Raw genomic sequence first — 260,579 nt, forward strand, 5'->3', positions numbered from 1 at the left:
CTGCGGTGCCAAGGGAAGAAGGGACACGGGAGAGCTTGCAGTCTGCCCCGGGTATATACTGCGTGAGGAAGAGAGCCCTCACCAGAACTCAGTTACGCTGGCACCGTGATCCGGGGCTTCCAGCTTCGGGAATTATAGGAAAATAGCTACCCTGTCTTGGTTATTTTGTTGTGGCTGTCTGAGCTTACAAGGACACCCTCGTCCCACCATTCTCTCGTGACTCCATTATCCGCCACTCTGTCATGTGCTAGCATCAGCAGGTGACCTGGTGACTCACCCTAGCATTTCTCTACAAGCTGCTGTAGCTCCAACTGCTCTCCATCCCCACGGACCTCCAACAGAATCGAAACTATCCTCCTCTGGGACCCTTCAACTTCCAGAAACCAAGATATGGAAGGCAGAGAGAGAGAGAAAGAGAATGCATGGGCGCGGAGGCTAGAAGGTCCCACTTCTATCATTTGGGAAATCTAGGCTTTAGACAAAAAATTCAACCTACCTGTACCTCTGTGTCTTTATAAGACTGGGTCATCACCTGACTTAATATCTGAGCTGTGTCTTGCACATGGCAAGGACTCGGTAATTGTTACCATAATTCATTCTCTGAGTTGGCACAGTGCTAAGTGCTTCCTATGCATCGTCAACCTGTGCTTGCCACCTCCTTCTCCACATAAGCAGCACACCTGGCTCCTCTCTCACTTTACCCTGTTTCATTGTCTGAGTGGCACCTACTACCATTGCCCAGGGACGTTATTTATTAGTTTTCCTAGTTATTGTCTGTTTCCCAACAACTCTCCTTGCTTGAAAGCCCTCAGAGATAAGAGACATTGTCTTGTTCACCATGGAATTCCAGTGCCTGACAAGTTTTCAAGAAATAGTTTTGAATACATGAGCGATTGAAGGAATGAAAACAAGGAGCTGAGGTACACGGAGATGAGTTATGAGGACAGAGCCCCACAGCAGTCTGGATGGTTCTAAAAATCCATGTTTTTGCTACTGCTACTTCTTGTATCAGTAGAGAGGGGCACAGGAAGAAGACAGGGCAGGGGTATAGATCATTTTTGCTCCCTCCAGGAGAGCTCTCTCCTCTCACTGGTCAAGTGACATATCACAGAGTCAACACTAATAGCCAAGGTGCCTTCAGGGTTAGCAACCCAGATCCACCTTGCACCTACTTGGGGCCCATAGAGATGACAACGACATTTCATAATGTAAAGTCAGAAAGCCTCAAGCCATAGATAAGAGTGACCCCATTCCAGGAGCCCAGAGGCCAAGGCCACACTCCTGGGTCAGCAAGTCAACCGAACACTGTGAGAGCCTTCACAGGGGCTTAATCTCTCAACCTTTCCTCTTCCTTTCTTTTGTTCTTGCTGATGGTGTGATTCTGCTGCCACAAACTTAAACAAACACATAGGAAAAGTGCCAATTCATTACCAGAAAGTCTACCTTGGCTTAATCATGCCAAAAAAATTTTTTTTGACAGGCAGAGTGGACAGTAAGAGAGAGAAACAGAGAGAAAGGTCTTCCTTTGCCACTGGTTCACCCTCCAGTGGCCGCCGCATGCCTAAATTTTAAAATGTCATTTTTGGCAAAAAGTCTCCAGGATTGAAATGGAAAGTATTATCATGAATGGCTAACTACAACAACTACTGTGAGTGCATTCAGGAGTACGTTTTTTGAAGACATATAAAATTATTGTTTCTAATAATTACACCAAAGCAGTTTTAGTTAAAAAATTATTTATGATTAAAAGACTTGGTTCGTAATACTTTTACTTAACACTTCAGATGTGCTTCTTCTGAGCTTTTTCTGCAGAATGGTGGTGTTCCAGGACTCTCACTAAACTTTGGTTTCTTCCCCTGTTAAATGGGACTGTTAGGTAGGAAGTCAGAAATGAGCTTGTGTGTGTATGACAAAGGCCTAAGGAATTGACATCTACAGCGGTCCAGCATCTGCATCTCAAAGACACCCCGATAACCTTCCAGGTGCAGCCCAATATCTGCACTCCAAAGTCCCACCCAGATCCTGATGACCTTCCAGGGGGTCCTGACCCTTCTACCAGGCCTGATAAACATCCTTCCTCTAAGGTGCTGCAGCGATGCCAGCCAGGCTTCCCCTGTCTGACAACTTCAGTGGGAAAAACTCAGAAAGGAATTTTTCGTATTTACATCCAACAAGTCCTTTGTTCAGGAGAAGAAGAGGGGGAGAGAAGAAGAGGGAAGGCAAGACCCATCCCCTTAAAAGCCCCAGCCTAAATGTGAACTATGCACTCTCTCTCAGGTCCTTCTGGAGAGGTGCCCATCCATTCTTACGTATGTCCCTACCCTAATAAACCTTGCTATTTTGCTTTCCACTGCTCTCTGTCTCATGCCTGAGTTCTTTCTATGCGAAGACAAGGACCCTTTGCTTCTCTGGTAACAGGACTAATAGTTCTTGCCTCATAAATGTGTCATAAAATTCTCATGGGACAGAGTGTGTTGAACACTTGGAAGGGAGGCTTAGGTACAGAGTAAGATTTCACCCAGTGGTACTTATGATATCTATCTCAAATTACTCCTAAATTTAGCAGCTTAAGAAGCAGGCCTTAGTTCTCTCTCTCTCTCTCTCTCTCTCTCCTCTCTGGATCAGGAATCCAGAAGTGTATTAGCACAGGTGGTTCTGGATCAGGGTCTCTCCCAGGGCTGCAAACTGTCAGCTGGGAGCCTGGGGCTGCAGTCATGTCATAGCGCTATTGGGGTGGCTTGCAAGCTCACTCACGTGGCTGGTGGCAAGCTTCAGTTCCTAGCTGGGGGAAGCTTCTGTTCCTTGCCACGTTGCATCTCCACAGGGCTACACACAATACAGCAACTTACTTTCCCAGAATGGAAGCTCCAAGAATGTGTATAAACAAGTGACATTCCTTCACTTCTGCCATGTGCGGTTGGCCGTGCAAAAACAACCCTGCACAAAGCGGTGGAAAACTCCACGGGGCATCGCGACAGGAAGCAGGAAGGAGCCATCAGGCGCCATCTTGGAGGACAGCTACTCCACTGCCTACTATTTCTTAACCTAGTTAGAACTGGAGTTCCCAGCCCCCCCACCCCAGGGCTGCTTGCTCATTTAGTACCGAAGTAGCCATCAAAAACCAGATACTTGGGTGTTATTTATTTAAGCAGTCCCCTTAAGGCCATTTGTTTTGTTTTTACCAAATAAACATCTTCATATGTGTCCGTATATAAGGGAAAGTAAATCTGTTTGGTGAATCACGGATGAAGTCTTTTCTTAAAAACGTATTTATTTTATTATTGGATATGGATGAGTTAAGAGAGAGAGGGAAAGACAGACAGAGACAGAGACGTCTTCCATCTACTGGTTCACACCCCAAATGGCCACAATGGCCTGGGCTGGGTCAGGTCAGAGCCAGGAGCCCTGAATCCATTCAGGTCTCTCATGTGGCTGGCAGGGATCCAAATACTTGGGCCATCTTCCACTGCTTTGCCAGGCGCATTAGCAGGGAGTTAGATTGGAAGTGAAGCAGTCGGGACTTGAAACAGCTTTCACATGGGATGCTAGCAGTGCAGGCAGCAGCTTAACCTGCCCTGCCGCCATGTAGGCCCCAAAGATTGATTGATGGATTGATTGGTTATTTGAAAGACAGAGTAACAGACAGAAAGGGAGAGATAGAGAGAAAGAAGTCTTCAATCTGCTGGTTCACTTCCCAGATGCTCACAACAGCGAGGGTTGGGCCAGGCCAAAGCCAGGAGTCAGAAACTCCAGTCAGGGTCTCCCACATGGGTGGCAAAGGCCCAAGCACATGGGCCATCTACCACTGCTTTCCCACGGGCACACTAGCAGGCAACGGGATAGGAAGTGGAGCAGCCGGTCTCAACCAGCGCTCCAGTATAGGATGCTGGTGCTGCAGTGGCTTAACCCACAATGCTAGAATACCGGCCCCCAATATGTATTTCTTATTTTGATAATAATCCAAAGATGATTAATCCAAAGATGCACCAGTCTGCACTTACATAGTAATTTCTCCTACTTTTCACAACACCGATTATTATTAATCTTTTTTGATACTATAAAATGTGCCAATTTGAGAGAGAGAAAATGACATTTTATTTTTAGTCAGCAGAACCAAGCATCTTTTCATGTCTATTTGTCATCTATAAACTGCTCTTTTTTCTGGGAGCTGCCTGTTCCTGTCTTTTGCTGATGTGATTCGAGATTCTGCAAGAGGATCTAAAGCACTTTTCAGATCTGCTTTTCTCTCCCCCGACACACACCATGAACCACTTCCCCCTCTTCCTCCCACCCCTGGGCTCTGCTCTGTCCTCTACTACCGCCTAGTGGCAGGGGTTGGATTTACCACAGGCCCTCGCTGAAACTGATGGCCTACCCAGCCCCTGGGTAAATTTCCCTGCTGGAATCAGAGCCTGGATTCCTAAATAGGGATTGCTGGGCTTGGCAAATCAAAATGCAGAACTCCACAAGTTTGCATGTCAGAGAACCAGCGTTTTGCTTGAGACATGCTTTCACTCAAGTGTGTAGATGTTTAACTGAAATCCCAGTGTAATGGCTGTGCTGTAACTGGTAATCCTAGCTCCAGGTTCCTGGCTGAATTCCAGCCCCACCCCGCTTGGGCTCACCCTGCCCCTTTGCTCTCTACTGGTCCTAGCACAATCCCTGCCACCCTGGTGGCCTCCACAGCAGTAGCTATGGCTGGTACATGAATCCCTGTGCGCAGGACCTGGGCTCTGGGTTTGAATCCTGACTCCAACACTTAAATATGTGATAGCTCATGAAGTAACACCTTATCTGCCACCTCTGCTTCCTCATCAGGAAAATATGAATACATCCAGTTACTTCATTAGGATCTTGTGTGTTTGGTTGGTTGGTCTGGAAAGCAGAGAAACAGAGAGAGAGAAAAAAAAATTGAGAAAAGAGATCTTCCAACTGCTAGTTCACTCCCCCAAATGCCCACAACTGGGGCTGGACCAGGCCGAACCTGGAATCTGGATGACAGGAAGCCAAGCACTTGAGCCATCATCTGCTGTCTTCCAGGCACATTAGCAAGAAACTGGATGGGAAGTGGGAGAGCCAGGCTGCATCCCAGGCACTCCAAGATGGGAGCAGGTGTTCTGAGCACTCAGGGAAGGGATGTGGGAGCCCCAAATGGCAGCTTTACCTGCTGCCCCACAGCTCCCACAGCTAAAGCTGCTGTCTAGTGAGCACTGAGCACATGCCAATTCCTGTTGTTATCATTCATGTTGTGAGAGGTCTAAAAAAATCCCTTTCGAACGAGAAATCATCAAAAGGAAATCTTAGTTTCTGCTAATATTGCTTCCACACTTATTAAGGTGCTAATGTTTTAAAGCCATGTCTAGTCAGAAGTTGCTTATTTTATTACATTTGTTCTTACATTTATGTCAAATGATACTGAACTTCCAGATTTCTTAAGATTTGAACTTGGGGCCGATGTTGTGGCATAAGTTAAACTGCTGCCTGCAGTGCTGGCATCCCATATGGGCGCTGGTCCGAGTCCCGGCTGCTTCACTTCCGATCCAGCTCTCTGCTAATACACCTGGGAAAGCTGCAGAAATGGCCTCTGTACCCACGTGGGAGACCCAGATGCAGCTCCTGGCTCCTGACTTCAGCTTGCCCAGTCCTGGCCATTGTGGCCATCTAAGGAGTAAACCAGTGGATGGAAGATATTTCTCTCTCTCCCTCTTTTGTGTCTCTATTTCTCTATATAACTCTGCCTTTCAAATCAATTGTAAAAAGAGAGAGAAAAATGAGGCTGGTGCTGTGGCATGGTGGGAAAAGCCGCCGCCTGCAGTGCCAGCATCCCATATGGGCGCCTGTTCAAGTCCTGGCTGCTCCGCTTTCAATCCAGCTCTCTGCTGTGGCCTGTGGGGAGCAACTCGGACTAGACTAAGTTACTGGAATTAAGACTTATTCTATGCATCTGCTCTCCCACAATATGGCGCTGGGAGAGGAGGAAACAGCTTCTACGCAGCTGCCTCTTGCCAACTTGAGTGATGACCTCCAGGAGCTGATCCTGCTCCTGATTGGAGGAGAGCAGCGTACTCGGCGTGTGGGCAGCCGAGTTGGGATTGGCGGAAGAAGACTATAAAGGAGGAGAGAGACAACATGCACCAGGAACATCTATCTGAAGGAACACCTGTGCAGCCCCCGAGAGAGCCAGCCGGCGGTATGCCGCTCCCCCACGGAAGTGGGGAAAGTGGCAGGGGGAACCGCCCTTCCACGGAGGTGGAAGGGATGGTAGCCAACCCGGGAAGAACCAGCAGCAAACCCGGGGAGGGCCGAGCAGACGAAAGAACAGCGCAGGGTCCTGTGTCGTTCCTCTGCGAAGAGGGGGAGCGACAGTGGCCTGGGAAAGCAGTAGAAGATGGTCCAAGTCCTTGGGTCCCTGCACCTGTGTGGGAGACCTGGTAGAAGCTCCTGGCTCCTGGCTTCCGATTAGCACATTTGGGAGTGAACCATCGGACGGAAGACCTCTCTCTATCTCTCTGCCTCTCCTCTCTGTGTAACTCTGAGTTTCAAATAAATAAATAAATCTTTTTAAAAAGAGAGAGAGAAAATACTGTATGCTTCTTGCCATTCCCCCTTATCATCTGTACTACTTAATTACTTATTTCTCTTTAGTTCATATTTTTAAAGATTGAATCTTTCTCTTTCTTGTTTTTTAACTGTTTTTTATTTGTGTGAAAGGCAGAGTTACAGAGAGCGAGCGGGAGGGATACAGAGAGGGGTCTTCCGTCTGCTCTGCTCCCATGCCAGGCGTCACACAGATCAGAAGTGTGCTGCTTTGGGAACAGCACGCCCCTTTCTGTGGTCGCGGCTTCAAAGCCAATCTTCATAGCTTCATTCTAGGGGCTGGGGCGGTGAGAAGACCGATAGAGACTGGAGGGGATGAGAAGGAAGAGGGAGCAGCACAGCTCTGGGAGCAGGGAGGGGACAGAAGGAAGCCGCGAAGTCCAGTTTTTCAGTGGTTAGAGCAGGAAACTCCATCCCCAGAGGCCTTGGGACACAGGGGCCAAGGGATCACATAGCACGGCTTCCCAGCATCCTTTAAACCCAAACGTCTGTGATTCTTGCTGTAAAACCCCAAGCACTCTTCTTCTCAGGCTGGAGGGACTTTCCCCTAAAGTCAGTTTGTGTCCATAGTTAAATTCGGGTCAAGAAGTTCTAGGAGACAACAGAATTAAGGCCTTTTGCTTTAGCCTTTTTCTTCCTTAAAGAGAAAAAGCACAGCTTTATAGATGGTAAGATGATGACAGTGTAGTCTCTGTTTTGAAAGGCAGAGAAACACAGAAAAAGACAGAGAGATCTTCCATCACTTTTTTTTTTTTTTTTTTTGACAGGCAGAGTTAGACAATGAGAAAGAGACAGAGAGAAAGGTCTTCCCTATTCTGTTGGTTCACCCCCCAAATGGCAACTATGGCCGACGCGCTGTGCTGATCCGAAGCCAGGAGCCAGGTGCTTATCCTGGTCTCCCATGCGGGTGCAGGGCCCAAGCACTTGGGCCATCCTCCACTGCCTTCCCGGGCCACAGCAGAGAGCTGGACTGGAAGAGGAGCAACCGGGACAGAATCCGGCGCCCCAACCGGGACTAGAACCCAGGGTGCCGGCTCTGCAGGTGGAGGATTAGCCTAGTGAGCCGTAGCGCCGGCCTCTTCCATCACTTTCACTCCCCATATGCCCCAATACCCAGTACGGGGCCAGAAGCCAGGGACTCAATCTGGGTCTCCCATGTGGGTGGCAGGGACCCAAGGACTTGAGTCATTACCACTGAAGGAAACTGGAATCAGAAGCAGAGCAGGATTCAAACCCAGGCACTCCAACATGGGATACAGGCAGTATTTTAGTCATCAAATATTTGGGATGTGCCGGGGCCAGTGTTTTAATGATTAAAAACCCTCCCAGGTCTGTAAATTGCAACATTGCAGTTAAGTATTCCCAGCTTGGAGTCATACAGCTGTGTGACTTTGAGTCAGTTGTTGAATCTCTCTGTGCCTTAATTTTCTTAACTGCAAAATGGAGAGAAATAACTCCAGTCTCGTAAATCACAAGAATTAAACGAAAATGTAATGCTCTTAGAACCTTCTGTTCTGTAGTTACCCATGGCAGACACTCAATAAACGTTTGCTCTCATTAAAAACAAAGGAGGAGAGGCAGGTGTTTGGCCTAGCAGTTAAGACAGCCGTGTCTCTTGGGGCGGCTTGAACCATATGAGTTCTGGCTCAGCTCCCAGCTGCTTCACTTGTGATCCAGCTCCCTGCCAATGTGCCTGGAAAAGCAGCAAAAGATGGCCCAAGTCCTTGGACCCCTGCCACCCATGTGGGAGACCCTGAAGAAGTTCTTGTCTCCTGGCTTCAGCTGGGCCTGGCAGCTGTGGCCATTGGGGAGTGAATCAATGGACAGAAGATTGATCTATATATCTCTGCCTTTCAGAAATAAATCCTTTAAAAAAAAAAAAAGGCAGTATTTGTGTTCTATTCTTTGTTGCAGCTTCTGCAGTGGTAATGACTCAAGCAATTGGGTTTCTGCCATGGGAACATTTCTGCCATGGATTGAATTCCCAGCTCCTGGCTTGAGCCCTGGGCCAGCCCTAGCTGTTGAGGGCATTTGAGGAATGAACCAGTGGATGAGTGCTCTGTCCATCTGTGTCGATCTGTCTCTAACGCCTTACCTCTTAAATAGATAAGGAAATATACTCAAAAAACATGTACAAATAGTCACCAAGACACGTGTCAAGAAGATTCGTAACAGCACAACTCATAATAGCTCCAGACTAGAAACGCCCCAAATGTCCACCAACAGAGAATAAATTGTGATACATCCGTGCAATGGACAGCACACACCACTGAGACTAAATAAGCTGCAACTGTACAGAGAAATATGGGCAGCTCTCACAAACATAATACTGAGCAAGACAAATCACACACAAGCACACAGCCTGTGGTTCCATGTACATGAACTTCAGAAACAGGCCACAGTACGCATGCTGCGCTGCTGTGGATCATTTCCCGGGGGGATAGGATGTTTCCAGAAGGGGTTCCCGAGGGCACTGGTAATGCTCCTTCTTGACCCGCCCACCAGAGCCCATTGAGGTGCTGAAAGTTCGCTCGATTGTGCCCCACCATTGGTTCACATTTCTGTATGTTTTACTCCAATTAGAAAACGAGTGGAAAGTCAAAAAGTGGGAGGGATTAACACCCATGATCTCATGATCATAAACTGCCATTATCGATCTCCAGGATCCCTGTGGGTAATTTTCTGCACATAAACACATAGCTGAACTTACGCTCTGGTTTTTGCACTTGTCATCTTTTTTCATGTATCTATCTATACATATATATATATATATATATATATCTTAAACACTGTATACTGTGCAGCATCATTGTCAGTGACTATTCAGTATCCATCACATATGCATGCTGTAATTAAGTCAATCAACCCTTTGTAGCTAAACATTTAGGTTAACTATTTTCCTGCCAGTACAAGCAGCACTTGGCAACAGGTTTGCTAAATTCACTTTTGCACTAGTTTCCTATTATTTTCTACCGGTACTTCCATTGGAAACTTTTTTTAATATTTATGTATTTATTTGAAAGAATTACACAGAGAGAAGAGAGGCAGAGAGAGAGGTCTTCCATCCGCTGGTTCATTCCTCAATTGGCCGCAACGGCCGGAGCTGCGCCAATCCAAAGCCAGGAGCCAGGATCTTCCTCTGAGTCTCCCATGTGGGCCATCTTCTACTGCTTTCCCAGACCATAGCAGAGAGCTGGATCGGAAGTGGAGCATCGGTCTCAAACCGGCACCCACATGGGATGCCAGCACTTCAGGCAGCGGCCTAACCTGGCACACCACAGCGCCGGCCCCTGGAAACTTTTTTTTAACATTGTGCCTTTCCTTTCTACCACCTTTACATTTGTGCATTCCCCCATACTCAAACACGTCTATCAATCATAAGGATTTAATTCTTACTCACATTACTCAAGTAGAATTATATGGTTTTCTCTAAAATTTTCTTATCTCATATGGCCAACACATAGAAATCCCTCCAGGGGCTGGTGTGGTGGCATAGTGGGTAAAGCCTGTGGTGCTGGCATCCCGTATGGGCACCAGTTCCAGTCCCCGCTGCTCCACTTCCAATCTGGCTCCCTGCTTGTGGCCTGGGAAAGCAGTGGAAGATGGTCCAAGTCTTTGGACCCCTGCACCCATGTGGGAGATTCGGAAGAAGCTCCTGGCTCCTGGCTTTGGATCGGCCCAGCTGTGACCACTGCGGTCATTTGGGGATTAAACCAGCGGATGGAAGACCTCTCTGTCTCTTCCTCTCTCTGCAACTCGGCCTCTCAAATAAATAAATAAATCTTAAAAAAAAATAAAAAAGGAAATCTCACTAGAGCAGTGGATAGAGATTAAAGTACTTCCCACAATATCCCACGGAATGGGTGTGCCATGGTTTTAATCAATTATTCTCCTTTGAGAGCACCCAAGTTGTTTCTAAATCTTAGCCACTTCAAATAATCCTGCAATAAATCTTTTTACTTATAAACTTCACGTGCCAGTTACCAATGGACTGCCTCAGTTCCAAACTCACCCTTTTTGAATGCTCTGTGAAAGGTAATTCTGGGCCCTGTAATAGTATTTTTCCTTTGCTGGTGACAATAAGGTTGTGTCAGTAGAGGGCGCCAGAGAGATATTGGAAAGAAAAGAGTATTTCAGGTTCCTGTGTGCTCCTTTTTTTTTTTTTTAAGATTTTATTTATTTTTATTTGAGAGGTAGAGTTACAGACAGTGAGAGGCAGAGACAGAGAGAGAGGTCTTCCATCTGTTGGTTCATTCCCCAAATGGCCTCAACAGCTGGAGCTGCACCAATCCGAAGCCAGAAGCCAGGGGCTTCTTCCTGGTCTCTCATGTGGGTGCAGGGGCCCAAGGGCCTAGGCCATCTTCTACTGCTTTCCCAGGCCATAGCAGAGAGCTTGATTGGAAGAGGAGCAGCCAGGACTAGAACCAGCGCTCATATGGGATGCCAGTGCCGCAGGCAGAGGATTAAGCTACTGCACCACAGTGCGGGCCCTGTGCTCCTTTTTTTTTTCTCCTGGGAGGCAGAGAGACACACAGAAAAAAGCAACTCCCATCTGTGCGTTCACTCCCCGAAAGGCCTGTGATAGCCAGAGCTGGGGCAGGCTGAAGCCAGGAGCTTAGATCTCAGTCCGGGTCCCTGGGGGGCAGTGGGGGGCAGGGGGGAGTGAGTGGCCGGGATCCAAGTACTTGAGCTTTCACTGCAACCTCCCAGGGGACAGGTTAGCAGGAAGTTAGAACTGGGAGTGGAACAAAGACTTGGGCCCCAGGCCTTTTAAACCCACACAGGGATCTCAGCTTCTCTACCTCGTGGGGTGCAGGTGTGGCCCGGGCAGCAGCTTCCTCCCAGCACTGTCCCTAAGGTAGTTCTGAGGAGGTGACCTGCAGAGAGACATCTCCCGATGAACAGCTCTCCCCAGCACCCTAGAAGGCAGGTAGGTATCTGACAACTTCCAGAGAATGGATTTCTAGAAAATTCCACCGATTCCTCTGCCACTCGGTGAGCCATAGTCGTGTCCTCTCCAACATGGTCTGGATTTCAGCTGCAGGGGCAGGGGAGTCTCTCTTGGCCGCTCTATCTCAGTTGTAGCGGTTGCTTTCTACATTCTTTCCAATTCTCTATACTGCTATACAATCCTGCCGTACTCCACTCCCTTGCTGTAGTTAATAATTCTTCATCTCAGATTTCTCTGTTGAAATTGCTAAGTGGTTTCTCTCTTGATTAAACTCAGACTAATCAACATAATAGTTCCTGTATTGTATGGGTGGGGTAGACCATGGCTTTTTCCTATCATTCTCCTGCAGGGAACATCTAGGTTATCCCGTGCATAATAATCTGCAGTAAATAGCCTCACACACATATCCTTGTGCACTGGAGGCTTTATTTCTGTGCGTTCCATCCTCACATTGGACTTGTTCCTCATGGGCACTGTGGAGCTTCAGCTGATTGCCACGTGTAGCTAGCTCTCAAATCATCATCTGCCAGACACATTTTCCTCACTCCTTCTCCTCATCAAGAAGATGAGAGTGACCTCACTTGATAGCCTCACGTCCATTTCAAAATATCTCAGTTTTCACCCCGCCCCCCCCCTTTGTTCTCTTCTCTGAAGACAAGCTTTCCCACCTCCTCCAAGGCTACCTTGCCTCTGTGTTTCTTCCGTGTGCTCCTCAAAGCAGCATGTACTGAATTCCTTCTCTGAGACAGACCCAGGGCCAGGGGCTCGGATGTGGAGCTAATAGGACAGGGTCCCTGGCCAGCGCTACGGCGCAGTAGGCTAAGCCTCCGCCTGTAGCACCAGCATCCCTTATAGGCGCTGGTTCTAGCCCCAGCTCTCTGCTGTGGCCTGTGAAAGCAGCAGAAGATGGCCCAGGTGCTTGGGCACCTGCCCCTGTGTGGGAGGCCAGGAAGAAGCACCTGGCTCCTGGCTTCCGGTTGGCTCAGCTCTGGCAGTTGTGGCCATTTGGGAAGTGAACCAGCAGATAGAAGACCTTTCTCCCAGTCTCTCCCTTTCTTTGTCTGTACCTCTGCCTCTCAAATAAATAAATAAAATCTTAAAAAAAAAAAAAAAAAAGACAGGGTCCCTGCCTTCACAGTGCAATTTACCTGTCTTCCTGGAAGTTACTCCTTCTTCTTATCTCTTCAGACACACCCTGCCTGCACCTGCGTCATCTGTCCATTGAAGACAGTCTGCCCGAGGCAGCTTCCCTCTCACACTGCTGTCCTGACACTCTCCCTTCGAGGAGCACTTCCCACTGGTGGCTCTGGCTCTCTGCCTCCTGCCTTCTCTCATCTCATTGGCCCCTCTCCCTTTCCAGTATGGGCTCTGCATCTCCCGCCCCCTACTCTGCGGCAAGTGCTGTTGAGGCAGTGAGCAGCAACGTCCTAATCACCCAAAGGACCTCCTTGAGCTTCGTGGCGCTTGGCATCTCTGTTCTCCAGTATTAATGATCACTTCTCATCCTCTGCTTTGTAAAAGAAATACTGTATCCTGGTTTTAATTGCAAGGAACAACAGACCCAACTCAAACTAATGTAAGCAGGAAGAATAGTACAGTAATATAGTGTTGCAACGGAGCGAGTGTAAACAAAGGAGTACCACACATTGATAAAATTTGATGGTCCCTTATTGCCGGCAGTGGAGAGCAGGCTCATGACCTAAAGAACTCTCAACCCTGAAGCCCAAAGCAACAGGGTTTATAAAGGCAAAAACCGCAAAATCAGGAGAATACATTGTTACTGGGGTCAAGCTGACCTAAAACCTATGTGAAATTAACATCAATTATAATCTTGACAGTACCAGTTACAATCTTAACAATTATCAATTACAATCTTGACATTAATCCAATTATTGGTTTTAATGATATGTAGGACATAGAAAAATCACATTTTTATCATTAACCCAGGTGCAACCTTTCTACTTTCAAGCTTGAGCGATCATACTAGGGGTTTTCTATGCTCTGCCAAGTGTGATGTAGTGGACTGCTATTGTCTGACTGTTTTAGATCATAGTTTCAGACCAGAGTCTCATGGTGGGGGGGTTGCCTTCCCAGAATGGAATCTCAGGTGCTCCAAAATGGAGTCCCTACTGTCAAGATGCTACTTCAATAAGAAAGGTATAAACCCATGCATGGTACTATAGAAGAATACTGCAGTAATATAGCAATATGCATGGGACTGATGCACACCACACTTGGGATCATTGTTACCTCTCAGTAGACTGAGATTAAGATTTAAGATAAGTACGCAGGGGTTTTAGCTCTGTTTGCAATGATTTTGGTCACAAGCTGGGTAATGATCACACAGCTGATTGTTATGCTATTCTTTATACTTTTTTGCTTGTATGAACTATTTTGGAACAAAAAATGCGTTGGGCAAGTATATGGTGTGGTGGATGGGTGTCTCGTGGAAAGGCCACTTTCCGTATCAGAGTGCCTGCTTCAAGTCCCTGTTCTGCTCCTGATTCCAGCTCCTTGCTAATGTGCATCCAGGGAGAAACACATGATAGTACAGGTAGTTGAGTCCCTGTCACCCATGTGGGAGATCTGGATTGAGTTTCAGGCTCCTAGGTCTGGCCGGGCTATTGTGGGCATTTGAAGAGTAAATCAGTGTATAGGAGCACTCTCATTCTCTCTCTCCTCTCTTTTTTTCTCTCTCTGCCTTTCAAACAAAATAAGTCAATAAGTGCAATTTAAAACATTATATAACTGCTTAGTACATGGTAGGGGTGTGTGTTAGCTTTTCATCATTGCAATGAAATGCTTGATCAAAGCTTACTTTTTTTTTTTTAAGATGTTATTTACTTATTTGAGAGATAGCGTTGCAGAGAGAGGGGTCTTTCATCTGCTGGTTCTCCCCCCTCCACCCCAAAATGGCTGCAATGGCTGGAGCTGGGCCAATCTGAAGCCAGGAGCTTCTTCTAGGTTTCCTATGCGGGTACAGGGAATCAAGCACTTGGGCCATCTTCCACTGCTTTCCCAGGCCATAGTAGAGAGCTGGATTGGAAAAGGAGCAGCCAAGACAGGAACTGGCGCCCATTTGGGATCCCGGCACCACAGGCAGAGGCTTAGCCTACTGCGCCACAGCACCTGCCCCAAGAAGCTTACTTTATAAGAAAAGATTTATTTGGAATAATGGTTTAGGAGGCTCACAGTTCAAGACTGAGTGGCCCCACTGGCTGGTCATCTGATGAGGGTGTTCTCGCTGGCGGAGACCCGAGGTGGCACAGGGCGAGCGCCTATCTATGTCGTTTATACAGCCACTATGATTTGTTCACTGGAGTTCCTCTCTGACAACCTAATCCAATTGAATCACTTCCTGAAGGCCGTGCCTCCAAACACTGTAACTGGATTAAGTTTCACCCTCTTGCTACTACTAACGCCTCAAGCCTGTAACACATGGGCTTTTAGAAGACACTCAAACTAGTACCCAGACCATCGCAGTGCCCAATAAATTGTAGCTATCATGATTTTCTTTTTTTTTATCTTTTATTTAATGAATATAAATTTCCAAAGTGCGACTTATGGATTACAATGGCTTCCCCCCCATACCGTCCCTCCCACCCACAACCCTCCCCTTTCCCACTCCCTCTCCCCTTCCATTCACATCAAGATTCATTTTCGATTATCTTAATATACAGAAGATCAGCTTAGTATACATTAAGTAAGGATTTCAACAGTTTGCTCCCACACAGAAACATAAAGTGAAAAATAATAGATGATTTTTTTTTAAATGATGATGAAATCAGATCAGACCTATTGTCATGTTTAATCCCAGTGAGCTATCATGATTTTCAAACATAAAGAGTATGAACCGGTTCATGCAATTGAAAAACCATAGAGGGACATGAAAGATGGGCACATGCTGTTAATTTGCTTTCCCTCTTGAAGTCACACTAATACAATAAAATAATAACAACTGCAAGCATTTATTAGATGTTTAGGAGCCACTAGGTACCATTTGAAGCTTGCATGTATTACATCTTTAATCTCGTGGTAATCCTCTGAGTGCCTTATTATCCCTGTCTTACAAATAGAAAAATTGTGTTATTTTTGGCTATCACATTATGAGCACTCACTTTGTTGGATATATGCTTTCATTTTCTTTTAGTAAATCCCTACAAGTGGCTGGATTGTATAGTAGGGGTGTGAAGTTCTCTCACTTCAAATTTCTACGTTCAGCCAAACTACCAATTAGTTGAGAGAAAAAAAAAAAAAAAGGAGGCCGGCGCCGCGGCTCACTACGCTAATCCTCTGCCTTGCGGCGCCGGCACACTGGGTTCTAGTCCTGGTCGGGGTGCCGGATTCTGTCCTGGTTGCCCCTCTTCCAGGCCAGCTCTCTGCTGTGGCCAGGGAGTGCAGTGGAGGATGGCCCAGGTGCTTGGGCCCTGCACCCCATGGGAGACCAGAAGAATCACCTGGCTCCTGTCATCAGATCAGCGCGGTACGCGGGCCACAGCACACTGGCCGTGGCAGCCATTGGAGGGTGAACCAACGGCAAAGGAAGACCTTTCTCTCTGTCTCTCTCTCTCTCTCACTGTCCACTCTGCCTGTCAAAAAAAAAAAAAAAAAGAAAAAAAAAGAAAAAAAAGAAAAAAAAAAAGGAAAGAGATGTTTTGAGACAGTTAAGAAATCAAAATAAATTAATTCGCATGCATCCATTCTAAGAAGCTATATTACAAGGTGCACTCCGGGGCGGGGCGGGAGAGATACAATGTGAGAGGGGAAGACATAGGATCCAGAAAGCAGCATCCCAACTCTGGAGAACAAAGAGAAAACAGGGTAACAATACAGCAAGCTGGATGCACACCAGTGCCTATTGCATTAGGAAGATAAAGGGCTCTGGAAGGGAGATAACAAGGCCAGCACAATGGGGCAGGTGCAATTAAGCAGGAGGACAACACTATTGTTAGACATGAGACAGGAATGTTTGATGTGGAGAAAATTAGTAACGGGCACATGGAAAACTGACAAATAAGGAAATTGTTGGCTCCAAGAAAATGTACTGTACAGAAAAGGAGATTTTTGTAGATTACTCTGTGTCTCAACAGTAAACTATAGTCCGATATAAATAATGCAAGAATGGCTATTGTTTTTCTAAAAAAGCCCTGTGGTATGATTGATGGTGAGAGAGTACAAAAATAGGCAGTGGTGGAATGGGAGAGATAAGTCCTTATCTAGCACAGTGGCATATCAATGGTGTCTAAAACCAAAAAATCAAGACACAGTGACCATAGCAAGTACTTAGACCTACAAACGTTGAACCCAAGGAAGAATCCAGAAGAGTTGAGAGTGGTTGCCTCTAGGGTGGCAAACTGGGAGGCAGGGGTTGGGGTAAGATAAGAGAACATTCACTTTGAAAGTGGGCTTTGTGTGGGCCCAGCGTTGTGACATAGGAGGTTAGGCTGATACCTGTGATGGTGGCATCCTATATGGACATCAGTTTGTGTCCCAGTTGCTCTATTTCCCACCCAGCTCCCCGCTAACGGCCTGGGAAAAGCAGTGGAACATGGTCCAAGTGTTTGGGCCCCTGCTACCCACATGGGAGGTTTAGATGAAGCTCATGGCTTCGGCCTGGCCCCGCACTGGCCATTGAGGCCATCTAGGGAGTGAACCAACAAATGGAGGTTATCTCTCTGTGTCTCTCTGTCTCTCTCCCTCTATTTATATAATTCTGATTTTCAAAATAAATAAATCTTAAAAAGAAAAGTGGGCTTTATGATACAGTGGCTTGATGAGCTGCTGCTTGGGACAACTGCATCCCGTATCAGAGTGCCTAGTTCAAGTCCCGCCTACTCTTACTTCCAACCCTGGAGATAGCAGATGATGCCTCAAGTATGTGGGTTCCTGACACCCACATGAGGAACTCAGATGGAGTTCCTGGCTCCTGACTTCAGCCTGGCCCAGCCCTGGCTACTACAGGCATTTAGGGTGCGAACAAGCAGGTGGAAGATATTTCTTTCTCTCTTGCTCTCTCTCACTGCCTTTCAAATAAATAAATAAATAATTTTAAAAGATTTGTTTATTTATTTGAAAGCCAGAGTTACACAGAGAGACAAGGAGAGGCAGAGAGAGATAGGTCTTCCATCCGCTGGTTCACTCACCAATTGGCCACAATGGCCAGAGCTACACCGATTGGAAGCCAGGAGCCAGGAGCTTCTTCTGGGTGTCTGACACAGGTGCAGGGGCCCAAGGACTTGGGCCATCTTCCGATGTTTTCCCAGGCCATAGCAGAGAGCTGGATCAGAAATGGAGCAGCCGGGACTCGAACCGGCACCCATATGGGATAATGGCACTGCAGGCAGTGGCTTTACCTGCTATGACACAGTGGAGGCCCCCTAAATACATTTTTAAACCCAGCGATAACCAGTCAGTTGCCTGAGTTGGCTGTTCCATCGGCCTGAGTTTGGATTACAGTTTTACTTATTTATTTCTGCAGGTTGGATGTGTTAGGTAGGAAGGCAGACATTGGCCTGTGTGTGAAAGTGGTCTCAGGGAAAAGACAAAAGGTCCTGTGAAAAGGAGTGCAGCAGCCTCAAACACAGCCTTGGAACCAGCCCAGCACATAGAAGTCCTGCCCATGCAACCCTCCCTCCATCACTTTGTAGGTGATTTCACTAACCCCTCTTCTGCTGGAAACAGCTCAAGAAAATCTTGGCCCAGTGCCAAGTGACCTGGACAGTCTAAAAAGACAGAGCAATAAAGCCTTGGAGGGAATTTTATGAATTTCACACCCAGGAAGTCTTTTTTTCCGGAAGAGGGAGGGAAAAGGGGAATGGTGGGAAGAAGTGGACCCCATACCCATGTAAGCCCGGTGTACATGTAGCCTGGGCACACTCTCTCAGATCCGTCTGAAGAGCTGCTCACCCATACTGTTGGATGTACTACCTCATTAAACTTTACTATCTTGCTATCTGCTGCTCTGTGTCATGTCTGATTCTTTTTCTTGTGGGAAGACAAAAAACCTCTATTCTAACCATTTCTGCTAACAGGCGCATGTCTTGAATCAGGCTTAAAGAAGTCAGGTTTAAGACAAAAAGGCTTAGATTGAGGCCAGCACAGTGGCCTGGAAAAAAGCTCCTGGCTCCTGGCTTTGGATCGGATTGGCTCAGCTCTGGCCGTTGTGGCCATCTGGGGAGTGAACCAGTGGATGGAAGACCTCTCTCTGTCTCTCTTTGTTTGCCTCTCCTCTCTCTGTGTAATTGTGACTTTCAAGTAAAATAAATAAATCTTTAAAAGAAAAAAAAAAAAAAAACAAAGAAAATCAATCAGGGGCTGGCACTGTGCCATAGTGGGTAAAGCTGCCACCTACAGTGCCAGCCTTCCATATGGGCACCAGTTCGAGTCCCAGCTGCTCCACTTGGAGTCCAGCTCTCTGCTATGGCCTGGGAAAGCAGTAGAAGATGGCACAAGTCCTTGGGCCCCTGTGTCCGCATGGGAGACCTGGAAGAAGCTCCTGATTCCCGGCTTTGCATCAGTGCAGCTCCAGCCATTGAGGTCAATTGGTGAGTGAACCAGCAGATGGAAGATCTCTCTCTCTCTTTCTCTCTCTCTCTCTCTTTCTCTCCTTCTATCTCTGTGTAACTCTGACTTTCAAATAAATAAATAAATATTTTTTTAAAAATCAATCAAATATTTTGTTGAAACTCCTAGAATACTTAGTAATAGCTTAAAGATTTGCTTGCTTGTTTATTTAGTTAGTTAGTTATTTGAACAGCAGAGACAGAGAGAACTTCCATCTACTGATTTACTCCCCAAATGGCTGCAACAGCCAGGGCTGGGCCAGGCCAAAGCCAGGATCCTAGAGCTCCATCTGAGTCTCCCACACAGGTGCAGGACCCCAAGCACTTGGGCCATCTTCTGCTGCCTTCCCAGGTGCATTAGCAGGAAGCTGAATGGGCAGCAGAACAGCGGAACTTGAACTGGTGCTCATATGGGACGCCATCATTGCAAGGAACAGCTTAACCTGCCAAGCCGCAACACCAGCCTCCCACCCCCCTCCCCCACGTATCCAGACTTGGTTATTGATTCAGGTGGTACATTCCATTCCCACACTGCATTTTATCTAGATGCAGGGAGAGGCAAGCAATAGGATCATTAATCACTCTTCCTACAATTGTCTTAAGTTCTATTTGTTTTAAAGGTTTATTTATTTATTTGAAAGAGTTACAGAGAGGGAGAGGGAGAGACAGAGAGAGATCTTCCATTCACTGGTTCACTCCCCAGATAACTGCAATAGCCAAGGTTGGGCCAAATCGAAGCCAGAGACCAGGAGCCAGGAGCTTCATTCTGGTCTCCCAACTGGATGCAGGGGCCCAAGCACTTAGGCCATCTTCTGTTGCTTTCCCAGGTGCATTAGCAGAGAGCTGGATCAGAAGTGGAGCAGCTGAGACTCAAACTGGCACCCTTCCAGGATGCCAGCACTGTAATCTAAAACTCCCTCCTTAAGACACCACAGAAGTTTCCTTGGTCATGGTTAGAGTTTGTTGAAAAGTCCTGTTGTGTGGGAACCAGCTGCTGGGCTGACTTACCCTCTGCAGTCACCATCCCACTCTTAAGTCCACAGTGTTTTTCTGTGTTTCTCTTTGTGTATTTGAAAGGCAGAGTGACAGAGATATAGAGAGATCCTCCATCCGCTAGCACACTCCCCAAATGGCTACAATAGCTAGGTCTAAGCCGGGCTGAAGCCAGAAGCCCAGAACTCCATCCAGGTCTCCCACGTGGGTCTCAGGGCCACAGCACCTGGGCCATCATCTGCTACTTCCCCAGGAGCATTAACATGGAGCTGGATAGGAAGCAGACCAACACTCCCATATGAGATGCCCACTGAGCTGACATAAGTCTCTTCCTTGTGTCAGTTTCCCTTGTGACAGCAAAGTATGTGCAGCCAGGCCAGGCCTGTGTCAGTACAACTCCCCTCTCAGAGCAGTCATCTCTCCCTGCTGTTGTTTTCAGAACAGCGCTGGGGTCTGCCTGCTGGGCACCAGTAGGACTCACGCGGGCCCCAGGCACTTCTGCCTTTGCTGGCCCCTTTTTCCATAAAACATTTTAAATTATATTTTGTGACTGCATTATTGGCGAAGATGAATACACAATATTTTATACTGGACGATGTTTGACTTAAAAGTTCATTTTTTTCTTTATTTTAGAAGAAACAAGAACATTGTTATGTGCTCCTAATAGCATCCTGCTCCCCCAGCAACTGTGTCTATTCTGTCTGAAGGAAACATTGTTCCTGCCTGATTGATACAGGCATGGATGGCAATGGTTCAATGCACTATAGTAATATATTTAGTAATAAACATATGTAATAAATACATAAACAAATTTTAATATATTGATAGATTTAATCACTTAGAAATGAGAATGCATATATTGATTAGCTTATAGTGATGGAGTAGGGGGCTACCCTAGAATTGGGAGTGGGGTCCATCCCACCCAGATGGAATTTGTGTAATACAATGGGAGCAGTGGGAGGGATGCCAGAGAAATAACCCAACTGGCCACTGCAGATGCAAGCAATTTACAGAAGAAAGAAAGAGCACGATTCAATTAGCATATGAAAAGATGCTGGCTGGTGATTGAGGATATGCAAAATAAGACAAAGAGATACTTTTCATCCAACAAATTGACAAAAAATTGTTTCATAAAATCCAGGTCTGATGAGGTATAAGAAAAAGGTGCTTGAATATGTCATTGGTGGGAATCTAAATTGAGATGTTCTTTTGGATTTGGTCATACCTATTAAAATTTTAGATGTGCATACATCCAAGCCATCCAGTGTCTATGCATCTAAATATCTAACACAGAGAAACATGATCACTCTTTGGACAAAAAGACCCGTCCAGGGATATTTATTGTGGCATCGTCCATGATAGCGGAAACTGGTAAAAAAAAAAAAAAAAGCCTTATAACTCATTAATAGTGTGATGAAGCTATGCTGAATATATGCCCAAAATATGATATTACAGTTACAAAAATCACAGTAGCTCAGTTGGTGCTGACAGGAAAAGAGCACAGGACATTTTAAACTAAAAAGGAAGAAATAAACCAAGCTACACATGGTCTCAGTCTGCTAAGGCTGCCATTGCAATATACCTCAGATGGAGGGGTGCCCACAATGCAAATGTATTTTTTCATAGTTCTGGAGGCTGAAAAGTGTTGATACAAGGTGTTGGCAGGCTTTGACTTTAAATGACCATCTTTTCCCTGTGTCCTCACAGGGCCTTTTCTCTGTTCATCTGCACCCCTGGTGTCTCTTCCTCTTCTTGGAGACCAAACCCCTATAACGTACAGGCAGACCCACTCTCTCAGTCTCTCAGCCCAAGCTGTCCTTACCTGTCCTTTACCAAAAGGAATTCACGGAGGCTGGTGCTGTGGCATAGTAGGCTAAGCCTTCGCCTGTGGTGCAGTTAACAGGTGAATTGGCGGTGGGGAAAATATTACCCTGGTTCTTTGTCTCACGTGGAAGAAGAATTTCCAAGCAGAGAGATTTAAAAGTGAGATTAGTCAGAGACCTTCAGCCAGAGTGGCATGGAGTGGGGCTCCAAGAGAGGCAAAACCCGAAGGGGCCGGTGGTAATGGGGTTTTTAAGCACAATTTTAGGGAAGAAAAAAACTTATTAGCCTGACATCCAGTTACAAGGTGGGGACAAAACCCATGAAAAGACCTGATTTGCAGTCTTATTTGCCAGTCTGGCTAGCTCATAAAACAAAAGCCATTCAGAAGGGTAGGATAGGTAACTTGTTTTCACAATAAACAGTGAGTTCAGGAGGATAGAATTGCCACTCCCTTGCTATTCTTATGGTAAAATTGGGAGCTTCTGAAGAGTGGGCAGGCAGGCACTTTTGACTTTGCAAATATAATTTTTGGGATAAGCAAGCATTTTATACTTTAAATTTCCACTGGAGCCAAACTGGCTGCCTATTAACTGGTCTGACTCCTCACGGCGCCAGCATCCCATATGGGCACAGATTCCTGTCCCAGCTGCTCTTCTTCCAATCTATATATATATATATATATATGTGTGTGTGTGTGTGTGTGTGTGTGTGTGTGTGTGTGTATAGGTGAATGAATATATAGGTGCATTTCTATGTGTCTATTTCAAATAGAATGTCCATTCGGCATAATTGTATATAAAACAAGTCTCCCAAAACACAGCAACCTGATTTGGTAATGACTGTTGGGAAGGGTGTTAGCCCATCACAAAACACACCAAACACCGGAGTAAGGGAAAGGGTTTATTGGGGAAAACGCAGCAGACCAGAGTGAAGGGGCGAAGAGGGAAAAGGAGAGTAAGAGAGAAAGAGAGAGGAGAGGAGAGAGGGCAGTGAGAGAGGAGGCTAGAGAGAGTGGGCAAGAGAGAGTGAGGAGAGAAGAGAGAGCAGAGAGAAGAGAGACTAGAGGAGAGCAAAGGAGAGGAGCCAAGAGAGCCACTAGTTCAGGAACAGGCCCTTTTAAAACTTTGCCGGAGGGCAGGCAGGGAAGCAGGAGCAGCAAATCCCATTAACATGGGGGTGGAGCTTGGCACAGGTAGTTGGGCCATGTGGCTACCTGGTTTTCAGCAATGGCAGCGGGAACTGGGGCATAGGATATAACTCAGGGTGTAGATCGCACCATAGATAAAACTGCACCAGTTTCCTAACAAAGGGGAGTAAGGCTGCATGAGGCTGCTTGGGCTTTTTATTGGGGCCAGCACTGTGGCGTAGCGGGTAAAACTGCTGCATGCAGTCGGCATCCCATTTGGCCTCCAGTTGAAGTCCTGGCTGCTCCACTTCTGATCCAACTCTCTGCTATGGTCTGGGAAAGCAGTAGAAGATGGCCAAGTTCTTAGGCCCCTGCACTCGTGTGGGGGAACAGGAAGAAGCTTCTGGCTCCTGGCTTTGGATCCGCGCCCTTGTGGCCATCTGGGGAGTGAACTAGCAGATAGAAGGCCTGCCTCTCTCTCTCTCTCTCTCTCTCTCTCTCTGCCTCTGCGTAACTCTTTCAAATAAATAATCTAAAAAAAAAAAAAAAAAAAAAAAAAAGAAAGAAAGAAAGAAAGAAAACTGTTTACATCAAGCAGGGTATCCCAATACCTTGCCATACACACCTTACAAATAGGAAAGCTACTTGCCTGGGGACATATAACCAACAGTCCCTTGGCAGAGCTAAGATTAAAGGCTGTGCCTAGAAGGCAGATCCATTGTTTCTTGCTTACACTGCCTCTCTTGGAGTGTGCCTTGCTCCAACAGCTCCCACCTGCCACTCTCATTAACTGCAGGTCTCTCACTGCCCATCCTTGAAATCTCACACCCATCTGTTCCTCCTCACACTCTGCTGCCCTCTCATCCTCCCCACCCCTCGCAGGCCATATTGCTGAAACTGCTTACAGAAGCCCAGTGTCCGCATGAGATTGTTAACTACCGCGGGAGCTCTGAGTGCTGAGACAGCCAGACACACGGGGCCTGCGCATGCCTCTGCTTCTCACTGATGGTGATCAAACCGCCACCACAGCAGCTCCATGTCCATGGACTCCAGTCTAGATGATGATCCCTGACAGGATTTCATGACTGCCAGAGGACCCTCGAGAGGGGCCCGCAGGGCTTTCCTGGAAAACTGTTTCAGGATCAAAGAAATCCATCTAGGAAGTGAGCGCACTGCAGGACCCTTGGCTGTCACAAGCTCTGTTTTGAATCCCTCCCCTAGTTTGCTTTGAAATGGCCATGCTTGCCCAGGGGAAAACAAACAGCACCCAAGAGAACTCTGTGTGGAGCCCGCCTCCCTCCCAAGTGGGACTGAATCTCTCCTCCGTGGAGATGACTATTTGTGAAGAATTATTAATTTGAAAGGCAGAGGGACAAAGAGGGGGCTCTTCCATCTGTTCTTTCATTCCCTAAATGGCTGCAACGGCCAGGGCTGGCCCAGGCCAAAGCCAGGAGACTGGAACTCCATCCGGGTCTCCTACAGGGGTGGCAGGGGCCCAAGCACTTAGGCCACCTTGGGCAGCCCTCCCAGAGGTGCATCAGCAGGGAGCTGGATCTGAAGGAGAGCAGCAGAAATTCAAACTGGTGCTCTGAGATGGGATGCTGGTCTCCCCAGTGGTGGCTTAACCCTCTGTGCCACGACCTTCCCCTCAACATTCACACGTAGAGCACACTGTTCTACATCTTGCTGTATTTCACTTAGCAATCTTACAGAAATCTGGGGTGCTCATATGGGATGCCGGTGCTGCAGGCAGCGGCTTGACCCACTATACCACAGCGCTGGCCTCCAGTTTCCTCATTTCTAATGGTACCGTCTTCATAGGAATGCTGTGAAAACTCAATGAGTTAATATATGAAAAATGCTTAGCAGAGTGGCTGGCATGCAATAAACACATGACATTAACTTTGTTAATTTATTCTGCAAAAACTACCTTCAAATAGGTTTATATTCCCACCATGGTCTTATTTCCTTGACTCTCACCAACACTGCTTAGTTCCAAATTTACTGAACTGTGTCAGTTTGGTAGATGAAGAGTGTTATCTCATTTTAATCCACCTGTCTTGACTGTTCTTTCATTTATTCCTCTGCTTCCTTCCCTCCTGCCCTGGCTCTTAAGAGCTGTCTACATGCTTCGCCTACTTTTCTGACCTTATTTCCCACCATTCTCCTAAACACGCGCACTGCTTGTTCTCTGACCCCTTTGGTATGCTTTCCTGACTCTCCTGGCTCCGCTCCTGTTCTCACTGGAGTGCTATCACTTCCAAAGCTGCCAGATAACATACAGGACACTCAGCTAAATCTGAAGTTCAGATACATAGCAAATGGTCTTTGGGGTCAGCATACCTTTCAAATTTCACTGGGTATCTGTATTTTTATTTGCTAAATCTGACAGCCCTACCCCCTGCACTTTGTACCTCTAATGCAGTTATCTTCTGTCTTTAAAAAGCGTTCTTTATATCCATACAAGGATGGAAACCCAGATCTTCCCTTTCTCTATATTGTCTCTAAGGCTGAGCACATATTTTATATATTTACCAAATTCAACAATACAGATTTTTCTTTTATAGGGTGCAGGAAAGTCATTCCATCTCCCCCACTCCTTACCCACATCCACCTCCAGCTGAGGTTCTTCATGATTTTTTTTTTAATTTTTTTTTTTTTTTTTTTGAGAGGTAGAGTTACAGACAGTGAGAAGGAGAGACAGAGATAAAGGTCTTCCATCCACTGGTTCACTCCCCAAATAGCGTCAGCAGCCAGAACTGCAGTGATCTGAAGCCAGGAGCCAGGAGCTTCATCCCGGTCTCCCATGTGGGTGCAGGGGCCCAAGCACTTAGGCCATCCTCCACTGCTTTCCCAGACCATAGCAGAGAGCTGGACTGAAAGAGGAGCAGAGAGCCGGGACTAGAACCAGTGCCGCAGGCGGAGGATTAACTTACTATGCCATGGCGCCGGCCCCGAGGGGCTTCATGATTTTAAGTAACTGGTAGTGGTTTCCTAAACCAAAGTCTCTTATAAGTCCATGTGTCTATGGTTACACCTGTTCAAATAGCCTCACTGAAACATAAACAGGCAGTCTAGTCTGGCTAATCTACTTCGGATTCAAACCCTGGCTCCTCACTGACTACTTGTACAACATTAGTCCAGTTATTTCATCTCTTTGAGGCTCAGTTTTTTCATCTTTAAAATAATCACAAGAAGTGCCATTCAGACAGTTGTGATTAAAATAGATGCCCCCATGTCAAGCACTTGGCTCCATATATGCTAACTATTATGACATTGTGGATTGGTCCCTGTGCATTTATCAACTCATTAATTTGGTCAAAAATTGTTTCTCTTTGGCCGGCGCCATGGCTTAACAGGCTAATCCTCTGCCTAGCGGTGCCAGCACACCAAGTTCTAGTCCCGGTTGGGGCGCCAGATTCTGTCCCGGTTGCCCCTCTTCCAGGCCAGCTCTCTGCTGTGCAGTGGAGGATGGCCCAAGTGCTTGGGCCCTGCACCCCATGGGAGACCAGGATAAGCACCTGGCTCCTGCCTTCGGATCAGCGCGGTACGCTGGCCGCAGTGCGCTGGCCGTGACGGCCATTGGAGGGTGAACCAACGGCAAAAAGGAGGACCTTTCTCTCTGTCTCTCTCTCTCTCTGTCCACTCTGCCTGTCAAAAAAAAAAAATTGTTTCTTTTTAAGATTTATTTATTTGAAAGGCAGAGTTACAGTGAGGCAGAAGCAGAGAGAGAGAGAGGGAGAGAGGTCTTCCATCTGATGGTTCACTCTCCAAACAGCTACAATGGCCAGAGCTGAGCTGATCCAAAGCCAAGCGCCAGAAGCTTCTTCCAGGTCTCCTGCATGTGTGCAGGGGCTCAAACACTTAGGCCATCTTCTACTGCTTTTCCAGGCCATAGCAGAGAGCTGGATTGGAAGTGAAGCAGCTGGAACTCGAACTGGTGCCCACATGGGATGCCAGCACTAGAGGTGGTGGCTTTACCCACTATGCCACAGCACCGGTCCCCCCAAAAATTGTTTACTGCAGCTTTTATATGTTTGAGCAAGAAACTGGGCTGTGCGTAGGAACAGTGACAGGTAAAATAGGCTTGTCCCTGTTCCAGCAAATCTTACCATCTAGCATGAGAGAGACCCATCAGAAAAAAAGAAATAGGCATAAATATTTGATTATAGACTGAAAGTTTCACTGAGTAAAGGGGCTGTAAGAATTTATAAAACAGGGAGAGTTTCCTTGAGAAGTGACATTTCATGTTAACTGAGCACTTACCACATGATGGTTTATTAGGTTGTTGGGTCTATAGTAACCAAACACCATACACTGGGTGACCTACACAACAGAAACTGGTTTTCTCACCATTACGGAGGCTAGAAAATCAAGATCAAGGTGCTGGCATCTGAAGATCCCTCTCCTTCACTCGTAAACAGCTGTGTCCTGTGTCCTCACATGGTGTATTAGGCAGGAAAACAAATACTCGAGAGGAGCTATTTATCAAGGAAGGCTTATTTATTTTGGCTCATGGTTCTGGAAGTTTGCGGTCCTGATGAGCCACGTCAGTCTAGTGTGTAATGAGGGTGGCGGGTGGCAGAGGGAGTGCAGAGGAAGGATCACATGATGAGCTTGCTCCAAAAGTCACCACGATTGGATTAAAGGGCCCCACCCTAGTCATCTAATGCAATCCAATCATTTCCCAAGATTCCATTTTCAGATCCCATAACTGGATTAAGTTCCACCTTTTTTTTTTCTTTTAAGACTTATTTGGGGAGGGTTGCAGGTGGGAGGGACGTTATGGGGGGGGAAGCCATTGTAATCCATAAGCTGTACTTTGGAAATTTATATTCATTAAATAAAAGTTAAAAAAAAATATAAAAAAAGAATTATTCCATTTTTTGTCTGCACAAATAAAAATAGTACTACCTGGAAAAAAAAAAGACTTATTTATTTATTTGAAAGTCTGAGTTACACACAGAGAGGAGAAGCAGAGAGAGAGAGGTTTTCCATTCTCTGGTTCACTGCCCAATTGGCTGCAATGGCCCATCTGAAGCCAGAAGCCAGGAGCTTCTTCTGGGTCACCCACATGGGTGCAGGGGTCCAAGCACTTGGGCCATCTTCCACTGCATTCCCAGGCCATAGCAGAGAGCTGGATCAGAAGTGAAGCAGCCAGGACTCAAACTGGCACCCATATGGGATGCCGGCACTGCAGGGGGCAGCTTTACCCGGGACGCCACAGTGCCGGCCGAGTTCCATCTTTAATTCATTGATGTAAGATTGGGGGGATCAAGATTTTTTAACATGCCTTTGGGGGACACCCAAACTATTACCCAATCTTCCCTCTATGACATACATTATCTCTATATTCTCTTCTTACAAGAGCACCCAGGATACTGAATTAGGCCCACCCTAATGACTTCATTTAAACTTCATTATTTCCTTCAAGAACCTATCTTACACTCTGAGGTACTGGGGATTAGGACATCAGGCTATGAATTATGAACACAACTACGCCTATAACAGCAAGGTACTGATCTTCCTTGCACACATTATTTTACAGCAAGTCTATCGTTGCTAGTTTACATTCATAGGTGATAAGACAGGTACAGACATCAAGTGTTTGCTGAAGGTAATAGAATACCCAGCAGTCCATAGAGCTGGAGCTTGAACCCCGATAATCACCAACCCATCAAAGACTTACGGAGTACTGGAAAATGACCTGGAGCTGGCTCAGCGGATGGATTAGAGGGGTGCATACCAGGCAGAGGGGAATATATGGGAAGTTCCTGGACGGGAAGAGAGCTGGGTATACTCCAGGATACAAAGAGCTGAGCTGGCCAGCGCCGCAGCTCACTAGGCTAATCCTCCGCCTAGCGGCGCCGGCACACCAGGTTCCAGTCCTGGTCAGGGCGCCGGATTCTGTCCCGGTTGCCCCTCTTCCAGGCCAGCTCTCTGCTGTGGCCAGGGAGTGCAGTGGAGGATGGCCCAAGTGCTTGGGCCCTGCACCCCATGGGAGACCAGGATAAGCACCTGGCTCCTGCCTTCGGATCAGCGGCGGCCATTGGAGGGTGAACCAACAGCAAAGGAAGACCTTTCTCTCTGTCTCTCTCTCTCACTGTCCACTCTGCCTGTCAAAAAAAAAAAAAAAAAAAAACGGTGAGAGTTAGGTTTTTGGTCTCTACCATGAGAACAATGGGAACTTGTTGAAGGGACATTCTGAAAGGAGCCAAAGCGGGAATGGTAAAAAGGTGTTGAGCGCAAAGGGGCCCTTCTGGTAACGTGGAACACTTGCCTTAGCTAGCTGTGAAACTGGCCTGAGCTGGAAAGCAAACATTGTAGTGAAAAAGACAAAGAAATTCATTGAGTCACAGGGAGAAAAGCATGCTGTGGCCCAAGCCAAGCAAAAGTCCACACGGCTGGAGTTGTCTGTGGCCAATGAAGCTCCCCCCGCCCCAGATCCTAAGATAAAACTTGTTCTCTGTCCTGTAAGTCACAGACAAATTGGAGGAATGGGAGAGAAGATGGCAGGATTAGCTCACCACACAAGGCATGTTGTTCTTAACAGATCTTGGACGGATTTTCCAAAGGGCATAAACCCCAGATCAACCCCAAGCCCGTTTCTAAGCTCAGCCCAGGTTTGTCTGATTCACTGAATCGAAACCTTACAGACCCAAGACAACTCTCAAATGAAAGCCAGAAGTAGGCTCGAAATGAATATGGGCCAGTATGTTCACCTATGTCGTCTGGGTCTCTACCTAAGCTGTTCCTTCCCTCTTCCCGGGCAAAAGTCATCTGCCCTACGTGGAGTCTGTCATCTAAATGGGCAAAAACAGTAAGGGCCAGTCTCTACATCCGGCATCGTGCATCTGTGGAGGAGGTGAGCGCACAGCAAGCGCCCGGACCAGCGTATCCCAGACGCCAGGTCTGTTGGTTCGTCTCTACGCAGCGTCCCGAGCGCCTAGAAACCGGTAACTGAAATCTCCGGCTCGAGACCCCTCCGTTCCGGATTTGAGCACCCACCTGCGACACCCACAGAACCTAGGCCTGGCAGGTGCCGCTCCGCACCCCACCCCGTTCCTCGCTTCCCCTACCCAGTGCTCACAAGGAGAACCCAGACCAACAGGCCGAGCGCCCAGGCAGCCGGAGAAACAGCTGTTCCCTTTAGCCACACCCCGCAGTTTGCTGCGCCGCGTCTCTTTGGTTGGCGAAGGGCTTAGTCCCGCCCTTTGAGCTGACGCCAGCAGCCACGTATCACGTTTCTACGTGTCTTGGACCTAAAAGCGGAAGTTACGCAAGGACTCGCGAGCGCCGCGGCGGCCCAGAAAGAATATAGGCCGCTGCGGGGGTAGGGGGCGGGCAGACGGCATTGGAAGGCGCCGGAAGTGGCCGCCCTGAAGAGGGGTGGGAGAGGGGCTTCCGAGGCAGTTCACTTGGCTGTAGCCGGGCGACTCGGTAAGGTGCGTCTGACTCCTTCCCGAGTGCCTGGCTTCGGCCGAACATGGACTTCAGAGAAATTCTGCTGATAGCTTCCAAAGGACAAGGAGTCAACAATGTGCCGGTAAGTGGCAGCTGGGGCGCCGCTGGAGGAGACCCCCGTCCTCAAGTTGGGAGTGTGTGTGGCCCGGAACTTCCAGGCAGCTACCCCCTCTCCTTGTCTTGGGGTTACACTCGGGAATGTGGGGTGAAGCGGGACTGGGACGCGAGGCGGGAGCGTTCCTGTGAGTGGGTTTCGCCGGCTTAGTTTGTTTGCTCTGCAACCCGGGCTTTGCGGCTTGGGTGGAAGCCTGCGAGCGAGCCGTGCCTGGCACTTAGTGGAATGGGGAGCGCTCAGTAGTTTCTGGCTTCGGCGTCAACTTCAGCCCAAAGGTTGAGGACTCGGAAGCGTGGATGTAGTGGAGGTCTAGAGGTTGTAGGGGACTTTGCCTGATAGCCTTTTTGGCTGTTTTTTGTTTTTTTGTTGTTTGTTTTTTTTCCCATCTTCGGATGAAGCGTTGATTTCTAGAACTAGTTCTCGGATTCGTGGCCCCACCCACTCAGCCAGCGGGGTGCTCGAGTTGTCTTACGTTGCAAAGGGGGAGTTTCATCTTTGATGTTGATAAGAGAAGTTTAGCAGCAGCTTCCAGGAAATCCTTGGCCCAGCACTACACTGAGGTGGCTGTGGCTTCCGTTGACTTGTCCAGATTGCAGTCTTTGTTTGAAATTTGGGTTCCGTTTGCTCAGGAGCTGTTTGCCTCTTCGTTAATACGCGGAGATCGGAGGAAAGACAGAATATAAATGCCTAAGTGCGGGAGTGTGCCTGGTTTACGGGCTTGTAGTTGTTTTGCATAGAGTCATTTCTGGATCCTCAGATGGTCCCCACAGCACAGCTGTAAGCAGATAAATTGCGTTGTGATACCTGCGGTTTGAGCACTGAGGTGAAACTCAGCAGCTCTGTTAAAGTCAATTCAGCTGGAATTTATTGAGCTCTCAGTATGTGCTCTGAATTTCCTCGAGTTTTGTATATTCCAGTAGTAATATTTTTTTCCTCTTCTGCCATTTTCCATCTGGCTGGTCCATTTTTTTTTAATCCCTTTGAAAATACTGATGTGAATATAATTAAACAGCTAGTAAAATGTATGTGTATCTCAGTCATCTCCCAGCCCAGGGACTTAGAATAATCATGCCCTGAGCCATGAGCAATGAGCTTTCCCTGCTGAAGCTGTGGTCGCAAACCTTTGAAAACCTGAACAGTAGAATTGGTGTCTGCATCTGTAAATTTCTCAATAAGTCACCGTTGGCTCTGGTAATTACTCATCTTTACATAATTTGATCCATATGTCATTCTAGATCTTCCTGAGTTCCAGTAGAGACCAGAGATAATATTAGCTTTGATGCCCAACAAATGTTCTGTGGAAGGCTCAGAAACTAATCATTTCTCATTCTATAAAAAGCCCATAGTAACTGCCAGGAGGAAAGCACACATAGGATCCTATAAGCAGAAAATTTCAAAATGTATGTGTATTTCAGAATACAGACTTTACCTATTTGTAGATTCACACAGTAAAAAGAAAAATAGTAAATTGGTAAAGTCATTTACAATGGAATATATGAATAAAAGGTATATATTTTATGAATAATGCTTCCCACCCCTCCCCACAAAAACTAGTAAGCCTAGATGTTTGATTTAGTTAGCATTATAATCCTTATCTTTTTACATGGAATTAAAGTCACAAAATAAACTATTCAGGAACCGAACAAGATGATAAGATATGGTTAAATTTAATCCATGATCTTGCTGTAACTTGATTCATCTAAATATTCTATTTACTCTTTTAAGTTTTTTTTATTTGAAAGCAAGATAGACATAAAGAGAGCTTGCCTCGACCTGGTTCACTTCCCAAGTGCCCACGACTAGCTGCTGGAGCTGGAGCCCAAATCCAGGAGCTGGAAACTGAATCCAGGTCTTCTCTGTGGATGGCAGGAACCCAATCACTCCAGCCAGAACTGCTTCCTCCAGGGTTAGCAGGAAGCTGCAGTCAAGGGCGGAGCCTGGTGATAAGGGATGTCTGTGTCTTGAGATGTCTTCATCACTAGGCCTAATCTACTCCTACTTTCATTTTTTTTTTTATCAGTTTAAAGTAATTTGGATGCTTGCAAACATACAGAATGTTAACATAGGCCCATATATTTGCATCCCATATTTAACATATTAATATTTTGCCATCTTTCCTATATTTCTAAAAAAACCTATTTGATGTGATTGAAGTCTCCCAGCTACCTATTACAAAATGTAACAGACATGTTGTACAGTAAAACAGATTATTGGAAAGCAAGTAAAGATAAGTACCTTGGTAAACTACTGTCCAAGTCAAGAGATACTTTAAGTCACAAAGACAGTGTCCACAGACCTTTCCCTGCTGTATATACATCCTGCTCAATATGAACTTGATTGAGTGATGGTCTGGGGACCACGGAGGCTTTGCAGTAACCGACAGCTAGGCTAGATCCCTTCTCTAGTGCTTGTTCCTTTTCCCCTTTGAGCCATCTTCTCTCGGGCCTTCCATTTGGATCCTGTCAGAGCTGGCACTCAGAATTTAGTCTTTGGAGTTCTTAGGTCAGACCTTTGACACAGAAAGGAAATCCAGTGACTAGTGATGATTGAACTGAAACCCAGGGGAGGATGAACTCTAACATCTATGTAGCCACACAGAGCTTTATATTTAGGAGATGTCTGTTGTGTCTGGCTTGAGGTGGTGCAGGTGAATGTTCCTATGTCCCCTTTTTTTTTTTCTTTTTTAAGATTTATTTATTTATATGAAAGGTGGAGTTACAGAGAGTGAGAGACAGAAATCTTCCATCTGCTGGTTCACTCTCAAATGGCTGCAGTGGCCAGAGCTTGGCCAATCCAAAGCCAGGACCCAGGAGCTTTTTCTGGCTCTCCCATGTGGGTGCAGGGGCCCAAGCAGTTGAGCCGTCCTCTCCTGCTTTCCCAGGCATATATTAATAGGGAGCTGGATCAGAAGTGGGATGCTGGCACTGCAGATGGTGGCTTTACTGGCTATGCCACAGCGCGGGCCCTATGACTGTCCCTTATCCAAATTGTTTGAACCAGGACTATTTCAGATACGGAATTTTTTTTCCTGATTTTTAGAATTGTTGGCATACACATAATCATAATCAGATATCTTGGGGATGGGACCCAAGTCCAAAACTGAAATTCATTTATGTTTTAAACATGCCTTATAAAGCTAGTCAAAGATAATTTTATACTTTTTTTTTTAAGTAAGTCTGTCTTGACTGTAGCCTGTGTCACATGAAGTCAGATGTGGACTTTTCCATTTGTGGCAATATGTTAGAATTTGAACAGTTTCAAAGTTTCAGCTTTGGGAGCATTTTCTGGAGTTTTTGGGTTGGGGAAGCTCAACTGGTACTAACATTTCCCTAGTTCTTTTCCTTTTCCTTTTTCAAATAAATTATCTAAAATGTTTGTTAAAACAGAATAGGATTACATCATGCCTAGATATACTAAGCACACACTCATTTCCCAGTAGAAAACTCAATACAAAATAACAGCATATCAAGGTGATGTAACCAGTCATTGTCACTTACTTTGTTTTTATTTAAAAGAGAAAAGATATTTTTGGTAACTTTGCACTTGGTTTTTCTCCTTGGATTCCAGTAGCTAGCAGAAACAAAGTAATTGTCTTGTTTAATAGAATAGTAGATCTTAGAATATGGATTGTTACAGGTTTCATGTAGCTATTTTTGGCTTATGATACAGAAGATGTTAATGGTTTTTATCACAATCAGACTATGAAAATCATCACAAATTACTGAAGTTCTGGTGTGACCCCAAACCCAAAGGTAAATGGTATACCTTTGTGTGGCTACCAGGTCTATAAGGATTTGGGAGTTTCTAGCCCCTTGAGGATAAGAACTACAAGTACTAGAAATGGAGCCCAGGGACTTTGACTGTGATGGCAAATTCAGATATCTTTTTTCTTTTTTTTTTTTTTTTTTTAATTTTTGACAGGCAGAGTGGACAGTGAGAGAGAGAGAGACAGAGAGAAAGGTCTTCCTTTGCCGTTGGTTCACCCTCCAATGGCCGCCACAGCCAGTGCGCTGCGGCCGGCACATCGCGCTGATCCGATGGCAGGAGCCAGGTGCTTCTCCTGGTCTCCCATGGGGTGCAGGGCCCAAGTACTTGGGCCATCCTCCACTGCACTCCCTGGCCTGGAAGAGGGGCAACCGGGACAGAATCCGGCGCCCCAACCGGGACTAGAACCCGGTGTGCCAGCGCCGCAAAATTCAGATATCTTTAAGAGCTGGGTAGATACTGCAATATAAAATTTTAAAGTAGTCTATGTAAAAAGAAGCCTACAATTTGTATGGACCAACAAAAGTTTCTGCAAACATTTTTCAGATATTTGATCTCTAGTGTACTATAAATGAATTGCTCCTTACTTTTGGATCTGAAGATGGCTTGTCCAATGGCAGGGGAAGTTTTGGGTCTCTAGCCTAGAAGAGTACTTCCCAACCACTATTCTAGGGAGAGGGTTTTTTTTTAAAGATTTATTTGGAAGAGTTACGAAGGAGAGAAGCAGAGAGAAAGGAGGTGGGGGGGAGTATTTTTTGAAATACCATCTGCTGATTCACTCCCCTGATGGCCGGCCAGGGCTGAGTCAGGCCAAAGCTAGGAGTCAGGAGCTTCATCTGGGTCTCCCATGTTAGTGCAGGGACCCAAACACTTGAACCATCTTTTGCTGCTTTGCCAGGCTATAATAGGGGGCTAACTTGGAAGTGGAGCAGCCTGGACTTGAAATAGCACCCATATGGGATGACAGCTTCACAGGTGCACCAGCCCGAGAGAGGGTCTTTTAGAAACTATCTCCACAGGGATTCTGTTATTTCTCTTCCCCATCCCTACTTAGAGAATCTCTTTCTAGATAATAATGATAACAAAATAACACAGTGTTTAAACTGTGCCAGATACTGCTCTACTAAGCACTTTATGTATTAATCACCATAATAACCATTCAAGGGAGGTTATTTTACAGATGAGGAAACAGGCCCAGAGAGGTGAAGAAACTTGCCCAGTACCACACAGCTAATTAGTGGTAGGGCTAGTAATAGCAGAGTAGTAAATCTAATCCAGGCCAATGGGCTTCGGGGTTCTCGCTCATAATCACAACCCTGTGCTGAATGAGAAAAGTGTTTTGAAGATGGAATGGTGAGAAAGCTTGTCATCTGTACAGCCTGAGCTCCAACTGCAGTCTGATATAACTTTGGACAATAGCTATTTTTTAATGACATTTCCAGTGTAATTAAACTCTGATAGGTCAGAAGTTTAAAGAGCAAACCAACAGCATTTAGAAATTGGTAGGTAGATATTGACAGCCTGTTTTAGGAGAATGCCAGCATGATTAACAGAAATGGAGGATAAGGGGGAATGAAATAGGAAGTTCAGTTGTAGACCTGTTTGAGGTAATGGTATTATATCCAAGAGGAAGGTGGAAATTAGGGAATGTTGCTTAAGATTGAGATTAAAGAGCTAGCAATGAAAATGTTGGAGTTAAATTAGAAATAAGACATTGTAGTGAGAACACATTTGGACCTGAGTCAGGATCCCTGGATTCTAATTTGTACTCTGCTGCAAACTATGTTAAGTCATTGCCAGTCAGTAAACAGTTGTCCTGAGCTACTTCTAGAGAGTCTCTGAAGTACTTATCTGATATTTCAGTTTATAATCAGGTATTGTTTGGTAAATGCAATAACAATAAATTTTACATTAAGCTCCCATGGCAACCATGAATAGCATGCTTTGGAATTTTTTATTCATTCTTATACATTTAGCCCCCCAGCTAAGCAAGCTGAATACAAACCATAGATTTTCCAGGCCTATACTCATTCCTTAACTGTGATGATTGTGGCAAAAGATAGACTGCTGCGTAAGAAGCCAGCATCTCATATTGGAGTGCCAGCTTAAAATACCGGCTACTCCACTTCAGATCCGACTCCTTGCTTATACACCTGGGAAGGCAGCAGAAAATGGCTCCAAGTGCTAGGGCCTGTGCCACCCATGTGGGAGAGCTGGCTACAATTCCTGGTTTTGGGCCTTGGCCTGGCCCACACTTGGCTTTTGCAACCATTTCAGAAGTGAACCAGCAGATTGACTCTCTCTCTCTTGCTTTCACTGTCCTGCTCTCTCTTGCTGTTTTAAAATAAATATTATTTAAAAAATTTTTTTAAATTGCAGTGATAAAGTTAAGAATTGATATTTCGATATTTATAACTCCTAATTTGAATAAAAACAAATCCTTATATAAAACCAGGAAATTTATATTTCTTTTCTTTTTTATTTTTTTTTTTATTTTTATTTTTTGACAGGCAGAGTGGACAGTGAGAGAGAGACAGAGAAAGGTCTTCCTTTTGCCGTTGGTTCACTCTCCAATGGCCGCTGCGGGCGGCGCACTGCGGCTGGCACACCGCGCTGATCCGAAGGCAGGAGCCAGGTGCTTCTCCTGGTCTCCCATGTGGGTGCAGGGCCCAAGCACTTGGGCCATCCTCCACTGCACTCCCTGGCCACAGCAGAGAGCTGGCCTGGAAGAGGGGCAACCGGGACAGAATCCGGTGCCCCGACCGGGACTAGAACCCCGTGTGCTGGCGCCGCAAGGCGGAGGATTAGCCTAGTGAGCCGTGGCGCCGGCCTATATTTCTTATAATTACAACAATGTGCTATCTCCTGAGTAAATACTAGCTTTCAAGGAAAGATCGATTATTGATTTCAGCATAACACATGAAGTCCTCTCAAAAAGTTCATGGAAAATGAAATTGAAAGCTAAGTTTATTGAGGCTGGTGCTGTGGTGTAGTGGGGTAAGCCTCTGCCTGCGGTGCTGGCATTCCATGAGTGCTGGTTCCTGCCCTGGCTGCTCCACTTCCGATCTAGCTTCCTGCTAATACTCCTGGGTAAGCAGAGGATAGCCCAAGTAGGAGACCCAGATGCAGCTCTTGGATTCTAGCTTCAGCCTTGCCCAGTCCTGGCCATTGTAGCCATTTCGGGAGTGAACCAGCGGATGGAAGACTCTCCCTCTCCCTCTCCCTCTCCCTCTCCCTCTCCCTCTCCTCTTCTCCCTCTCCTCCTCTCCCTCTCCTCCTCTCCCTCTCCTCCTCTCCCTCTCCTCCTCTCCCTCTCCTCCTCTCCCTCTCCTCCTCTCCCTCTCCTCCTCTCCCTCTCCTCCTCTCCCTCTCCTCCTCTCCCTCTCCTCCTCTCCCTCTCCTCCTCTCCCTCTCCTCCTCTCCCTCTCCTCCTCTCCCTCTCCTCCTCTCCCTCTCCCTCTCCCTCTCCTCCTCTCCCTCTCCCTCTCCCCCTCTCCCTCTCCCTCTCCCTCTCCCTCTCCCCCCCCCCTCTAACTCTAACTCTCTCTTTTAAAAATATAGATTTTTTTAAAAAAATAAAAAGTTTATTTTGGAGCAAAAACTTGGAAAGCCATGTATTTGAGGTGTTTTCAGAGGATTTATAGAAAATGTATGTTATGAAAAAAGTGTACACAGTTTTCAAAAATTTTTCTGCACCAAAATAAACTTTTTTGCTTAGTTCCCATTGTTCCACAAAATTTTTTGAAATACCATGTTTATTGAACATATACTTCCAGACTGAAAGTTCTTGGTTTTTTAAATAAAATTTTTTTTAGATTTTAAAAAATTATGACACTATACTTTCCTTCTTCCTAACTTTTCTAGCTGCAATTTGCAGTTGTGTGTGTGTGTGTATAGAATGTCTCCAGCAGATAACTTGCAAGGAGGGAAAGAGCATATTTGGGACCGTGGAGTCTGCCTTCTTCTGGGTGGCTGCCCTGGTCCTTGGTAGGATAGTGACTGTCCAGCTTTGAGCAGCCCATACCTAATTTTGTTCTGGTAACTGCAGTATAGTTTCAATGCAGGGAACACTTTTAAAGTGGCTTGATATTTTCTTGTTCGATTGGCTTTAGAATTACAAATCTTGGCAAAATCTCTTAACTGTATTTCAGTGGCATAAGTGTCACTATTGTGGATCATTCATTGGGGTCCAGCAGAACGACTGAGTTAGTTCACAGTATAATAAAATGGATATGCTTAGGATAAAAGAAACTCTTGTCCAGCTGTTTTTCATGTAATTCAAACAATGAAGCAGCCTGGTGTCTTGAATCAGATTCAGAATTGATGGGTGCATCTTGATCTGCTGCTGCTAGAGCTAAATATGACCATCTGACACAGGGAGAAGTGCCAAATAGTTCTGCCTTACTAAATAGAATGCAATTTTAATCCTAGCCCGAGGCTTTTTTTTTCTTTCATACATGATTGCCTATTGGGTTACCTCTGTGGGGTGGCAGAGCAGCCTTACAAGATATTCTGATACAATAAATCTTTTGATATCAGGATGATTGCTACCTGCCTTCGTAAGGTCTAACCTGCTCAGTGTTAAGCTCATATACCCAAGAGAAATGAAAATATGCATTCCCATAAAACAGCCAAAAAGAGACAGTATGGATGTGCATTTGATGAATAAATATGTAGTATATCTATACAGTGTAGTATATCTGTTCACCTTACAGAAGAGTGGCATACTGATACATGCTACAAACACGAACCTTGAAAACATTGTACTAAGTGAAAGAAGCTAGATACAAAAAGCTACTGTATCAGTCAGTGTTCTCCAGAGAAACAGAACCAGCAGGATTGATTTTAGGATATTGATTGTGAGGGCTGGACAGTTTGAAATTTGTAGGGCAGACTTAGATGCTGGCAAATCAGGCGGAAGTGATGCTGTAGGCTTCAGGTAGAATGCCTTCTTCCCCGAGAAACCTCAATTTTTGTTCAAGGCCTTCAACTGAATGGATGAGATCCACTCACATTATGAAGGGTAATTTTTATCCCAAAGTCAACAGATTATAGATGTTAACCACATCTACAGAATACCTTCACAGCAATGCCTCAATCCATGTTTGATGAAATAGCTAGGTACCATAGCCTAGCCTAGTTGACACATAAAATTAACTGTTACAGACACATACTTTCTGATTTATCTGAAATTCCAGAATGGGCAATTCTGTAGAGACAGGAAGCAGATTGGTGGTTGCCAAGAGCTGAGGGGAGAGAGGTATGGCTAGTGACTGCAGGGGAATTATTTTAGGGTGTGATAAATGTTTGGAAATCAGATCATGGTGATGATTGTAGAGTTACTAAAATAATTGACTTGTATATCAAAGGGAGGGATTTTATGATACATGAATTATATCTTAAAGATACTTTTCTAAAAAGAGACGATGATCTATGGTGATCCAGCTTTTCGTTTTTCTTTTCTTCTTTTTTTTTTTTTATGATTTCTAAGTTGTTACACAAACTTTACCTAAGAGAATTTTAATATTCGTTGGGTATCTGTGCCTTAAAGTATATTTTCAAGCTTCAGAAATAACAAAAAATTCCTATTAATTATGGCTTCATTTGTCAAATAAGATTAAGGTTAAGGTTAAGCCTCATCAAAGCAGTGTTGACCTTGCCCTACTGCTTGTTTTTTAAATTGTCTCCTAGCTTATCCACAAAGTAGACACATTATAGATACATTGTATTCCTTCTGTATTATAGGGACAGGACAAGAACTATGAAGTTTGGGGTTAAATGTGAGGCCACATAACATTAGAGGCTTGTTTTGATTTTTTGTTTTTTTAATGGCTGAATTTGAAATTGCATGTGAATTGATGAGAACAGGCATGTATACTTGGAAAAAAGCTAAAAAGTAGTTCTTTTTTTTTTTTTTAAGATTTTTTATTTATTTATTTGAGAGGTAGAGTTACAGACTGAGAGGGAGAGACAGAAAGGTCTTCCATCTGCTGGTTCACTCCCCAAATTGTTGCAACAGCCAGAGCTGTGCTGATCCGAAGCCAGGAGCCAGGAGCTTCTTCCAGGTCTCCCACATGGATGCAGGAGCCCAACCACTTGGGCCATCTTCCACTGCTTTCCCAGGCCATAGTGGAGAGCTGGATTGGAAGATGAGCAGCCGGGACTAGAACCAGTGTCCATATGGGATGCCAGTACTGCAGGCAGAGGATTAACCTACTGCACCATGGCGCCGTCCCCTCAATATTTCTTAAAGAATAGTAAATATAGGCCTCGCTGGACCACGATTTTAGGTGATACACAAATACTTTTTAGTTTAATAGTTTTATATTTTGATATGAATTGAAAATTTTAACTAGGTTTTCAAGCCAAAGTCATTTCATGTGTAGTAGTCTTGAGATAAAGCTGCAATACTAGGTCATGCTGTTAGGTTTATATTTTTTTAAAATATTTATTTATTTATTTGAAAGTTAGAGTTACACAGAGAAGGAGAAGCAGAAAGAGAGGTCTTCCATTCACTGGTTCACTCCCCAGTTGGCCACAGTGGCCGGAGCTGCGCTGATCTGAAGCCAGGAGCCCGGAGCTTCTTCCACGTCTCCCACACAGGTGCAGGGGCCCAATGGCTTGGGCCATCCTCCACTGCTTTCCCAGGCCACAGCAGAGAGATGGATCAGAAGTTAGTAGCTAAGACTCGAACTGACGCCCTTATGGGATACTGGCACTGCAGGCAGCAGCTTTACCCACTATGCCACAATGCTGGGCCCAGTCTTACATATTTTTAAAAATTAGTAAATAATCATAGTCATGATGGCCTTTCTGCAATTTAATTGTGAGCTTTTTGTGGATAAGGGCTGGGTTTTAGGTCTTTTCCGGGAAATGAGGGCAATTATATATATATATCTAGATAGATTAGCAGTATTCTCAGTCTTTTTTTCCCTCTTCCTTTTTTTCTCCTTTCTTCCTCTCTTCCTTTCTTTCTTTCACAGGCAGAGTGGATAGTGAGAGAGACAGAAAGAAAGGTCTTCCTTTTGCCGTTGGTTCACCCTCCAATGGCCGCCACGGCTGGCATGCTGCGGCCGGCACACCGCGCTGATCCGAAGGCAGGAGCCAGGTGCTTCTCCTGGTCTCCCATGGGGTGCAGGGCCCAAGCACTTGGGCCATCCTCCACTGCTTTCCCAGGCCACAGCAGAGAGCTGGCCTGGAAGAGGGGCAACTGGGAAAGAATCTGGTGCCCCGACCTGGACTAGAACCCAGTGTGCCGGCGCTGCTAGGTGGAGGATTAGCCTATTGAGCCGCGGCGCCGGCCCTTTTTTTTCTCCTTTAAATATTGGGTCCCTATCCACTGTGGAGACAATCTACAATCAAAGATATGTACTCATTGAAGAGCCTCATTGTATTCCAGCTAAGGTGACAGGGAAAGAACTCTGGTACTATCTTGGGATTTCTGTTGGGGATGCATCAGTTCTGAGCATTGCAATCATACAGGATTTTCAAGTTGGATTAGTGCCTGCTCCTTTGGCCAGCTGCTTCATTGGTAGAGTAATTTAATTGGAACTTTCAGCCTGTTTCAAGATACTTTGTATTTGTCAGCCTTATAATAATCACAGATTCTTGGATTTCCTCCAAGAATTTCATATTTATTTGGGGAATACTTTTTTGGTTCCTATTTTGCTCACTTTATTCTCGTAGGTTAGTGTTTCTTTTTCTGCTAAGACAGCAGTAAGTTCAGTAGGTAAGAGTGGCATCTGCCTAACAGACAAAAGAAGGGAGGACGCTTTAAAAATCCTGGCCTATACATTGGAGGGTGAACCAATGGCAAAAGGAAGACCTTTCTCTCTGTCTCTCTCTCTCACTGTCCACTCTGCCTGTCAAAAAAAAAAAAAAAATCCTGGCCTATAAATTTAATGTGGAATGGTCTTAGAAATGAATCATCTCTGGCCGGCGCCGCGGCTCACTAGGCTAATCCTCCGCCTTGTGGTGCCGGCACACCGGGTTCTAGTCCCAGTCAGGGTGCCGGATTCTGTCCCAGTTGCCCCTCTTCCAGGCCAGCTCTCTGCTGTGGCCAGGGAGTGCAGTGGAGGATGGCCCAAGTGCTTGGGCCCTGCACCCCATGGGAGACCAGGAGAAGCACCTGGCTCCTGCCTTCGGATCAGTGCGGTGCGCTGGCCGCAGTGCACCAGCCGTGGCGGCCATTGGAGGGTGAACCAACGGCAAAAGGAAGACCTTTCTCTCTGTCTCTCTCTCACTGTCCACTCTGCCTGTCAAAAAAATAAAAAATAAAAAATAAAAAGAAATGAATCATCCCTGGTCTGAATTAACAGCTCTGTGCTTACCATACTTTTCTAATAGATACTTATAAAATGGAAACCAAAGTTCAAATAAATGCTATCTCTGCCAGGATAATACTAGCACTTTTTTGAAGGATATAAAAGAATTTGTGTGACAAATTGATTTTAATGAACATAAGAGCAACAGTTAAAATTTAGAGACAGTTAGGCCCTTGGTGCTTAGATTTCTATGAAGAATGTTTTAGCTAGGGTTTGCTCCTAGCCTTTGCCTGTGGTCAAGTTAAAATATCAATTTTTTTTTTATCTAAGCAAAAAACCCATATAGCCTTGAGTCCTAACTAAAACGTGGTAGTCAGGAGAGAAAACAGTTGTAAGACATTTTTCTTTCTTAAAAAAAAAAGAAGTGTTTCTTTTATTTGAGAGAGAGAGAAGAGAGTGAGAGAGAGGCATTTGTTGGCTAGCTCACTCCATAGATGTCCACCATTGCTGAGGATTGGTCAGGCTAAAACAAGGAGCCAGAAAATTAATCCAGGTCTTCCATATTTGTGTGGCAGGGACTCAACTGCTTGAATCATCATGTACTGCCTCCTAGGGTGCACATTAGCAGGCAAGTGAAATTGGGATTGGAGCCAGGATGCAAACCCAGGTACTTTGACATGGAATACTGGCATCTTAACCACTATGCCAAATGCCTGCCTGTTTTCCCTTGTTTGTTTGAAAAGCTGGACTTTGAAATGCGTAGTTCTGAGAGCTTAATTTTTTCACCAAAACTTTAAAACATACCCAAATAATTCACTTTTTTTTTTTAAAGATTTGTTTATTTATTTGAAATAATTACAGAGAGAGGTCTTGCATCCGCTAGTTCACTCCTCAAATGGCTGCAACAGCTGGAGCTGAACCGATCCGAAGAAGTCAGGAGCCAGGAGCTTCTTCCGGGTCTCCCACGTTGGTGCAGAGGCCCAAGGACCTTGACCATCTTGTACTGCTTTTCTAGGCCACAGCAGAGAGCTGGACCAGAAGTGGAGTAGCCGGGTCCAGAACTGGTACCCATATGGAAAGCTGGCACCTCAGGCCGGGGCTTTAACCCCCTGCACCACAGCGCCAGCCCCAATCCAGTCTTTTGTAAGAGGTGATTTTTTTGTTTTAGTAGCCTAATCCAGTTACCTTTTTTGAAAAGTTGCTTGAAGACACAAGCAATTCTTTGAATTGTTGATTAATGCATCAGTTGGGATATCACACAAAAACTGTACTTAAAATCATCCATGCATAATTAATACTGAGCCTTAAATTTCATAGCTAAATTTTAATATGTGTTTATGATCTTTCAGTTTCTTGATTATTCAGAATGAGTTTTTCAGTCAGTATTTAAACCTATAAATGGCTTGGCACGGTCCCTTATACGAAATGGGCTAACTCAGTCAGTCTGTGTGTCTATTTAAAAGAGAAAGTGTTCCCATCAGCTGGTTCACTTTCCAAATGGCCAGCTGGCTGCTCAGGGCAGGGCCAAAACCAGGAGCAAGGAACTGTATCCAGGTCTCTCACAGGGGTGGGGGAACTCAATTACATGAATAATTACTTTTGCATTAGCAGGCTCCAAACCCAGGCACTTAACTGTCAGGCCAGACACCTGTGACTGTATTTTTTAAGTTAAAAGACTTATGATGTTTACTCTGTTTATTTTTAGAAAAGATATAGTTTGGCTGTGGGACCTCCCAAAAAAGATCCAAAAGTTAAAGGTGTCCAATCAGAAGCTGTACAAGCTTTTCTTAGGAGGAAAGAAGAGGAACTCAGACAAAAAGGTATGTACCTATAGATTTATTTTCAGTTTTAAAGTCTTCTGCCTTCTCATCTAGCTTGTACTTAACTAGTGAATGTCTATAAAAACATAATAGGCCAATAGGTTTGGGATGTGTGTGAAGGTTGGGGAGGAATTTGACTGTTGTTGGCTTTACATATGTTCTTGTGTTTGTCTTTTTGTATAGAAGTTTTTTTTATTCTCTTTTAGATTAAGAGCTTTTTAGGAGTTAGTGACCATGCCTTCTAATTGGCCATAATAGAACTCCGTTACTTGTTCTGAAATGGTTTCTACCTATTTTGTAATTTTTTTAATTAATAAAGGAATGCTATCTAAATAGTTTAAAAATGATTATTTTTTTATTTTTAAAGATTATTTATTTGGAAGGCAGAGTTAGAAAAAGGGAGAAATGGAGAGAGACTTTCCATCTGTTGGTTCATTCCCCAATGGCCGCAGTGGTCAGGGCTGGGTCAAGTTGAAATGAGGAGCCCGGGAGCTTCTTCTGGGTCTCTCATGTGGGTTCAGGGGCCCAAGTACTTGGGCCATCCTCCACTGCTTTCCCAGGCCATAGCAGAGAGCTGGATCATAAGTGTAGCAGCCAGATCTCAAAGCAGTGCCCATATGGGAAGCCACCTTCACAGGCAGCGGCTTTACCCGCTATTCCACAATGCCCGCCCTATGGATAATTTTTATTATTTTTTAAGGTTAATTTATTTATTTGAAAGGCAGAGTTAAAGACACAGAGGGAGAGACAGATCTCTCTGGTTCACTCCCCAGTGGCCACAACAGCCAGTGCTGGACTGTTCTGAAGCCAGGAGCCAGGATCTTTTTCCATGTCTCCCACATGGGTGCAGGGACCCAAGTACTTGGGCCATCCTCTTGTGCTTTCCCAGGCACATTAGCAGAGAGTTGGATCAGAAGTGGAGCAGCCAGGACTCGAACCGGTGCCCATATGGGATGCCGGCATCACAGGGGGCGGCTTTAAATTGGTAAGGTCAAGAAGTAATCTTACTTTGACAAATAAACTGATTAAATTTAGTTTAAATGTTCATTGATTCATGAAACAACTGTCAGGTGATTGTAACTGTTCTCTAAACTTGGTGTATTTTTTTGGTATGAGTTATTTTCTATATTTAAATGTGTAAATAAGACTCCCACTTGATTCTTCCTAAAAACCCATAATATGTGACCCATTCATTACATAAAAATGACTCAGTCGATATTTGCTCAAATAACTTTTCATCTGATTCCTGGATGTCTGCAAACTGTAACGTGAACATTGATTTTGGCCACCTGCTGATTTCAGATGAACACACTACTCTCTGGAGATAGTGAAATGATTTTGTTTTGTCTCTTTTAGCCTTAGAAGAGAAAAGGAGAAAGGAAGAACTAGTGAAAAAGCGAATTGAGCTCAAACATGACAAGAAAGCAAGAGCTATGGCCAAGAGGACAAAGGATAATTTCCATGGTTACAATGGGATTCCTGTTGAGGAAAAGTCAAAGAAGAGGCAAGCAATGGAGACCCACACCAGCCAGACAGCAGACCACGAGTATGAGATGGAAGAGGAGGATGAATTCTTAGAATACAATCAAGCAGAGCCAGAGCAGGAGTATGAGGAAGAACAAAAGCCTCCCAAAGTTGAAAGCAAACCAAAGGCCCCCCTTAAAAGTGCCCCACCACCCATGAACTTCACTGATCTACTCAGGCTGGCTGAGAAAAAGCAGTTTGAACCGGTGGAGATCAAGATAGTAAAGAAAGTAGAAGAGCGACCTATGACTGCAGAAGAACTTAGGGAGCGAGAATTCCTTGAGCGAAAGCATAGGAAAAAGAAACCTGAGACAGATGTGAAACTACCTCCAACTGTGTCCAAAAAGGCACCTTCTCAGAAAGAGAGTGTGAGCACAAAACTTAGCAAAGGTTCTGCGGACAGGCACCCTTCTTCAAAGGGAATGCCGCTTCCTCAGGCTGAGAAGAAATCCAGACCCAGCACGGCCAGTGAGAAACACTTAGTTTTGTCTTCATCCAAATCCATGCCAGGAGAGAGGACCAAGACAGGATCTGGCAATAGCTCCCAACCCTCACTTCGTGAAGGCCATAACAGACCTGTTTTTAATGGGGCTGCAAAGTCCCACTCGAGCACATATTCACCAACTGTCCCAAAGACTTCTGCCAGTGGGACTCAGAAACCTGCTACTGAGCACAAAGCCAAAAAATCTCCTTCCCATCCTAGCCATTCCAGACCTGCATCCATGGGCTCCCCACACAATAAGGTGAAGAGTCCAGGTGTCAGGCAGCCAGGCAGCAGCTCCAGTTCAGCCCCTGGACGACCCAGCCCAGGGACTCCTCGACCCACAGTCAATTCTGGCCCGGTGCCCAGGCGCCAGAATGGCAGCTCCAGCTCAGGACCTGAGCGATCAGTCAGTGGGACCAAGAAACCAGCCAGTGACTCAAAACCCTCTGGGCGGACAGTCAGTGGTGCAGGTGGCCCTGGACGACCTGCAAATACTGCAAATGGCCCTGGGCGACCCATCAGCAGCTCAGGTAGTGCTGGTAGACCTATGGTCAGTTCTGGAGGCCCTGGGCGGCCTATGAGCAGTCCACATGATCTTCGACGGCCAGTGAGTGGCTCAGGTCCCCCTGGGCGGTCAGTCAGTGGCCCTGGACGATCCATAAGTAGCTCAGTTCCAGCTGGACGGACTGTCAGTAGTTCAGGCCCTGGAAGACCAATGAGCAACTTGGCACCTGGGCGAACAGTTGGTAGCTCAGGTCCACCTGTAAAGCCCAAGTGCACTGTTGTCTCAGAAACAATTTCTTCCAAGAATATTATTAGCCGGCCCATCAATGGACAGATGAATGGAATGAAGCCATCCCTAACTGGCTACAGATCTGCCCAAGGTAAAATTGCCCTTCACTCTATAAATAAAGAGTATGTATTTGTCACTAGGAAATTGGGAAGAATACTTTCTGTTTTATATAACCAAGGACCCTATTGAACCCTTTCATGTTCTCCTTAATGTACTCTATCTAGTGTTGATAGAATCCTGATGATTGCCCTGTGGCTGAGTGTACCTTTATTATTTGTGGCTTGAAAATTTGTTTAGAAGAGACTTACTAGGGTCCTGTCATTACCCCTGCAGTGTCCCCAAGAACATTAAACATAACTTTGTGATTGTGAGACAGGGTGAATGTACATGTCGTACATGGTTCAATGAGTCAATTATTCTTCACCTCTTTTTTTTTTTTTTTTTTTTTTTTTTGACAGAGTTAGAGACAGAGAGAAAGGTCTTCCTTTTCTGTTGGTTCACCCCGCAAATGGCTGCTACGGCTGGCGCACTGCGCCGATCCGAAGCCAGGAGCCAGGTGCTTCTCCTGGTCTCCCACGCGGGTGCAGGGCCCAAGCACTTGGGCCATCCTCCACTGCGTTACCGGCCACAGCAGAGAGCTGGACTGGAAGAGGAGCAACCGGGACTAGAACCCGGGGTGCTGGCACCACAGGCAGAGGATTAGCCAAGTGAGCCGTGGCGCCAGCCTATTCTTTACCTTTTTATGAGGACTAAAAAGAATGGCCTTCAGAGTGCAATTTTAAGCTTGAAGCCTTTTGGGACATTCTTCATTCAACAAATATTTGTTAAGTACTATTATGTGTCAAGAGCTATTTTAGACTGTTCTTGTGTTTCTGTCCCTTTTAATGGATAGAATCAAGGTCCTGCCTACTGGTCCTTAAGGAATCTACTATCCCAAGGTACAGTAGGCTCATTGGTGGTGCCTGCTAGCTGCTAGGTTTTGGTTGCTTTATGATAAAAAGTATTCATTAAAGCACTTTGCTAGGCATCATGGAGAACGTAAGAGAAAATCACTGATGGATTCCTTGCTTTAAATTTCCTAGTTGATTTTCAATTAAGGGCAATTTTGCCACCAAAGGTGACATTTGGCAGTGTCTAGAAACATGATTATCACAACTGGGACAGGAAACACTACTGGCATCTACCGTGTAGAGGATGCTGCTACCAAACAATGTATGAGATTGGCTGCACAACAAAGAATTACCTGGCCCAAAATGTCATAGTGCTGAGATTGAAAGACTGAGCTAGGGAGACAAGCCATGCATATTAAAAATAACTTAGAACAAAAGGAGAGTCTGTAATCAAACTTGAAAGTAGTTGTTCCCAGATGCTGTTCTATTGATCAGTGCTTGTCTTGTGCTAGGTTTTTAATCAATCTTTTGGCTAAATGACAAAAATAAGGATAATGTAGTGAATTTTTCTTATGGTCAAGCTTACTCATTTTGATCAAGTATCCACAGTTCTGAGAATCTCATACTTAAAATTTTATAATGTAATCTGGTGTTAGTAGGTAATAGGGTGCTACTTTTGGAGTCTTTAAAATTAAAAGTTAATGGCTATATGAAAGTTTGTGGATTTTATTTTATTTAGAAATTTTATTGATCTTTTAAACCCAGAAGTGTGGGTACTACTAAGCTAGAAAATGTAAGAAGACATTGCCAGTAAGCCCTGGGATAAACAGGAGTTTAATTACTTCTGGATACCATGACACAGCAGGGATAATGTAGAAATGACTCTATATGGAGGGCCAGCTGCTCATTCTGTGTTTTTAGCATACTGTCTTAATTTCTCCTCAAAGTTTCAATTTATATAGAATTCTGTTGGAGCTGTTTTTAATTTTCTTAAAAATAATGATTGCTATTCTTAGGTCCTCAAAGGCTTCCTTTCCCTACTGGTTATAAGAGGCAGCGAGAATATGAAGAGGAAGATGATGATGATGATGAATATGACTCTGAAATGGAAGATTTTATCGAAGATGAAGGAGAACCTCAGGAAGAAATATCTAAGCACATTCGAGAAATCTTTGGCTATGACCGAAAAAAGTAAGGCTAAAGAAGATTTATATAAATGATAAACTTTTATTTTTAATAATTTGCATACTAGGGGAGAAAAAACTAATGGTAGAGGTACTGAACATAATTCTTAACTAGGAAATTTTGGGTGGTTAATATTTTAGAGTTGACTCAGAATACTTTGTGTAGTTATGTGCAGGAGTGCCAAAAATACCCTTTTGAAACCCTTGTCCTTATATCGTGTATTTAATGAGTTTGAAGCAGCTTAGCACAGTAGAAATAAATTGGTTTTGAAGTCACAAAGCCATCCACAGGGCAATATGAACAGTCAGTCTGATTTGACACTTGCTTTTCTTTGGTGTAAAAATTTTGCTGCTTGAAACTTTGGTCCCTGGACAGTAGTATGGAACTAGCAACATTGACATGTCTAACTTCTTACAAATGCAGGTTCTCAGGCCTCATCTTAGAATTACTGAATCTAAATTCACTTTATTAGATCCTCATGATTCATTCACACACACACATTAAACTTTGAGAAACTTAGGAAAGATCAGAGGTTGAAATAAAACTGCTACTTCAGGTATATAAAGTTGAGTAAATTATTATTTTTTAAAGATTTATTTATTTGAAAGGCAGAGTTACAGAGAGAGGTGGGGAGAGACAGAGAGGTCCTCCCATCTACTGGCTTATTCCTCATATGGCTGCAACGGCCAGGGCTGGCCTAGGCCAAAGTCAGGAGCTTCTTCCAGGTCTCCCATGTGGGTGGCAGGGGCCCACATGGGAGCCATCTTCTACTGCCCATCTAGGCACATCAGCAGGGAGCTAGATTGGAGGTGGAACTGTTGGGACACAAACTGGTGCCCATATGGGATGTGTCTGTCCCCTTTTAAAAATATTTTAAATCTGTTTGACACAGAGACAAAATTGAGCTACCATCTACTAGTGTACTCCCCAAATGCTCTCAGCAGCCAGTTGAAGGCAGGAACTGGGATCCCAACCCAGGCCTCCCAGATGACTGGCAGGAACCTAATTACTTGAGCCTTCACTGCATCCTCCCAGGATCTACTTTAACAGGAAGCTGGAATCAGGCAACAGAGCAGAATTGCATCCAGGGACACTCATGGATTGCAGGTGTCTTAACTGCCAGATGCCTGCTCCTAGCTATATGTTCTTGGTCAAGCCATCAATCTACCTAATTCATTTTACTCCTAAAGTCTTTTTATCTAAAATCATAAAGATCTCATGATGGCCCTAAAGCTGAACTGAGAGTAATAGATACAAAATAATTTTCACATGTATTATGCTTTCTGGATTTTTATCAAGTAAACATAGGTGAGTTGAGGAAGCGGGAAGCATACTGTTGGATTGGCACCTTCCTGCACCCGAGGTTTAGGAATAGTTGCCTTTTTTTTTTTTTTTTTTTTTGCTTGACAGATAGAGTCAAGTGACAGTGACAGTGAGAGAGACAGAGAGAAAGGTCTTCCTTCCGTTGGTTCACCCCCTAAATGGCCGCTACAGCCGGAACTATGTGAAGCCAGGAGCCAGGTGCTAGATTCTTCCTGGTCTCCCACGTGGGTGCAGGCGCCCAAGCACTTGGGCCATCCTCCACTGCCTTCCCAGGCCACAGCAGAGAGCTGGACTGGAAGTGGAACAGCCGGGTCTAGAACCTGGCGCCCATATGGGATGCCGGCACCACAGGCAGAGGATTAACCAAATGAGCCATGGCGCCGGCCCCAGGAATAGTTGCCTTCTGAGGATACCAAGGAATCAATTAAATTGTCTTTATTTTGGAAATCCTCTTGTCTCATCCTTTACCCTCTCTTACTCCCTGGCAAGAAAGGAGGAGTAATGGGTTTGATTTAAGGGAGATACTGACTTTAAAAGAAGATGGGGGTGAACACTGGGCACAGTATTAAGATGCTTGGGACACTCACATCCCATCTTGGAGTTTGGGTTCAAGTTCCAGCTCTACTTCTGATCCAGCTTCTTGCTGATGTACATCTTGGGAGGTAGCAGATGATGGCCCAAGTAATTGGGTCTGTTCCACCCATGTAGGAGACCCAGGTTGAGTTACAGGCTTTCTAGCTTCAGCCTCACCCAGCCCCAAGTATTACAGGTGTTTGGGGAGTGAGCCAGCAAATGAAAGATTTTTTTTTTCTTTCAAATGAAGTAAGTTTAAGTTTTAAAATGAAAAAAAAAATGTAGTTTTTACAGAAAACTGTTTTTACAATTTTGATTTCTTCTTACCAGATACAAAGATGAAAGTGATTATGCCTTACGTTACATGGAAAGTAGCTGGAAAGAGCAGCAAAAGGAAGAAGCAAAGAGGTAAACAACACATTTGCATAAAAATATCCTAAAAATTCTTTCCTGCTTGCTACTATAGTTGCACCACTGTGAACAGGGGTCTTGGGCCACACAGTTACATTGCTGCGTGCTGGCTGTAGGGCCTTTGACAGATTCCTGAGCCTTTCTAAATGTGTTGTCATTTGTAAAATGACAGGACCCTGCTTTACTCATTGAGGTATTGTGAGGGTTAAGACAGTGTTGTACCAGGCGATTCCTGCAGTGCCTCACATCTGTGGTACACAGTATTAGAGACCTCCCCTGATCTTGAGGCATTTTCTTTCCTCATTGGATACCTCTCAGTCTTGCTAACGTGTAACATTGCTGGCCCAAGGCACCACGTGAAGGTCTATTAGATTCCCTTTGCCTGATTCATTTTTGGCTAATTGATAGTAAAATGAACATTATTTCTGGGATAGAGATAATAAGTGATTTTTTAGTTTATAATATTAATAATTAGTGCTTATTAATTATAGGTGAATAATTCACCATAGTCTCAACGTTGCCACAATACTAAGCCTCTTTCTCCCTTTTGTTCTCCCCTCCTATAATTAAATAAAATACATTTATGTGTTGGAAAAGAATAAGAATAGGATGTTATTCAGTGAACGTTTCATGTTTGTTTTTAAAAACCTTTGAGGTGAATTTATATTTTATTTAATGGGAATATTTTATTATATGTGAGATCTTTTTTCTTTGCTTTTAAAAAAAAATTCTAGCTTGTGGGTACTGTCAGGTAAAGCCTAGAGGTGTTGGGAGTGAGTCAGCACAGTCCCTGAGCTCCCAGTAGAAATTTCACTCCTGCTTTTTACAGAAAGTGCTCATCTCCTGGGTACTGACAGATTCTCCTAAAATTCTTTTTGACAGCTTACGACTGGGTATGCAAGAGGACTTAGAGGAAATGAGGCGTGAAGAAGAAGAAATGAAACGTCGAAAGGCCAAGAAGCTCAAGAGGCATTAGTTGCTGCTTTTATTTATTTTTGTGAGATTCCTGGAAATACTGCTGTGAGGATTTCCTGCCTTTAGACTAAAGACGCTCCCTTACTGGTGTAGATTTATACTTGGGTACTCAAGGAGAAGGAATGCATATTGTCATTTGCAGGCTGTCATTTGAGCATAAAGTACTTTTAAATACTTTCCAGGGTAAAATCTATAACACAGATGATAAAATGCCCACTATGTGCTCTTATGAAGTTAACTGTTCGCAGATGCCAGCCTTGATCCTGATAAGCTATGCACTCTAATGTGGGGTCACTCTGCAGTCCTCCAACTTTTATTGTTCCTTTGCTACTTTAAAAGGAAAAAAAAAAAGATTGCCTCTGAACTTCTCTAATTCTTCTGCTGATATGTGAGTAGGGCCCTCTCCAGCTCCCAAACTTACTGTCTTTATAAAGAAACTGGCCTTTCTATGAATGTTGCCAGCAATAATGTGGCCTGTCTTAATCTATATGTTTGGATTCAGAACTTGAAAATGTAGAGTAGGCTTTATAATTATCATATGGATGTCATCCCTGTGATTCTGAAGTACAAAGTAGAATAAATTCTATTGTATTCTGTACTACTCAATGGATTGGATGCTGAGCATTCTTATTAATTTAGGTGATTGGACAACTAACAGAAATTTTTCCAGGTTAAAATACAAGAATATTCTCTTCCCAGTTTTCCTTTCAGATTTATTGTTATGTTGACTTTCATGTAATATACAAGGTCACTGTGCTGATTGATTTTTTACCTTACAAAATTCATTTTTATATTGAAGAAAAAATTATTTTATTCAAACATTAGATTAGAAAGAGTAATAGTTTAAAAAATAAGGAAGTGACATGTGAGGCTTCCCACCTCCCTACTTATAAAAATACTTCGGAATCCCAAGGTGCCCCGGTACCTTTTGATGTTAATGACTTTGCATTTTTAGCTTAAAATTCTTAGCAAATATTAATGGCAAAAACCAAAAACTAAATTCATCTGTATCAAGAGTACCAACTTCTCCTTTTGCCCATATTGCACTTTTATTTCAAACTATGCACTGTGAAGAAATTTTTTACCCCAGGTAGAAAAGCGGATGTTCCCTGTTCCTGCTGTGTTACAGGGCTGTGGAACTTTCTTCACTTTCACCCTTTTAAAGTCATATCTATTGACTTGCTATCACTTAAGCCTCAAGTCCAAGCAATTCCAATCAGGCTGACCTAGGATCTGGCTGGAAGGAGGCCACATCTCAAGGATCAGCAACAGAAGATGAGACGTGATAATGCTAGAGAGCATTTGTCCTTGACTGTAAATACTGAGGTTGGAGGCAGTTGAAATTAAGATGATAGGGCAATTCTATAATTCTGGCTCTCTTAAGCCACTGGACAGTAGGGAACAGGAATAGTAGTAGGGGTTGTCCTACAAAGAATCCTTACTCTTTAACAGGTCCAAATGTGTTTTATGTATTCCTTTTTTCCATAAAGTGTATTTATTACAGATTTTATCATTGATAGTCTCCCTTAATGGGACCATATGACCCTGTCCTTTAACACTGACTTACTTTGAATTGACTTTCAAATTTTGAAAGTGTGAGGATTTGATTTTAAATTCCGTAGAAGTTATCTTCATTGCTAGGAGTGACACCCTTTCTAACTCTCCACAACTGTCACACAAGTAGCAGAAGAGCCTGTTGACTTCCTCTTACCCATCTCAGTTACCATCAATGAAATCAATTAAGGGTAGTGTGATATTCCATTTAATAAATAGGTCTAGAACAGTATTTCTTTTGCCATTATTTATATGTTTCCCCTTTCAAAAGTATTTTTGGGGGTGATTTTTTTTCTTTCAGTGTCAGATTATGAAATCTAATTACAATCAAATTCTTGTTATAGCTGAAAGGTTTCCAGTGGCATAAACTTTATGATAATGGTGCAGTTTGTACAGAAAGGTACCACTGTGCTAGATTAAATCTCCAGAACTTAGTAGGAAGAGTCAGGTTGTAAACCTTGTATGTCTATTACTTCTGATGCTAATTTGTATAAATATAATAAAACTGTACTGTGACTTTCATTTTTTTAAAAAAGGAAAGTTATGAGTGAATCTTTTAACAGTCTTGGCCTTGTTGTCAAATCCTGTCTTCCATTCTGTTCTGCACTTCCTGACCATTCTTAGAAAAAGCTCACAAGCCTTTGAAGAAACTGGAATTGGCTGTTATTTGATCAAGGTTTACAAATTAAGTGCTTAATTCTTCATGTATCATCTACTGTTTTGACTTTCAGATTTTCTTAACATTTGAAGATGTGCCTTTTCTTGGGTAATGTTAATCACGAATGTAGTAATGTTATTTCACGATTGTAATAATGTTACATGATCATGGGTGTGGCATTCTCTAACTCAATTGATGTGAACAGAAAGTAGTTTTCATAAAACTCATGGCTCTGATTGCACAGTCCCACTTGCTTTCGATGTTACATCAAAGCAAGGGGCACTTTTCTTTTAAAGGCTACTTTCAGAACTTGTCTTTGTATTTTCTCTAAACTATAAATGCATTATGTCCATTTGGAGGCCAGGGTACCACATGTCACAGGGAGCCTTACATGTGTGCCGAGAGAAGGTTCAAAGACTGTTAACAAAAAAGAAGGTCTAAGGGAATGCAAAATTTCATTTTCTAATGGTAATCCCCAAGATTTTCTCCAAAAAATAAATTGTTGTTTTGCATTTTGTAACTTAAAAGCAGCTATTAGTACATTTCTGAGATATAGCAGGAGACCAAAACATTTTTGGAAAGAGAATAAATATATGAAGAGAGACTGGTTGTTTTATTTTCAATGTGCTGAATATATTAGACTACTATTTATTTTGTGAATGGATGTTATGAAATAAATATCCAGGTGTTTAGTGTATGATAAGATGGGATATATAGGTTTTTTTGGTATTACTAAATCCATCATGTCTTTTACATAATGGACAAATCAAGTTAAAAAAAAAACCTTTTACATAGCTTAGCCTGTTTTCTGGTGCTGTTGAACTACAAGAGAAAATACTTTTGCATATATACAGGTGAAAGTTTTTTTCAATTTATGTATACAAGACATTGTAGGCATTAAAGATATTTTATTGATATTTTTACTGGTTTGCATTTATTGGTCAAAACTTTGAACTGTTCCTTATCTCAGTACCCTGAACATTTTCCAATTAGAAATTTCAGTAGACTTGTCAGACTTAAGATAGTTTGTCTCCTGCACCCATTCCTGCGCAGTCTCCCTTACACATTCATATCTGCTCAGCCCCTCCTACCATTGATATCTCTCCTCTTCCCCCACCAGCTTACACAACTGTTCTCTGACAGCCAAGTTAAGATTGTAAGTGGTTAGAGCAATAAAATCTAGCTTTGTGGCTTGAGTTTTTGGAGGTATACTCAAATTGGAGGGAAGAAGCAGAACTGGGTATATGGTTCCTCTTGTCAAAATGAGCAGGTTTGGATCCCTTAAAATAAAGAATTTGGAATGGCTGAAAAGATGAGTTCTGGGAGGCAAGTGGGCAGAGAATGTAGCAACTTTACCTCATTGGAATGTGTTAAGTTTAGGTCATGTAAGATATGTCAGTACCCTAGATTTAGAAATTAGAGTTTTGTTTATGAATCTTAAATTCATTTTTTCATTACGTTAAAAAAGGGTACTATATTCAATGCAAGGAGCCACTTACTGTTTAGCTAACATACCAGATAAGATCAACAACATGTTTTCAACATAGCCAAAAGATCTACTTGGCCAAGAAGGGCACACTGACAGTTTCAGCTTATCGCCAGGCAGCCACTTTGTCCTCCCCCACCCCCTCACCTCCAGCTTCTCTACATCATATTGAGAGTTAACCAGTTAGCTTTTGTTTCTACTTTCGTTGCCTTTAAAAGAATCATCAGGTAACTTATTGGCTTTTCTGGTGAGAGATTTAGGCAGTAAGGTCTTGGATATCTCAGACTTCCTCAATGGACTCTAGCTCACAAAGGTGTACAAAGAAGATCAGGATCTGATCTTGACTCTGCAACCCAAAGCTATGTGTTGGCAAGATAATTAAGCCTCCCAACTGCCCTTTTGTCATTTCGACAAATGGAGCTAATACCCAGCTTCAGGTTATTAATGACTAAAATGCTTGAGTATCTAGCCCCAATATTAAAATGAAGCCCTTTGCCTTATTTGGGGGAAGCTTTGAGCTCTTAGTAATAGCTATGAAAAGGCCACAGAGAAATACCCTGAAAGAACCAGCTCAAAGTTGCTGCCAGGGAAAAAGGTATTAACTTGGAAAATAGGGAACTCTAGAGTCTCTCTGTACTAAGGACACAGAATAGGGGACAGTTTGCACAAGGGATCTTAATGCCAGTCGTAGAGACTATAGAACAAGTGACTGAATCATCTCCTGTCTACCCTGAGTACCTCCTCACCTCCATCCCCCTGCTCTGTGAGCTAACACAATACCAAGTCTTCATCTTAAAAAGTGCAGTGATTTTTTACGTAAAATGACAAAAATCTGGTGCAGTGACTTTATGCGAAACCAACAACAGGAACTGTACAGCTTGGTCAGGGTGAGCTTCAGAGCTGCATCATTTCACCAGGATCGTCCTCGCTTATTTCCACTGGGGTCTGGGGGTGAGAAAAGTGTGTCAGTGAGTCCAGTGGTTGCTAAGATGTAGGTAGGCCTGAGGCAACTGCTCTTGCCAAGGCGCGGCTGTGTCCAGTGTTTTCCCACATAATGCTCCTGATCCCAGCTGCCTGGGGACTTAGGAGAAGTATCAGCCACCAGGACCCTTTCAAACATGACCATTCACTTGAAGAGTAGTTCAGATTGCCAACGTGGGCTGATTTGGGAAATGATACTAAAGGCTGAGTCAGATGGGAGACCCAGATGGAGTTCCTGGCTCCTAGCTTCATCCTGCCCCAGCCTTGGCCATTCGGAGAGTGAACCAGGGGATGGAAGTTCTCTCTGTCTCTAACTCTGCCTGTCAAGAGTAAAAGAAATCTTCAAATAAGTAAAAGGTAAAGCTTTGACTCTGGACCAGAAATAGCCTTTCCTCTCTTTCCAAATGGAGAAACTTTATTAAAAAGAATAAAGACTTGTAAGAAACTACAAAAGATCACATAAAAGCAGGTAGCAACTCTTCTAATAGAGGGTGAATAATACCCATGATAGAAGCAGGAAAGCTACAACATATTTTTCTTTTTAAATAAAGTTACTGGAGTTGGGAACTTTGATGCTTAGTTTGGTTATCTAGGGCAATCTGTTTCAGAGTGGGACTAGAGGGCAAAGTTGAAGATCCACTTACCCCTCCTGGAGGATACCTATATCCCTTCCACATTGTCCCTGCAATGAGAAGCATCCATAAGACGACAATCATGCTGCAGCTTCTTGTTCACTTGGTGCAGGCAGGGGGAAAGGGTGGTTCTGGAAGATGTGATCTTTCCCCGGTATCCTGGGAACTAGGCTGTCTTCATTAGAGACCAGAGAGTGGATGGCCCAGCATGGCAGCTTCTAGCTGTGAGTTCTGAACTAAAGTGGCTCTCCGTGGCCACTGAAGGGGGCAGGGCTCAACACTAATTATGACATCAGCCCTTGTAACCTTGGGGACCAAGTCAGAGTGGGCAGCTATGGGATGGTTTGGCAGATGCTAGGTGTGTTAGGGCTAAAGAAACCTGTATCAGAAGGGCCTTGTTCTCTGTGACTTTGTGGTTAGGATCTAGGGGGCATCACACTTTTCTTAATTCATTGCCTGCCAAAATGTTTTAGTTTTATACAGTCATGCAAAACACCTGATTAACTTGGAGAATTAACTGGTTAGGTATGCTATGAGCAGTTAACTATAATATTTTAATTAGTATAATTTGTGACTCAGCTAAACAAGTGCCTGGGGCAGGCATCTAGCACAGGGGCCAAGTTTTGCCACTTGGGATGCCCACTAACCATACTGGGTGTCTGAGTTTGAGTCGTAGCTCCACTCATTTGAGCTTGCTTCTAGTGTGAATCTGTGAGAGGCAACAGGTATTGGCTCAAGTGCTTGGGTCACTGTCACCCACAAGGGAGACCTAGCTTGAATTCCAGGCTCCTGGCATCAGCCTGGCCTATCTCTAGGTGTTGCAGGCATTTGGGGAGTGAACCAGCAGATGAAACCAATCTCTCTCTCTTTCTTTCTCTCTCTCTGTGTGTGTATCTCCCCTTTCAAATAAAAATGAAAATAAAAAAATACACAAGTCCCAGTTCTTCCATCTGCATCACTACTCTACTCTCACCAAAATTTGCCTATTTTGAGCCAATGCTCTCACAGAAATCCTGGGGCAGAAAGGAAAAAAAAAAAAAAAAGACCAGCCACCATCACCATGTCCTGCTCTTGGCATGCCTGGTTTGACACCCCTACCTTCTGGATTAGCTTCTCCAAAAAACTTCTGCTCCTGTAATTAGTATATTAGTAGGATTTTGAGAATTAGTTTTTTTTTCTGACAGTAGAAACAGCTCAGAAACAACAAAACAAAAACAGAGCTGAATGAAATGGGGTGAGATGCAAGAAACCCAGGTGATGACTTTCTGGAAGGCCCTTAACACTTCCCTGTGGTCAGGCTGGTCTAGTGAAACAAAAGAGGCTTTATGTCCAGAGATCCATGTTTGGATCCCACCTTTCCCAATGAGCTGGTTTGTGTGGCTTTGGGTAAATACTTGGGGTCATTGTCACCAGTAAATCTTTGGTGACTGGTTTATTATTTTGCTGAATTGCTAGGTTAGTATTTTACTAAATGCTTTCAAGTTTGCATTAAGTGCTTTACACAAATTCCCAAATGTAATGCTCACAAAGATAGTAGGATGCTCAGGTATCTCCTGCTGTTTAGAACAGGGGTGGAGAACATCCAGCCTGTGGGCCATATGAGGCATGTGAAAGCATTTGGTCTGGCTCTGTCAAGCCAACCTCAAGACTCAAAAGGTTCCCCACCACTGATTTAGAAGAAACAACTGACTTCCAAAAAGTTCATTACACTTTCCCAAGGTCACATAGTAAGTTGCAAAGATAGGACTTGAGTTCATGTTAACTCCAGCTTCAGGATCTGCCTAAAGAGGTGTTGAAAATGCTGGTCAAATATATTATAGTGCTTGTGAGGAGAAAATAAGGTAATGTATAGGGAGTGTCAACAGAATACCTATGAGACTAGGTTATCAACGGGTCTAAGAACGTTGGCCTGCTGTCTCAGCACGCTCCTCAAGCCTCTTTCTCCACCACAAGCCTCAAATCATTTCCCCTTCCGCAGACTGTATTATGTCTTGCAGAGGACTAAAAGTTCTCCACTGAGATTTCAGGGCGCTACCAAGTTCCCTGGAAAGGCGGGGGCGGGGGGGAATCCAGCCCAGCAGGCTTGACTGCCCACTCACAGAAGCAGATCTTCATCCACAGCCCGACTCCTCGGCCGTGCCTTGCTCGCCTGAACAGACCGCTTCTCTTTCCACTTGAGGGTTGGAGGCTGAGGCAGAAAGAAAATAAAGGCAGAGAGAGGGCCCCATGCCCCAGCCCTGAGGGTCGCCAGCTCTGCGTGATGACTGAAAGGGCTGCTGTGGGGTCCCACCAAACCCCGCCATTGTCGTCCTGCCAGCAACCACTGATGCGCTCGCCCTAAAACCCCGTTGGGTGCTGTCTCCCGCAGACCCTTACACATGTCATCATGCCTTGAAATAACTGAAGTGGGATCCAAGGGAGAAATGAAAACACGTAAACGAAGGATGTCCCACGGGCATGGGAAGAAACCTGCGAAACTCACTCTGTCCCCATCACACCCTGACTTCTGATTGCTGCTGAGACCTCAACTATCTTTCCCGCTTGGTCAGAAGCCCTAACTGGGTAGGGATGCCCTACCGTGAACTCTGGAAATGTGCCCATGTAACATGCAAATCCAACAAAAAGCATCCAGCCAAGCACAATCATGATCAAAAGCAATGGCTAAGATACAGTAGAACAGTGAGAGACTGACTATGCACCGTGCTCATGAGACCCTCAGTTGGTAGAAGTCTCGCATATCAGTTCTAGTCCTTGGCTCCAAAGGATACACAGACCCCTAGTGGAGAAGCTGGAGCCTAGGCGGGCATTGTGACATCACTGTCGTGTGGCCCAGCCTCTCAACACACCAGTGACTGCCCCCAGACCAGCAGCTGAGCATGAAGTGAGCTCTATCGTTATTGCACAGCAGAACTTTAGTACTACTACTATTTTTTTTTTTTTACAGATTTTATTTATTTATTTATTTGAGAAGTAGAGTTATAGAGAGAAGGAAAGACAGAGAGAGGTCTTCCATCTGCTGGTTCATTCCCCAGTGGCCACAATGGTGGCGCTGCGCCGATCCGAAGCCAGGAGCCTCTTTCGGGTCACCCACATGAGTACAGGGGCCCAGGCACTTGGTTCATCTTCCACTGCTTTCCCAGGCCATAGCAGAGAGCTGGGTGGAAGAGGAGCCTCCGGGACAGGGATCGGCACCCCTGTGGGGTACCAGCGCTGCAGGCAGAGCTTTAACCTACTGAGCCACAGCGCTGTCCCCTTTCGTGCTGTTATTAATCCCCTCTTGCTGATGAGAAAACTGAGGCTTAATGTAGCCTTCACAAGGGCACACTGCTGGTGCTCCGGATCAGGGCCAAGACGTGGGGCCTGGCTGCCTCTTAGGAAGCTGGGCTCCCAGAGCACAGACTGGGATCTGGAAAGCTGCGTCACTAGGCCTGTGCCAGTTGTGAATGAAAAAACTGACACCTTCCCATTCCTGAAGCACGTCCCCTCCTGCCTTGAGGCCTTCTCACACAATTTTATACTCCCGTTCTTCAACACCCTTGGTCGTTCCTTCCCATTGGTTCTCTTTTCTTCGACATTAAGAAGCCACAGGCACTCAGCTGTTTTCCTCAAATAAACCTCCAACTGATGCTGTGGCTCCTCCCCTAACTTCCTGTTTCTTTTCCTTTTCTGACCAAACTTCCTAAACCAGTGGTCCACATGCCAAGCCTTGCTTCTCAATCCATACTCTTCTCCCACCCATTCCATTCTAGCCAGTCCCCAGTACTAGCCCCATCCCATCATGTTGATGTTTTCTCAGAGTTTGATGCTTTCTCAGAGGTCACCAAAGATCTTCTTTCGTCAAGACTAAGGACCTCACCTTGTTCCCTTTCACCTCCCTGCGCTGTCTCGGTGGACCCCTCCCTTACCCAGAGCTCTTCCAACATACACACTTTCATGTCTAGTATTTTATACCCCCTCTATTGTCATTTTTTTAAATTATGAAAGAGCTCTCATGAAACCATCCAAATATATGTGTGTGTCACCCTTAATACTTTCCCCTCTTCCTCCTCTTGTAACCAGACTGAATCCATCTTTTCCCTTTTCATAGTCTGATGAACAAAAACTAACTACTAAGCTTGTGACTGATTACCGTGTCTGTTCAATTCAGTGTTGCTTGTGAACTCCAGAAACTGCCAGCTAAACTTGCAAAGTAATCTGGCCCTCTCTGGTCAGCATGATCAGGGGTGAGAATTTATTTGAACAGAATGTCTAGGGGTATGAATAAATAAGGACACAATAAGCATAGACTGTAGGCTGAGTGGGCTTCATCCTGGGTAAAGAGACACTGAGATCTCTTTAACACAATACTTCACCTTTCAGACCCCAGCTAAGTCACACTTTGTAGCTGCTTAGTTTTACCAAAGACCCTGCTATTCCGTCCTCATGATAAAGCCAAGCCATCCGGCCGGCCCCGCGGCTCACTAGGCTAATCCTCCGCCTTGTGGTGCCGGCACACCGGGTTCTAGTCCCGGTAGGGGCGCCGGATTCTGTCCCAGTTGCCCCTCTTCCAGGCCAGCTCTCTGCTGTGGCCAGGGAGTGCAGTGGAGGATGGCCCAGGTGCTTGGGCCCTGCACCCCATGGGAGACCAGGAAAAGCACCTGGCTCCTGGCTCCTGCCATCGGATCAGCGCGGTGCGCCGGCCGCAGCACGCCGGCCGCGGCGGCCATTGGAGGGTGAACCAACGGCAAAGGAAGACCTTTCTCTCTGTCTCTCTCTCTCACTGTCCACTCTGCCTGTCAAAAAAATAAATAAAAATAAAAAATAAAAAAAAAAAGCCAAGCCATCCAACAAGGACAAATAACAAGGGCACAACAAGCGTAGACACTGGGTTGAGCGGGCTTCATCCTGGGTAATGAGATACTGAAATCTCCTTGATGGGCATATTTTGCTTCTTTCAGATTCCAGCTAAATCATATTTTGCAGCTGCTTACTTGTGCAGAACATCCTGCTGTGCCTCCTCATGATAAAGTCAAGCCATCAAACAAGTTTCTCAAGGAAACGTGATGTCTGAGACTGATAAAATACCCTGTAAGCAGATCCACAGTTGGCTCCAGGACTTAGCTGCTCCTGTCCCCCAGCAGCCCAAACCCCTTCTGCACTCCTAAGAAGCTCCAGATCGCCCTCACAGAGGAGGGTGATCCTAGTCTACCTTCTCATCCACCAGTGGGATTATTGAACGTTCTTTTTCCTTTATCGTCAGTAACATCCTCAACTCTCATCCCATCCTGTAACCAATATTACTACCAGTACAGCATCCAACTCTGTGCCAAAGACTTCTCCATAAATTTACAAGTGTCGGTCTCCACATAGATTTACATGGGGATATAGGTTTTCCCCAGTGTTGTTTAATTAGAGGTGTTCATAATATACATGCCACTGTCAAATTTTGCTTTTCTCCTGTAACAATACATCACAGACATCCCTCTGGGTCAACTGATAAAAAGATCCTACGTGTTTCATTTTTGTTTTAATAATAACCTTTACTGAGGTATAATTTATATATGATAAATTCATTCATTTTTACTGTACACTGAATGAGTTTCAAAAAAATGTGTCAATCTCATAACTATCACACTTAGGATAGAAAATAATCTGATCATCTTAAAAAGTTCCCTCATGCTCTTTTGCCATTAATCTCCTCCCTCAATTCCTTGGCTCATGGAAACAAATAGGTACATTTGTATTGTCTAAAACATCATCTAAGCAGTATAACTTTCTTTCACTTAGCGTAAAGCTTTTGAGATTTGCCGAATCTGTTGTATAATAGCATGTTCTGTTTTACCAAATAGTATTCCGTTATGTGAACAGATCTGTTTGTCAATCTACCTGTCAAAGAACATTTGTGTTGTATCCAGTTTGGGGCTTTTATGAATAGAGATGCTGTAAGTCTTTGTGTGGTGGTCTTCAAAGTTTTGATTTGTCTAGGGTAAATACTCAAGAGGGTGATGATGTGATCATATGGTAAGTACCTGTTTAAGAGCTTTTCCCAACAGTTAAGATGCCCATATTCCACATTGCAGTACCTGAATTTGACTCTGCTCCAGTTCTTGATTCCTAATTATGCTAATATAGACCCTAGGAGGCAGCAATAATGGCTCAAGTAGTTGGGTCCCAGACACCCATGCAAAAAACCTTGATTGAATTCACGGCTCATGGCTTTAGCCTAGCCCAGCCTAGCCCCAAATGCATGCATTTTGGGGAGTGAACCAGCAGATGGGAGACATCTCTGTCTCTGTAACTATCAAATTAATTAATTAAAAGAAAACCTTTCTCTATCATTTGCTCCCACCAATTTGATATTGATATGTCTTTGGTAATTTTCTACATTTCTTCTTGGGTCTGGGAGTTTATGACTTTTCATCATATTAGAAAATACTTAGGTATTCTTTCTTCTAATACGTTTCCTGTCCTCCTCGCTCCGTCTGTGACTTCTACTGCATGTTAGACTAGCTGAAATTGTGCCGTAGCTTCCTGAGGTCATTTTCCCAAACAGTTTGTGTTTTCTTTTGTATACTTCTCATTGCTATGCTTCGAATTCACTCATCTTCCCCTACACGGTCTAATCTTCTGTTAATGTGTTTCTCATTTGATGTTGTAAGTTCTCTGTAAGTTCAACCTAAAAACAATTTTAAACATTTGAAAGGCAAAGAGATGGGGGAGGGGGACAGAGAAATCTCCCATCTGCCAGTTCTCTCCCTAAATGCTTGCAATTGCTGGGGTTTGTCCAAGCCAAAGTCAGGAGCTGGGAACTCAGTTCAAGTCTCCCACATGAGTAGGAGGGACCCCACTACTTGAGCCACCACCTATCACGTATCAGGGAATTAGCAGGAAACTAGAATCCGAAGTGGAGCTGGGATTCAAACCCAGGCATTCCATATGGGGTGTGGGCATCCCAAGTGCCACCTTAAGTGCTGGGCCAAATGCTCACCCCTAAACTTACACTTGTTGTATCTTTCACACTTCCCTACATTGTCTTCATGTTTTCCTTTATATCCTCAAGCATAGTTTCAAAATTTATAATAAACCTATTAAAAACACTGTTATGGTTTGGCTACTAGTTTGAATGTTAAATGTCCCCAAAAGTGAGGCAGGCATTTGGCCTTATGACACCCACACCCTGTATAAAGGTGCCTGGGTTTGACTCTCAACTCCACGCCTGATTCCAGCTTCCTTGCTAACGCACACTTGGGAAGAAGCAGCTGATGGCTCAAGTAGTTGGATTCCTGCTACTCACATGGGAGACCTGGATTAAGCTTCCCACTCCAGACTTTGGCCTGGCCCAGCCCTGGCTGCTGTGGGTGTTTGGAGAGTGAAGCGGTGGAGGGGAGAACTCTGCTTGTCTTTCTCTCTTTTCAAATTTAAGTGTTTTGAAACAAGTAAACATGTTAAAAATCAGCATGTATGTTTAACTGTAGTCTTTTTCTCCTCCGCAAAGCTGTCATTAATGCATCTCTCATTCCGTAAGACCTCTAAATCAAGAAACAGATAACACAATTCTAACCTTCAGCTTCCTCATTAGAACTCGGGTAATAACCTGCCCAGGTCATGGGGTTTTGTGAAGATTAACTGAGATAAAGCATAGATAATTCCTGGCAAAGTGCCTTCTGCACAGACACACACCCCCCCGCCACACACACACACACACACACACACGGATGTAGAGTGCTCTTAGTAATTATACAAGAAAAGAATTGGTGGTTTAGATGGAAGCCCTCTTCCGTAAAAGGCTCCTTTCTTTTTTTTTTCTTTTTAAAGATTTATTTATTTATTTGAAAGTCAGAGTTACACAGAGAGAGAAGGAGAGGCAGAGAGAGAGAGAGAGAGAGAGAGAGAGAGGTCTTCCATCTGCTGGTTCACTCCCCAGATGACTGCAAGGGCCAGAGCTGTGCTGATCCGAAGCCAGGAGCCTGGAACTTCCTCTGGGCCTTCTAATGTGGGTGCAGGGGCCTAAAGACTTGGGCCATCTTCCACTGCTTTCCCAGGCCATAGCAGAGAGCTGGATAGGAAGTGGAGCAGCCGGGACACGAACTGGCGCTTATGTGGGAGGCAGGCACTGCAGGAAGTGGCTTTACCTGATACAGTCCCAAAAGGCTCTTTGAAGACTTCAGAGCCTTGCTCAGGCCTCGCTGCTAACTTGATGCCTTTCCTTTGATTAATGGACTTCCAGCAGGATCTAGTACACCTTGGAGTCGCTGGGAGTCCTACTGTTTGTAACGTTTGCTAAATCTGGCTGAGGTGCTTCCCTGTAATCTTCCTGCTACCTTGTCTCCCGGCTTCCACTCTTCCCTCCCCCTCCCATGGGTCTCTTCACAACACAGCAGTTTTTATTTTTCTTTTATTTAAAGACTTATTTTATTTATCTGAGAGGCAGAGTTAGAGAGAGATGTCTTCCATCTTCACCCCCTACATGGCCTCAAAGGCCAGAGCTGGACTGTTCTGAAACCAGGAACCAGGAGCTTCTTCTGTGTTTCTCACGCAGGTGCAGGGCCCCAAACATTGGGACCATCTTCTGCTGGTTTCCCAGGCTATTAGCAGAGAGCTGGATCAGAAGCACAGCAGCCAGGAATTGAACCTGTGCCCATATGGAATGCTGGCACCACAGGCAGAGGCTTCACCTACTGTGCCACAGCATTCTCCCCCCCCCCCCCCCTTTTTTGGTAAAGATTTATTTATTTATTTGAGAGGCAGAGTTACAGAGAAAGAGAGAGAGAGAGATAGAGATAGGTAGAGAGAGAGAGAGAGAGAAATATGAATCTTTCATCCACTGGTACACCGTCCCCCCCCCCCCCCCCCCGCCATGGCCACAATGGCCAGGGCTGGGCCAGGCTGAAATCTGGGTCTTCCATGCAGTACTTGGGCCATGTTCTGCTGCTTTCTCAGGGACATTAGCAGGGAGCTGGATCAGAAGTGGAACAGCCAGGATTCGAACTGGCGCCCATAGGAGACACCGGTGCTGCAGCAATGGCTTTATACACTGTGCCACAACATTGGCCCCAGCAGTTATTCTTTTTTTTTTTTTTTTTTAAGATTTATTTTATTTATTTGAAAGAGTTAGAGAGTTAAAGAGAGAGAGAGAGAGAGAGAGAGAAGTCTTCCACCTGCTGGTTCACGCCCCAGTTGGCCACAAGAGCTGGAGCTGTGCTGATCCGAAGCTAGGAGCCAGGAGTCTCCTAGCTGGGTCTCCCACACGGGTGCAGGGACCCAAGGACTTGGGCCATCTTCTACTGCTTTCCCAGGCCACAGCAGAGAGCTGGATCAGAAGAGGGGTAGCCAGGACTTGAACTGGTGCCCATATGGGATGCCTGCACTTCAGGCCAGGGCTTTAACCCGCTGCACCACAGTGCCGTCCCCCCAGCAGTTATTCTTTTAACAATCAGTCTATGAGAATATTTCAGACTACTATAGAGAGAGTTTGGAATGCTCCTAACAAAAAGAAATGATAAATGTCCAAGGTGCTAGATAGCCCAATTACTCTGCTCCAATCATTTACGTGTTGTTTACATATACTGAGATGCCACACTGCACTTCATAGCTATGTGTAATTATAGATCAGGTAAAAATAATTATGTATATTAAAAAAAACCCTCAGATCACACATTACTCCTCTGTTCAAAACCTTCCCATGTCGCCTCTTTCCCTCATAGTAAATGCCTGGGAATGAAGAGCTGGCCCTGACATTGGGGAAGCTGTCTGACACCGACCTCTCAGGGTGTGAGAGAAAAATGAATCCAAAATTCAGTCTCTCCTACTCCTCCCTCACAACGCAGATCACTTCCATGACCTCAAAAAGAGGTGGGGGGTTTTCTCCACCAGCAGCCAGCAAGGATTCTGCAGCAGGTACCAGTGGGGCTGTCATGTAATTCAACTCACTTCTGACCGTGCCTGCCTGGAGACGGCATCAGATCCCACTGGTTGCGGGGCTCAGTCCCCAAGTCTGCCCGCACTTCATGCCCACGCACAAGTTCAGGTCTATAAGACTTTTGATCAACTAGCTACAAATCGGGGTTTCCCGCCCCCCCTTCTCAGGCTTTATTCATTGGCGAGAGCAGCTGACAGAACTCTGAGCAACACTATACTGACAGTTACTGGTTCAATATGAAGACTGTTTCAAAGGATACAAACAAGCAGACCGGAAAGACAGCAGCACGGAAGCTTCCGTCCGCGCAGCTGGGGTGTGCCACCCTCCCGGCACCAGAGGACTTCTCGCCGACCTTCCTGCAGGCCTCCACGTGTCCAGCTGTCCAGATGCCCTCCGAACCCTGTCCTTTTGTATTCTCAGGGTGGACATCATTGTCCATGATTGGAGCATAGACAACTATGTAGAAACGCAATTCGTCAGAAAGGGTATCCTCTAATGCTAATAGAGTGGGTGGGGAAAGCCATCAAGGCTGTCTCAGATTCTTAAAAAAAAAAAGATTTACCGGGCCACAGTCGTGGCGCAGCGGGTTAAGCTAATGCCTGCAACACCCACATCCCATAGGAGAGTCCTGGCTGCTCATTCAGCCCCCTGCTAGTGTACCTGGGAAAGCAGTGGGAGATGGCCCAAGTACCTGGACCCCTGTCACCCACGTGGGAGGCCCAGAAGGACTTCCAGGCTCCAGGTTTGGGCCTTGCTCAGTAAAAGCTGTTGAGACCAATTGGGGAATGAACCAGCAGATGGAAGATCTCCCTCTGTCACTCTGCCTCTAAAGAAACAAATCTTTGAAAAAGAAAAGATCACTGTGCAACCCGGGAAACATCTTCCTCTACACGTGACTACTGCTTCTTGGCTGATTATAGCTTTGCCCATATTATAGATAATATTTATTGAAATATTCCAGTCACAGAAACATCCATGCTTCCCAACAGCATCCAATCTGGAGTGAAGCTTCATTTACTTAAACCTTCCCTAAACCCTTGATAAATTCCTTCTCACACTGTCCTCACTGAGCTGTCCAGCCTTTCCCCACAGCACCTGCTTCCTCTCTGCCGGGAGTGATGAACCCAGCTTGTCCAGCGGTGTGCTGCTGATGGCCTCTGGCAGGACAGCACGGTCTATAAAACCCCACAGAGGTGCTCTGACTTAATCGCAGCTGTCACCTACAGGGCTGGTGCTGGGCCCATCCCCAGAGTCCATGCTAATTAGCTGACTTAGCCATTCCACAATGAATGCGTATTTCAGAACACCATGTTGTACATGGTCAATATTTACATTTTTTTTTTTTTTGACAGGCAGAGTGGACAGTGAGAGAGAGAGACAGAGAGAAAGGTCTTCCTTTGCCGTTGGTTCACCCTCCAATGGCCGCCGTGGCCGGCGCACCGCGCCGATCCGGTGGCAGGAGCCAGGAGCCAGGTGCTTTTCCTGGTCTCCCATGGGGTGCAGGGCCCAAGCACCTGGGCCATCCTCCACTGCACTCCCTGGCCACAGCAGAGGGCTGGCCTGGAAGGGGGGCAACCGGGACAGAATCCGGCGCCCCAACCGGGACTAGAACCCGGTGTGCCGGCGCCGCTAGGCGGAGGATTAGCCTAGTGAGCTGCGGCGCCGGCCAATATTTACATTTTTATCAATTAAAAATTAATTTGTAAAACATGAGTGTAATTTCTAACAAGTTCGGGTGGTGCTGAGGCTGTAGGTCTGAGGATTACACAGGAAGAGTCGCTGTATTCTAAACCATTTGTCCCTGTCACTTCCTCCTCTGACTCAGCTGGTCCACCTGTTATTTCATTCTATGCTAGGCACACTGGTCTCCTTGCCGTGCTGAGCTGAGCCTCCCCGGCACATGCCTGTGTTAGGACTGCCCTTTGCTTGCCCTCTCATTTGGAATTTTCTCTCTTTTTTTTTTAAGATTTATTTATTTATTTATTTATTTGAAAGAGTTACAGAGAAGGGGAGCCAGAGGCAGAGAGAGAGAGAGAGAGAGAGATCTTCCATCTGCTGGCTCATTCTCCAAATGCCCAAACAGCAGGGGCTGAGCCAGGCCAAAGCCAGGAGCCAGGAGCTTCATCTGGGTCTCCCATACAGTTGCAGGGTCCCAAGCAGTTGGACCATCTTCCACTGCTTTCCCAGGCCATCAGCAGGGAGCTAGATCAGAAGTGAAACAGCAGGACTCAAAACAGTGCCCATATGAGATGCGAACACACAGAGGCTTCACCTTGTACACCACCTCGCCAGCCCCCTAATTTGGAATTCTTATTCCTTCACCTTCCAGTGAGACCCACTGATCACCTCCCCCAATCCTTGTAAAACTTTATTCTCCACAACACTTAATCATCTCCTAACATATACTTTCCTTGCCAGATTTACTGTTTTGCTCCCAGTCTACTAATAACAGAAGAGCAGCCTAGGGCAGCATATTTTTATCTATTCCGTTCAATGCTATACCATCAGACCTAGAAAACAAAATAGTTGGCAACTAATAGGTGCGCAACAAAAGTTTTCGGATTGAATAAGTAAATGCTCCTTGTAGCTTTTCACTTTTCCTAACTGAATCAGTGACCTTGGCTTTTCTATGAATACGATCACCGACCCGCGACTTTGTAGCCATAGTGGCTCAAGCCTGGGATAGGGAGCAGCTAAGTAGCCTCCCAAGTCAACGGGAGCAAACGCCTCCAGACATGACTCTCTGCTGCAGCTCCTCTTCAGCTTCCTTCTCCAGAAGACCTCAGTCACCAATCTCAACCACTCCCCCCACCTCCCCAAACCTCCCCACCCCACCCCGTCTCCGGTTTTCAAACTATCCCCCCCCCCCCCCCCGCTGTTTCTTGCTCTTTCACCAACAGGGCCATGGCGCTACCTTACTTAAAAAAAGAAAAAAGAAAAAAAAAAAAGCAACCCCGCCCCCCACGCTGCGCCACTCTGATGCACCTGCTCAGTTCGCTGAAATGGCTCCTGCACGTTGTTTCCCTTTTGCATTCCATGAATTTTGCTTTAACGTTCCACTAACTCCTCCTCCCCAAATTTTTGGTCTTGATCTTTTTCCTACACTCTGCTGAATTTACTACGTCCTTCGGAAAACTCCGCGTGTTACCTCCACCTCCTTTATTGCTTCCACTCGGGTCCTCCTCGTGTCTCTCTTCATGAGTGTCCCCCACTTCCCGTCCAGCCAGCCCCGCGGCCTCTCAGGGTTCACGCGGGACGCGAACTCGAAGCAGTGAACGAGGTGGACTCTAGCCTGCAAGGGGCGTGGTCTTGGGCTGGTCGGGAAGTTTGGTCCTCCGCGGCTTCCGTGCTGGAGCGGGTGCGGAAGAAGGTCCAGGTGCTGGGGTCGTGGAGCGTGGCCTGGGAACCTGGCTAGAGATGGAGTTCGACTGCGAAAGTCTGAGACGGCTGCTCGGCAAGGTGCGAACAGCTCGCTGGGCCGGGGTTGGGGTCCTGGGATTTGGGGGAGCGTCTCCGCCCCTGGCCGGGCTGCTGCTTCGCGGTGCCCCGCCTGTCTGGGCGCTGGAGCCGAGGCGGGCTGGGCAGCAGCCGGCTGTGAGCAGCGATCCCAGGCGGGCAGCGGGGGTCGGAAGGCACCTCTCCCTCCCTCCCTCCGTCCTGGGGCCCGGCCTCTGGCTCCGGCCCAACTCCAGGGCGATTCCTCACGCCACCATCTTCACCCGCCCCAGCTCCCGCCCACCCTACAGCCACACCTTTCTCTCTGCTGAGATGACCTGCTCCCTCCCCCGCCTTTGCCACTCGTCCTCTGTGAGCCCCACTCCCGAACGTTGAGTCATTCCCTACTGCCTGCTGTCAAAAATAGCCATGGCCACACTGCGGAGCAATTATGTGCAAACCTGCTTCTTGGTGTGACCCTTTACCTGCCGCCACACCTGACAGAAGGCCTGGGTAGATGCAGGAATGAAGACAGGGCATGGAGGCCCAGGAGAGGGCGTGCTGATCGTGGACGGTTGAGGAGGGGAAGGCTGACCCACGTTTAGGAAGCCTGACTAAAGTGAGTTCCAGGTCCTTCTTAGGCCAGGCTCTCATTCCCCACCGGTGCCGGCTGAGGAAATTCTCCTTTTCAACTAGTCTCCTAGTTAAGTGATTTTTAAGAAATTATTTATTTATTTGAAAGGCATAATTACAGAGACAGAGAGAGACCGAGGTCTTCCATCTACTGATTTACTACCCCAGATGGCCATAATGGCAGGGGGTGGGCCAGGCAGAAGCCGGGAGCCAGGAGCTTCATCCGGGTCTCCCACATGGGTGGCAGTTGCCCAGGTTTTTGGGCCCTCCTCCGCTGCTTTCCCCAGGAACTGTATCGGAAGTGGAGCAGCCAGGACTCCAGCCGGCACCCGTTGGGATGCTTGTGTTGCAGGCAGTGGCTTACCTGCTGAGCCACAATGCGGGGGGGCCCCCAGTGAGTCTTAACTCTTGACTTCCCCATGCAGAAACCATACATTTAGGTCATTTTTGTTGAACTTGCCTATGTCTTTGTTGGGGCAGTTGTCAAACCTGTGGGAGGTTTTGAAGCCCCAAGATTGAAATTGTTTATATAGTTGATTTGAATCATATTTTTTTAAAAGATGTACTTATTTATTTGAGAGAGAACAGAGAGAGAGAGAGAGAGAGAGAGAATCTTCCATCCGCTGGTTCAGTCTCCAAATGGCTGCAATGGCTGGGGCTGGGCCAGTCTGAAACCAGGAACCAGGAGATTAATCTAAGTCTTCCGTGTGGGTGCAGGGGTCCAAACAGTTGGCCCATCTTTTGCTGCTTTCCCTGGAACTGGTGTTCCAGGCGGTGGCTTTACTAACTTTACCTGCCACACCAAAACACCGGCCCCTGATTTGAATGATTTTATCTACAGTGACAGGTGTTGATCTTGCGGAAAGAGAAATATCACTGTGTATGATTACTACCCTTTCTGTCTCTCATTCAGAGTACATGGAATTAATAGAAATACTCCATCAAGTTTTGTGGAGAAGATAAATTGTTCAAGGAGAAGAATTGTTAAAGTTGAGAGTAGAAAGAGGACTGTAGCATCATTTTAGTGGAACTTTTTTTTTTAAGATTTATTTTTATTTATTTGAAAGAGTTAGAGAGAGAGGTAGAACCAGAGATAGAGAAAGGTCTTCCATCCACTGGTTCACTCCCCAAATGACTACGGTGGCCAGAGCTGAGCCGATCCAAAGACAGGAGCCAGGAGCTTCTTCCAGGTCTCCCACATGGGTACAGGGGTCCAAAGACTTGGACCATCCTCTACTGCTTTCCCAGGCCGTAGCAGAGAGCTGGATTGGAAAGAGGAGCAGCTAAGACTTGAAGCGGTGTCTATATGGGGGTGCCAGCACTGCAGGCCAGAGCTTTAACCTACTGCACCACAACACCAGCCCCTTGGTGGAACTTTAATACAGGAAAAAGAAGAGCGATAGTTTTCTCAAGGGTAGAAGTAAAATAGTAGGGTAGTAGGGCCATTAAACTTATTGTTACCAATGTATAACATAGAGTATGGCACATAATGCTTAATAGTATTTGTTGGGTGTATAAGTTAAAGAAACCAACCAGAAAGCAGTCAGTCCAGCAAATATTTCTGAGGTGCCTTAGCCCATGCATTAAGCAAATAATAACTTAATTCTAGAAATAATTTTTGTCCAGAAAAGTCTGTAAGTGAACAGTACATTACAAATGAAGTGACTGGTAGAGAAAGTGAAGAATCTTACTGAAGACAAATAAAACCTAAACAGGTATCCCAACTGACCTTTAGAGTCAATGCAATTCCAATCAAAATTCTAACAGATTGTTTTGGGAACTTTTAAAATTGATTCAGAGCCTTTTGAAAATGTAGAAGATGAAGGCCCACATTGTGGCATAACAGGTAAAGCCGCTGCCTGTGATGCCACGGTGCCATGGGTGCTGGTCTGAGTCCAGCTGCTCCACTTCTGATCCAACCCCTGCTAATGACCTGGAAAGCAGCGGGAGATGGTCCAAGTGCTTGGGCCTCTGCCAGTCATATGGGAGAACCCGATGAAGCATCCTGGCTTCATCCTCACTCAGCCCTGGCTGTTGTGGCCATTTGGGGAATGGACCAGTGGGTGAAAGATCTCTGATCTCTTTTCTCAGACTCTCCTCTTTCTCTGACTCTGCCTTTCAAATAAATCAATATATCTTTCTTTTTTAAAAAAAGTAAAGAAGATCAAGAAAAATCTTGACATTGTTACAGAAGAATAAGTGTGAAGACTTGCTCAACCAAGCATTAATACTTTAGATATGGCCAGCGCCGCGGCTCACTAGGCTAATCCTCCACCTAGTGGCGCTGGCAAACCGGGTTCTAGTCCTGGTCGGGGCACCGGATTCTGTCCCGGTTGCCCCTCTTCCAGGCCAGCTTTCTGCTGTGGCCCGGGAAGGCAGTGGAGGATGGCCCAAGTGCTTGGGTCCTGCACCCCATGGGAGACCAGGAGAAGTACCTGGCTCCTGCCATCGGATCAGCGCGGTGCGCTGGCCACAGTGCGCCAGCCGTGGTGGCCATTGGAGGGTGAACCAACAGTAAAGGAAGACCTTTCTCTCTGTCTCTCTCTCTCACTGTCCACTCTGCCTGTCAAAAAAAAAAAAAAAAAAAAAAAAACTTCAGATATTAAGATTTAGCATAGGGGCTGACGCTGTGGCATACTGGGTAAAGCTGCTGCCTGCAGTGCCGGCATCCCATTTGGGTGCCGGTTCGAGTCCTGGCTGCTCCACTTCCAATCCAGCTCTCTGCTATTGCCTGGGAAAGCAGTTGGAAGATGACCCAAGTCCTTGGGCCCCTGTACCCATGTGGGAGACCTGGAAGAATTTCCTGGCTCCTGGCTTCAGATCCACCCAGCTCTGGCCATTACAGCCATTTGGGGAATGGGCCAGTGGATGGAAGACTCTCTCTCTTTCTCTCTCTCTACCTCTGTAACTCCACCTTTCAAATAAATAAATAAATAAATGTTAAAAAATAAAAAATTAACAAAAAGATTTAGTGTAGTATTGGCGTAGAATAGACTAACCAGTGAAACAGACTAGAGGACTGAGAATCACATTCATGCACTTTTGGAAACACAATGTAAAACAGAAGTGGCCTTGCATATGGCTATGGAAAAGAGACTGCAGGGACAAGTGATTGTCCGTATGGAGGGGAAACATTATATCCCTACCTCACATAAAAATTCCCAGTGGATTAAAGACTTCAATGTAAACAACAGCTTTAAGACTTACAAAGACACTGGTGAGGCTCAATAGGCTAATCCTCCACCTAGCAGCACTGGCACACCGGGTTCTAGTCCTGGTCGGGGCGCCGGATTCTGTCCCGGTTGCCCCTCTTCCAGGCCAGCTCTCTGCTGTGGCCAGAGAGTGCAGTGGAGGATGGCCCAGGTGCTTGGGCCCTGCACCCCATGGGAGACCAGGAGAAGCACCTGGCTCCTGCCATCGGATCAGTGCGGTGCGCTGGCCGCAGTGCACCAGCCATGGCGGCCATTGGAGGGTGAACCAACGGCAAAAGGAAGACCTTTCTCTCTGTCTCTCTCACTGTCCACTCTGCCTGTCAAAAAAAAAAACAAAAACAAACAAACAAAAAAACAAACAAAGACATGGGTGAGTGTTGGGCACAGCAGTTAAGATGCAACTTGGAATGCCCTCATGGGAGTGCCTGGATTGGAGTCCCAGCTGCAGCCTCCACTCCAGCCTGCTAATGCACACCCTAGGAGGTAGCAGGGGATGGCTCAAGTCAGCCACAAGGGGGACCTAGATTGAGTTCCTGGTTCCTGGCTTTGACCTGGCCCAGCCCTGACTGTTGTGGGCATTTGTGGAGAGATCTCTCCCTGTCTCTCTGCCTTTCAGATCAATAAGATAAATAGATAAAAAAATTTTAAAGCTGTACAAAGATAAATGCAAGGGAGGATCTTTATGAGTGCAGAGTAAGCAACATTTTTAAAATAAGATACAAAGCAGAGACTTTTTATCTTATATACATTATTATTGTATCTTATTGTGTTGTATCTTATTATATATTATTATTATATATTATTATTAATATAGCTGACAGATTCAGCTATATTAGCATTAACTTATTTATCAAAAGACACCACAAAGAGGCAAATATAATGTTAGATAAGATATCTTTAAAACACATACCTGACAAAGTATTGGTATGTAGAATCTGTATGGCATGCCCACAAGTCAACGGTAAAACCAGTAAATAGAAAATTATTTAAGTAATGCAAAAGCATTTTAAAAAGAGAAAAATCAAAGTTTTCTCAATCTATTAGTCATAATAGAAAAATTTAAATCCATGGTACACAATTCTCTCTCGCTTGATTGGCGTAAATTAAGATAATTTCAGGGGATTTGAGGTATGTGGATGAATGGGAATTTTAAACACCGCTAATGGTTAAATGGTAGTTTCCCTCCTGTGGGAAACAAGTCGGCCTTATTTTGCTATCTTAATTATTTGTGTTCTGTATCCCATCCACCTCTGTGTATCTATGTACCACAGAGAATTCATAGTGATTGAAGAGGGAGACATGTGTAAGGCTACAGCAAAATTATTTATAACTGAGACTTAGAAAGAACCCAAGTGTTCTTGAAAGGAAAAAGGAAAATTTGTTGTCTATTCATACAGTGGAAAATACTATTATGCATCAGTGGAGATGAATGAACTACGACTAAGCTTACAAAAAATACAATGAATCTTAGCTGCATTGTATTGAGAGGAAAAAATGGAGATTGTATACAAAATTGTATTTTGGGCCGGCGCCATGGCTCAACAGGCTAATCCTCCACCTTGCGGCGTCGGCACATCGGGTTCTAGTCTCGGTTGGGGTGCCGGATTCTGTCCCGGTTGCCCCTCTTCCAGGCCAGCTCTCTGCTATGGCCAGGGAGTGCAGTGGAGGATGGCCCAAGTGCTTGGGCCCTGCACCTGCATGGGAGACCAGGAGAAGCACCTGGCTCCTGGCTTCAGATCAACGCGATGCGCCAGCTGCAGCACGCCGGCCGCAGCGGCCCTTGGAGGGTGAACCAATGGCAAAAGGAAGACCTTTCTCTCTGTCTCTCTCTCTCACTGTCCACTCTGCCTGTCCAAAAAAAAAATGTATTTTGATAAAGCCAAAAGACAAGGAAAACCAAATAAATAATATAAATAAACAAACAAACAGTATGTTGTTTAGGGATACATACATATGTGATAAAACCATAGAGGGGAAAAAATGCAGAAATGAATATACAATTTGGCAGCAGAGGGGTGGGGCTAGGGGAGGCAGCTGATTGAGAGAGTAATGTTATTAGAAAGATTCTAGGTCTGTGCTCTCCAGTATAGTAGCCGCAGGCCACACGTGATTATTTAAGTAAAATTAGATAAAATGTAAAATAGAGTTTCTCAGTCACATTAGCCACATTTCAGTTGTCAGTACCCACGTGTGCTTGTGGATGTTGTATTGAACAGAACACATGCTGATCATTGTCATCGTGCAGAAAGCTTGGTGGAACAGTGCTGTTTTAGAACGTGAGTGGATGATTTGCTTCACTAGTATTTATGATTTTTCAAAACGTGTGTGTAGATGCACAGAGAAATATATATTTCAATTTGTATTAAATATTGCACTTGGAAAAACTCTGGTTCGCTGATTTCTGTTTTCTACTCCCCTAGCTAAATTACCATGGATAACTAACTAAAATTTGCTTGCTCCTAAAATGTTAAGATTGAACTTGATCTGTAGATTCCCTCCTGCTAAAAATATATTTTCTGAAGTCATCCCACCAAGTACTCCTCAGTGTATCTTAAATTTGAGCAGTATGATACAGGAGAACCCTTGGTGATCATAAATGCCAGTCTCCTGAATAAATTCACTGTAATATAGCAGTTGAAGTTAAAATTTTATTGAACTTCTCATTTTTTCAGTCTTACTGATTTTTATAACACTATAATTGCTTTAGTTTTAGAATTTCTTGGACTGATTTTCCTCTTTAGTGAAGTACCTCTAACCTTTAAGCTCATGGCACTGTTGAAGTCAGACTTCCTTAGAGTGTTAATACAGAACTCTTAGGAAAGCTATGCAGTCTGTGTCCTAATATTACACTAAGAAGTTATGTTGAAGGTAACAATAATTTTTTTTTCAGGACAGGTAGAACAAGTCCTTTTTTTCCCCATGTGTCAAAAAGGCAAATCAGATATTTGATAGTGACATTTGGGTCTTTAGGCTCTAAGGAAGAGGGCTTTTTATCCCTTTTGACATGCTTCCATGGCAATTTTTCAGTTAAATTGATTCTTTTTTAAAAAATTTATTTTATTTATTTGGAAGACAGAGTTACAGAGAAAGATAGAGACAGAGAGAGAGGTCTTGCATCCACTGGTTCACTCCCCAGATGGCCGCAATAGCCGGAGCTGCGCCGATCTGAAGCCAGGAACCAGGAACTTCTTCCAGGTCTCCTACATGGGTACAGGGACCCAAAGGACTTGAACCATCTTCTGCTTTCACAGGTCACAGCAGAGAGCTGGATCGGAAATGGAGCAGCTGGGAGTAGAACCGGCGCCTATATGGGATGCCGGCACTTCAGGCCAGGGCTTTAACCTACTCCACCACAGTGCCGGCCCTGGTTAAATTGATTCTAATATAGCCCTATCCAGCCATCAGCAATCCCATTTTTAGAGAATGTTAAGGACACAGAAAATAGCTTATACTGTAAACAGAAAACAACATGTTCATGATACGTATATTCCAGGTAACAGCAGTACAGCGTATTACACATTTTTGTAGTGTTTGAAGATAGAATAAATTTATTCAATTTTGTTGACACTAAGGCTCACTTTGTCCATTGGCCTGCTGGTTTAGTACTGATTAGTTTTTAGTTTCCATGCTCAGTGCTATAGACAACAATTGATTTCTGTATCTACTCCTATAAATCTACCTGTTTGCTAACTCCTCTCTATAAGGAATATAATCCAATCAAAGGCAAACCTTGTGCCAAGTGCTCTGGGCAGACAGTGATCCTTCCCCTCAAGATGTTCAACGTCATAGACTTTTTCCTCTGTCAAAGTCTTCCTACCTGAGAATGACCTCCCCCTTAATTTTTAAAAAGCTTTATTTATTTATTTGAAAGGCACGGAGACAGAGGAAGAAAGAATCTTCCCTCCACTGGTTCACTCACTCCCCAGATGGCTGCAGCACCCAGGACTAAGCCAGGTGGAAGCCAGGAGTCAGGAACTCCATCTGGGTTTTTCACATGGGTGGCAGGGATTCAAGTACTTAAGCCATCATCTGTGGCTTTTCAAGCATTAGCAGGGAGTTGAATCAGAAGCAGTGTAGTCTAGACTTGCAGCCGGCACTCCAGTGTGGAATGTGGGTGTTGCAAGCCGTGGCTTAACCCACTGCAACACAACACCTGCTCTCTCTTCCCACTAATTTTCTACACCATTCTAGACTCTAGGCTGAACTGTTAAGACTCAGTTCCTCCAGAAAACCTTTCTATAATTGAGATGTGCCTTATGGTGATTTTTCATGTCTTCCCTGTACTGACTGTTGAATACATATATATATTTTTAAAGATTTATTTATTTATTTACTTGAAAGAATTACAGAGAGAGAGGGAGAGGGAGGGAGGGAGAGAGAGAGAGAGAGAGAGAGAGAGAGATCTTCCATCTGCTGGTTTACTCCTTAGTGGGCCATAAGGGCCCAGGTTGGGCCGTGCCCATGCCAAGCCAGGAGCCAGGAGCTTCATCTGGGTCTCCTGCGTGAGTGGCAGGAGCCCAGGCACTTGGCCATTCTACACTGCTTTCCCAGGCACTTGATACTGTCTCATTTTGGTTAGCAGGGAGCTGGATTGGAAGTGGAGCAGCCGAGACCTGAACCAGTGCCCATATGGGATGCTGGTGATACAGGTGGTGGCTTTACTCATCATGCCACCACACTGGTTCCCATATTTTGTTTAATATCTTACTTTAAGTATGTTAATTATGACATTTTCATACATGTTTGTTGAAGTAAGTAGACATTAGAGTTTTATCTCTTATGAATGAAAAATGTAAGGTCAGAGACAGGAGACAGGATCCATTAGCAGTCACCCCCATTTCTTCCCAATCTCCACCCGTCCTAGGTACTCACTGTTCTGTTTTGTTTCTGTGGGTTTGTCAATTATGGATATTTCATATTTGTGGCCTTTTGTGTCTGTTTTTTTTTTACTTAATATGATGTTTTCAAGGTCTATCCGTGTGGTCACATGAGTGAATATTCCACTTGGTGAATATCCCACATTTTATTAGTTCACCAGTTCATGAACATTTCAATTGTTTTCACTTTTTGCCTGTTGAGAACAATTATGTGGGAGTTTTTATGTGCTTTCTATGTTTCATTTTTCTCGGAGATATACCAGAGAATGGAAATGGTGGGTCCTATGGTAACTCTGGTGTTTTTTTTTTGTTTGTTTGTTTTGTTTTTTAATTTCTTTTTATCCACTAGAGAAAGCAAGCGAGCGTGAGCTCCCCCATCTATTAGTTCCTTCCACAAATACTCTAAGCGGCTAGGACTGAGTAGCTGGGAACCCAGGCCAGGCCTCCACATAGGTGGCAGGAATGCAAGCACTTGAGCTGTCGCTGCTGCCTCACGTGGTCTGCAGGAAGCTAGTCGGGAGCCAGAGGCAGACCGTGAACCTAAGCTGTCCATCACAACCGCTAAGCCCAGTGCCTGTCCCTGTTCCATCTTTTGAAGGACCACTAGCTTGTTTTCCAAAGCAGCTGCACCATCTTCTCCCTGGCATTGGTGTATGTGTGCAAGTGTAGGAGAGCTCTGATCTCTCCACATATTCTCCAACTCTTGATACTGTCTCATTTTGGTTCTAGCCTACTTTTTATTTATAGTATGACTCTTCCAACTTTTTTGTTCTTTTTCAAGATTGCTTTTGGCTACTGTGGGTCCCTTGAATTTCCATATACATTTTAGAATCAGTTTGTACATTTTTGCAAAGAAAAAAAGGCAGCAACCGGATTGGGTAGGCATTATATTGAATCTGTTGGATAATATTGACATCTTAACATTATGAAGTCACTGGATCCATTAACATGGGATATTTTTCCATTTCTTTACATGTATTTTATATCAACAATTTTTTGTAGTTTTCAGTCTCAATTTCATACCTTCTTGTTGGATTTATTTCTAAATATTTTACTCTTTTCTCAGAATAGCTATAGATTCAATATGCTATTTTTCTTTCATTTAATCCTCATCATAAGTGTAGGAGGTGGGTATTATTTTTCTTTGCAGATGAGAAAAATAAATTCAAAGAAATTGCCCACACTACAACCAAGGTTGCATTTCTGGGATGAATGAGGCGGCAGTACACCCAGCGTGATTGCAGTCTCTTGCATACTTTTTAAAAATTTATTTATTTATTTATTATTATTTTTTTGACAGGCAGATTTAGACAGTGAGAGAGAGAGACAGAGAGAAAGGTCTTCCTTTCTGTTGGTTCACTCCCCAAATGGCCTCTATGGCCGGTGCACTGCGCCAATCCAAAGCCAGGAGCCAGGTGCTTCCTCTTGGTCTCCCATGCAGGTGCAGGGCCCAAGGACTTGGGCCATCCTCCACTGCACTCCCGGGCCACAGCAGAGAGCTGGCCTGGAAGTGGAGCAACCAGGACAGAATCCGGTGCTCCAACCAGGACTAGAACCCCAGGGTGCCAGCGCTGCAGGCAGATGATTAGCCAAGTGAGCCACAGCGGCGCCAGCCATCTTGCATACTTTTGACTATCCCCATGTATCCCAGGGTGGGAGGGGGAGGTCCACTTTCCCGAGTGAGTGAAGTGATCAAGAAAGAGAGCTGAATCGTTCGTGGTAGTGAATGGCGTCATTCGCTGTGCTCTTCAGGGTGTGTTTGGAGGCAGGCTGATTCAGTATTTAAAGGCTTGGGTCCTGGGTTTGAGTTCTGGCTTCACTTGCTGTCTGACTCAGCAAATATTTTGATTCTCTGGCTTTCATTTTATTCTTCTGTAAAGTAGAGAAATTGTAAGCCCTAACTACCTTGTGGGTCATCATTGAAAAGATGAAATCAAACAGTTCATGTTTAAAAAGCTTAGAGCCTAGAACTCAGTGCATATTGAATGTTCGGTTAAATATTAAATGTAATTCCTGTGTTACTCATAGCTTTATTTTTATTCCATGCTCATTTTTGTCTTTTTAGTACAAGTTCAGGGATCTAACTGTGGAAGAACTGAAGAATGTAAATACATTTTTCCCACATTTCAGATACTCCATGGACACCTATGGTAAGAATCATATCTTCTAGTTTTGCCACATTATCTGAACTTAATTATTTGGCCCTAGAGAGCTTCAGAATCATCATTTCTTATTTTCCCATTTTATCTGATTTTGAGTGAAACAATGTGACCTGTGGTTTCTGAAGAAATGTGAATGAATACAATATCTGTCGTGTTAGTTTCCTATTGCTACTGTAACGAGTCACCACAAGCTTAGCCAGCTTAAAAAGATACAAGTTCACTGTCTTACAGTAGACAGAAAGTCAGCACAGGTTTTTGTGGCATGCAGGTTCAGCTGGGCTGCTGTCAAGGTGTCAGCTCCTTTCTGGAGGCCCTGCAGGAGGATCTGTTTCCTTGCCCTGTCGGTTTCTAGAAGGCATTCAGCATTCCTTGGCTCTTGTTCTCCTTTCTCCATCTTCAAAACCATTGTCTCTAACCATTGTGTAGTCAGTTCTTGCTGTGACCACAGTTGGGAAAGGTTCTCTGTTTATAATCTCAGGGATGTGAATGTTGATGCAAGATTGAGAATAATGTTAGAGAAACCAAAGAAAATCATTATCAATCTTTCTAGAAGGTTATTTTACAAAATAAACTGGGGCCAGTGCTATGTTGCAGCAGTTGAAGCCATGGCCTGCAGTGCTAGCGTCCCATGTGGGCACCACTTCTAGTTTTGGCTGCTCTACTTCCAATCCAGCTCCCTGCTAATGGCCTGGGAAAAGAAGCAGAAGATGGCCCAAGTGCTTGCACCCCTGCACCCACATGGGAGACCCAGAAGAAGCTCCTGGCTCCTGGCTTCAGACTGGAGCAGTTACAGCCATTGTGGCCATTTGGGGAGTAAACCAGCAGATGGAAGATCTCACTCTGTCTCTGCCTTTCCTTCTCTGTAACTCTGCCTTTCAAATAAATGAATAAAATCTTTAAAGAAAAAAAAAAAGTAAAGTATTAGGAGCCAACCACGTGGTGCAGTTGGTTAAGCCACAACCTGTAATACCAGCGTCCCGTGAGTGCCAGTTTAAGTTCCAGATACTCCACTTTCGATCCAGCTCCTTGCTAATGTGCCTGGGAAAGCCTCAGAAGATAGTCTAAGTATTTGGGCCCCTGCCACCCACTTGGAAACCTGGATGGAGTTTCCTGGTTTTGGCCTGGCCCAGCTCCTGCAGTTGCAGCCATCTTGGGGGTGAACCAGCGGAAGGAAGACCTTTCTCTTTCTGTCTCTCCATCTGTCTGTAACTCTGCCTTTCAAGTAAATAAATAGATAAATAAACAAAACTTTTAAAAAAAAGTATTATAAAATGTAGAGATATTTAATTATTGTCATTTGTAACAAATCAGTTATAATCATTTTTATAATCAAAAAGTGTTAACTTATTTTTTCTTTAAAGATTTATTTATTTGAAAGAATTACAGAGAAGAGAAGGAGAGACAGAGAGTTCTTCCATCCTCTAGTTCACTCCCCAAGTAGCCACAATGGCCAGGGCTGAGCCAAGCCGAAGCCAGGAGCCAGGTGCTTCATCTGGGTCTCCCACTGGGTGGCAGGGGCCCAAGTACTTGGGCCATCTGTTGCTGCTTTCCCAGGGTCATTAGCAGGGAGCTGGATCAGAAGTGGAGTAGCTTGGTCTCAAACCAGCACCCACATGGGATGCCAGCACTGCAGGCAGTGGCTTAACCCACTATGCCACAGCGTTGGCCCCCAATTCTTTACTTCTTATGAAGGGTTTTCACGTTATCTCATTTGATCCTTATGACAACTTTGTGAAGCGTTATTATATTTGTTTTATGGGTGACAAAACTGAAGATCAAAGAGATTAAAGTGATTAAAAGTCACTCTATGTGGGTAAGGTGGTCCTAGAACTTGGGACTTATTTTAGTATCAAAGTCCTACATTCTTTCTCTGTACTCTCTGCTTTCTAAGTAAGCAATATCTAATAATTTCTCCTTGCCTACATGTTTAGTGATTGCTGAGTGATGCTATTTAGAGATTGTATGGTATGTGTATAGGGTTATGCCTACATATAACCTGTGTTTACTACACTCTTTAATACCGTTCTTCCTACTTCTAATGGCACATTTGGGGGCTTTTTTTTCTTTCAGTTTTTAAAGATAGTTCCCAGAAAGATCTGCTGAATTTTACTGGCACTATTCCTGTGATGTATCAGGGTAAGTATGGGCATTTTCTTTCTTTATTTTTTTTTAAGATTTATGTATTTTTCAGCCATAAAGCAGAATGAAATCCTGTCTTTCATAAGAAAATGGATGCAATTGGAGACCATTATGCTTAGTGAAACAAATCAGTCCCCAAAATACAATGTCTTATGTTTTCCCTGATTTGTGGGAACTAATATGCAGGGTACACAAAATATGTAATGTAAATGAGCAAAACTGACAATTTTGAGATTTGATTAATGCTTATAGTCTATATTCTTGTGGAATAGTGGTTTTTCTACTTACTACTTATTGAATTCCTTATTTAGTGGAGGGTTAAGATTGTGATTATAAAGTAAATTGAAAGTATGTCAGTGTAAAAATGAAAAGAAAAATAAGAAAGGAAGGAGAGAGGGTAGGAGCGAGGAAGGGAAGGAGAGTAGGGCGGGAAGTAGCATACTCTTAAAATTGTATATATGAGATACATGAAATTTATTCCCTTTATATAAATAAAAAATTAGTTATAAAAAAAGAATTGAATTGGTTGTGTCAAGTCCTAAGCAAATAATAATAAATAAGCCAGGAGCTCGTATAGAAGAGATCCCATGCACATGTACCTAACAAGAACAAGCCGAACCCGAGACTACCAGTACCACAACCTTGCACAAAGGCCAGTGCAACCTTGCACAGAAAATACTCCTGCAAGGAAATATTCATTGTGGCCATGGATTATGGTTCCCGAATAACATATACCATCCTCTTCATTTTACCTTTAAAAGCTTTCCTTCACCTGTGCCTGTTGAATATACCCATGGGTTCCATGTCATGTGCAGTTTCTATAGTGGTGCTCCCTGTTTATCCCCAAATGAATATCATTATTATTTTTTTTTTATTTTTATTTTTTGACAGGCAGAGTGGACAGTGAGAGAGACAGAGAGAAAGGTTTTCCTTTGCCGTTGGTTCACCCTCCAATGGCTGCCGCGGCCGGCGCACCGTGTTAATCCAATGGCAGGAGCCAGGTGCTTCTCCTGGTCTCCCATGGGGTGCAGGACCCAAGGACTGCACATCCTCCACTGCACTCCCTGGCCACAGCAGAGAGCTGGCCTGGAAGAGGGGCAACCGGGACAGAATCCGGTGCCCTGACCGGGACTAGAACCCGGTGTGCCGGCGCCGCAAGGCAGAGGATTAGCCTAGTGAGCCGCGGCGCCGGCCTTATCATTATTCTTTAAAAAAATTTACTTATTTATTCAAAAGGCAGAGTGATGTGAGCTAGCTAGCAGATACATCTATCTGTGAATGCATATAGCCAAAATACCATGCTGCCTTTCATGCATTGTATTTTCTGTTTAATTCTGTTCTTTTTTTTTTTTTTTTTTTTTTTACAGGCAGAGTGGACAGTGAGAGAGAGAGACAGAGAGAAAGGTCTTCCTTTGCCGTTGGTTCACCCTCCAATGGCCGCCGCGGCCGGCGCGCTGCGGCCGGCGCACCGCGCTGATCCGATGGCAGGAGCCAGGATCCAGGTGCTTTTCCTGGTCTCCCATGGGGTGCAGGGCCCAAGCACCTGGGCCATCCTCCACTGCACTCCCTAGCCACAGCAGAGGGCTGGCCTGGAAGAGGGGCAGCTGGGACAGAATCCGGCGCCCCGACCGGGACTAGAACCCGGTGTGCCGGCGCCGCTAGGCGGAGGATTAGCCTAGTGAGCTGCGGCGCCGGCCTGTTTAATTCTGTTCTGAAATGCTGTTTGCAGCCCACTAATTTAATATATTTAATTTCATGACCCATTATTATTATTTATTTTTTTATTTTTTTATTTTTGACAGGCAGAGTGGACAGTGAGAGAGAGAGACAGAGAGAAAGGTCTTCCTTTTGCCGTTGGTTCACCCTCCAATGGCCGCCGCGGCCGGCATGCTGCGGCCGGTGCACCGCGCTGATCCGATGGCAGGAGCCAGGAGCCAGGTGCTTTTCCTGGTCTCCCATGGGGTGCAGGGCCCAAGGACTTGGGCCATCCTCCACTGCACTCCCTAGCCACAGCAGAGAGCTGGCCTGGAAGAGGGGCAACCGGGACAGAATCCGGCGCCCCGACCGGGACTAGAACCCGGTGTGCCGGCGCCGCAAGGTGGAGGATTAGCCTAGTGAGCCGCGGCGTCGGCCCCATTATTATTTTTTAAAGACTTATTTATTTATTTGAAAGTTAGACTTATGGAGAGAGGGAGAGACAGAGATCTCTTCATCTGCTGGTTCACTCCCCAGGTGGTCACAATGGCCAGGGCTGAGCTGATCCAAAGCCAGGAACTTCATCTGGGTCTCCTTCATGGGTACAGGAACTCAAACATTTGGGCCATCTTCTACTGCTTTTCCCAGGCCATCAGCAGGGATCACAAATCTATAAGAAAGAAATTACTGTTAACCTCAGTTTATAGAAGGAATCCAGGCACAGAGAAGTTAAATAACTTGCCTGAAGCCATATGGCTTATAAAATGTGGAACTGGGATTTGAACCCAGGGCACACTTTCTCCTGAGCAGCCATGTTCTTAAGTACATATATAATAAGATTATGAAAGGAACAACTATCAAGAGATATAACAGCTAAGGTAAATTATCAGATTTCTAGTCTAAGGTTAGTTTTTGTACTTATTTTAGGTCTAGCTTTATTCCTGTGTTGTGTCAAGGTAAGTATGGAAGTTTTCTTTCTTTTTTTCTTTCTTTTTCTTAAAGATACACTTTAAAAAATTTACAAGCAAAGCAGTGAGAGATGGTGGCGTGGTAAGTCTGACTTACCTGGCTGAGACTGGAAGAGCCCGCTGAAGTTCCTGTCTCAGCCCCGTCCTTCAGTGGTTTTTTGACCATGTTGATGTTCCTGTTTAACAGGGCAGCCTGCTTCTCCTGTAGAATGAGAATACAGAATGCTTTCACAAGGTGCTGTTTCTTTTACTGTTTCCAAAAGATGGTAGACCACTTGCATCAAGATCTGTGTATGTGAGGGTGTAGCTGTGTGAAGATTATCTCAGATGCATATTTCGAAGCTCCACCCCACATCCACTAAATCTCAAATCTATGGAAGTGCGTGCTAGGTGTCTGCATGTTTTTCAGGTTCTTCAGGTAATTTTGATGGTAAAAAGAAATCACTGGAAAAGGCAACTGTTAGGATTATTTTCAGTTCTGAGTTCTGTATATCTAACTCAGCTTCACTGTTACAGTATGTGTGATTATTGGGCTCCATGAGGGCAGGTGTCAAACTCAGTTTGGTTCATTCACTCATTTACTTTTTTTTTTTTAATCTTTTATTTAATGAATATAAATTTCCAAAGTACGACTTATGGATTACAATGGCTTCCCCCCCATACCATCCCTCCCATCCACAACCCTCCCCTTTCCCACTCCCTCTCCCCTTCCATTCACATCAAGATTCATTTTCGATTATATTAATATACAGAAGATCAGCTTAGTATACATTAAGTAAGGACTCATTTACTTTTTTTTAAAGATTTTTATTTTATTTATTTGAAAGAGTTACAGAAAGAGGTAGAGACAGAGAGAGAGGTCTTCCATCTGCTGGTTCACTCCCAAGATGGCTGCAATGGCCGGAGCGGCACCAATCCCAAGCCAGGAGCCAGGAGCTTCTTCCGGCTCCTACGTTGGTGCAGGGGCCTAAGGACTTGGGCCATCCTCCACTGCTTTCCCAGGCCATAGCAGAGAGCTGGATCAGAAGTGGAGCAGCTGGGACTAGAACCAGCACCCATATGGGATGCCAGCGCTTTAGGCCAGGCCTTTAACCCACTGCACCATAGCACCAGCCCCTACTCATTCACTTTTGATCTGTTCATTCTTACTCATATAAGAAGTTTCTATTAAGCAGCTAGTATATATTAGGTAGTATATTTGTTGCTAGGGGTATAGCAATGAATAAGACATTATCTCCTGTAGAAGTCTATAGTGTAACTGGAAAACAAATCTGTAAGTAACTAATTTCTATATAGAATTAATATAAAAATGGAGGTGTCCACTCCCTTCCAGGAAAGTTGTAATATCTGCTTGGTTAAGGTACATTAAATTATATAGAGAATATGTTATATTCCAAACTCCTGGCTGTCGCTCCCCCTCTTCGTGGAGGAGCAACACAGGACCCTGCGCTGTTCTTTCGTCTGCTCGGCCCTCCCCGGGTTTGCTGCTGGTTCTTCCCGGGTTGGCTACTATCCCTTCCACCTCCGTGGAAGGGCAGTTCCCCCTGGCCACATTCCCCACTTCCGCAGGGGAGCGGCACACCGCCAGCCGGCTTTCTCGGGGGCTGCACAGGTGTTCCTTCAGCTAGATGTTCCCCTTAGATGTTCCCGGTGCATGCCGTCTCTCTCCTCCTTTATAGTCCTCCTCCGCCAATCCCAACTCGGCTGCCCACATGCCGAGTACGCTGCTCTCCAATCAGGAGCAAGTCCTACAGTTTATTGGTTGAACTGGAGGCAGCTGTGCGGAAGCTGTTTACTTCTCTCCCAGCGCCATATTGTGGGAGAGCAGATGCATAGAATAAGTCTTAATTCCAGTAACTTAGTCTAGTCCGGATTGCTCCCCACACCTGGCACAGCGGACTGTGTAAATATCTATTGAATCGGATGAACTGGCCATTGTATTAATTGAATTTCCTCAAGTGTTATACTGGTGCTGTAATAAGAACATATTTCTGTTGGGAATGTGGATGGTATGGGGGAAATTGGCCTTGATTTGCATTAACCCATTATATATCAATTTGATGAACCTACACATTCCTTAAAATGTCCCATAGCATTATCATGGTATGTATTCTTCATTATTGTTTGAAGATGTGTTTATTTTGTGTCTAATAGGTAATACGTATAACATACCAATTCGCTTCTGGATTTTGGATTCTCACCCTTTTGCTCCCCCAATTTGCTTCTTGAAGCCAACTGCAAATATGGGAATCTCAGTTGGAAAGCATGTGGATGCCCAAGGCAGAATATACTTACCCTATCTGCAGAGCTGGAGCCATGTAAGTTCAATCGGGTTTTCTTTAAAAGGTTTTTATTTTTCTAAATTTTATTTTTGATCCTGATGACACAATTAAGTATAATACTATGTTTCAGTGTTACTCTTCATATGATCTTTAAAAGTAATTTGGAATTGAGTTTCTTAGGTTCACCCAAGTCCCAGAACCCTTACGACAGCAGCCTGTACAAAGCTGATCTCTGCAGGTCTGGGTGCCAACTATTGCTTGCTCCCTGACGTTTTTTTCCCCCCTAAAGACTTATTTATTTGAAAGGCAGAGTGACAGAGAGAGAGGGAGAGACACACACACATACACACATACACACAGAGACCTTTCATCTGCTGAGTCACTCCCCAAATGCCCATAACAGCAGGAACTCAGCCAGGCTGAAGCCAGAAGCCAGGAACTCCTTCTTCTTCTTCTTCTTCTTTTTTTTTTTTTAAACAGGCAGAGTGGATAGTGAGAGAGAGAGAGAGACAGAGAGAAAGGTCTTCCTTTTTCCATTGGTTCACCCCTCAATGGCCGCTGTGGCGGACGCACCACGCTGATCCGAAGCCAGGAGCCAGGTGCTTCTCCTGGTCTCCCATGCGGGTGCAGGGCCCAAGGACTTGGGCCATCCTCCACTGCACTCCTGGGCCACAGCAGAGAGCTGGACTGGAAGAGGAGCAACCGGGACAGAATCCTGCGCATCCACTGGGACTAGAACCCGGTGTGCCAGCGCCGCAGGTGGAGGATTAGTCTATTGAGCCGCGGTGCTGGCCAGGAACTCCTTCTGAGTATCCTATGTGGTTGGCAGGAACCCGGGTGTTTGGGCCATCATCCAGTGCCTTCCTAGGTGTTAAGAGGAACCTGGATCAGAAGCAGAGTGGCCAGGTCTCAAACTGGCACTCCAATGTGGGCAGAGGTTCAATTGCTGTGCCACAGTCCCCACCACCTGCTCTTTGCTACTTGAGAAAGCACATGAAAATCTACTAGCAGTCCTCTGCCTTGCGGCGCCGGCACACCGGGTTCTAGTCCCGGTCGGGGCGCCGGATTCTGTCCTGGTTGCCCCTCTTCCAGGCCAGCTCTCTGCTGTGGCCAGGGAGTGCAGTGGAGGATGGCCCAAGTCCTTGGGCCCTGCACCCCATGGGAGACCAGGATAAGTACCTGGCTCCTGCCGTCGGATCAGTGCAGTGCACCAGCTGCAGCGTGCCGGCCGTGGTGGCCATTGGAGGGTGAACCAACGGCAAAGGAAGACCTTTCTCTCTGTCTCTCTCTCTCACTGTCCACTCTGCCTGTAAAATAAATAAATAAATAAATAAATAAAAGCTACTAGTAAGATATTGGAACTTTATTTCCTAGTTCCTCACTATTAAAGATTCTTACATAGTATATGTATTTCTTTGCAGTTTTGCTTATTTCTGACCCTTATCCTTATGTAATCTTCTGTGATGTGCTTTATTTTAACTGAGCATAAGTTTTTAAAATTCATCCATGTTGATATATATAACTAGTTTATTTTATGTCCTTATATTATGCAATTTTGTATTCTATATTGTTATCTACCATTATATTGAGCATTTCTCTATATTAAACTTTTCAGAATACATATTTTACTGGTTGTCTGATAATTCAACATGAGTATAAAGTATTTATAAGTTGACCTATTGTAAGACATTTAATGTTAAATATCCCTAAAAGTAAATGTTTGTGCATAGCTTCTGTATCTTTGTTTCCTGATGAAAAATCTCTAAGAATTATTGGATCAAAGGTTTTAGGTATTTTAAAGATCTTGTTATGTATTGCCAAACTTACTTCCAGAAGGTAGAAAAAATATGATATTCCTGCTACTAGTAGATATCAGTATAGAAGGGCACTTTTTAATTAATTAATTTATTTATTTTTTGACAGGCAGAGTGGACAGTGAGAGAGAGAGACAGACAGAGAGAAAGGTCTTCCTTTTGCCATTAGTTCACCCTCCAATGGCCGCCACGGCTGGTGCGCTGCGCTGATCTGAAGGCAGGAGCCAGGTGCTTCTCCTGGTCTCCCATGGGGTGCAGGGCCCAAGCACTTAGGCCATCCTCCACTGCCTTCCCGGGCCACAGCAGAGAGCTGGCCTGGAAGAGGGGCAACCGGAACAGAATCTGGCGTCCCGACCGGGACTAGAACCCAGTGTGCTGGCGCCGCAGGGGGAGGATTAGCCTAGTGAGCCATGGCGCTGGCCCCAGGGCACCTTCTTTTTTTTTAATAGTACTCTTGCTCCAATAGACAATATCATTAAAGCAAGGCAAGTCTTTGTTTATCTCCATACATTGATATAGATCGATACATCATACGCACTCATTTTCATAAGCAATTAGAATTCTTATAAGAGGATAATTTGTAACATACTCATATGTAGTTAAAAAGCTGTAGGGCTGGAAGAAAGGGGTATGTTGAAGTTGAGTGAAGTTGAGATAAATGATTGTATTGGGAAGATCCCTTCTGTGCTTTTTTATAAGATTTATTTATTTATTTGAAAGAAAGAGTTATAGAGAGAGAGAGGAAGAGAGAGAGTGTCGCTCCCCCTCTTCGTGGAGGAGCAACACAGGACCCTGCGCTGTTCTTTTGTCTGCTCGGCCCTCCCCGGGTTTGCTGCTGGTTCTTCCCGGGTTGGCTACTATCCCTTCCACCTCCGTGGAAGGGCAGTTCCCCCTGGCCACATTCCCCACTTCCGCAGGGGAGCGGCACACCGCCGGCCGGCTTTCTCGGGGGCTGCACGGGTTCCCTTAGATGTTCCCCATAGATGTTCCCGGTGCATGCCGTCTCTCTCCTCCTTTATAGTCCTCCTCCGCCAATCCCAACTCGGCTGCCCACACGCCGAGTACGCTGCTCTCCTCCAATCAGGAGCAAGTCCTACAGTTTATCAGTTGAACTGGAGGCAGCTGTGCGGAAGCTGTTTACTTCTCTCCCAACGCCACATTGTGGGAGAGCAGATGCATAGAATAAGTCTTAATTCGAGCAACTTAGTCTAGTCCGGATTGCTCCCCACAGATCCCCCTTTCTTTTTATTTTTTAGCGTTGATACGCGCCTGTCTTCGGTGTCCCGCGGCACACACTCTGCTCTACTTGCTAGAGTTGCCACAGGCTCTTACAAGTCCTATCAATCAGGAAAATCGAATCCGGGTCCTCTCTTCGCCATTGTGAGGAGGTTTTTAGGCGCTGATGCGTGCCTGTGTTCGGTGCCCTGCAGCGCATGCTCTGCTCTGCTAGAACTGCCTGCAGGTGTTTACAAAACCTATCAGGCAAACCGAATCCAAGCCTTCTCATTGCCGTATTGTGGGGGAGACTTATTAGTGTTGGTTTGTGCCTATCTTCGGTGACCTGCAGCTCATACTCTGGTCGAGCTGCTTGCTGGCGCTTACCACCTTAAATCAGGCAGACCGAATCCAAGCCTCCTAATTGTTGCATTGTGGGGAAGCTTTACTGATGTTAATTCGTGCCTGTCTTCGGTGACCTGCGGCGCATAAGCTGCTAGCCGCCGCAGGTGCTCATCGTGCTCATCGCCTCACTTAATCAGGCAGACCGAATCCAAGCTCTCACATTGCAGTGTTGTAGGGAGGCCTTTCTATTTCTCTATTTCTCTATCTCCGGGCATTCCTATTTCTCCCATTTTACTTCTATCTGCCAACATTCCCATTTCTCTCACTCCACTTCCAAACTTCTGTTTCTCTTATCCCCGCAGCTTCCCGCTGCCCGCCCCGAGGCTACTTCTCGGCGGCTTCCCGGCTGAGCCGCTTCAGCCCGCGCCTCTCTCATCTGCGCAGCTTCCCGGCTTTGCGCGGCTTGGCTTCGCGCGCTCCGCGGTCTCCACGCCCTTCGCGTCTGCACCACGGCCTACGCCAGCCCCGTTCCCTATCTATTCACGCCCCGTGCTCTCTCTGCACGCGGCGGCTTCCGCGAGTAACACAGCGTAGCTTACGTGTCCACCACTAGCATTCAATCTAAGTTCCCCGGGCTAGCCTGGCGAATTCAACCCAGCGTACATCTCCGCCCCACGGTTTGGCTTCCCGTCCTTTGCTCCCCGGGCTAATCAGACAGATCCCAACCAGGCTCACGTTTCAGCTTCTGGTTTCAACTTTTCGCCCCCTATTCCCGGGCTAACTTGAGAACCCCAAAGTGGCTTTCGTTTCAGCCTCGGCCTGCCCCCCGCGGCTTCAATTTCCCTAACACTTTTCTCTACCCGGTATGTTTCCCTAAGTTTTCTTCCAACAATATTCCTCCCTCATTTCTCCTGGCTTCTCCCCACAGTCCGTATCCGAGTCTGTTTGTTCTAGCTTTCACTTTCGCTTTCAACCTTAGAGATTCCTCCCAGCTTCCCCCCGTAGTCCGTATCCGAGTCTATGCCTAGGCTTTCAATAGCTTCTTCCGGCTCCTTTTTCGTCCGGCTTTTCCCTAGGCTGTTTCGAGTCTATGCCTAGGCTTTCAATAGCTTCTTCCGGCTCCTTTTTCGTCCGGCTTTTCCCTAGGCTGTTTGCTAGTTTCTCTCTCCGATATTTTCCCTAGTTCTTCCCGTTTCTTCCCTCCTAAGTTTCCTATCCGAGTCACGGCACCAGTATGTCGCTCCCCGTCTTCGTGGGGGAACGACACAGGACCCTGCGCTGTTCTTTCGTCTGCTCGGCCCTCCCCGGGTTTGCTGCTGGTTCTTCCCGGGTTGGCTACTATCCCTTCCACCTCCGTGGAAGGGCAGTTCCCCCTGGCCACATTCCCCACTTCCGCAGGGGAGCGGCACACCGCCGGCCGGCTTTCTCGGGGGCTGCACGGGTTCCCTTAGATGTTCCCCATAGATGTTCCCGGTGCATGCCGTCTCTCTCCTCCTTTATAGTCCTCCTCCGCCAATCCCAACTCGGCTGCCCACACGCCGAGTACGCTGCTCTCCTCCAATCAGGAGCAAGTCCTACAGTTTATCAGTTGAACTGGAGGCAGCTGTGCGGAAGCTGTTTACTTCTCTCCCAACGCCACATTGTGGGAGAGCAGATGCATAGAATAAGTCTTAATTCGAGCAACTTAGTCTAGTCCGGATTGCTCCCCACAGATCCCCCTTTCTTTTTATTTTTTAGCGTTGATACGCGCCTGTCTTCGGTGTCCCGCGGCACACACTCTGCTCTACTTGCTAGAGTTGCCACAGGCTCTTACAAGTCCTATCAATCAGGAAAATCGAATCCGGGTCCTCTCTTCGCCATTGTGAGGAGGTTTTTAGGCGCTGATGCGTGCCTGTGTTCGGTGCCCTGCAGCGCATGCTCTGCTCTGCTAGAACTGCCTGCAGGTGTTTACAAAACCTATCAGGCAAACCGAATCCAAGCCTTCTCATTGCCGTATTGTGGGGGAGACTTATTAGTGTTGGTTTGTGCCTATCTTCGGTGACCTGCAGCTCATACTCTGGTCGAGCTGCTTGCTGGCGCTTACCACCTTAAATCAGGCAGACCGAATCCAAGCCTCCTAATTGTTGCATTGTGGGGAAGCTTTACTGATGTTAATTCGTGCCTGTCTTCGGTGACCTGCGGCGCATAAGCTGCTAGCCGCCGCAGGTGCTCATCGTGCTCATCGCCTCACTTAATCAGGCAGACCGAATCCAAGCTCTCACATTGCAGTGTTGTAGGGAGGCCTTTCTATTTCTCTATTTCTCTATCTCCGGGCATTCCTATTTCTCCCATTTTACTTCTATCTGCCAACATTCCCATTTCTCTCACTCCACTTCCAAACTTCTGTTTCTCTTATCCCCGCAGCTTCCCGCTGCCCGCCCCGAGGCTACTTCTCGGCGGCTTCCCGGCTGAGCCGCTTCAGCCCGCGCCTCTCTCATCTGCGCAGCTTCCCGGCTTTGCGCGGCTTGGCTTCGCGCGCTCCGCGGTCTCCACGCCCTTCGCGTCTGCACCACGGCCTACGCCAGCCCCGTTCCCTATCTATTCACGCCCCGTGCTCTCTCTGCACGCGGCGGCTTCCGCGAGTAACACAGCGTAGCTTACGTGTCCACCACTAGCATTCAATCTAAGTTCCCCGGGCTAGCCTGGCGAATTCAACCCAGCGTACATCTCCGCCCCACGGTTTGGCTTCCCGTCCTTTGCTCCCCGGGCTAATCAGACAGATCCCAACCAGGCTCACGTTTCAGCTTCTGGTTTCAACTTTTCGCCCCCTATTCCCGGGCTAACTTGAGAACCCCAAAGTGGCTTTCGTTTCAGCCTCGGCCTGCCCCCCGCGGCTTCAATTTCCCTAACACTTTTCTCTACCCGGTATGTTTCCCTAAGTTTTCTTCCAACAATATTCCTCCCTCATTTCTCCTGGCTTCTCCCCACAGTCCGTATCCGAGTCTGTTTGTTCTAGCTTTCACTTTCGCTTTCAACCTTAGAGATTCCTCCCAGCTTCCCCCCGTAGTCCGTATCCGAGTCTATGCCTAGGCTTTCAATAGCTTCTTCCGGCTCCTTTTTCGTCCGGCTTTTCCCTAGGCTGTTTCGAGTCTATGCCTAGGCTTTCAATAGCTTCTTCCGGCTCCTTTTTCGTCCGGCTTTTCCCTAGGCTGTTTGCTAGTTTCTCTCTCCGATATTTTCCCTAGTTCTTCCCGTTTCTTCCCTCCTAAGTTTCCTATCCGAGTCACGGCACCAGTATGTCGCTCCCCGTCTTCGTGGGGGAACGACACAGGACCCTGCGCTGTTCTTTCGTCTGCTCGGCCCTCCCCGGGTTTGCTGCTGGTTCTTCCCGGGTTGGCTACTATCCCTTCCACCTCCGTGGAAGGGCAGTTCCCCCTGGCCACATTCCCCACTTCCGCAGGGGAGCGGCACACCGCCGGCCGGCTTTCTCGGGGGCTGCACGGGTTCCCTTAGATGTTCCCCATAGATGTTCCCGGTGCATGCCGTCTCTCTCCTCCTTTATAGTCCTCCTCCGCCAATCCCAACTCGGCTGCCCACACGCCGAGTACGCTGCTCTCCTCCAATCAGGAGCAAGTCCTACAGTTTATCAGTTGAACTGGAGGCAGCTGTGCGGAAGCTGTTTACTTCTCTCCCAACGCCACATTGTGGGAGAGCAGATGCATAGAATAAGTCTTAATTCGAGCAACTTAGTCTAGTCCGGATTGCTCCCCACAAGAGAGAGAGAAAGATCTTCCATCTTCCATCTTCTGGTTCCCTCCTGAGATGGGTGGGGGTTGGGGCAGACTGAAGTCAAAAGCCAGGAGCTTCTTCTGTGTCTTCCATGGGGGTGGAAGCGGCGCAAACACTTGGGCCATCTGCTGTTGCTTTTCCTAGGCCATTAGCATGGAGCTGGATTGGAAGTGAAGCAGCAAGGACTTGAATAGGCACCCGTATGGGATGCTGGTGCTTCAGGCAGCAGCCTTAGCCTCTATGCCTCAGCATGCTGGTTCCAGGATGATAACTTCTTATTTTATGAACATCTTTTGAAAGATGTGCAATTATGTGCATTTTACTCTGTTTCTATGGTCTTCTATATTTTTCATATGTAAAACTTTTAAAAGAAGAGAGAAAAAAGAAAAAGTACAGATACCAAATTGTCAGTAGTCTTGATGTTTTACTTTATGAACATATATTATTTACTTACTTTCTAATATAAATAAGACTACCATGTAAATTTAGCATAATGAAAATTGGTGAGTTAGAAGGACAAAAATGGTATCTTAATCTAAGCTTTCAGTTATTTGAGAAATTAAAGTCTTTTTCATGTATTTATCAGTCATGTACTTTTCTTTATTTTTAAAAAATTTTTAAAAATTTATTTATTGGGGATGGCACTATGGTATAGTGGGTGAAGCCACCGCCTGCAGTGCTGGCATCCCATATGGGCACCGGTTTGAGTCCCGGCTGCTCCACTTCCGATTCATTCCCTACTGATGCACCTGGGAAAGCAGTGGAGGATGGCCCAAGTGCTTGAGCCTCTGTACCCATATGGGAGACACAGAAAAAGCTCCTGGCTCTTGGCTTCAAATCAGTCCAGCTCCAGCCATTGTGGCCATTTGGGGAGTGAACCAGCGGATGAAAGATTCTCTCTCTGTGTCTGCCTCTGCCTCTGCATCTCTGTAACTCTGACTTTCTTTTTTAAAGATGTATTTATTCCTTTGAGAGGTAGAGTTACAGATAGAGAGAGGGAGAGACAAAGAGAAAGGTCTTCTATTTGCTGGCTCACTCCCGTGACGGCCGGAGCTGGGCTGATTCAAAGCCAGGAGTCAGGAGTTTGTTCTGGGTCTCCCATGCGGGTGCAGGGGCCCAAGCACTTTGGCCATCTTCTACTGATTTCCTAGCCATAAGCAAAGAGCTGGATCAAAAGAAGAGCACCTGGGATACAAACTGGTGCCCATATGGAATGCCATCGCTGCAGGTGGAGGCTTAGCCTACTATGCCACAGCGCCAGCCCTTTCATTTTTTTTTTTTTTTGAATTGTCTATTTATGTCCTTTGTCCATTGTTGGCTTTTTATTCTGCAAATTGTATTTTTTAAAATTTGTTTTGTTTAAAGAATACAGCTTCATGCATTTAATATATACAGATTTGGGAACGTGATGCTTCTTCCCCCGTTGCAAACAGTATTTTGATACCTGTGCCCTGTTGCAGGAATTCACATATCCTGATTCTTTTCTTCGGATTTCTTTCACATCTCTTTTCATAGTTTTGTCTGTTTAATAAATACTCAATGATAATACTGTAATTCAGATGAGGTTGTGCTTGATTTCAGTTAAAACAGTATTGATTTCATTTTGCTATTCTTAGTCTCTCTATTATAACCTAAGACTAGTCCCTAAACGTTACTACAATATCTAGATTGCCCTATTTTGAAGTACTAAAATACCTTTATGTTCCACATGCAGTTGGGATTATGGAGTTTTGGGGCTGGAAAGAATCTAGAGGTCATCATGTCAAAGGTTGCAGACAATTCCCCCAAGAGATTTGGAGGGTCACATTAAGCCTGCAAAATTTCACTTGAATAGCAAACTGATTGTGTTTTCCTCCCTTGTTGTTGTCCACAATATGAACTTGAATGCCTATAGATGTTCTCTGACCAGTTCGTCACAATAACCTATGCTTGGCAGCTACACACATTTAATGTTATTTGCTCAATCTCTGAAGGTATTTGATTTTTTGACCCTAATGGCTTCGCTCCTCCCTCCCTCCCTCCCTCCCTCCCTCTCTTTCTCTTTCTCTTTCTCCTTCTCTCTCTCTCTCTCTCTTTTTTAAAGATTTATTTTATTTATTTGAAAGACAGAGTTACAGAGAGAGAGGTCTTTCATCCACTGGTTCACTCCCCAGATGGCTGCAACAGCCAGATCTAAGCCAATCCGAAGGCAGGAGCCAGGAATTCCACCTAGTTCTCCCACATGGGTGGCAGGGACTCAAGTCCTTGGGCCACTATCTGCTGCCTTCCCAGGCATATTAACAGGAAGCTGGATCAGAAGGAGAGTAGCTGGGCCTCACACCAGGCACTCTGATATGGAATGTAGCTGTCTCAAGAGCACTACAACACCCGTCTCAATTAAGCAGTTTTTAAATGAGCATACTACTAAATATTCCTAATAATAATAATAAACAACACTAGTTTTACTCTCAGAGCTTATAGTTTCCATGCCTTAATTTTTCTCATATTAGCCGTTTGGGATTTGGTATTCACATTGTATTACTGATGATACTGAAGTTCAGAAAGTTTCATGGCATTTCAGCAAGGTTGCTGAACCAGTTAAATTTAAATATTCGGGAAATATTTTGTCATTACTAATTTTCTAATTTGGTAATGTCTGTGTTGGAGAATTGTGGGGAGCAACTCAGACTAGACTAAGTTACTGGAATTAAGACTTATTCTATGCATCTGCTCTCCCACAATATGGCGCTGAGAAGGGAGAAACAGCTTCTACACAGCTGCCTCCAGTTCAACCAATAAACTGTAGGACCTACTCCTGATTGGAGGAGAGCAGCGTACTCGGCGTGTGGGTAGCAGAGTTGGGATTGGTGGAAGAGGACTATAAAGGAGGAGGGAGACAACATGCACCAGGGAACATCTATCTGAAGGAACACCTGTGCAGCCCCCGAGAGAGCCGGCCGGCGGTGTGCCGCTCCCCCGCGGAAGTGGGGAAAGTGGCTAGGGGGAACCGCCCTTCCACGGAGGTGGAAGGGACGGTAGCCAACCCGGGAAGAACCAGCAGCAAACCCGGGGAGGGCTGAGCAGACGAAAGAACAACGCAGGGTCCTGTGTCGTTCCTCCACGAAGAGGGGGAGTGACAGAGAATGTCTTTTTTTTTTTTTTTTTTTTCCTTTTGGAGAAAACACTAAAGTAGGAGTAATGGAGCATCATAACCATAGTTTACCCTCCACTGGTTCAGAAAAAAACAGAAAGACTAATAAAGCAATTCTGATAAAATGAAAGCATGTGAGTATTCCAGGTGAAGAATATATATATTGTTTTTGCAGCTTTTCTCTGAGTCTGAAATTATTTGAAAGTAAAAAGTTTTTGGAAAAGGAAGAGAGATAGTTCCCAAACCTAAGTGTTTACCAATACAGTAATGCTGTTTTCCTATTTTGGGGAGGTGTTGACTTGGCATTTTTCACTCTTTGTTTTTCAGTATTAAAACAATTAAAAGTATCACATCATTTTTATGGTGGCCTTGGCAAAATGAGAACACGGCTGAGTACTCCCCATTGGCTATATCTGAGTCAAAGTACAGGTTTTTTTTGTTTTTGTTTTTTAAGGATTTATTTTATTTATTTGAAAGAGTTACACAGAGAGAGAAGGAGAGACAGAGACAGAGAGAGAGAGAGAGAGGTCTTCCATGCATTGGTTCACTCCCCAATTGGCTGAAATGGCCGGAGCTGTGCCAATCCGAAGCCAAGATCCAGGAGCTTCCTCCAGGTCTTCCTGCATGGGTGCAGGGGCCCAAGGACTTGGGCCATTTTCTACTTCTTCCCAGGCCACAGCAGAGAGCTGGATTGGAAGTGGAGCAGCCGGGACTTGAACTGACGCCCATTTGGAATGCTGGCATTGCAGGTGGCAGCTTTTACCCTCTATGCCACAGCGCTTGTCCCCAAAGTACAGTTTTTGAAGATGTATTCTTCTGGGGGCTGGTCCTGTGGCATAGCGGGTTAAAGCCCTGGCCTGAAGCGCCAGTATCCCATGTGGGCACCAGTTCTAGTCCCTGCTGCTCCTCTTCTGATCCAGCTCTCTGCTATGGCCTGGGAAAGCAGTGGAGGATGGCCCAGGTCCTTGGGTCCCTGCACCCATGTGGGAGACCCGGAGGAGGCTCCTGGCTCCTGGCTCCTGGCTTCGGATGGGTGCAGCTCGGCCATTGCAGCCATCTGGGGTGTGAACCAGCTGATGGAAGACCTCTCTTTGTCTGCCTCTCTCTGTAACTGTGTCTTTAAAAATAAAAAATAAAATAAAAAAGATGTATTCTTTAGCAAAGTTTGTGTGTAACTTTTCCCTTTGTATGTGTTCTACAGCCTAAATCTGTCATTGTTGGATTAATTAAAGAAATGATTGCCAAGTTTCAAGAGGAACTTCCCTTGTATTCTCTGCCGTCATCTGATGAGGCTCGGCAGGCGGACTTGCTAGCTTATATTGCAAAAATCACGGAAGGTGTGTATTGTTGTCAGTCAGGTTGCCTTGAGAATTAGGAGTTTATAATTTTATGTTGTTTATCCTCTCCTACTTCATTTCTTTTTTTTTTAAAGGTTTATTTTATTTATTTGGGAGGCAGAGTGACAGGGAAGGAGAGAGAGAAATATATATTCTATCCTCTGGTTCATTCCCCAAATGGTCTCAACAGCCAGGGCTGGGCCAGGCTAAAGCCAGGAGCCCAGAGTTCCATCTGGGTCTCCCATGTACATGGCAGGGACCCAGATACTCGGACTATCTTCCACTGCTTTCCCAGGCAGCTGGATCAGAAGCAGAGAATGAGGGACTTGAACCAGTGCTGTGATGTGGTATTCGGGGGCTGCAAGCAGTGGCTTAACCTGCACCACAGCACCAGCACTTTCTTGATTTCTATAATTTAATACATGCAAATATATGTGTATAATGTATGTTGAATCAAAAATTCCTATATATTTATCATAGGGTATTCATATAGTTCCAGTGAATATGGTTTCTTAAAATGTAAAAAACTACTCTATACTGACATAAAATAATTCTCATTTTGTTCAGAACCACTTGATATCTATTATTGATACCAAACCTTTATAATATGTTTATATACTTTTTTTTTTTTTACTTATTCAATATATTAGACCAGAAAATCTGTGATTCTCAAGGTTTCTAATTGAGGAGAAAGCCAAATACTCAAGGTGAGTGTAATGGCTCAGTGGACTAAACTGCCACTTTGGATGCCTGCATTGCGTCCTGCCTCTGCTCCTATCCAGCTTCCTGCTAAATCACCTGGGAGGCAGCAGATGATAGCCTAAGTATGTGGGAGACCTGCCATGCATGTGAGAGACCTGGATGGATCCTGGCTTCAGCCTGAACCAGCGCCAGTTGTTTCCAGCATTTGTGGAGTAAACCAGCAGATGGAAGATCTCTGTTTCCCCCTCCTTCTCTGTTACTCTGCCTTTCACATTAATCAATCAACTTTTTTTTTTTTAAGATTTATTTTTTATTTGAAAGAGTTACAGAGAGAGAGAGAAGTAGAGACAGGGAGACAGAGATCTTTCATCCACTGGTTTACTCCTCAAATGGCCACAGTGGCCAGGGCTGGGCCAAGCTGAAGCCAGGAACCAGGAGCTTACTTACTCTGGGTCTCTCACTTGGGCCATCCTCTGCTGCCTTCCCAAGTGCGTTATCAGGGGCTGGGTCTGAAGTGTAGCAACTAGGAATTGAACTGGTGCCCATATGGGATGCTGGCATTGTAGGTGGTGGCTCAACCCACTATGCCATGACACCAGCCCCTCAATCAATCTTTTTTTTAAGATTGATTTACTTACTTGAAAGGCAGAGTTACAGACACAGAGAGAGGGAAAGACAGAGAGAGAGAGAGGTCTTCCATCCACTGGTTCACTTTTTTAAAAAAGGCAAATACTCATGTTTTGAAAACTCCAGAGACTGGCGCTATGGTATAGTAGGTTATAACCTCCTGCTGTGCTGACATTCCCCTATGGGCACCGGTTCAAGTACTAGCTGCTCCACTTCCAATCCAACTCCCTGCTGATGACCTGGTAAAGCAGTAAAAGTTGGCCCAAGTGCTTGGGCCCCTGCACCCACATGGGAGACATGGAAGAGGCTCCTAGCTCCTGGCTTCGGATTGGCGCAGCTCCAGCCTTCGTGGCCATTTGGGGAGTGAACCAGTGGATGGAAGACCTCTCTCTCTGTAGCTCTGCCTCTCATGTAAATAAATATTTCAAAAAGAAAACTTTATTAAGGTATTAAACATTCTTCTGTGCTATAGAACAGAGCAGTTAAGAGTCAGAATTATTTTTTTTAGAATTATGGAAATACCACTTTTTTAGGATTTTATATTTTTAAAATGTTTAGAAAGACCCTTTCTTTTATTTAGCAGAACATTTTAAGTGAGACTGCTATATTTTTTTCCCTAGAAATCATGTATGTGAAGAATACAAACTTCATACTGCTATGTTTCTTGGATTCATTTGTTCAACAAGTATTTTTTGAGTGCCTCTATGGATCAGCACCACGTTTTCTGAATTATTGAGTAGTGTTTTTTTTTTTTTTTGAAAATCAGTAAGAAGATTTTTAATGTTATTTTTTAAAATTCTGAGCATAATCACTTTCCTTTGTAGGTGTCTCAGACATGAATTCAAAGAGCTGGACAAACCATGAGAATAAAACAGTCAATAAAATCACTGTGGTTGGAAGTGGAGAGTTGGGTATTGCCTGCACATTAGCACTTTCAGCAAAGGTATGTAAGCATATGGTTATAAATACACCTGTCCCAGCACCATACTCTTTCGCAGTTTATATTAAACATCTGAAAAATAGCAGCATCATTTTGACATGTAGGAAAATGTCATTTTGCCCTACTGTAGGGCTACATTTTTGCCCTATTGTAGGGCAAAAAAGTAGCTGAAAGCTCTCAGTGATGTTACTTCTTAATTAGTAGTTAGTCATGGAATAGGTTTTGAAAAAGTGATTGGAACAATGGTCTCCTCCCAATCCAGCTTGACGTTCGTCCTGCTTAGTCACAAATTCTTTTGTGTTTTCTGAGTCATGCTGCTTTAATTAAACTCTTATTTAATGTAATACTGAATTTTATTTTAAAAGTTTTTAAGTGCTGTAATATTTTTATCATATATAATATTTAATTTTAGCTCTTTCTAAAACTAGCATTTTTCAAAAAAAGATTGCCTTTAATTATATAATTACTGTCTTTTAAGGGCATAGATTCTGAGTTGATGTTTTATACTAGGTTAGCGTTTATTTATTTCTTCATCAATCTTGTTTTTCGAGATCTTCTCTATCTAAGTTCTTTTTATTTTTTGACAGGCAGAGTGGACAGTGAGAGAGAGAGACAGAGAGAAAGGTCTTCCTTTTTGCCGTTGGTTCACCCTCCAATGGCCGCTGCGGCCGGAGCACCACGCTGATACAATGGCAAGAGCCAGGTACTTATCCTGGTCTCCCATGGGGTGCAGGGCCCAAGTACTTGGGCCATCCTCCACTGTACTCCCTGGCCACAGCAGAGAGCTGGCCTGGAAGAGGGGCAACCGGACAGAACCCGGCCCCCACTGGGACTAGAACCCGGTGTGCCAGCGCCGCAAGGCAGAGGATTAGCCTAGTGAGCCGCGGCGCCGGCTTCTAAGTTCTTTACAGAAAGGCTTACTGTCCTCTTCCAGGGAGGCTCAAAAGACCTGCCCGCTCCCCCAGAGCCCAGTGTCATTTGAGAGAGGTGGCCTGGAAAAGAATAGCTGTCCCCTGTGTATTAATTGGGTGGCTGATAGTAGTTTTTCTTTTCCATTAAAATATGATTGCTTTGCCATTTAAATTACTCCCAGTCTGTTTAAAGTTCACAACCTTGCATGTCTTACAGGTAGGTTCTACTTCAGCAAATAATTTAATTATGTGCAGAGAGCTAGAAAATTTTAGAAACTAATGGCTCAGAACCATGTTTGGTAACTTTCTTGTTTCTTTCCTCCATCCTGCATCTGAATACACTGCTCTCTTAATTGGAATTTGGGTTGTTTTCAGTTCTTTTGTTACTAAATAAAATGCTCCCATAAACATGACTTCACAAGTTGCTTATTTTCTTGTCTGAGTTGTTTTCTGTTGAGTGTTCATCATCTCAAAAATAGTGCTAGTGAGTCAGAGGGCACGGGTGCTTTCCTGGTACTTGTTATAGTTTGCTAGGTTGCTCTTCAGGACAAACCAAATTATGGGAGCAATAACAGGCACATCTGCTTGATCTTTGACATCCCTAACAGTACTGAGTTTTATTCTTTTTATTTGTAGTTATTTGTCTACTTTTGGTAAGCACATGAAGGCACCTTAAAGTCATGTTTGTTTATTAGAAGAGTTTCAGTGTCATTACTCATCTGGGGACTGTCCTAGAATGGAACTCTTTTTTCATTTTTATTAATAAAAATTTTTATTTACTTATTTTTAACTTTTATTTAATGAATATAAATTTCCAAAGTACATCTTATGGATTACAATGCCTTCCCCCCATAACATCCCTCCCACCCACAACCCTCCCCATTCCCTCTCCCTCTCCCCTTCCATTCACATCAAGATTCATGTTCAATTCTCTTTATATACAGAAGATCAGTTTAGCATATATTAAGTAAAGATTTCAACAGTTTGCTCCCACATAGAAACATAAAGTGAAAAATACTGTTTGAGTACTAGTTATAGCATTAAATCACAATGTACAGCACATTAAGGACAGAGATCCTACATGAGAAGTAAGTGCACAGTGACCCTGTTGTTGACTTTACAAATTGACACTCTTGTTTATGGCATCAGTAATCACCCTCGGCTCTTGTCATGAGTTGCCAAGGCTATGGAAGCCTTTTGAGTTCACCGACTCTGATCATATTTAGACAAGGTCGTAGTCAAAGTGGAAGTTCTCTCCTCCCTTCAGAGAAAGGTACCTCCTTCTTTGATGACCTGTTCTTTCCACTGGGATCTCACTCGCTGAGATCTTTCATTTAGGTTTTTTTTTTTTGGCCAGAGTGTTTTGGCTTTCCATGCCTGTAATACTCTCATGGGCTTTTCAGCCGGATCCGCATGCCTTAAGGGCTGATTCTGAGGCCAGAGTGCTGTTTAGGACATCTGCCATTCTATGGGTCTGCTGTGTATCTCGCTTCCCATGTTGGATCATTCTCTCCCTTTTTTATTCTATCAGCTAGTATTTGCAGACACTAGTCTTGTTTATGTGCTCCCTTTGGCTCTTAGTCCTGTCATTATGATCAATTGTGAACAGAAATTGATCACTGGGACTAGTGAGATGGCATTGGTACGTGCCACCTTGATGGGATTGAATTGGAATCCCCTGGTATGTTTCTAACTCTACCGTTTGGGGTAAGTCAGCTTGATCATGTCCCGAATTGCACATCTCTTCCCTCTCTTATTCCCACTCTTATATTTAACAGCAATCACTTTTCAAGTTAAGTTTCAACACTTAAGAATAACTGTGTATTGATTACAGTATTCAACCAAAAGTATTAAGTAGAACAAACAAACAAACAAAAATACTAAGAGGGATAATGTATTAAGTACCAGAAGCACAGGCAGTCAAAGCCAAAATTAACATTTGGGATTGCATCAAATTGAGAAGTTTCTGTACTTCAAAAGAAACAGTCAGGAGAGTGAAGAGGCAAGCAACAGAATGGAAAAAATATTTGCAAACTATGCAACAGATAAAGGGTTGATAACCAGAATCTACAAAGAAATCAAGAAACTCCACAACATCAAAACAAACAACCCACTTAAGAGATGGGCCAAGGACCTCAATAGACATTTTTCAAAAGAGGAATTCCAAATGGCCAACAGACACGTGAAAAAATGTTCAAGATCACTAGCTATCAGGGAAATGCAAATCAAAACCACAATGAGGTTTCACCTCACCCCAGTTAGAATGGCTCACATTCAGAAATGCACCAACAATAGATGCTGGAGAGGATGTGGGGAAAAAGGGACACTAACCCACTGTTGGTGGAAATGCAAACTGGTTAAGCCACTATGGAAGTCAGTCTGGAGATTCCTCAGAAACCTGAATATAACCCTACCATTCAACCCAGCTATACCACTCCTTGGAATTTACCCAAAGGAAATTAAATTGGCAAACAAAAAAGGTGTCTGCACATTAATGTTTATTGCAGCTCAATTCACAATAGCTAAGACCTGGACCCAACCCAAATGCCCATCAACAGTAGACTGGATAAAGAAATTATGGGACATGTACTCTATAGAATACTATACAGCAGTCAAAAACAGTGAAACCCGGTCATTTGCAACAAAATGGAGGAATCTGGAAAACATTATGCCGAGTGAATTAAGCCAGTCCCAAAGGGACAAATATCATATGTTCTCCCTGATCAGTAACAACTAACTGAGCATCAAAGGGGAAACCTGTTGAGTGAAATGGACACTATGAGAAACAGTGACTTGATCAGCTCTTGTCCTGACTGTTGATGTACAATGTAATACTTTATCCATTTTAGTATTTTTTTTGTTTTTGTTCTAGTACTATTGGTTGAACTCTGTAATTAACACACAATTATTCTTAGGTGTTTAAATTTTAACTGAAAAGTGATCCCTGTTAGGAATTTGGAAAACAACTAACTGAGCACCAAAAAGGAAACCTGTTAAAGTGAAATGAACACTATGAGAAACGGTGGCTTGATCAGCCCTTGCCCTGACTGTTGATGAACATTTTTATTTTTATACAAGGTATAAAATTTATTTTTTAAAGATTATTTGAGAGGTAGAGTTACAGAGAGAGAGAGAGAGGTCTTCCATCTGCTGCTTCATTCCCCAAATGATCCTAATGGCCAGAGCTGGGCCAGCTCAAAGCCAGGGGCCAGGAACAACTTCTGGGTCGGGTCTCCCACATGAGTGCAGGGGCCTAATTACTTGGGCCATCTTCCACTGCTTTCCCAGGCTATAATCAGGGAGCTGGCTCAAAGTTCGAGCCAGGACTGGAACTGGCACTCATATGGGATGCCAGCACTGCAGGCCAGCACTGCAGGCTTATTCTACTACACCACAGTGTCAGCCATAAGGTATAAAATTTAAATACAGCAACAATAGTAACATTTATAGTAGTGGTATTAGTAGCACCAGTAACTAACCTTTATTATATGCTTACTAGTGCCAGGCACTTTTCTAAACATGTGACTCATTTTTACAGTAGCCCTATTAGGTACTGTTGTTACCGCCATCTTACAAATGAAGAAACGGGGGCACAAGAGGTTACTCAATTTGCCCAAAGTCACACTGTTAATAAATAATGGATTTGAAGATAGGTAATCTGTTCAGCAGAGCCTGTATTCCAGGTCCTTACTACTCAAGTGTGGCTTTTAGATCAGTAGCATTGGCATCCCTGGAGATTTTATTAAAAATGGGCAATCCCAGGCCCCAACCCAGACCTACTGATGCAAAATCTGCATGTTAGTAAAATCCCTAGTGATCCACATTTTTCACTGAACTCTTAAGTCGAGACCCTTTAAAGCACCAGATGATCTTCTCAGAATCACTGCTTTACGCTGCTTCATTGTTGTTGTTGACAAGCATTCTAGTTGTTTCTAGTCTTTGGCACATCCTTTATGAATATCCTTGTACATCATGTATTGTGTTATACTACTAAATGTGTGGGATCATTTCCATAAATGAGATTGATGGACTACAGCAGTGATTAAATTTAAACATTATTATGTGTTGAGGTTTTTATAGAAGTTGTCAAATTTTTCCTTTTGTCAACTGTACAGAGTTTATTCCCAGATCTACAGTATACGAGAGTGCTTGTCTTCTCACAACTACTGTTAAACTTTTGGATCTTCACGTCTCTGATAAATGAAAATGGTTTTCTTTGCATTTCCCTTACTGATGTGATTAACACCAGTTAAAATAGTAGCTATGACTTAGAGAGGACTGCTCTCTGCCACTCCTGTGTCTGGTAATTTAGGCTGACAGTTCTGTGAAGAAAGGCTGAGTTCAGTGACTTGCCCACTGTTACATAGCTACAACTAAGTATAGAAGTTTGTTTTCCTAACCACTACACTTTCTTAGCAATAGTCTGATAGATCTCTGGGTACTTTTGCCCTTGCAGCCCAAGGTTGGAGAGATCCACAGATTCCTACTACTTTGGATAAAGACCTTCCACATAGGGAAAATGACTCCTAGGAGTTCTGCTGTTTACACTCAGCCCCCTTGCCTTTCAGGGAGCCATATTTAGAGAGAGGGCGGGGGGCGAGAAAGAGGTAGGGGTGAGCAAGAGGTGGAGAACAGAGAGGGAGGTAGGGGAGGGAAGTGATGGGGGGTGAAAGAGAGGTGGGGGAAGAGAGCTGTGGGGAAAGAGAAATATGTGTTGAGGAGAGAGGTGGAGGAGAGAGAGAGAGGTGAGAGGGAGGTGGGGGGAGAGGGCAGGAGAGGGAGGGAGGAGGAAGTGGAGGAGAGGGAGAGAGGGAGGTGAGTGGAGAGAGGGGGAGGGAGAGGGAGGTGGGGGGAGAGAGAGAGGTTGGGGGAGAGCGCCCTCATCCACATCATTCACTGGTTCATTCCCCCAAAAGCCCACAGCACTTGTGGCTGGGTGAGGCTGAAGCTGGGAGCTAGGAACTCAACCCAGGCCTCCTGTGTAGCTAGCAGGACCTTTAACTACTTGAGCCATCACTGCTGCCTCTCAGGGTCTACGTTAGCAGGAAGCTGAAGTTTCTCAGAAGCCAGAGCCATCACTTCTTGGCCGCTTGGCTAAGATCAGGTACGGAAACTGGAGCCAGTTGTCTAACCCAAGCACGTCAGTGTAAGACATTACTCAGACTAAATGCCTGCCCCCAGTCCTCACTTCTGAATGAATTTTTTTAAAATCAATTGTTTTGTTTGAAAGGTAGAGTTACAGAGAGAGAAGGAGAGATGGAGAAAGATCTCCTATCCACTGGTTCATTCCCCAAATGTCCACAACAGCCAGGGCTAGGCCAGCCAGCAGCCAGAAGCCAGAAGCCAGGAGCTTCATCCTGTCTCCCAAGTGGGTGGCAGGGGCCCAAGCACTTGGGCATTTTCTGCTGCTTTCCTAGGAGCCTCAGCAGGGAGCTGGATTGGAAATAGAGCGGCCGGGAATTGAACCAGTGCCCATATGGGATGCTGGTGCTGCAGGCCATGGCTTAACCTGCTATGCCACAGCATCGGCTCCCTGAATGAATTTAAACTGAGCAACTGGCCATGTCTACTGTAATGCTATTCTTTTCCTTTCTGTATTTTACAGGGTATTGCAGACAGACTGGTGCTCTTAGACCCCTCAGAAGGAACTAAAGGAGGAACAATGGACCTTGACATCTTCAACCTGCCTAATGTGGAGATTAGCAAAGGTTTGGTTATTTTGTTTTAACATGTTTGCCTTATTTGCTCCTGTGTTTGAATTCTAAAATTTTTAAAAAAGATTTATTTATTTGAAAGGCAGAGTTAGAGAGAGAGAGAGAAAGAGAGAGAGAGAGTCTTCCATCCGCTGGCTCACTCCTCAAATGGCTGCAATGGTTGAAACTGGGCTAATCTGAAGCTAGGAGCCAGGAGCTTCTTCCAGCTTTCCCACATGGGTGCAGGGGCCCAAGACTTGAGCCAGGGCATCTTCTGCTGCTATCCCAGGCACATCAGCAGGGAGCTGGATTGGAAGTGGAGCAGCCGGGACTTGAACCGGTATCCATATGGGATGCCAGAGCTGCAGATGGTAGCCTTACCTGCTATGCCACAGTGCTGGCCCTATAATCTCCCCCTTTTTTTTTTTGAAAGATTTATTTGAAAAACAGAGTTACAGAGAGAGGTAGAGACAGAGAGAAACGTCTTCCATTCTCTGGTTCACTTCTCAGACGGCCGCAACGGCCAGAGGTGTGCCAATCTGAAGCCAGGAGCCTGGAGCTTCTTCCGGGTGTGGGTGCAGGGGCCCAAGCACTTGGGCCATCTTTTACTGCTTTCCCAGGCCACAGCAGAGAGCTGAATGGGAAGAGGAGCAGCCAGGAATAGAACCGGTGCCCATACGGGATGCCGGCACTTCAGGCCAGGGCTTTAACCTGCTGCGCCACAGCTCTGGCCCCTAATCTTCCCTCTTAACACTGCTTTTGCTGTGTCCTGTAAGTTTTGGTATGTTTTGTGACCTTCATTTGTTTCTAGAAATTTTTAAAAAAATTTCTTCTATGATCCACTGTTCATTCAGAAGTATATTGTTCAGTCTCCATGTTTGCATATTTTCTAGAGTTTCTTAAGTTGTTAGAGGAGATTCCTTTTTTAACAAAATATTTATTTATTTGAAAGGCAGCATTACAGAGAGGAAGAGGCAGAGAGGCAGAGAGAGAGAGAGAGAGAATCTCCATCCACTAGTTCACTCCCCAAATGGCTGGGCAGATCTGAAGCAAGCAGCCAGGAACTTCTTCTGGGTCTCCCATGTGGGTGCAGGGGCCCAAATACTAAGGCCATCTTCCACTTCTTTCCCTGCATTAGCAGGGAGCTGGATCAGAAGTGGAGCAGCTGGTGTGGGGGCTGGCACTGAGGTGTAGCGAGTAAAAGCTCCGCCTGCAGTGCTGGCATCCCATGTCGGCACTGGTTCAAGTCCTGGCTGCTCCACTTCCAATCCAGGTCTCTACTATGGCCTGGGACAGCAGTAGAAGATGGCCCAAGTGCTTGGGCCCCTGCACCCACGTGGGAGACCAAGAAGAAGCTTGCGGCTCCTGGCTTCGGATTGGTGCAGCTCCAGCCATTGTGGTCATTTGGGGAGTGAACCTGTGTAGGGAAGACCTCTTTGTCTCTCTCTCTCTCTGCCTCTGTAATTCTGCCTTTCCAATAAATAAATAAATATTAAAAAAAGAAGAACCAGAAGAAGTGGGGCAGCCGGAGTTTGAACTGGCACCCATGTGGGATGCCGGCACTGCAGGTGGCAGCTTTATCCGCTACGCCACCGCGCCAGCCCCTAGAGAGAGACTCTTTAATGCAGAGACTCTAGAGATAGTGAGGCCACTTAGGACCCAAGGGAATAATTTTCCTATGTTCTCGTTACTCATCAGTAACGATTGCTTCAGATAACTGAAAGGATGGAGTCTTTAGAATAGAAGCATAGTGCATCCTGCTTGCCACTGGGAATTCAGGGGTTAACTGTTGAATATCGAATGAATATACAGCATCTGGGGCAACTTTCATGTCCCCTTTATTAATTTTTGTTGTACATTTCTGGAAATTACTGCTACATAAAATAACTTTAAATATAACATTATCATCTCATAAATTTATCTTATGATATGGAGAAGTACATTAATGACTTAGAGAATTAAAGCTCATTTAGAAATCTTAGTAATGCCTCAGCATGACATCCGTAGATGATTGCAACATACTGATCACTATGGAGTGCTACCTTGCCCCATTTGGATTTTTTTTTTTAAGTCAGAATTACAGAGAAAAGGGGAAACAGAAAGAGAGATTTGCCATCCGCTGGTTCACTCCCCAGGCAACTGCAAGAGCTAGCCACTGGGCCAGGCCAAAGCCGGGAGGCAGGAGTTTCATCTGGGCTTTCCACATGGGTGGCAGGGATCCAAACACTTGAACCATCTTCCACTGCTCTGCCCAGGCCATTAGCAGGGAGCTAGATTAGAAGCGGAGCAGCTGGGACACGAACTGGCACCCCTATAGAATGCCGGTGTCGCTGGTAGCAGCTTTACCTGCTATGCCACTGTGCTAACCCCTTGGATTTTTTGTTTTTAAAAGATTTATTTTATTTATTTTAAAGGCAGAGTTAGAGAGAGAAGGAGAGATCTTCTATTTGCTGGCTTCAATGTCGAGAGCTAGAGCAGGCCAAAACCAGGAGCCTGGAACTCCATCCAGGTCTTCCTACGTGGGTGGCCAGAGCCCAGGTATTTGGGCCATCTCCACTGCTTTCCCAGGTGTGTTAGCAGGGAGCTATATTGGAAGTGGAGCAGCTCAGACTGGAACCGGCACTCACGTGGGATGCCGGTGTTGCAGTCAACGGCTTAACCCCCTGCACCACAATGCCAGCCCCAAGTATCTAGATCTTAGAGGTGGAAAGACAAATAAAGCACAGACAATCCCTGTTCTCATAGAGCTCTTAGCATGTTGATAGAGTACAGAATGAAGCAGATATTTCTCAAACACATGGTAAATGCAGTGAGAAACATTCCAGGTGGAAAGAATGTAAAAAAAAAGCCAATATCAAGAAAATGAGAGAAATATTCTGGGGAATGAATAGAAACGGATTCATCCTGAGCTCAAGGTTTTTTGAGGAGAGCGTTATAAAAATACTGGCTTCTGCGATGGATGTTTAGCCCAGCAGTTAAGCAACTCTCCTGTCAGGCCGGCGCTGCGGATCTCTAGGCTAATTCTCCACCTGCGGCGCCAGTACTCTGGGTTCTAGTCCCGGTTGGGGCACTGGTTCTAGTCCCGGTTGCTCCTCTTCCAGTCCAGCTCTCTGCTGTGGCCAGGGAAGGCAGTGGAAGATGGCCCAAGTACTTGGGCCCTGCACCCACATGGGAGACCAGGAGGAAGCACCTGGCTCCTGGCTTCGGATCAGCGCAGCACCAGCTGTAGCAGCCATTTGGGGGGTTAACCAACGGAAAAAGGAAGACCTTTCTCTCTGTCTCTCTCTCTCACTAACTGCCTGTCAAAAAAAAAAAAAAAAAAAAAAAAAAGACCCTCCTGTCATATCAGGATACCTGGGTTCGATGCCTGGCTCCCACTCCTGAATTCAGCTTTCTGCTAATAATAATTTCTGTGGTGAAGGCTCAGGTAATTGGGTCCTTGCTACTCATGTGGGAGATCTGGATTGGCTTCCTCCTGGCTCCTGATTCTGGTTCTGCCCCACCCTCCCCTCTAGTAGTCATTTGGAAAGTGAACCAGCAGATGAGAGTTCTGTTTCTCTGTCTCTGTACTACTCAAATGAATAAATAAATTAGTTAAAAAATATTGGCTTCTAGAGACTGGCATTTGGCCTTGTGGTTAAGATGCTAGGTTGGGACCCCTGTATCTTATATCAGAGTGCCTGACTCCTGCCGAGTCCATGCCAATTCTGGCTTCCAGCTAATGTAAACCCTGGGAGGCAGTGTGCAATGTTTTAAGTGGTTGGGTCCCTGCCCCCCATGTGGGAGACAAGACTGGCTTCCTGGCTCCCAATTTTAGTCTGGCCTAGCCCTTGGCCATTGTAGGCATATGGGAGAGTGAACCAGTAGATGGGAACGCTTTATCTTTCTCCCTCTCAAATAATAATAATAATTTTTGAAGATTTATTTATTTGAAAGACAGTGTACAGAGAGGCAGAGGCAGAGAGAGGTCTTCCATCCGCTGGTTCCCTCCCCAAATGGCCACAACAGCCAGAGCTCAGCTGATTGCAATCTGGGAGCCAGGAGCTTCTTCTGGGTCTCCCATGCAGGTGCAGGGGCCCATGCACTTGGGCCATCTGCTGCTGCTTTCCCAGACCATAGCAGAGAGCTGAATTGGAAGTGGAGCAGCTGTGTCTTGAACCAGTGCCCATATGAGATGCCAGCAGTGCAGGCAGTGGCTTTTCCCACTAAGCCACAGCACCAGCCCCTATTAATAATAATTTTTAAATATTTATTTATTTATTTGAAAGTCAAAATTACAGAGAAGGAGAGGCAGAGAGAGAGAGGCCTTCCATCCGCTGGTTCACTCTCCAATTGGCTGCAATGGCTGGAGCTGTGCCAATCTGAAGCCAGGAGCTTCTTCCTGGCCTCCGACGTGGGTGCAGGGGCCCAAGGACTTGGGCCATCTTCTACTGCTTTTCCAGGCCAGAGCAGAGAGCTGGATCAGAAGAGGAGCAGCCAGGACTAGAACCAGCACCCATATGGGATGCTGGCACTGCAGGTGGCAGCTTTACCTGCTAAGGCACAGCACCAGCCCCTATTAATTATAATTTTTTTAAAATACTTGATATTAAGCCCAAAGGAAGAGATTAAAAGACCTTGGAGCTTGATGGGAAAATCATATGGAATAGAAAGCCTTCCTTGTACTTTTTTTAAGACAGAGAGAGGAAGAGACAGAGAAAGAGATCTTCCATGTGCCGTTTCACTCCCCCAAATGGCCACAATATCCAGTGCTGGGACAATCTGAAGTCAGGAGTCAGGAACTCCATCCGGCTCTCCAGTGTGGGTGACAGGGACCTAACTACATTGTCTGTTTTCCATTGCTTTCCTGTGCACATAAGCAGGGAGCTGGATCAGAAGTGGAACAGCCAAGACTCAAACCGGATGCCATATGTGATATTGGCATCACAGGCAGCAGCTTAACCCACTGCACCATAACACTGGCCCCTGTCTTGTGCTTCTGAAAACCATTCAGCTACTACTCGGTTACTCAAAGTCAACCTTGAGAGTGTTTCTTTTATTTATTTATTTATTTATTTGACAGGTAGAATTACAGACAGTGAGAGAGAGAGAGAGAGAGAGAGAGAAAGGTTTTCCTTCTGTTGGTTCACTCCCCAAATGGCTGCAATGGATGGAGCTGCGCCAATCCGAAGCCAGGAGCCAGGTGCTTCTTCCTGGTCTCCCATGCGGGATGCCAGAACCGCAGGCGGAGGATTAGCCTAGTGCCCTAAGGTGCTGGCCCTGAGAGTTTCTATCATTCAAGGTAGAGGGAGCTAGAGGAAAAAAGGAAATATTGGCAGGCTATGTTGGGGCCAGGTTATAGAATTGTAAACTGAACTGTTGATTAATGTTTACTAACAGGGACAAGCCACCTGAGCTCTCCAGTTGCCAGTTGCCTGATTTGTAAGAGACTATAGTAAGCCGGTGCCGCAGCTCAATAGGCTAATCCTCCGCCTTGTGGCGCCGGCACCCTGGGTTCTAGTCCCGGTCGGGGCGCCGGATTCTGTCCCGGTTGCCCCCCTTCCAGGCCAGCTCTCTGCTATGGCCAGGGAGTGCAGTGGAGGATGGCCCAAGTGCTTGGGCCCTGCACCCCATGGGAGACCAGGATGAGCACCTGGCTGCTGCCATCGGATCAGCGCGGTGCGCCGGTCGCAAGCATGCTGGCTGCGGCGTCTATTGGAGGGTGAACCAACAGCAAAAGGAAGACCTTTCTCTCTGTCTCTCTCTCTCACTGTCCACTCTGCCTGTTAAAAAAAAAAAAAAAAAAAAAAAAAAAAAAAAAAAAAAGAGAGAGAGAGAGACTATAGTACTAACTTCCTAAATATAGCGTAATATTTAACAGCACTCTGAAGCCAGATTGCCTGGGTTTGACCTCTGGCTCTTCGACTTTACAGTTCTGTGACTTTGAGGAAATTAATTCACTTCCCAGTGCCTCAGATTCCTCATCTGTGTATGCTAGCATTGCAGGTGGTGGCTTAACCTGCTGCACTGATGTTGGCTGCTCTCTTATTTCTCATCCTGGTAACATCTGGTCACTGTTTTGGCAAGCGCTCACTGTAAAATGTCCTGTGTGGTAGAGAGTAAGATAGTTGTGAAATAGCACATGTGAGCTTGAGGGTCAGAGCAGTGAGCTCCATGGACCAGCTTTTCCTAAGTCAGGGGTGGGGAACGTCCAGCCTGCAGGCTGTGTGAGGCCCTTGAAGTCACGTGTTTTGGCCCTGCCAAGGCAACCTCAGGTGAGACTTGCAATTCAATAAATCTATAGCAGGCTAATTTTTCAGTTGATGATTTTGTATGGCCCATGCATGATGTTATAAATATCCAAATAGCCGTTGGCAGAATAAAGGTTCCCCACCCCTGTGACCCTAGTCATAACATTTGCTTCCCTGAAGCGCCCATTGGAACAAGTTACCCATGGATAGTTGGGCTTCGGTGTAATAAAAATCCAGTTAAAACTGAGCCAAAATATTTTAATTTAATGTGGAAGAGAAAAAAAATTTAATCATCAACTAGAGCCGATATCTTGAGCTCAGATTGTTTCTTTTTATTCATCAGATTTGTCTGCCTCTGCTCATTCCAAGGTGGTGATCCTCACAGTGAACTCCTTGGGTAGTTCTCAGTCCTACCTCGATGTGGTGCAAAGCAACGTGGATATGTTCAGAGCTCTTGTGCCAGCTCTGGGGCACTATAGTCAACACAGTGTCCTGCTCGTTGCGTCTCAACCAGGTAAAAGGCTCTGTTTGAAATCAGCATGATTGCCCAGCGCATCAGGAAACCTGCCTTTAATGATAAAAGCCTTAAAACTTTAAATACCTTGGATGGACTCTTCAGTAAAATTGCTCTTATAATGAATAATATTGTATTTCCACATCCTGTCAATTAGTTACTTCTTCCAACTGGCATTAACTACTTGGTTCCAACTTACAGATTTTTATGAAGTGTGATGTTATGCTTCAGGTTAATAATACCTTCTTCAGGGAGAAAATGGTTAATCCCCCAAGAGAAAAATACAGCGACTTAAGTGAAAGAAAGATACTTTGTTGACTCTGAAGTATCATAAAGTATTAGTGGGTATGCCAGAGTGTATTTTGCATTTTGCAGACCATCTTGGAACTGTTTAACTTTTCCTTTTCTTCAAAAATTTTTATTTGAAAAGCAGAGTGACAGAGAAGGGGCAGGAGGAAAGACAAAGAGAGATCTTCCATCTGCTCGTTTATTCCCTAAAAGGCTGGGCCAGGCCAAAACCAGGAGCCTAGAACAACATCTTGATCTCTCATGTCAGTGGCAAGGGCCCAAGCAATCAGGCCATCTTCTGCCGCCTTCCCAGGTCCATTATCAGGGAGCTGCATTGTAAAAAAGAGCAGTCTGGGTTCATACCCATGTTCATGTGGGATGCTGGCATCATAGATGTCAGTTTAACCTGGTGCACTACAATGCCGGCCTTGGAACTGTTTTACTTCCAAAAATATTTTCAAAGAGTTAGGTGATACTGAACTTAAATTGGTGAGCCTTTTTTTTTTTTTTTTAACGTTTCCACAATAGGGATCCAGTATACATTTCATATGTTTTTCTATAGTAAGCAGTTGGGGGACCTTGTCTTTTTTTTCTTTTTTAAGATTTATTTATTTATTTGAAAGTCAGAGTTACACAGAGAGAAGGAGAGGCAGAGAGAGAGAGAGAGTCTTCTATCCGCTAGTTCATTCCCCAGGTGGCCACAACGGCCAGAGCTGTGCCTGTCTGAAGCCAGGAGCCAGGAGCTTTTTCCAGGTCTCCCACACAGGTGCAGGGGCCCAAGACTTGGGCCATCTTCTTCTGCTTTCCCCGGCCAGAGCAGAGAGCTGGATCAGAAGTGGAGCAGCCGGGACTTGAACCAGCGCGCATATGAGATGCCAGCACTGCAGGCGGTGGCTTAAACCGCTGTGCCACAGCATGGCCCCCAACTTTATTTTTCTAATTCCAGACACCTTTCTGACATGTAAGAGAAAAGTAGTTGTGTTTTATTCTTAATGGCATACTACCTAATGGTAGGATGTGAATCAGTATTTTAATTTGTAGAGAAATTCAGCTTAATATAGATGTAGAACAAAATTTGATCAGTGAAAAGAAATGATTGTTTTCTGGCCTTCTCTACCCAGTTTTTATCCTCATTGCTTAACCATTCTAGGAAGTTACACTTCAGTGTTTTTTTGTTATACTTCAGTGTTAACAATTTATATTTAACAACAAGGGTATGTAAAATCTTGTTGAAATCTGATTAATGTTTTAATATACATTAAAAAGTCATTCCTCAGTGCATTCAGGACCCAAGAAGGCTATCTAAAAACTCTAATATGCATCACCTATTAAAATACTAAATATTTTGTTTGTTAGCTAAGGTAGAAGTACATTTTTTAAAAAAAATCTTTACATTTTAACCTTTTATGCAATATTTAGTGGAAATCATGGCATATGTGACATGGAAACTGAGTGCATTTCCTGCAAATCGAGTGATTGGAATTGGCTGCAATCTGGATTCACAGAGGTTACAGTATATTATTACAAATGTTTTGAAAGCACAGACTTCAGGCAAAGAAGTGTGGGTTATTGGTGAGCAGGGAGAAAACAAAGGTAAGTACTTTTCTGTAGTTCTACTGATAACCTATGTCACCATCCAGATATGTCTGAGAACCCCAGACTTCCGAAGCTTAGTGCTTTTGTTCCATATTTGAGTCTTTAACAGGCTCTGCACTGTGCATAGACTCTTCGTAGGTATCAATCTCATTGTCTTTACTTTTCTATAAGTTTATGTTAGATATTGGGCAAAATCCTCAAGTCAGAGTTTATAGTTTTTTAAATGATTTTCAGAGTCCAAGGTTAAGATAAAAATTCATTTTTCCAGAAACATTTAAACAAAGCATAAATATATACACAGCTCTTTCCTTTACTCTGTCCACCCTTCAACCTGGCTCACCTTGCGTAAGTTCAGACCTTTTCCCCATTTCTCACCTTTTTTAACAGAATTTTCACTGTTTATCCTTTCGGCTTTTTTTTAATCAGCCGCTTTCTCTCTCCATTCCACAAAAGCATTTAGTTCCCTGGAAGGGAAAGCCCGTCTTCCCATCTCAAGAAAATGCTCCTTATATGCTTCTCTCGTGCTATAAGTCCAGATTGGCCCCATGATAAACATGCTGCTTACCCTCATTTTGTGTGTTGTTTAGTCACTTTTGAAAGTATATGAGTGTCTACTCACCACTGTATTAGATGCTAATATGATATAAAAGAGCTTCACACTAATAGAGCACAGTCTCTTTCATGCCACTTTATTTTAGACAAATTTATAAGATATCTTTAAAGGTATTTGATACTATATGATTAGGTGCCAGAATGAGTATACTATCCTTTAACAGCTTAGACATCTATGAGTGAGCATTTAACTTGGGTTGAAATGACTAGAGAACATTCTATAAAGGCCTTTATTGAGCTAGACTTTGGTAGAGTGGATAGGATTTGAATACATGTCATAGAGTAGGAAAGTCATTCCAGGAAGGGGAAACCAGCAGAGGCACTTAGTTAAGTATGGCATGTTCTTGGGATAAAGAATCTGGGCTAGCTCCTGCAGATAAGCCTGGTTAAAATCACATTTTGGAGATCTTGAATAGCTAACTGATGAGTTGGATTCTCAGACATAGAGGAGCCATGGAAATGATATGTTGAAATAGTAATTTGGGTGGCATTGATCATTACTTCATCATTTGAGACCCATTATGATTGCTTTATTAAGCACATAGGTGCTGTGGGGTAGCACATGCTGTAGCAAATGACCCTCTGCCTGTGAAGAGTTTAATAGAAGAATTGGAGGAGACCATGCATATTAAAAAGTCAAATAGATGTAAAACTATAGTTTCATGAAGCAAATCATAAACAAAATATTTTTTAAAAGATTTATTTTATTTATTTGAAAGACAAAGTTACAGAGAGTGAGGTAGAGACAGAGAGGTCTTCCATCTGCTGGTTTACACCCCAAATGGCCACAACAGCCAGAGCTGGGCCTACCCAAAGTCAGGAACCAGGAGCCAGGAGCTTCTTCCAGGTCTCCTACATGGGTTCAGGGGTCCAAGGACTCAGGCCATCTTGTACTGCTTTCCCAGGCCCTAGCAGAGAGCTGGATTGGAAGAGGAGCAGCCAGGACTAGAACCAGGACCCATATGGGAATGCTGGTGCCTCAGGCCAGGGCTTTAACTCGCTGTGCCACAGCACAGGCCGCTAAACAAACAAAATATTAACAGTGGTGACATCTGAGTTAGAAGTAACTGAAGGGGGTGAACCAATGGTAAAGGAAGACCTTTCTGTCTCTCCCTCTCACTGTAACTCTCCCAAAATAAATAAATAAAAATATTTATATAAAAAGTAGACATACTTTATGATTGACTTTTTGTATTATTTTAATGTGAATGTACAACTTTTTCAATTAAAAGGATAACTTCATAATTTACAGTTTAGGGGTCAGCATTGCGGCACATCAGGTAAAGCCACTGCCTGCAATGCTGGCGCCGCAGCTCAATAGGCTAATCCTCCACCTAGCGGCGCCAGTACACCGGGTTCTAGTCCCAGTCTGGGCGCCGGATTCTGTCCCGGCTGCCCCTCTTCCAGTCCAGCTCTCTGCTGTGGCCCGGGAGTGCAGTGGAGGATGGCCCAGGTCCTTGGGCCCTGCACCCACATGGGAGACCAGGAGAAGCACCTGGCTCCTGGCTTTGGATCAGCGTGGTGGGCTGGCCTCAGTGCACTGGCCGTGGCGGCGGGTGAACCAACAGTAAAGGAAGACCTTTCTCTCTGTCTCTCTGTCTCTCACTGTCCACTCTGCCTGTCAAAATAAAATAATAAATTAAGAAAAAAAAAAAAAAGAAGTAACTTAAGGGGCCAACGCCATGGCTCACTTGGTTAATCCTCTGCCTGCGGCGCCAGCATCCCATATGGGCGACAGTTCTAGTCCCAGTTGCTCCTCTTCCAATCCAGCTCTCTGCTGTGGCCCGGGAGGCCCGGGCAGTGGAAGATGGCCCAAGTGCTTGGGCCCCTGCCACCCGCATGGGAGACCAGGAAGAAGCACCTGGCTCCTGGCGTCAGATTGGTGCAGCACCAGCTGTAGTGGCCATTTAGGGAGTGAACCAATGGAAGGAAGACCTTTCTCTCTGTCTCTCTCTCTCTGTCTATAACTCTACCTGTCAAATAAATAAAAAAAAAAAAATAAAAAAAGAAGTAACTTAAAACTATGTGCTTCTTGTATTTTCTAATTTGGTATTATGTAGCACTTATATAATTTTTAATAAACAATTTTAATAAAACATACCAACATTTTAAATCTGTGTAAATCTGTTCTGGCTTTATAGAAGTTCAGTGCTAAAATGAGTCAGGCTGCAGAATAAAGCCTTAAAAACCTGACAGTGTGATTGAGCTGAAATACTTTCCAGGCTCCAAATGCTCTGTGACACTAGACACTAATCAACAGCACCCTAGAAAAGTGTACTCAACAAGAACTTGGCACAGATGTGTTAAGGTAAGGAATGTCTAAGGAAGCAAATAAACCCAAGATGCTGAATTTTCATCACCACTATCGTTTGAGTTCTGGTCCGTGTTGCTATCTTGTCTTGTCTTGCGTATCTCCCGCCCTCCCCTCTACTGGAGTGAAATAAATGATATTACCCAAAATTTACATAATGTTTACTCTATGCCCTTACATATTAATTCTATTTTCCTAAAACATTCTTCTCTTTGGAAACTTTCAGAGGCTTCCATTGAGCAAATCATCAAATTCCTTTGCTTGGCAGTTAGGTGAAGCCAAACTGTAGCCCTGATCTTCTTTCCTAATTATAGTTATGAGATAGCCATGTTATTATAGAGCTGGAAGAGATCTAAGAAGTCATCTATCACATTTTGGTGTATGTAACCAGCAATGAATGCAGGGATGGTAAGAATGACTCGCCCAGGAGCTTATAGCTTTTAGGGTCAAAGAACCCATAGGTCCATGTCTTGTGCCTCTCGGGCCCACCCGACAGCTTTGCTTCTGCCATACACTACATTTACCTTCCCTGGAATCTCTTACTCCTGTCTGCCAGCATTTTCAAATATCCTGCAAGATCTAAGTCAAGCCCCCTTTACACTGTGAAGGTTATTCTGATCATATTACTTAACAGCAGGGATGGGGAACATCTGGCATGGGCCATATAAGACCTGAAAAGTTATTTGGTCTGGCCCTGCCAAGGCAACCACAGGCAGGACTCAAAATTCAATAAATCTATAGCAGGCTAACTCTTTTTTTTTTTTTTTTAAGATCTGTTTATTTGAAAATCAGAATTACACAGAGAGAGGAGAGGCAGAGCGAGAGAGAGAGAGAGGTCTTCCATTTGCTGGTTTACTCTCTACTTGGCCACAAAGGCTGGAGCTGAGCTGATCTGGAGCCAGGAGCCAGGAGCTTCTTCCAGGTCTCCCGTGTGTGTGCAGGGAACCAAGGACCTGGGCCATCCTCTACTGCTTTCCCAGGCCATAGTAGAGAGCTGTATCTGAAGTGGAGCAGCCAGGACTTGAACTGGCTGGTGCCCATATGGGATGCAGGTACTGCGGGCAGCAGTTTTACCTGCTACGCCACAGCGCCGGCCCCCCAGGCTAACTCTTAAGTAGATCATTTTGTATGGCTGGCTAATGATATAAATATCCAGATGGAAAAAAGGTTCCCCATCCCTGCTTTACAGCGATTTCTTAATCCCTTCAGCTAAACGCTACTGCAGTCTGAATGGCAATTAACCTTGTATTATCTCATGATATTTCTTCTTTGTTGTACTGCTATTTGTTACCCAGTAATTTTTGTGTTTGTACCTTATATAAACTGTAATTTTTTTTTGTTTATTGAAAGTCAGAGTTACGTAGACACAGAGAGAGAAAGAGAGATAATCTTCCATTTGTTGTTTCATTCCCCATATGGCTACAATGGTCAGGGCTGGACCAGGCCAAAGCCAGGAACTAAGAGCTTCATCTGGGTCTCCATGTGGGTGGCAGGGGCCCAACTACTTGGGCCATCTTCCGCTGCTTTCACAAGACATTAGCAAGGAGCTGGATTGGAAGTGGGACAGCCAGGACATGCACTGGTACCCATATAGGAAGCTGGCATTGCAGGCAGTGGCTTTACCTGCTGTGCCGCAATGCTGACCCCTAAACTGTAAATTAAGTTATCCTTTTAATTGAAAAAGTTGTACATTCACATTAAAATAATACAAAAAGTCAATCATAAAGTATGTCTACTTTTTATATAAATATTTTTATTTATTTATTTTGGGAGAGTTACAGTGAGAGGGAGAGACAGAGAGAAAGGTCTTCCATACGTATGCTGGTTCACTCCCCAAATGGCCGCAATGGCTGGAGCTGAGCCGATCCGAAGCCAGGAGCCAGGAGCTTCTTCCAGGTCTCCCATGCAGGTGTAGGGTCCCAAGCACTTTGGCAGTCTTCTATTGCTTTCCCAGGCCATAGCAGAGAGCTGGATCAGAAGAGGAGCAGCTGGGACTCGAACCAGCAGCCATATGTAATACCAGCACCACAGGTAGAGGATTAACCTGTACCACAGCGCTAGCCCTTCTACCTTTTTTTTTTTTTTTAAAAAAAAGGTTTATTTATTCATTTATGTATTTGAAAGGCTGAATTACAGAAAGAGGGAGAGAGAGAAAGAGAAAGAGAACTTCCATACTTTGGTTCACTCCCCAAATGGACACAGTGGCCAGTGCTGGGCCAGACCAAAGCCAGGAGCTAGAAGCTTCTTCTAGGTCTCCCAATGTGGGTACATGGGCCCAAGTACTTGGGCCATCTTCTACTGCTTTCCCAAGCACATTAGCGGGGAGCTGGATCAAAAATGGAGTACTTGGGAGCCCATGTGGGATGTTGGCGTTGCAGGCAGCAAATGAACCTGCGGTTCCTCAATGCTGGCCCCAAATCTACATGGTGTGCCACATACTTGGTCCCTTTCCCTAAGGGATCACAGTTACATAATGTTCCAAAGTATTCTATACATAGATATAACCTAAAATAGACATCATACATCATTCTCCAGCTTGCCCTTTTACTTGTTGACATGACTTAGAAATGATTGGCTAATAACATATATAGATCAAATTCTTTCTTTTTAACTACAGGAGATCCTATAATTTATTTAAGCTATCTCCATAATAAATTGCAATTTTTGAGGAATAGTTATGTGTAATATTGAGTAAATAAGAGCATTTCAAGATATGGTTTTATATCTCACATTGTAAAGAGAAAGCAAAAGATGATGTGACTTGATAAATACGTCCTCTGCCTTAACCTAATCTATCAGTTGGAAGAAAAAAAAATAGAACTTGTGAGCTTTTCAAACCCTACCAAAATTCTGTTCATGTTTGGTTAAATTACTTTTTTTTCTCAAATATAGGGATTTATTTTCAGAGACATTTATTGAGCACCTGCTTTGCCTGAAGCACTGTGCTGATTGCTGTTAGAACCAACTATGCAGGTGTGTGGTTTTTAGGAAGCATGAAGTCTAATACAGGAAATGGCCAGAAGGCAGAATGGACTTGCTGCAAGACAGGTCTAGGGGAAGTAGGATCAAAGCACAGGGAAGGAATGTGATAATTCTGTTTTGTGCTCCCAAATGGGAACCACAGATAGTGGGATGTAGGTACATGTGAATTGAGATCACCTAAATAAAATAGTTTATGAAATATTTGACACACATTATATATATAGAAATTGTAAAGCATAATAATAGAACAAACGCTCATAGATCCCCACTTAATCAGGAACATTACGAATACCACTGAAACCACCTGTGTACTTCTCCCCGGTTTGTCTGCCATCTAGAGGAACCATCACATGCCTTACCTTGGTCTTGAAACCAGAAATGGATTAGAGGCTCCCCCTGCTGGCTTCTTGTGTTGACACCAATTAGTTATATTTGCATGACACCATCACAATAATAGCAATTATAATTATTTTTATTGAGTGCTTACTGTGAGTATTAAATGCCTCATATGTCTCAATTGAATTTTAAAAACAACCTGTGAAGGTGGTGGTTTTCCAGATTTATAGAGGAGAAAGCTTGAGATTGAATGAGGTTAAATAATTTATCCAAGTTTACATATCTAGTATGCACAGTGCTTTTTCTTATATAATGTATCTAAAGCATTTAGTACATTGTCTGGCTGAGAGTAAACACTTAGCAAATGGCAGTTATTATTACAGTGACTGGCGAGACAGTGATGAGTAGAAAATTGGCAAAAGGACATATAAAACTACACTCTGAAGTAAAGCAACTTGGGATTTGGAAACATTTATAATAGCAGCTGTGGAAGTAAAATTAGTCTCCTCAGTATTTCAGAGACAAATGACAGTGACAGCCTGGGGAGGAATCACATGGTACAAGACCTTTAGGATCTGTTTCCTGCTTCCCTCCCCAGTTCCATCTTCTGCCATTCTGCTCTCACTCTATGCCAGTCAGATGGCCAGTCTTCCCGGATGGCACACAGTGTGCCTCCTTGCTTGTGCACCCCTGCTTCCTTTCCCTGAATACTCATTCACTTAGCAAACTCTTCTCACCCTGAGTCCCACCTCTCCCATGAAGCCTTCTGTAATTTTCCAGACTAATAAGTTCATCTATTTTAATCATTAGTACATGGTCATATTTATGCCTGTTACATTATTACATGATGTTCTAATTACCTAGCTGTTCATCTCACCCGGGTGTTAGCTTCTTGAGCTTGCAGTGGCTTTAGTAAGTGTGTTTTGGAATGAACAAGTGATCTTGATACCACCTTTTTGTAACCAAATGTTATTTATTTGTACTACGCTAGATTAGATGCTAGCAGAACATGTGTTTGGGAGGTGCTATTTTTATTTTTTTATAGAAAGCTTTTATTTAAGGCCGGCACCGCGGCTCACTAGGCTAATCCTCCGCCTTGCGGCGCCGGCACACCAGGTTCTAGTCCCAGTCGGGGTGCCGGATTCTGTCTCGGTTGCCCCTCTTCCAGGCCAGCTCTCTGCTGTGGCCAGGGAGTGCAGTGGAGGATGGCCCATGTGCTTGGGCCCTGCATCCCATGGGAGACCAGGGTAAGTGCCTGGCTCCTGCCATTGGATCAGCCTCGGCGGCTTTTGGAGGGTGAACCAACGGCAAAAGGAAAACTTTCTCTCTGTCTCTCTCTCTCTCACTGTCCACTCTGCCTGTCAAAAAATAAATAAAATAAAAAAAAGAAAGCTTTTATTTAATAAATATAAATTTCTTAAGTACAATTTTTGGATTATAGCAGTTCTTCCCCCATACCTGCCCTCCCATCCACAAACCATCCCACCTCCTACTCCCTCTCCCATCCCATTCTTCATGAAGATTCATTTTCAATTATCTTTATATACAGAAGATCAACTCTATACTAAGTAGGGAGGTGCTATTTTTACCTGCAACATTTAAATCATATATAAACTGCAAATAACTCAAATGATGTTTAAATTTTTTTTAAAGATTTACTTATTTACTTGAAAGTCAGAGTTAACACAGAGAGAGGAGAGGCAGAGAGACAGAGACAGAGGTCTTCCATCCACTGGTTCATGCCCCAAATGGCCACAGTGGCCGGAGCTGTGCCAATCTGAAGCCAGGAGCCAGGAGCTTCTTCCGGGTCTTCCACGTGGGTGCAGGAGCCCAAGGACTTGGGCCATCTTCTACTGCTTTCCCAGGCTGTAGCAGAGAGCTGGATCAGAAGTGGAGCAGCTGGGACACAAACAGGTGCCCATATGGGATGCTGGCACTGCAGGTGGCAGGTTTACCCACTGCGCCACAGCTCCAGCCCCTCAAGTGATGTTTTAGAAATCCAAGGACTGGACTTCAGAAGACAGGGTTAGATCATCTACTTTGAGCGCAGGGGTGAGTGCTCTAAATAATGGAAAAGAACTTCCCTCTGGACATTTTTCATTAAGTTTTTTAAAGATTTATTTATTTATTTATTTGAAAGTCGGAGTTACACAGAGAGAGGAGAGGCAGAAAGAGAGAGAGAGAGAGGTCTTCCATCCGCTGTTTTACTCCCCAATTGGCTGCAATGGCCAGAGCTGTGCTGATCCGAAACCAGGAGCCAGGAGTTTCCTTTGGGTCTTTTCCATGCGAGTGCAGGGGCCCAAGGACTTACTTATTGTGAATATGCCAGTAATTTAATAAACGTTTTAATAATCCATGTAAAACCCTTCTATCTGAGTAAAATATTTTTAATTCCTTAATCTGTCCACATGTATTTATATTTTTTCATATAACAACTTTTTTTACTTATATAAAAACTTTCAAAACTTTTCCATGTTTTTCAACTTAACTGTTGTAAGAATGTTTTCCTCTTTACTACCAAATAGAATTATGGATTAGTTCTCTGTTACGTGTTAGTTCTCTGTTGTCTTCTGAGTACCCAACACCTTGGTAAATAATAAGCACGAGGGGACTCGGAAGACTACATGGTCCCTTCCCTCTAGAAGCTTACGCTCAGTGTAAGGAAGAGAAGCCTGTGGGTGCATGCAGGGTCCCTGGTTGCTGACACATCAGTGAGTGGCCTAATTTCAAATGCAGTTTAAATATTCTTATATAGCCAAATGTATTTTTGTGTTTTTCTTAAGCAAATACAGATTTGTACCCAAAACTGCCTTCACCCAGATGAGACACAGGTGAATACTGAAATGTCTTCAAAATATTACTGGCAATTTCAATTTAATATTGAAGTGGATAGAAATACCAGAGGGGTGTGTGTGTGTGTGTTTGTGTATGGCTTTGTATACGTTGTTTCTACAGATGGTATAGTAAGAGGAAATGGGTAACCCACAGAATGCTCTTAGGAAACAGGAGCCTGTCTCTCTAACAGCTGTGGAAATTCTAATAGAATAGAAATTACTATCTTCCAAAATAGAAGGCCACCAGATTATTCCTCACCTAGTGGGAGAAATGGGTCCTGGTGCAGTCCCCAGCAGAACAGACGCCAAGAGCTTGCAGCACGTGAAAGCCTATTCTATGTATTCTATGGAGCCTGCTGCGGAAAGAAAGCTTGCTACTGGCACAGCAAAATGGCCCTTGTAGAACTGTTATCAATGAGCAGGAACAGGGCAAGAGGCTACAAGTAGACGTCAGGGATCACGTGTTTGGGGAATTGTGGTTTAGACTTTATTCATCCCAGGCAAGTAGTACAGCACATTCGGTGCCATCAGTGGGGGGATAAACAAAAACTGTTGATAAAAGGAAGGGACACTTCTATATAAGGATTAATAATGGTACCCATGGCTGCAAAAGATCATTTGTGATACCTTAATCCTAAGAGAGTTGTCGGCAAAAATATAATTCTTCCTTTAATTTTTAGTGCCCATGTGGAGTGGCCAAGAAGTAATGAGTCCTAACTCTCAGGTGCAACTGTCCAACAGGTAACACTGAGTATAAACTTGCACTTCTAACCAATAGCCTGTACTTCATAGCTAAAATAACAGCTATTTATGCAGCTGTACTCACCAGGCTTCTGTAAGCAAAACTAGCTTACCAAGGAGTCGTGCTTTATATTCTCAGATTTCTTATCTGAAGGCCGAATCTAAGTGCTCTGCAGACTGTTGTAGATAGCACAGTTGACCTTTAAAGAGTAGAGCAGGGCCCTTATTTGTAGATTGTGACTTCTTGCTCCCATATCTAGACACCTGCGGATATCAACAGTTTTCTTAAAATGGAAGAGAATTTGCCATACTGCCTAAAAATGAATATGTATTAATTACACATAAATAATTTTGGAAATCGGTCTAAATGGATAAGACATACAGTGCAGATCCTTGTATCTTTTCCATTATTTGGAGGCCTTCCAGGAGTTTGCACCCCACAGGTTGGATGCTGCATACTCTGTGTTTTCATGCCATTTATCATTTCATCATCACATAGATTTTTCCTGAAATCTGGTGGTGGTGATTTTTAGCTTTCTAAACCTTCAGCTTATGGTTTTAGAATATAACAAGTGGAAAGAATGTTCTCTTACTGAGTAGTATGTGATATATGTAGTATATTCTAATCTGATTATGACATTTAGTTTTTAAAAGGAATACATTTAAATATTTTTGTACCTTTTTGATTATTTACAAAAAGAATGTATACTTATGAAATTTCAAATACTGAAATATCTATAAAGTGGAAAGGAAAAAGCTTGTGTAATTCCATCTTCCAGAGATAATCACCGGTAGCAGTTTAGTATCTACATGTCCAAAACTTTTTTCAGTGCTTCTATAAACATATTACCATTTTTTATTATTTTTACAATATACTTATGGCTGTTCATACCATGTTGCAGCTTGAGTCATTTCCTTTATGGTAAATGTTGGTTGTCTTTCCATATTGTACAGGTAAATCTACCTTTTTCTTTTTAAGAGCTATGTAATATTACATTTGGTAGTGATTTATTTAACCAGGCCTCTTTTGCTGAGTTGTTTCCAAATAGAGTAGACATGCTCTTTTTTTTTTTTTTTTTTTTTGACAGGCAAAGTAGACAGTGAGAGAGAGACAGACAGAAAGGTCTTCCTTTTGCCTTTGGTTCACTCTCCAATGGCCGCCGCGGCAGGCGCGGCATGGCTGGCGCATCGCACTGATCTGAAGCCAGGAGCCAGGTGCTTCTCCTGGTCTCCCATGCAGGTGCAGAGCCCAAGGACTTGGGCCATCCTTCACTGCACTCCCGGGCCATAGCAGAGAGCTGGCCTGGAAGAGGGGCAACCGGGACAGAATCCGGCGCCCCAACCAGGACTAGAACCCGGTGTGCCAGTGCCGCAAGGCGGAGGATTAGCCTATTGAGCCACAGCGCCGGCCTAGACATGCTTTTGTGTGTTTGTTTGCACATTTGAGCCTGCCACTGTAAGATAAATGCATAGAAGGGGAATTTCTAGATCAGATGTTGCCAGATTTTCCTAAGAGGTTAGATTAGTCTACAGTCTCAATAACAATTATGGGACTGCCTGCTTATACCTTCTCCAAAATTAGTTACTAGTCCTTTTAATTTTCAGCAGTTTTGATAAATAAAACTGGTATTTATAGTTTTAATTCATATTTAGTTAAATATTGATGGCTGTGAGCATCTTTTTATGTTATCAGGCCACGTATAGTTTCTCCCTGTGAACTGCCTAACATCTTATCTTAAGTAATCATTAGACTATTTACAAGCTTTCCTAACAAATACTGTATAACTCTTTTCTGTATCAGAAAAGCATCTAGTTAATACCTTAAACAGAACTAAGTGTGCATATTTTGTGCATTTTCTGAGGTTTTTGTTGTGTTTTGTTTTGTTTTGGTAACCTAGAGCCATGGAACTCTTAAGGGTGAAAGGTCAAAGATCCTGGTCTGTGGGACTGTCAGTGGCTGACCTGGTTGATAGTATTGTAAGGGATAAAAAGAAAGTGCATTCTGTATCAATTTTGGCAAAGGTAATTGCTATTCTCATTTTCTACTCATATTTTAAACTTTCATGTGAATAATATAAAAGGAGTAAAAGTGTTCACTCTAACCCAGGTGTTTTCAATGTCACCAGCTTTTATGGTAACATGTGAAAGGGTTCAGTTTCATCTAAACCCTATCCTGCTTAGTTATGCAAATCTGGACTTCTGGCTTCTACCAAGTTGCCCCCTCACCCACATGTAATTTAGGGAAATCCCCAAGAAGTGTTTGTACATTCCTTAAACTTCTTCCCGTGGTCATTTATCACTCAGCCAGCCAGATCACCCCAGCATGACGTACCACCCGGCCTCAGCTGGTCATCAGCCTGCCTCTCCACTTTACTCAAAGTGTAAAATCTCTGAAATATAGCTAAGATGCACCACGGGAAGGAAAACTTAGAGGTTACTGTTTTGGCACACAGAGCCCATGACATGCCCCTCCCCAAGGAATCCACTCTGTCTCTTAGCCCCCAACCTGCTCCCTGTGTTGCAAGGGGCAAGCCTACTTTCCCACAAAGGAGGTGTCTTTGACCAAGATCCTCCTCTCAAAAATTTTCTGAAACAATGACTTGAGTTTAGAAAATAAATGAATACATGCAAAAAAAATTTTAAGTTCAACTTTTATATCACTTTGTACTAGGACTAGAAAAACAAAATATGCATTTTTATATTATTAACTTTTTTGGAGTAATCCAGCTGTGTATTTGTGTTTTTTCATTTCAGGGATATTATAATATAAATAATGATGTATTTTTAAGTTTGCCCTGCACCCTTGGAACCAATGGAGTATCTGAAGTCATTAAAACCACAATGACAGAAGACATGGTGACTGAAAAACTCAGGAACAGCGCGTCTTCAATCCATGATCTCCAACAACAGTTAAAATTTTGATTCTCAAGTGCTGTTAACTGTAAGGGAAGCCCATGTAATTTTGCTAACACATTGACAACAGGTTTGAGAACATGTGTATCTCACCACTTATCCTTACAAACTGCTTGGTTAAGGTAGACGGTTTTTTGAATAGCTTTGTAATTTGAATCCTTAAGGAGTCAAATAAGGACCGGGGGAAAAATCTAACTTTCTTTGGGGTTCTTGAGATAATCTTCCATTCTGTAAACCTGCAGCAGGGATGAACACTCATCTGCAGTGTGCATGATTTTAAATTGTATATCCTAAACTCAAAGCACGTCTAGCACTTTGGAAGTATTTTGAAAGTAATACATTTTTAAAAAAAGATTGTTCTTTGGCATTTATAATAAACATGGTAAGCTGAAGACCTGGTATAGATGTACAAAATCTGTGCTAGGTGTACATTTAGAGGATCCACAGCTCAATGTAGTAATGTTTCCTTTGGAACCTACAGCTGCTAGTAATGACAAAGCATTTTATTTTTCTTCTTCAAAATCATTAGCTACCAAATACTGGGAAATAACTTTATATGCACTTTAAAATAGCAAAAGATAAAAGTGAACATATTTAATATATAAAGTATACATAATTGACTTTCCAGTGGGGCCTCCTCCTGGGCTATATAATATCTCCAACATCTCGTAAACTTATTATGCTACTGGTAGAAACATAAAGAAATGTGTAATTTTTAGTGGAAATAAATTATCAGTGAAAGTCAGTTTACTTTAAATCCAAAACATAAAGCCTTCAAAAAACCACTAGTCTTAAGAGAGAGGGGTTAGATGGACTCGTGGATCTGAGAGACTCCTTTAACCATTCCAGAAAAAAAGATTCAGAGCACATATGCTTTGGTGATGGGCCCCAGTGGCAATATTTTTATATGTGAAAGGCATCATATTCTTACTGTTGTGACATACATCTGTAGTTGCAGCTGATTGTAACAGCTAACATCAGCACTTCTCATACACCATGCAGTGTGATGAGCACTTCAATATTTTATTGGATCGAAGGTAAAAGAATATTATCATCATCATTTTATAGAGGAGGAAACAGGTCTGGTAAGTGCCCTGAATCTCCTGGCAGTTGTGGGGCGCTTATCTGTACAACCCCTACTTTTTCTAGACACTAAAAGGGAGAAAAGGCCTAACCATCAAAATGGTTCTTACAAGACACTGAAGTTGGGGTTCTGTGCATTACTTCCATTCTCATTTAGGGGCTTACTTTACTTTTTTTTTTTTTTTTTTTAAGATTGATTGATTCCCTAGCTTCCCAGACCTGTCCTCAGCAAATGGCAGAGAGGTGTATTCAATGAGTAGGTGTTTATTTAGTCATTCAGCTAGTTTTTGTAGCCTGTTGTATACCAGGCACTAATGGTGAACATACCTGGACTAGGAACAAGCCCTCATGGTCCTTACAATCTAGTATAGGAGGTATGGTAATCACATCTCACAAGTAAATGTACAATTAAAAATTAATAAGAGCTGTCAAGAAGTCCAAGTTTGTTTTTTTTTTTTTTTAATTTATTTATTTGAAAGGCAGAATGACAGAGGAGAGAGCGAGCGAGCGAGATCTTCCATCTGCTGGTTCATTTCCCAGATGCCTGCAATAGCCATGGCTGGGCCAGGCTGAAGCCAGGAGCCAGGAACTCTATGTGGTTCTCCTATACGAGTGGCAGGAACCCAGTACTTCAGCCCGCATCTGCTCCCACACAGGTGCATTAGCAGGAATGGGCTGCTGGTGCAGAGTAGCTGGGACTCAAACTAGCGGTCTGATATGGGTTATGGGCGTCCCGAGAGGCAGCTTCAACCGCTGCATCGCATGCGCACCTGGGTGAATGCAAACCTGGTCAAGAAGGTAAGAGACAGGTGGTTTATAAGGGCAGACACATCCTAGGTAGAGAAGAAATATTCAATCTAATGCTGACCTAGTATAAAAATGCATACAGTAGGGGGCCGGCACTGTGGCTCAGCGGGTTAACGCCCTGGCCTAAAGCGCTGGCATCCCATATGGATGATGGTTCTATTCCTGACTGCTCCTCTTCTGATCCAGCTCTATGCTATGGCCTGGGAAAGCAGTAGAAGATGGCCCAGCTGCTTGGGCCTCTGCTCCCACATGGGAGACCTGGAAGAAGCTCCTGGCTCCTGGCTTCGGATCAGCGCAGCTCCGGCAGTTGTGGCCATTTCGGGAGTGAACCAGTAGATGGACGAACTCTCTCTCTGTCTCTACCTCTCTCTGTAACTCTGCCTGTCAAATAAATAAAAATAAATCCTTAAAAAAATGCATACAGTGATGAACTTCAGCCGTAGAGAGGTGAAATTCAATACTCCATGTTTAGAAAAACATTTAGTATACTTGGAAAGATTCACACTAAAGTTAGCTGAAGAAAAACCTTGGACATTTCAATACACAGGTTATTTTGGTGTTGCTGTAATAAAACTTCTGTTTGAAACAGCAAAGTGTAACTGAAAGAACCATTTCTTGCATTTTTTTAAAGATTTTTATTTATTTATTTGACAGGTAGAGTTATAGACAATGAGAGAGACAGAGAGAAAGGTCTTCCTTCTGTTGGTTCACTCCCCAAATGGCTGCTACTGCCGGAGCCACGCTGATCCAAAGTCAGGAGCCAGGAGACAGGAGCCAGGTGCCAGGTGCCTTCTCCTGGTCTCCCATGCTGGTGCAGGAGCCCAAGCAATTGGGCCATCCTCCACTGCCTTCCGAGGCCACAGCAGAGAGCTGAACTGGAAGAGGAGCAACTGGCACTAGAACCCAGAGCTCATGAGCTGCAGATGGAGGATTAACCAAGTGAGCCACGGCACCGGCCCCCCAACTTGCATTTTTTAAAACTACTTTCTAGTATCTGATATGCAAGTATTTCTTGATCAGTAACCCAACTACAAAATATTGTAGTATAACAGATGAATTACTAAGAATTTACTGTTAATTATAAAAGGAACATGTAAATACACTTACTGAACACTTATTGTTATTCCAGGTGCTGTGTTAGAATCTGAATATCCAAAGATGAATAGCAGTCCCTACCTCCTTACCCTCCATAAGGTCATACTATAGAAATAATTTTCTTTATGATATTTCTCAAGTGTTAAGTATTAGCAATCATGTTGTCAGTCCCATGTTATAAGAAACTGTACTATCACCATCACCACCACCTCACTATGGTTTGGTGATAATTTGACATTGATAATGCTTTTATTAACTTTAACTTCTTCATTTTTCTAAAATGATGCAGTGCCTCTTGTTATGATTTTTAATGGGGCTTGGATTAAAATGCTTTTTTATATTGTAGCAGAGTATATATATTTTCTTTTTCAATATACATGTGTGTCCTTACCTATCAAGAATAATGAATAAAATAAACTTTGATTTTAAAATCACCAGATGATGCCTGATTTATTAAGAGAAAATTTTATTCAGATTAAGCAGAAATTTCTTTTCATACAGTTCATACAGCACTCAGGACGTTCTGCATTTCATACATCATTTTCAAACTTTTAAAAACAATACATTCCCTGGTGCTCCTCCAATTCGTAAGAGTGGAATTGCCTTTGTTGAGGGTTTTCCTGAGTAAGCTGTGGCTTTAAGACCAGTTTGAAGTCATGCCTTTAAAGTAACAAAACAGCAGATGCAATGGAAGGATAGACTGACCCATAGTTTGGTTTGACTGGAGCTGTAGGCTTAACCAACATAGTTTTCCAAAATGTATCCATTGGGACAGTGTGTTTTGGCAGGAGTTTATGGTGATGCTTCCACGTGCTTTCAATCAGGTCCTCTTAGTGGACCTTCCAAGGGGATCAATACCACAGCCTTATTCTCGTTAGTGCTCTACTAAAATCGTGCAAACTATCATACTTCACGCCATCAAACCCAAGATCTACTACGACAGTGTGCTTAAAAAACTGGCAGTGGTGTGGGGTAATAATACGAGTCACTATGATGAAGTTTTATGGGAAGTAGCAGTTAAGATCGAATACCTGCTCTTGCACTGTACAAGGCGACGAGGATCTGAAGATAATCCCGCCCTCAAGGTCTCGGTGGACAGGCTAGTAGTACAAAACACACGCAAGGTAGCTACGTTATCGTTTATGTCTGGGGAGGAAAGTGTCCTGCAGAAGAAATCGCTTTGTTCCTGAGAAAGAACAACGCTACACTTTGCCTTTGTGGGTGCAGTATGAAGGACTTTTAGGGTGGGAGAGGGGAGTCGCCCGATAATCAGAGAAACCGCGGGCATCACCTAATGCAAACCTCTCAGAGTTGGAGAAAATGTAAGCCCGAGCTCGTAGCGCGCTTATTTACTACAATCACCGGGGCAAGTTCCACTTGATGAGTCAGTCGCTAGGGCTCATTCGCATGCCGCTGGTGCCTCTTGTCCGCCCTGCACCTGTTTCCTTAAGTCTAAGGGCGACTGTGAAATACCCACCACTCTCATCCCGGCCCCAGATTCCACCCTCGGAACAGGCTGGCTCTCATCTCTGGGATCCGACTCTAGGACACTGCGGGTCGGCTGGTCGGAAGCCGCCGGCCCAGGGGCCGCAAGTCCGCAGGGCGTTCACCCTCCGCAGGACCGCGGCCACCCTTCTCCGCAGGACGGCGGCCTCGGAAGTGACGTGAGGGAAGCGGAAGTGCCTGGTGGTGCTGACTTCCTGTTATTAGAGGCGCGGGTAGGGGGCTGGCCGCTCGGTTTGCGATTGTCTGGGGCAACCTGGGGCAGCCCCGGAGCGGCTGACCCTCTGCCTGCAGGGACGGGAGTCGCGCAGTGGCCGTCATGGCGGTGTCGGAGAGCCAGCTCAAGAAAATGGTGTCCAAGGTGAGGTCGCGACGCCGCGCTCGCCGTCCCGCGCGCACCCACTACTCCCTTCCGCGCCAGGTCCGGACCCAACCGGTCCGGCCCAGCCAGCCTCCCGAGCGGGCCGGAAGCCCCAGCGCAGCCCTCCGCCGCCCCCACGGCCCGGCGCCCCGAGCTGTCGCCTCGAAGTGCCCGCTCCCGAGCCAGGGAAGGTTGGGGAGGGGCGGGGGGCGCGGCGACAGTCAACAAAGGCGGGGAGCGAGGCTGCCTGCCACCTGCCGCCCGCCCTTGTCTGTCCGGGAGAGTTTGGAGCTGACTGTGGGGCACTGTAGTTTTCGTGCTAGCGTTTACACACACACACACTTGGGGCGGAGGAGGGGGAGAGTCGTACCTGTCCCGGCGCGGGGGTCTGACGGCCTCGGCCCTTCCGTAGTGGCCCCTAGAGATTGTGGCCTTTTCCGTCGTGCAGTGCCCACGCGGCTCAGCACAGAATCGCGGGCTGCATCGGCTGCGTTAAAGCTGCACGGGAGCCAGGGGAGCCAGGGGAGCCGTCCCGCCTCGCCCCAGGTGAAATCAATAGAATCCCATCGCCGCGTCGGGAGTTCGCTAGCAGCGACTGCTGTTGGTCGTATGCCTCTTAGGGTGCGGGTTTGTTAACTTTGAGCTTAATTCACGGCCTTCACAACTCAAGAGCGGTGTCATTGTTTGTTACGAAGCAGTTAGGCGTCTTATAGTTTAAAGCTGTGATTTATTTTGCTGAGCCTTTCTAATGGGTCACCTGATGCCCGTATAACATAATTGACCAGAGGTGAATGGAAGACGTACGTACTCATAAAGTGGTTGAGAGTTGATTTTTCTTTTAAAAGGGTTAGCTTTAGATACACGGTCAAAGCAAGAATGATAGAAATAGTTTGTTTCAGCAGGTTTCAACTTCTAGTGAAACGTACTTATGTGTAAGACTTAAATAAAAAAGCCATTTTCTGGTAAAAATCGTCCTCCTCTTGACTGAAGACCAGGTAACCTCCAAAGAGACACCGACAGTTTTTCTAAACTCATGTGGTTAGGTTGTCTGAACCTATCTGTGGGACATCTTGATTTTCTTTGGTAGAGTAGTTATCGTTAATTATAGAGCAGGTTTTTGGGGGAATTAGAGAAGATTGTGACTCAGGTAAAGGTCTCTGTTGTAACAGTTATATATTACTTCACGAAAAACAGTATTTTGTATACCAAAATAAACTTTTAATTCCATTTTTCTACGATCTTTTTGAAGTACCCTCATACTTCGGACTGTTCATGCAGAAAACTCTCGTGTTCTTTCTTACTAGTGTATCTATGTTATTCCTATACTGGGGTGCGGAACTTTTTTTCTGCCAAGGGCCATGGGATATTTCTAGCAGCATTCACGGGCCATACAAAATGATCAACTTAAAAGTTAGCCTGCCGTAGGTGTATTGAATGTTGAGTCCCACCTGCGGTTGCTTTGGCAGAACCAGGCCAAATGATTTTGCGGCCCTGGGCTGATGTTCCCCCACCCCTGCCTAGGAGGAGTCACTGTTAAGTCTGTAGAAGAGAGCTGACAGGTTAACGATCGAACCTCATGCCTTTTTACATTCTAGGTGTACCACAGTGAGCAATCAGACAAAATAAATAAAACACAAATCACTACACTTCTGGAGTTTAAATTATCATGGAAGGTAATAAACCAGCAAAAAGTACATAAGTACATTAACTACCACGCTGAAAAGTGACGAGTGCTTTAAAGAAGAGCAAGCAGAAGAGAGAAGAGCGCTAGGATGGTGAAAAGGGATGGCTTGTAGTCTTATAGCAGCTAGTAAAGGAAGGCCTTTCTTGGAAGAGCTGTTTGGGCAGAACCTGAAAGAGATAAGGAAACACACTTTGGAACAGTGTGCAGTAAGAACCTTCCAGGAAGAAGGAAAAACAAGTACAGAGAGAGAGAGGTTTGTCACGCCTGGTGGAAGAACGCAAAGGTGGGTAGGGTGGCCAGGCTGCACAGAGCGAGGAGGGAAGTTGGGCTGGGTCAGACCTTGCCTGTGGATGGTGTGGGAGGTTTTGGAGGGCATTGCAGGACCTTGGAAAGACGTTGGCATTTCCTTGCAGTCTCATAGGAAGCCTCTGATGTGTTTTAACGGTACCAGAGGATTCCACAAAGTTCGTGGGAAAATGGAATTGAAAGATAAGTTTATTTTGGTACAGAAAATTTTGAAATTATGCACAAGAGGGGTCTTCAAAAAGTTCATGCAAAATGTATATTATGAAAAATGTGTGTGGGTTTCTAACTGCACCAAAATATACCTACTTAATTCTATTTTCCATGAACTTTTTGAATTAATATATTACTCCAGCTGGTATTAGACTGTCAGGGGTTAAGTGTGCAGATCCCTTAAAGAGACTTGCAATTTCATCTAGATGAGAGGTGCCCTTGGCTTAGACAAAAACTGTAAGCTGTGGAGATAAATATATATATATATTTTAAAGATTTATTTATTTATTTGAAAGTTGGAGTTACACAGAGAGGTCTTCCATCCGATGGTTCACTCCCTAATTGGCTGCAACAGCCAGAGCTGCCCTGATCTGAAGTCAGGAGCCAGGAGCTTCTTCCTGGTCTCCCATGCGGGTGCAGGGCCCAAGGACTTGGGCCATTTTCTACTGCCCTCCCGGGCCACAGCAGAGAGCTGGACTGGAAGAGGAGCAGCTGGGACTAGAACCAGCACCCGTATGGGATGCCGGCACTGCAGGCAGAGGCTTTACCCATTATGCCACAGCACCGGCCCTTCTAGATATATTTTGAAAGTAGAGTTAGCAGGATTTTCTAACAGATGTGCCGTGGCATCAAGAATAGTATCCAGGTTTTTGGCCCGAGCAGCTAGAAGGAGGAATATGTATGTGTGTGTGCGTGTGTATACACTCATGTACTTGTATGTGGAAGATGCAGGAAAGTACATTTGGAGGGAAGGTAAGAAGTTCAATTAATTCATGTTCAAATTGCCATTCATTAACTATCCAAGTGGAGATGTCACATTGGTAATCGGATAGATAGTATTCTCCTCTTTTCTAAGGGAGACAAGTTCTAAGACCCCTGGTAGATACTGGAAACTGTGAATAGTGTCAAGACCTATATGTTCTATGTGTTTTCTTATATCTATGATAAAGTTTATAAATTGGGCATAATAAGAGATTAACCACAACAATAATAAGGTAGAACCATTAAAACAATACACTGCAGGGCCGGTGCTGTGATGTAGCAGATAAAGCCACCACCTGCAATGCCAGCATCTCATATGGGTGCCAGTTCGTGTCCTGGCTGCTCCACTTCCAATCTAGCTCTTTCTTGTGGCCTTAGAAAGCAGTGGAAGATGGCCCAAGTCCTTGGGCCCCTGCACGGGAAACCTGGAAGAAGCTCCTGGCTCCTGGCTTCAGATCAGCCCAGCTCCAGCTGTTGCGGCCATCTGGGGAGTGAACCAGTGGACGGAAGACCTCGCTTGCTTGCTCTCTCTGCCTCTCCTTCTCTCTCTGTGTAACTTTGCCTTTCAAATAGATAAGTAAATCTTTAAAAAATGTTTAAAAAACAAAAATAATGCACTTCAGTGTTAATGCCAGTGTCTCGTCTCTTGTGCCTTAAGGCCATTAAGTAAAACAAGTTACTTGAACACAAGCATTGCTACAGTCAGTCAGATAACCAAGGTGGCTACTAAACAGTTAAAAGGTGGGTAGTGTATACAGAGCGGATATGCTGGACAGAGCTGGACAGCACATGATTTCATTATGCTATCACGCTACGTAGAACGGCACACATTTTAAAACTAATGAATGACATTTCTGGGATTTTCCATTTAACATTTTTAGACTCCAGGTAAAGGAAACTGAATAAAGGAGATTACTATGAGTATCTGGAATTGAAACAGGTTCAGCCTACAAAATTTTAATCGTGGAGTTTCCAAGATTTATATGGTATTTAAAACCACAAGGGAGAGGTTGGCATTGTGGCATAGCAGGTAAAACAGCCAGCTGCAACACCGGCATCCCGTATGGGCTCTGGTTGGAGTCCTGGCTGCTCCACTTGCAGTCCAACTCCCTGCTAATGTGCCTAGGAAAGTAGCAGAGGATGACTCAAGTACTTGGGCCCCTGCACCCTCTGGGAGACCCAGAAGAAGCTCCTAGCTTCAGCCTTGCCCAGCACTGACAGTTGCAGCCATTTGGGGAGTGAAGCAGTGGATGGAATCTCTTTCTCTCTCTCTCTCTCTCTCTCTCTGTGTCTATCTCTAACTTTGCCTTTCAAATAAATAAATAATTTTTTTTTATTTATTTATCTGAAAGAGTTACACAGAGAGGTGGAGAGAGAGAGGTCTTGCATCCGTTGGTTCACTCCCCAATTGGCCACAACGGCTGGAGCTGTGCTGATGTGAAGCCAGGAGCTTCCTCCGGGTCTTCCATGCAGGTGCAGGGCCCAAGGACTTCAGTCATCTTCTGTTGCTTTCCCAGGCCATAGCAGAGAGCTGGATCAGAAGTGGAACAGCTGGGACTCGAACCAGTGCTCATATGGGATGCCAGCACTGCAGGTGGTGGCTTTACCCGCTATGCCACAGCACTGACCCCCAGATAGATAAATAAATGAATCTTAAAAGAAAAAACAAAACAAAAACAAAAACACAAAAACAAGGGAGATCACCAAATGATTAAGTTTAGAAAGATAGGAGCACTATGGACTGAGCCCTAGGGTTCAATGTTAATTGATTAGAAGAGAAAGAATCAGCAAAGAAGCTGAGAAAGAGTAGCCAGAGAGGATGAAACCAAGCATTGGTGTTCTGGAAATCTAATGAAGAACATTTTTTAAGAGGAAGGAATCAGTTTCGTCAAATACCGCTGATAGACAAAAACAGAATTGGCCATTGCAAATCATGTGACAGTTATTGGTGACCTAAATGAGCAATTTTAGTAAAGTGGGTGGAAAATATATTTTTATATATACTCCCTTCCTGGTCAAAACCCTTGAAGTTTGACTTGATATTTTTTTTCCTTTGCATCCACAACAAATCTGTCAGAAAATCCAAAAATATAAAAATTACACAGATGACCATAACTTATGAATTCAACTACTAATCCACAGTAAGATATATTGAACTATACCAAGGAGATGCAGTTAGTAGATTCCAAACTGTGGGAGCCTCTGTAGGACCAGTGAACAGGTTTCTTCAACAAGCAGAGACCAGGGGGGTAAAAATGGAAGTGAGCCCAACACTTGACTATTAACTGAGCAAAATGTGGTATAATCTTTTACCAAGATTATTCACTGATAAGAAATGAAGAACTGAAATATATACTACACCATGGATGCACCTTAAAAACACTAAATGAAAGAAGTTAGGGCTGGTGCCGTGGCTCACTAGGCTAATCCTCTGCCTTGCGGCGCCGGCACACCGGGTTCTAGTCCTGGTCGGGGCACCGGATTCTGTCCCGGTTGCCCTCTTCCAGGCCAGCTCTCTGCTATGGCCCGGGAGTGCAGTGGAGGATGGCCCAAGTGCTTGGGCTCTGCACCCACATGGGAGACCAGGAGAAGCACCTGGCTCCTGCCATCGGATCAGTGTGGTGCGCCAGCCGCGGCAGCCATTGGAGGGTGAACCAATGGCAAAAGGAAGACCTTTCTCTCTGTCTCTCTCTCTCACTGTCCACTCTGCCTGTCAAAGATTAAAAAAAAAAAAAAGTCATAAAAGTCACATACTGTATAATCTTATTTATATGAAATGTTCAGAAAAGGCACATCTATAGAGCCAGAAAGTAGGTAAGTGGTTGTCTAGGGTGAGGAAGGGGCAGATGCCATGTGGGATGATTGCAGAAGGGTATTGGTTCCTTTTGGGGGCATTGAAAATGTTCTGAAACTGTGGTAGTGGTTGCGTAATGCTGAGTGGACTGGAAGACATTGAACTGTGTACTTGAAATGTTGAGTTATGTGGCGTGTGAGTTACAGCTCAATAAAGCTATAAGAAAAGAGGTGGGTGAGAGAATCTATATGGTGAAAGAAATTTTAAAAATGCTTTAATATTGTAAAATATGAACTTTATTTGGATCCTGAGTCAAAGAAACTTTAAAAAAAAAGGAAAATACTGGGTATTTGATATTAAAGCATTAATGTTTATCTTAGTATACTGTAGCTTTTTAAAAGTTATTATCTTTTAAAGATAGCATATGTTATTTACTTCCGAATACCACAGGATGGAAAAGTTGGTGGGGTTATAGATTAAATGATTGACTGCCGGCTGTTGGATTGAGGGTATTCATTATATTATTCTCTTTACCTTTGGAAATGTAATTTTCCTTAACAAAAAGTTTTAAAAAGAAAGCATAGGAAGAGAATGATCAAAGACAGCAAGTGTAAGCAGCTTATTGCACAAGCTTTTCTGATAAAAGGAACTGGGAGAACTGTGGTGATAACTGGAGGGGCAAGAGTTCAGTAGTGGGTTTGATGATGTGAACAAGATGGGACAAATAAGAGTTTGTATGCTAAAGGAACTGTTCTCATAGCATGGAAGAATTGGTGCTACAGAGTAAGGGAGGACCAGAAATTCTGAAGAGATGCCTCTGAGTAGGTGTCCTGGATTTACCCTCTGATTTTTCTTGTATTTTCTCTCTTGTTCTCTATCACTCTTTGGCTCTGTAAGATTTCTTTGGCTTTATAAACTAATCCTTCTGTCTGTTCTAAGTCAGTGTTATGTGTTTGTTCCCACATTTTTTACATCTGAGTGTGTTTGTTCCTTAAGAGCTTTTGCTTCATGAACACAGTACCTCCTTGAAGTTACTCATGCTAGTTCTTTTTAGAAGTTTTCTTCTGTTCCTCATTAACTGCTTGACTTGTTAGTTCCTTGACCTCTGACTTGCCTATTGGAACCTTACTAGAATAGGTGACTGCTCCACATTGAGAGAGAAGCACTGAAAACTGTTAGAAATCTTTGTGTGCATACACGGTGCTTGTCAGCTGTTGAACTTCAGTACACTTTGATCTGGTGATGCTCAGGGCTCCCTATCTCCTGCCAGGAGTGTGTAGACCAGGTTGCTAATTCTCCTGGAGGGGAGTGATACAAGGTGAGTTGAAAAATACTATAAGCTACACTTCTGAAAGTTCATGGAAAAAAATAGAATTAAAATATAATGCAAAATTTCCATGAACTTTTTGAATTCCCCTCATGCAGTAAATGATGCATTGTAAAGTAGATTCTAGAGTAAGTGCTGCCGCTTCAGGAGAAAAGAGATATTTACTGGCCAAAGGGGAGTCTGGTACTCTTAAAGAAGCTGGGGAGGAATGTAATCTAGCTCTTTGAAAATGATTAGCATTCTTTTAGGGGCAGGTGTGTGGCACAGCGGATAGTCACCTCTTGGGCACCTGCATCCCATAGGGGAGTGTTGGTTTGAGTCCTGGCTGCTCTGCTCTGATACACCTCTCAGCTAATGCCCCTGGAAGTGCAGATGCTAGCTGAAGTACTTGAGTCCCTGCCACCCACTGGGAGACCCAGATGGAGTTCCTGGCACTTGGTTTTGGCCCGGTCCAGCCCTGGCTGTTGCAGCCATTTGAGCCTTTTCTCACTGTCACGCTGCCTTTCAGATAAATAAATAAAAAATTTGATTACTGGAAGGCCTTTTAAGTTAGAAGAACTAAAGTAAAATGAAGGTAACTTCAGTGAAGGGTTCAGCTGGAGAAAGCTGTTGCAGTTCTTTCAGCTTTAATATTAATAGTAAGTGAAAACCATTATTCTTTGAGTGCTAAGAGGGAAATAGAATTTTAAACTGAATTCTTGTGTGATTTTGCTTTTCAGTACAAATACAGAGACCTAACTGTACGTGAAACTGTCAATGTTATTACTCTCTACAAAGATCTCAAACCTGTACTGGATTCCTATGGTGAGTTTGTGCAATAAACATACCCATTACTGTTGAATTTACTTTTTTTTTTTTTCTCATGCTCATAGTTTTCCCATTTTCCTTTTAAGTTTGTTGATTTCTCAATTGTGGGACTAAACCTCCACTTGACTAGAGTGTTGGGGGATAGGAAATAACAAAATTCAGCAATAACAATATATTTCTTAAGTTATTAAAGAAATGCTCTACTATAGAACCATGCAAATTTAAATGTAGGAAGGGATGTTAAACATAGTTTCGTCCATTATTTCACCGCGTTTTATCCATAGACACATAATTTTGAAAAATGTTTCAGGGGATTAGAGGCAGAATTCTGTGGTTAAATATGAAGTTATGGACTATACTAAATTAAAAGGGTTTCCTTGTAGCTAGATTTCTTAGCCTTTAATATGCTGATGTGTTGTGTACTACCAAGAAGAGAAGGGACAGTATATGCTAAAGCTTCACCCTCCAGCCCCAGTAGCATCTCTCTGTGGTTTAGGAACACATTTTTGCAAAACTAGACTCTGGATATCCTTTTCTTTTTATAGATGGAAGTTTTTTTTTTTTTTTTTTTTAAATATGGTCTTTAATTCTGTGAGTAGGAAGGTAGCAATTTGTTTATACTTTCTGTTCAAATAAAGTTGGGATTTAAGTAAGAAATCACAACATTTGGAGGTTTTCCCTTTTTGAATACAGAAGTTTTTTTTTTTTTTTTTTTTTTTTTGTCACACTGAATCTGAAAATAATCTGCTCAACCCTGTGTCCTTGAAAACACCTAATGTGCCAGGGCCAAAGGAAAACCCATGCTACCTACTTGGCTATGAAGGCAAGAACTGTTTTTTTGTTTGTTTGTTTGTTTGTTTTTTTTAAGATTTATTTATTTATGTAAAAGGCAGAGTTACAGAGAGAGAGGGAGAGGGAAGGAGATAGAGATAGGGGGAGGGGAGAGAGATCTTTAAACACTGGTTCACTCCCCAAATGCCCACAATGACCAGGGCTGGGCCAGCCTAAAGCCATGTGTCTCCCATGTGGGTGCAGGGGCCCAGGTACTTGGGCCATCTTCCATTGCTTCCCTAGGCACATTAGCAGGGAGCTGGATCAGAAGTGGGGCAGCTGGGACCCAAACTGGCACCCATATAGGATGCCACTGGGCAGCTAGGAGCTTAACCCCCTCTGCCATAACACTGGCCCCACGAACTGAATTTTGTGGCTGAGACTTCTAAATTCTATTCACCTCTAAGGCTTTGAAACATTAAGAGCCTGGTGAAGAGAAATGGGTTCCAAGAGTGGTCAGGCAGTCCTGCATTTTCTGAGCGACCAAGACATGAACCAGAAGTTCCCTTTCAAACCTAGGGTGTGATTGCCCCTCATTTTCCTCCCTTACTGCTTCCACATATTGTACCATGGTATTTGATCTGTGAAAACTTCATGTTACCAAGGCCTTTAAGTGTATAGTTTCTACTTCATGCTAAAAGAACAGATTGGTGAAAACTGATTTCTAGGAGATTTCATTATCAAATAAATCTTGTATAGCTTCTTATGGCTCGCCCAATTCTAAATCATTGTTATGAAAATACTTTTAGAATAAACAAAGCTCCAAGTTTAAATAAAGTATTTTTAAAAAAAACACAAAATCAGAATAAATTGAGGCAGTTTGCTATTTCCAACAGTAAGTAAAATCATCATGGTCACCTGTGTAGTTCTGTGTCCTGTTGCACATTATAGCCTTTTCCCCGTATGATTCAGTGTTAATCCCAAATCATGCTTACAAATAATAGCACTCAGTGTAACACAAATTATGTATCCTAATTATTAATAGGAAAAGATAATGTGGTATTAAAAGAACATGCCTGTATTTGTGAGAACTTATTTTTGATTCTGTGGTTTAATACTACATTGGGATTGAGAATGAAAGTGAATGGGGATAAAGACCTGAGGATTTCTAGAATATATAAAGATACTAGGTTAACGTTCAGTACAGTATCACTTGGTAGTGACTTTTAAACATTTTCTAATCATGTTCGTTGGGGACCAACAGCTCCTATTTACTAGGTCTATAACACTCACATCCATTTTTCCAAGTATTCAAAGCATCTTTTCTTTTAATCATTCAAAGCTGATCCCATTGAGTGAGTCAACAAAGGATTGTTTGTTACCGGACAGAATGGATGATGCATTGGAAGTTAGCCCCTTTCAAGAACAATAATGAATTTTAGCCAGTGTTTCTGAAAGAGTAACTTATGCTCTTATACCAAAATGCTCATGATTCAATCATTGTTCTTTCAGTTTTCAATGATGGCAGTTCCAGAGAACTAATGAACCTCACTGGGACAATTCCTGTGCCTTATAGAGGTAAATAGTTTTCTAGTAAAGATGTGTGTTGATTACATAATCAATTCAAAGGAACTTCAAAAAGTTAGTGGAAAATAGATTCAAAAGAAAAGTTTATTTTGGTGCAAAGTTTTTTGAAATACATGCAGTTTTTGTCCTATGCATTTGCCGTGTACTTTTTGAAACCCTTCATATATTGCTAGTGTAGAAGTCAATTAAACTTTCTTGTTGCTTTCAGAAATTTTTACCTCCTGGGTTCTTCTATTTGTTTTTTTTTTTTTAATGTTTATTTGTTTTCTGTCTACTTGGAAGGCAGAATGAAAGAGATATCTTCCACCTGCTAGTTCACTTCCACATACTCATAATAGCAAAGGGTGTGCTGGGTCAAAGCCAGAAACCTGAAACTTGAACTGGGTTTCTCCCCTGTAGGTGACAGGAGTTAGTGCAAGCACTTGAGCCACCACCTGCTACCTCCCAAGACACATTAGCAAGAGACTGTATCAGAAGTGCAGTCGCTGGAACTCAAACTGGCCTCCTGATGCAGGTTGAGGACATCCCAGGCAACAGCTTAACTTGCTGTTTCACAGTGCCTGCCCCAAACAGTAACTCATGATTGACCATCATTTGGCAGGGCAATTCACATTTTCAACTCTCTCTCTCTCTTTTTTTTTTTTTTTTTTAAGAGAAACAAAAGCAGAGATCTTCCACCTGCTGGTTCATTCCCTGTTTGCCCTCAGCCTCTGGGACTGGACTATACTAAAGCCAGGAACCAGGGACTCAGTCTGAGTCTCCTGTGTGAGTGGCAGGGACCCAAGAACTTGAGCGCTCACTTTCTACTGCTCATGGTGAGCATTAGCAGGAAGCTGGAATCGGAAGTGGATCAGGAACTCAAATCCAGGGACTCCAGTATGGAAAACAGATGTCTCAAGTGCTTAACCACTGTCCCAAATACCTGTCCCTTAAAAAAAAAAAAAAAAAAAAAAAAAAAAAAAAAAAAGATTTATTTATTTGAAAGAGTTACACAGAGGCAGATGAAAGTCTTCCATCTGCTGGTTCACTCCCCAAATGGCCAGCTGGGCTGATCTGAAGCCAAGAGCTTGGAGTTTCTTCCAGGTCTCCCATGTCGGTGCAGGGGCCAAAGAACTTGAGCCATCCTCCACTGCTTTCCCAGGCCATAACAGAGAGCTGGATCAGAAGAGGAGCAGCTGGGTCTCAAACCAGTGCCTATGTGGGATGCTGGCCTCATCCCTCCTTTTTTAAAACTTCTTTACCTAGATATATCAACAAATAAATATAAGTACCCAAGTACACTGGAGGAATTTCATGTTTCGGAGAATCAAAGAATCTTAAAACTACAAAGGGATCTTAAATGCTCCCTACATTATTCAGACCTTTTTTTTTTTTTTTAACAACAGGAAGCTATATGATGGAGTGACTAAAAGAATTTAATGTCAGGACAGAGTTAGGTGTGCGTTCTCTATATTTTGTGATCAGTGAGCATCGATAACATTTGGATAATGATATCTCAGGGGGAATAAGAATTATGATAATATTTGCCAACAACCTGGCTCAGAGCCTAGTATATAATAAACAAACAATAAAAAGTAGCTTTGTGGAGCTGATGTTTGGCCTAGTGGTGAAGACACCAGTTAGGAGACGCGTCCTGCATTGTAATGCCTGGGTGTGACCACCAGCTCTAGCTCCTGATTCTCGCTTCCTGCTGTTGCAGACCATGGAAGGCAACAGTGATGGCTCATGTTCTTGGGTTCCTGCCATCCATGTGGGAGATGTGGATTGAGTTTCTGGTTCCCAGCTTCAGTTCAGCCTAGTCTTGGCTGTTACAGCCATTTGCAGGGTAAACTAGTGGATGAGAGCTCTTAGTCTGTCACTCTGCCTCTCAAATTAATAAATGTTTTCTTTAAAGTAGCTGTTATTTGGGGTATGCATTTAGCCTAGTGGTTCAGATGCCCACATCCCACATCAAGAGTAACTGGATTCAATTCCTGGCTCTACCTCCTGACTCCACCTTCATGCTAATGCAGACCCTGGGAGGCAATGATGATAGCTTAAGTCATTGAGTTCCTACCACCCACGTAGGAGATCTGCATGGCCTTCATGGATCCTAGCTTTGATCCCTCCCCAGCCTCAACCCTTACAGCGTTTGGGGAGTGAACCAGCTAATGGGAGCTCTATGTGTGTGTATATGCATGCATACTGATAATGGATAATGCATCTCTGTTAGACAGTCAACTGCCCTCTGCAGGAATACTTAGTTGACATTGATAAGGAAGCATTCAACTTCATAAGAATGTTCCTAGGAAGCTCTGTTTGTTAATTATTACTTGTGACTAACATGATCTATGTCCCTATAACATACCCATTGATTTCCCATGGTACCTGCTATACATAAGCCAATAGGCACAGGGGCCTGTGAAGATAAAAAAGTAAGTAAAGATTTACCTTCTCTGGAAGAACTCTCTCAAATAGGAGAAACAGAGGAAATTATAACATATATTTAACTATTCTGTAACTGCTGTAGAAGAACATGTAAGGGGTGCTGTGAGATTACAGAGGTACACTAGGCCGCATGGGAGGATCACAGAGGAAATGAGACAGAACTTGCTATTCAAGAATGAGTCAGCCATTTGTCACCAGGTATACATTCCAGGTAGAGGAAAAAACCAATTGAACAGCAGCATTATATAAAGCAAATAGAATAAGTTTAGGGAGGTTCAGTAAAATTCAAGATGAGTGACTTTGCCTTTGCCATTGCCCTCAGGAAACAAATCTGGCCAGGGAACTAAGTATGGTGATTATGTGTGTGTGCGTGTGTATAAAATTTAACTCAACATTGTCTGCTCCCTCAGCCATTCTTCATGTGGCATAGTTCATAAGTCTAAGTTACTATGAGGAATTCTTTATTTTCACAAAGCAAATAATTCTAGAAAAATAAACTTAGGCTTATATATCCTGTTGGTACTTTTTGTTCATTGTAGAATAATTGGGATAAAACTATAATAAACCCCCAAATCCCACAGCTATCTGATTTTTTAGATGAAATTTATGTGGATATATTTACATGTAGTGAAACTTTCTAAGGGGAAAGAATGCATCTAAATTGTTAGGTGGTTCAAATGATTACCTGGGACCTGGGCTTTCAACAAACCAAGAGAAGACTGATTTATTCTGAATGAATTCACTCCATTGGTTCCTTTGAAACATTATTTGAAAGCATATTCTCGTTTCTCAATTGACATTATAATACAGAAAGCAACATTAGTGATTCTGAATAATTCCCATGAACATACCATGTGCTTTGCTCAACTAATGGATACCAGTTAGCATCTGTTTAGTTGGATTTGGTCTTTCTGTTTTTAAGATTTTGTATATTTACTTATATGAAAGGCAGAGTGACAGAGAGGTCTGTCTGCTGGTTCACTCTCCAGATGCCTGCAACAGTCAGCACTGGGCCAGGCTAAAGCCAGGAACTCATCTGGGTCTCACATATGAGTGGTGGGAACCAAGTACTTGGGCCATCATTTGCTGCCTCCTAGTCAGTCCATTAGCAGGAAGCTAATTTAGAAGCCAGAATCCCCGCATTCGTGTAGGGGATGCAGACATCCCAAACAATAACTTAACCCACTGCACTGAATGCCAGCCCCATGGATCAAGTGTTGGCAAGGGAGTTTTAAGTCTATATTATTCTATCACTTTCTGATGTGGCACCTTAACTCATGCTCTTATTTCTCCTCTATATTCCTTTCCAGCAAGAAATGACAAAAGTCAAATAGCAAAGAATATATGGAGCCCAAAGATAACTTGTGGGATGGGAGTGTGGCACAGTGGTCTTTAGATACCCGTATCTCATGTAAGAGTGCCTGGTCAAGTCCCAGCTACTCCACTTCCAGTCCAGCTTCCTGCTAGCATACATTCTAGGAGGCAGCAGATGACGGCTTAGTACTTGGGTTCCTGCCACCCATGTGGGAAGTCAAATGGGGTTCTGGGCTGTTGGCTTCAGGCTGGCCCAGCTATGGCTGTTGGAGGCCTTTAGGGAATGAACCAACAGATGGAAGAACTTTGTGCCTTTCAAATAAAAATGAAAATAAATTTTTTAAAAAATAGTTTGTGAAGAATTTTTTGTAACAGCAAACAGACACTGGCAGAGTAGTGATCAGTTAGCTCGTTCATCCTGTTAATGTATTTTACAAACTGAAAACTTGAAAAACTAATCTTGAATAGAGCTTTGAAGCTTAATGTTTGTAGTTTCTTTCAATTGTTGCTTAGTTATAGCTCTGTTCTTTACCTGTTAAGCTATAATTGAAAAATCATAGCGTAACTGAAGTTTCTCTTTCTTTCTCAGGTAACACATACAATATTCCAATATGCCTGTGGCTGCTGGACACATACCCGTATAATCCCCCTATCTGTTTTGTTAAGCCTACTAGTTCAATGACTATTAAAACAGGAAAGCATGTTGATGCAAATGGGAAGATATATCTTCCTTACCTACATGAATGGAAACATGTAAGTACTACCGGTGTCCTTTGAATTCACTGTATTTTAAAAATTTTGCTCACTAGCATCTGCTTTTTAACACATGGAAGATGAAGCAGGATAGATAAACTCAGATAATGGCCTTAATCACTGAACTGAAGGTAATTAGAAAACATATTTGTAAAATGCTTATAGTTTGCAGGATAAATATGCAGTTCACTGTTTTATTTACTTGAATTGAAACTTTAAAAATAGTTAGGGTTCACTTAGTGGGAAGTACACTTTTAAAAATGTCAAATTGGTGGGATTTTGGTTTTAAAGATTTATTTATTTGAAAGGCAGAGTTACAGAGAGGCAAAGACAGAGCCAGAGAGAGAGAGAGAGGTTTTCTGTTTGCTGGTTCACTTCCCAATTGATTGCAACAACCAGAGCTGAGCTGATCAGGAGCCGGGAGCTTCTTCCAGGTCTACCATGTGGGTGCAGGGGCCCAAGAATTTGGGCCATATTCTACTTTCCCAGGCTATAGCAGAGAACTGGTTTGGAAGTAGAGCAGCCAGGACTCGAACTAGTGCCCATATGGGATGCTGAGACTGCAGGTGGCAGCTTTACCCACTATACCACAGTGCTGGCCCCTGGTTACCCAAAGCATCCTTGCCAAGATAATAGTAGGGAACTTCTATTTCTGTCCCTCATGGTATTGCTGTGGCAGACGTATAAACTCACAAACTGTCAAACATGAGAAGGATATTGAAGCAGAGAGAATCATCAGATTTTCACTAGAAGCTTTGAGAAATGTAACTGTCATCTTTCATAAGTTAGGTTGAAATTTGAACCAGAGAGATGAGTTTATTAGTTTTTTGGAAAGGTAAAATCTGCTACTATTTTTTTTTTAAGATTTGTTTATTTATTTATTTGAAAGAGTTAGAGAAGAGGCAGAGAGAGAGAGAGAGAGAGAAGTCTTCCATCCACTGGTTCTCTGCTCACATTGGCCACAATGGCCAAAGCTGTGCCGATCCAAAGCCAGGAGTTTCTTCTGGGTCTCCCATGCAGATGCAGGGCCTTCTTCTACTGATTTCCCAGGCTATAACAGAGAGTTGGATCGGAAGTGGAGCAGCCGGGACTCGAACTGGCACCCATATGGGATGCCAGCACTGCAGGCAGCAGCTTTACCCAATGCGCCACAGCATTGGCCCCGTGCTACTGACTATTCTAGCAGAAGTAAAAGAAGTTATGAATATGGTTAGCTGATGAAATGATTTAGTAGTTCTTGAGAATTTAATGAACTCATGAAAGAGAAGCATATGAAATGAGACATACACAAAATAGATTAAGGGCTGAAATTAATACCACTAAATAAGCCAGCCAGTCTGAACAACTATTTCATAATTTGTCTTAGTCATTGATAGATATTTGAGAAAATTTTTGCAACTTTCTTGGAAAAGCAGGTACTATGGCTGGCGCCACGGCTCAATAGGCTAATCCTCCGCCTGCGGCGCCTGCACACTGGGTTCTAGTTCTGGTCGGGGTGCCGGATTCTGTCCCGGTTGCCCCTCTTCCAGGCCAGCTCTCTGCTGTGGCCAGGGAGTGCAGTGGAGCATGGCCCAAGTGCTTGGGCCCTGCACCCCATGGGAGACCAGGAGAAGCACCTGGCTCCTGCCTTTGGATCAGCGCGGTGTGCCAGCTGCGGCGGCCATTGGAGGGTGAACCAACGGCAAAGGAAGACCTTTCTCTCTCTCTCTCTCTCTCTCTCACTGTCCACTCTGCCTGTCAAAAAAAAAAAATTAAAAAAATAAAAAAAAGCAGGTACTGTCTTTGTAACTATTATTGGAAGGAAAGATCCTTTAACAACTTGTTATCTTTCTAAGCTAGAGATTACCTATAATTTTAGTGTTCATAATACTATCTTCAATAAAATTAATTTTAAGAATATGTGTTTTCAAGGTAACATTGTTATTTATAAAAGGCCATAAATAGTATGGCTACTGTTTATATCTTCCCTGAATTTGCACCACTATACCTAAGTTGTCCATTGGCATTAAAGTAAATTTTGTTAACTCTGTGGAGTCAAATGAAAGACAATGCCATCTGAGTTTTGCAATATACTGCTTTGGCTTGCTGTTTTTAAACACATGTACGTGAAGCAAGAGTCACAAATATTTAAAAACTTCTAAATTTATTAAATTAAATATGGTACTTTCACAATTAGTTATTCAAAGAAAATTGTCAAATTGAGTTAAAAGTGATGAGAAATGGCCAGACTTCCTCTTTGCTGAAAAGTGACTTGATAATTGACTTGAATTTCTTTTCCTTTTTCAGCCACAGTCAGACTTGTTGGGGCTCATTCAGGTCATGATCGTGGTATTTGGAGATGAACCTCCAGTTTTCTCTCGTCCTACTATTTCAGCATCTTATCCATCATACCAGGCAACAGGGCCACCAAATAGTAAGTAGAATTGAGATTTGATTTTAAAGTTTATATAAACAATATAGCCTTGTAAAAAAAATTTTTTTTAATGGCTTTACTTTGCTTTTTAGCATGTCAAGTTAGTGGAATTTTTGGAAGTATTCTGAGGCCCCACATCTGCATGTACAGATTTCTACCAAAGACTGGCATTTGGGCTTCTGTTTGTGGGTAGTAATTGAAGCATGGGTGTGGTGGATTCCAAACTGGAGGAGAAAGAATGCTGGAACAGAGCTAGATTTTTTTAAAATTGTGCTTGCTGAGGAATAGTCTGATCTGATCAGCTTGGAAGCAGATAAAACTTGAAAGGTAGTCTGACCTCTCCTTTCTCTTTGTGATTCCAGGATCAGTGTTATGAAGGAGAATTATAAGGTCAAAGTATTCATATTCAGTTATTCTGGGTATACACAATTGGAAATCTAGCTCTCAGATTGCTTCTGTTGTGTACAGCCAACTCCTGATTTTAACTTGGTGGAAGGGTAGAGGCATGGATGTAATACCAGTTCTCCCCAGTTGGTATATTTGGAGGTACTTCACAAGTTCAAGGGAAATGCAATTAAATGTAAGTTTATTTTGGTGCAAAAAAGTTGAAATACATGCATAATTGTACTAGAAATCTGTGGGAAATGCATATTTATATTATAAAAAATTGCATGGATTTCAAAATTTGTGTGCCAAAATGAAGCTTATTTTTTAATTCCATTTCCTTGAACTTTTTGTAGTACCCTGTAATATGTATTACCTTTTTATAAATCTTACTAGTACTTAAATTCACTCTGAATAATTAAGAGTTGGTTGTTTTGTTTTAATTTTACTATATCTCCATTAATTTCATTGTGTTTTGAGCTGCAAATTCTTTTGTATGTTCTATTTAAGATTATTTATTAGTCAAATTTATAAGACAAATTATGTGAGCCTTCCCTTCTAAAAATCATTCTCTTTCATTTTTCATTTCATTTAATGGAACTTTTTTAATCCATTTCCCTTTTCCTCCCTACTTTCCCATAAGCTTGGTTTTAGGAATGATATCCTTTAATAAAGATAGTGATTCCTTTGGATCAGAGGTTTTTTTCATGTTACTATATTCTGTTGACTAAAGTACCCAAGAGTTAAAAATATTGCTCCTTTAAATTCGAAATACCCAGATATTTCCTAGTTTTGTCAGTCTTGCTTATTTGCTCAGATAACGTGGGAGTATTATGCCCAAGTCCCACTTGGAAGTTTGGTCTCAGCTTCTGCTCTGACTACAGCTTCCTGCCTGTGCAGATTCTGGAAACCAGTGTTGATGGCTCAAATAATTAATTGGCTTCCTGCCACCCACATGGGAAATGGGAAACTTAGATTATATTCCCAGTTCCTGGCTCCAGTAGCTCTGGCTCTCTGTCTCTCCCTGTCTCTCTGCCCTTTTTCTTCTTCTTCTTTTTTTAAAAGATTTATTTTATTTACTTGAAAGAGTTAGAGACAGAGATGTCTTCCATCCACTGGCTCACTCCCCAGATGGCCACAACAGCTGGAGCTGTGCCAATCTGAAGCCAGGAGCTTCTTCCAGGTCTCCCACGTGGGTGCAGGGACCCAAGGACTTGGGTCATCTTCTACTGCTTTCCCAGGCCATAGCAGAGAGCTGGATCAGAAGAGGGGCAGCCAGGACTAGAACTGGCACCGATATGGGATGCTGGCGCTTCAGGCCAGGGCTTTAGCCCGCTGCACCACAGTGCCAGCCCCTCTCTACCTTTCAAACAAGTTTTTTAAAAAGAAAAAATAACCTGTCCAGAAATTTTGTTTCCTCTGAGTTTCTTCAGGATATTGACATTGGAAGCTCAATATTCTAAAAGAGGCCACCCTGTAGTCACTATTGCAGTTCAGCTTTCTATCCTCTAATTGAAAGTCACATTAAATACTAGAGGTAATTTAAGAAAATTACTGAAAAAGACTATTTTATTACCTCTCATTCCAGTTTTAATATATTTTATATGTTTAGATAATATCCATTAATACTAGATATGACTGTAGAAAAATGAAAATCTTGATTCCACTCCTCTCAATCTCACGTACACACACACACACTCAGAAATTTGATTGTATACTTGAATAAATATCTTACAGTTGAGAAATTATGCACTTAAAATTATTATGATTGCTGAGAATTTTTATTTTAATCTCTTATACAATGGCTGTTGAGCTAGCACGAATCACCCTCGAAAACAGTGTTAGGATTGGGAACGGCAATGGCTGTTTGACCTAGTAGTTAAGGTACTGGTTGAGATACCCACATCCCATATTGAAGTACTTGAGTTTAAGTCCCGGCTCCACTGCCATTTCCAGCTTCCTATTAATGCAGGCCCTAGGAGGCAGCAAATGATGGCTCCAGTAGCTGGGACCCTGCCACCATGTGGAGATTTGGATCGAGTTTCCCAGTCACGGCTCTGGGCCTCTCTTTCTGCTGCTCAAATGAAAAACATAACTTTTTAAAATAGTATTGTAGTCAAATGTCATTTTTGACAACTAATTCATATTTGTTGAGTGGTAATTATGACTCACAACTAAGTACTTTATGTAACATTCTTGCTTAATCCTCACAATAACCCCATATGTTAAATATTTTGGTATCCCATTTTATTCTGGCTCTAAAGTTACTTCACCCTATTACCTCCTCCTTTGCCCTTCTTGGATCCAAACAGCATTTGTTATTTCCCAAAACAAAAACTTGAAGGCTTTGGAATTGTTAATTTTTAGAACCTTAGAAAAAATTGCTTATAATTATGAGGTGATTTTTTTTATTATTTTTTATTTATTTATTTTTGACAGGCAGAGTGGACAGTGAGAAAGAGAGAGAGAGAGAAAGGTCTTCCTTTGCCTTTGGTTCACCCTTCAATGGCCGCCGCGGCCGACGCGCTGTGGCCAGCGCACCGCGCTGATCCGATGGCAGGAGCCAGGTACTTATCCTGGTCTCCCATGGGGTGCAGGGCCCAAGGACTTGGGCCATCCTCCCCTGCACTCCCTGGCCACAGCAGAGAGCTGGCCTGGAAGAGGGGCAACCGGGACAGAATCCGGCGCCCTGACCAGGACTAGAACCGGGTGTGCCGGCGCTGCAAGGCAGAGGATTAGCCTAGTGAGCTGCGGCGCCAGCCCTAGGTGATGGTTTTAATGTCTGAGAGGTTTTAATGGGAGGGAGTGTTCATTGTATGTATTACAAATAATTAATAAGGACCTCATATTTTCACCAAGATGTTTGTAAAAATCAACTGTGCTTTGTGCCTGGGGAATATCTTTAAAGGAATCTCTCAGTTGTAACATTTTGAGAGATTTTTCTCTTTATAAAATTGCATTGAATATCATCATATTTAAGAAAAATTTATTAATGACATCTATGGATTTATCCTAACAAAATTGTTGAATACTAGTTATTTGTAGATGTGTGTTCAGCAATTCTGGTAAAGGCTCTTTTTCTTTTTTTCCCCATTTTATTGATTGATTGGAAGGCAGAGAGACAGGCATGGAAAGACAGAGGTCATCCATCTGTTGGTTTACTCCCCAAGTGCCTGGAACAGCCAAGGCTAAGCCAGGCAGAACCTGGGTGCCAGGAACTCAATTCAGGTCTCCCACATGAGTTACAGGGACCTAGTTGCTTGAGCCATCAACCTGCTGCCTCCCAGGGTGCACATCAGTAGGAGACTGGAATTGGAAGCACAGCCAGGACTCAAACCCAGGTGCTGTGATGCGGAGTGTGGGCATCCACACTAAACTGAGGCTCTTCCTGATGTGAGCCCACCATCACTTCCCATACCTAATAGATTTCTGTACTGTAGAAGTTCACTCCTTGAAGATTCCGCCCCTCTTGCCTGCAAGCCTTCACCTGTCATTCCTCTGCTAGATCATTTTTGGTTATCCCTGTGTCCTAGCTTCAAGTTAGCTCTGTTTCCTGGATGCTCTTTTCCTGTCGCAGCCCTTAGCAGCAGTGTTGCTTGCTCATCTCCCTAGCAAGGATTCTGGATTTTTTTTTTTTTTTTTGCTTTTTTGATCATCCCAATCCCTAAATCCCTAGTTCCTACCACATAATGGACACTAGGATATTTATTGTTTGAATTAAAGGACTGGCCGGTGCCGTGGCTTGCTAGGCTAATCCTCCGCCTGCGGCCCCGGCACCCCGGGTTCTAGTCCCAGTTGGGGCGCCGGTTCTGTCCCGGTTGTTCCTCTTCCAATCCAGCTCTCTGCTGTGGCCTGGGAGTGCAGTGGAGGATGGCCCAGGTCCTTGGGCCCCGTACCTGCGTGGGAGACCAGGAGAAGCACCTGGCTCCTGGCTTTGGATCGGCGCAGCGTGCCAGCCGTGGTGGCCATTAGGGGGTGAACCAACGGAAGGAAGACCTTTCTGTCTGTCTGTCAAAAAAAAAAAAAAAAAAAAATTAAAGGGCTAATTCATCATGTTAAAGAGAAAAGTTTCACTGAAGAAAAATTGATTCAGAGAAGTCAATTCTGGTTAAGGCCAAAATTAACAACTTCTCTTTTTCTTCCTCTGATATGATTAGCCTCTTGTCATCACTGGCCTTGTTCTATGCCATTAGCATTCTCTTTAAAGGATACATAAAGCATTCATTGCATTTGCTAGATTCAAACCTTTTTTCTAGTATTTCCAAACTTCCATTTTCTTTTTAACTAGTCTAGATGACTATAAGTTTCATTTAGACTTCTCATAGTAATATGAGGCCTCTTGAAATTTGTAAATAAGCCAACAAAACCAGCTGTGCAAACTGGTTAACAGTTTTAAAGGAAATATCAAAAAAATTCTTCAGCATAGTAAAGAAGTCACTTTCTAAGAAGCTGGCCTTGAACCAGAGGTCAGAATTACCTTTCTCTAAATTTCTCATTGACAGCTATGTGAAGCTAACCAGGTTGGTTGACCTGTTTGCCAGTTATTCCTTGTTGGGCTTGTCATGAGTGTCGTTGTCATATTTACTTTGAGTTACATGATTTGAAAATGTTTACTGCTTGAAATAAAGAACTAACACGAGTGGGGTGTTTGTTTTGTTTTGGTGTTGAGGTTTGGATTCTTTAACTGAATGAAACCTAACTGTGGTTTGACAATAGCCTACATATTCAGGACTATGCGTATTACTTTAAAATATTAAAAATTGTTTTTAGCTTCCTACATGCCAGGCATGCCAGGCGGAATCTCTGCATATCCTTCTGGATACCCTCCCAATCCCAGGTAATGGACAGTTATCTTTTGAATAATTGTATTAGTTCTAGAATCACAATAATGCCCTGATAATTACTAATTAGGGCATTAAAATAAATTTAGTTGCAATTTAGCAGAAGATGAAATTTGGTGGAATTCTATGGTATGTGTGCTTAGGTTGAAAGGAATCTCTCCCAGCCCGAGAAATGCTGCTCTGTTTTATATCCAGAGGAAAGAGGTGGGGCGGATGATGATAATCTTGATTGGTTTTGAACCTTAAATCTTCACTACCTTCCTTTTAAGAACTTTGTATTTCCAGTGTAGAAAGCTAAGTAAAAACTATTTTAATACCTTATGAGCTGAATGAATAAATATCATTAGACAAGTCTGATCCATCATATGAACCATTATTTGGTTCCCCTCAGTACATGGAAAACTTGTGGGGATGTTCAAGGGCAGCAGTGGTAAACCCTTCGGGGACATATTCACACCATAGCACCCTGTCCTACATAAATATACCCATGGTCTTGAAGGTTAAGCTTACAGACTTACTTTACTCCTGAGTCTTTCTTAGTTTTAGAGGCCAGCTTTAGGATTTAGTAAACATTCTGTCATTTTACATAAGAAAGCAGATACCAAAAGGAAAAAACTTCTCTCAGAGACAATAAAGATTCCTGTGATATAATATAAAAGCAGGTGATAGGTTCTTAACGACCCTAAATTTTCTGATTATGTTCTGAAAATGGAATACTGTTTAAAGGATTGAAATTACCGGACTTTGTAATTAGCAGTTGTAGTAAAAAGGAACTTTGGACTTGGAGTAGTTGAAAGTACAGGAAGGAAATGGTCTTTCTGAATAGTAAAGTCATTTGAAACAAACTTGTTGATAAAAATGAAAATATTGACAAAACATGAACATCTTATTCATTTGTCTTAGGTAACCAAGAAAATGGCCTTTGGGTTTATTTTTAAGAAATTCCTTCTTAAAAAACAAATTCCTTTTTTGTTTTGTTTTGTTTTAAAGATTTATTTTATTTATTTGAAAGAGAGTTACAGAGAGAGGTAGAGACAGAGAGAGAGGTCTTCCATCCGCTGGTTCAATCTCCAGATGGCTGCAACAGCCGGAGCTGTGCAGATCTGATGCCAGGAGCTTCTTCCAGGTCTCCCACATTGGTGCAGGGGCCCAAGGACTTGGGCCATCTTCCATTGCTTTCCCAGGCCATAGCAGAGAACTGGATCGGAAGAGGAGCAGCTGGGACTAGAACCGGCGCCCATATGGGATGCCCGCGCTTCAGGCCAGGGCTTTTACACGCTGCGCCACAGCGCTGGCCCCAAGAAATTGCTTTTTTGAGGAAATTACTTTTCAAAGACTTAATGCCTCTTTGTAAAATGTAACCTTTAATCTCAAATCATAACATGCTAATAAGTTGTTATGTACTTTAATCGTCATCTCTATCTTTCTGTATATAAGATCTTCTCAGAACAGCCTCAGAACTTTTCTACTTTTGTTATAAAGCAGAATTAATGAATCAGACTTAGGAAGAGTCTTTATCTTAAAAGAGTAAGTTCAAGACAGCGTTTATTGTTGCTTTGGAAGATTGGACTAGTTGATCGCTCAGATCTCTTCCAAATCCTAAGATCTTTTGAAAGTTTAATTTAGTACTTGTAGTACATATACAAGGAAAGTAAAAGATACATAAAGAGTAGTTGTTCTAGTTTTGATACAGGTACTGGCAAGCATGTTACTACAGAATTGTTGCTGGGGCCGTTGTTTTGCCTGTGGTTCAGATTATCACCTTGGGGCCAGCGCTGTGGCGTAGTGGGTTAAAGCCCTGGCCTAAAGGGCCGGCAACCCATATGGGTGCCAGTTCTAGTCCTGGCTGCTGCTTTTCCTATCCAGCTCTCTGCTATGGCCTGGGATAGCAGTGGAGGATGGCTCAAGTCCTTGGGCCCCTGCACCCACATGGGAGACCTGGAAGAAGCTCCTGGCTTCGGATCGGCACAGCTCCAGCTGTTGCGGCCACCTAGGGGGTGAACCAGCAGATGGAAAACCTCTCTGTCTCTACCTCTCTCTGTAACTCTGTTTCAAATAAATAAAATAAATATTTAAAAAAAAAAAAAAAAGATTATCACCTCATAGTACATGGGTTCAATACCCAGCTCCAGCTCCTAACTCCAGCTTCCTTCTGATGCAGTCACCAGAGGTGGCTTAAATGATTGACTTCACCCATGTGGGAGACCTGATTGCCCTCCTGGTTCCTGGCTTTGGCCTGACCTTGCCCTGGCCAGTGCAGGCATTTGGAGGGGTGAACCAGGGTGGGATCCATCTTTGTGTTTGAAAGAGGATCTTAAAGGAAAAAATCAAATATTTAGAGGTGAAGGAAGTAACAAAGAGATAACAATGTTTTAAAAGCTTATTTATTTGAAAGGCAGAGTTACAAAGAGGTCTTTCTTTTTATTTATTTTTTATTTTTATTTTTCTGACAGGCAGAGTTAGACAGTGAGAGAGAAAGAGAAAGGTCTTCCTTTTTCTGTTGGTGCACCCCCCCCCCCCCCAAATGGCCACTACAGCCAGCGTGCTGCTGCCGGCGCTGTGCGCTGATCTGAAGCCAGGAGCCAAGTGCTTCCTCATGGTCTCCCATGCGGCTGCAGGGCCCAAGCACTTGGGCCATCCTCCACTGCCTTCCTGGGCCACAGCAGAGAGCTGGACTGGAAGAGGAGCAACCGGGACAGAATCTGGCACCTCGACTGGGACTAGAACCTGGGGTGCTGGCACCACAGGCAGAGGATTAGCCTAGTGAGCCGCGGCGCCGGCCAGAGAGGTCTTTCATCTTCTGGTTCACTCCCCAAATGGTCCCAGCGGCTGAAGCTGGGCTGATCCAAAGTGAGGAGTCAGGAGCTTCTTCCAGGTCTCCCGTGTGGGTGAAGGGGCCCAAGGACTTGGGCCATGTTCCACTGTTTTTCCAGACACATTAGCAGGAGGCTGGATTGGAAGTGGAGCCACTGGGACTTGAACCAGCGCCATATGGGATGCTGGCATTGCAGGCGGTGGCTTTACCTGCTATGCCACAGTGCTGGTCCCGAGTTAACAGTGTATAACAGGAAACTTAGCAACTGGTAAGTTCACTTGATTCATTTTATTTGAGCAAAATATAAGAGCCAAAAAAATTTTTGGACAGGCAAAGTGGACAGTGAGACACAGAGACAAAGGTCTTCCTTTTTGTCGTTGGTTCACCCTCCAATGGCCGCCGCAGCCGGCGCACCGCACTGATCTGAAGGCAGGAGCCAGGTGCTTCTCCTGGTCTTCCATGGGGTGCAGGGCCCAAGCACTTGGGCCATCCTCCATTGCACTCCCTGGCCACAGCAGAGAGCTGGCCTGGAAGAGGGGCAACTGGGACAGAATCCGGTGCCCCGACTGGGACTAGAACCTGGTATGCTGGCGCCACAAGACGGAAGATTAGCCTAGTGAGCCGCGGCGCCAGCTAGACTATAGGATTATGAGTAGGAGAATTGAAGAGAATAAAAATGCAACTTCCATACATATTCCAGATCTCCCCAAACCGTCCCTAGTCTCCTCCAGCTGGTATTGATTTCTCACTCTGCATCTCTTGAACTTTTAGTTAGCCTTTGTTATTATGTTTGTCCCTGTAACCCCATTGTTTACAGGGATCTTGCTCTATTTATTAGCATCTGGAGGAAGAGATAGTCATATCTTTGCTCCTACTTCAAGCACATAGGAAAGTGCCTTGATTGTAAGAATCATAAATAGTAAATTCGGAAAGGATACATAAAGAAAAAACATAAAAATTTTTTTTTTTTTTTTTTGACAGGCAGAGTGGACAGTGAGAGAGAGAGACAGAGAGAAGGGTCTTCCTTTTGCCGTTGGTTCACCCTCCAATGGCCGCCGCGGCCGGCGCACCGCGCTGATCCGATGGCAGGAGCCAGGAGCCAGGTGCTTTTCCTGGTCTCCCATGGGGTGCAGGGCCCAAGCACCTGGGCCATCCTCCACTGCACTCCCTGGCCACAGCAGAGGGCTGGCCTGGAAGAGGGGCAACCGGGACAGAATCCGGTGCCCCGACCGGGACTAGAACCCGGTGTGCCGGCGCCGCTAGGCGGAGGATTAGCCTAGTGAGCCGCGGCGCCGGCAAAACATAAAAATATTAAAAAATTCTTTTTAGAAATACTTAGCTCAAGGAGCTAGGACAGCGGCAGGCATTGTGGTGTAGCAGGTTAAACTGCGGCTCGGGATGCCTGCATTCCATGTCGGGGTCCCTGAGTCCTGGCTTCTTGGCTTCCAATCCAACTTCCTGGCAGTGGTCCTGGGAGGCAGCACATGATGGTCCAAGTACTTGGGTTCCTAGCAGCTACATGGGAGACTCAGGTGGAACTCCTGGCTGCAGCCTGGCCCAGCTGTCCCTATTGTAGGCATTTGGGAAGTGAGCGAGCAGATGGAAGATAGTGCACGTGCACTGTCTTGCACTCTCCACCTCCCACTTCTCTTCTGTCCTCTCCTTCTCCCTGTACTGTGCTTTTCAGATGAAATGAAAATAAATTTTAAAAGCTTAAGTCAGAAGAGGCTCTTTAAAATTTCACAAAAGGGGTCAGGCATTTGGCTTAGCGCTTAACACGCCTGCATCCCATACTGGAGTGCCTGTGTTCGGCTCCAGCTCCAGTTCCTGATTCTAGCAACCCTGCTGATGCACATAGATTGAGTTCTAAGTCCTGGCCATGCAGGCATTTGTGGAGTGAACCAGCAGATGGAATCTTTCTCTATTGTGCCTTTCAAATAAATATTTTTTTTTTAAATTAAATAACATTTCAAAAAAGATTGCTGCATAGAACAAATTATTTAGTAATCTACAAAGATAGAAAATGGTACCACTCAGTTTTTTACTTATTTATTGGGAGACAGAGACAGATAGAAAGACAGCTCTCATCTGCTGGTTCACTCCCCCAAATACCTGCAGCAGCCTGGGACTGGGCCAAGCCAAAGGAAGCAGCTGGAGAGCCAATCCCAGTCTCTCATGTGGGTGGCAGGGATTAAATCGCCTGGGCCATCACCTGCTAGGAAACACATTAGCAGGAAGCTAGAATTGGGAAAAGAGCTGCGACTCAGAACTGAGGCATCCCAACATGGGATGTGGGCATGGTAACCCATTGTCTGTTTTGTAAGATTTATTTCATTTTTATTTGAAAGAGTCGGAGAGAGAGGTAGAGACAGGGGGAGAGGTCTTCCATCCACTTCACTCCCCAAATGGTTGCAACGGCCAGAGCTGGGCCCGCCAGGAGCTGCTTCTGGCTCTCTTACATGGGTGCAGGGGCCCAAGGACTTGGGCCATCCTGTGCTGCTTTCCCAGGCGCATTAGCATGGAGCTGGATTGGAAGTGGACCAGCCAGGACTCCAACCAGCACCCATATAGGATGCCAGCTCTGCAGGCCTGGGCATTAACCTGCTGCGCCACAGCACTGGCCCCAACCCATTTTCTAAATAGTTGGACCAAGTGATTACCTCAACAAAAATTATTAACTCTCAGCCTCAAGAATTACCATTAGGAGAAACTGAACAAACTGGGTAAAGTTTCAGGAAGTTCTCTGAAGTTATTATCTGTAGGCCTAGAAAAATTTTATACCAAATTACTGAAAAATCCAATTTGATCACAGATTGTCTTTAAAAAGGTATGCAAAATAAGAGGAACTCCAGGGAAAAAAGAGCAATTTATCCTCAGCTTCAAAAAGGTGGATTCAGAAATTTGATTAAGAGTGACATTTCCCTCCAACCTTTTAGCATGGGTTGCTAAAGAGGCTAGAAACAAAGGTGCCTCCAGCAAGAGTGTGCTAGGAACAAAAATGCTTGACTTTTTTTTTTTAACCAGTAGGTAAGTGAATACTATTATTACAATGAGTTTTATCACTTCAATCCCAGACTTTTTGTTGTAGACAAGTTATAAAGTGTGAGCTCATATTACAAATAGGAGAATCTTTGAACCACTATACTGAAAAAGGATAACTGACCATCAGCTCAGAAAGAGGTCTCGTCCCGGGGATGTGGGCTGGCTGTACCCCTACCCCACCCCACTTCCCAGATTTTTTTTATTTATCTGAGAGCTTAGAACTCACATCCAATGGTTCATTCCCCAAATGCCTGCAACAGCTGGGGCTGGGCTAGGCTAAAGCTAGGAACCAGTAAGACCCCAATTACTTGAGCCATCACCACTGTCTCCCATGGTCTCCATTAGCAAGCGCTGGAGCTGGGTTTGGAAACAGGGCTCTTCGATGTGGGATGCAGGCATCTCAGTTGCTAGGCTAAATGCCTGCCTGTGGGGCTCTTTTTAGTCCATAATTTTAACAGACTTTTAGAAGGTATGTTGATAAGAATTGTGAATGTCATAGACTTAGCAGTTGTAGCTAAAATAAGTTTACTTGAGACTTATTGTCCAACTGAAAGGTGACTGATAATCTTCCAAACTAGTAAGTTATTGTGTAAAAAAGAATCCTGTGAATGGGTGAAGCAATTAAGAATGTTTAGCCTGAAGTAGAGAAGACTGAGGGGAAAATGTTAGACGTTTTCAAACACTGTAGTTGAAGTAGTCTTCAAATGCTTAATTGCTCCTACAGAATGCAAATTTAGGAACTTTATTTGAAAGTCATGTTGAAATTGGAATTTGGGGTGCCTTACGATATCACCATATGCTTATTAATAAATTCCCAGTATTAATAAGCCTGTGTGGGTTCTTGCCTAATATTCAGAGAAGAATTCTGAATACCGGCATAAATGAATAAGGCAGCGTGGTACATTTTTAAACTTTTATTCAATGACAGAAATGCATAGGAGAGTGAGGGCCCTATCTATAGGAGAGAGGTAAATCTGGGTTCACACCGAGTACCAGGAACCAGCCACGTGGAGGAGCATATAGGCCAGGAAGTATGGGGCAGGGTGGCCCGAAGACCGTGCACCTTGGAGGCACAGGACTGCAGCCAGTCCCGTACTGGCAAAAGGCCAAGGGAAGGAAGGGGCGGGCACACCGTGTCCCAGGCTTTTAATCCACTTCCAAAAGGGAGTGGTTAATTAACCTCATTGGCTGGTGGGTGCACAGGTGTGGTCAGGTAGAGGCATGAGGTCACACAGGGGCGTGGTGAAGGCATGGTCTTGCAGCTCACAAACCTAATCAGTTTTAACCTGTATGCCTGCCTACAACAATGTTGAAATCATGTTTAGTGCTCACTAGAGGAAAATGAAGATTTGTCAGGGATGTTGTAAATGATATTTATAGATAGGAAGTTGTTGGATAGGAGACTGATTTTAATTTATTTATTTTAAAGATCTTTTTATTTACTTGAAAGAGTTACATAGAGAAGGAGAGGCAGAGAGAGGTCTTCCATCTGCTGGTTCACTCCCCAGATGACCACAATGGCTGGAGCTGCGCTGATCCGAAGCCAGGAGCTTCTTCCGGGTCTCCCACGTGGGTGCAGGGGCCCAAAGACTTGGGCCATCTTGCACTGCTTTTCCAGGCCATAGCAGAGAACTGGATCAGAAGTGGAGCAGCCAGGACTAGAACTGGCGCTCATATGGGATGCTGGCACTGCAGGCGGCAGCCTTACCTGCTATGCCACAGCACTGGCCACATGAAGGAGAATATCTCTAATCAAAGTTCCTTCTGACTTTAGCATGAACACATAGATAACACAATCCATGAAGAAGAAATTGAAAACTAAATGGTAATATTTCCAGATTGAATATTCACTGAGGATACCAGAGTGAGCCACAAGTAAAAATTTGTTTCATTTCCCTGTAGAGTAGGAGGGTGAGAATAAAAATGTTCTCAGAAAATATTTGTTGTCTCTGTTACTGTTGGGTTGTTCTTAGGAAATACTCAGTCACTTTCTGCTGTTGTGAAATCAACCCTCAAATAACCAGGGCCAAGCAAAGGAATTTGACCATTTACTTTAAATCCAGTAGGATTAATAGAATTCCTATAGGCTGTTACTTGAATGAAACATCGGTAGCTCTAAAAATCTAACTTCATTAACTGGTAAAACAATGGTATGTCAATAAACTTCCTGAATTCAGGGGTACCCTAGTGTGGGGCCATCCTAACTTTGAATGGTTTTTGTTTTCTTTAGTGGTTACCCTGGCTGTCCTTACCCACCTGGGGGTCCATATCCTGCCACAACAAGTTCTCAGTACCCCTCGCAGCCTCCTGTGACCACGGTTGGTGAGTAACTGAAAACTTCTATTTCTCCACATAGGCAGAGCCTCCTGTTGTGAAAAGTGCATTTCACTTTTACATGTGATGTTTTAGAATACACTTCCTAGTGGTCAATGGCCTATCATCCAAAACTTACAGTAAGTGATGTGTCATATAAATGACCCTTCCACCAAGGCGTAAAAAGAAATCAGACACATAACATTTGCCTGTTTGTCACACAGCTTTATTGGTAAACCTTAAATGTGTTGAACTATTAGCAGATACTTGGGTTTTCCTAGGCATGGCTGTGTATAAAAACAGATGAGTATCTTCAGGTGAAGAAAGCACTATGGGTTAATATGGGTGGGGCAAGTAAGTCAAGTTATTGTAGACCAGTCGTTGCCAGAAATAGTTTTCTTCGACTGAGAAAATTACAGTAATGAGAGAACTTCTATAGATTCCCACTCCAATGTGTGCCTCCCTGACACCACCACCTATGCCTCCTCTCCCTGTGACCTTAACTTGTTTATGTTTGGTTCGATCTAAAGCTGATTCCTCCTCAAAACCTCTCCCCTCTGTCTTATTTAGGGGCATTGCTTCAGCAGTTCTTCCCCTTTGTTAATTTTTGTTCTCTGTTGGATCACCTGATCAGCACACCAAATGTGTCATAAAATCATCTTGAAGAATCCTCAACTCCACTCTCTCTGCCACTGCTCATTCCTTCCTTCCCTTTTGTGGTAAAACTCCTTGAAAGAACTGTCTGCTCTTGTTAGCTCAGCCTCTCTGTATTCGTCGGCTTTTCCTTATCATAACAAAATACCTGAGGCAGTCTGCTCATGAAAAAAAGTTTCTTTAGCTTAGTTGTCAGTTCTTGTCTGGTGAAGTCCTCTGAGGTGCATCACATCATGATGGATGACAGTGGTGGAAGCACAGTGTTTGGAAGGGGCCAGGCTTAGGCATTTATAATGACCCTCTCAGAGCAGGTGTTTGGCACGGCAGTTTTTTTTTTTTTTTTTTTAATTAAAATTTTTTTTGGTAAAGATTTATTTATTTGAAAGGCAGAGTTACAGAGAGGCAGAGAGAGACAGGGGAAGAGAGAGAGAGAAAGAGAAAGAGAGATGTATCTTCCATCCACTGGTTCACTCCCCAATTGGCATCAACGGCTGGAGCTGCACTGATACAAAGCCAGGAACCAGGAGTTTCTTCCGGGTATCCCACACGGGTGTAGGGTCCCAAGCACTTGAGCCATCTTCTGCTTTCCCAGGCCATAGCAGAGAACTGGATTGGAAGGGGAGTAGTTGAGACTAGAACTGGCACCCATATGGGATGCTGGTGCCACAGGCAGAGGATTAACCTACTGCACCACAATGCTGGCCCCTCTACCTTTTTTAAAAAAAGATTTATTCACTTATTTGCAGCATCCTGGTGGGATGCCAGCACTGCAGGAGGCAGGTTTACCTGCTTTGCAGCAGCACCGACCCCAACCCTGGCACAGCTGTTTTGATGCCACCTGAGACATCTGCATCCCATGTTGGAGTGCCTGGTTCAAATCCCAGCTCCTCCACTTCTGATCCAGCTTCCTGTTAATGCTCACTCAGGGAGGTAGCAGGTTTTGATTCAAGTACTTGGGTTTCTGCCACCCATGCGGGAGACCCAGATTGAGTTCTGGACTCCTGGCTTGAGCCTGGCCCACCCTTGGGTGTTTGTGGTTACTTGGGGAGTGAGTGAGTAGATGATAGATCTCCATGTCTGCCTTTCAAATAAAGTGAAAAGAAATTAAAAAAAAAAAAAACCTGTTGCAAGAACTACCAAGGGATACATGAGAAATCTCTTACCCCTAAGGACTTCCCAGTAGCCCTTACCTCTTAAAGGTTCTACTCTCATCTCATTTTGTAGCTTTTTGGTAACTTAGTTTCCTCCCTAACCAGACTGAATACCAACCCATCATAAGATCCGGAGCTCATCAGAGAATTGACTAAGCAGTGAATTTAGCATTGCATAATGACAGTATGTGGCCTGTTTATTTTCAGAAAGTATAAACTTCCTGGTTTTTTTTTTAGGATTTGCTTATTTATTTGAAAGGCAGAGTTAAGAGATGGAGAGGGGTCTTCCATCTGCTGGTTCACTTCCCAGTTGGCCACAACAGCCGGATCTGTGCCCTTCTGAAGCCAGGAGCTTCTTCCAGGTCTTCCATGCAGGTGCAGGGGCCCAAGGACTTGGGCCATCTTGTACTGCTTTACCAGGCCATAGCAGAGAGCTGCATCAGAAATGGAGCAGCCAGGACTTGAACTGGCGCCCATATGGGATGCTGGCACTGCAGGTGGTGGCTTTACCCACTGTGCTACAGCACCAGCCCTGGCTATAATCATTTTAAAAATAAAAACCAACCACAAACATGAGGCAATAACCGTAGATTTTACCCCATCCCTTATTTCCTGAAAAGCCTTTATTATTGTTGCTATAAATAAATGCCCAAGACTCACTCAGGGTCCATGGGGGATTGTCCAGGCCTTCATCCCTCTGCTAAGGCTTGTGATGGCTTTCTTTAGACCTTTTCTTATTTATCGTGGTTATAGGAACTTTCTAGAACTTAAGCAAAGAGCACTACTTTGATAGTGTTTACAATAAATTGAGGTTACTGATTATTTTGGGAGAAAAGTTCTGTAGCCTGCACAGAGGCTGCAGTACTGTTAGTGCTTACATATTTGTAGACTATACACCAAAGCCTTCGGTAAGCCGCAGAATGAAGTTTCTAGGTATACAATTAATCACTCCTACCCGAGTGCGGATTCTGTTGCTCACATCATTGTTTGAAATGTCTTTCCTACTTTAGAGATCAGAAATCAACCTGGTTTTTGTTTTTATTCTCAAAGGAAATAACCTTCACATGGACTTCACCTCTGAGTAGATGTTCAATAAGTTACTGTTTGGGATTACCTGGAGTAGTTCCTCCTTATCCAGTTTCAGTTACCTGCAGTCAACTCCAAAAATACATATATGTGCCTTGACTTTCAAGGAAGATCATGTTTACTTTTATGGTCCGCTGCTATAATTAGCTATATTGCTAATCATCTGTCTAATTGATAAATGTATCATAAATATGGATGTATAGGAAAAACATATAGGGTCACCACCATCCGCAGTTTTAGACGTGCACTGGCAATCTTGGAACATATGCCCCATGGAGCAGGAGAGACAAGCACAAACGCCAGACCAGAGACTGGTACAGGGACCTTAGCAAGTAAACGTTCTAGATAAATGATTCATTTTTGCTGGTGAAGGGTGAGATCAGAAAAGTTACTTTTTAGTTATATTTTACTTTGGGGTTATCATGGATTCTCTAATATAAAATAACTCCTCTTTGAGCTATGGGAAGTGAACATCAGTAAATACTGTTAGGAAATAAATGAAACTTGATATTTTAAGTGTTTAAAGATACCAATATGATTATTAACTGAGTTATCAGATCCATTGGTTAGAGTGTTAGTTTCCTAATACTAAAAAATAACATCATCTTTCCTATGGATTAAGACTGGTGATATGGCACTGGTATTGTGGTGTAGAGGGCAAAGCCACCGCCTGCAGCACCAGCATCCTATGTGGGTGCCAGTTCATGTCCTGGTTGCTCCACTTGCAATCCAACTCCCTGCTAATGGCCTGGGAAAAGCAGTGGAGGATGGCCTAAGTGTGTGGGCCCCTACAACACACAAGGGAGACTCAGATGAAGCTCCTGGCTCCTGACTTTGGCCTGGCCCAGTGCTGACCATTGCAGCCATCTGGGAAGTGAACTAGTAGATGGAAGACCTCTCTCTTCCGTCACACCCTCTAACTCTTTCAAATAAATCAGTCAGTCTTAAAAAAAAAAATAGATTGGTGATCCATCCATCTTACCTGACATTTAGAGGAGGTTTTGCTTAGGTTTGTTTCTGTGTTATTTCAGTAGCTAATTTGGAATTAAATGGACACCTCTGAAATCTGACTCCTTGGGTAAAGGTCAGTGTGGGTGGATATCGGGTATGGCAGTGTGCCATGCTCTTCTCATCCAAGCCTTGTTTAGCCCATGAGGAAAATATTAAAAACTTCTCATAAGATGTTTGAGGGAGAAAAAATCTGAATAGTGATTGAGAAGTAGATGACACTCTCCCATCAGATATTTTTTTCTTGTTTATACATAAGCAATCTCCAGCTCTTATCACATTTTGAACTTTAATGGGTTTTTATTTTTCTGATTTTGAAAATCGCTGGCATGTTTTTACTCTTAGTTCACATCTTTATTACAGTTCTTTTCAGAAAGTTATAGGATTTAAAATAAGCTTAGATGGACTTTATAATCAGGTTTGCATGTGAAGGAGGTAGCAGTGGGTCTGATCTTGGCATTTCTAGCCACCTCATGTGAACTCTGCCATTTGTAGGCCAGGCAACTGCTGCCTGTCTTGGTTCCCATCTTAAATGTTAATCGCTGTGCCTGGAGAGTCTTAGGAAGGACATACTTGGTGCTATATGGTAGCATTTGCCTTAACATATTTTATAAGGGAAACAATATAAATGCTGGGATTTAAGTGTTTATTTTTAAAATTAATGATTAGAAGATTAAGCATCCATATAACTTGATCCATCAGGCCATACATAATAAGTTGTGTGTGAAAAGTCCAAATTAGTTAGGAAGAGACCCTTAAGCCTTTATGAATTCAGATAAGTGGAATACTATCTCAGCATGCTATTAACCACACATTTGAACACATAATCCTACTCCTGGCATTTGGATACTGATCTCTAGAAGGATGTCTTTCCTCAGGAAAACCATTAACAAATTTCAAGTTGGTTATAATAAGTGCGTTAACAAATTTTTAAATTCCATTGCTAATGTATTACTCTAAAATGGGGACTTAACAAGATAGCATCTTTACTAGTCATTTCATAAATCACTGGGCACAGAATTTTAAATTATACTTTGTGGAAATGAGCTTTTAAGAATTTGAAAGACAGATCTTCCATCTGTCTCTCTTCCATCTGGTTCACTCCCAGGTGGCTGCAACAGCCAGGGTTGAGCCAGGCTGAAGCCAGGAGCTTCATCCAGGTCTCCCACTGGGTGGCAGAGGCCAGACACTTGGGCCATCTTCTGCTGCTTTCCCCAGGCCATTAGCAAGGAGCTGAATCAGAATCAGAGTTGCTGGGACACAAACTGGCACCCATATGAGATGCTGGAAATCAACCTTTTTTCTTTCTTTTGCTGTCTTTCAAGGACTTCAGTAGTGCAGTATTAAGAGATTTTTATTTTGGCCAAATTTGTCCAAAGGATCAAACAGACAAGTCTCAGTCATAATGAGCCTGTGAAAGTATCTCGTAAAATAGAGCTCTGTGATTTACTTCATTCTGTATGGTTAGCAGATGAGTAAAGATGTGTTACTTTTCACACATCCTCATTTAAAGAATGAGTTTCTGTGCAAATTGCCATGAATGACAAGCCCAGCCTCACTTCTAATCACCAGATGCAAGTTTAGAGGGTTCCCAAGACCACCCTCAGATTCTGTAATGATCAAGACAGACTTTGAGAACTTACTGAAAGCTTTGTACTCACAGTTAGGGCTTACTACAGCAAAAGAATACAGATTAAAATCAGATAAGGAATGAGGGATTAGGGATTAGGAGGATGCAAGTTCAGAGCTTCTAGTTATCTTCTCCCAGAGTGAGTTTGTGAACACTGTCAACTCTTCCCAGCAGTGATGTGCGTGTTGCACAGAGTATTGCCAACTAAGGAAGCGCATGTTGTGGGCTGGTCATACAGTTATGGTGACTGCCCATGTGGCCGACCTTTAGGACTGCCAGAGATTGCCCTAAAAAACATGGACAAAATCTAGACCTGTGCTTAAGGTAGAGTTAATTCTTGACTGCACAGAACCAAATCTGGGAAGTATTTTGTTTTGAAATTAAGAAAACTCAAAGAACAAAAGATATGCCAAAATTTCCTGCCTGATACTGTAATGTAATATGTGAAAGATAACACTGGCTGTTAGAGAAGATATAATTTTATTTGAAAGGCAGTCAGAGAAGGTCTTCCATCCATCTATTGGTTCACTCCACAAATGGCCTCAATGGTCGGGGAGGGCCAAGCTAAAGCCAGGAGCCAAGAGCTTCTGGGTCTTCCACATGGGTACATGGGCCCATGCACTTGGGCCATCTTCTGTTGCTTTCCCAGGCTCATTAGCAGGGAGCTGATCAGAAGTGGAGCAGCTGGGACTCAAACCAGTGCCTGTATGGGATGCCTGCACTGCAGACAGTGGCTTAACCTGCTACACCACAATGCTGGCCCCAAAGAAGATGTAATACGTAGTCCAACTTGTATTGTTTCATTAAAACAGTCTCAAAATGTATTTTTATAAATCAGTTTAGACCTCTTTGGCATTCTTGTTCCAAAGAAAACAATGGAAAGCCCTCACTGTACTTTCTTCTGTGATGATGTTCCAAGGATCCTGCCTCCGTAGGAAGATGGTGATCCAGAAGGGATGGGAAGGATTGAGGTTTGTATTGTGGCAGATGAAGCCTCTGGAGTTGGAAGTCCTGGGGATCTGGCAGGATATGAATCAGGCTGCATTGGCCGGGAGACTGTCCGCAGAGATACACCAGCTGGCTGAGGGAGAGGCTAGGGGAGGTGCTCACTGCGAACGGGGTGGTAGAGAGGTCACAAGCACCAGGAGGCGTGAGGGGAGAGGAGTGGAGGAATCCAGTGAGGCTGTTGGTCGTCCTCGTGTCTGACCTGTAAGGAAAGAGAATGAATGCCAGAGGAAACCAGCGTCAGAGGGGCAGTGAGGTTAGAGCTGATGGCAGTGGCTGGTAAAGTGATGAAAACGCTTTGGAAGTTAGGTACTAAGCTGGGTGTATATCCTCGGGGAAATGTGATCACCCTCTAGCTCTGCAGCTCTGAAACCAGATTCCAGGCTGCCTGAAAGAACTAACACTTCCATTTCTCAAATGTGAATAAAGTGAAATACCTTTGTAAAATCAGAAGTAAATTCTGACAAAGCATATACTATATGAATGTGTATATTTATTTTTTTATTTTTGACAGGCAGAGTGGAGAGAGAGAGAGAAAGGTCTTCCTTTTGCCGTTGGTTCACCCTCTAATGGCCGCCACGGCTGGTGCGCTGCAGCCAGTGCACCGCGCTGATCCAAAGCCAGGAGCCAGGTGCTTCTCCTGGTCTCCCATGGGGTGCAGGGCCCAAGCACTTGGGCCATCCTCCACTGCCTTCCCAGGCCACAGCAGAGAGCTGGCCCGGAAGAGGGGCAACCAGGACAGAATCCAGCGCCCCGACCGGGACTAGAACCCAGTGTGCCGGCGCCGCAGGTGGAGGATTAGCCTATTGAGGCGCAGCGCCGGCCTACTGCATGGATCTCTTATAGAGACAGAGTACCTTGGCACCAGGGAGAAGTTTGGAGTGGGTGGGACAGGAGTGGTGAGCGTTTGAGCATAATTTTGCAAACAAACTAAATGTATTTCCCTAATGAGTGGAACTCGCATCAATTGGTAAAAATTTTCAGTTTACGTAGAAATAACTTATTAGTCTGCACATGGTATTCACTAATCAGACATAGTTGATAAGTTTATCAATGTATGCATCTTATACAATTGCTAATTTAGGACCATAACTAATCAGTGTTGACAGACATAAAGAGATGTATACTTTTGTTAAAGAGAATTACTTTTTGAGTATCTGAGAAGTCAGTTCATTGAAGTGTGCAAGAAAATTACCTAAGATGCTGACTAGAAAGACATTTGAAAGAATAGTTAAAAGTTTTTCAGCTGTTGAGTGTTTTAGATGTCATTCTCTTGCTCATCTGTTCTATCCTGTTCTTTTGTTAAGCAGTAAAGGAAAAGAGGAGCCTTGTTAACCTGCATATTGCTTTAGGGAGAATGCCCATTCTGGTCTTTGTCCTGTCTCAGCTTAGCAGTGGAGCTTGAGAATGATTTGATTTGAATCAAATATTGTCCCTTGGTTATCACATTGTCCCATTTGCTGGAGACTAATAATCTATAGAGGCAAAGTTCTACCTCATTAAGACAGTAGCAGATTGTTTAGGTTATACATAAGGAAAGCAGGTAAATAGAGAGTACTAGTAATTATTTTAAGATTTATTTATTTGAAAGGCAAAGTTGCACACAGAGAGAAAGAAGTCTTCCATCCACTGGTTCACTCCCCAGATGACCACAACAGCTGGAGCTGTGTGAATCCGAAGCCAGGAACAACTTCTGGGTCTCCCACACAGGTGCAGGGGCCCAAGGACTTGGGCCATCTCTACTGCTTTCCCAAGCCATAGCAAAGAGCTGGATCAGAAGTGGAGCAGCTGGGACTCAAACCAGTGCCAATATAGGATGCCAGCATTGCAGGCGCTGGCCCCACTAGTAATTCTCTAGAAGGGTGGGTGTTGTGGTGCAGCTGGTTGAGCCACTGCTAGGGACACCCACATCCCACATCGGGGGTGCCTGGGATCAAGTACCACCTCTGGTTCCAATCTCCAATTCACCTGCGAGGCAGCAGAGAATGGCCTAAATACTTGGCCAAGCCAAGTGGGAGACCCAGATGGAGTTCCTGGCTCTTGACTTTCACCTGGCCTTTCCTTGGCTGTTGCAGGCATTTGAGGATTGAACTTCAACCAGCAGGTGGAAGTGCTCATTCTCTCTCCCTTCCCCCCAAATAAATGCTTTAAAAAAAAAAAAGTAATCCCTTCTAAGGATAGTAGTTCTGAATCAACTGGAATTTGTTTGATGCAGTTGTGACATTTACATTTTTTTCCTCCCATTTTGAAAGCATTAGCTTGTATGTTGTCCTGTGTTCAAAGATTCCTGTGAGACACATAGAGGTTAGGAAGCAAGCAATGAGTTGTGCCTCTGTCTCCTGCAGGCCCTAGCAGGGATGGCACAATCAGCGAGGACACCATCCGAGCCTCTCTCATCTCAGCGGTCAGTGACAAGCTGAGATGGCGGATGAAAGAAGAGATGGATCGCGCCCAGGCAGAGCTCAATGCTCTGAAAAGAACAGAGGAAGATCTGAAAAAAGGCCACCAGAAACTGGAAGAGATGGTTACCCGCTTAGATCAAGAAGTTGTAAGTAACTCATCGAAGATTTCCGACTTTTGGATCGAATTATAGCCATGACACAGTGTTCTATATGTACCCTGGGTGTCGTGGATTTAAGTAAGGATTCAGAAGATTTAACAGATTGGACTTCTTTTAATATAACTTCTATATACCATTGTTAGAAATGGAGCCCAAGTTTGGCATTTGAGAAGTGAGTGATAAGCTTTAACACTTTTTGCTTGCACATATTTACCCTTAGGCAGTATTATTTTAACCCAAAGAAGGACTATTTGAATGCTTGATGTTACCAGGAAATACAAATTTCAGAAAATTTTTAGACTTTTTAATTTGAAAGGCAGAGTTATGGGACCACATGGGAGGTTAAAGTTTCTGTTGGCAGGATCTGCATCTTACATGACACCAATTCAAGTCCTGGCTGCTCCACTTCCCATCCAGCTCTCCGTTATGGCCTAGGAAAGCAGTGGAAGATGGTCCAAGTCCCTAGGCCCCTCTCTCACATAGGGGTCACCACACAGACCCCGGGAGCCAGGTGAAAGCAGGCCAGAGGCGAGCAGCCTGCAGAATCATTTATTTCAGTTGGTACAGCTCATATAGCCAAGGCAGCCAATCCGGTCAAGGGGTGGTCTGTGCCCTAACCAATCACGGCCTGTTGCCAGGCAGTTTCTGTTGCCAGTGGCCATCTTGGCATGGCCTTCTCATTTTACCACACCCCTGCACCCACGTGGGAGACCTGGAAGAAGCTCCTGGCTCTGGCCATTGTGGCCACCTAGGGAGAGAACCAGCAGATGGAAGTTTGCTCTCTATCTCTGCCTTTCAAATAAATAAAAAATTTTTAAAAAGAATATGAAAGGGTTAGAGAGAGAGACTGACCTCCCATCTGCTGGTTCACTCACAAATTGCTGTAATGGCCAGAGCTGGGTCAGGCTGAAACCAGGAGCTTCTTCCAGGTCTCCCATGTGGGTGCAAGAGCCCAAGCAGCTGGGCCATCTTCCACTGCTTTCCCAGGCCATTGGCAGGGAGTTGGATCAGAAGTGGAGCAGTGGGCCTTCCCTGGCCCTCTGTTCAAGCTATTTTTAAAAGTATCTGCCTCAAACCTTCTAACTTGATTAAGAGCCTCATATAAACATTGTACATGCTTTCCTGTGTTTATCTTCGCTTACTGATGAAATAGAGGCACTAGCATAATTTATACCAGGCTCATGCCACACTTTTCAACCCCATGAGGGAGAATTTCAGTACATTTTTTAAAAGATTTATTTATTTGAAAGAGTTACAGAGAGAGGTCTTCCATCTGCTGGTTCACTCCCTAGATGGCTGCAATGGCCAGAGCTGTGCCAATCCAAAGCCAGGAGCTTTTTCTGGGTCTCCCACACAGGTGCAGGGGCCCAAGGACTTGGGCCATCTTCTGCTTTCCCAGGCCATAGCAGAGAGCTGAATCGGAAGTGGAGCAGCCGGGACTCAAACCGGTGCCCATATGGGATGCTGGCACTTCAGGCCAGGGCTTTAACCTGCTGTACCACAGCACCGGCCCCAGTAAATTCTTTTTAAGGTTTGATTGATTTAAAAGGCAGAGTTGGGGGGGGGGGGGCTAGCGTTATGGTGTAGCAGGTTAAGTTGTCGCCCACAATACTGACATCCCATATGGGTGTCAGTTCGAGTCTGGGCTGCTCTGCTTCCCACCCAGCTCCCTGCTAATGTGCCTGGCTCAAGCGTTTCAGGACCCCTGCACCCACATGGAAGACCCAGAAGAAGCTCTTGGCATTTGGGGAGTGAACCAGTGGATGTAAACTCTCTCAAATTCTGCCTTTCAAATAAATAAAATCTAGAAGACCTTCCATCCTCTGGTTCACTCTCCCAAATGGCCACACAGCTGGTACAGGTCTAACCAAAAATAGTAGCTCCATGTGGGTCTCGCACATAGGTGGCAGGGGTCCACACACTCAGACCATCTGCTGCTGCTTTCCCAGGTGCATGAGCAGGAAGCTGGTTTCTAACTGGTACACCAACTCAAGAAACTGCTGTTGGCAGGTGGTATCTTAAACACTGGAGCTGGTATTGGGGGCAGTGGATTATCTTTGATAAAAGCATAAAGGTTAGGGCCGGCTGGCACTGTGGCGTAGCAGGTAAGGCTGCCATCTGCAATGCTGGCATCCCATATGGGCACTGGTTTGAGTCCCAGCTGCTCCACTTCTGATCTAGCTCTCAGCTATGGCCTGGGGGAGCAGAATGTGGCCCAAGTCCTTGGACCCCTGCACTCATGTGGAAAGACCTGGAGGAAGCTCCTGGCTTCGGATCAACACAGCCCCAGCCATTGCGGCCAGTCGGGGAGTGAACCAGCGGATGAAGACCTCGCTCTGTGCCTCTGCCTCTCTGTAACTCTGCCTTTCAAATAAATAAATCTTAAAAAAAAAATTAAAGGGTTAAAGTTCAAGGGCTTTGAGAAAGTGATTTGTATGTACATATAGTGCCTGTACATAAAAGTTCTAGTATGTAAACAGCTCAACAGCCAGCTGTTTTCAGAATTTTAGGAAAGGGATACCACAGGTCACCACCCACAGTATTTTGTCACTACAGTGAAGTGCTGGGAGCTCTGTACACTGACTCCTCTGCACTGACTGGGGGAAGCTACTCCTCTGTGGCAAATGCCCACTTTGGAGGAAAAACCTCTTTTCGAATGTTCTATGTAGAGAGGAATGTCCTGATGGCTCGGAGTGCTCAGCTCAGGGTGATTCCATGTTTCAGGCAACATTAGGTCACACCCTCCCTCTACCGTGAACCACTGTGTTACTGGAGACATTAACCTCATCCTGAGTTGTTTATACTGATGTACAAATGAAGCAGTGTTTAAAGTCATCATACTTGGACTGTTCTGTTTTCAGGCTGAGGTTGATAAAAACATAGAACTTTTGAAAAAGAAGGATGAAGAACTCAGTTCTGCTCTGGAGAAAATGGAAAATCAATCTGAAAACAATGATATTGATGAAGTTATCATTCCCACAGCCCCACTATACAAACAGATCCTAAATCTGTACGCAGAGGAAAATGCAATTGAAGACACTATCTTTTACCTGGGAGAAGCCTTGAGGCGAGGAGTGATAGACCTGGATGTCTTCCTGAAGGTATGTCCTCCTCGCTCTGTTTTCCAGGATGTGGAACTCGGGTTCTAGGGGCCCCGATTTTGAGAAGCACAAACCAGAGAGGCTTCTCCGTGGGGTGGGTTTAGAGCCCTCACCTACCGAAAGAGAACATGTGGCGAGTATGGCTGGGAGCAGTGCTATGGGTCAGTCTGAGTGGGAGAAGTAGGCTGGTGGCTGCGTTGCTCCCCACCCCACTACTACCAGGCAGCATCAAGGTAAACATCATTTTTCTCTTGACTCCTGTGCCTGGGTAGATCAGGAAGAAGTGCAAGTCAGATCCCTTGGTTCACTGAGGTCATCCCACCCCCAGTTTTTGGATTTCCCCAAAATCCAATCAACCCTTCAACATGGTAGACAATCCTTTCAAATTGAAGGTTCTCTCAAGCTCAGTGCTGTTGTACAGACATGAATATCTATTAAGCCAAATGTGGTTATTGCTGTCTGTTGGCCGATGGAGAACATGGTTTTAGAAATAGTAGCTGCTCTGGTTATTTAACCCAGCTGCCCTTGGCACCTCAGAATTCATGCAAGGCTGATCAGATCACTTGCTGGTCTTGCCTAGCTCATCTGTCTCCCTGGGGTTGGGTGGCCAGCCCCTCTTCTTGGACCTGATGCAAGCACATAAATGATGGGGCATAAAGCAGAGACCCAGAGAAGCATCTCTGTACACTGGCTCCTGCGTGGGTGGCATCGCCTAAAGGATGCGCAGGAAGAGGCAGGCTGTGGACTAGGGACAAAAGCTGTCCTTCCCCCTCTTCTAGCCCAGTGGAGACCGTCATAGCTGTGCACGCTATTTGGGAATTTTTATTTCCTGGCATCTTGTTTGCCTCAAGGTGTAGGCCAGATCCTGCAGTAGTAAGGTGTAGGACAACCCACCTCTAACACCTTCTGCTAGCATCAGTGTGTGTTGGGGGGGGGGGTTGACAAAAGTTCTGTGTAAAGAGCTGTTGCTTCCAAGTGAAGCCTGAAGCTGCCTGCGTTATAACTGTTTGCTGCTTCCTGCCCGATCTGGGTCAGAGCCATTCTAAACTACTGCAACTTCTTCCCCTCCCAGCACGTACGGCTCCTGTCCCGTAAACAGTTCCAGCTGAGGGCACTAATGCAAAAAGCAAGAAAGACTGCCGGTCTCAGTGACCTGTACTGACTTCTGATACCAGCTGGAGAGCGCTCTTCCTAAGACATTCTTTTCTTCTCTTCCTTTCTCTTATCGGTAGGTGCCCGAAATAAGTTATTGCAGTTTATCATTCAAGTGTAAAATATTTTGAATCAATAATATATTTTCTGTTTTCTTTTGGTAAAGACTGGCTTTTATTAATGCACTTTCTATCCTCTGTAAACTTTTTGTGCTGAATGTTGGGACTGACCATGCTAAATAAAACTTGTTGCATAATTTTTCTTCTTTATTGATCATGGAACCTTAAGAAGCCCAGCTTTTCACTTAGAGTACAACTTGTATTATAAAGTGCAGTTTAGTATTCTATGGAACACAAAGTGAATTCTACTTACCATGGGATATGCCACCTAGAAATGTAGAGGTAAATATTTTAAATTGAACAAGTTGAGTGACCTTTTCCCGAGGAAGGCCCAGGGTAGAGACCTCCTCCAGGCCTGACGCAATGGTTACTACTTTCATCAAGTAGGAAGGAGCACTGTAGCAGGTACCTTGCCACACACCTGAGAATTTTAGGCGAGACAGCCTGGCCATGATTGCGGACAGAACCGCGTACCTGCTTCTTACTGCCAGTGGAAGTTCCATCTTCAAGATGAGGGACCTTGTAGGCAAGTGAGCTCGTCTGGAAGTTCTCTATCAGAATCTAAAAGGCTGACAAGGTTACAGAGAAAAAGGGCAACCAGCACAAACAACTCAGCCTCCATTCTTGGAAAAGTAAAACCAGCAAGGTTTTATTTAGTGTTAGTGTAAAAAAAATAGGTAAGTTTTAATACTGTAGAGGAAGTTACTTTTAATAGCATATAAATGAACATAAGTATACAATATTCTACTGGTCAAAATAATTACCATGTTACTAATGAAAACCAAATTTCTGTAACACAAACATTTTTTTTGGCTATATCGTGTCTCTCCCATTATATGTAAATGAGGTCTTTTAAAAAGTTCATGGAAAATGCATATTATGCAAACACCACATGGATTTCCAAATTTTGCACCAAAATAAACTTAATTCTGTTTTCCATGAACTTTTTGAAGTACCTGCATGTATACACACATGCATACAAGTATTGCTACAGCAGAGGTACTGAGAGCAGTGCCCATGATGTAGTCATGTAGGTATTGCAAGAATGCATCACAGCATCTGGATGCCAGAACCACTGGAGAGGCAGGGGGTGTGGCACACTGGATTAACTTACCTCTGCTCCCCATATCGGGGTGCTGCTTGGAGTCCCAAAAAGCAGCAATGACGACCTGGCTGGAGCCAAGTTTCTGGCTCTTGGCCCAGGCCCAGCCCCTTGCAGCCATTTGGGCAGTGAACCAGCAGATGGAAGATCTGTGTGTGTGGGATTCAAATAAGTAAATCTTTGGAAAGATAACACTGGAGGGATAAGTGCTAGATAGGACAGCCACTGTCCTCCCTTCTATCAGCTTTTTAAATGTTTGCCACACACAGTCCCATAACTGCTACCTTCAGTGTAATATCAGGTGGTGGCTTTAGCATCTGTTGGGGTCCACCATCATTTTCCAATCTTCCTTGCCCTCAAGCCATTTCATACCAAGGAACCACTTAAAAATTCCTTTGACTTTATTCTCAGTGATGTATATTTGCATCTTGTTGTAACCTCTCCAAATTCTGATGAGCAGAAGGATCTCACCTTAGGAGACTGCTAGTTTAATGCTGCTTTGCTCAGTCCCTTCATTGGAAATAACAAACAGTGAGAAACAATTCCAAATATAGCAAGATCTGCCCATGGTGTGACCCTAGATACGCTACAGTCTGCCCAGTGATACTGGAGAGTTGCAGAGTTAGTTCATTGTAGGAAAAAAAGAAAACTTTATAGCTAAAATATGAGAAAGGACAAAGGTCTACAAAGATAGGTCTCTTCCTCTCCACCCACTCCCTGTTTAGCAGCAAAGAACGGAATTTGGGAAGAGAGGTGCTTTTACAAGATCAACCCCCAAAATAACCCTCAAAAATGTTACCAGGGCCTGCCTTGGGGACGGTGGCTTAGCCAAGGCTGCCAGCATCCCTTACCACGGTGTTAGTTTGAGTCTTGGCACTTCTAGAGCTCCCTGCTAACAGGCCTAGGAAAGCAGCAGATGACTCCAGTGCTTGGGTCCCTGCAGGCCTGGATGGAATGCCTGGTTGCTGGTGCAGCCACTGGGGGAGTGGAGCAGCAGATGGAAGATCTCAGTGTCTATCTCTGCCTTTCAAATAAATCTAGCCAGCGCCACAGCTCACTAGGCTAATCCTCCACCTTGCGGCGCCAGCACACTGGGTTCTAGTCCTGGTTGGGGCACCGGATTCTGTCCCGGTTGCCCCTCTTCCAGGCCAGCTCTCTGCTGTGGCCTGGGAAGGCAGTGGAGGATGGCCCAAGTGCTTGGGCCCTGCACCCCATGGGAGACCAGGAGAAGCACCTGGCTCTTGGCTTCAGATCAGCGTGATGTGCCGGCCGTAGCGGCCATTGGAGGGTGAACCAACGGCAAAAAGGAAGACCTTTCTGTCTCTCACTGTCCACTGTCTGTCAAAAATAAAAAAAATTTTTTTAAATCAAATCTTCTAAAAATTTGAAAGTGTGACAGAGATCTTCCATCTACTGGTTTGTTCTCTACATCACTGCAACAGGGTCGGGGCATGCCAGAGCCCTCCCAGGCCTATTGGCAAGGAACTAGGTCAGCAGCAGAGCAGGACCCAAGCTGGCGCTCCAGTACGAGGCTATGGGGTACTGGTGTCTCGCTGTACTGTAACACTTGGCTCCATCAATTTGAAAAAAAAAAAAAAAATTACCCCTATTTTATGTTAAAGAGTGATTTTTTTCAAACAAGAACATCCTTCCTTATCTACGGTGGAAACTGGATGCACTGTCCTGTCAGCCAGACAGGCTCCCACCCCAAGAAGAGAACTTTTCACTTTAATCTCCACCACTGCAGAGTCAGTTTGGAAGAAAATATTTGTCATTAAACATCATTTTGTGGCAACCCATCTGAACAGTTGTACCAAACTGAAAGATTTCCATTTCTCCTAGAAATTTCTTACATAAACCAGAGTTAGGAGGGTAAGTTCAGAAACCCAAATAAACTATTAAAAAAACATTGTCGGGGCTGGCGCTGTGGCATAGCTAGTAAAGCCACTGCCTGCAGTGCTGGCATCCCATATGGACGCCGGTTCAAGTCCCGGCTGCTCCACTTCCAATCCAGCTCTGTGTTAAGGCCTGAGAAAGCAGTAGAAGATGGCCCAAGTCCTTGGGCCCCTGCACCCACGTGGGAGACCCAGAGGAAGCTCCTGCCTTCAGATCAGCGCAGCTCTGGCCGTCGCTGTTATCTGGGTAGTGAACCCGCGGATGGAAGACCTCTCTGTTTGCCTCTTTTCTCTGTGTAACTCTTTCAAATAAATAAATCTTTAAAAAGTAAAAATTTGTTGGGTCTGGCACCATGGTACCTGCAGTGCAGCATCCCTTATAGGTGCCAGTTCGAGTCCTGGCTGTTGCTCTTCGGATCCAGCTCTCTGCTAACAGCTTGGGAAAGCAGTGGAAGATGGCCCAATTGCTTGGGTCCCTGCACCCACATGGGAGACCCAGAAGCAGCTCTGGGTTTCAGATTGGATTGGCCCAGCTCCAACATTTGTGGCCATTTGGGGAATGAACCAGTGGATGGAAGACTGTCTCCCTCTGTAACTCTGCCTCTCTAGTCTTTAAAAAAGAAGAAAAAACATTAGTCAACAAATGAGTCCCTACCATGTACTAAACGCTGCATCAGGCCCAGCAGTAAGACAGAACCAGTCCCTGACTGCTTAAGAACCTGTTTTTTAAAAAGGCAAATCGGAGCAGGCACTTTGCCTCGCTGTTAAGATGCCGTGTTCCACACTAGAGTGGATTCAGTTCCCAGCTCTGGCTCCTGACTCCAGCTTCTTGCTGATGCAGACCCTGGGAGGCAGCAGTGATGGCTGCAGTAATTAGGTAACTGACACCCACGGGGGAGATGGATTGAGCCTCCAGCTTCAGCCCCAGCCATTGTGGGCGTTTAGACAGTGAAGGAGAGTCCAAAGCAAGACCAAAAACCAGGGAAAGTAATAAATCCTCAAGTCCCAAGTCCAGTATCTCCTGCACTCCGCAGTGAGAGTTGGGCCTCGCTGGCTGTACACACGTGGCTGCTCCCTGAGACCGCATACCGCTGCCAGAGCGTTCCTGAGGGTGTGGGGCACACGGCCCTACCTTCCTACCTTCTAAAGTCCCCGCTGGGCGTCACCTCGCCAGGCAGCCTGCCAGGGCTTCAGTGCCTCAGCAAGCCCTGCCTGACCTCTCAACTTTCCTCTGACATTTCCATGTAAACCACCATGACGGCGCAGCGCTCATTCTGCACACTTGCAGAATCAGCTCCACACAGATGCCAACACGACCGGGCTGCTGCCAGTATGAGCTGCACCTCAGCCTGCTTCAACCACAGCTGCAGCCTTGAAGCACTCCGGCTGAATGCGCGGAGACAAACTCCGAGACAGTCCTGGGCCCGGGATGGGAGAAGTGCCCAAGATTCCTGAGCGCCCTCAAGGCCTCCAGTCGTCTTGCTTCTTTTTAGCCACATTCACCTCTATAGCAAGCAAGATGGTTGCACACTTGTCTCCCAAACATATTTTGTTTTTTTTATTAAAGATTTGCAGCCATTGTGGAAGACAGTATGGAGACAGCCCAGAAATCTGAATACAGATCCACCATACGACCCAGACGTCCCACTTCTGGGAATTTACCTAACAAAATGAAATCTGCATATGAAAGAGTTATCTGTACCCCCATGTTCATTGCAGCTCAGTTCACAATAGCTAAGATACGGAATCAACCCAATGCCCATCAACTGATGACTGGCTAAAGAAATTATGGTATATTACAGTATGGAGTACTATTCAGCAGTTAAAAAATTAAATCCTGTCTTTTGCAACAAAATAGAAGCAACTAGAAACCATTATACTTAGTAAAATAAGCCAGTCCCAAAAAAAGACACGATATGTTTTCCCTGCTCTGTGGTAACTGAGTACCTAAATATGATGTATTGCAGTAAAAAGGACATTTAGAGATTCAATGATTGTTTACAGCCCTTGTCTCTGTTGAGGAACAGTGTGTTTTTCTCCATACTACTTGTTAAACTCTTAGTTTAGGGTTACCCTTATGAGTACTAAGTGAACTGAAAATAGGTCTTTGTAAAAATTCATAGTGGGAACAGGAGAGGAAGGGTAGGATGGGAAGAATCACTCGGTTCCTAAGCTTGTATATGTGAAATACATGAAACTTGTATACCTTAATTTAAACCACAGAGAGGGATGGACACGCACACGCACACACACACAGTGAGAGTGAGCAGGAGGGTCTTCTATGTACTGTTTCATTCCCCAAATGGCCACAACAGCCAGGGCTGGGCCAGGACTGGGCCAGGACAAAGCCAGGAGCTTCATTGGGGTCTCCCACGTGGGTGTAGGGGCCATCTTCCACTGCTTTTCCAGGCACATTAGCAGGGAGCTGGATCAGAAGTGGAGCAGACAGGACTTGAACCAGTGCCCATTTGGGATGCCAGTGTCACAGGCAGCAGCTTTACCCTCTGTGCCACAACAGCAGCCCGCATACTCTTTTTAGCTCCATCTGTGGTCAAGCTACAAATCTTACAAATCTTTCTTCAGCTTCTTTCTGCTCCCAGGTGTCACTGTAAATCCCCCTTAACATGGCCAGAGATACACCTGCCACATCCTAAAGGTTTGTCTGTTTTGAAATCTTTTGCCAAATAAACTTTTAAGTTCAGCTTTGCACCAAGTCTTAGGGCACAGACACAGGGCAGCCAGGTTCCCCTGTTGTGGTGCCACCATCACAATGAGGACCAAAGCTCCAACACATGACACTTTTGAGGACAAACCACATCCAAACCATAGCAACCCAGAAATGCAAAGATGGTTTAGAAAATCTGTTAACATATTACATGTGAGTTTAAAAAAAAATGTGATCATTTTATAGAAAAGACCTAAACCCGTTCAAGGTTAAACAGCAACAACAATGTAGGGACGAAAAGAAACTTCTTTAGCCTCAAAAGTCTGTCGGGCTGGAATTATGGCAGGTGGTTAAGCCACCACTTCAGACTCTGTGCCCAAGTGCCTGGTCGGAATCTCACCTCCACTTCCAATCTAGCATTCTTTTTGTTTAAAAGATTTACTTATTAGATGGGGCCAGCGCCGTGGTGCAATGGGTTGACCCTCTGCCTGAGGTGCCGGCATCCCATATGGGCGCCAGTTCTAGACTTGGCTGCTCCTCTTGCAATCCAGCTCTCTGCTATGGCCTGGGAAAGCAACAGAAGATGACCCAGGTCCTTGGGCCCCGCACCCGCATAGGAGACCAGGAAGAAGCTCCTGGCTTCAGATCGGCGCAGTTCCAGCCATTGCGGCCACTTGGGGAGTGAACCAACGAAAGGAAGACTTCTCTCTGTGTCTCTTCTTCACACTGTCTGTACCTCTCAAAGAAATAAAATCTTTAAAAAAAAAGATTTACTTATTTTGTTAGGCAGAGAGAGGTATCTCCCATCTGCTGGTTCATTCCCCAGATGGCTGCAACAGCCAGAGCTCACAGATCCGAAGCCAGAAGCAAGAGCTTCTTCCCGGTCTCCCAAGCAAGTGCAGGGGCCCAAGGACATATTCCAATCCCAGGCCACAGCAGAGAGCTGGATGGGAAGTGGAGCAGCTGGGACTCGAACTGGTGCCCATATGGGAGGCCAGCACTGCAGGTGGCGGTTTTACCCACTACACCACAGCACCAGCCCCACAATCCACTATTCTTGCTCTAATGCATACTGTGGTAGACAACAGCTGATGGCTCAAGTCTTCGAGTCCCTGCTACCCAAGTGGGAAAGCTGGATTGAGTTCCTGGCTCCTGGGCATTTGAGGAATAAAACAGCAGATGCGAGATTTGACCATTTTTCCTCTGCGCTTCTCTAATAAAATAAATTTTTAAAGTTTGTCTCTTAATTGATTCTTGAAAAATTCAACAAAATAATATTTAAACAAATGTTCACTGGCCAAGCCAAACCAAGGGGAAAAAAAGGCAATCCAAAGTACTAACATTGGGAATGAAAGCACTATCACTACTCACTCTAGAGATATAAATTATATGGATATACTAAGACAAATGAGAACCCACTTAGATAAATATATAAATTCCTAGAAAGACAAAAACTTGACACTGACTTGAATAAAAATCTAGCCACTTCTTAAATCCTAAATAAGTGGAAAGAGATTGAAATACTCTCTACTGCAGATATGGAAATACCTCCAGAAGTAGTCTATAGTTTCATTGCAGTCCCTATCACAGGCCCTGCTTGATTGACAGGATGATTTTTAAATTCACACAGAAATCTAAAATCAGAATAATCTTGGGAGGGAAAATGTTGGAGGACTTTACATCTCATATTTCAAAACTTACCACAAAGCCTAGTGATTAGTATATCTCTAAATACTACCATGGGGTGAGCTTCATGATATATACTGTTCAGTTAAAAATAAGATGGAATTGTAAATATAAGAATAAGCCTCTGCATGCAGTGCCAGCATCTCACATGGCCACCAGTTCAAGACCCGGCTGTTCCAGTTCCAATCCAGCTCTCTGCTGTGGCCTGGGAAAGCAGAAAATGGCCCAAGTGCTTGGGCTCCTGCATCTGCACCTACATGGGAGACCCGGAAGAAGCTCCTGGCTCCTGGCTTCAGAATAGCATAGCTCCGGCTGTTGCAGCCATTTGGGGAGTGAACCAGCAGCTGGAAGACGTTTCTCTCCTTCTAACCCTACTTCTCAAAAAAAATAAAATCTTTTTAAAAAAATTGTAAATATAAGAAATTGTAAACCATAAAATAAACAGCTTAAATGGCTACCTGTAAAGGACTGGAGGCTACTGGGAAAAGGAGACAGATGGAAGCCTGACTCTGAGTCATTCTTGTTCTCTAGATCTGAGGCTGGAGCCATTCAACACTATAGAATTATGAAACATTTTAAATAGCAGTTGTCTGTACCAGAATAAGCAAATAATCAGGGACTCGAGTTCTGACCTACCCAGAGAAAAATGATTCCAAGTTACTTCAGAATACGGTCATTTAAACCTCCCTGAATTCTGAGCTCTGGACTCAATCGGCTGTCTGACATTTCCTCTTGGATATCTTTTCAGATGTCTCAAGTGAAGCACATCCCCAGACCTAACATCCCACAGACCTGACTTCACCTGCCACTTCCCTCACTGCCTCCCATCCCCCTGAGGGAATCCCAACCCAGACCACCAGAACTCAAGAGAAAAATCGAGGTGGTCTTGTTTCTTTCTCTCGCTCCATGGAACCTCAGAGGTCCTGCGTAGTTTATCTCAAAGCACATCCTGCATGTGTGCACCTTGCACATGCACCTAGTGCGGTTTTGGAGGTTCAGTGGGTTCACTTCTCACACGGTGATCTGTAAAACCAGCCTCAGTAGTACAGCCTGTAGGATGTAACCTTGCAGTCACATGATAAAGCAAATACCTTATAGAACACACTGTTAAACACTCATCATGATACAAGCCCTTGTTACATTGTGTAGTACACATGTTACACTAACAAAAAAGGAAGAGTCTAGATTTTGGTAGCTTAGAAGTTAATTCTCATTAAATTCATTTCTACAAAGTTCCTAAATCATCTTCCTAACAAATTCTTCACCAAACAGTTAAAGCTGATCTCAACTGGTAACTACACAGGGGCAGGTGCTGTGGCGATGCAGGTAAAGCCACCACCTGCTGTGTCAGCATCCCCTGTGGGCGCCAGTTGAGTCCTGGCTGCTCCACTCCCAATCCAGCCCCCACTAATGCACCTGGAAAAGCAGCAGAAAGTCCAAGTGCTTGGGCCTCTGCATGTGCATGGGAGACCCGGAAGAAGCTCCTGGCTCCTGGCTTTGGATTGGCTCAGCAGTGGCCATTGCAGCCATTTGGGCAGTGAACCAGCAGATGGAAGATAGCCCCCCACCAACTCGTGCACACTGTCTCAATTTCACTCACTCTGCCTCTGCCATTCAAATAAATATTTTAAAAAACTATTAGGCGGCCGGCGCCGCGGCTCACTAGGCTAATCCTCCACCTTGTGGCGCCGGCACACCAGGTTCTAGTCCCGGTCGGGGTGCCGGATTCTGTCCCGGTTGCCCCTCTTCCAGGCCAGCTCTCTTCTGTGGCCAGGGAGTGCAGTGGAAGATGGCCCAAGTGCTTGGGCCCTGCATCCCATAGGAGACCAGGAAAAGCACCTGGCTCCTGCCATCTGATCAGCGCGGTGCGCTGGTTGCAGCGCGCTGGCCGCGGCGGCCATTGGAGGGTGAACCAACAGCAAAGGAAGACCTTTCTCTCTGTCTCTCTCTCTCACTGTCCACTCCTGCCTGTCAAAAAAAAAAAAAAAAAAAAAAAAAAAACTATTAGGCAGCAGGGTCTATATGAGGTAATGGAATCAAAGATGGACATAAATATAGGCATTTCTCCTTTTCTAACATGATACTTTACATGTAAGAAAGGAGAAAATGTTTATATTTGCAAAAGCAGCACTGAATTATTCCCAAGAAACCTATTTAGGGACCCATGTTGTGGTGCAGCGGGTTAAGCCGCCACTTGTAATGCCGGCATCCCATGTGGGAGTGCCTGGCTGTTCCACTTCCAACCCAGCTCCCTGCTGATGCGCCTGGGAAAGCAGGGGAAGATGGGCCAGGTCCTGGGTCACTACCACCAAGGGAGACCTGGTTGGAATTCTGGGCTCCTGGCTTCAGCATGGCCCAAACCTGGCCATTGCAGCCCTTTGGGGAGTGAACCAGCAGATGAAGCCTCTCTCTCCCACTCTGTCATTCTGCATTTCAAATCAATCAACCTTAAACAAAAACTGATTAAACAGCTGCCTAGAGTGGATATTGAGGCAAGGTTGGATGGGATAAACGAGAATGTGATTTCTCCATCAGTTACTTTTAGCGGTATTTCTGAACCTTGTGCAGGAAACGCCCTTTTTGGGAAAAAAAAGTTCTAACTACATATTTTTTATTTTTATTAACATTTTCCCCGAGGAAAAAACCTTAAAGCCTTTGTGCTGGTACAGTACCAGTACATAGAAAGAAACAATCAGGGCTGGCCATGTGGCGTAGTGGGTAAAGCCGCTGCCTGCAGTGCCGGCATCCCATATGGGCGCCAGTTCGAGTCCCGGCTGCTCCACTTCCAATCCAGCTCTCTGGAAAAGCAGCAGAAGATGGCCCAAGTCCTTGGGGCCCTGCACCCACATGGGAGACCCGGAAGAAGCTCCTGGCTTCAGATCAGCACAGCTCTGGTGTTAGACTGGATTTGGATCAGACTCAATTAACCCAATGAGAGACTTCGGTGAAGTAAAAGCAGAGAGGTTTACTGTTCTAGCCCGGGCTGGGGTCCACACCTCCAAACCAACGCAGCAGTCTTCTGACGAGGACCCCTCCTGTTTCCTTTGCAGGGTTGATATAGGGTATTCAGAGACATTCCATGCATTATAGCACCATTCAGCAAATCATCTCATTCCGCAGGAAATTTATTTTTGATTTTTTTTAAACTTTTATTTAATGAATAAATTTCCAAAGTACAGCTTATGGATTACAATGGCTTCCCCCCCCCAATAACTTCCCTCCCACCCGCAACCCTCCCCTTTCCCTCTCCCTCCCCCCTTCGTGGGAAATTTAAAGACCCTCTCTTAAAATCGATTAGTGCATCCAGCAGCGGGAATGGACCTAGTAAAGGTGGTTGGATGGCTTTTGGAGTTGATGCTTTTTAAAATGATTGGCTAAAGTATAGGGTCTAGCCGCTAGGGTGTACGTGCCAAACTGCAGGGTTTCAGGGTGTTATCAATCACCTTAACTGCCTGAAAAGACTCCTGGAACTTTAGGTATTTCCCTGCTATCCGCTGATTGGCTATTGCTAGGGGAGTTTCTCACAAGGGGAGTTTATTTTTTCAGGAGCTTTTGGCTTAGCGTTCAGGGCCCGGTCAGGCCCAAGTTACAAGAGGGAGGCCTAGTCTAAAATAGCTGCGCCTTGATCCAGGCTCGGGTTCTTCACTGGCCGTTCAACCATCTGGGGAGTGAACCAACAGAAGGAAGCGCTCTTTCTCTCTCGAAGTCAGGTATCTATAATTTAACCATATATCCACACACACACACACACACACACACACACTGTTGGATCTTTTCCCTTTTCCCTTTGTGAAAACCCAAAGCCACACACTGACTTTCTGAACCACACGGTAGCTGGTTAGCCTAGAGTTCTAAGCCGTAACAGGGAAGCAGCTGCTGCTTCATCAAATGCCCATGCTCTCTTGATACTTCGAATTATTCAGATTGGAGTAGAAAGGAGTGAAATTATTTAGTACTGATAAAATATTTGAAAAATGGTTTTTAAAAACATAACCAGGTGCCAGCACTGTGGTGTAGCAGATAAAGTTGACGCCTGTAGTACCAGCATCCCATATAGGCACCAGTTCAAGACCCGGCTGCTCCACTTCTGATCCAACTTCTTGCTTATGAACCTGGGAAAGCAGTAGAGGATGGCTCAAGTCCTGGGGCCCCTGCACCCACGTGGGAGACCCAGAAGAAGCTCCTGGCTCCGGATTGGCTCACTCCGGCCATTGCGGCCAACTGGGGAGTAAACCAGCAAATGGAAGACCTCTCTCTGCCTCTCTGTAACTCTGCCTTTCAAACGAATAAATAAATCTAAAAAAAAACAAACAAACAAACAAACAAACAAACAAAAAAAAAAACAAAAAAACCTAGTAGTCATGAGTAAAGGACTTATGGCACCTTTCCCCTCCTCCCATTCTTCCTACCCCCTCCCCTCCCCATCCTCCCTTAGGTGCCAAACAACCCTTCCCGTCTCTCTGCAATGCAAATAGCAAAGCCAATGAGTGGCACAGAGCATCTTGTGAAACAGATAAGAGGGAAACTCCAGGAGACTTCAAGAGCCCCTGCTCTTCTGCCAGCTGCCTTCTACACCTCCCCACCCCCAGCAAATTCCCTTCTAACCAGATAAAACTGAGTCCCAAATGCACCCTGCACTGCAGTCTCTTCGCAAGCCAACCTCTTTGCTTCCAGTAAAGCAACCTGTCTCTGTGGAGGTCTGTCTCCATCTCCTTTTTCCATCTCTCCTTTCTGGGATTATGAAAGGCCAGACCCCCAAACTATTCCAGACCTAACAATGAGCACACCTCATCCCAGATCTTGGCTTCTCATCCCATTCTCCAATCAGGAGCTCGAGTTCCTGGTGGGTAGGAAGGTTATTTAGTGCTGGCACAGAACATACGCAAGATGAAGAAGCTGAAACATCATGGGAGTGACAGGAAGTAAGGAAACCTGACAGCGATGGACTCTGTCAAAGAGGGTAGCAGCCACAGAGCTCCCGAGGACCAAAGCTAGAACAGTTTGAGAAATAATTAGATTATAACCCAAGGGGTGAAACAATACTGCTATTACTAAGTGGCCAGGCCGGCGCCATGGCTCACTAGGCTAATCCTCCGCCTTGCGGCATCGGGGCGCTGGATTCTGTCCCGGTTGCCCCTCTTCCAGGCCAGCTCTCTGCTGTGGCCAGGGAGTGCAGTGGAGGATGGCCCAAGTGCTTGGGCCCTGCACCCCATGGGAGACCAGGAGAAGCACCTGGCTCCTGCCTTTGGATCAGCTTTCTCTCTGTCTCTCTCTCTCACTGTCCACTCTGCCTGTCAAAAAAAAAAAAAAAAAAAAAAAAAAAAAGTGGCCAAATTACTTAATAGGAGAGAGAGCAATCTACCATGCAGAAGAACTAAAATAACGTCACACTCCAGGAGGCTAGACAGTCCACCCCTTGGGAAGGGAGCCTGAAGTGGGGCTGCGCCTGGGACTCCCTTCTGAACAGCAGGGAAAGGGCAATACAGTAACCCATGTGGTAAAGAAAGCGATCAATACCACTGCGGCCGGGGGAGCACGGTCTATGCCAGCCCGGATCATCAGGTTGACGGTACGTCCCCTGGAGATGTGATAGAAATGGCACTTTCCCCTGCTCTTCTCCTCCGAAACCCCCAGTGTAATCAGCAGAAAGACACAAAATTCCAATAGAGAAGATTTCTACAGAACACCTGCTCAGGCCTTCTCGGAATGGCCCGGGTCATCAGAAACAGGGAAAGACTAAGCAACTGGCACCGTCTGGAGGAGCCCAAAAAGACATGACCGTGGGGGGCGGGGGTCACAGAGACACAGGACAGACAGCTGAGCTGGAAGTCACAAGCCCCCATGTGATTCTGTCATACTTGTCCATCAAAATGCCCCCCTCTGCCAGCCTCCATCTGCTTCATCCTCATTTGGGACCTAAGAGAAACAGCATGAAAACATGGATATTGGGGCCCGCGCTGTGGCGTAGTGGGTAAAGCTGTTACACGCAGGCTGAAATCCCATATGGGCACCGGTTCAAGTCCCGGCTGCTCCACTTCCGATCCAGCTCTCTGCTATGGCCTGGGAAAGCAGTGGAGGATGGCCCACATTCCTGGGCCTCTGTTCCTTCATGGGAGACCTCGAAGAAGCTCTGGCTCCTGGCTCCTGGCTCCGGATCTGTGCAGCTCCAGCCATTGTCATCTGAGGAGTGAACCAGCAGATGGAAGACCTCTCTTTCTCCTGGTTTTCCTGTATGTGTATTCTTCATTAGCAATGGAGACAATAGTTGATAAAAAAATCCCATGAGTCATTTGTCCTTAAAAGATTTTTTTTTTTTTTTTTTTTTTTTTTTTTTTTTTGACAGGCAGAGTGGACAGTGAGAGAGAGAGAGACAGAGAGAAAGGTCTTCCTTTGCCGTTGGTTCACCCTCCAATGGCCGCCGCTGCAGCCGGCGCACCGCGCTGATCCTGGCAGGAGCCAAGAGCCAGGTGCTTTTCCTGGTCTCCCATGGGGTGCAGGGCCCAAGCACCTGGGCCATCCTCCACTGCACTCCCTGGCCATAGCAGAGAGCTGGCCTGGAAGAGGGGCAACCGGGACAGAATCCGGCGCCCCAACCGGGACTAGAACCCGGTGTGCCGGCGCCGCAAGGTGGAGGATTAGCCTATTGAGCCACGGCGCCGGCCACCTTAAAAGATTTATTTATTTGAAAGGCACAGTTACAGAGGCAGAGAGAGAGAGAGAGAGAGAGAGAGAGAGGTCTTCCATCTGCTGGTTCACTCCCCAGATGACCACAATGGCTGGAGCTGCGCTGATCCAAAACCAGGAGCTTCTTCCAGGTCTCCCATGCGGGTGCAGGGCCCAAGGACTTGGGCCATCTTCTACTGCTTTCCCAAGCCTCAGCAGAGAGCGAGATCTGAAGTGGAGCAGGCGGGACTCGAACCAGCACCCCTATGGGATGCCGGGGCTGCAGGCGGCGGTTTTACTCTCTATACCACAGCGCCAGCCCTATGGGGAATTTGTATACCAGCAAAAGCAGCTATTAACAGTAGCTGGTATCCTTAGTGCCATGGTTGTATGCAGACATATAAAATAAAATTGATCAGGTTTGTGAGCTGGAAGACCACGCCTTCACCATGCCCCTGTGTGACCATGTACCTACCTGGCCACACCTGTGTGCCCACTGGCCAATCAGGTTAATTAACCACTCCCCTTTGAAAGTGGATTAAAAACCTGAGACACAGTGTACCCAGCCCTTTGGCCCTTTCATTTTCTGGCCTTTTGCCAGTATGGGCCCTGCACCTCCAGGGCATGTGTGTGGCCTTTGGGCCACCTGCCCCAAGCTTCCTGGCCTAGATGCTCCACGTGGCTGGCTCTTGGTACTCCGTATGAATCTAGATTTCCTTCTCTTTTAGACAGGGCCTATCGCTCCCCCATTCGCGGAGGAACGACACCAGACCCTACGCTGTTCTTTTGTCTGCTCGGCCCTTCCCGGGTTAGCTGCCATTCCCTCACTCCCGGAGGAACGACGCCATCCCGGGTTAGCTGCCAGCCCCTCCACCTCCGGCCCTCCCTTAGCCCCCCTATAGCGGCTGCGCTCAGCTGGTGCGGACCCGGCGCCGGCACACCTGGCGCTCAGGCGGCGCGGAGCGGGTGCACCTGCGCTCCCGCGGCCTCCTGCCGCCGCCTCGCACCTGCGTGCCGACGGCGCTGAGGTTCCTGCGGTTGACGGCACGATGAACTGCAGGCGCTGGCTCTGGAACAGTCCTGCTTGCCCAGACTCCAGGTGATCTTCCTAACCAGGCCGTCCGTGTCCCCACGTCCCAGGAAGGGCTTTCTGATTCTTCTGAGCATAATTCACCAGCGCTAACCTCACGCATTGTTTTTTGTTTTTTGTTTTTCTACCACTTAAAATGTGAGCTAAAGTAGAAAAAAAATTTTTTGAGCCCCTGTATACAAAGGGAACTTTGGAATATAAAGCCCTTAGAATTTGATCAGTATGGTGCTAATTGGTAACCAGTTCTCCAAGTGCAAGGGAAAGTTCAACCCACTATTTTATGAAAGTTCAATGTGGAATCCAACATTTCCCCCTCATCCCTTAGTCTGGGGCAAACCAAGGTTTACCTAATTAACTGTTATCTAACTCATGCGTGACCCATAATGGTACATAATACACACCTGAAAATCATTATAGACCATGGTGCAGCGCTTCTCAATCTTGCTTCCTTAGCACCCTTTCAAGAGCCTTCTAGGACAACCCCCCCCCCTTCTGCTACCCTGCCCCGAGAAGTATTTTCTCAGTGTAGGTTGAAATCTGGAGCACCAAACCCTTGTAACAGCTATGTTTTTTCACCTCCCCAGCACCCAGAACCAAGTTTCAACTGCTTGGGGCCAATATTGCCTTGTGGAGAGTATATGACAAAAAATAAAATAAAAACAAAACCCACAGATGATTCCCCTCGCCCTCTATCCAAACTGAACCATAACCATATCTTATCCAATCAAGAGATGAATTAAAAAAAAAATAAAAGAAACAATGGGAAATGAATCATGTTCCGTAAGTGACTGGACTGAATGCTACCAAGATATTGAGATCAGCAGACAGTGAGCGAGAGCGCCGCCTCCGACCCCGTGGGGACGCGGGAGTCCACAGCACCTGCGGATCCGCCTTCTCCTTCTTCCCTCTGGTCCTGTTCTGTGGCAACTTGAAAGTTACCTGGGTCTTGATTTTTTATTTCACTGTTTACTTTCCTAGAGTTGCCTTAAATTCTTCCTGTAGTTAAGGAACTATTTCATTTACACATCTATTTGTATGTATGTCTGTATCAAAAGTAACATACACACACTCCCTTGAACAACAAGGAATTATTGTTACCAAACAGCAGGCAATAATCAATTAGTTGAGGCACCTTTAAATACTGTGGATTCTTGAGAGCAAAGACTGTAACTTGTCAGCCCTAACAGCAGGTGCAGTAAGTAGTGCAGTAGCAGCTGAACAAGAGCTAGAAGATGGTCTGCATATCCTGTGTGACGTGTCAGGAAAGGCACCAAAGCAGCTATTGGAGCTGCATATACTGCAGTTGAATATATCATCTCCTTGAGACATTTTCACATCATAAAGTTATACCTCCATTTTTCCTTCTGACACCCATGGTCTTAGAAACAGGTATCTAGTAAAGTTTATACAGACACATGAAGTAATACAAAGTGAACATGTTGGTTTCCTACCAGGAGAAATCACAAGATGAAATTTCAATATTAGAAAGAGTACTGGCCGGCGCCGCGGCTCACTAGGCTAATCCTCCACCTTGCGGCGCCGGCACACCGGGTTCTAGTCCCGGTCGGGGTGCCGGATTCTGTCCCGGTTGCCCCTCTTCCAGGCCAGCTCTCTGCTGTGGCCAGGGAGTGCAGTGGAGGATGGCCCAAGTACTTGGGCCCTGCACCCCATGGGAGACCAGGAGAAGTACCTGGCTCCTGCCATCTGATCAGCGTGGTGCGCCGGCCGTAGCGCACTGGCCACAGCGGCCATTGGAGGGTGAACCAACAGCAGAGGAAGACCTTCCTCTCTGTCTCTCTCACTGTCCACTCTGTCAAAAAAAAAAAAGAGTACTGTCTCGTGAGAAGAGTTCTTTTTTTTTTTTTTTTTTTTTTTTTGACAGGCAGAGTGGACAGTGAGAGAGAGAGACAGAGAGAGAAAGGTCTTCCTTTGCCGCTGGTTCACCCTCCAATGGCCGCCGCTGCAGCCGGCGCACCGCGCTGATCCTGGCAGGAGCCAGGAGCCAGGTGCTTTTCCTGGTCTCCCATGGGGTGCAGGGCCCAAGCACCTGGGCCATCCTCCACTGCACTCCCTGGCCATAGCAGAGAGCTGGCCTGGAAGAGGGGCAACCGGGACAGAATCCGGCGCCCCAACCGGGACTAGAACCCGGTTTGCCGGCGCCGCAAGGTGGAGGATTAACCTATTGAGCCACGGCGCCGGCTGAGAAGAGTTCTAAGTTCTATGTTATCATAGGTAGTTACGATTATGCTGTAGGGGTAGCCCTGCTGGTAACTATTACTCATGGCAGACTGGCTGTCATTAGAACAGAGCTACATCAAGAGGAAAAACCTCTTCACCACTCCTGTTTCTCATCTTCAGGGACAAGTTACATCACAGGTCTCCAATGTTGGTTTTTTTTATTTTACAGGTAAGATAAAAATATTTTCAAAATGTAAAATATACAGCCTACTATCTCCTTTTCTATGAGACAGCAGGAGAATGAATGGCTTTAAAATACTAGGTCCTTCTGGACATCCCACAGTGTGTTTGCACTCTTCTTGAAAAGGGTCTCCTCCTCAGAACTCAAGTTCACTTTCACAATGTCCGAGACACCATTCCGCCCCAAGATACAAGGGATGCTGAGGAAGATCTCTTCTTTTATTCCATATAAGCCCTGAAAGGCAAGGGGGGATTAATGGTCAGTCACCTGAGAAGGAGAAGCAGCTGTGCAAGAGAGCTTCTGTGTCTACTGAGAGACTGAGAGGGGGCTAGCACTCAGCAAGAACCACCCAGGCGGGCAGGCGCCAGGGCGCAGCTGGTTAAGCCACCACTTGGATGCCTGCATCCCATATCAGGGTGCCTGGTTCAAGTCCAGGTTCCTCTGTGCTTCTGATCCAGCTTCCTGCTAATGTGCCTGGGATGCAGAAGGTGATGGCTCAAAAACCTGGGTTCCTGCCACCTTCATGGGAGACCTAGAAGGAGCTCCTGGCTCCTGGTCTTGCTCTGACCTAGCCTTGGCTGTTGCTTGCATTTGGAGAGTGAACCAGCAAATGAAAGCTCTCTTGCTCACTCACTCTCCCCCTCGTCACTCTGCCTTTAAAATAAACAAACATTTGGGAAAAAATGATAATGCAGAGAGCAATAGAGTAATTGTCAACAAAACCCAGGCACGTCCTATGGTCATGTGAATTTAGATTCAATGACATGAAGAATGCGCTCATAGGCCTTTACAAGAACCAAAAACATACACTTGCCCTCACCAAGTCACCTTTCTGTGTCACACTTTGGAGTTCCTAGGTTCAGTTCCCAGATCCAACTCCTGATTCCAGCTTGCTGCTAATGCAGACTCTAGCAGTGGTTACAGCTCAAATAATTGGGCTCCTGCCATGCCCACTGGAGACCTGGATTGAGTTTCTGGCTCCTGGCTTTGAGCCCCTGCTGCTGCAGCCTTTGGGTGATGAATCAGCAGACAGAAGTCTCTCTCCCTCTCTCTCTCCCTCTCTCTCTCTTTCTCTCTCCCCACCCCAATAAACAGATAAATTTTAAACACCTGCAACTTGCCCACTGACTTGTTTAGTAAAGGCCATTAAATCAACCTCTTCTTGGACCACTCACTGGCACTGCCTAGGAGCCCTGTGGGGGTCACTGTTGATCTCCCCACTGGTGTGTGGTATCCACTGTGGACTCCTCATTGCCTCTTCCAAATCCTGAGCCCCCTGGTCTTGTGGAAGCACAACATTATTCTCCCTTTTGTTGTTCTCCTTTGAGGCTCCTCTTAGATCTCCCCGTCCTGCTATCGTCCTGGTTACTCCATCTCATTCAGAAGACTCCGCCACACGGCCCACGGTCTTCCCTGTACATCTCCATGTCTGCCATTATCACTGTTGACGTCACTGTCCACACAGATAAGCCAAGCAGTTCCCTCTCTGTCCAGTTTCTTGACTTCAGCTCACAGCACTTTCTCTTCCCACTCCAATCACCCTGGACCTTGTCATGTGGTTCCTCCACACCCAACTTACATCCTATGACATCATTCTCTAACCCCTCTACCGTATCTTAAGCCATTTTGCCCATTTTTTCAGTTTGTATAAGTATTTTTATGTCTTTTTTTTTTTTTTTTTGACATGCAGAGTTAGACAGTGAGAGAGAGAGAGAGAGAGACAGAAAGAAAGGTCTTCCTTTTTTCCGTTGGTTCACCCCCCAGTGGCCGCAACGGCTGGTGTGCTGCACCAATCCGAAGCCAGGAGCCAGGTGCTTCCTTCTGGTCTCCCATGGGGTGCAGGGCCCAAGCACCTGGGCCATCCTCCACTGCACTCCCGGGCCATAGCAGAGAGCTGGACTGGAAGAAGAGCAACCGGGACAGAATCCAACACCCTAACCGGCTCTAGAACCCGGGGTGCCGGCGCCACAGGGAGGATTAGGCAAGTGAGCCACAGTGCCGGCCAAGTCTTTATTTTTAATAATTTATTCATATATAGTTACATGAGTCAGTATCTTTTTTTTCTGCTTAAACTACTTTAAATTTGCTCCTATGCCTTTTAATGAAAAGAGAACTAATGCTGTGGTTACATGCTCATGGTGCTCATATTCATATCTCCAACCCAAAACTCTTTTATGAGTTCCCTCTGTATCCCAGAACAAGGGCCCAACTGCCAATGCAGATTCCTCAAAGGCATCCCAGATTCAACTCATCAAAACTGCAAATATGATCTTCAAACCTTATTTTGAGTAGTCCCTGCCTCAGGGAATAATTTCACCACCTAAGTGTGCAAACAGAAACCCAAGGATGACTTCTCTCTTCACTTCCCCTCATTCCACTGCTAAGCCCCATGACTTTTATTTCCTAAATACAGCCCATCTCCGATTCGTCCTCTTCTCTTCACCTGCACAATTGTCACCCTCTCTACTCTGAGCTAGACAGCCTCTTAACAAGTTTGTCTATACAGACTCACATCCGCTTCAAGTCTGTTCTCTCCATCACAGCCACAGAAATCTTTCCAGCAACACCAAAAAATCCCAGCCCTCACTTTCCCCAAACCCCATTTGTCAGACTTCCAGCGGTCTGATTCTGGACTTTCCTAACCTCATCACACACACTTCCCTTTACGCTATGCACTTCACAAACTGAACTTACTTCAGATCCCCCAGTGCCCTGTACTTAGACCTCCCTCACATCCTCTGCACATGTTCCCTCTGCTTGGAATATTAGTCCAGCCTTCCAGATTAACTGCAACTCATCATTCAGATTGACCTTGTTTTACTTCCTTAGGAAGTCTTCCCTGCCTACCACCCATGCCTTTCCTCAGTGTCGTGAAGCTCTCCTGTTGACTATTTCTACTCCTCCACACTGTTTCCATTTTTTTTTTTTTTAAGATCTATTTATTTGAAAGGCAGAGAAACAGAAAGAGAGGGAGAGGGAGATCTTCCATCCACTGGTTCACTCCTCAAATGGCCACAGTGACTCAGGGCTAGGCCAGCCGAAGCCAGGAGACAGGAGCTTCATCTGGATCTCCCACATAGGCCACCTGGGCCATCCTCCACTGCTTTACCAGGCCACTAGCAGGGATCTGGGTCAGAAGTCGAGCAGCTGGGACTTGAACGGGCACCCAAATGGGATGCCAGCGTTGCAGGCAGAGGCTTAACCTTTTATGCCACAGCGCCAGCCCCTCCTCCACAGTTTTTCATCACAACACACACCACAATCTGCTACCATGCTTACTTGTGTATTTTATTAAGTTCATTTCTTTTACTAAACTGTGAAATTAGATATTATATCCTCAACATTTTATACAATTTCTGGCACATACTAGGGACTCAATAAATAGTAAAGTCAAGACATAGATTTAATTTAACCTACCTTAACCATAGTGGAAACAGGATGCACTCTCCTAAGATTTTTCAGAATTGATCCTACTAGATCTGTCACAGACAGTCCAATAGCCCAGGAGGTATATCCCTTCAGCTTGATAATCTCATAGGCACTACCATTGTAGAAAGGAAAGCAAATGCATAAGAAGTCAACTCAGAGAAAGCATAAAATTCTCAACTATCTGTTTTGAAGCAATCTTCATGTCAATGCCACTCTATTAAAATTTTATCAGAGATTTCTTCTAGAAATTACTTATGAATAGGCAATAAAAGTTTCTATGTTCATCTTACAAAATCTCACTGCTCACTTTAAATAAGAATACAACTGTCTTTTATCATAAAAATAGAGTACTAAGATATATGCCACTCAAAATAGAACTAATTTTTAATATTTTGTATTGTTGCTTAAATATCCAAACATAGAGTCTCATCACCTTGAAAGTTATCATATATATCTCTCTGAAAATTTAAAATTCTTACAAGTGTGCCAATGTGACTGTATATAGCTTCATGATGTGTACAGATTTTTCTGATGAATAGGTCATTAAACCAACAGCAAATGGATACAGAGGTATGTTTATAATATATTTTCAAAGGAAAATTGAACATTATATACTTTCTTATCTCTGGATTATAAAATATTTTATAGGAACTTCAGAATTACACCAATTCTCCTAGTTACTAACAGTGATTATTTTTGAATGACAGGTCTACATGTGAGCTTTCTTTCTACTTTCCTGGACTTTTAAATTTTCTACAATAAATATGCATTTCACTTCTATTTTGGCATTACTATCAACCGTGATTTCAGGTTTGAACTGGCAGTCAAATTTATAGGACAAAGAGGTTGTCCCTTGCACTGAGTCTAGTTTTGAGGAACATTGCAGGACAAGAAACAGAATGCCCAGCGTCATCTTCCCTGTCAGGAGGTCTTAGAACCACCCTGACCCAGGACTGCATATAACACACTTGCTTGCACAAGGTAAGGTTACTGTGCACACAGACCAATACAAGGAAGCTGAGCCCAGACTACGTCTACTGAGGTGTCCTGTGATTTATCTGCCAGTCCCCAACCCAGAGTCACCATTAAAAGCTGTGTGGATTGATGTCAGAAGTACTGTAAGACCTTCAATTCAATATGACCAAGATACTGTGGGGCTACAGTAAGTAAAAGAAAAGGGGAGCAGATCCTGCCTAGTGACTGTCAGAAAGAGAGGAGAGGAGAGGAGAGGAGAGGAGAGGAGAGGAGAGGAGAGGAGAGGAGAGGAGAGGAGAGGAGAGGAGAGGAGAGGAGAGGGGAGGGGAGGGGAGGGGAGGGGAGGGGAGGGGAGGGGAGGGGAGGGGAGGGGAGGACTGCAGTAGACAACTGGGGACAAATCTCACCAGTGAAATCTGGATGGCAGATTTATCCTCTCAGGAATGAACAGAATGGACTGAGAAGGGAAGAAAGTTAAGAAGAAAATGGCTAAATATGTGATCATTTAGTTGCTATGAACCATCCTGCTGAAAAATAAAACTGCTGGGGGTCAAAGGAAGGGTAAAGGCATGAATAGAACAAGCAGTTTTAAGGCGCATTTTTTTTTTAAGGTTTATTTATTTGAAAGGCATAGTTAGACAGAGAGACAGACAGACAGACAGACAGAACTTTCATCTTCTGGTTCACTCCTCAAATGGTTGCAACAGCCAGGACTGGGCCAGGCTGAAGCAAGAAGCCAGGAACTTCATCCAGGTCTCCCATATGGGTTCAGGGGCCCATGCACTTGAGCCATTCTCCACTGCTTTCCCAGACAATTAGCAGGGAGCTGGACTGGAAGTGGAACAACCAGGACTCAAACAGGTACCCATATGGAATATTAGCTTTGCAGGTGGTGGCTTAACCTGCTACACCACAGCACCGGCCCCAAGTCTGGTATTTTAAGACAAAAACTGATCCATACTGTAAACTGAGTGCCCTGCTAGGAACCTGGAAGAACATCCTAGTAAATCATCACTCATACCCCTGCAATTGTTGGGAGAGGCCCTGGGAAATCAGAGGCTAATAGTATAAAAAAGTTAGTTTTTGGATAAATACTTTAGAATTCTTTATTAAGTATAGGCCCTATACTAAATCATAAATGGGTAAATAATTTAATTTTGGACACACAGAGTTCAAAGTAGTAACTGGAATGAATCCTGATCTATAACATTTTACAATATTAGTGTTGCTCTCCCATTCGCGGAGGAATGACACCGGACCCTGTGCTGTTCTTTTTGCCCAGCCCTTCCCGGGTTTGCTGCCCCGCCTTCTGCGGAGGAGCGGCACACTCAGGGGTTGCTCAGATGTTCCTCAGGTGTTCCCGGTACATGTCGTCTCTCTCCTCCTTTATAGTCCTCTTCCACCAATCCCAACTCTCCTGGCGTTCTGTCCCCAGGCACTGAGCACGCTGCTCTCCTCCAATCAGGGGCAGGATCAGCTCCTGCCGCTTGTTAGTCGAATTGGTGAGGCAGCTGCGTAGAAGTTGTTTGCTCTCTCTCAGCGCCATATGGTGGGAGATCAGATGCACAGAATTAGTCTTAGTTCCAGTAATTTAGTCTAGTCTCAGTTGCTCCCCACAATTAGGTATTCAGATCCTACAGGATTTCAATGGGAAATGCAGTTTTGTTTTTGTTTTTGTTTTTGTTTTTGTTTTGGACAGGCAGAATTAGACAGTAGGAGAGAAAAAGGTCTTCCTTTTTCTGTTGGTTCATCACCCCCAAATGGCTGCCTCGGCCGGCACGCTGCGCCAATCCAAAGCCAGAGCCAGGTGCTTCCTCCTGGTCTCCCATGCGGGTGCAGGGCCCAAGCACTTGGGCCATCCTCCACTGCCTTCCCAGGCCACAGCAGAGAGCTGGACTGGAAGAGGAGCAACCAGGACAGAATCTGGCGCCCTAACCAGGACTAGAACCCAGGGTGCCGGCGCCACAGGTGGAGAATTAGCCAAGTGAGCCACAGCGCCAGCAGAAATGTGGTCTTGATTTTTATTTCCTTATAGCAACAGTGTGTCAAATTAAAAAGAAACTAACATTCCCAATGTACAACTATTAGGAATTGGGTAGGCAAAAAAACCAACAGTGTAACATCACTGTAGGAGGTAGATGGGCTGCACCACGGAACTACACACCAGTATCGGTTAAAACACGTTCCTCAGTGGCTGTGGTATGCTTGTGCCTCCAGATTAGTCATATCCCCAATCAACTGGCATCTATGGCCCTATAACTGAAAATATAGGAGTAAGAAACACTCCTATTAAAAAGAATAAGAAGGAACACTGTAACATTGTACTGGTATCATGCTTGATAGACATTAATTTTAATAAGAGTCAACCTCTCATGCAAAGCTATTAGGTATAAGAAAATAGAAAAGCCTTGGTAGGTTCCACTAAGGAAATTTAACAAAATAACATGCCAATAATTACTACCAAAGTGAAAAGATATTTGGGCCAACTGATGTATAATTTCCTATTGATGTGATCCCTATGGAAATAGCCTGGCCAGGAGAAGAAACAGATCTCCTGTAGAATATAGAACACACAATTAAATGTGCCTATGAACACCTCTAATAAAGCGCAGTAAACAAAAGAGGAAGGGGAAGTACAATCAGCCAAGGACTACCAAAACTACCCGTGAGAGATTCTGCTTACTTCCTGGATCTTACAGATCCTCGTGGTGTAGCTGTACTAACTTGTCTTTTTCTAAGTATAAAATATGCATTCATGTTTGCAGTGGAACTCTGAGTAACACAGGACATGATGGTAGCGCCCCAAGGTCATGGAAAGGTACCATGGGTAAAGGGTTAACAGCAGGTATGAACCCTTCCAAAAATCCAGGAGTAACGGATGATGGCCTTCAGTTTGCCACTAAGCAATTTAGTGTTCTGAGTGTAGTTTTAACTTTTCAAATTAAAAGGCATTTAGAGAATAAGACTCACCCATAATCACATAATTATGTAGCTTATTAGTCTCTTCCTCAGTTCTTACACATTTTTGTAGTGTTGTTACTGTAAGTACACATATGAAAGATCTTCAAAGAGTTCATGGAAATGCATATTATCAAAAAACTGTGCATGTGGGCTGGCGTTGTGGCACAGAGGGTTAACACCCTGGCCTGAAGTGCTGGCATCCCATATGGGTGCCAGTTCAAGTCCTGGCTGCTCCACTTCCTATCCAGCTCTCTGCTATGGCCTGGGAAAGCAGTGGAGGATGGCCCAAATCCTTGGGCCCCTGCTCCTGCGTGGGAGATCTGGAAGAAGCTCCTGGCTTTAGATCGGCTCAGCTCTGGCCATTGCAGCCAATTGGGGAATGAGCCATCAAATGGAAGACCTCTCTCTCTCTCTGCCTCTCCTCTCTCTGTGTAGCTCTTTCAAATAAATAAATAAATCTTTAAAAAAAAAACTGTGCATAGATTTCAATTTTTGCACCAAAATAAACATCTTAATTCCATATTTTCTGTGAACTTTTTGAAGTACTCTCATGGTAGACTTGTGGCATTTTTAGGTATAATATTCCAAAGTGTGATTATCCAAAAGTGATTTATAGGTTAGGTAACTTATATTAACACATAACTGGGCTGATTCATGGAAAATCACATGTGCTGTAAAGGCTGATGTATGCCTATATGGCGTCAGATGCTTCATTCATAGAAACACCTGTTGATTTCTGACCCTCATCAAATCATATGATAAACACTTAGTAAGCTCCAAGATATGATTCTACATGTTAAATGAATTCATTTACTCTTCATAATAGTCCTAAGAAACAGCTTCTATAATTATTTGCACTTTAAAGATGAGTACAGGGGCCGGCAGTGTGGCGTAGCAGGTAAAGCCACCGCCTGCAGTGCCGACATCCCATATGGGTGCCAGTTCTAGTCCCAGCTGTTCCACTTTTGATCCATCTCTCTGCTATGGCCTGGGAAAGCAGTAGAGGATGGCCCAAGTCCTGGGGCCCCTGCACCCACGTGGGAGTCCCGGAAGAAGATCCTGGCTCCTGGCTTCGGATCAGCGCAGCTCTGGCCATTGTAGCCAACTGGGGAGTGAACTAGCAGATGGAAGACCTCTTTCTCTATTTCTGCCTCTCCTTCTCTTTTCTGTGTAACTCTTTCATATAAATAAATAAATAAATAAATAAATAAATCTTTATTAAAAAAAAGATGAGTACATTGAAATTTTGATACTTCAAATAATTTCCCAATATTACACCACTAATAAATAGTGAAGATGGGGCAGGAGTTTGGCACAGTGTGTAAGATATCACCTAGGGGCTGGCACTGTGGCATAGAAGGTTAAGCCACCTGCAGTGCCAGCATCCATCATCCTGGTTGCTCCACTTCTGATCTAGCTCCCTGCTGATGCACCTGGGAAAGCAGTAGAAGATGGCCCAACTCCTTGGGCCACTGCCACCCACCTGGGAGACCTGGAAGAAGCTCCTAGCTCCTGGCTTTGGCCTGGCCCAACCCTGTCCATGTGTCCATTTGGGGAGTGAACCAGTAGATGGAAAGTATCTCTCTCTCTCCCCTTCTCTTTCGCTTTATCTCTGCCTTGCAAATAAATAGATATTTAAAACAAAAAACAAAGAAGACTCTACCTGGAATGCCCACATTCCATATTGGAGTGCCTGGTTCAAGGCCTGGCTCCTCTGCTTCTTATCCAGCTTCCTGCTAACATGACCCTGGGAGGCAGCAGATGATGGCTCACGTACTTGGATCCCTGCCACCCATTTGTGAGGCCTAGACTTGGTTTCAGGCTCCTGGCTACAGCCTAGCTTAGCCCTGACTGTTGTGGGCATTTGGGAAGTACACCAGCAGATCTTTGTCCATCTGTCTCTTCCTTTCAAATAAAATGAAAAACAAATAAAATTGTCTTTTAAAAAATGGTGAAGGCCAGTTTAAAACATGGGCAACCTGGCTCCAAAGTCCATGCTCATACTCACCAAGTCTTATTATCCCTCAGATATGAGTTTCTCTGAAAGGATAGGTGCTTTTCCTTTAAAAAAAATATGCCCCAAAAGAAGACATGCATACTATAAATCTGAATTTATGGATTTTCAGAAGCCTAGTGTTACTGGCCTCACAAAATGCAAAGCACCAATTTTTTGCCTGTGAAGTTTATTCCTAATATTAATTATTATGGAATTAAGAAATTGAATGAGAGCTATTACCTTTCAACAACTTGTTTATGAATAGTTTTCCACTGCTCCTTGTCTGAGTCAGTTCCTAATTTAGGGTCCAGAGACTTCAGAGCAACTCCAGCAACATTCACTCCACTCCATAAAGGCACTAAAAAATATGTATCTCAGAATAAATTTGTTGCTAATATTACAAAAGTTGTTGGAGTTTATTTTAAGCTAGGTTATTGCCTTACACCATACATAAAGTAAGTTTCAGATTGACTAAAGATGGAAATATAAAAAATAAAATTATACAGTATTATAAAATGTATAGAATTCAATTATAACTGTATGGTATAAGAGGCATTTTTAAGCAATATAAGAAACGCTTACTTCACAAAGAAAAGGACTGATAGGAAAGATAAAATATAAACAACAAGAAAGAAAAGAATACAAAATAGCACCATATTCTTAATTGTAGCAAAGAGCTGAGGCGGAATAACTATCAGTCTGGAATCTCATGTCCACTTAAACAGTGATTCTGGAATGCAGTGAGACAAACACTCTCATATAAACACCACCAACAGGAGGAAACAAACCAACTCCAGAGAAAGGAGTTGTATGCCACACATAAAGATAAGCAATGAAATTGGCAAATATGTACACAGATCAAACCAAGTATTGGCTACTGAACAATAAGTACCTTGCAAGATATAAAAACAGGATGGAACCAGGGAAGGTACTAATAATTACATATGTGGCAGAAAGAAGGTGATCAAACTTAAAGATGATAATTACTTAGAAGATATTTAGTATGAGTGCTTAAAATTTACTGATGGGGGTCAGCGCTGTGACAAAGCAGGTAAAGCTGCCGCCTGCAGTGCCAGCATCCCATATGGGTGCTGGTTCGAGTCCTGGCCGCTCCACTTCCAATCCAGCTCCCTGCTATGGCCTGGGAAACTATGAGATGGCCCAAACCCTTGGGCCTCTGCACCCGTGTTGGACCCGGAAGAAGCTCCTTGCTCCTGGCTTCAGATCGTCACAGCTCCAGCCATTTCAGCCAACTGGGGAGTGAACCAGTGGATGGAAGACCTCTCTCTCTCTCCCTCTCTCTTTCTCTCTCTCTCTCTCTCTTTGCCTCTGCTTCTCTGTAACTCTGCCTTTCAAATAAATAAATAAATCTTTTTAAAAAATTACTGATGACCATTTACAAGGTGAATGTATACTCCAAAGTAGTAGAGGAATTTAATTGATCCAAAAGAAAGAAGAAAAAGAGAAACAAAAGAAAATCACTCTATATAGAAGAGTAAATACATTCAAATTAATACTATTCAGAATATACTATTTTCACAGAAATAAAGTCATGGAGTATTAAATGTAGAAAATTATTTTTAATGACCTTCAGGAAGAATATCTGGGTTATGATAATAACATGAACCAGTATGGTCAATTTAAGGCACTAGTCAAAGAAGTATTTGTCTAAGTCAGATCAAAGGCAGAGTGACAGAGAAAGGAGGACAGATATCTTCCACCCACTGTTTCACTCCCCATATGCCTGTAACAGCCAGAATTGAGCCAGGCTGAAGCCAGGAACCAGGAATTTCATATATGAGTCTCCTATGTGGGAGGCAGGGACTTAGTATTTGGACCTCATCAGGTGCCTTCTCACGCACATAGCAAGAAGCTGGATTGGAAGCTGAATAGCCAGGACTCAAACCAGCCAGCACTCTAACACGGGACTCTGGCATCCAAGCAGTGGCTTAACCTGCTGGACCACAGCATTGCTCCTCATGTACATTGTTACTGCGGGAGAATCCTGAAATCCTTGGAGTTGTCCTTCAGCATCATCTAGGGAGCTGCCTGTAACACACAGGATTAAACTGTGGGGAGCAACTCGGACTAGACGAAGTTACTGGAATTAAGACTTATTCTATGCATCTGCTCTCCCACAATATGGCGCTGGGAGAGGAGTAAACAACTTTTACACAGCTGCCTCCAGTTCGACCAGTAACCTGCAGGAGCTGATCCTGCTCCTGATTGGAGGAGAGCAGCGTACTCGGTGTGTGGGTAGCAGAGTTGGGATTGGTGGAAGAGGACTATAAAGGAGGAGAGAGACAACATGCATCAGGAACACCTGAGGAACATCCGAGCAGCCCCCGAGAGAGCCGGCCGGCGGTGTGCCACTCCCCCGCGGAAGTGGGGAAAGTGGCAGGGGGAACCGCCCTTCCACGGAGGTGGAGGGACGGCAGCCAACCCGGGAAGAACCAGCAGCAAACCCGGGGAGGGCCGAGCAGACAAAAGAACAGCGCAGGGTCCTGTGTCGTTCCTCCACGAAGAGGGGGAGCGACATAAACAGTTCTGAAAAGTGGTCTACATTGTGCTCCCAGCTCCCTGGGACCCAGGCTGCTGCTGTACAGTTCCATCTCAGCACGAAAGCCATTACTAGAAGGAGCCAGTAGTCATGCTATTGCTCCATCCTGACATGCTATGCCACTGATCTGTGCTCACACATGTAGCTACAGCACCATGACTCCATTATGGGGAGCCCAGGCCCAGCAGAATAGCCATGACCCACACAGAGCCCAGTCAGCCGCTATATGCCCAGGATCTTACGGTTTCCACCCACAGTGTGGACAGTGCCACATACCACCTGGGCCTTGAGCCATCCTTCAGCCAAGAAGCCATGCTTAACTGGCAGAGCAACTGCACAGACCCACAGCCAGTCAATTGAGGTACACTTAGACACTGCTGACACGGACTACAGCTGAAACAACCCTACAGAGACTACACTACTGTGCCTATGTGAAACCCAAACCAACACACCCTACCCAACCAACACCTTAGGACAATTCTACAGGTGAAAATCATTCCCTACAAAAGCTACTCCATAAAATCTCAAGAGATAGTGTACAGATCAGATGAACAGATATCAATGCAAGGACACAAAATGCATAACAAAAAAAAAAGAAAATAAGACACTGCCAAACAACAATAACTCACCAGTAACTGAACTCAATGAAAGACATTTATGAAAGGTCTGAAAAGGAATTCAAAATAATGATCCTAAGGAATCAAGATACAAGAGAATACATATAAGCAATTCAGCAAAACCAAGAAAATATTTTGTGATCTAAATGCAAACTTCATTAAGGAAACAGATTTTATTTAAAGAAAAGAAAAGCCAGGGACAAGTATTTAGCCTGGTGGTTACGATGCCAGTTAAGACAACTGCATTCCATGGGAGTACTGGGTTAGACACCCAGATCCAGCTCCAGCTCCTGACTTCAGCTTCCTGCTAATGCAGACCCTGGGGAGGCAGTGGTGATAGCTTAAGCAGTTGAACCCCTGCCACCCATGTGAGAGACCTGGATTGAGTTCCTGGCTCCTGGATTCAGCCTGACCCATCCCTGGCCACTGAAGGCATTTGAAGAGTAAAGCAGCAGATGAAAGTTTTCTATCACTATATTCCTCTCTTTTCCCCCTCTCCGTCTTTCTCTCTCTAAAGAACAGCAAGGTGGGCATGGTGGCAGGGGAGTTAAGCTGCCACTTGGGATGCCCACACCCCACTCTGGAGTGCCATTTCACATTCCAGCTCCCCTGCTTCCAATATGGCTCCCTGCTAGTGCACCTTGGAAGGAGCAGATAGTGGCTCAAGTACTTGAGCCCCTGCCACCCATATGGGAGACCCAGATGGAGTTCCTGACCCCCAGCTTTGGCTGGACCCAGCCCTGGCTATTGCGGCCACTTAGGGACTGAACCAGCAGAATGAAGATACCTCTTTTTCTGTTTCTCCTGCTCTCTGTTTTCAAATAAATAAATATTAAAAAAAAGAAAAGAAAAATAACAAAAAACTAAGTGTAACCTTGTAACTAAAGACTTCAATGCATGAAATAAGAATTCAACTGAAAGCATCAAAACCAGATGAGAAGGGACCGCACTGTGGTGTAGTGGGTAAAGCTGCCATCTGAGATGCTGGAATCCTATATAGACACCAGTTTGAGCCCTGGCTGCTCCACTTCCAACCCAACTCCCTGCTAATGCACCTGGTAAAGCAGTGAAAGATGGCCCAGGAACTTGGGCTCCTGCCACCCACATGGGAGACCTGAACAGAACTTTAGCCTGGCATAGCCCTGGCTGTTGTGGCCATCTGGGGAATGAACCAGTGGAGAGGAGACCTTTCTCTGTGTCTCTCCCTCTCTGTTTCCGTAGCTCTGCCTTTCAAATAAATAAATAAATTAAAAAAAAAAAAAAAAAAGGCAGATTAGCTAAAGAAAAAAAAAACTCATGACCCAAAGACAAATCTTTTGAAATAACATAGTCAGAAGAGGGAAAAAAAGAAAACATTTAGCCTAGCGGTTGAAATACCCATGTCCCACATCACAGTGCCTCGGTTTCATTGTCAGCTCACATTTCCAGCTTCCCACCAATACAGATTGTAGGAGGCAACAATGATGGTTCAAGTAACCGGGATCCTGTCACTTTTGTGGGAGACCTGGATTGTGCTTCCAACCCCTGGTTCTGGACCTGGTCAGCCCTCAGCTGTGGTGGCCATCTGGGCAATGGATCAGTGGATGAGTTCTTTTGGTCTATCTCAAGTAAATTAAAATATAAAAAAGACACACAATGGCTGAATGTATAAAGAAGCAAGATCCAACCTAATAGAAACTATCTAAAAGAAACTCACTTCACCTTTAAGGTCACACACACAGACTGAAAGACAAGAGATAGAAAAAGATATTCCATGAAAATGGAAACCTAAAGTCAGCAGCAAGAGTAGATACATTTACATCAAATGAAACAAACTTTAGGGGTGGTGCTGTGGCACACAGAATTAAGCTGCCACCTGCAGTGCTGGCATCCCATATAGGTACCTACTTGAGTCCTGGCTGCTCCACTTCCAATCCAGCTCCAAGCTAACACACCTGGGAAAGCATTGGAGAATTGCCCAAGTCCTTAGGCCCTTATACCCCCATGGGAGACCCAAATGAAGCTCCTGACTCCTGGCTTCAGCCTGGCCCAGCCCTGGACATTGCGGCTGTTTGGGGAGTGAGCGAGTGAGTGGAAGATCTCTCTGTCTCTCCTTCTCTCTCTGTAATTCTGACTTTCAAATACATAAATAAATTATTTTAAAAAGTAGACTTTAAATAAAAAAATATTATCTAAGGGGCCAGCATTGTGGCATAGAAGATAAAGCCACCTGTGATACCAGCATTCCACAGCAGCGCAAATTCATGTCCTGGCTGTTTCACTTCCAATCCAGCTCCCTGTTAATGGCCTAAGAAAAGCAGCAGAATACAGTCCAAGTGTTTGGGCCCCTGTCACCTACGTGAGAGACATGGATGAAGCTCCTGGCTCCGGCTTCACACGGGCACAGCTCTGGTTGTTGCAGCTATTTGGAGAGTGAATCAGTGGATCAAAGATCTCTCTTTCTCTGTTTCTCCCTCTCTGTGTACCTCTGCCTTTCACATAAATAAACTGTCAATCACACAGAACATACCAAGATTGAATAATGAAGAAATAGAAAGTCTGAACAAACCATTAATGATCAACAAGCAGAAATCAGTATAAAATGAAAAATCTATAAATCAACAAAAAATGTATCAAAAAATCCCAGGACTTGATAGCCTCACTGCTGAATTCTACCAAACATTTAAATAAGAACCAATGACAATTTACCTCAAACTATGCTTAATAACTGAAGTGGAAGGAATTCTCCTGAACTCATTCTACAAAGACAGCATCATGATACCAAAACCAGATAAGTTTACAAGATAAAAAATAAAACTGTAGTGCAATATTTCTGATGAAGATAAATGCAAAAATCCTCAACAAAATGCTAGTAACCTGAATTCAACAGCATATTACAAAGATTATTCATCATGATCAGTAGGATTCATCCCAAGGATCCAAGAATAGTTTCATATATACAAATCAATAGGTGTAATGTATAATATTTAACATAATAAAGGACAAAAATATGATCATCTAGAAAAAGCATTTGGGGTGTAGGTAGTTAGTGTAATGGTTAAGACACAACCTCCCAAATTGAAGTGCTTGGTGTCATAGCCTGCCTCTGACTCCTGACTCCAGCTTCCTGACAAAGCAAGCCCTAAGAGGTAGTGGTGGTGGGGCAAGCGGTGGTTTCCTGCCACTCATGTGAAGACCTCGATCACATGCCTGGCACTTGGCTCCTGGCTTTGGCCCAGGCCCAGGCCCAGGCCCAAACTACCTATTGCAGGCATTCGAGGAATGATCCCAATGAGTGGGCGAGCTGTTGCGCACTCTCTCTCACTCTCTCTAATTTCAAAATAATTTTTTAAATTTTAAACAATAAAAGAAAGGCCGGCGCCAAGGCTCACTAGGCTAATCCTCTGCCTGCGGCGCCGGCACCCCGGGTTCTAGTCCCGGCTGGGGCACCGGATTCTGTCCCGGTTGCCCCCTTCCAGGCCAGTTCTCTGGTGTGGCCAGGGAGTGCAGCGGAGGATGGCCCAAGTGCTTGGCCCTGCACCCGCATGGGAGACCAGGAGAAGCACCTGGCTCCTGGCTTCGGATAGGCACAGCACCAGCCGTGGCGGCCATTGGGGGGTGAACCAACGGAAGGAAAACGTTTCTCTTTCTTTCCCTCTGTCTCTCTCTCTCACTGCCTAACTCTGGCTGTCAAAAACAAAACAAAAAAAAAAATAAAAGAAAAAGCATTTGATAAAATTCAATATCCATTTATGATTTAAAAGAAACTATTGGCCAGCGCCGCGGCTCACTAGGCTAATCCTCCGCCTTGCGGTGCTGGCACACCGGGTTCTAGTCCCGGTCGGGGCGCCGGATTCTGTCCTGGTTGCCCCTCTTCCAGGCCAGCTCTCTGCTGTGGCCAGGGAGTGCAGTGGAGGATGGCCCAAGTGCTTGGGCCCTGCACCCCATGGGAGACCAGGATAAGCACCTGGCTCCTGCCTTCAGATCATCGCGGTGCGCCGGCCGCGGTGGCCACTGGAGGGTGAACCAACGGCAAAGGAAGACCTTTCTCTCTGTCTCTCTCTCTCACTGTCCACTCTGTCAAAAAATAAATAAATAAATAAAGATGTCCACTCTCACTATTTGATTCAGTATAGTACTCGAAACTCTATTCAAAAAAATTAGGCAACAAAAAGAAATAAAGGAACCTCAAATTGGAAAGGAAAAAGTTAAATTGTCCTCATTTGCTGACAACAACAAAGCAAAGCTACAATAAACACAGATGCAAAAATCCTCAACAAAATTCTAGTAAACCAAATCGAGCAGTACCTTAGAAAGACCATTCACCATGATCAACCGAGATTCATCCCATGGATACAAAGAGGGTTCAATATATGGAAATCACTAAGTGCAATACAAACAGCAACAGAACAAAGGACAAAAATCCCATGATTATCTCAATAAAGGCAGAAGTGTTATTTGCTAAAATTTAATATCCCTTCATGAAAAAAAGGACCAAACTGGGAATATAAGGAAAATACCTCAACATCATAAAGCCATATATGAGAAATCAACAAACCAACAGCTAAAATACTGAATGGGGGAAAGCTGACAGCTTTCCCTGTAATATCTGAAAGGAGACAGGATGCCTACTTGCACCACTTTCATTCTCCATTGTACTGGAGGCCCTAGCTAGAGCAAGAAAAATAAATAAAGGACATCCAAATCGGAAACGAGGATGTCAAACTGTCACCATCCGCAGATGATGCAGTCTTATCTAGAGAGAACTAACTCCCAAGACTCCATCAAAAAGCTCTTAAAACTAATAAATTCAGCAAGTCACAGGATACAAAGTCAACGTACACAAATCAGTAGCATTATTGCACACCAACAGTGAATTACCCGAAAAGTAAATCAAGAAAACAACCAAGCCTCCAACAGCTACAAAAAAGTTAAAATAATTTTAAACAAATAAATCATAATAAATTTAACCAAAGAGATGAAAGATCTCTATAATGAAAACTGTAAATCACTGATGAAAGACATTAAAGAGGATACAAAGCAATGGAAAGAAATCCCATGTCTATGGATTAGAAAATCAATAAAAATGTGTATACTACCAAAGCAATTTACAGGTTCAATGCAATCCCTACCAAAATCTCAATGTCATTTTTAACAAAGCTAGAAAAAACACTATTAAAATTTTGATAGGACCACAAAAGGCCCCAAATAGCCAAAGAAATCTTGAGCACAAAGAACAAAGCAGGAGGCATTATACTACATGACTTTAAAATATATTACAAAGCTACAGTAATTAAAACCGCATGGTATTTGGCATAAAAGAGATCAATGGAACAGACTAGATAGAAACCCTAGAAGTAAAACTATGCATCTACAGCCAATTAGTCTTTGACAAAGGTGCTAAGAATACGTATTGAGAGACCAGTGTTTTGCCATAGTGGGATGGGAATGTGGGGAGAAGCTGCTGCCTGTGACACTGCATCCCATATCAGAGCACTGGTTTGAGTACCTGGCTGCTCCATTTCCAATCCAGCTCCCTGGTAATGTGCCTGGAAAGGCAATGGAAGATGGCCTAAGAATCTGGACTGGTGGGAATGTAAATTTCTATTGTGGAAAACAGTATGGAGATTCCTCAAAAAAGGAAAAGAGGAACTACCATATGATTCAGCAATTCCACTTCTGGGTATTTATCCAAGGGAAATGAAATCCATCTGCCAAAGAGACATCTGTACTCCCATATTTATTGTAGCACACTACTGACAATAGCAAGGAAATGAAAGGACCGAAGAGTTCATCAACAGAAGCATGGGTAAAGAAAATGTGCTACATATACACAATGGAATATTACTCTGCCACTAAAAGGGATGAAATATTGTCACTTGCAATAACATAGGAGGAACTGGAGATCATTATGTTAAGTGCAATAAACCAAACACAGAAAGACAACTCTCACATGATCTCACTCATGTGTGGAATCTTAAAAGATGTGATCTAGTAGAAGTTACTGTGGTTACCATCGGCTGGGGAGGGAAGTGAAGAGGGAGATTTGGGAAGAGTTGATTGACAGGTACTCGGTTACAGCTAGATAGGAGCAAGGAGTTCGGGATTCTGTTGCAAGTAGGGTGAAGACAGATAATGTTAACTTACTGTATATTTCTCTATTTCAAAACCAGAAGATAGGGGACAGCATTGTGACACCGTAGGTTAAGCTGCCACTTGGGAAGCTGGCATCCTGTATCAGAGCGCCAGTCAAATCCTGTCTGCTCTGCTTCTGATACAGCTCCCTGCTCATGTGCCTGGGAAAGGAGTGCAAGATGGCCCAAGTACCTGGAACCCTGAATGGGAGATACGGATGGAGTTCCAGTTCCAGGCTCTTGGCTTCTGGGGAGTGAACCAGTGGATAGAAGATCTCTCTCTCTCTCTTTCTCTGTAAACTCTGCCTTTCAAATTAATTAATCAATCTTTCTTTTTAAAAAAGTAATTCAGTAATTTTATTTTAGTACAAAAAACTTGAAATTCATCCACATGGGGAGCATCAAAAAATTCATGAGAGTGCACACTATGAATGAGGAACTCAAACAGCTCAGTAGCAAAAAAAAAGTACTTCAATTTTTAAAAATTAATTAGCAAAAGATTTGAACAGACATTTCTCAAAAGAAAATATACAAGTGGCCAACAGGTAAATGAAAAGATGCTCAACACCACTGATCAGTGATATTCAAATTAAATCACAACAAGATGGCATCTTAGTGTAGTTATAATGGCTACTTTCAAAGTCAAGAAAAAAAATGCTGGAGAAGTTATGGACAAAGGAGAACTCCCATACACTGCTGATGAGAATGTAAATCAGTACAGAATTGCAAAAAAAATATTTTTGTCTTAAAAAACTGAAAACAGAATTGTCATAGCATCCAGCAAGCCTGCTACCAGGCATAAAACCAAAGGAAATGAAATCATTATATCAGAAGGATAGCTACACACTCATATTTACAGCAACACTATTCATAACAGCCAAGATTAGAAATCAACCTAAATTTCCAAAGACAGATGAATGGATAAAATGTGTATGTGTATACACACACACACACACACTCACACACAGACACACACACACACCATGGAAGGCTATTCAGTTGGAAAAAAAGAAAGAAATTCTTGTCATTTGTGACCTGGGGAACATTATACTAACTGAAATAAACCAGACACAGAAAGACAATGTATAACTTCACTCACGTGTGTAATTTAAAAATGTTGAGCATACACAAGCAAAGAGTCGAACAGTGACTATCAGAAACTGGGAAGGGGCAGAGGAAGTGTATGATGGGGAGAGACTGGTCACAGGCACAGGAAGACAGGAGGAACAAGTGACTACAGTTAACTATAATGCACTGTATATTCCAAAATAGGTAGAAGAGTGCTTTTTAAATGCTCTCACCTGAAAAAACTTGTGAATGTATAAAGTGATAGATAGGTCAATTACTCTGATTTGGTCATTACATGATATACACATGTACCAAATCATTACACTGTTCCTCATAAATACACACATTATGTGTCAATTAAAAACATTTTTAAAAGGAATAGAAAAAGATACACCAAGGAAACAGCAACAAAATGAAAGTTAGAGAGCTACATTAACATCATAAAAACAAATTTTAAAGAAAATAAGCATTATTAGAGGTAGGCAGAGTAATTATACAATGATAATAGGTTTATACTCACCACTAGAATCACCATGCTCTCCAATAATCCAGCCATGGCAGCTTGTGGGATGGACACCCAACTTCTCTCCAATTAGGTAACGGAAACGGGCAGAATCGAGATTACAGCCACTTCCAATTACACGAGTCGCAGGTAAGCCACTTAGCTTCCAAACCACGTATGTCAAAATATCCACTAGTAAGAACAGTAGTATCATGTTGGAAAAGATTCATCATAACTTTTTTTCACAATTTGCTTTTCTGAACAGTGATTTCATCCATCAAAATGCCTTCCTTTCTATACACTGAATGAGTGCAGTTTGTTGTACATAATGTTACTACAGCAATGAAATTGTTTTTGTAAAAAAAAAAAAAAGCAATGATATGGAATATCATCTTTAGGCAGTAAAAATGAGCGGGAAAGACTCACCTGGATTTGAAACAATAAGCATTTTGCAGTCAGGGCTGTGACGGACTATGGTAGGAATGATTGATTTCATGATATTCACATTACGTTGGACCAGAGCAAGGCGACCTTCTCCCTCCTGCTGCCTTGCACCTGCTGTGACAATAACTAATTTGGAGTTTGCAGACACGCTGTAATCTGAAAAGGAACAAAAAACAAGATGTGGATCAAGATTCCCAGGATCACTATGCCTGAACTCTTGAAAAGTCTACTGCATGTTCTTGGTGTTAAAATACTTACTGGCTTTCAAGTCCAACATCTGCAGGTTAACAGACTTTCTCTGCAGTACGATTATTTTGCATAACCTGAAGGAGCACTTCTCACAACTACTTGCCAATTTTCACATAGTAGGCTCCAAACTTCCAGAACAACAGAATTTACCATCCCCTTTAACCCACATTCTCATTTGTCATTAAGGCCCAGCTCTCTGACTTCTGAGAAATACCATAATAAATTAGAAATTTTGAGAACCTGCGTCTGTTTCTGCATTCTAAGAGTAGGAATGCATTTACAACTATTATAAAGAACTGGATTTGAGATCACAAACAAGTTCTTGATGCACATAAGAAGATACACTGCTTAGTAAAATTAACAACCAATCTCCACTGTTTCACCCATTGAGTCCAGTGCTGACATGATGCAATGCTTACTAACCCATGCCATGCTGGACTGTTTTTTTTTTTTTTTTTCAAAGTATTATACAGCTGAGAGTTCTTTTCCAGGTCTATAATTGAAGACTTAAGTCATATAGAGGTAACACAATTCTAAAACAAATAAATGTGGATAAATTTTAGTTAAGTTTTTTTTTTTTTTTTTGACAGGCAGAGTTAGTGAGAGAGAGAGAGAGACAGAGAGAAAGATCTTCCTTTGCCGTTGGTTCACCCCCCACAAATGGTCGTTACAGCCAGCCAGCGCACCGCGCTGATCCAAAGCCAGGAGCCAGGTGCCAGGTGTTTCTCCTGTCTCCCATGGGGTGCAGGGCCCAAGGACCTGGGCCATCCTCCACTGCACTCCCAGGCCACAGCAGAGAGCTGGACTGGAAGAGGAGCAACCAGGACAGAGGACAGAATCCGACGCCCCGACCGGCACTAGAACCCGGGGTGCCGGCGCCACAGGCAGAGGAGCCACGGGCACCGCCCTAGTTAAGTTTTAAAGATAAGAAGAGCTCTAAGACTAACTTCATTAGCATGTGAATTAAATTGTGAAATTAGCTAAATTATTCTCTATCCCATTAGTTTTTAAATTTATTTTGAAAGAGACAGAGATATTTGCTAATTTGAAATTGATAGTAATCTATTTCTATTACTTCAACTTGTTTTTGCTTGTACATTTTCTTGAAAGTTTATTTTGGGGCCAGCACTGTGGCATAGCAGTGCCTGCTTTGTTAGCATCCCACATGGGCACCAGTTTGAGTCCTGGCTGCTACTCCTCCAATCATCTCTCTGCTACGGCCTAGGGAAGCAGTAAGAAGATGGCCCAAGTGCTTGGGCCCCTGTGCCCATGTGGGAGACCCAGAAGAAGCTCCTGGCTCCAGGCTTCAGATCAGCCCAGCTCCAGCCATTGTGGCCATTTGGAGAGTCAACCAGCAGATGGAAAAATCTCTCTCTCTCTCTCTCTCTCTTTGCCTCTCTGTAACTCTGCCTTTCACATAAATTTTTTAAAAATAAGTCTTTTTAAAAAAGGAAAGTTTAATTATTTCTATTATGAGATGTTCAGTTTCCTTGGAATTTTGTGGAAGCTCTTTACAGACTGAAAGAGTGAGTGTCCTGCAGGTTATCTGGTTGCTTTACACTTTTCATAACTCAATTAAGAACCAGCTTGTGACTGCAAATCCTCAGCAGTCGTTTCTAAGGCACTTAATTTTTCTTGTGGTCCTCAGAGGTAGCCGAGGATGGCTGTCCACTGACTTATGTGTTATCTACAACAGAGTTGAGTAGCTGAGACAAAGATGACGTTAGCCAGACAAAATTAAAATATTTCTCATCTGGTCCTTTACAGAAAAAGTTTACTGATCCCAGCGTGGTCCACTGGGACACAGCTTAGACTCTCTCTGGCCCCCTAAATTCTGGGAGGCAGTGAAAACCAAAATTGGTGTTCACCAGTTTGGCTAAGGCTGTTGAGTGAAAACTAGCTATAGTGTTCAGTTTAACTCTCTGGTTTCCTTCACTCCACTCAGGGTCTGTTCTGAAAATGCCTTATTTGTTATTTGAAATTGAAGGCGGAATGATTTTCTTAAAGTATTTTAAGGCAATAGTAGGTCTTTTAACTTGACTTCACTTAACCAATCCACCAGAGATACACTGAATGCTGGCAGCTGGCTGATTACCATCTAGTAAGTCAGTGCTCTTTGCTCATCTGTCACTGCACATGCAGATTTAGCTACGTTTATAACCAAATGTATTTATACCAGTTATATTACAATATACTTATACTAGTTATATTACAAACCATTAAGTATGAAAGAAATCATGGTAAACAACATGGTCAAGGTGGAGGTTTTGGAGCTGGCATTGTGGTGTGGGGGGTTGAGCCTCCCCCTGCGGTGCCAGCATCCCATATGGGCAATGGTTTGAGAACTGGGTGCTCCACTTTCAATCCAGCTCCCTACTGGTATAACTGGGAGAGCAGCAGAGGAGACCTGAGTCCTTGGGCCCCTGTCACCATGTGGGAGACCTGGAAGAGGCTCCTGGTTCCTGGCTTCAGCCTGGCCTGGCCCCAGCCATTGTGAACATCTGAGTGGATTGGCAGATGGAAGATCTCTCTCTTTCTCTCTCTCCCTCCCTCCTTCCCCCCCCCTCCCTTTCAAATAAATAATCTTTTTAAAAAAAGATTGAGATTTGGAGGACAGTGGGATATGAATAGGTAGCTTTAATCTCTGTCAAATCTTTTATAATTAGTTAACCTTAAAAATAATCGTCTCTATTAAAACTAAATTGAATGCTTTGGAAAGATTAACTAAAAGTCAGTTGCTTAAAAATTGCCTTTTCAGGGGTCAGTGTTGTGGCACAGAGGGTAAAGCTTCTGCCTGCTATGCTGGTATCCCATGTGGGCACTGATTTGTGTCCTGGCTGCTCCACTTCCTCTCTCACTCCCTGCTAATGGCCTGGGAAAAGTAGCCAAGGATGTGGCCCAAGTGTTCGGGCCCCTGCCACCGACATGGGAGACTCGGATGAAGCTCCTGGTTTTGGTCTGGCCCAGTGCTGGCCATTGCAGCCATCTGGGAAGTGAACCAGCAGATAGAAGATATCTGTGTGTGTGTGTGTGTGTGTCTCCCGCTCTCCAACGCTTTCAAAAAAATGAGTCTCTAAAAAACAATTCTATAGCTTTAAGAGAAAAATGAAGGAAAATCACAAAACTAAGAGTTTCATGATCAAATTGCTACATGAGTCTCTTTAAGTTTCTTATATTATTCTTTTTAATACTTATTTATTTTGATAGAGTTACAGAGAGAGAGAGAGGGAGAGACAGAATGACATCTTCCATCCACTGGCTCAATCCCCAAATGGCTGCAACAGCCGGGGCTGAGCCAGGTCAACCAGCAGCCCATAATTTCATTTGGGTCTCCCACGTGGGTGCTGGGTCCTATGCACTTGAGGCCATCTTCCACTGCTTTCCCAAGCATGTTAGCAGGAAGCTAGATCAGAAATGGAGCAGCAGACAGGACTCAAAATAGCACTTACATAGGATGTCTGTGCAACAACAGGTAGCAGCTTAACCTGCTGCGCCACAACACTAGCTCTCTTAAGAAAAAAAATCACTTTTAAAAAAATCAAAATGACCATTTTTGGTGTGCCTTCAGAAAGACATTTCAGGCCGGCGCCGTGGCTCACTAGGCTAATCCTCTGCCTTCCAGCACTGGCACACCGGGTTCTAGTCCTGGTCGGGGCACCAGATTCTGTCCCAGTTGCCCCTCTTCCAGGCCAGCTCTCTGCTGTGGCCAGGGAGTGCAGTGGAGGATGGCCCAAGTGCTTGGGCCCTGCACCCCATGGGAGACCAGGAGAAGCACCTGGCTCCTGCCTTCGGATCAGCGTGATGCACCGGCCGCAGCGCGCCGGCCACAGCGGCCATTGGAGGGTGAACCAACGGCAAAAGGAAGACCTTTCTCTCTGTCTCTCTCTCACTGTCCACTCTGCCTGTCAAAAAAAAGAAAGAAAGAAAGAGAGAGAGAGAGAAAGAAAAAGAAAGACATTTCAGGTGGCTGGCACTGTGGCATAGCGGGCAGAGTTGCTGCCTGAGATGTTGGCATCCCCTGTGGGTACCACCAGTTCATGTTCCGGTTGCTCTACTTCCAATCCAGCTCCGCGCTATTGGCCTGGGAAAAGCAACCAAGAGTGGCCCAAGTATCTGGGCACGGGGTCACTCACATAGGAGACCTGGATGAAGGTCCTGCCTCCTGGATTTGGCCTGCCCTAGCCTTGGCCTTTGAAGCCATCTGGGTAGTGAACCAGCAGATGGAATATCCCTCCAGTCACCCCTGTAATTCTTTCAAATAAATAACTCTTTTAAAAAAGAAAGCAAAGAAAGATAATATGAAATTCTCATCTGGTAATCCATACTCAAATGTCCCCCTACAGAAAATTGGCAAATAAACTTCTGAGTATAATTACATGTTTTAAGTCAATATACAAAATTTGGGTGGTCCTTTCTTTCATTTTTTTAAAGACTTTATTTATTTATTTATTTGAGATGTAAAGTTAATTATAGATAGAGAGAGGGAGAGAGGGAGAGACAGAGAGAAAGGTCTTACATCCACTGGTTCACTCACCAAATGGCTACAGTGGCCAGGGCTGGGCCAGACCAAAGCCAGGAGCCAGGAGCTTCTTCTGAGTCTCCCACATGGATGCAGGGGCCCAACCACTTGGGCCACCTTCTACTGCCTTCCCAGCCCAAAGCAGAGAACTGGATTAGAAGAGGAGCAGCTGGGACACGAACCAGTGTCCATATGGGATGCCAGCACCGCAGGCAGAGGAACAACCTGCTGCACCACAGCACAGAACAAGTGGTGGTCCTTTCCTACAGCTACATTTACATTAAGTTGCTACCTTCATTCCAATCATGTTAGATGACAGAGCTTAAGCAGACAGTCCACCTGTTGAGCCATATTACCAAAGATGGCACTACAGGAGTACACGTCAGTGTATAACAAAACAATTATTTTTTTCCTAATTTTCTGAAGCATCTTAGTTGGCCTATGCATGATGGTAATGATAATAGGGTCAAATTCTGCATTTCCTGTGTTCTGTGGCCTCATCTCATGTCTTAAAACTTGGTTCTCTACTATAGGAAAAAAACTGTGTTAAAGAGTACATATAAATATATCGATATTACAAAAGTTATTCAAGACTGCAGAACCTTAGGTAAATATATAAGACTAAATGACAAGTTTAAAAAAATATTCATATACTATAATGCCAATTAAGTAAAAAACAAAGATAGAAAGAATTAAACAAAATCATAACAGAAAAGATTCAAAATTTTTTACACTTTCCTGTATTTGCCAAATCTCCTCTAATTATAGTGTTCTTTTCTTACAAACTTTGTCCTAATGACAAAATGATTTTATTATTTTATGTTTATTTATATCAACTTAATAAACATTACTTTTTCTTAATCTCTGAAAATAACTTCATAAAACGAAAATTAACCTTTTCCAGATGTAATCTTTGAAGTGCTAAAGAAAAGGCTGCCATGCTGAAGATCCATCATCTCTCCCTTCAGTTTGTCCTCTGCAACATCAACAAGGGCGAGTTCATCAGCCAAATCCTGAAATGCATGGAAGTTCTAAATAAGATGTTCCGGGAAGTGTTCCTGTGTGAGTTCTAGGAGCATAAGAAGCTTTATAATCAAAGGAGTCTCATATTTATGGTAGGAGAATAAACGATACAAAAATAGTTTTTGAATCTTTTTTAAGGGCCAGACAGGTTTTTAGGCCCTTATCTTTCTCTCTCTCTCTCTCTTTTTTTTTTTTTTTTGACAGGCAGAGTGGACAGTGAGAGAGAGAGACAGAGAGAAAAGTCTTCCTTTTGCCGCGCTGATCCGATGGCAGGAGCCAGGTACTTATCCTGGTCTCCCATGGGGTGCAGGGCCCAAGCACTTGGACCATCCTCCACTGCACTCCCTGGCCACAGCAGAGAGCTGGACTGGAAGAGGGGCAACTGGGACAGAATCCGGCGCCCCGACCGGGACTAGAACCCAGTGTGCCGGCGCCGCAAGGCGGAGGATTAGCCTAGTGAGCCGCAGCACTGGCCAGGCCCTTATCTTTCTTTCTGTCCCCCCCCCCCCCCAGATTTATTTATTTGAGAGGCAGAGAGAGAGAGAGAGAGAGAGAAGAGAGAGATCTTCCATCTGCACTAGTTCACTCCCCAGATGGCACAACTGCTGGAGCTGCACCAGTCCAAAGCCAAGAGCCAGGAGCCAGAAGCTTCTCCCAGGTCTCCCGCTCAGGCGCAGGGGCCCAACGATTTGGGCCCCTTCTACTGCTTTTCTAGGCCACAAGGAAGAGAGCTGCATCGGAGGAGAAGCAGCCAAGTGGGATGCCGGCTCTGCAGATGGTGGCTTCACCCTCTACACCACAGTGCCAGCCCCTTGAGTGTGTCTTAAATGCACCAGAAGTCAAGGTAAATATTAGGAAGTAGCAAAAAGTATTACTGTCTTTGCCTTCACATAATTGTTTTGAAATTGCTAGAATTGGGACTTTTTTACCTTTCACATAACAATTGTATAGTCAGTGAAGAGAGGGCATTGTGGCACAGTGGTTTAAGCCACCACTTGGGATGCCTGTATCCCATGGTCAGAGTGCCTGGTTTGAGTCATGGCTACTGTACTTCCTATCCGCTGGTTCACTCGCCAAATGGCTACAGTGGCCAGGGCTGGGCCAGACCGAAGCCAAGAGCCAGGAGCTTCTTCTGAGTCTCCCACATGGATGCAGGGGCCCTACTTCCTGCTAATGCACCTGGGAGGCATCAGATAATGGCCCAAGTACTTGTGTTATTGACACCCATATGGGAGACCTGGGTAGAGATCCAGATTCCTGGCTTCAGCCTGGCTTAGCCCAGTCTGCTGCAAAGTATTTGCAGAGTGAATCAGTAAATGGAAGATCAACCTCCATCTCCCTCCCCCTCTATCCACCCCCTCTCCGTCCCTCCCTCTCCCATCCCTTTTTCTCTGTCTCTCTGCCTTTCAAATAAATAAGTAAATATTTTAAATATGTAAAGTTATGACATTCTTTTAAAGGAATTTTTATACTTGATATCAAGCCTATTTTCTGAGCTGGATCAAGCTGCTTTTAGCATGCATGCTTAAAAAAAAAAAAAAAAGAAGAAGAGAAAAGCAAGCAGCGACTGACAACGAACATCTGCTGTTTTCCCCAGCTCTTCTTGCTATTTGTCCCCAGTATCCCCTTTTCTGGTAATAGAATTCCTGTTCCCTGCAGGAACCCACTGAATGTGGTGTGGTGCCGTACAACAGTTAAACACTGGTCCTCCAAACCATAACCAGAGTCAGCCAATTGTTCCATCCCTTCCTTCTAGCCATAGCAATTAGTTCACAAATCAGCATATGGCACAGGCACAAAAATGGACACAATTTCCACAAGATTTGAAAACGGAAGTTAGGATACTAAATCTCACTTCTCTTTGGAATCCTGAGCTCTAAGAATGACATAAGATTAAGAATAGGGCCGGCGCCATGGCACACTAGGTTAAGCCTCTGCCTGCAGTGCTGGCATCCCATATAAGCACCGGTTTCTAGTCCTGGTTGCTCCTCTTCTGGTCCAGCTCTCTGCTGTATCCTGGGAAAACAGCAGAAGATGGCCTGGGTGCTTGGGCCCCTGCACCCACATGGGAGACCAGGAGGAAGCTCCTGGCTCCTGGCTTCGGATCGGCACAGCTCTGACCACTGTGGCCACTTGGGGAGTGAACCAATGGAAGGAAGACCTTTCTCTCTCTCTCTCTCTCTCTCTCTCACTGTCTGTAACTCTGCCTGTCAAATAAATAAATTTAAAAAAAAAAGACTAAGAATAAACTGCATAGCCATCTTCCATTTAGGAAGAACATGCCTAGGAATTAAGTCAGTGAAATAAATCTGAGCCAAGATATCAGGAACTATGTCTTGATACATCTGAACGTCAGAATCCAGTACCACCAGAAGCTAGTTCTGCTCTTAGATTTTTTCAGCTACCTGCTCAACGTAGTCTCTTTTTGCAGACTCGAATTTGAATTTTGATTAGACAAAAATGGAATGCAGAAATACACAGCAGAAATGCATTTTCTCAGATTCCAGTGGCCAGATTTCCAAAGGTTAACAGTAAAAGACAAGGGTTGGGGCCAGCACTGTGGTATAGCGGGTAAAGCCAGCACTGGAAATGCCATCCTATACGGGCACCAGTTCGAGTCTCAACTGCTCCACTTCCAATCCAGCTCTCCGCTATAGCCTAGGAAAGCAGTAGAAGATGGTCCAAGTCCTTGGAACCCTGCAATCATGTGGGAGACCTGGAAGATGCTCCGGGCTCCTGGCTTTGGATTGGCATAGCTCCAGCTGCTGCAACCAACTAGGGAGTAAACCAGCGGATGGAAGACCTCTTTCTCTTTCTCTATGCCTTTGCCTCTGTAACTCTTTCAAACAAATAAATCTTAAAAAAAAAAAAAAAAAAAAAAAAAAAAAAAGACAAGGGTCAAAGTCCCTACTTGCTACTGTTTTTTTCTGAGATCAGATACCATCTGGCCTTTGTGGAAAACTGTATGTAGTCATTTCGTGTTATCCATGGATAGACGGATGAGTGGTTTCAAGACCCTGTTCAGATCCCAGCATCCAGAGATGCTCCAGTCACTCGTTTCAAATGGTTGTATGTGGGGCTGGCATTGCGGTGTAGCTGGTTAAACTGCTGTTTGGGATGCCCACATTCCCAGCTGCTCTGCTTCTGTAGCAGCTTCCTGCTAGTATATCCCAGGAAGCAGCACATGATGGTTCAACTGCCTGGGCTCTGTCACCCACATGGGAGACCTGAATGGAATTCCTTGCTCCTGGCTTTTTCTAATTTCAATTCTTGGCTGATTTAGTCTATGTATGTGGAACCTGTGGATATAAACAAGGCCAGCAATATTCTAAAATTTAGTAAATCATGTGTAATATATCAGTAATCAGGGGAGAATAAGAAGTTTTATCTAGAACCATCACATAACACTTCTTAGCTAACTGAAAAGAAAAACAGATCATATTTATAGATTCACTTTTACAATTATAGATTCACTTTTACATCAGTCTGTATCTCTATCTGGGTCTAATCAGGAAAACAGAAACCACTCTAAGAATTTCAACAGAGAGAAATTAATGTAGACTGATGTTGGGGCCAGCGCTGTAGCGCAGCGGGTTAAAGCCCTGGCCTGAAGCACCGGCATCCCATATGGCTGCCGCTTCAAGTCCTGGCTGCTCCTCTTCTGATCCAGCTCTCTGCTATGGCCTGGGAAAGCAGTAGAAGATGGTCCAAGTCCTTGGGCCCCTGCACCCACGGGGGAGACCTGGAAGAAGCTCCTGGCTCCTGATCAGCACAGCTCCAGCCATTTTGGCCAACTGGTGAGTGAACCAACAGATGGAAGACCTCTCTCTCTGTCTCTACTTCTCTCTGTGACTCTGTCTTTCAAATACATTATATATATATAGACTGAATGTAGACTGATGTTTAAGGGCTCAAAGAGCATAAAGGGAATACTTGCAGTAAGCAGAGACAGACAGCAACTGCAGTTAGAAGCCACCATTCACAAGGCTAAGGGGAACAGAGAGACTACAGTGGTACTTTATGGAGCCAGGCTGAGACCCCTGCCAAAGGCAAAATACAGCTGCTGCTGCTGTTGCTATCACCAAAGGGACAAGATGAGGCTGAAGCTCAGAGTTCCAGAAGCTAAAACCAACCTCTAGCACTGGGGCAAAGAGCCGTGGCTGGGATGACAGTCAGAGAACAACAAGCAAACACTCCTCTCCTCCTGTTACCTTCCAATTTCCCTCCAGTGCCCCTTCTCGGTAGAACCTAACGGGATGCCAACTGGCAAAGGAGGGAAACGTTATGCAGAGATCTAGCACCAACACCACAAAATGGAGTACACAAAGTTGGCTTTGGAGCTGAGTGACAATCATTTAATAACCAATACAATTTTTAAATTATTCTTTCAATTTTATTTCTATCCCTTTGCAACAGGCTACCAGACAATTCTTTTACAAAAGGAATCTTCCCACCTCCACCCTCCTTAATTATCAAAACAGAGTGAACATAGTCTCTAAAAGTTTTTGTTTTCTTGCTTGTTTGTCTGGTATTTTTTAAGAATTACTACGTCTTTGTGAGTCATTTCTCAAATAGAATTTTTTAAAAAGAGGCCTGGGCTTGCTTAGCCTACCAGAATTTTTAAGAGCAGTTATACGACCACCTCCAGGATCTTTTCTCCAGAGAGTATCAGAATGACCATAGAAAGGCAGAGAACAGAAAATGAAAATCGGTCTAAGTGGGGTGGATGTTGTGGCACAGCAGCTTGAGCCACTGCTTAGGACACCTGCATCCCATATGGGAGTGTTTGGTGAGAGTCCAGCTACTCTACTTGCAATTCACCTTCCTGCTAAAGTGTCTGGAAGGTAGCAAGTGATGGCCAAGTACCTGGGTCGCTACCACCCACGTGCAAGACTCAGATGGAGTCCCTGACTCTTGCTTTGGACTCACTCCAGCTCTTGCAGGCATGTGGGGGTGAACCAACAAATGAAAGTCTCTCTCTCTCTCTCTCCCTCCCCCCCTTTCTCCCTCTCCCTCTCCCTCTCCCTCTTTTTTCTCTCTCTCCCCATCTCTGTTTCCCTCATCTCTATCACTCTGCCTTTCAAATAAGTAAATAAATAAATATTTTTAAAAATCAGTTTAAGGGGGACCTGCACTGTGGCAGAGTGGGTGCTGCCTGCAGTGCCATATGTCACATATGGGCGCCAGTTCAAGTCCCAGCTGCTCCACTTCCAATCCAGCTCTCTGCTATGGCCTAGGAAAGCAGTAGAAGATGGCCCAAGTCCTTGGTCCCCTGCACCCATGTGGGAGACCTGGAGGAGGCTCCTGGTTCCTGGCTTCAGATCAATGCAGTTCCAGCCATTGCGGTCATTTGGGAAGTGAACCAGCAGATGGAAGACCTCTCTCTCTCTCTCTCTCTCTCTCTCTGCCTCTCCTTCTCTCTCTCTGTAACTCTTTCAGATAAATATATAAATCTTTAAAAAAAAATCAGTTTAAGGGACCGGCACTGTGATGCAGCAGGTTAAAGCCCTGGCCTGAAGTACCGGCATCCCATAGGGGCGCTGGTTCTAGTCCAGGCTGCTCCTCTTCCAATCCAGCTCTCTGCTATGGCCTGGGAAAGCAGTAGAAGATGGCCCTAGTCCTTGGTCCCCTGCACCCACGTGGGAGACCCGGAGGAGGCTCCTGACTCCTGCCTTCGATCGGCACAGCTCCAACCATTGTGGCCATCTGGGGAGTGACCCAGTGGATGGAAGACTTCTCTCTCTGTTCTACCTCTCTCTGTAACTTTGTCTTTCAAATAAATAAAATAAATCTTTAAAACAAAATCAGTTTAGGGGCTGGCACTGTGGCGCAGCAGGTTAACTCCCTGGCCTTAAGCGCCAGCATCCCATATGGGCGCTGGTTGGAGACCTGGCTGCTCCACTTCCAATCCAGCTCTCTGCTATGGCCTGGGAAAGCAGTAGAGGATGGCCCAAGCCCTTGGGCCCCTGCACCCATGTGGGAGACCCGAAAGAAGCTCCTGGCTCCTGGCTTCAGATCAACATAGCTCCAGCCGTTGTGGCCAAATGGGGAGTGAACCAGCGGATGGAAGACCTCTCTCTCTCTCTCTTTCTATGCCTCTCCTCTCTCTCTCTGTAACTCTTTAAATAAATAAATAAATCTTTTTTTAAAAATCAGTTTAAGGAAAACTTTTATGGCTACTTTGTTCCGCACCAGACAGGGAAAAATGTTGAGTCCACATATTTCTAAAAATTTTACATGTCTTTATAAACACTTTAAAGTTTGTCTTTCAATGACATATGAAGAAGGTAAGATTTTTTTCATTTTTTAAAGATTTTATTTATTTATTTATGACAGGTAGAGTTACAGACAGTGAGAGGGAGAGCCAGAGAGAAAGGTCTTCCATCCACTGATGTTCACTTCCCAAATGGCTGCCACGGCTGGAAGTGGGCCAGTCAGAAGCCAGCAGCCAGGTGCCTCCTCCAGGTCTCCCACGCATGTGCAGGGGCCCAAGTGCTTGGGTCATCTTCCACTGCTTTCCCAGGCCATCAACAGAGAGTGGGGTCAGAAGAGGAGCAGCCAGGACTAGAACCGGCACTCATACGGAGTGCCAGTGCCATGGGCAGATTAACCTACTGCACCACAATGACAGCCCCCAGAAGGTAAGATGTTTATTACAGCCTGTCTGTTCAAGTCAATGGGATATATGAATATGAATATTTTTAAGTATTTATTTATTTGAGAGGCAGACAAAGAAAGCTTCCCCATCTACTGGTTTACTCTCCAAATACCCACAATGGCCATGGCTGGAGCCAGAAGCCAGGAGTTTAATCCAGAATTCCCATGTCGGTGGCAGATACCCAACTAATTGAGCCATCATCTGCTGCTTGCCTGCATCTAGATTAGCAGGGAGCTTGACTTGGGAGCCACAGACAAATACCAAGCCCAGGCACTCTGAAATGGAACATGGGCTTCTCAACTGGCACCTTACATACACTAGGCCAAATACCTACTCCATGAATATGTATATTTTAATATCCTTCATTAGTTTCTATTACTCCAGAGTGTACACCAACATGACTTGAGGATTCTTCCATCCACTGGTTCACTCCCCAGATAGCTGCAACAGCCAATGCTGTGCCGATTCGAAGCCAGGAGCCAGGAGCTTCTTCCAGGTCTCCCCTGCGGGTGCAGGGGTACAAGAACTTTCCCAGGCCATAGCAGGGAAGTGGATCAGAAGTGGAGCAGCTGGGACTCAAATCAGTGCCCATATGAGATGCCAGCACTGCAGGCGGCGGCTGTACCCACTATGCCACAGTGCCAGCCCCCAAGTGGCTCTTGTGCACCAACAGGCCGCCCCATGAATACATTTAAATAGTTCTGGGGCTGGGACTGTGGTTAGTGAGCTAAGTCTCCACCTGTGGCGCTGGCATCCCATATGCGTGTTGGTTCTAGTTCTTGCTTCTCCTCTTCTGATCCAGCTCTCTACTCTGGCCTGGGAAAGCAGTACAGGATGGTCCAAGTGCTTGGGCCCCTTCACAGGTGTGGGAGACCCAGAAAAGCTCCTGGCTCCTGGCTTTGGATTGGCACATCTCTGGCCATTGCAGCCATTTGGGGAACAAACCAGCAAATGAAACACCTTTCTCTCTGTCTCTCCAGTTCTAAAATAAATAAAAATCTTTTTAAAAATAGTCTAGCAAGGCTCAGTTCCAAATATTTCCTAAATTGTGTCAGAATCAGATGACAAGATATATATTTGCTGTCAAAGAATTAGCCCTTGCAGCCTGAACTCATCAACATACAAGAGCAAAAAAAATGCTTCTTTGGGCCAGTGCTGTGGCTCACTTGGCTAATCCTCCACGTGTGGCGCCGGTACTCTGGGTTCTAGTCCCGGTTGGGGTGCCGGTTCTGTCCCGGTTGCTCCTCTTCCAGTCCAGCTCTCTGCTGTGGCCCGGGAGCGCAGTGGAGGATGGCCCAAGTTCTTGGCCCTGCACCCGCATGGGAGACCAGGAGGAAGCACCTGGCTCCTGGTTTCGGATCAGTGCAGTGCGCCAGCTGTAGCGGCCATTTGTGGGGTGAACCAATGGAAGGAAGACCTTTCTCTCTGTCTCTCTCACTGTCTAACTCTGTCAAAAAAAAAAAAAGTGCCTCTTTGATTTCCAGCCACAGATGGACCAAGCACTCACCTTCAGCAAGATACAAATAGCACACGCCATGCCGACGGCACCAGTTCCAACAATGGTGATCTTGCACTGGGAGGTTTTATCTTCTGCAGTCAGATTCTCAATAAGCTGTTCCTTCACCGTTGACATTTTAAGAACCTGCCAGGGATAGGGCAATTTTCAGTGGAACCAAATCCCCTAAATGAAGCCCTCTGACAGCTACCAGGTATTTACGGCAATGAACATCTCAACTACCTCTTGAGTTTGCGGATGCTGGAGCTGGGGGAGAAGGAAAGCCAAAGAATTTCCTGGGCTGTGGATGGGGGTGCAAAGTATCTAATAAGGCGAGGGACTGGGACACCAAGACTTTTTTTATTCCTCCCCGCCCCCAGCCATCATTTTTCCCCAGCACCAGCCACTCACAAGCACTTTGCTTGGCGAAAATCAGAACAGATGGCCCGAACGCACGACGTCCTGCCTTTCAGCAAAGCCAGAAAGCAGCATCAGCAAAACACATCAACGACCGTTGAGGTGCGAAGCCCAACAACGGTCATGGCCCGCGAGCTGCCTTGCAAAGAAAGACGCGACCACGCACAGCGTCCTGCGTCAGCACGCAAGCTCCGCCCCACGCCGGCCCAGGTGCAGGCGCGTTAGCCAACGCATATAGCCTGGTTACCCCAGTGTTGGTCTAAAGGCTTGTAGACTGGCCCTATGAGTATGCAAGACCGAGATACTGGAGTGTGGCTTCACTTCCCTCGGCCTGCCTAGGCTTGGGATTGCGTTTCGGCTCCAGGGCTTTTTGCAGACTCCACAACCAGCTGAACACGGAGGGACTAGGCTCTTGGGAAAGATGCCTCTTAGGAGCGCTTGCTGCTCCCGTGGCGGTGCCAGGTCCTGAAGCGACAGCGAGACTGCAGCTGGGGAGCTGGCCTGGGCAGAGTTCGCTGCCTGACCCACCTAACACGCAGCTTCTTGAGAAGGCCACGCTGAGCACGCCCAGTCCCCAGCCAGGGTGAAAGGAATAAATGGAGACGCTGGGCGAGCAATGACCAACACTAGTTTAAGGAGTACACTGTTTCTTGACAAGTCACCACATCCTTGTTCGCATATGGATTTGCAGACATTTTAAAAGTTGTTGTCCTCAGTAACATCAGGACCTAGTGCTGAAGAAGTTGAAGTCTGGATTTCTCTAGAGAGAACAGAAGGTAGCAACGAAGTGAAAGAACAAGTCTGGATTTCTAAGGGTGCTTATAATTTACAAGAATTTATTTACAACAGATGAGAACACAACATCCTCCATCTTTTTTTTTTTAATTTATTTATTTTACTTGAGGGACATGGTTACAAAGAGAGGGAGAGACAGAGGGAGAGGTCGTCCATCTGCTGGTTCACTCCCCAAAAGGCTGCAACGGCTGGAGCTGAGCTGACCCAAAGCCAGGAGCTTCTTCCGAGTCTGCCACGTGGGTGCAGGGGCCCCAGGACTTGGCCATCTTCTACTCGTTTCCCAGGCCATAGCAGAGAGCTGGATCAGAAGAGAAGCATCCAGGACACAAACCGGTGCCACAGGCGCATGGTTAACCTGTGCCACAGTGCCGGCTCCTTCCTCCATCTTGTTTGTTGAATATTTGTGCCTTAACTCTTTCCAAAATATAAATGATGATCGATTTTTCAAATAGAGATTGTGGTGTTTGTTTTTGTCTGTATGTAGTTCAGATCATACAATATCCCTGCTTAAACCCTAACATGGCTTCCCATTATTCTCAGAATAACCAGTTTCTGTCACAACCTATAGGACCTTCAAGATGTGGCCCCCTTCTGCCTCTCCAGCCTCCTCATCTCAACACACTCACCAAACTCTGGCTCGGGGCTTTTCTCTGCAACAGTTCTCTATCTGGAAAACTGCTTCCCTGGTCCTTCTCAAGGTAAACTCCTCGCTTTCAGTATCGGGCTTTCATAAATCACACTTCCTCTAGTTTTCCTTGACCAGTGTGTCCCCTGCCACAGCTTCTCCCTCCATTTGTCTTCTGGTGCTTTTCTCAACCTTCTCCCAGCACCAAGGAAGAGATCTCCTATCCCAGAGTGGTAGCCACTGTTCCTGTACCTCCCCCTTGATTGTGTGCTTCTGGGAAAATCCATTTATACTCCTGGGATGGAAGGAACACTGTTGGCTGGAATGACCTACAAATTCAGGCTTTACACCTGCCTGAGCCCCTGATGAACAAGCAAGGTATCATCTTGGTGGTGACCAAACTTCTGTTAGGTGAAGAGAGGGAATTGGCTCATCCATACCTGCCCATGTACCCCAAACCTATTATTTTGCTTATTGGTGCAGTAAATATCGGACAGCCAAGATGTGTTTTTATTCACTCCTGTACAAAGGACCTTTAAAAAGTTCGTGAGAGGCCAGCGCCGTGGCTCAATAGGCTAATCCTCCGCCTTGCGGTGCCAGCACACCGGGTTCTAGTCCCGGTCGGGGCGCCGGATTCTGTCCCGGTTGCCCCTCTTCCAGGCCAGCTCTCTGCTATGGCCAGGGAGTGCAGTGGAGGATGGCCCAAGTGCTTGGGCCCTGCACCTCATGGGAGACCAGGAGAAGCACCTGGCTCCTGCCATCGGATCAGCGCGGTGCGCCGGCCGCAGCGCGCCAGCCGCGGCGGCCATTGGAGGGTGAACCAACAGCAAAGAAAGACCTTTCTCTCTGTCTCTCTCTCTCACTGTCCACTCTGCCTGTCAAAAAAAAAAAAAAAAAAAAAAAAAAAAAAAAAGTCATGAGAAAAGTATATTTTGAAAAACTACATGGATTTCAAAAATGTTTTGCACCAAAATAAACTTACCTTTTAATTCCATTTTCCACAATTCTTTAAAAAGATTTATTTACTTATTTTGAAAGAGTTACAGAGAGGGTGAGAGAGAGAGAGAGAGAGAGAAATCTTCCTTCTGCTGGTTCCCTCCCTAGATGTCCACAATGGCCAGCGCTGGGCTGGGCTGAAGCCAAGAGCCAGGAGCTTCATCTGGGTCTCTCGTGTGGGTGGCAGGGGACCCAAATACTGGGGCCATCTCCTGCTGCTTTTCCCAGGCCATTAGCAGCGAATTGGGTTGGAGGTGGAGCATCTAGGACCTGAACTGGCACCCATATGGGATGCCAGTGTCACAGGTAGCAGTATTACCCACTATGCCACAATGCCAGCCCCCATAAATTTTTTTAAAGTGGCCTTATATATTGCAGCATCTACCATTGGTATAGAAGTAAGCAGTCAGAAAAGATTTTTTAAAAATAACCCTTTAAAGTGATAGTAGTTTTGTCAACATGGACTTTCATGTTATGAGAATTCCATTTGCTTCTCCACCAACCAGTAACCTGGGTGAGATAGGAAAAAACTTTATTTAATACACTTCCCAAGGTTAAGATTAAAAAGACCCAAAATTCCTTATAGAGTTGACCTATTCCTTATCTGGGGCAGAAAGGCACGCAGTGAACATGGAACACTTGTGCCAGAAAGCAAGGAAGCTTTAGATTAAATGTGAACATTCATGAAAGAGTAATTGAATAAATCTACTTGCTAAGTATTATTTTCAATTATGTTAGTCTTGATTATATAAAAATACAAATATACACTTTTTTAAAAAGACTGAAGGTGGAGGGCATTGTGGCACAGCACGTTATGCTGCTGCTAGAGATGCCCAAACCCATATGGGAACACCTGGGATCAAGTCCCACAACCACTTCTGACCCTGCTTCTGCCAGTGTGTACCCTGGCAGGCAGCAGCAGATGACCCAAATACTTGGGCTCCTGTCTCCCAGTAGAGCTCCTGGCTCCTGGCTTTGGCCTAGCCCAGCACTGGTGGGGGTAGGCATTTGAGGGGATGAACAAGCAAGATCTCTGCCTCTCCCTCTGTCTTTCAGGTAAACAAAAATTTTGAAAAAGAAGAGTGAAGATGCCTCAAAGTGTACAAAAGGCTATGAGAATAGGTACTCGTTTCTTTTGGACATAATTAAAATTCTACAAGATTAGACAATGGTGATGGTTGCACAACCATGTAAATATACTAAAAGCCTTGGCGTTGTACTCTTTAAATGAACTTTATGACATGTAATATATCCTAACAAAGCTGGATATGTTCAAGGTTTATTTGTTTTTCAGTATGATGCTTGGGTAAGTGGCTGCATTGTTATATGTATGATCTTTCCACTTTTCACAAGGCCTATGGGGAGCCAGTGTTGTGGTGTATCAGGTAAAGCCACCACCTGTGATGCTGGTATCCCATATGGATGCTGGTTCAAGTCCCGGCTGCTCTACTTGTCCTGGGTGATCCAGCTCCATGCTAAGGGCCTGGGAAAAGCCACAGGACATGGCTCAAATGTTTGGGCTCTTGCCACCTATGTGAGAGACCCTTGACGAAGCTCCTGGCTCTTGGCTTCAACCTGGTACAATACTGGCATTGCAGCCATCTGGGGAGTGTACCAGCAGATCAAAGATCTCTCTCGCCCTTTCTCTTTCAAGAAATGTTTTGAAAGAAAAAAAAAAGCCCATAGGATTGGCCAGCACTGCAGCTCACTAGGCTAATCCTCCACCTGCAGTGCCAGCATTCCAGGTTCTAGACCCGGTTGGGGCGCTGGATTCTGTCCCGGTTCCTCCTCTTCCAGGCCAGCTCTCTGCTGTGGCCCGGAAGTGCAGTGGAGGACGGCCCAAGCGCTTGGGCCCTGCACCCGCATGGGAGACCAGGAGGAAGCTCCTGGCTCCTGGCTTCGGATCATGGCAGCCATTTAGGTGTGAACCAATGGAAGGAAGACCTTTCTCTCTCTCACTGTCTAACTCTGTCTGAAAAAAAAAAAAAAAAAAAAAAAAAAAGCCCATAGGATAGAAAATATTATAATAAATTGTTAACATTACTTTGATCAATTCAGTCCTCTTCCAGTCCTCTTACATTTGAGAACTGCCACCCACCCCCAAAATTAGTAGCTCTCATGAAGAAAACATTGAGAAAAGATCCTGAAGGCAGGAAGGATAGACAATACGACTGTTCCAGTTAACTTCAAGTAGTTTTCATGCCTGGATAATGACTCATAAGAATATTTTTGAAGAGGAGCTGGTGCTGTGGTACAGAGGGTTGAGCCATACCTGTAGTGCCAGCATCGTATATGAGCACCAGTTTGAGTCCTGGCTGCTCCAATTCCCATCCAGCTCCCTGCTAATGTACCTGGAAAGACAGAGGAAGATGGTCCAGGTTCTTGGACCCTTGCACCCACATTGGAGACTCAGAGGAAGCTCCTGGCTCCCTAGCTTTGACCTGTCCCAGCCCTGGCCATCTGGGGAGTAAACCAACAGATGGAAGATCTCTCTCTAACTCTGGCTTTCAAATAAATAAAATCTTAAAAAATTTTTTGAAAGCCGGCACCGCGGCTCACTAGGCTAATCCTCCACCTTGCAGTGCCGGCACACCGGGTTCTAGTCCCAGTCAGGGCGCTGGATTCTGTCGCGGTTGCCCCTCCTCCAGGCCAGCTCTCTGCTGTGGCCAGGGAGTGCAGTGGAGGATGGCCCAAGTACTTGGGCCCTGCACCCCATGCGAGACCAGAAGTACCTGGCTCCTGCCATCGGATCAGCGCGGTGCGCTGGCCGCAGCACACCAGCCGCAGCGGCCATTGGAGGGTGAACCAACGGCAAAGGAAAACCTTTCTCTCTGTCTTTCTCTCTGTCCATTCTGCCTGTCAAAAAAAAAAATTTTTTTTTTTGAAGAAAATCTTTGAGTAAACCACCACCGGTGCCGCAGCTCACTAGGCTAATCCTCTGCCTGCGGCACCAGCACTCCGGGTTCTAGTCACTGTTGGGGCACCGGTTCTATCCTGGTTGCTCTTCTTCTTGTCCAGCTCTCTGCTGTGGCCTGGGAGCACAGTGGAGGACAGCCCAGGTCCTTGGGCCCTGCACCCGCATGGGAGACCAGGAGGAAGCACCTGGCTCCTGGCTTCGGATCGGCACAGCGCGCCAGCCATAGCAGCCATTGTGGGGGGTGAACCAACTGAAGGAAGACTTTTCTCTCTGTCTCTCTCTAACTCTGCCTATCAAAAAAAGAAAGAAACTAAGTACCACTGGGGCCAGCTCTGTGCCGTAGTAGGCTAAGCCTACACCTGCAGTGCTGGCATCCCATATAGACGCCAGTTCGTGTCCCAGCTGCTCCTCTTCCAATCCAGCTCTCTTGATTATGGCCTGGGAAATCAGTAGAAGATGGCCCAAGTGTTTGGACCCCTGCAACTGTGTGGGAGACCCAGAAGCAGCTCCTGGCTCCTGGCTTTGGATCAAATCTGGTTGTTGAGGCCATTTGGGGAGTGAACCAGTGGATGGAAGACTCTCTCTCTGTATCTTTGTCTTTCAAATAAATAAACCTTTAAAAAAGAAAAAAAAAATATCTCCCTGTCTGTAGCTCTCAAATAAATAAAATCTTAAAAAAAAAAAAAAAAAACAAAAACAAAAAAACCTTAAGTACCATTATACTATTGGCTTCCTTTCAGAAGGCAAAGGATCTCAAAAATCTGACACCTATAACAGTACCATTGTTCAATTGGAAAATATTTTCTTACACGCATGTATAGAATGATACAATTATAGGTTGCCAATAATGATTAGCACCAACATCATCAAATATAGAAACCCTGGGGCATAGTAACACTATTGATCATAGAGGTTGGGTGCTTGGCACAGCCAGTAGGCTGCCACTTGATGCCTGCATCTCCTATTGGAGTACCCGAGTTTGAATCCTGGCTCCACTCTCCATTCCAGCTTCCTGCTAAAGCACAGCCTGGGAGGCAGCAGGTGATGGCTCACATAGCCAGGTTCCTGCCAGACATTGGAGACCCAGACTGAGTTTGCAGGCACCAAGCTTCAGCCTCGCCCAGCCTCAGCCATTGCAGCATTTGGGAGTGAACTAGTAGATGGGGGATCTCTTTCTCTCTGCCTTTCAAATAAGTAAAAATTTAAAACTGTTGATGTTAATGGAAATGGTATCAAAACAAAAGCAGCTGACTTTTTATTTTTAATGTGTTAATTCATATTAAACCAAAAATACTCACTAGTAAATAGCACCCCTTAAAAAAAGTTACTGTAGGGGTTGGTGCTGTGGCGTAGTGGGTTAAAGCCCCGGCCTGTAGTGCCGGTATCCCATATGGGCCATGGTTCAAGCCCCAGCTGCTCTACTTCCTTTCCAGCTCCCTGGTAATGCACTTGGCAAAGCAGTAGAAGATGGTGCAAGTCCTTGGGCCCCTGCACCTACGTGGGATACCCAGAAGAAACTCCTGGCTTTGGATCAGCTCAGCTCTGGCCATTGCAGCCATTTAGGGTGTAAACTATTGGATGGAAGACCTCCCTGTCTTTACCTCTCTCTGTAACTCTTTCAAATAAATTAATCTTTTAAAAAAAGTCACTGCAGATTTGCCCATAATGTAACAAATAAATGGCAGCTTTAAAAACTTATCTAATAATAAAACAAGAGAGCAGTCACTGTTCAAGGTTTATTTGGTGATTTAGTTGGTATGACACATGGATAGCTGGTTGCATTGCTATATGTAGATCTTTTCTTTTTACATTATGTGCAATGTACACTACTCATACATACAATACACAAAATAAGATCCTTTAGAACAGCTATGCACAAGACATGCAATACTGAGTTTATACAATATTGGATCCCAGGTTGTGACTGACTGGGAAGAAAAGCTGGACTAAGCACGTTAGGTGAAGGGACCAGAAGTTCCGTAGCACACAGTCAACGCACGTCTAGTCGGAGGGGCAACTGGAGCTCGTGCAACACAGGCAGTGGCACCTCAGAGGTGGGGAACTCTATCTTAGGCTGACCAGCTCAGGAGGACACAAAGTCAGTGTCACCCAGTACCTGGATGTAGCTGTTGGATTTTGTAAACCATTCTATTTCTAACTTTAGGAAACATGTTTTTCCCCTCCCTAGGCCATCAGGATCTCACTGCTTTAATCATGGATCAGATTAAAAAGGACCACATGCACAACCTCCAACTAAAACCCTGTTGTCGCCTAGACAGTGAAGTGGTAGGACATTATCCAAAGACTTTAAAACTGCAGCTCTTTTTGGATTCCCCACAGCGTGTCCGCGCTCTTCTTCAGGTGGGCCTCTTCTTCAGAGGTTAGAGTCACCTTCACAACGTCTGAGATCCCATTTTGTCCCAAGACGCAAGGAACACTAAGGAAGACATCCTCCTTTATTCCATAGAGCCCCTGAAAACAAAACAGGAAACGTTTTACCTTTTGTCTGTGCCTTCTGGGGCTTGTTTCTTTGATAGACTTCCACCTACATCAATATAGTTTTTGACCCCTAAATATAATTCGTTTTTAAATCAAGTTGTCAAGTGTCTATCTGGGGGTAAGAACATCCCGCCTGCAAAATCACTTGATCTGGCCCTGCCAAGGTGGAAGAATCATTGTTTAAAACCAGGAAACACAGCATTCAGATACACTGTTTGGCCACACAGACCCACCTTAATCATGGTGGAAATCGGATGCACCCTCCTGAGATTCTTCATTATGCTCTCTGCCAGATCTGCCACAGACAGTCCAATGGCCCAGGATGTGTAGCCCTTCAGCTTGATCACCTCATAAGCACTGCAGGGGAGGGCAGAAAGCAGCAGAGCAAGAGAACAAAGCAAAACAAAGCTTTAACTGAACTGTGTGTGTTACAATAAATCATGCCACAATTGCATTGTAAACTTAAGAGTAACTCTTGCACATGTATAGCAGGATATTATGTATAGGAATGTTCACAACATTACTGTTTGCAATAGCAAAAACATGACAACATGTCCAATGCTCTCCAACAGAATGGACAAATTGTGGGATATACATGAGATATGATGGAATATTACACAGCTGTCAAAATGAATGAACCTTAGGGGCAGATGTTGTGGTACAGCACATTAAACTACCTCTTGGTACATCCCATACTAGACTGTCTGCGACCGAGCCCCACCTCTCCCTCCAATCCAGTTGCCTGACGAGGCTCACACTGAGAATTCTGCTGCCATGCACTGGGGAGACCCAGCTGGAGCTCCTGGCTCTTGGCTTCGGCTTGTCCCAGCCCTGCCAGTTGCGGGCATTTGGGGAGTGAATCAACGAATGGAATACCTTTGCACCCCACAGCTCTGCCTCTCTGCTTCCCAAATAAGTCCACTTAAGCAAAAAAAAGAACTATGGCTACTGGCAAAAAGACTGCACTTTTAGAAAGGTGATATTGAAGGTGCCAGCTGGAGGGGGGAAAAAAAGGAGAAACATAATTTTGACTCTCAAAAGGTAAATCTGACACTACACAGAGCGTACTTGATTCAGGATCATCTCAAGAGGGAATGCCAGGGAGACAGATGGGCGGGTGGGGTCTGTGGCACAGGATTCCCTGACAATATTTCCAAAACTAGCACACTAGTAAGACCCAAGCAACTCTCTACCCACTTGACAGTTAATGTTTCCTGGGCTGAGTGGTGGGTTCACAGGTGGGTTTAACTAAACAAATGTTAAGTAAGAAGACCTTGCATAGACCAGTCATGAACCATGGATTATGACTCACTCATAATCTTGAGACTTGAAGTCCATACATGACTGCATAGTTTTTAATAAAATATTGCCACCACGTGAATCTAGGCCTAACTCACAACTTGGTAACCATTGGAATAAACAAGCTACCTGTGTCTGTTCATAAGGGCCATACAATAGGTTGGAAGTAAAAGTTATTTTCAACTAAGCCAATGACATATGCTGTTGAAATAAAGACTAACACCCCTAATAGAACGGACTTGAGATAACTTGTTTTAAATTAACCATTTATAATATAGGCATAGGACTACAAACAAGTATATCATTTAAAAAAAGGATAAGATTTTAGCAATGGGGTGGGTATTGTGGCACAGTGGGTTAAGCTGCTGCCTGTGACTCCAGCATCCACACAGGTTCGATTCCTGGCTGCTCCACTTTGGATACAGCTCCCTGCTCATGCACCAGGGAAAGTGGCAAAAGATGGTCCAAATACTTGGATTCCTGCCACCCACATGAGACCAGGATAGAGCTCCAGGTTCCTGACTTTGGCCTGGCCCAGCCCCAGCCATTGTGCCATTTGGGGGGGGGGTGAACCAGAAGATGAAGATACATCCCTCTCTCTATGTAATTCTGTCTTTCAAATAAATAAAATAAATCTTTTTAACAAATTACATTTCTGGGGAAAGATGGATAAAGTGTTTAAAATTTATATAGCATTAATAAACATTACACATTTGTAATTATATATTATGTAGCATTAATTAATAACTGTAATATTCAGTATCTTCACCTCTTTTGTGTATGTGTAAACATACGTTTTTATTTCCTTGGCATTCATTACCTATAATTGCTGAGTTGTACATAAATCCATTTTTAGTTTTAAAGGAACTGCCAAACTATTTTCTGGCTAGTTGTGCCATTTTACGTTCCCACCAGCAATGGATGAGTAGGGGTCAGTATTGTGGTACAGCAGGTTAAGCTGGTATCCCGTATGAGCACCAGTTCGAGTCCCAGCTGCTCCACTTTTCTTTTTTTTGTGTGTGACAGAGTTAGACAGTGAGAGAACAAGACAGAGAAAGGTCTTCCTTCCATTGGTTCACTCACCAAATGGCCGCCACGGCTAGAGCTATGCGGGTACAGGTGCCCAAACACTTGGGCCATCCTCCACTGCCTTCCCGGGCCACAGCAGAGAGCTGGACTGGAAGAGGAGCAACCGGGACAGAATCCGGTGCCCACTGGGATGCCGGCACCACTGGTAGAGGATTAACCTAGTGAGCCACGGCACCGGCCCAGCTCCACTTCTGATTCAGCTTCCTGCTAAAGTATTTGGGAAGGCAGCAGCAGGTGGTGCAAGTGCTTGGTCCCCTGCCATCCACGTAGAGACCTGGCTGGAGTTTCATGGCCTGGTCCAGCCCAAACTATTGTGGCCATTTGGGAAGTGAACCAGCAGATGAAAGATCTCTCCTTCCTTGCCCTTCTCTCTGTAATTCTGCCTTTCAAATAAATAAAGTTTAAAAAAAAAAAAAAAAAAAACAAAACTAGTGGACTCATGATCTAGTTTCTCTACATCCTCACCAGCATTTGGTGCGGTCACTGCTTTTACTTTAGCCACTCTTTTCCTTTTAGTTTCTGGTTGTTGTTACCTGCTTTTATAGGATGATCTTTAACAATGCTTAATAAAACAAGTTTTCTAACAAAAAGAACTCAAATTTTAATCTTTTAAATAAAAATAATAAAAATGTAAGCTTCCATGCATGTTGCCAGATTATGAGATCTATTACCTGTCTACCACTTGTTTGTGAACCTGTTTCCACTGTTCCTTGTCTGCATCGGTGCCTAACTCTGGGTGCAGAGTCTTCAGGGAGACACCAGCAACGTTCATGCCGCTCCACACAGGCACTAAAAGAAACAGCACAGAATACACTTATTTTCATACACCAGTAGTCTAGTAATTGCAACTCATTTCTCTAATTCTCTTTCTGATCTGCACAGGAGGGTTACTCCCTGTTGGCAGATGGACAACACCACCAGTATCCTTACTCTTACATTTGCATCTAGATTATATAAAACTAAGAATTCTATACTGTAACCTGTCCTCCTAACCTACAGGAAAGGTTTATATATATATATATATATATATATATATATATTTGAAATATAAAAACAGCATGAGAACATAAGGGGAATGTTCTTGGTGTAACAATTCAGATTTCTGTACAGATTGAAATGTTTTTCACATGTGATCGTAACAGAATTTTTCTTGGACTCCATTTGGATTGGCCGGTCTTTTCAGGACCAAGAAGTTCACTCAAGTATAAACATTTGTGATATTAAATAACTGAAGTCAGGGCCAGCATTGTGGCAAGTCAAGTCACATGCAATGGCACCCCATATCAGAGTGCTGGGTCAGGTCCCAGCTGTTCTACTTTCGATCCAGCTCCCTGCTAATGCACCTGAGAAGGCAGCATATGATGGACCCAGTACTGGGGCTCCTGCCAACCCCATGGGAGGTAGAGTTCTGGTCTCCTGGCTTCAGCCTGGCCCAGCCCCAGACTTTGCAGTCATTTGGACAGTGAACCAGTGAATGAAAGATCTCTGTGTCTTTCCCTCTTTTTTCTGGTGCTCTGCCTTTCAAATAAATTTTTAGAAAAAAATAATAATTGAGGTCATCCTAAGAACTATAGTCATAACACCTCCATGGAAGATGTGTCAACCCCACCTCCTGTGCCATCAAAAGTCATACAAGGGAACCAGCATTGTGGGATAGTGGGTAAAGCTGCCACCTGCATCCCATATGGGTGCCAATTTGAGTCCTAACTATTCCACTTCCAATCTAGTTCCCTGCTAACGTTCCTGGAAAAGCATTGGAGGATGGCCCAAGTGCTTGGGCCCCTGCACCCATGTGGATGGCCCAGAGGAAACTCTTAGCTTTGGATCAGCCCAGCTCTGGCCGTTGCAGCCATTTGGGGAGTAGGCTGGCAGATAAAAGACCTCTCTCTCTCTGTCTGTAACTCTACCTCCCAAATAAATAAATCTTAAAAAAAAATGAACTCATACAAAATGGCTAAAATTCTAACAAAGCTTAATGTCATTATACAAAATAGTAGTATATTAACCAATTTTTCAGGACTCCAACAAGATATGAGAAACTAACTTTATAAAGAGAAAAGTTTTACTTAGCTCCTGGTTTGGGAGGTTCAAGTCCAAGATCAGGTGGTCCCACTGGTTTGGCCTCTGATGAGGGTGGCAGTGGTGGAGCAAAGGGCATAGGAGGATCACAAGACAAAGAGGGATGCAGGGAGAGGCAGGGGCCCACTCAGGCTTCAGAACCAACTCTCTTCTGAGATTTGTTTTCCGAAGGGACACCCCCAACGACCTATGCACAGCCCACCACTAGGGCCACCTGCTAAACACCATATCTGGATTAAAATTCCACCCTCTTACTACTGTTAACCGCAGGAATGTGGGAACCAATTCTCATTCAAACCGCAGCAGGTAGGTATCAGGGAACCAGTCTTCCCTGACTAATGGATATCTGACTCGGGCTCTGATTTTAGAGTAAGATGCCTGTCAGCTTTTATACAACCTTTCTGAACACAAAAAGAGAAAACAACTGATGCTTACCACTTGAATCTCCATGCTCGCCAAGGATCCAGCCGTGACAGCTCAGCGCGTGAACTCCCAGCCTTTCCCCCATCAGGTAACGGAAGCGGGCTGAATCCAGGTTGCAACCACTTCCAATCACACGGTTTTTGGGAAAGCCACTTATCTTCCAGGCCACATAGGTCAGGATATCCACTGTAAAGAAAACATGGAAGGAAAGAGAATAGCTGAATCACGAGATGATGGCTGGCTACCAAGACACACAGCTCTGCATGGATCTTGACAGCAATCGTTAACTCATCAACGAACATGTGTCCACAGGATATCACACAATCGGCTTCCCCACAGCCAGCCTGCTTTTCTGCACAGAAATGTCTCACCTGGATTGGAAACAACAAGCAACTTGCAGTGGGGGCTGTACTTGACAACATTGGGAATGATGAATTTGAAGATGTTCACGTTACGCTGGACCAAGTTCAGACGGCTTTCTCCCTCTTGCTGCCGTGCCCCAGCCGTGATGATCACCAGCTTGGAGTTGGCCGTCACACTGTAGTCTAGAGAGAAGTGACACGGATCAAGGCCTTTAAGAGAACTCTTCCCCCCAGCCAGTGACAATCTATTTCTCACTTCTATGGACAGTTTTTTCAGGGATTTGTTCATGTGGCAGAATAAATGTCCCCACTTCCTGTAGATCTTTCCTTTGGTTTTCGGAGTTTTATCACTGTGGCCCCTTTAATGGAGGAAGAATATGCCAATGCCTTGCTTGTATTCCAGTTTTGCAACTTCACATAACTACAGCTGGGGAAGCTTGATTCTCATTATTAACTCTTTATACATCCCTAAACTTCTCGCTTCCTGAGCTCAATGTTCACTCTGCCACACTCCTACTTAACTACTTAATTGTTGTCACACCAGTCCAGGGACAGCAATTTTTTTTTTTTTTTTTAAAGCAGAGACACCTTTACAGTTAACATGTTTTGCTTCTAGATACCCTGTGGGAAGGCTAATCCAGGGATGAAGATAACACAAGGAGTCACTGACAGGGGCCGGCGCTGTGGGGTAGTGGGTAAAGCTACCGCCTGCAGTGCCAGCATCCCATCCAGCTGCCGGTTTGAGTCCTGGCTGCTCCTCTTCCAATCCAGCTCTCTGCTATGCCCTGGGAAAGCAGTAGAAGATGGTCCAAATCCTTGGACCCAGAGGGAGCTCCTGGCTTCGGATTGGCTCAGCTCCAGCCGTTGTGGCCATTTAGGGAGTGAACCAGTGGATGGAAGACTCTCTGCCTCTGCCTCTCTGTAGCTCTGCCTTTCAAATAAATAAATAAATCTTTAAAAAAACAAAAAAGGGAGTCACTAACAGTAAGTGGCACTGATGACTTGGGGTCATATTAAGCTTCCCTGGCTGGGGCTGGCATTGTGGTGCAGCCGATTAAGCTGCCAGCAATACATATCAGAGTGCAGTTCAAGTCCCCACTGCTCTGCTTCCAATCCAGCCGCCTGCTGATGGCCTGAGAACAGCACAAGATAGCCCAAGTGCTTGGGCCCCTGCCACCCACGTGAGACTCGGATGGAGTTCAGGTTCTGCCTTCAGCCTGGCCCAGCCTCAGCCACTGTGGCCATTCGAGGAGGGAACCAGTGGGTGGAAAATCTGTCTCTGTCTCCCCTTCTTTCTGCTACTCTGCCTTTGAAGTAAAAAATTTTTTTTTAAAGATTTATTTGAAAGGCAGAGTCGGTGGGGGACGGGGAGAGAGAAAGAGATCATCCAACTATTGGAAGATCCAAATGGTCGCAACAGCTAGCTCTAGGACAAGGCCGAAGCCGGGAGCTTCATTCAGGTCTCCCAGATGGGTGGGAGAGGCCCAAGGATTTGGGCCATCTTCTGCTTCTTTTCCCAGGTCATTAGCAGGGAGATGGATTGGAAATGGAACAGACATGAACCAGCGCCCTTATGGGATGCTTGTATCTTACCTGTTATGCCACAGTGCCAGCCCTAAATCTTAAAAAAAAAAATTTAAGTCTAGCATGAACTATAATATAAACTCGTTGAACTGACCCTTGCCAGAGACAATTTTGGGGGTTCTAAGGAAAAGGCTGCCATGCTGGAGATCCATCATCTCTCCCTTCAGTTTATCTTCCATGACATCAACAAGAGCAAGTTCATCCGCCAAGTCCTAAAAGACATAAAATTATCAGTTAAATGGGAAATTGTTATTTCTACTAGAAGGCATGCAAAATTTCTGTACTGCCAACACAGGAAAGCTTCATTTATAGATCTGTTATCAGTATTAATATCAGGACATACTTCAAAGTAGAGCTAGGTTCCTGTTTTAAAATTGGACTCACAGGGGACCAGCACTGTGGTATAGTAGGCTATGGCACCAGCATCCCATACGGGCACCAGTTTGAGTCCCGGCTGCTCCTCTTCTGACCCAGCTGTCTGCTGATGGACTAGGAAAGCAATGGAAGATGGCACCAGTGCTTGCGTCCATGTACCCATCAGACAGACCTGGAAGAAGCTCCTGGCTTCAGACTGGCCCAGCTCTGGCTATTGTGGCCACTTGGGGAGAGGGTGGAAGACCTCTCTCTTCCTCTCCCTCTGTGACTCCGCCTCTCAAATGAATAAATATTTTGAAAAAAAATCCGACCCACAGAGCTCCCTTACCCAGCCCTGGCCCTCCCTCGAGCCCTATCTCCCCGTCGGAGCAACCTCCACAGGAGTCCTACTGCTGCTGGTATGGAAGCAGAACGGACTGGAAGTAGCTACAATTAACTTCCAATTGTGTAAAATCGTTCTATTTACTCTCTGAAATTCAGTTTTATGCACTAACTTTAGGTTGCTATTCATTAAGTAGGCTATATCGATCAATATCAAGACTTGGAATTAAAAAGTAATATTTTGGGGTCAGTGAGCGGTGTGGTACACTGGGCTGGACCACTGCTTGGGATGTCTGCATCCCATGTAGGAGTGCCTGGCATGGAGCATGCGGCTGATAGGCACCCTGCGAGGCAGCAGAGGATGTGGGTCAAGTGTGGGTCCTTGCCACCCATGTGGGAGACCTAAATGAAGTTCCTGGCTCCTGGTTTCAGTCTGGCCCAGTCCTGGTTGTTACAGGCATTTAGAATGTGGAGCAGCAGATATCTCTCTCTTGCTCTGTCCCTCTGCCTTTGAAATCAACAAAAGTAAACTTCAAAAAAAAATTTGGTATCATTCTCTTGTTGTTTCCATATATGAACTAATATTAACAGTTCTGCATAAAGACAGATTGTGCATTGCATAATAAAAGCAAAAAAATATTCTTGCAGTTGAACCTACAGAAGTTCAGACCAGCACTGCCAACGAGACGTGGTCTGCTGCAGATCTACCCCCAATCTACGATATAATGAGTGATCTGGCAGGTACTCTTCCTACCTACACTTGAGTCGGAGGCCAAGGAAAAAAAGACCATAGATGCTTCGTACGTGTGGGAAAAATAACATCAATTTCAGATCCAGTGGGAAAGGAATTAAGAGCTGGTATATTATTATGCGCTCTCTCCTAAGCTTAGGACATTCCCAGCCTAACACCAGGCCTCTACGTAGTTCGTTTCTGCCTTCGGTCTCTTCTCACTTTAATCCAGTTCTGTTCAAAATGCCTAATTCCTCATTTTACTCTCATTAGGAACTCCAAATTGGAACCTTAGAGTTGCCTTGATTTCTTTTTGATATAAACGACATTTCAATACTCTCAAGCAGTCTTTATCCACAAGTTCTCTTTCTCTAATGAGATTTTATCCCCTAATCATTAACAAAACCGTTATCCAAGGGTTTGGGTGGGGAGGACTTCACATCTCCCAGGTTTAGCATGATTTTAAGTTTATGAGACATTCTCAATTCAAAAACCAAGCAGAGTAAAATGGAAGAGTCTGGACTCATCCTATTCAGTGACGGGCAGTCCACGCCGACGTCCTGCTACAACAGCACAAGGAATTCGAAGTGCTGGGTCCACTGATATTTTTGTTTCAGATACACTTTATGTATATGATCGCTCCAAAAGTTGCTTCCACAGAACGGTCTGCGAGTGGGCACATAAACCTAAATATTTTCATATGTGACGTGAAGATGCAAGCGTCGGGGATCGAGTGGGAAGCAGGGGTGTGGTCAAGGACTCCCACTCACCTTCATTAAGATACTGATGGCACAGGCCATGCCCACAGCACCAACCCCCACAACCGTGATCTTATTTTGGGGGACATGTTCTTCCTTCAGAAGGTTGTGAATCAGCTGATCCTTGAGAGCTGCCATTTTGGACCTGGAACCAAAAGGAATCTAAAGGGGGAAAAACATTCAGGGTCACTGATCCGCTTCATGTTTCTCAACCAAGCGCTGCTCTCAAGAGCTTTACTTCCTTTTAGGTACCTGCCACTAAAAGTCGCGACAGATGTCCAAAAAGGAGGGAAGAAGACCTAAAGGTGTCCAAAGGAGACCTTAAAGACCTAATGGTACGGTCGTCTGCCCGGGGACTTGACATGAAAGGGCCTCACCTTGGCATGAAAAAATAATATGGACGTCTGGGTGTAAGTATAGCCTCCCGAGGGCTCACTCATCTTGGCTGATTAACCCCAAGAGGGGCCGGCCTTTCCTCAGACAGAACGCAGCGAGCTGCCCAGTCACTCTGCAGCCACGCAGGCGCCTACAGCAAGGGCACTGCCAAGCCCCTCCTGGAAGGACCTGAACTACGTGCACAAAGTGCCATTAACGGCCACAAGCCGGTACCCCAGCGCCGAGGCGCACGCCGAGCTCCGCGCATGCGCGGCAATTGGCCTTCCGCCCACCAGCGGGGGGAGCCCAGAGCAGGGGCTCCGCCGCGGGAGCCCCCAGGTTTTACGCCCGGCCCAGATCCGGAAGATTAAGGAACGCCGGAGAGCTGTGCGCATGCGCACTCCACAGCGGCGGTGGCCGCGGGAATAAGCCGCGCCCGGGAGCGGAGATGGGGGCTCTCCTGCTCTGTGGTCACACGCAGGGAGTTAGACTTTAGACTCCAGAAGCAGACGCGAGCAACGTGAAGCCTGGCTGGCAGTCGGCCTGCCCTGGCGTGAGGCCAGAGCCTCTTAAATCGCAATAAGAGAACCAGGGCTGTTGGGCAACCGGCAGGGAGGAGCCTCGCCTCGTGTGGCTTCTGCTGTGATCTGGGTTGCAAAGGCGTGAGGGCCGGTATTAGGAAATTTCGGCAGTCCAGGAAGTGCAGAAGCCTGGAGCCCTGTAGTTCACATTTATTTCGTGTAACTCTCGGATTCCACAGCCCAGAGAGGGGGCTCTTCTATCCTGCGCCCCCAACCCTGCACTGCACTCACTGGGCAGAACCACCGGTCACCGCCCCAAAGGGCAAAAATATCTGCGAGGACCTCCAGGCAGGCAGCCCGGAGTCAGCGGGCTGGGGTCAGGTCTCTCCTTACAAATCCGGCTATTTCGAGACCGCGCCTCGTAAAGGCGTCTGCAGCCTGGCAGGGGGAGGGGAGTTCTTCCTGCAGAGAACTTTGCCAAAGCCTCGGCCCTGGGTCTGCGAGGCCCCCTTCCGTGAGGAATGGGGGTGCACGTGGGGGCGAGCGCTCTGCAGAACGAGGGTCTACTGCAGATTCCCCAGCACTCGGTGTCCCCGTTTTAGCAAAAGGAGGGGAAGGGCGGGATGAGCCCCCTCTCAGTCGGCCGCCTCAGGTGCTAAAGCACTGGGGCTCTGCCTGAAGCTTCGTGACCTTTGCATGCACGGCGCTTGGTGCAGCCCCCGACGCACCGGCTGCTAATTAAGAACTACCACTGTGCAAAGAGCGTCTCGTAACCTGCAGGCGCCAGCCGCCCCGGTGGAGCCCACCGCGCGGCGCTCGGCGGCTTTCCGGCTCCCAGGAACCCGCCCCGGACCTGCTGAGGCTTTCTCGGCTCCAGGGGCTCCGAGTTGTTGCACCGGTGGCCGATTTCGAGCCTGAAGGCACCCCTCCTTCTGCATCCACCCCAGGTTGGGTGCGGCCGGAGGCCACGGTCCCCGCTTAGGGAGAAAGCAGAGCGTGGCGCGGGCTACCAACCAGGTCTCCCAACTCCGCTCTTGGGAAGCGACTCCTACAGCCCCTGGGAGCCTGGAGCCCTCGGTGGCCGCCGGACCAGAGGCGAGGGCTCGCCCTCCCGCCCCTCGGGCGCGGTGCGCGCGGGGCCTGACCTACCGGGAGTGCACGTCGGACAGGCGCGAGGGGCGCTCGGTAATGGTACCCAGGCTCGGCGGCAGAGGCTCCAGCACTCGAAGCCGAATGCAGGAGGGGCCTTAAATGGAACCACGAGGCTGACGTCAGGGGGGGAGCCAGGCGGACGTGCGGGAACCCACGTGTGGGTTGGGCTGGGGGCGGGCGCCGAGCCGGGCGGGGCGCTGGAGAGGCCCGGGCGGCGCGCGCAGCCGGACAGCAGACCTGCAGCCCGAGCCACGTGCGCCCGGGCATCTAAGGGGCCTCCGCGAGCCAAGCGCCCTGCAGCCGCCAGAGCCCCGGCCGGAGCCATGGGCCGAAGGTGAGAGGGCGGACCCTCGGCTTCCCCTTGCGCAAAAGGTGGAAGTTACTCTCCAGGAAGGGTGATCTGTGTCTTCACCACCATTTCCCGGTGCCCTGAACAGCTTCTCACTCGGAAGAGGCATTCGACAAGCATTTGTTAAATGAAAGCAAGGAAATATTTAGCACTGTGTCGGTCTATCCCTTCTAACCGTCTGCGAATCTTCCGCAGTTTTCAGCGACTCTCAGGAAGCCCGGGCTGCCCAGGCCTTTGCCAAGTGACTCATCTCAAAGCTGCTTCCTCGTCTGCGCTCCCTCCAGCCCCACCCCTCTGGCGGCTGCAGCCGGGCTACCGGAGCCTTAGCATCTCCGCACCCGACCTGCGCCTTAGGCGCTGGTCACCGCCACTCTTCCTCTTCTACGAGTTTAAATTTTTTTTTCTTTTCAATTTTACTTTTTTTTTTTTTTTTTTTTTTTACCTCTGGGCCTTTATTTATCCTGGGGCCTTTGCCTTCTCCCTCCCTCTCTTCTGTTGCTCCCCCACTGTGGAATGATATGATATGAAATATATTTGGTAAACACTTGGAATTTCCTGAGTGAAAGGAAAAAGCAAGGGATTAAAGGGTTGGCACTTTCAGTCCCGCCCACCAGGAAAAGGCGGGGCGAGGGCTAGCCCTAGGCAACTGGAACAAGGTTCGATGAGCATTGTGCAGCTGAGCATAGCAGGTGTTGGCGGGGTGCAGTGGCCACATCCGCTGCTCCATATGGTGCCCCAAGCATCCCGTCCTCTCACGGTATCCTTCGTGATGTCTTTCATAATGAAATAGTCAACGCGTTCCCGAGTTCTGTGAGTCACCCTAGGAAGTTATCAAACCTAAGCAGGAATGTGCCAGAGGAGCCCCGATTCCTTCCTGATCGGCTCCAAGCACAGGTCACACCCTATTACCTCCTGTTAGTTTCTGAAGTGGGAGACAGTCTAGTGGGACTGAGCCCTTCCCTGTGGGATCTGATGTCTCCAGGTGGACAGTGTTAGAATTGGAGTGGATTGAATGGGATTATAGGACACCCAGTTGGTGGCCACTGGGGAATTGCTTGAGAAGGGGGGAACCCATACATCAGGCTGCAGAAGTGTTCTGACTGAACACCAGAGTAGAGGGAGAAAGGTTTTGTCCTCTCCATCACCCATACAGATGGGATGGATGCTCTGCTGGCCTGCCAGTAATCCCCTCCAGGGTGCAGATAGATCTACTTCCTCCCAGCTGCACCGGCTCTGGGAAGGATCTAGAGCTGTGAGTTCCCTGGTTTCCAAGGGAAAACGCTTACCTCAGCTCCAGAAAGGCAGGACATCTCGACAAGGTGTCCTGTCAGTGTTCCTACCAGTCCAGCCGGCCCTGAATCCTGGGCTTCCACCTCAACCACAGCTGGAGGGGCTTGGGGTGAGCGCTGGTTCTCCAGGGTGCCTGGAGGCAGGGCAGATTGCAACAGTGTCTCCATTCCACATTCTTTACAACAATGTTCTCATTCCATCAGGACTGGGCCTCTGACACCTCTCAGATGTGACTCCAGCTGCTGGAAGGAGGTCAAAAGGCAGAGAGCCCAGGTTAGGTTGGGAGACAGGTAAGGTAAGGTAAGATAGGTAAAGACTGGAAGATGGGCGGCTCAGGGCAACCTGTGAAGATTGACTCAGCGGTGTCTTCATTCTCCTTAAGTTAAGGCACTGAACAGCAGCTTAGCTCTCTTTAAGCACCGCTTCCCTTTTCTTATGCAGAACAGCCACTATTTGACTCCACAGATAAGACCATTTACTGAGCACCTGCTATGTTCAAGCAGCAAGCCTGGCAATGCCTACTATCATCTTCACTTTAGTTCTTTGGAATAGGCATCATTACCCCCATTTTTTCAGATAAGGAACCAAGGCTGGGAGATTAGTGGTTTGCCAAGGTTGTGCAGCTAATCAGTGATTTCAGCTGAGACTTGGGCCCAGGGTGGACTGACTCAAAGCCGGCGGATTTTCTCCCTGCAGGATGTTGCCCCACCCTGCTCCTGGCAAGGGGCAAGACGTTATCTGGGCAGCCAAGCCAGCCGCTGCTCAGAAGGGTCAGTGGGGGGGGCTCTGCTCCTCGGCTTGCGCTAAGGCATGGATATCCTTCAGCTGTCAATGGGGACTCCTGCCATCAGTCACTTCTCCGGGATCTCAGGCCTTCAGACTCTGCCCGGAATCCACCATGGCAGCTCTCCTGGCTGTCCAGCTGGCCCGTAGCAGATCATGGGACTTCTCAGCCTCCACAGCTGCCGGAGCCCTTGCAAATAAATCTGTATTCTCCTCTTGGTTCTGTTTCTCTGGAGAACCCTGACGAATACAGAATCACAACTCAGCCAGTGCACGGTAGAATATGTGTGCTCACACGACAGCAGCATGGGGCCCCCGGGAGGGGTGGGGAAACACTGTTTCAGAGGACATGACTGACACCAAGTGTTTCAGCCTTGCCAAATGCTCTTGGGTGTGGCCTCTTTAAAAGAAAAAATCCTCAGGGGGCCAGGTTTGTGGCATGGTGGGTTGAGCGCGTGACACTGGCATCCCATGTGAGTTCCAGCTGCTTCCCATCCAGCTCCATGCTAATGCACCTGGGAGGGCAGCAGAAGATGGCCCAAGTGCCTGGGCCTCTGCACCCACGTGGGAGACCTGGATGAAGCTCTGGCTCCTGGCTTCAGCCTGCTCCAACCCTAGCCATTGCGGCCATATGGAGAGTGAACCAACTGATGGAAGAGTCTCTCTCTCTCTCTCCCCCTCTCTCTCTGTAACTCTGCCTTTCAAATAAAATAAATCTGAAAAAAAAAAAAAAAAAAAAAAAGTCCTACAGCCAGTTCGACCAAGGGACAGGCTGGCCTCAGAGAACTGTAGGTACTCAGCAGCTGCTGAAAGAGCTTCCTAAAATGGCCCTGGTCGCAGAATAACGTCCACTCCGAGCACAGTTTTTTGTTTGTTTTTGACAGGTAGAGTTAGACAGTGAGAGAGAGAGAGACAGAGAAAGGTCCTCCTTCTGTTGCTTTACCCCTCAAATGGCCACTGCGGCTGGCACACCGCGCCAATCCAAAGCCAGGAACCAGGTGCTTCTCCTGGTCTCCCATAGGGTGCAGGGCCCAAGCACTTGGACCATCCTCCACTGCACTCCCGGGCCACAGCAGAGAGCTGGCCTGGAAGAGGGACAACTGGGACAGAATCCAGCACCCCAACCAGGACTAGAACCCGGGGTGCCGGCGCCACAGGCGGAGGATTAGCCTAGTGAGCCGCAGTGCCGGCCCGATCACAGTTTTGAGTCAACCCCTCATTCAGCATTTGTCATGCTCCTCAAGAGCATGCAGTAGCTCCCAGTTGCCTCCAGAATAGAATCCAAACCCCCTGACTGGCACACCAGGCCCTCTGCGACCTGGCCCCATGTCCCCTCTCCGGCCTTCTCTCCCACTTGGCTCCATGCTTCCTCTGTACCAGTCCCTGTCTATCACCGCACTCCCCACATGCACCAGGCACCATCCCAGCCAATGCCCTCGCCCTCACCCCCTTCCCAGTCCACCTGAGGCCCACATGATCCGAACTCAAGTGCTGTTCTTTGGGTTTTATGCTAAATTAATTCTTATTGCTGTGCATCTTCCTCTTTCCATTCTGGGGTGGGTGTTGTATTGCAGCAGATTGAGCTGCTGCTTGGGACACTTGCATTCCTTGTCAGAGTGCCCGGATGGATCCCAGCTACTCCGCACTTCTGATCTGGCTCCCTGTGAATGCATCTGGGAGGCAGCAGATCATTTCCCTAGAGCTGGGCTCCTGTCGCCCATGTGGAAGATCCAGATGGAGTTCATGGCTCTTGGTGTTGGCCTGGCTCAGCCCTGGGTGATGTGGGCATTGGAGGGAGTGAACTAGCAGGAGGGAGAGCTCTCTCTCCCTCCCATCCTCCTGTCTCTCTACCTGCCTTTAAAAGAAATAAATATGGGGCCAGCATTGTGGCATAGCAGGTAAGGCAACCGCCTGTGGTGCTGGCATCCCATATGGGCATAGGTTCGAGACCCAGCTGCTCCACTTCTGATCCAGCTCTCTGCTATAGCCTGGGAAAGCAGAAGATGGCCCCAGTACTTCTTTTCTTTTCTTTCCTTTTTTTTTTTTTTTTTTTTTTGAAAAAGAAACATCATCATTCTTTTCTAGAACCCCAACACACCTATTTGTTTAGCAAATATATTTTTAATTAGATGCCTTGCTATATTAAGGGACTGTACTGGGCACTGGGAATACAAAAATGAATAAGCCAAATTTATTAGCCTTCCAAGACCATACCATGTGCTGGGGGAGGCTGACAGTATGCCCCTCCCCCTCTAGTGGAAGCACAGAAGGGCTGTAAACCTGCTGTAAAAGACAGAGAAGTGCTTGGCATTCAGAGAAGAGAGAGGCCTGAGATACTACAGAAGGCTTCCTGGAAGAGGCAGCATCTGAGCTGAGGCTGGAAAAAGACTTCAACTCGTGAAGATGAGATGTTGAGAAAGCAGGAAATAGAGCATGAGTAGATGCACAGAAGTAGGAAAATGCGTGTGTCTGGTGACTCCTTCGCCTTAAACACCAGGCTGAGAAATGTAGGGTTTTCTTCTTGGTTGGTGATCACTGGAAGTCACTGAGGTTTTGGAGAACGGGAGAGAGAGAGGATGAAAGCCAGGTGACCGGGTGGCCATGGAAAGAAGGGAGCCTTGTTTCGCAGTAACACAGAGCATCTGTGTCACACACAGAACATCACCTCTGCACAGCACACGTCTCTGGCCCTACCCGGCACGTCCCCGCGGCCCTCTGCATACTCACTGACGGCCCAACTGGTTTCTTCCGCCGTGCTTGCAATGTGGCTAGCTCTCCTCTCTTGAGATGCAGATAACCTCACCTGTCTCTGTCCTTGACGCACTGCTGTGTACGTGCCAGTGTGAAGGCTCCTCTCTCTGGCAAGAGAGCAGATGCCTGCCCTTGAGAGACTGCTGTGCGTCACCCCCCACGCCAGCCCCATCCACCTGTCTGATGATGGGAGTGGAAGCCAGGGACTCCACCCGACTGCTCAGGCACTGTGGGTAGCATCTCCTGGTCCCCCTCTGCTCTGCCTCATCTTCGGGCCCTAGGGGCTGCCTTTCTCTCCCTTTCTGACCTGGGCTCTCATTCCCTCGAGAGGTCACTGCCCACCCAGTTCCCTGGCCAGCATCCGTCTCAGAAGCTCCAGACTCCCTCCCAGCTACCTGCCCCCAGGAAAGAAGCAAGAGCCATGCCCTTTCCTCCCCACCCTTCCCAGGGGAGGAGTTGGACCTCATGCTTCCCAAACCATGAACAGGTTCCAAGCAAAGGTTGTCACCAGAATGTAAGTGGCTTCGCCGTGGAGCACCTCCAAAGTCAGGACAGCAGAGTGAGTCCCAAGGCCCCTCCAGTGTGGGCACAGAGCAGAAGGTGTCCCGTATCTGATCACAGCTGGGGGACGAGGGCGGTAGCAGCCTTTCTCTCCAACCTCTGGGGTGGAAAGGACAAGGAGAGGAGTGGGGAGCCTGTCAGAGATGACACCGACCTGGGCTTGGAAGACTGGGTTCTTGCTCTGGCTTTGTCACGGACCCCGGAGAGCACAGTGGAGTCTCATTCCCTCTGCAGCCTCAGCTCTCCAGACTATAAACCTAATGGCATGTGCATTATCTCTCTCTCTCTCTCTCTCTCTCTCTCTCTCTCTCTCTCTCTCTCCCAGTTCTAATATGTTAGGATTGGAATAGCTTGAGGTTCTGGCCTTTCGTACCCCAGAAATGAGATGAAGCCAACCTCAGCAGAGACAGGGTGCTTTATTGAAGCCGCTGGGGACCTGCTTCTTATCTGTTTCAGAAGCTACCCGGTGCAGCTTATCTGTCTTGCCAGCTGCTTTGCAAGCAGTCTGAGGAGGATGAGCTTGGTTCCCGCTCGAGGGTCTCAACAAAAGAGGGAAAGTGCAGGGGTGACATCTTGTGAGCTTTATTGCCCTTTATAACATCTGAGGAGACACCATTATTTTTACAGTTGCCCCAGACTCGGAGGCAGAGTGGTGCCTGCTTCCCCACATTTTAGGAAGTGATTAGGGTTGCTCCTGGGGTAGAGGGAGCTGTTCACAGGGCCAACAGGAACTCATGCCTGCCATCCTCCACATTAGTTCCAAAGCAGGACCCAATATTCCCAAGACACTGGGGAATGTAAAATTTGTTAGTAGAAATGATCTCTTGGCCAAGAAAAAGAGGAAATTGTCCTCCAAGGAGGAAGGGGGCAGCGGCCCTGAGGAGGCCACCCCCAGCAAGAGCAGTGCCAAGAAAAAAAAAAAAAGCTCCATAAAGCATCCCAGGAAGACTGAGGAGCACGGACATTCCCTCCCTGCACCTGCGAGGGGTACCCTTTCCCGCCCTGTGTCCTTGCCCCAATAAAAACATCACAAAATGCAAAAAAAAAAAAAAAAAAAAAAAGAAATGATCTCTTGGGGTGGGTGTTTGATTCCATGGTTAAGAAAACCCTGGGGATGCCCCTATCCTGTATCAGAGTGCCCGAATTCAAGTCCTTGCTTCACTACCAATTCCAGCTTCCTTGGTAACATGCACCCTGGGAGGCAGCAGGTGTTAGTTCAAGTGCTTAAGCCCCACATCTAGAGACCCAGACTCAGTTCCAGGCTTCAGGCTGGCCCAGCCTTCAGGCTGGCCCAGCCTTGGCTGTTGTGGCATTTGGAGAGTGAACCAGTAGATGAAAAATTTCTCTGTAAGTGTGTGTGTGTGTGTGTGTGTCCCCTACCACATACTCTTTTGAATAAATCGATTTTTGGGGCCAGCACTGTGGTGTAGCAATTAGTTAACAATTGCAGTGCTGACATCCCCGTATGGGTTCTGGTTCGAGTCCTGGCTGCTCCACTTCTGATCCAGCTCTCTCCGTGGCCTGGGAAAGCAGTGGAGGATGGCCTAAGTCCTTGGGCCTGTGCTCTGGCTTCTGGCTCTTGGCTTCTGGCTTTGGATCGGCCCAGCTTTAGCTGTTGCAGCCATTTGGGGGTGAACCAACGGATGGAAGACCTCTCTCTCTCTCTCTGCCTCTGCCTCTTTGTAACTCTGCCTTTCAAATAAATAAATAAATCTTTAAAAAGGGAAGGAGAGAGAGAGGAGAGAGAGAGAGAGAGTGAGAGAGAGAGCAATGGAGCGAGCATAGAGCAGGTATTTTCACCTTTTCCAGGTGAGGGGACATAGAACACAGAACATTCATTTCCCAGGTCCCACAGCAGCAAAGCAGCCAGGCGGATTTCAGGCCACACTGGTTTTCCTTCTGCACGTTCTGCCCCTCTGCTTCCCGCCTCTGCACCACACAGCCGGGGAATGGCAGAAAGCAGATAGCCCTTTGCCCCCTGCTTACCAAAGGGCAAATGTATGTGATAAATTCTCCTCCCTGCCAGCCCCGCACTGGCCAGGGACATCCAGGAGCTCACCTGGCCCCGGGCTGCTGCAGGGCCCTATCTAATCTGCCTGCACCATGCTGGCCTTGCATGGCCCACGTGTGTGTGCACACACGCCTGCAGGGGCAGGCCCTCTCAAAGGACGTGATCACTTTGCTCCTTCTCCAGTTTTAGCCACAGAAGGCATGGAAGCTGCAGAGGTCCTCACAGCCTTGTTCCCCCGACTGCCCACCCCGCCACCACCTTTACCCACAGAATCAGAGGGGGCTGCCAGCCTTCACACCTGCCCTGCTTCACTGACACTGCAGGGTCTAGGAGTAACCTGCCGACCCCCAGGACAGCCATCATCCACACCTAGCGCTCCTGGCTCCCTAGTACTGCTACAAAGGGGCTGGAACCTTGCAAGCAGTCTAGTGCTTCCTCCTCTGCACTTGCATGGGCCTTATGGACAAGCCTGGGCTCTTCCCTGGCCCGGTGGGTGTGGCTCGCCCTCCTGGTCTCTGACTCCTGGGGTTTTTCCACTGTATCACAGCCTTGGCAGACAGCTGAGGTCTCACTGCAGGAGGCCACACCCGAGCTGAGCCGTTTCAACCACCAAGTGGGAGGCCACCTCCATGGAGAGCTCCCAGCTCTCTGAGCTGTAAGGTCAGGACTGCTCCCATTCCTCCTCCCCCTTTCCCCAGGGAAGGCTGCCTGTCAACAGCAGATGGGCACACACAGTGCCAGCAGCTCCCTGGTAACCAGGGCCCGCAGCTTCCTGTTTTTTTTTTTTTAATTTCCCCAATAGATAGCCAATTAAACTGTCACCATTTGTTTAAAGGACCATTTTTTATTTTTCTATTATTTTGGATTACTCCTTTATCATTAATCAAATGTCCTAATATTCACATATTTATTTTATCCTTCTTAAAAATGATTGATTGATTGATTTGAAAGGCAGAGTTACAGAGAGACAGGTTGAGACAGAGAGAGATCTTCCATCTGCTGGTTCACTCCCCAAATGGCCACAAAAGCTGGGGATGGAACAGGCTGAAGCCAGGAGCCTGGAACTCCATCTGGGTCTCCCATGTGAGTGCAGGGGCCCAAGAACTTACACAATCTTCTGCTGCTTCTCCAGGTGCATTGGCAGGGAGTTGCAGTAGAAGTGGAGCAGCCAGGACTCGAACTGGTGCCTGTATGGGATGTCGGTGTAGTTGCAGATGATGGTTTAACGTGTTGTCCCACAACAGCCGCCCCAGCTACCTGCTTCATAAACAACTTGTAAAGCAGAGTGACAGAAACAGACACAGAGAGGAATTTTCCATCTGCTGGTTTTCTCCCCAGATGCCTGTAACAGCCAGTGCTGGGCCTGGCCAAAGCCAGGAGTCAGGAACTCCATTCAGGTCTCCCACGGGGCAGCAGTAGCCCCAAGTATCCGA

General features: G+C 45.0%; 6 protein-coding genes and 1 long non-coding RNA gene across 21 annotated transcripts; 3 read left to right on the forward strand and 4 right to left on the reverse strand.

Annotated features, from left to right (window-relative positions):
• Positions 1-30,311: 30,311 nt before the first annotated feature.
• Positions 30,312-55,774, forward strand: SPTY2D1 (SPT2 chromatin protein domain containing 1). Its single transcript, XM_002721371.6, has 6 exons — positions 30,312-30,599; positions 44,367-44,481; positions 45,838-47,373; positions 49,189-49,363; positions 51,584-51,661; positions 52,547-55,774. The coding sequence occupies exons 1-6, from the start codon at positions 30,540-30,542 to the stop codon at positions 52,638-52,640; spliced, it is 2,058 nt and encodes a 685-aa protein (XP_002721417.3). The 5' UTR covers positions 30,312-30,539; the 3' UTR covers positions 52,641-55,774.
• MISFA (mitochondrial sheath formation associated) lies at positions 55,740-72,047 on the reverse strand. Of its 2 annotated transcripts, XM_089327836.1 has the most exons (5): positions 71,769-72,047; positions 70,997-71,259; positions 60,050-60,138; positions 57,963-58,000; positions 55,740-57,282 (listed from the first exon to the last, which is right to left on the reverse strand). In XM_089327836.1, exons 1-4 carry the CDS (start codon positions 71,935-71,937, stop codon positions 57,979-57,981), a joined length of 543 nt encoding a protein of 180 aa, XP_089183962.1. In that variant the 5' UTR covers positions 71,938-72,047; the 3' UTR covers positions 55,740-57,282; positions 57,963-57,978. The 2 variants fall into 2 exon arrangements, 1 of the variants encoding a protein (XP_089183962.1); XR_011388103.2 differs by lacking the exons at positions 55,740-57,282; positions 57,963-58,000; positions 60,050-60,138; positions 71,769-72,047 and adding an exon at positions 69,802-70,050 and having other exon boundaries at positions 70,997-71,132.
• UEVLD (UEV and lactate/malate dehyrogenase domains) lies at positions 71,177-134,509 on the forward strand. Of its 9 annotated transcripts, none has more exons than XR_016230539.1 (13): positions 71,177-71,307; positions 82,071-82,155; positions 84,238-84,303; positions 89,124-89,287; positions 100,725-100,860; positions 103,014-103,132; positions 109,646-109,748; positions 116,307-116,477; positions 118,185-118,358; positions 121,115-121,281; positions 128,117-128,177; positions 130,076-130,199; positions 130,932-134,509. XR_016230539.1 is itself a non-coding variant. In XM_008275125.5 (12 exons), exons 1-12 carry the CDS (start codon positions 71,266-71,268, stop codon positions 131,097-131,099), a joined length of 1,413 nt encoding a protein of 470 aa, XP_008273347.3. In that variant the 5' UTR covers positions 71,177-71,265; the 3' UTR covers positions 131,100-134,509. The 9 variants fall into 9 exon arrangements, 6 of the variants coding, with proteins under 6 accessions (XP_008273347.3, XP_089183946.1, XP_089183944.1 ...); XR_016230553.1 differs by having other exon boundaries at positions 116,333-116,477; XR_016230549.1 differs by lacking the exon at positions 121,115-121,281 and having other exon boundaries at positions 116,333-116,477.
• Positions 132,616-136,504, reverse strand: LOC103352454 (uncharacterized). 2 transcript variants are annotated; one of them, XR_016230588.1, is made up of 3 exons: positions 136,310-136,504; positions 135,107-135,175; positions 132,616-132,959 (listed from the first exon to the last, which is right to left on the reverse strand). It is a non-coding gene; the product is annotated as an uncharacterized LOC103352454 (long non-coding RNA). The 2 variants fall into 2 exon arrangements; XR_519919.5 differs by lacking the exon at positions 136,310-136,504 and adding an exon at positions 135,553-135,746.
• TSG101 (tumor susceptibility 101) lies at positions 135,767-180,092 on the forward strand. Of its 3 annotated transcripts, XM_002721366.6 has the most exons (10): positions 135,767-135,939; positions 143,742-143,826; positions 146,113-146,178; positions 150,518-150,681; positions 152,968-153,094; positions 158,249-158,315; positions 166,407-166,498; positions 175,369-175,571; positions 178,445-178,684; positions 179,757-180,092. In XM_002721366.6, the coding sequence occupies exons 1-10, from the start codon at positions 135,898-135,900 to the stop codon at positions 179,844-179,846; spliced, it is 1,176 nt and encodes a 391-aa protein (XP_002721412.1). In that variant the 5' UTR covers positions 135,767-135,897; the 3' UTR covers positions 179,847-180,092. The 3 variants fall into 3 exon arrangements, with proteins under 3 accessions (XP_002721412.1, XP_089183956.1, XP_089183959.1); XM_089327830.1 differs by lacking the exon at positions 146,113-146,178; XM_089327833.1 differs by lacking the exon at positions 143,742-143,826.
• A 17,242-nt stretch (positions 180,093-197,334) lies between these two features.
• On the reverse strand, positions 197,335-236,905 carry LOC100343171 (L-lactate dehydrogenase C chain). Of its 3 annotated transcripts, XM_002721365.6 has the most exons (8): positions 232,496-236,905; positions 232,097-232,231; positions 223,804-223,921; positions 218,123-218,296; positions 217,715-217,888; positions 207,077-207,194; positions 200,893-201,016; positions 197,414-197,709 (listed from the first exon to the last, which is right to left on the reverse strand). In XM_002721365.6, exons 2-8 carry the CDS (start codon positions 232,220-232,222, stop codon positions 197,545-197,547), a joined length of 999 nt encoding a protein of 332 aa, XP_002721411.1. In that variant the 5' UTR covers positions 232,223-232,231; positions 232,496-236,905; the 3' UTR covers positions 197,414-197,544. The 3 variants fall into 3 exon arrangements, with proteins under 3 accessions (XP_089183973.1, XP_002721411.1, XP_089183971.1); XM_089327845.1 differs by lacking the exon at positions 200,893-201,016 and having other exon boundaries at positions 197,544-197,709; XM_089327847.1 differs by lacking the exons at positions 223,804-223,921; positions 232,496-236,905 and having other exon boundaries at positions 197,335-197,709.
• A 2,683-nt stretch (positions 236,906-239,588) lies between these two features.
• On the reverse strand, positions 239,589-251,436 carry LDHA (lactate dehydrogenase A). Its single transcript, NM_001082277.1, is given in 9 exon segments — positions 239,589-240,306; positions 240,567-240,690; positions 243,393-243,510; positions 245,236-245,409; positions 245,595-245,768; positions 247,264-247,381; positions 249,366-249,491; positions 249,494-249,515; positions 251,399-251,436. Coding segments are annotated over 7 exon segments (999 nt in total). The 5' UTR covers positions 249,494-249,515; positions 251,399-251,436; the 3' UTR covers positions 239,589-240,141.
• Positions 251,437-260,579: the final 9,143 nt, after the last annotated feature.

This window comes from Oryctolagus cuniculus, chromosome 1 (assembly GCF_051225735.1).
Source record: "Oryctolagus cuniculus isolate XC-2025 breed Fujian yellow rabbit chromosome 1, ASM5122573v1, whole genome shotgun sequence".
Lineage (NCBI taxonomy): Eukaryota > Metazoa > Chordata > Mammalia > Lagomorpha > Leporidae > Oryctolagus > Oryctolagus cuniculus.

What these genes read in the sequence shown, in the direction of transcription:
- UEVLD (XM_008275125.5), top strand. Translation starts at nt 71,266, where the DNA reads ATGGAGTTCGACTGCGAAAGTCTGAGACGGCTGCTCGGCAAG. An exon ending in TATTCCTGTGATGTATCAGG is followed by an intron (nt 84,304 to 89,123) that starts GTAAGTATGGGC and finishes TGTGTCTAATAG; the next exon opens with GTAATACGTATAACATACCA. An exon ending in GCTCGTTGCGTCTCAACCAG is followed by an intron (nt 116,478 to 118,184) that starts GTAAAAGGCTCT and finishes TGCAATATTTAG; the next exon opens with TGGAAATCATGGCATATGTG.
- TSG101 (XM_002721366.6), top strand. Translation starts at nt 135,898, where the DNA reads ATGGCGGTGTCGGAGAGCCAGCTCAAGAAAATGGTGTCCAAG. An exon ending in TCAAGAAAATGGTGTCCAAG is followed by an intron (nt 135,940 to 143,741) that starts GTGAGGTCGCGA and finishes TTTGCTTTTCAG; the next exon opens with TACAAATACAGAGACCTAAC. An exon ending in ACCTACATGAATGGAAACAT is followed by an intron (nt 150,682 to 152,967) that starts GTAAGTACTACC and finishes TTCCTTTTTCAG; the next exon opens with CCACAGTCAGACTTGTTGGG.
- SPTY2D1 (XM_002721371.6), top strand. Translation starts at nt 30,540, where the DNA reads ATGGACTTCAGAGAAATTCTGCTGATAGCTTCCAAAGGACAAGGAGTC. An exon ending in AGAGGAACTCAGACAAAAAG is followed by an intron (nt 44,482 to 45,837) that starts GTATGTACCTAT and finishes TGTCTCTTTTAG; the next exon opens with CCTTAGAAGAGAAAAGGAGA. An exon ending in TTTGGCTATGACCGAAAAAA is followed by an intron (nt 49,364 to 51,583) that starts GTAAGGCTAAAG and finishes TCTTCTTACCAG; the next exon opens with ATACAAAGATGAAAGTGATT.
- MISFA (XM_089327836.1), bottom strand. Translation starts at nt 71,937, where the DNA reads ATGAGAGCCTGGCCTAAGAAGGACCTGGAACTCACTTTAGTCAGGCTT. An exon ending in TCTGTCAGGTGTGGCGGCAG is followed by an intron (nt 71,260 to 71,768) that starts GTAAAGGGTCAC and finishes CTCCATCTCTAG; the next exon opens with CCAGGTTCCCAGGCCACGCT. An exon ending in GTGGATGAAGATCTGCTTCT is followed by an intron (nt 58,001 to 60,049) that starts GTGAGTGGGCAG and finishes TTCTCATTGCAG; the next exon opens with GGACAATGTGGAAGGGATAT.
- LOC100343171 (XM_002721365.6), bottom strand. Translation starts at nt 232,222, where the DNA reads ATGTCAACGGTGAAGGAACAGCTTATTGAGAATCTGACTGCAGAAGAT. An exon ending in CTATTTGTATCTTGCTGAAG is followed by an intron (nt 223,922 to 232,096) that starts GTGAGTGCTTGG and finishes CATGCATTTCAG; the next exon opens with GATTTGGCTGATGAACTCGC. An exon ending in AAAGATTACATCTGGAAAAG is followed by an intron (nt 218,297 to 223,803) that starts GTTAATTTTCGT and finishes GTTCCTTTTCAG; the next exon opens with ATTACAGCGTGTCTGCAAAC.